The 288,358-nt window shown below is 41.5% G+C and overlaps 3 protein-coding genes across 10 annotated transcripts; 2 read left to right on the forward strand and 1 right to left on the reverse strand.

Moving 5' to 3' along the window:
• The first annotated feature begins 3,693 nt into the window (after positions 1 to 3,693).
• LOC140205845 (serine/threonine-protein kinase PLK2-like) lies at positions 3,694 to 19,016 on the forward strand. Its single transcript, XM_072273623.1, has 15 exons — positions 3,694 to 3,896; positions 6,293 to 6,400; positions 7,361 to 7,477; positions 7,759 to 7,888; positions 8,976 to 9,063; positions 9,512 to 9,607; positions 10,540 to 10,738; positions 11,194 to 11,320; positions 12,081 to 12,190; positions 13,479 to 13,590; positions 14,172 to 14,255; positions 15,089 to 15,257; positions 16,245 to 16,374; positions 16,575 to 16,691; positions 17,041 to 19,016. Exons 1-15 carry the CDS (start codon positions 3,759 to 3,761, stop codon positions 17,236 to 17,238), a joined length of 1,923 nt encoding a protein of 640 aa, XP_072129724.1. The 5' UTR covers positions 3,694 to 3,758; the 3' UTR covers positions 17,239 to 19,016.
• A 9,573-nt stretch (positions 19,017 to 28,589) lies between these two features.
• LOC140206304 (dynein light chain Tctex-type 5) lies at positions 28,590 to 45,369 on the reverse strand. Its single transcript, XM_072274638.1, has 2 exons — positions 45,168 to 45,369; positions 28,590 to 30,688 (listed from the first exon to the last, which is right to left on the reverse strand). The coding sequence occupies exon 2, from the start codon at positions 30,668 to 30,670 to the stop codon at positions 29,969 to 29,971; it is 702 nt and encodes a 233-aa protein (XP_072130739.1). The 5' UTR covers positions 30,671 to 30,688; positions 45,168 to 45,369; the 3' UTR covers positions 28,590 to 29,968.
• Positions 45,370 to 48,513: 3,144 nt separating this feature from the next.
• On the forward strand, positions 48,514 to 238,754 carry LOC140205846 (BTB/POZ domain-containing protein 19-like). 8 transcript variants are annotated; one of them, XM_072273628.1, is made up of 9 exons: positions 48,514 to 48,776; positions 71,418 to 71,643; positions 81,960 to 82,013; positions 127,340 to 127,399; positions 207,651 to 207,719; positions 214,749 to 214,880; positions 221,128 to 221,253; positions 236,282 to 236,383; positions 237,080 to 237,163. In XM_072273628.1, exons 1-8 carry the CDS (start codon positions 48,685 to 48,687, stop codon positions 236,333 to 236,335), a joined length of 813 nt encoding a protein of 270 aa, XP_072129729.1. In that variant the 5' UTR covers positions 48,514 to 48,684; the 3' UTR covers positions 236,336 to 236,383; positions 237,080 to 237,163. The 8 variants fall into 8 exon arrangements, with proteins under 8 accessions (XP_072129729.1, XP_072129730.1, XP_072129725.1 ...); XM_072273629.1 differs by lacking the exon at positions 237,080 to 237,163 and adding an exon at positions 236,702 to 236,772; XM_072273624.1 differs by lacking the exon at positions 236,282 to 236,383 and having other exon boundaries at positions 237,080 to 238,754.
• Positions 238,755 to 288,358: the final 49,604 nt, after the last annotated feature.

Here is a 288,358-nt window from a genome sequence, read left to right on the forward strand (position 1 = left end):
TAGATCATGTCAGCATCACTTATGTTCAGCTTTGTATTGTGAGCAGGAAAATATCCCATCAGAATCTTAAGGTGTCCTCAGCTAATGCATCTGGTTAGTTGCATTAGTCTCTTTCCTTCCTTCATATCAGATGACACAATTGAATGTCCTAGCTGTTAGTTCAGTTGCACCAATGCAAGGCAATGAAGAAATGAAGTTCTTTCTGTAAGAGACATGAACTGATGGGCTTCAAAGTTGGCGACTCCTGGCTATTGTTACTCTTTGAGCTATTTATCATCAAAGTTCAAAGTAAATTTTATTATCAAAGTACATATATGTCACAATACATCACCCTGAGATTACTTTTCTTGTGGGTATACTCAGCAAATCTATAGAATAGTAACTAAAACAGGATCAATAAAAGATCAACCAGAGTGCAGAAGACAACAAGCCGTGCAAGAATATGAGATAATGAAATAAAGAGTCCTTAAAGAGAGATCATTAATTGTTGGAACACTTCAGTGATGGACAGGTGAGTGTAGTTATCCCTTCTTATTCAACAGCCTGTTGGTTGAGGGGTAGTAACTGTTCTTGAACCTGGTGGTGTGAGTCCTGAGGCTCCTGTACTTCTACCTGATGGCAGGAGTGAGAAGAGAGCATGACCTGGATGGTGGGGATCTCTGATGATGGAGATTGTGGAGGAGAGTTCACCATCCGAACTGACTGGGGTCTACAAATAGGGAAATCCAGGATGCAATTGCACAAGATCTTCCATGTATAGAGCTGCAGACCATATCATTCAGGGACTGTATAGATTACCCATTGTCTCAGAACATAAGACCATAAACATAGGAGCAGAATTAGGTCATCTGGCCTATCGACCATTCAATCATGGCTGATCCTTTTTCCTTCTCCTCCTCAACCCCAGTTCCTGGCCTTCTCCCCTTAACCTTTGATGCCATGTCCAATCAAGAACCTATCAATATACCCAGTGACCTGGCCTCCACAGCTGTATGTGGCATCAGTTTCCACAAATTCACCACCCTTTGGCTAAAGAAATTTCTCCGCATCTCTGTTTTAAAAGGGCGCCCCTCTATCTCGAGGCTGTGCCCTCTTGTCCTAGACTCTCCCACCACGGGAAACATCAAAAAGTCTTCAAAAAGGGTCGTGTCCAGTGACTTTTTCTATGGATCTTCCTTGCACTGAAAGAGTCCCATAGCCCACTCAATCCAGATGAATGGCTTGGGCAACACTCACAACACGCTGGAGGTTTACAAATGGCTTGGGCCCCAGTTCTGGAGTCCAGAATGGCACTTGTGATTTGTAGAAAAGGGAAGGACTTTTTCACTTTAACACGTGATGCTGCAATTGTCGTGAATTGTTGAGGACCTAGATGTGGGGTCACTTTGTGTGCTGTTTCACTGGGAACACTTGTTCTATAAACAGCACCAGCTCTCCTGTTCTGGAAAACAAAGATTTTATTTCACTTTAATCATGAATAGCAATGATAGCCAATTTTCACCAAACTGCTGGGTGGACACTGAAAACAAGTACAACACTCTTTCTGCTGCTTTGTCTGATACCAGCAAAACCACAACAGGTCAGTTCATGCAGTAAGTTTCTTAATCATTTTCATCAAATGCTAAAAATTGGCCAGTGTGTCATTTAAATCAGCACTGATCAGCACTGTAACAAGGAACTGTATCCCGCTCAAGTTGGCTTCATTATTAGAAGATAGATCCATGCAGTGACCTTTGAGGTAGCCACTACTTTTCCTTCGGGGAAAAAAACATTATGCTACACTCACTTCTTTTACCACAATAATTTTCAGAATTGCGTTTAATACCGCCGGCATATGTCGTGAAATTCGTGAACTTTGCGGCTGCAGTACAATGCAATACATGGTAAACAAATATAGAGAAAAATGAATTACAGTAAGTAAATATGTCTATTAAATAGTTACGGTAAGTTAAAATAAGCAGTGTAAACAAAAAGAAATAAAAAAAAAGTAGTGAGGTAGCGTTCATGGGTTCAATGTCCATTTGGAAATCGGATGGCAGAGGGGAAGAAGCTGTTTCTGAGTCGCTGAGTGTGTGCCTTCAGGGTGCTGTACCTCCATCCCGAAGGTAACAATGAGAAGGCGCCATGCCCTGGGTGATGGGGTCCTTAATGATGGACACCGTTTTCTTAAGGCACCGCTCCTTAAAGATGTCTTGGATACTACGGGGGCTGGTACCATGCTGGACCTGACTGATATTACAAGTTTCTACAACTTATTTCCACTTGGAAATCACAGGAGCAGTGATCCATTAAATCAGTAAGTGACGACTGTATTGTCATTATTTGACCACGATTTTTTTTTTGTTTTGTTATATACAGGCAAACAAAAAATGCCAAACACCAGGATTCGGATTCCCGAGGGAGAAAAATGACAACCAATAGAGGGCTCTCCAGCACTAAAAAACTAATACTAATCTTTTCTGTGTTCCGGGAATAGTGAATGTATGTGAAAAGACTGGGCAAGATTACCAAATGCGTTACTTAAATTGTGTGATTATTGGTTTGAATGGTAGACTCGTTTTATGAGATAATCCCGAATGTATCTCTAAGAAACATTCCACCATAGTGAAGCAACCATAGGTCACTGAAAAGACCGAGCAAACCATTTAGCTGAATGACAATAGGAACAGGCAGAACATATTAACCTCGCCATCTACATCCCAGACTGAAACAAAGTTAAACACGAGTTTCTCAGGAGAGGGAAAAAGGAGGCTGTAACAAAACTGTGGAAGATAGCATGGACATGTGAAGGGGTCAACTGTCACACAAAGGAAGAGCTCTTTGTCTTGTTGCTAACGTTACTTTAATATCGTTACTGTGCAGAAAAGCCACATAACAACCATTTCGCAAAAAAAGCCGATGACATAAATGGGTGAAAGCGTTATATACAAATGGGAGAGATCATTCAATGGACTATAATATTTTACATCTCTGCTCAGTTAACTTTGGTCATGATGAGGGATCTCGCCCGAAACGTCGACTGTTCATTTCCCTCCATAGACGCTGAGTTCCTCCCGCATTTTGAGTGCGTGGCTCAAGATTTCCAGCATCTGCAGAATCTCTTGTGCCTCCAATTTGTTTCTTTTCTCTTTTGGTTGCTTGGAGTCACTCGTTGCTACTTTTCGTGTGGTTGGAGTTTTGACTGACTTTGTTCCGCTATGGTTTAAAGTCGCAAAGATCAGATTTTCTGAGCTGTCAAAAATCACCGATTTTTGTTGCTGGGGCGATGAGCAACATTTGAGAAAATAAACTTTGCGTATTCACATTTTTTTTATAATATTGCTGATGTGCAAGACTAATTTCTGGAGGTGGGGGATTAATATTTACGAAGTAAAAAAACCCACTTTTCATAACCTGAACAGAATTGTATGAAAGGAAAGTTCGATTTCTTCCATTTCAGTAGAGGCGGATGTTTGTTTAGAGACTTTCCATCACCAATAGTAATCCAGGAGATGGGGCATAGACGCGCCCACATTCCAGCTCCTTGTACCCATCAGCCAATTATAGGGTACGGATGAAGATTCACCAATGAAACTTTCGTGAGACGTCATAACCACGCCCACCAGCTGGTATTCCGCCTCTATGACGTAGCTAGAGAAGCCGAGTCGTATAAAAATGCGGGAGGGATTCCCCAGCCACGTGTTTAGTCGGATTTTAGGGAGCGTGTGGTGGTATTGTGGAGCTTTGCGGATTAATTGTGTTATATAGAAATCTGAGGGATGACTTCAGAAGTTCAGAAAGCTTCAGGTGGAGGCTGTTTGCGTTCTAAAACCGGCCGGGAGAAGCCGGAATTGTGTCGAATGGTTACGGCTCCAAAAACCGGCAAATGTTATTGCCGAGGGCGCCTGCTTGGAAAGGTACAGCTATGCAAAAAAAAAGCACTTAATCTTTAGAAAATACTGACTGAGTTTCTCCGGTGCAGATTAAAGATACACCCCGAGGCTTGAGATATTCTATTTGAATGCGACCTCGTTTTCTGAGGTCATAGATTTACAGAAACTTGTTTAGGCTGCGAACGAAATGGCAATTGCTTGTTGAATGCAGTTAAATGAGAATTAAAAAAAAACTTTGAAGGTCTATTGATGAGTTGACAGGGAAAAATCGTTTTAAAGGAAAATTAGCTCCAGAATGTTGAAATTAAGTTTCATGTTTGTATTTTTGTTAGTGTTACTATTGATATGCTCAGTGAATAATGACCATCCATACTAAGACAGCTATTAAAGTAAGATGCTCGAGAGTATATCGTGTGATTTAAGTGTTTTTTTTAACTATTTCTACTTGCTGATCCCAAACGAGGCTAGGAAGGCATGAAATTGTTGAATTGCTGGGAGTGATGAGGCATTGCATTAATGTTGCAGGCTGCAGAGTGAATCTCATCTGCAGACATTTGATGAATAAGCAACACCCGGTCGAAGCTGGCGGTGAATATTTAATTTCCACGACCCAGAGCTTCCCTTCTGGTAAATGCTATCCTCTCGGGCGGTGTCCATCAATCACCACTCATAATAGATAAGGGGTGATCGAAAGATACAAGCGATTGAGAGGGCGGGGTGATTAACCGGTGGAAGGGAACACTGCCCCCTTCTCTCCCCGCTGGCCGTTCTGTAATATTGTGGGTTTAGTGAAGTGGAGACGTGCTGTTACAGGACTCCTTTTCATCTCCGACTTGCTGCTCTGTCAGGAGAAATCTTCTGAATCAAGTCGCTAGCTTGCAGATGTGTGAATGGCCTCTCTGGGGATTCTTTAGTCTGGCTTTGGGGGTTGAGAATCTTTTGCGAAATGGGTTCAAATTTTAGACCGTTTTGTAAAGGATTGATACGAAAGACCTATAGTTGAGGTCGAGTTGCATCAGCAAATGGGTTCTGCCACGTGTGCTGAATCTGAATGCTGCCTGTGGGAAGAATGGAAACTCTTTCCATCTATCTTCGGGCGATGGGGAGAGAGCAGCTATTCCTGGCATTGCACAGGGCACTTGTAATTCTCCCCTCCACACCGCGAGCAGTTATTTTTTTAATTTAACCTATCAGCTCAATGCATTCTAAATCTTGTCCTCTTATAACGCCTTTTGTATATTGTAGAATAGCCTCAGGAATTGCTCGCAATTATTATCAAGCATACAAGTGCCCTTGTGCAGTATACTAATAGTGTTCGCATTACTTAGCTGAAAGAACCTACTGTGTCGCCTATGGAAAATGTAGAAAGCCAGTTGTTAGATCAGGAGCCAGCGTTGCGCTAAGTATAAATAAGCAGACCCCAAAAATATGCGGAAATGAGAATTTACTGTTTCCGAGACGTGCTTGCGATTGGTGAATGCTGTAGGAACAGAAATCAAAGGTTATAGTCCTGGCAGTATGGGGGGAGGCATGAGACATGGGTGTGAGCTTTCCTCGACTATGTCTACACCTGAAAGATAAGCTGTCTCATTTTTTAATGGGTCAGTTGGAGTATTGCCAGCACTGTAAATTGGTTTAATGGTCTAAATAGTGGGTGCATAGTTGTGGAATATTTTCAGGGCGTTCAGTGTTGTTCCCCATTGTTCAGTTATGGTGTTGATGTAAATGCCTCCTGTACTGAATGGGGTTTCATCTTTGCATAACGCAGATCGCTATTGACACGATGTTTTCTTAAAGCATCAGCTATCTGTTAGGTGAGTGCGCGAATATTAAACACCTGGAAGTTGCTGTTGAGCCTGCTGGCTAAATTTAAATTTGAATTCTCACACCAGATGGCCTTGCTGAAACAAATCTAAACGAGCGTTCTTATTCTCCCCAGATATGTGGACAATCTCTACATTTCGTATAGAAGGGCTGATTAGCACTTAAACATTCCTCTTACAAAGTTTGAAATAATAGTTGACCTAGAGGAATGTCCTTTAACATTGTTCAGATTACTGGTGTCCAGATTTTTTACACTGGAAGTAGTCAGCTGGTCAGACTTTCTCTGGAAGAGAAAAGGTGAAAAGTTTAAATAGACTTTTCATCATGCATTTGATCTGAAACGTCGACTCCACTTTGTCATAACTTTAGTATTTTATTTTTTAATATACTTTCCCAGCTTCTAAAATGGTCTCATGGAAAGTACAGTGTAACATTCTTTGGGCATTTCCAACTTCAAATAGAGGGGATAAAGTGTGATTATAATGGCGGCTTAACTTGTTATGTACATGCAATGCAATTCTCTTTTGGCCTATCAATTTTGTTATGGGGCGGAGAGCATCAGAAAAGGTACTAGAATTTTGTCTATTTTTCTTTAGGGTGGATTTGCAAGATGCTATGAAATGACTGATCTTTCCAGTAACAAAATATATGCAGTTAAAGTTATTCCACATTCCAGAGTATCAAAGCCTCACCAAAAAGAAAAGGTAAGAATAAACTGTGGACACCCCCCAATTATTAATCTTCTTCCCTGTGTTATTGTAGTATCTGCCTTGCACCTATGCCTGTCCTTGCAGTAGTTTTCAAATGGGTATGAAAATTCTGTGAGATAAACAATAGCGTCTCAGACAATGTTCTTTGGAGAATGTTAAATGGCCTTTTTAAGGTGGTTGTCCATTAGTTGGTTTCCAATGTTCTTATTGTGAAGCAACATCAGCTTAACCACAACTGACAATGTCCTAAAGTACAATGCTTCTTTTTTCTTTTCTTTCTTATAACAACATAATGAAAGTCAAATGAATGTATGTATAGTAAACAAGCAAAAAGCAAAGGAAACCCTACCACCCTGTCTCCTTTCCTCTTCCCAGCCCTACCCTCCCCTCACCCCTCCCGTATGTGCTGTTTAGGTCCTACTGCCCCCCCCCCCCCCACACACTTAGTTCAGCTGTCGGTCTCTTCTAAATACAACAGTAATGGTTCGATGGTTGTCCATTAGTTTGTCATACTGTTTCTCCTTCCATGAGCGAATATTTCCAGCAACCTCCCTGAAGGGTTGATATTTCAGATGATCTTAATATCAGTAAATAGACCGGTATCTTATAGACAATAGGTGCAGGAGTTAGGCCATTTGGCCCTTTGAGCCAGCACCGCCATTCACTATGATCATGGCTGATCAGTTCCTGCCTTATCCCCATAACCTATGATTCCACTATCTTTAAGAGCTCTATCCATCTCTTTTTTGAAAGCATCCAGAGTAGCAAGATTTATGGATTCCAAAGGAAAGATTTGAGCTATATTACTAGGCTAGTGTTAAATCAGTGAGTTGCTGGGTGGTGTGGGTCGTTGTTTCACACTGTACCCCCAAATAAAATAAGTCTTTTTTCCAGTTTGGTTTTGTATATGGACATCTAGCTGCACTGTGGTTTACTGGTAACCTTATTTTGCAGATTGAAAAAGAGATTGAACTCCACAAATCCCTATCCAATAAATATATTGTGAAATTCTACCATAGCTTTGAAGATGATGAAAATATTTATATCTTTCTAGAGCACTGCAGTCATAAGGTGAGTACCATTTTACACAGAACATTAAGTAAAGTTAACATGGTTATATTAACAGTATGTGACTTTGGAGGATCAAATTAGCATTTAATTGCATGATTGCTTGCTCTGACATCTTTTGTTGACTGGTATTGAAAAGTTAATTTGATCAGCAACACAAAGGACAGGATGTCATGGACAAAGCAACTTAACACTTAGTTTTGGTTTCAGAATTTGCTAGTCTGAAAATACAAAAGCTCCTATAAAGTTGCAATCATTGCTTAACTTGCATTTCTGTTCTTCAGTCATTAGCGCACATACTGAAAGCAAGAAAAACATTAACTGAGCCAGAAGTCCGGTATTACCTCAGACAGATTATATTGGGTCTCAGGTACCTCCATGTTCGGGATATTCTTCACAGAGACCTCAAACTAGGTTTGTATAATCATAAATAATGGAAGCCACTGAGCTTGTATCACTATAATGCAGGTCGTAGGTCTGCAGTTTGGTGTTGATCTTGCACCAATTTTTAAAAGAAAATGCTGCTTTTCATGCTTTTGTTCATTGTGGAGGAAAATTGCTATGTTCTTAAATAGTGATTCCTGGTGGGAGTGTGACTATGAGAGAAAGGGCATGATTAGTGCTTATTTCCCCTTTGCTTTCTTTCAGTATAGTAGCTTGCCAGCTCAATCTGACTAATGACCATTTGCTGAGCAAAGTGACTGCATGAAATGGGTTCTATTCTGACTCATTTGGGAGTTACTGAAAGTCATTCTGAAGGAGATGGATTGATTCCAGTATCACATTATTGTAATTTGCAGCCACTGTGACCTAAAGTAAACGTTGCGTTAAAAACACTAATTGTCCTGTTAGCTGTTGAATTTCCCTGGTTAGTTTTGAGATATATCTTTGGACCGAGAGGAAACCCGCATGGTCATGGGGAGAATGTACAAACTCCTTAACAGGCAGCGGCAGAAACTGAACCCAGATCACCTGTACTGTAAAGTGCTATTAACCACTATGCTACCATGTGGAAGATGCAGCTTGGAGAAGAGGGGTATAATTAAGACGGGGTGAGTGTGAAGGATCTATTTTCCTGGAAGTGTGAGACAATAGTGAACTGGCAAAGTAATTACGAGACTGATAGGGTTATGCATTTGATAAGATTCAAATCAAACTGAAATACCACATTTAAATTTTGGAGCATAATTGACTATTTAAATGGCTTGACTGGCATGTAGAAGTTCAGAAAGCAGTTGTCTATAGTGGTCGGAGACTGGAACTGTGCTGAATGAGTTGGTGCTGAAAAAGCCTCATTGAATACTTAACCTGTAAGGGTAGGGTTAGAGCTGGTGAGTGGAGTGGTTCAAATAGCCTTATGAACTACATTTGTATCAACATGTCATTCTCTATTTGAGGAACTTGTTTTGGATCTTGTAATATTTTTTCCAACTGAAGTGTACAACATTTTGACAATAAAATGAAACTTCAAGTCAATTTTTCAATGTTTGTTCTTCAATAGGTAATTTCTTTATTAATGATAACATGGAGGTAAAAGTTGGTGACTTTGGCCTGGCAACCAAGCTGCTACCTGTCGATCAGAGAAAGAGGTATGATTTTTGTTTTGCATGTGCAGTGAGATTATAGGGCACTTGGCGTGGGGAGAGCGGGAGGATGGAAGATAATATCTCATAATTGGTCTCAAAGCAGCTACTGTTTTTTTTTCCCCTAAATAAAGCAGACATTCTCTGCTTGAAACTGATTTGGATCAGTGTTGGAAAGGAAAACCATTAGGGTTAGAGAAACAAAGTTTTCTAATGGTGACGTGTCCAGGTTATCAACAACAAATGTTGCATTGAGTTAACCTTAGACTGAATGGAGCACTGATCTGAACAAGCTTTTAGACCCAGAATAGTTCAGTGCCTGTAAGGAAGTATTTTGTCTGCTGAGAACACTTGAATTGTAGTAACACCAGAGTTACTACTTTGAAAATGTATCAGAAAGCCATTTGTGCTGCAATTATAAACTTCATTTCCTTTTTTTATTTTTTTTTTTTAGGACAATCTGTGGAACCCCAAACTACTTGGCGCCAGAGGTATTAAACAAACAAGGTCATGGTCCGGAGGCTGACATCTGGTCCCTGGGCTGTGTAATGTGAGTTCTTTAACAAGACACCTAAAGCAATATTGATGGGAGAAGTGACAAACCGCTGCAAAGCTAACTATTTTTAACAAAGATCTTGATTAGTTTGCAGAGTTAGCAAGTTTTACATCAACAGCCGAGCCACGACTTCCTGTGCAGATTTGCTGCTTGCATTGAAGTTTAGTTATATGTCAGTATGCTTCTGAAGAATTAGCAACAAACAGCAATCAAGTTTTATGTGTTATTCCGGATTTCAAGCATCTGCAGAGTATCTTTATGGTTGAATGTTGTTATAGGTATTATGGGAGAATTAAATTCAATCTGAATGCTGATAGATACACTATAATCTATACAATGGCCCCTGTTTAAAGAAAACTAATCCTGCCGCTTTATCCTTTGAGGTCTATCCTTGTAGAGAAATAACTTTAGAAAGCAGCCAAGCATGCTCTGGTATTTAGGATCCACTGGGTACCTGGGAGGGCTTAATGTTTTGCATCTATCCTTGCTTTGTTGTAATCTTCAAGTCTAGAGTTCCTGTATTGGCGTTTTCCAAATGTATGGTATGCAAGTACTTCCCTTTAGAACAGATGAGGGGGATTTCTTTAACCAGAGTGAACCTGTAGAATTCATTACCCCAGACTTGGAAGCAAAGTCATTGGATATATTTAAAGTGAAGGTTGATAGTTTCTTATTTAGTAAAGGGCATCAAAGGTTCTGGGGAGAAAGCAGAGTGGTGATAAATCAGCCAAGGTGGAATGGCAGAGTGGACCCAATGGGTCAAGTGACCTAGTTACACTCCTATGTTTTACAGTCTTTTGGTCTTAATGATGAGCTAAGCCTCAGCCTAGGTCACCTGTGCAGCAAAACATATGGCAATGCAAAATGTGCACTGAGCGTTCAAATGTTTTGGTTCTGAGACTGACGAACAATGTCTCTGTATTCAGGTACACTATGTTATTTGGCCGGCCACCATTTGAGACCTCTGACCTCAAAGACACTTACAGATGTATTCGAGCTGCTGAATACACCATGCCCTCTTCCTTCTCCGTTGCTGCAAAGGACCTCATTGGTAGCATCCTGAAGAAGAATCCAGAACAGCGTCCTACGCTTGATGCAATTTTGAATCATGACTTTTTTGCAAAAGTGAGAATACTTCTAAAAATAATGTGTGGTTGGCTGACTTAATGCTACTGATCAGGATGCCAAATCTAATTATAAAATGTCAAATTGACTAATTTTAAATCGAATGTAGCAGTATGAAAAGGAGTGTGGAATATTTGAGTGATTTTTGATTGTCTAGTTAACTCGTAGCAATATCAAATAATTTGGGTATGCACTTCAAGAGATACCAATTGGCTCACAAACTGGGGAATATCTATTTTGTAGCTTTATGGGAAGCCTACAATGCTGCTGATGGTTTGCTGAATCAATGAACTTTTGTCAGTATTTTACGGGATTAAACAGCATTTTTTACTAACGAAATTTAAATTTATGTAACTAAACTTTCAGACCTGCAGGACTATGCAGTTCTGATCTGATGTTTTGGTGGTAAATTGTTATTTCTGCCTGAGTGACAATGTCCTAATTTCTCCCTCCAGGGTTTTACACCTGACGTGCTCCATCCCAGCAGCTGCACAATGGCACCTGAGTTGAGTGGTCCAGTTCCTACGAAAAACTTCTTCAAAAAGTTTACAGAGGCTTTCTTCAGGAAAAAGAAAGCAATAGGTTGGTGACCATATCGATATACTTAAATAATACATCAGGACTCTCTTCAAATTTTGTATTAGAAATTTGATTTTTGAAAGCTTCAAAGCTTAGAATTTGAACAACTAGAAGTATTCAGTAGTTACTTTTGTGAGCACTTGATCATAAAAATCTTTCAATATCTTGGTTGGCTCATGAGGAGCTCTTTGCTTAAAATGGGTAGCAATCAAAGCCTTTAGTATGGATATCTGGATCTGAGATGACGTGGTTTATGTAGAGGGCTGAGACTTTGTATTTTCTTACTTCTCTAGAATGGTATGGAAGTGCAGCTGGGCATGTACTGAGGCTGAGATTAATGGAAATTTGAACAGCAAGGGAATAAGGAAATTGGACTTCCCTGATAAACAACTGTTGACGGCAGAAAGATTTTTATTACTATCTGTCTCTGGTAGACATTTAAATGGTACTCCTAGTTCAAAAATTCACCTGTCAAAGTTTCTTTCTTAGCTGGAGTGAGAGTATTACTTCCATTTATTTAAAAAAGTCATATGTACACAATGTGACTATGACCTTCATCCTTGGCCATCAAGATATCAACAAACCTGATGTGTTGCATACAAATTTGTACATTAGGTTTTTCCCCATCTAGAAGATCTAATAATAGATTTGCTTCTGGAGAAGGAAGTTTTAATCTTTATACAGAGGAAAATTATCTAGTGACTAGTCTTGTATTTTAGACTGCTGGCATAGCATATTGTCTAATTCCAGTTTTTATTTCCAGGTACCAAAACCCTGTGTATGGAGAAGGACGAGATCTCCAAGCTTGCTGCAGATCTTATGAAGACCTCTATTCATAGACAGACAAGCTGCAGGGCTGAAAATGCAACTGAGGTAGCAACACTATGTTGAGAATGCTTTACTTTCTGATCTTGCATGAATCACTTTCCTGTTTCCATCTTATCACACATTTTAGTTAGCTTTGCCTACCTGCTTCCTGTATTTAAACTGCTTCTCTCCGACCTAGTAAATGGCCACAGCCCATTCCCATTTGTGATGAAAGGCTATCACCAGAAATATCAGAACTTCCTTTTTGCTGCATTTGGGTTATTTTTGTATTGTACAAATACAAAAATACTCAGCCAAAGTTCAACCAAGGTTATAGAAAATTAACTTTCTTTCCTTCCCTCAGACTTCCTAGTTTGTGCAATTGTCCTTGTTTGGCAGTCTCCTTAATTATCCTGCACTATGTGGTCAGATCCAGACTTGGTGAATTTACTTATTGTCAAATTGGGATTACCGGTTACTCATTTTGCCCCTATCTGCAATGTTGCTTAGTCTTTATTTTACCTGCCACCAAGACCTCAATTTTTTTTAATGGCCGTAACATTGAGACCATTGTTAAAGGATTACCAAGCCTCATACTTAAAGTGTGTGGAACAAAAGAAACCTAGAGTACATTTGGCATATTTTCCACTTCTAAATCGGAAGGTTTCTGTACTTCTCTGATGTCATAATGCAAAATGTGCCATTATGGATATTGTAATTCTTTAAAGACAAAAGATCAAAAAAGAACTCTTGCAAAAATGAGTCTGTAAATGTTCATGCTAATCATTATGCTGAGGTCAGAATGAGTCATGAAGAGCAGTATGTGAAATGAGATGAGGGAAAATTGTTTCTTCAAACTGCCCTGGCTTCCTGTATATGTACTTGACCTAAATTTTAATAATGCAAACACTGTATTACAAACAACACAGTGCTTAATCAGTATTTGGTCAAGGAAAACTAGTATTTACAAGAAAACCTATACCCAAATCTTTTTCAGGCCTATTCTGTCCTACTGGTATCAGGATCTGGTTTATTCTCGTAGACTTGTATGTCATGAAATTTGCTTTGCAGCAGCAATTGTGCAAACTCATAAAAATATTATAAATTAATTCAGAAAGGAATCGTGCAGTGGTGTTCATGAACCATTCAGAAATCTGATGGCAAAGGGGATGAAGCTGTTCCCAAATCACTGTGCGTTTTCAGCCTCTTGTACCCCTCTCAATAGAAGGGAATGTTCTGGGCATAGGTTATAAATTGTGAAAACTTAATTCCTGTGAGCATAGGAAAATGAGAATGGAGTGCTTTGTCATAGCCTTCTGTTGTATATTAATTGTTGCTCATCTATTTTCTTCAGACAGCACTTCCTTCAGGCCCAATGTCAAACTCTTCACAAAAGGAAAAAATAGAGATGGAGTCGAGAAGAACTATCAACGAACCATGTCGAGGATCTGGTGCCAATTGTCAATGTAAGTTGGATCATTTTAAAAGAATTTATTATCTTGTAGCTGAATATCATTAACTGCTGTATTAGAAATAGAAGTGTATAGATTTGGCTTTCTTTGTGCTGTTTGCTTTTCAGTTTAGATTTTTACCAGCATGTCTTTTAGGTTATGAGCTCTTGCTTCTGTATTAACTTGCATTAGTGCCCACTTTGAATTGTCCTCTTGGAGTTCTGGCCTATTTCAGCTTCAAATAAAAGTAATAACTTGCCCTCAATTTTATTCATGCTTTTGAATCGCAAGCTGATCTCTTAGCCCTTAAATATTTCTTGAGTTTTATCATTTGACAAATTTAAGTTTCCTTTTGACAGCCGCTGACTGAAGTTCCCTCCATCTTTCCACATGATAAGTTGCAGCTTTCAGTTGAGCTTCAGGGAATCTGTGCTGAATCTCCTCGCACAACAGCAGTCAGAATCATTCTGATTTTTTTTTTGCGCAAAGCAACCTGTTTCTTGCCAATGTGCTATAATACCCAGTGATGGTTTGAGCTGCTAGCTTTATAATAAATGAAGCAATGTTCTCAATTAGCTTACTTTATATTCTTGCAGCTGCTGAAGAAGGGCCCATAGCTCAGCAAATGGCAGATGCTGCTACCCACATTCTCAAAAGTTGTCTTTCAGCAATGCCATCAGGTAAGTGTCACTTTGATGTTTAGATTTTGATACAAAATAAAGGTGCAGGATTCTGAGTAATGAAAGATCTTCACATTTGAATTTTAATCCTGCTTCTAATCTTTTACTGTTTTTTGGTTGTCTTCGGAATAGCAAGTTTCTGTCTGAATCAGTTGAGTTGCATTTCTTAACGCATTTGCTGTTCTGCCAGATAATATTCATTCAAAAAAGGGGTAACTGACCAGGTAACTTTAAGTTGGAGAGAATCATTTGTCGAAGAACTCATTTGTTCTTACTAGTCAGGCATCTTTTGCAATCACCCCCAGAGGACAAATCTTATTGTGCAGGCCATCATCCTACTGATGAGTTGTCTAAGGGATTGTACAAAAGTCCCAGATGAAATGATCTGTGGGCTTGAACACTGTGGTTAGAAACTTGTCCACTTTCATGAACAATTCCAATTTAAATTGCTGCCAGTTCAGCAGGATGGTTTTGTCAAACTGCTTGAGCAATTCAAATTCTCGGGTGGAAAGCAACTTAAACACATTTATTGTTATAAAAACTGGAAGCTGAAACCTTAATAAAATCATCCAAGTATCTTGTGAACTTTAAACCTTGTGGACACCAGCATATTCTCAAGATAATTTGCAGTAAGATTGGTTTAAGATCGGCGCAAGGCTGCAAGAACAGTGCAGCCTGTGGAAATTGACCTGGATATTTCTACATGTCAGTCTGAATCTACCTTAGTCTTGCTATTTCAGAGTAATGTCTTCATGGTTGAAGCTTGTATGTACCCAGTATCTTTATCGTTTGTACTAATGAGCAATTCCTGTTTTCTGTTTCTTTTAAAACAGCTAGAAAGAACCCAGTAGGACAAGGCCTTCATAGATCCAAACCTTTTTTATGGGTCACCAAATGGGTTGATTATTCAAATAAATACGGCTTTGGCTATCAATTGTCCAATCGCAGCATTGGTGTCCTGTTCAATGATGGAACCCATATGAGCCTCTCTACTGACAGAAGGTGAATAAATCTTCCAGTGGAATGTTTTATGAACAAGATGGTTTACCTGAGTTTGTACTGTCTTTGAATAATTACATCCATTCTTCAACTCATTTTGTATAACCTTTTCTCATGTTTTCATCCCAAGTCTTCTGCCAAGTACTTACGGTAGAAGGAAGTCACTATAGTCAGTATAATAGCCAGTACCGTAGAACTCCCATTATCCAGCTTCTAGTTCAGAAATACTAGTCAACACCGATTTCTTCAGTCTAGAATATGAGCTGGGGATCTCTGAATGCAAGTGATAAAACAGTAAGGATCGTGAACCAGGTAAACTATCAGACCCAAAGATGAGACCTAGAGCACCAGGGGGTCGGATGCATGTCTATGTTTGCAGTCACGATACTTGAACATTTCCTGTTCTCCAAACTTGGCATAAAATGTGCTACTATGACATGTTTAAAGTGAAAAATGCTGGGTCATTAATGGGTGATATTTGGAAAGTCTGCTACTCCAGCACCAGCATGTTGCAAGGCTGCCAGATTGTCAGTTTTGTGTCTTTGGGATGCAGGAGGAAACCAGAGCATTTACTGGGTAAACTCCCAGGGTTAGAATTAGTGAATTTGCTGGAGTCAAGTTAGCAGCTCTGTACGCTGTTGCTCTCTACTGCAGAGGAGATTGAAAATGGCTATTTCCACAAGTTAGGTGTGTCCAAATACATAATCCATGTTTAGAACATACGAGTATCAGGTCCTCCCTGTGTTTTTAAGGTAATAATTATACAACATGGGTATCCCAACTTGTTGCTAAGATGCCTATCTACACTGCCATTTTCCTGCTGATGGCTCATGTCCTTCATTGTCTCAGCACGTAACTTTCTTTTCAAAAGAAAAAGGCACAAATTGTTCAGGGTTTTTTGGTCTATATTGTTTTGTCTTTTCAGCATAGAAAGTCATTGTAACCTTGTCATATTCCCTAGACTGAACTTCCACCCAATTCTTTCCTCAGGAATATATATTATTACCTCAGTAACAACCAGCACTTTTCCTTCTCTGCCTCTGCAATCCCAGAGCAGCTGGTCAAACAGATGACAATCGTCGGCTATTTTGCCAACTACATGGAGGAAAACTTAATGGATGTAAGTGTAACCTTTTTTTATTGTAGCTTTCAAGAATTAGTCTTTAATGCTTGACTTTTGGAAAATTGTGTAGCTGGTAAAACTGACTACAATTATAGCACCTGATCTGCTACCGAACTTGTGCGGCTTATGGATTAAGCTGTTCTTGAGTGTTTGATGCACATTTCATTGGGAATTAGAATTTTATTTTTATTTTGCAGGGAGGTGACTTGCCCAGAACGTTCCTTGAAGATTGTCAAGATCCATCTTTGTTCCTGTTGCAGTGGGTTAAAACTGATCATTCGTTATTGATGCTGTTCAACAATGGCACTTTGCAGGTGAGTTTCCTTCGATTTAACATAGCTTATCATTTACCTGATACTCTTTTCCATTTTGATTATTGAATCTGTGCTAGTTTTAGTCTATCATCACTGACTTCTGCTATATACATCAAAGGGCAAGAAGGCTTGAAAGGGCCTGAGATTTCATTTTTAGTTGCAACAGACAAGTCTTTTGCAATTCTGTAACTAATTCTGGCATTGGAAGCCCAAGCAGTTTACAGTTTGTGCTGAAATTTGAGCACAAGATGGCTAATTGCATCCAGCATAAGTAGCTTGATGGTTGTTTGTCCCCACTCTGCCCCTTGTGAATCATGCGTGTTAAGCATTATCCTCCCTCTTTTCTCAGGTGAACTTTTATCAGGATCATACCAAGCTCATTCTCTGCAAAGCTGAACATTCCTACCTGCTTACATACATCAACAAGGATCGTGTTGCTTGCACGTATAAACTGAGCACCATAATGGAACTAGGGTGTTCACAAGACCTCCACCATCGTCTAGCGTACACTTTGAAGCTGCTGCAGCAACAGAAGACTGGTGCTTAAATGTGAAATGAAACCTTCGGGAGAGGTCCACACAGTATTTAACAGCTTCTACTATGGAGTTTTTAAAGGGGTGCAAGGTACTGAGGTATTTGAGTATCAGTATCAAACTGGCCAGTGTCTGGCTAAAATTTGCTGCTGTATTGGGAGATAGGGAATATTGTAGATAAAATTTAAAATCTAGCTCTTAGTCATTTTAGTTTGCATTTTTTAAATATATCACTAATCAAAACAGATGTGAACATGAGTTATCAAAATTGTTTCTGACTCCTTTAGTATTTGAGGACTTCCAGAATAATTGTTCTTGACATTAGTTGGTAGTAATGGGGATGACTTACTGCTACCTAAATCTGACAAAATTGGGCCTCTATACTAAATTGGTCCTGATAAGTGGTTAACTTGACATGTCATTAGGCAACTTTCTAAACTTTTGGGTTTGAGTTTGTCATGAGCAAATGTACATGTTCAAATTTTACTACATCCTTCCTGAGAACGACTGCTTTTACTTGAGCAAAAAATGGTCCAATGTGATGGTTGAAATATTTCCAAGTCTTGCCCTATAACTTAAAGTTTGAAAAGCTATATGTAAACTTTGAAACTGCTTGTGAATGAAGACTTGGTGAATATTTTGCTTTTACAATCTACTGGTCATAAATATGGATTTTGGTAAACTTGAATGCTCAAATGAGCTGAATACCCAGCTGCTTAGAATTCTGACTTTGTTACAAATGAACATGAACTTAACTTTCCTGTACATCTCACAGGGATCCAGGTAAAAATCATTGATACAGAGCAAAGCACCCAAAATGCTGGAGGAACTCGGCAGGTCAGGCAGCATCTATTGGAATAAATAAACAGTAGATATTTTGGGCTGAGACTCTTCATGGTTGATGAAAGGTCTCGGCCTGAAACAAAGACTGTTTATTCATTTCCATAATGCTACCTAACCTGTTGAATTCTCCAGCATTTTGGCTATTGTGCTCTAGATTTTGAGCATCTGTAGAATCTCATGTTTAAAAATCATTGATACTTGGTTTTGGTTTATCTTGATCAAAATCATGACATGTTACAGTTGCAGTAACCTCTGGCAGTTGCTGTGAGGTGGAGCATCTCTTTCCACTGCTTGATGGATGGATTGGAAACCAGATTTTCCAATAGTGATCCCTGTCTATTCATGGAAGCACTAAAGTGGAGTATTTGCAGTTTACTATTTAAGATGCAATACTAAATGTTTAAATTATGAGACAAAATTCCATCCACTGACGTTCCAAGACAGCTTCCCATTTTCGCACATCAGATTCAGAGGTGATCAAGGCCACATCTAAGTGCATTTGTTGACAGCATTCAGTTATGAGCACTAAATTTGTATCCTCATATTTGAGGTCCAGATTTGGGGATAGGAGAGATGGATGTTTAGGAGATACAAGACTGCAGATGAAGACAACATTCAAAGGCAGAACATTTTTCAAAATGCAAAGGTGAAGTTTTGATAGTTGGATCTCAAACTTTAGTATAAATGTTTTGGCATAGGGAAATGGTGATCAAAGAGGGGGAGAGAAGTTGCATTTCAACTGCTACAAATTGTTCAATCGAAAGTTGAGATTTCTAATTACCTCTGGGTGTGATGGCTGGATTCCCTAATATTTAATTAGGTCTTATTTATGTTTGTTGCAAGTATTCTGTGAGCCTAATTTATTTTTGTATTTATTATTTATTTCATTGTAATTTTTAAGGATAACGATGCAATTGAAATTCTGAAAGGAATTGTACAATATTTTTATCAAAATAAAGTTTCATTTAAATCACTGGTTTTCTCCTGTGGCTTGTTGGGGAGTTGGGGGGGGGGCGCGTGGAGTGGAAGAGAACAGATAGGAAGCTGTGCTTGACAGTGAATGCATGGCTGCTTTGTAGTCAATTGTATAGTGTCTAAAATTGAAGAATAAGACTCTGGTACACCACCTAGGCCACATCTGCTGCCACACTCCACCAGTACATGCAGAAAGATACTCAAGCTAAATTTCAAACAGTTGCATTAAAAATAAAAGCTCCTGTACAAGATCCCATGCCCAAGCTTGTGTTTCATTTTGTATCTGCCTGTCCAGTTGTTTCCAGCCTTTTCAATGTCACTTAGCATTATATGGTTAAGATGGTTGGACATCCCCTACATGACTGGGGAAGGGGGCAAGGCTGATGTTTCCTCATCATTTGGCAGTACACAGGTAAATGGTTGGGTGAGTTGAGCATCATGAAGGGTTTTAAGATCTTTGGATATGTCCTCTGCTTCACCCCTTCCACCAGATAACCTCTAGCACAAGTTGGGAGCTGTTTACTTTCCTATGTAGAGATTCATTTTTCACCCTTCTACACACGTCTCAGTCTTGGTGCATCTGGACAACTTTGGGCTGATTTTAATTGAAAGGCAAATATTCATTCCACTTGGACCAGCTCAAAGTAACAGTTCAACTCCTTCATTCATTTCCTTCACCTTGACCCAACTGGTCTGAGGTTTTGAATAATATTTAACTGGTCCAGTCCCCTTTTGCATTTGTACAGGGCCCTGGTGAGACCACACCTGGAGTATTGTGTGCAGTTTTGGTCTCCAGGGTTAAGGAAGGACATCCTGGCTGTGGAGGAGGTGCAGCATAGGTTCACTAGGTTAATTCCTGGGATGTCTGGACTGTCTTACTCAGAGGGGTTAGAGAGACCGGGCTTGTACACGCTGGAATTAAGGAGATTGAGGGGGGATCTGATTGAGACATATAAGATTATTAAGGGATTAGACAAGACAGGCAGAAAATATGTTCCAGATGCTGGGAGAGTCCAGTACCAGAGGGCATGGTTTAAGAATAAGGGATAGATCATTTAGGACAGAGTTGAGGAGGAACAACTTCTCCCAGAGAGTTGTGGAGGTGTGGAACGCGCTGCCTCAGAAGGCAGTGGAGGCCAGTTCTCTAGATGCTTTCAAGAAGGAGCTAGATAGGTATCTTACAGATAGGGGAATCAAGGGTTATGGGGACAAGGCAGGAACCGGGTATTGATAGTAGATGATCAGCCATGATCTCAGAATGGCAGTGCAGACTCAAAGGGCCGAATGGTCTACTTCTGCACCTATTGTCTATTGTCTATTAATATCATAACTAACAAACAGGAGCTAGCCATTCCGCTGCGAGTTTCCCCTCATCTAAAACTTTTCTGTCTGCAAGTAGCATGTTAGCTTCTATTTAGCTGTCTGCATGAAGTTCAGCATCCAGGAAACCTTGATCATCCACCCTGACTTTCTCTTTCCCACCTTTGCTGCATTGTAGTAACAACAAGATTTACTCCATTAACTTTTGAGACCTGGTCTTAAAGTGACATGAATTTGGAGAAAGCCTCCATTTGCCAATTTAAAGATCATTCAGCAGTTCTACTTCCATCTTGAGGGCAAGTTGGAATGTTTGGCTTGCTGAGGATGTCAAAACCAGAATGCAATAAACACCAGTTAATTCATCAAAGTTTAATTGATTTTGGTTTTTAGTCAGTAGTTATAATAGAACAGCATTTTGTCCTTCAGCCTTGTCCATGCTAATTTACACTAATCCCATGTGCTATCATGTAGAATGTATCCTTCTCTGCCTATTCAAGTCTGTCTAAATACTTAAGTGTAGTAATTATAACTTATTTCTTTTGCACATTTAATTAAATCTCTCAAGTTGTTCTTTTTAAACACCTCTCAATCTAAGCTATGGCTGTACTATGGTACAAGGATATTGGCATCTAGTCCTACGTGGCTAATGATTTAGGTACTTCTACCAGTTTACACTTTTCCCTGGGAAAACAAACCCAGCCGAGCCAACTTTTTGCTATAACTAAAAAAAACCTCCAATGCTGGCAAAAGCCTGGTGAATCTCCTCTGCAATGTTCAAAGAGAAGACATCCTATAGTGGGACAGAGTCTTGCCATCTTCAGAAGTTTTCTGATGACTCTGCCATAGTTGGATGCATCAGCAAGGGAGATGAGGCTGAGTACAGGGCTACGGTAGGAAACTTTGTCACATGGTGTGAGCAGAATTATCTGCAGCTTAATGTGAAAAAGACTAAGGAGCTGGTGGTAGACCTGAGGAGGGCTAAGGCACCAGTGACCCCTGTTTCCATCCAGGGGGTCAGTGTGGACATGGTGGAGGATTACAAATACCTGAGGATACGAATTGACAATAAGCTGGACTGGTCTAAAAACACTGAGGCTGTCTACAAGAAGGGTCAGAGCCATCTCTATTTCCTGAGGAGACTGAGGTCCTTTACCATCTGTCGGACGATGCTGAGGATGTTCTATGAGTCTGTGGTGGCCAGTGCTATCATGTTTGCTGTTGTGTGCTGGGGCAGCAGGCTGAGGGTAGCAGACACCAACAGAATCAACAAACTCATTCGTAAGGCCAGTGATGTTATGGGGATGGAACTGGACTCTCTGACGGTGGTGTCTGAAAAGAGGATGCTGTCCAAGTTGCATGCCATCTTGGACAATGTCTCCCATCCACTACATAATGTACTGGTTGGGCACAGGAGTACATTCAGCCACAGACTCATTCCACCGAGATGCAACACAGAGCGTCATAGGAAGTCATTCCTGCCTGCAGCCATCAAACTTTACAACTCCTCCCTTGGAGGGTCAGACACTCTGAGCCAATAGGCTGGTCCTGAACTTATTTCCTGGTATAATTTACATATTACTATTTACTTATTTATGGTTTTATATTGCTATATTTATACTCTATTCTTGATTGGGGCAACAGCAACGAAAATCAATTTCCCTCGGGATCAATAAAGTATGACTATGACTATGACGCTACTCCAAATGTGGCCTAGTCAGGTGGCTGGTTAGGTCACATACCAGACACTTGAGTTTATTTTGTGTTATATTTACTATCAAAGGTCATGTGTTATCTGTATTTTCCAATTCTCTAATTTGGTCTGAATAATTTACTTTTGTGTTATTATTACATTGAATGCCCCAAGGAAAATATTGCCAATAAAAAAGTTGCTCTTTTTTTGTAGTAAAACACAAGTATTTGAAATAAGTGAAGGCTTTCTATAGGGGCATTTTGCATTTCTTGACCAAAGTCAAGTCCAAGTATATTAGCTATCAAACTATGAATTTGTATGTCACCATATACAGAACTACTTGGAGATTCATTTGCAGGCATTTACAGGAAAATTAGAACGCTAAACATTTTTGACAAGAACAGGCCATTTGACCCAACAAAGCTTGCCAAATCCTATTCACATTGTGTTAAAATAACTATTGAGTTTAGATTTGAAAGTCTCTAAGGTACTACCCTCAAATACACAACTAGGAAGTTTGTTCCTTGTGTGTACAACTCACTGTAAAGAAATACTTCCTAATCTCCCTTTAACCAGTCTCCACCTAAGGCCCTGTATCCTCATTGACGGATTAATTTTGATGTAGCTGCTGGCATCCACCTTACTTATATCCTTACAGATTATGAACATTTCTATCATGTCTCCTCTCATTCTACATCTAAGGCTAAAAAGATATTAACTCTTTCAATCTTCCTTCATAGCTCTTGTCAACCTTCCGATGAGAATGAGTCTCATCAACCTTCTCTGAACTCTCTCCAGTGCTTCCACATCCCTCACAAAATATGGAGACCGAAATTGTACAGAGTACTCAGGTGAGGCCTCAGAAGCGCATTATCCAGCTTAGAGAGAACACCTCTAGACTTGAAGTCCACTGAGCACATTATATAGCCCAACATTTTACTAGCCTTCCTAATCACTTCTGTGCATTGTCCGGATGTTGGTAGTGATGAATCTACCAAGACACCCAAATCCTTCTCACACAGTGCACTTTCTAACTCAGACACCCCCATTCTATATTTATATCTAATATTTCTACTTCCTATATGTAATACTTCACATTTGCTTACACTAAATGCCATCTGCCCACACCTGGGTTTTGTTTAGACCTAACTGTATTGACTCTGCTGTTATCAGCACATCCCCCTAATTTTGTCATCCGCAAACTTTACTGGTTTATTTGTTATGTGCTTATCCAAACCACTAATGTAAAACTAAAATACTGCTGTGTACATACATCTATTGATGCTTCTGGACACATCTTCAGTGATGTTCCTGGAATCATCGGGTGTTTCGGGTCTTTCAACATCATACAACCTCCTCCAGGTGACCCAGCCGGGGCTGATCAGACCCCAGCTTGTGTCCAGGTGGCTAGCTACTTATGACTCTATGGCTCCCCACTTTTGAGCCACAGCCATCTTGAGGCCCTCTCTGCCGCATCGGTGGTACTGCGGGTGGCTCTCCTCTTCCTCCCTCCTTCGATGCCCAAAATGCTGAAGGCTCTAACTAAGGAACGGGCTACGAATCCCCAACAACTAATCTCCACTGGGAACTGTTCAGCTGCGATACTGACAATAATTGTTGTCATGGCTTGCAGCTTCCTATCAACCCCTCCCTTCGCCATTGCCTCCAGAATTTGGTTAACATCTTCATCAAACTGCTTCCACAGTGAAGTCATGTTAGCTGCAGGCCATTTGATCTGTCTCCTGTTAGACTTCATGTTAGAGGGATTAGTTTGCAACACTTGGAGGTTCCGGGCACTATGGGGTGACTCCGGGCCTGGCCCCTCCTTCGTCTCACCAGGTTGGACAACTGCACGTTGTGCTGCTCCTGTTCCCGCCAAACACTTCATCCTCGCTTGGTGGATCTTCAAGCCGCGATCGTTCATGCAGATTTTGCCACATGCACACTACTTCCTCATCGTCGTTTGTTCATTGCCTGGGTCTGATGTCGTTGTGTCCATCCAACTGGGGTGCTCATCCTCCCCCCCTCTCGGGCACCCCTGGGGGTATCTTTCCCTTAGATTCCTTGTAGCTTTTGTGGGGGTCCTCCTCTCAGAGGACACAGATTGGGTTGCCAGCCCGTTCTGCCCCGGTTGCCGTCTCTCTGGGCAAGAAATATAATATAATTTATGGAAACTATAAATAATAAAGACTGACAAACAGCCAATGGACAAAAGAAGTCATATCATGCAAATAATACAAATGGAAAATAAATAATACTGAGAACGAGTTGCAGAGTCCTTGAAAATTAGTCCATAGGCCGCGAAGTTAATTCAGTGAGGTTTCTGAAGTTATCCGTGCTGGTTCAAGCAAAACTAGTGTAAATGCATACAAGATCTCAGCAACTTGCTTCATTTCTTTAAGTGTTTTTGCCCCAGGTTGTTTTCTTAATTTTCTGGGTATAATTTTTTTTTCTGTCATTGACCTTGGAGAAGCCTTCGTCGTTCAATACTATATGGATAGTTCAAGATCCTGTACAACTGCTAAATCATTCTTTATTTTACAGCAGTTAAAGCCAAGCCAGTTTATCCAGTCTTCCCACGTACCGTGGAGTTCCTGCATTCCTTAGATATGATACAATTGTCAGGCCACATGATCCTAAAATAGAGGCATACAGCACGATAATGGATCCTTCAGCTCACAGAATCCACATTGACAATCAACCACCAATTATGTGAATCCTGTGTTAATCTCATTTTAATTCCCTCCTCATGTCCAAACCAGACATAATACTCCATAGTCTAATTAACAGTATAAAGCTTGAGCATTATATCTTTGCTTTTGTACCGTGCTGTATGCTTTATCGTTGAAGTACATTCCAATTTTCTAGCTATGATTTAGAAAGGAAAGTTTCATAATATCCTTGGACATTATGGTAATGTGTATTCTTGAAGTTGCTTTATGTTCACACACCAGATACCTGAGTTTGTTTTACTTTGTATTTACTATCAAAGGGCATGTGTTATCTGTATCTTACACTCTGCAATAGTTTGGTCTGAATAACATAGTTTACTTTTCTGCTATTTTCAAATTGAATGGCCTAACTAGTTGCTCATAAAAAATGCTGCTCTTCTTTCTTTTATTTCATAGTTTAGGAGAGTCAGACTGAACTCCATCCCTCATTCAAAATGATCAAGGCACGATGTCATAAATCTTGAAGCTGCTCAAACATAAATGCAATGAATTACTAGACTGAATTGCAAAATTATTTAAAGTTCAATTCAAATACTATGAATTGTGATAAAATACAACATGATAAAAGTTAGTGGTACTACATTGTGCTAATTTATTATCATCTGGGGCATTGCTGACCTGAAAACCTCACTGAATGTGTAAGTGCAAGTTTCCACCGTTAGGATCATTTAGTAACTGTGTAAATATTGATGTAATTTCTATGTGAATACAAACCAGAGAGCTAGCCAACCATAGAGTATCACCAAAGATCGTGAAAGGAACTATATTTGGTTTTTGCACTCTTCACAGATGCTGAGGAGAGTTTACATTCCTATCATTTTTCTTGCTATTATAATATTTAAGTGACAAAGATTCTCTACCACTTTGAATCAAATATTATGGATGCTGATTTGAAATGCCCTTTCCCTTTGTGACTGTTCTGTTTGCTTGTTTTTCAACTAGGCCTCTGGGCTAAAGTCAGACTTTGGGAGGGAAGGCAACACTGAAATTTCAGGATTAGACACAACAAAGCAACAGTACATTAGTACGATGATGGTCCACCTTTAGAACAATTAATTAAGTAGAGGGTAAAACTATACAAATATCAATTTAGAGCACAGAAAGTGTTCATTGACCTCCAAGTTTGTTATGGATGAAAAATTGTCCTTCATCCTAATCCCACTAATCAAATTATTGACTAATATTTTGTTTGTGTGAAGATCCATATATAAGATGACTTCTAAGTTTACCATAGAATGTAGAACAGTACAGCCCATGATTATATGCTGACCTATATAAACCTATTCCACAACCAATGAAGCCCTTCCCTCCTCTACAGCACATAGTGCTCCATTTTTCTTACATCAATGTGCTTATCTAAGAGTCTTCAAGATGTTCCCATTGCATCAGCATCTCCAAAAGCCTAGGTAATACATTCCAGGCACCCGCCAATTTGTATAAAATCCCTGCTCTGACATCTTTAGATTAGATCATCTTTATTTGTCACAAGTACATCGAAACATCAGTGAAATGCGTCATTTTGTGACACACTCTGCTGGGGGCAGCCGGCAAGTGTCACTATGCCTCTGGCACCAACGTAGCTTGCCCACAACTCACTAACCCTAACTGTATGTATTTGGAAAGTGGGAGGAAACCGGAGCACTTGGAGAAAACCTGTGCGGGTCAAGGGGAGAGCAGAGAGTGGCGGAAATCAAACCCCAAGTGCTGATCTCTGCCATGGTCAAATGACTGCGCCGACTGCTAGGCTACCGTGCTGACCACTTTCCCTTCGACTTTCATCTCACCTTCAATGGATATCCTCTGGAACCTAAAGACTAGTTCGTATCAGGGAGATAAATGTTGACTCGTGTTTAGAATAATTACAACAATTAAAGCTGTGAGAAGCATATTATCTATCTATAAAATGTCCTCTTGCCTACACTCACACTGAATACTTGCCAAGCCTCCGGATCTCTCAAACAAAACTTAAATAGGAAAAGTGTTGAAATAAAGTGATTCAAACATGCCAAATTTTACACACATTCTTTATGAATTATCGAATTGAATTTTATATTTACTCTGCTCCATTCTGGGATCTCCAGAGTTTGATTCCTATTACAGAAGGATGTATAATGCAGAGAGGAGACTCTGAAGCTGCTATCTTGGATGAAGAATTATAATTACCAGGAAAACTGTCAAGGCAATTGTTGTTTTTGGAACAATGGAGACTGAGGGGAGATATAAATGAGAATACCTAAACAGCACAAACAGATAGGATCTGTCTCCATTTGCAGCGAGATCAGAGATTAGTGGGTATTGATTAATCTTTTGATAGGTTATTTTTGGCACTTTCATTTGGGCTGACATAATGGAAGCATAATTTTCCAGTCTTGCTGTTCTCCTTGCCAACATACTGCTTATTTTCCCGAAACATTTTATTGTCAGTTAGCAGAAAGTTTCAAAAGGGGTTGCTAAAACAATTTCACTGATTGCTGGAGCTCTGGAACTCTACCTGAAAAAGGTGATGGGCAGAACTGGTCACCATATCTAAAATGTTCCTGGAACAACACTTGAGGAGCCATATACTACAGTGCATGGTGTCAGAGTGGTACTACAGTGCCAGTGACCCGGGTTCAATTCCACCACTGTCTATAAGGAGTTTGTACTTTCCCCTTTTGACTTTGTGGGTTTCCCCCCACATTCCAAAGATGTACTTTAGGCTTAGTAAGTTGTGGCATGCTATGTTGGCGTCAGAAGCATGGTGGCACATTGGGCTTCCGTCAGCATATCTTGGACTGTACTCACCTTGACTCAATCAACATATTTCACTCTATGTTTTGATGTACATATTACAAATAAAGTTAATCCAATCTAATCTATTCTAAGAGGTGGGAAGTGGAATTTTTAGTTGGGGTGGACACAATTGATAAAATATTTCCATCTGTGCCATTAATTTCTGTGATTCCTTTCTCCCATTTTTTTCATTATAAAGTTAACCTATTTGATTCACTTATTTCAATCATTAACAACCCAACAGATTATTCATGGGTCTCATAAAGCAAACTCTCATGTGAAAACATACACTCTCACATATGGTAATATGGTAATAATTTGAGCTCCAATGTAGCTTGACAGGAAAGCTCTCAGATTAAGCAACTTATCAACTATTATGTGTAAAATATTCATTCCTTGAAAGCTTTAGTTGGACAACAGGAATACACACATGTACCCACATAAATGGAATTCACTGTCCATCTTAACTCTGCAGCAGTGTGGCATCATAAATCTGGTGAAGCTGCTCTTTTGCATGTCAGAGTATTGAAGAGGTTATTGTACACAACAATTCTATGGTATGTTTTTTTGTTCACTGTGATGCAGGGTGTTTAAGTAAATTCCAGCTATAGGTTAGTCAAGATCTAATGTAATGAAAGAGCAAATATGTGAATAGACTGACCTCATGTTCCTATAATCCTGTTTTGTCCTCAATGGGCAAGCAGTGATTGTCATAGCTGAACTTGCTCGTTATCCAGCACCCAACCAGAGGAGTGGGGCTAACCAGATGAATGTGTTAAGATACAGTTGCTCCCAATTTCTGCACATGTAGGAACTTGATGTCCACGACCTCTAAATAGGTCTTTCTGAACAAAAGACTTCAGATACTCAGCACAGTGATAAGTTTTCATTACTAAAAATACTGCTGATTTGAAGTTGTCTGTTTACAATGAGTGAACACTTAGACTTTTCATCAGGCATAATATGGTGGCAAAATGTAGCAGAAGGGTTTAGAAATATACAATAAATAGAAACACAGAGGAAAACCCTTTATTAACACAGCATCAGTAAACACAGTAGATATGTTTGGTTATACACCATCGTCATGCAATCTCTAATTCTTTCTTTATTATTAATCATTAAATTCCGGAACCAAACTTTCTCTATACACTAAATATATATTATGTAATTAAAATATAGGTATAATAATTAAAAGATCTAAAGTCAAATCCCACCAATCCTTAAGGCTACTTATTGGATTGCATCAGCTGATGGATGAACATATTTCATTACGTGCTCCTCAGTTCAACACTTCCTAACTAGTAGAAATAGTTTTTGACTATCCATCTCCCAATCAGACCCCCTTAAAATTTTGCATACTTCAACCAAATGTCACCATAACCTTTTTTTTAAATTCTAGCAACTACTAACTAGTTTGTGCCCTTTCCTCATAATTTCACTATTGAAGTCTAGTCTAGCATTTAGTAGACTTACAGGTACATTTAGCAACATATGAACATTTCTAGTGTTTGGGACTAAATATTTGTATCAATCACCCATCCTTGGTATTTTGCTTATCATCACGTGTAAGCAAAGATACTGAAAATTAGAAGGCAAAGCATCTGTAAGATAACTGGGAGATTGTATGGTGGAACTCCTCCAATAAAATGCTTCGGGAAAATAAGCAGTATGTTGGCAAAGAGAGCAGCAAGGCTGGAAAGTTAGGCTTCCATTATGTCAACCTAAATGAAAGTGCCAAAAATAACCTATCAAAAGATTAATCTATTGCAAGAAATGAGAAAATGGAGAAAAAGTTACCTTAAGCCAGTGACTATTTTCTAGTGATTGATAATTGTATCTTGATTTTGTAAATGTCAAAATAAGGTTACTTGCTTGTTTCTTTGGCTTGTAACAAAAACTGAATTAATTTTTGGCCATAGCGTCTAGTGCGTTCAAGAATTTGATTGTCATGAGTAAATGATAAAATACGAATTAACTTGCAAGGAATTATGCACAGGTGCCTATGCACCAACTAAGTCGCCCCTCCCTTGGTAACTAAACATTTTCCGTCCAAGGAAGGATTTGGCAATTTATTTTCAGGTTTACCTCATTGTCATTCTTCGGCTTGGAAATAACTCAAAATATGAAGGATAAGTTCTCTTCTAAATCTTCCACCTTTGTTTCTTCAGGGGAAGTGTTGAGTAATGGGTGAGTTCTAATAGTGTTGTATATATCATCTGTCAAATGGAGCCTTTACATGACTTCTAGTGATTTCTGCATAACAAAGCAACTATCATAAGTAATATTTAATATGGAAATAATTAAATTAAAAATTAAATACTGATTTTCAGCTATAGGATTATGTTTTATCTGACTGAGTAAATCACTCTGTAAATATCCTTTTAAGCATGATTGTACATTCAGATAAGTTAGTTATTCAAAGTATAAGCCATATACAGTTGCAACAGCAAAAAGTGAGGAGTTTTTGAAAGTGGCTGTCACATAATTGTCAGTCGATGTATCCCACAGACAACGACTGACAATTTGCATTCCCTGGTCATTGAGTTGGCCCAGCACCACATTGCATACCAGCTTATATCTAGGGGCATTGATATCCTTCACCTTCAATCTGATGTGGTCTGTTAAACTCTGCACCAGCTGCACAGATGTTACAGGATTGTATTTATTGTCAGCCAGGTAGCTTGGAAGAATGGCCTCCAAGATCTTTTGGACTTTGGTGGCATTAAACTTGCAGCCTTCATCTGGTTGAACCTTGTATGTGTTTTCATAGCTTACTTCTCTGATAGGTTGGTACAGAGGCAGTCCAGAGAAACTGACTTGACCAGAGGTCATCCAGCTCATGGAGTGCCTTTTGCCCAGCAGCAAAGAGCCTTTACGAGAAAATGGTATATTCACATTGCTTATAACGGAGCTCTTTCTGGACGACATATGTGCTCTTCCTTCCGCATTCTTCAAATGTGGATAATGTTTGCCAGCGTGAATATCCATTGTCTGAGAACTTCTACGGGTAGAAGTAGAGGTTGCACGAGGCCGTGGTTCCAAACCATCTTCAGTCAGAGTTTGATTGAATTTAGCTAAGCTTTCTTGAGATAAAGGCATGTGCTTAGTTGTCATATTGAAGAGTATGTTGACCTGGAGGATAAAACATAAATAAACTTTCATTCATCTAAATGATTCTAGCCCTGTTCCTTTTTTAAAAAAATCTTTAAGATCCTGTTTCATGCAACAAAAATAGGACAATATTTTCTCTGTTTTTTTTTTAATTTTTAGTGCAATTTAGGTGTGTTCATTCAGACACCGACAGAATTTAACAAGATTACGTATCTTTGGTTGATAAAATGTTTAGGCATATACACAGTGGCCACTTTATTAGGTACCTCCTATATCTAATAAAGCAGCCAATGAGTGTATATTTGTCATTGTCTGCTGTCGTAGCCCATTCACTTCGAAGTTCAACGTGTTGTGCATCCAGAAATGCTTTGCACACTACTGTTGTAACACGTGGTTATTTGACTTACTGTCACCTTCTTGTCAGCTTGAACCAGTTTGGCCATTCTTGTCTGACATCTCTCATTATCAAGGTGTTTCTGCCCGCAGAATTGCTGCCCACTGAATATTCTTTTTTATTTATTTTTTTTGCTCCATTCTCTGTAAACTCTTGAGACTATTGTCCATGAAAATCCCTGGAGATGAGCAGTTTCCGAGATACTTAAACCAACCTGTCTTACACCCGCAATCGTTCCACGGTGAAAGTCACTTAGATTCACATATTTTTCCCCATTCTGATGTTTGTCTGAATGACAGCTGAACCTCTTAACCAAGTCTGTATGCTTTTATGCATTGAGTTGCTGCCACATGGTTGGATGATTAGATACTTGCATTAGCGAGCAGGTGTACAAGTGTACCTAATAAAGTGGCCACTGAGTGTGTGTATTGTCTTTTGATTTCCCCCTCACTTACCAGTCCTGAGAAGGGTCTCAACTCGAAACATTGACTGTTTATTCATTTGCATAGGTGCTCTCTGACCTGCTGAGTTCCTTTGGCATTTTGTGTGTGCTTCTCTGGATATGTTTTTGTTTTGATGATAATTGGGCAGTAAATTAGCAATGACAATAATTTAACAGGCAAAGTAGCCATTTACATCCATATTTTCATTAATCTGGGTTTTTGTTACACCCCAATTCACTGACTATGATTCAACTAGGTACTAACAAACAAATACAATTGGTTAATAAGCCATGTACAAAACCCAAATTTGAAAAGCTGAATGTATGACTGACATTGTCAAATCTTTTGCAATTGCAGAGTTTTATTGTGAAAAAGCAAGTAACAAAGATTTTTTTGATAAATGGACATTTCCGAGTATTTCTCTAGTTTTCTTTGGTAAAACTCAAAAAATTCAAGCCCAGAATGTACTTTATTCTCTGTTTGAAAGGAATGTGTTTATAAATGTCTGCCAACAGCATTCTTGAGTCATCTTTGAAAGAGTATTATAGTGGCGCAGAGTGAATCACTCTATGATCACCATATTTTTTCTGTCTTAATTCTACACCTCTGTGTGTTGCAAGGTGTGAATTCAGTCCAGATCCTAGAGCCACACGCTCCTAATTTTTGTCTAATACATGTAAATGTACAGTATATGGAGATGTTCTTGATCCTTAAGTTCTTCACAGTTTTAACCAAAAATTGCAAAAGCGTCACCTGATCAGAAGTCAGAATGCAAGAATCTTCCACACATTCAACTACAAGGAGCTAGGAAATTGAAACAGCAGTGAAAATTATGCAAGTTCCCTGTAGTTGTGAACTTCAAGGGGAATTTCAAATGATTGCGTGCTGTGGTATAGGATCTAGGTAGGCAACAGAGTGGGTTAGCTAATCTGAATCAGATTGTACGACACATTCTGTGCTCATGATTTGCATTGGGAGAAGTAGTGATTTATGAGGGTTGTGGGGGATAGGGGATGGGGGATGCTGAATGGTTGGTGGTAAACTGGTTAATCAATCAGATTTTTTGTCCCTGTTAACTGTGCTGTCATTCCACTGAAGTAGACTGAAGACAGAATGATTTTAGAACTACAATTTTTGTACAGCTAAGAATACCATTTGTTATCTAGGTATGGAAGAAAAATTGACAGCTAGGACTATGCACCTACTCTCTAGCGTGAAACATTGTATATTCAGAATTCTTTTGGAGAGAAGCTCAGAACGTAAATAACAGTTAAGGGACTGGATAGATTACAGGTTATCAGCAAGCCATAGTGATAGTTGGAAACTTATAGTTTGTGTTTCAATTCCAATGTAAACCAATCTTCTCGCAATTTTGCAGCCTCTGATTTCAGTCTCAAGCTATTCTGAACTGCTGACATGTTGACGGCAGGGAACCTTTGCTCCTCCTTGCTCAATATTAGTATCATTGAAGTTGTAATTAGACAGTTGCATTCTCTTCCCTTTGCTCCTGAATGTTTCCACATTCCAATTGTAGGTGGAAATGTTACATTTAACAAGATGGGTTTATTATACCTAGTGTCCAAGGAATCATCCTTACTGACTTCTTGCTAACGCCATTGGCTAAGTGATAGTACTCTCACGCTTGACCCAGAAGGTGATAGGGTTCAAGCTTCCACCTATCTCTCAAGCATTCAGACTAACATACCAGTGCAGATTCTTGTTACTGAGTGAGTATTGCAATGGTTCAGTTTGCAGAGTCTTTAAACTAGGGAAGCCACACTCAGATGGTAGCAGGTGCCCTCATGCATTGACTGAAGATGTTTGGAGAATTCATCTTCTCAGCATTAATCACTAAATCTCTACCAACAAAAGCAGTTTAGAATTTGATTGCTTTTTGTAAGATCTTTGTAGTGGACAAATTTATATTTGCTTGTAAATGCAATTCATAGATGATTGTTAAGCTTGAAAATAATTTGGGATATTTAAGGGTGTTATATGGCCAACAGTTGACAAGTGTTGAAGCAAAATCAAAATCACGTCTCATTTCAAGAATTTGTTGCGAGGAGGCAAAAGGAAGGAGGTTAGGTAACACAAGATAGTGAGAGTGTTAAGAACGAGGAACAAGTATGACAAATGGGATGTTGATAAATGGTATAATTATCCAATATGAAACAATATTTTGTGCAACTCGGAGGGAAAGTTCGGAGCGCCTGTGTTGACCAAATACTGCAGCAAGTGACATATGACTACAGATTGGAGAAAAATGTGATTACGGATTTCTCCTAGAAGTGTATGTAAAATCAACTACTGAAGATGAGTCACCAACAAGTTGAGTCAGGATGTCACACATTCAGAAGGTCAAGAAGTAAAATCAACATCAGAGACACATGCACATTTAGCATGACCTAAAAGCATCTGATAAAACAATTTTGCAAATAGAACCTCTAATTCCTGAATTCGTTAAAAAGGAAAATTAAATACAGGCTGTCTTCTGGTTATGAATGAATGATTTGCGGACAAACCTACATACCATCAATCTTCCAGGATACTATTAAATTCAAAGTCTAATGTATACAAGCAGCAGGACTAGTTTCCCTTCTCTCTCTCTCTCCTCTTTCAGTGGTTGTTCTTTCTTGTCAGTCTTATATACTTTTGATGCCATTCATCAGAATATTGTAGATTTATGGTTACCATATTGTGTGATTTCATGTATTTTATAATTTACAGACAAAATTGATTTATGTATGTCCATAAAAACCAAACCTATTTGTTATCTGGTCGACTTGTATTTGTATGTGAATATACATATAAAGGGTCATATGTGGTAAAATGACATCATCATATGTATGCCAAAAACATGGATATTACTTGTCGTTAACCTTCCTTAAACTATTCGCCCATGTTCTGAAGACCTTGATGTCTTAATATTACTGACACAAAGTACCAGCTTTGTAGAACTGGCTCATATCACATCATCAATCGTACAACACTGACTATTGCTGAGTCATGTTAATCTCTGGATCCTGTCTTCTTGAATTTTCTTTTCATTCAGCTGATTTACATTGAGTATTCCTGTTTTAATTGCCCTGAACCATGCACTGAATAAGGAAGTTGTTGAGGCAAGTACATGAACAACATTTAAACAACACTTGGATTGATACATACTGTAGATAGAAAAGGTTTAGAGGGATATGGGCCAAATGTGGGCAAATGAGACTGGCTTAGTTAGGTGTCTCAGTCAGCTGTAGGCCAACTGGACTAAAAGGCCAGTTTCCAAGCTGTATAACTCTATGATTGCATGACTTCAGTATGGAGACTAAGTTCAGTCTATAAGATTGTAGTTTTTAGATGTGGCAACTTCCAGGATTCTTTGGCAGAGAAGTGGCAGAGAAGTGTGTGTGTGTGTGTGTGTGTGTGTGTGTGTGTGTGTGTGTGTGTGTGTGTGTGTGTGTGTGTGTTTGCTTGTGATTGTATTAGGGATAAATTTGAATAAGGTTCTCTCTCTCCCTACCTGAGCTGATCACTCCCTTCAAAGTTGGAGAGAGATAGACAGATTGGACCTTCTTCTTCCAGAGGCAAAATGCCTTTTTACAAGAACTAAGGAAGCATACAGATAAGAGACGTGTGAGGTGCTTGGATAATTATGGCTGTTTTGATAGAATAGCTGATAATTAATATGTGTGCCACAGGGAGAAAGATGCTTGTTGTTACGTTGTACAAGGTGTCCTGAACATGCTGGAAGCATGGTCAGTGTCATGACTTATGAGACTGAGACACAATTAAGAAACATTTTAGTAATCCATTGCTCCTTATGATCAGACAAAATATTTATTTCAATGATTATTGGTAATTTGGTTTATTATTGTCAACTGTACTGAGATACAGTGAAAAAGTTGTCTTGCATACCATTCCTATGGATCAATTCATTACAATGGTGCACTGAGGTAGTACAAAGTAAAATTATAACTGAGTGCAGAATTAAGTGTTACAGAGAAAGTGCAATGCAGGTAGGCAGTCTGTGCAAGGTTATAACAAGGTACATTGTGAGGTCAAGAACCCTTATTGTATTAGGGAACAGTTTAATAGACTTATAAGAGTGGGATGGAAGCTGTCCTTGAGCCCGATGGTAGGTGTTCTCAGACCTTTGTATCTTCTGCCCAATTTGGGGGGGGGTGGGGAGAGAAGAGAGAATGTCAGGGCTAGGTGGAGTCTTTGATTATGCTGGCTGCTTTATCAAGGCAATGAGAAGCATAGACAGAGCCATGGAAATAAGGCTGGTTTGCATGATGTGCTAAACTGTGCCCAAAACACTTGCGGCCATTGACAGAGCAGTTGCCATACCAAGTCGCGATTCACCCAGATAGGATGCTTTCCATGGCGCATCGATAAAAATTAGTGAGGGTCAAAGGAAAAATGCCAAATTTCTTTAGCCTCCTGAGGAAGTAGAGATGCTGGTGAGCTTTCTTGGCCATGACATCAATATGACTAGACCAGGACAGGCTACTGATGATGTTCGCTCCTAGGGTCTTGAAGCCCTGTTGATATAGACAGGATATGCACACTGCCTTCTTCCTGAATTCAATGACCAGCTCTTTGGCTGACATTGAAGGAAAAATTGTGGTCACGACACCATGTAACTAGGCTCTCTATCTCATTCCTGTACTCCAACTCATCATTATTTGAGAGAGAGTCCACTAGGTGTTATCATCTGCAAACTTGTAAATGGAGTTAGGGCAGAGTCTAGTCACACAGTGTACGGTGTAGTGTAGGGGGGTTGTGGATAGTCATGAAGGTGGTGTTGAGTCTCAGTTCTAGGCATGTGGAGATGAGTTTGCTTGGAATTATAGTACTGGAGGCTGAGTTGTAGTCAGTAAACAATAGTCTCACATAGGTGTCTTTACTGTCTATATGCTCCAGAGATGAGCGTAGGGCCTGGGAAATGGCATCTGCCATAGACCTGATTTGGTGGTAGGCGAATTGTAGAGGGTTGAAGTTGCCTGGGAGGCTGGAGTTAGTGCGCGCCATGACCAGCTTCTTGAAGCATTTCATGATGGTGCATGTCAGAGCATCATTAAGGCACATTAGTTTTCTTCAGTAACAGGATGGTAGAGGTCTCCTCAAAGCAGGTGGGAACCTCAAATTGAAACAGGGAGAAGTTAAGCATGTCTGTAAATAATCCTGCCAGCTGCTCTGCACAGGATCTAAGGAAATGGCAGGGATACTGTCTGGGTCAGATGCTTTCCTTTGGTTCACTCTCCAGAAGACTGATTGTCCACAATGGTGACTCTGAGTTCAAGTGCATTAGAGGCCTTCGGGTTTGGGTTCCCATCCCCTTTGGTTCAGAATGTGCAAAGAAAGCATTAAGCTGATCAGGAGGGGATGTGCTGTTGTTGTCAACATAGTCTGACTTTGTTTTATAGCCTTCTATAGCATGGACTGGTAGTTGAATGAGAAGGAAGTTGCATGAGTATTGGCAAGCCCATTAACTCCCTGGTCTTTGTCAAAACAGTACAGTAGGTTCTTTTACATTTTCTGAAAAAGAAAACAGGGCCTAAATTATATTTTATTTTAAAAAAGACTGTACATGCAAATGTAGTCCACGTGCACTGAAGTGTGAGTCTAGATTCTTGTACCAAGTGCCTAAAATGGAATTTGAAGCTATAATCTTTTGACTCAGAGATGAGAGTGCTATCAACTTGACATACTCAGGGGAGATGTTCCCCATTCTGTAGGAAATTTGCAGTAATGTTTGATACCGTAAGAAAGAATCTACTCAGAAGATTGCACTGTTGATTGACTGTATTTGCATGTTAGCTCCCCACATTTGCTTTCTATTAGACATAGATCACATTTTCAACTCATCGCTAAGGCATAACATTACCGTTGTGGGTTTTCATTGCACAGACAGCTTGACTTTCATATCCAAAATTATGCGGTTTCTATGACAGTAGCCGACTGCAACACCAGCTTTACTCTTGGTCAGCGACCTTTCACTTTTAATGAGCAGCTGCTTTGGTTGTGCGATGATTTACAACTAATAGCCATACTAGTGGTAAATTAAAAAAAAAATTATTTCACAGAAAGCTGCATTGCAAAAGTTTTAAGTAACTGGCAATACAAGGGACTGCTGGAGACTGAATCAACAGAAAAAGCAACATCTATGGTGGGAAATGGACAGTCAACCTTTCACCGGGAATGGAAAGTAAGAAGGAAGGAAGATGGCCAGTATAAAAAGATGGAGGAAGGGGGGAGCAAGTTGGCAGGTGATTAGTTGATCCAGGAAGTAATAGGCAGATGAGGCGGGGAGTGATGTCCGAAGTTGGGAGGTGATAGGTGTAAGTAACAAGGGGCTGAAGATGATGGATTTGATAGGAGAGGGTAATGAGGGTTAGAATAAAGGGAAGGAAATGGGAAGGGGAATTAGTGGAAGGAGTGAGTGTGATGAGAGGAGAGAGGGAATGAACTGATAGAGGCCAATTGGATCAGCAGAAAAGATAAAAAAGAAAACTAAGGAAATGTGGACAGAGGGGAGCTGTTGTTGAATTTTGAGAATTCAATGTGCATGTAGGTTGGAGAATGCCCTGTGGAATATGGGTGGCTGGTCTTTTAATCGTTCTTTGGACATGACCATGCAGTGGAGACCATAGACAGTGTGCGAAAGGGGTGTGTTGGGGGGGGGTGGAATTAAAATTTCAGGCCATTGGGAAATCCTATCTGCCATGGTGTTCAGAGCGGAGGTGCCGATGAAACTATCCTCAAATCTGCATTGGGTCTCACCAGTGTAGAGGAGGCTGAACAGGGAGCACCGGATGCAATAATTAACAGCAATGGGTTCACATGTAAAAAATTGTCTCAACTGGAAAGTCTTTTTGAGGCCCTATATAGTATAAGGGAGGAGGTGCAGGGACAAGGACAAGTATAACACTTACGGTGGTTACAGGGGTGAGTACCTGGGGAGGGATGGATATGTTGGATGTGCTGATTGATGGGCTGTTATGATGAGGACTGGGGTGGGAGGGGCAGGGGAATGTGGTGAGGGCAGAATTTCCAGATATATGTAGAGGAAATGTGGGTGAAGGCTCCAGCAATAACAGTGGGGTGGTGGATGGAACCCATTTTCTGAAAAAAGAAGACACTTCAGATGTCCTGAAGTGGAAGTCCTCATGATGGGAACACACATACTTACAAGTGGCAGGGTGGGAGGGGTTCAAGTTGAAGTTGCCGTGGAAGTCATTGGGTTTGTAGTAGATATCAGTGAATAATCTGTCTTCTTGTCTGCGGGTTTGCCAGTGAGGTGGGATTAGCTTGGAGTGTGTGATGAGGTTTGAGTGGGTGATGGGAATGGCTGACGTCCTGTTGGCAGTTAGAGATGAAGAGACTCGAAGAGGGCAGATGTGTATCCAAGAGGAGGAGGATGGCTTGAGGCAGAAGAAGGGGATTATCAGTGGCTGGGAAGGAGGGAGGGGAGAGGGTTAGGTGCAGAGGTGATGGAATAAGAGTTTGGCATCGTGATGGGTTGAGGAGCAGAACATGCTAAGATGCAAATGCCAGGGTTCTAGCACAAGGGAGAATGGGAGAATTTTAATAAAGTTTCATTATTTTCTCACCAAATGGAATGAAAACACTGGCAAGGAGAGGATTGCTGTCAAAATTATTTAACCTTTTTCAAACCCAACATTTGAATACGCAGAAAAAGATTTCATTCACTGCAGAAAAACTCATGGGTAAACAGATGTATCTGGGTGAATTTTGGGGCTCCAGGGAACTGATGTACATGAAGTACAGTTATGAGCTGGCTAGTCCTGAGATGATCAGTTTCTACTGTACTTCCCATACTGGGTTAAATTAATCACTATTGCCAAGACTATCACAATCCTGCAGCAATCAAAGGAAGCTGACATGTTTCAACAGGTAAAGAAAATGCTTTAGTAATGTTTCAACTTGTCCATTCATTTAGCAATATAATATGTTGAACAAAAATGCAATGAAGAAAACGCCTTTGCTCAGAAAGTCCTGTGGTCTGGTTTACTATTGGAATTTTGAACGAGTGGAACTTTAGACTTCAAATTGACCTGAGTACTGACCTCATTGCAAATCCTGACATTAGAGATCTGGAATGTTGCAAAACAGATAGGGGGTTAGGAGGTAAAAGTGGTCTTGGGAAATAGTCTGATCATCTTTCCTATACAATGCATGATGTTCTTCTCCATCGGGAGGAATGCAAAACTCTCTGGTTATCACCCAATGTGCAATAGCCTGTGATAGCTTTAATCTGAACAGGGCATCACAATGTCCAAATTACAGTGGATTGGAAGAAAAGATTATGGGGCAGTCCAAAACTACCTATAGTAATTGTGGAGATAAGGGTAGGTTGTGTAGCAATGGTGCAGTGGCATACTAAAGATCTTTCTATTTTATGTGACAATAGATAATGAGACCATAAAACTACACTGATAAAAAGACACAAAGAACAATTAGAAATCTACAGTTAACTATTTTTTTCTGAAACTTTTCCTGAGGGAGACAAAGAAGAATGTGACTTATTTTTAATCATTGGTAAAAGGTTTGTAATGGGCACCTTGTGAACAGTGCAACTACAGTTGCAAGAAGTGCATGAAGAGGTACAAGAAACTTAATGGGTCTTCCAGATGAGAGAGTTCTGCCACTTGTCTTGTAACTTCTAACAAAAGAACAATATAAGGAGGAAGGAGATGAAATATGCTGAGCCTTCTGCGTCAGGTTGTTCTGCTTGATATTTGCTCATTGCAACAACTAGTCTAAGCAAGAAAAGATAGGGAGAGAGAGAGATAGAGAGAGAGCATGTGATTTAGTGCAGAATGAGGTAATTTTTTCCACAAGTTGAACTTGTCCCAGCTCCTTGCTAAAGAAATCCAATCAATCTCACTTCCTGCTCTTTCCTCACAGCCTTGTCATATATTTTGTCTTCATTTATTAATTTCATTTTTGAAATTTACAATTGAATTTACTCCTACATTCCCCACAGCACTCACAACACGCTGGAGGAACTCAGCAGGTCGGGCAGCATCCGTGGAAAAGATTGGTCGATGTTTCGGGCTGGAACCCTTCGTCAGGACTGTAGAGGGAAGGGGCAGAGGCCCTATAAAGAAGGTGGGGGGAGGGTGAAGACTGGTAGGTTCCAGGTGAAGAAACAGTAAGGGGAAAGATAAAAGGGTGGGGGAGGGGAGGCAGAGAGGTGATAGGCAGGAAAGGTGAAGAAAGAATAGAGGAAAACACAATGGGTAGTAGAAGGAGGCGGAACCATGAGGGAGGTGATAGGCAGCTGGGGGAGGGGGCAGAGTGACTTAGGGATAGGGGAAGGGAGGGGGAGGGAATTACCAGAAGTTGGAGAATTCTATGTTCATACCAAGGGGCTGGAGACCAGCTAGACGGTATATGAGGTGTTGCTCCTCCAACCTGAGTTTAGCCACATCATGGCAGTAGAGGAGGCCATGTATGGACATATCCGAATGGGAATGGGAAGCAGAGTTGAAGTGGGTGGCTACTGGGAGATCCTGTCTGTTTTGGCGGACGGAGCGGAGGTGCTTGACGAAGCGGTCCCCCAATCTGCGTCGGGTTTCACCGATGTAGAGGAGGCCGCACCAGGAGCACCGGATGCAATAGATGACCCCAACAGACTCACAAGTGAAGTGTTGCCTCACTTGGAAGTACTGTTTGGGGCCCTGAATGGTGGCAAGAGATGAGGTGTAGGGACAGGTGTAGCACTTGCCCTTACAGGGATAAGTGCCAGGTGGGAGATCCGTGGGGAGGGACGTGTGGACCAGGGAGTCGCGGAGCGACTGATCCCTGCAGAAAGCAGAGAGGGGTGGAGAGAGAAAGATGTGCTTAGTGGTGGGGTCCTGTTGAAGGTGGCGGAAGTTGCGGAGGATAATATGCTGGATCCGGAGGCTGGTGGGGTGGTAGGTGAGGACAAGGGGAACTCTGTCCCTGTTGTGGTGGCGGGAGGATGGGGTGAGAGCCGAAGCGCGGGAAATGGAGGAGATGTGGGTGAGGGCATCATTGATGACATCAGAAGGGAAACCACAATCCTTAAAGAAAGAGGACATTTGAGATATCCTGGAACGGAAAGCCTCATCCTGGGAGCAGATGCGGCGGAGACGGAGGAACTGGGAATAGGGAATGGCATTTTTGCATGTGGTGGGGTGGGAAGAGGTATAGTCGAGGTAGTTATGAGAGTCAGTGGGCTTGTAGAAGATGTCAGTGGACAGTCTGTCTCCAGAGATGGAGACCGAGAGATCGAGAAAGGGGAGAGAAGAGTCCGAGATAGACCAAGTGAATTTGAGGGCTAGATGGAAGTTTGAAGCAAAGTCGATGAAATTGACGAGCTCAGCATGGGTGCAGGAAGCAGCACCAATGTAGTCATCAATGTACCGAAGGAAAAGTTGGGGAGCAGTACCAGAATAGGTTTGGAGCACAGACTGTTCCACATAACCAACAAAGAGGCAGGTATAGCTAGGGCCCATGCGAGTTCCCATAGCTACATCCTTGGTCTGAAGAAAGTGGGAAGAGCCAAAAGAGAAGCTATTGAGTGTGAGAACCAGTTCCGCCAACTGGAGGAAGGTAGTGGTGGTGGGGAACTGGTGAGGTCTATTATCCAGAAAGTTGCGGAGGGCTTTGAGGCCTTCTTGATGGGGAATGGAGGTGTATAGGGATTGGACATCCATAGTGAAAATGAAGCTGTTGGGACCGGGGAACTGGAAGTTATTGAAGAGGTGGAGGGCATGGGATGTACCCCGGATGTAGGTGGGGAGGGACTGAACTATGGGTGACAAAATGGAGTCCAGGTAGGCAGATACAAGTTCGGTGGGACAGGAGCAGGCAGCAACTATGGGTCTACCGGGACAGTCAGGCTTGTGGATCTTGGGGAGGAGGTAAAACCGAGCGGTACGGGGTGTGGGAGTTTAGCGGCTGAGGATGGAAGGTCTCCGGAGTTGATAAGGGTGGTGATGGTATGGGAGACAATGGTTTGATGTTTTTTGGTGGGGTCCTGTTCCAGGGGTAAGTAAGAGGTGGTGTCAGAGAGCTGTCGTTTGGCCTCAGTGAGGTGGAGGTCTGTCCGCCAGACTACTGCGGCACCACCTTTGTAAGCGGGTTTGATGGTGAGGTTGGGATTAGTCCAGAGAGAGTAGAGGGCAGTGCGTTCAGAGGGAGTGAGGTTGGAACAGGAGAGAAGAGTGGTGAAGTTGAGACGGTTGATGTCTCGGCGACAGTTGGAGATAAAAAGATCGAGTGCAGGTAGAAGGCCTGGGCGGGGTGTCCAGGAGGAGGAGGAGGGTTGAAGACAGGAGAAGGGGTCCTCAGTAGGGGGAGGGGAATCCTTGCCAAAGAAGTAGGCTTGGAGACGTAGGCGACAGAAGAAGAGTTCAGCAACTCAGGTTGGAGGAGCAATACCTCATATACCGTATAGGTAGTCTCCAGCCCCTTGGTATGAACATAGAATTCTCCAACTTCCGGTAATTCTCTCCCCCTCCCTTCCCCTATCCCTATGTCACTATGCCCCCTCCCCCAGCTGCCTATCACCTCCCTCATGGTTCCGCCTCCTTCTACTATCCATTGTGTTTTCCCCTGTTCTTTCTTCACCTTTCCTGCCTATCTTCTCCCTGCCTCCCCTCCCCCACCCCTTTATCTTTCCCCTTACTGGTTTTTGACCTGGAACCTACCAGCCTTGTCCTTCCCACCCTCCCCCCACCTTCTTTATAGGGCCTCTGACCCTTCCCTCTACAGTCCTGACGAAGGGTTCCAGCCTGAAACGTCGACCGTTCTTTTCCACGGATGCTGCCCGACCTGCTAAATTCCCCCAGCATCTGCAGATTATTTTGTGTTTATATTCCCTGCAGTCATTCCATTCCAGAACACTACAAACTACTATGTAAAGGAAGTGTTTCTGCTCAGTTATGTCTGGTTACTAACCCTTCTTCAAATTTCTACTCTGTCCATTCTATCAAGCCTTTCACAATTTGGACCACCTTAAAAAAAACTCTTCTTAACCTCCTCTAGTCTAAAGAGAACAATTCCAGCTTTCCACATAACTGATCAATTATCCCATTCCTATTTTGGTAAATAGCTTCTGCACCCTCGAGCCTTGAAGACCTTCCTAAATTTTACTATGCAGAAGTGAACTTAATTCTCCAACTGAGGCTTAACCAATGGATTATAAAGGTTTAGCATAATTTCCTTATTTTTTTGTAGCTTAACCTTTTTTTTTATAAAGCAATGGAACTCATACCCACTTTGATAACCAATTCCTTAAAAGATTTGCATACGAACACCTGCAGGTCCTCTTATATCTGCAACTACTTTAAAATTGCAATTATGGCATCAATGAGACCCAGATACTGGATGTAGAATCATGTATGAATGAGGTGGAATTGATGTGTCTAAGTGACTGGTCAGGGATGTTGGCATCTGAGGCTGAAGATGAGCTCATGGCCACATTCTGAATGGAAGGATGTAGAAAGAACTTTGTATGCCAATTTCTGGTGATGGCAGGGAATATGGTGTGTGAGCCAAAAGAGGTGACAATGTTGTACAGCTAGTTGTAGCACAAGTGCAACCTGTTGTAGACTCGGCCCAGGATTTATCTGTCCCAAGATGTAAACCAGTTCAGTCAGAAACCTGACTGAACCACTTTGTTTATGACCTGATGGTCAAATGGGCAAATATGGCTGTCAATTTGTACACAAAATAATGCATAATCAAAAAATACGTTTGACTATTTTTGTTGAAAAAGCAATATTAGACTAGAAATTTGATTTCTTTAAACGTTGCCAAGCAATCTATAGCATCTACCCGAATGTTCCATATAAAACGCACTCTTTATCCCTCTACTAAGACATTAACCTAAATTACTAATGATGATGTGTCAACTGTTTATTCCATAGACATTGTCCGACTTGTATTTCTCCAGCACTTCGTGTGTTGCCCTGGATTTCCAGCTTCTGCAGAATCTCTTGTGTTTAACCTAAATTATGTGATCAAGTGCCAGACAGGGACAAGAATGTATAAACATCTGTCTTCAGTGGCTTCTAACTGAGCCAAAACCTTGCAATCTTATTCCCTCTACTAGCCAGATTTGCTACTCTTCCAGGTTATGCTGCAGGTTAGATTTGAACTAAACTGGTAGCAGTGGAAGTCGTCACCACTACAAATGACTTGATCCAATTTTTTCCAATCCTCTGTGTGTCAAAATACCAAGACTCATCTTGATCTGCTGACAATGCTACTGAGATTTCGAATTTGTCATTTGTTGAAATATGAAGAGTAACATAGAGCATTGTACAGCTCATTGTTTTGGAAGTTAAATACACAGCATTGTCATTATAATGCAGATGTGAAAGTTTACAGAACATATGAATACGTATTTCATGGTTTCACAACTATTTAAAACCACAATAGAACCATTCCATTGAAGCATTCCACCTTTCTTGAATTGTTTCCTAAATAATATCTTTTCAACAGATTATTGTAAGGTTAGATATCTATCATTTCATCCTTCCTTCATTAAGAGAAACTTGTAATGAATGAAAACTTTAATAAGTATGACTTACATGCAATACAATATTCAACTGAGGTGCAAAAACTAAAACTATATGGGAAAAAAATACCACAAAAATAAAGTTCTTACCCTACACAGAAAATGTAAAATCTCTGATTACTTTCTGCAATCCAAGTTAAAACAGAATTAAGATTTCTTTGAAAGCGTCCTTACTGCAATGACCACACTGGAGGCAGTGCTGCTGAAACCTTTGGCTTAAACAATGTTTTACACTTCCATGGGGATATTATCAGGTCTCTTCATGCTGCAAACTGTAAAAAAAAGTCATAATGATTCTCCAAGTGCCTTCACCACCTGACAAACGATTGGCCATTGATCGTAAGCTTATTGCACCAGTACACCACATGAAGGCAAGCAGTCTTGATCTATTGGTGCTGCTCTGGGCAACTTGCCATCAGCACAGGTCTCCAAGGTGATAGCTACAACTCTGTGGCAATCTTTCTGAACAATATTAATTTTTGTCAAAGTCCAAGTCCAATTGAATATAAATTTTATCACAATGTTTCTAACATATTTGACTGAAGGCCCATCTTTTTCTTTCAGTCCTTCAAATCACTACTAATTGTCTGTCCTTGGCTGTTTTAGGGAAGTCTCGAAACACTTAATTCCTAAGCTGACATTATTTCCATATATTTGTAGTCAATTTTTCCCAGATCTTCATTAATGATGAAACTACAAGCTATGAGAAGATTAAAATGTAAATATATTTAATGCCTTCTTCTGCAGAATTCACAAGCCTCTGCCTCATTGGTTCGTTAGAGCCAGAACATTCCACGCAGGACTGTGTAGAATACAAAACGCACCTAAGTGATTGTTCAGACATTGTCCTAGTGAGGAGTGTTGGTAGATTATTCACTTATGACAGTGCCTGGTCACGGCATGATACACATGATACATTATCGTCAAGATATTAATACTGCTATACCCAAGTGCATTTCATCCACTCCCATCTTTGGATTCCTTATTTGTCCTATAATTTTCTTTAGCTTTTTACCATTGTTCCTTTTGTCATTTAACATCTCCTGTCTTGAACCCACTGATAAGTTTTATTTTGTTCTTTCCTCCCCCAGCCTTTTTCTGCATCGTACAACTCGCTTTATCTGCAATCTGCTGAAAAGTCATTATTCTCATTCTTTACCCATAGATACTGCCTGGCTTGCTGAATCTTTCCAGGATCTTCTGTGTTTTATTTCAGATTTACAGAATTCACATTATTTTGTTTTCCACATAATGTTTAATTTTCAGAAACTAGCCATTAGCACTCAGTAATTATGGCCAACTGGAATCTGAATGTGCTGTAGGCAAGTGTATCGTACTGAGAAATTGTACTGTGCTTTTGCCATTGCATTTTGTTGAACAGAGAGACCTGAAATCATGTTAATTTGGTTGTGTTATTTTAATTAGACCATTCACAAAGGTAATAGATACTGAGCATTAATAGGCATCTAATTTTAATGGACTATTATGGGTGATAGAGTTTGCGAGTTTGTGTGTTTTGAACATCAGTCAGAAAATTATAATTCAAAACAGGATCTTTAAATCTATTTTTTTACTTTCTAAAGAACAATTTTCCTGTTATAGCACTGAAAACTGGTAACACAATAAAGGTAATATTTAATTTTCTAAAATACGCAATGCTAAACAATAATATTATCTGCATTGACATACCCATCATTTGCAGCAGGCTCTATTTGTATCATCATCACGTGTTCCCTCTCCATGGGCAACAGGGCACAAACATTTGCTGTGTGAGCAAACCTTCCGGAGAAGGTGTGATGGTGCTGTACAATGTGATACATATCAAAATAAATTAATTCACAGCCAGTTGATTCCCCAGTGGTGAAATCAGACTTAATTTTGCCAATGGAAAGGAGGAGCACAATAAAATCACTCCCCGAGTAGCACCCAGGCCACTCTTTTTCCCTCTTCTACCTTCTAGACGAAGACACAGAAGCTGCATGTCCACTCTCAAGGGCAGCCTTTTATGAAATTAGAGTTGGTTTGTTATTGTAACATGTACTGAAGTACAGCGAAAAATTTATTTTGCATACTGTTCGCATAGATGAATTTATTACACAGTGCATTGATGTCATACCAGGTAAAACAATTGACAGAATGCAGAAAGTACGGTGCAGGTACACAATAGGTGCAAGGTCATAAATGTTCAAGAGGTCATCTTATTGTATTAAGGAACCATTCAGTAGTCTATAATGGTGGGATAGAAGCTGTGCTTGAATCTGGTGATACGTGCATCCAAGGTGTTGTATCCTGCCCAATGGGAAGACAGCATGTTTGGGGTGGGTGGAATCTTTCATTATGCTGGCTGCTTTACCAAGGCAGCAAGAGGTGGAAGGAGGGAGGGGAGGCTGTTTTCCATGAGGTACTGAGCTGTGCTGACAATTTTGAACAGCTTTTGCAGTCACGAGCAGTTGCTATGTCAAAGCCAGAAAGGATGCTTCCTATGGTGCGTAGATAAAATTCGGTGAAGGTCAAATCCGACATGCCAACTTTTCTTTCACCTCTTGAGGAGGTACAAGTTCTGGTGCATTTTCTTGCCCGTGGCATCAATGTGGTTGAACAAGACGGGCTAATTCACTCCTAGGAACTTGAAACTCTCCACCCTCTTGTCCTCAGCACAGTTGACGCAGACAGGAACACGAACGCCACCTCCCATTCTGAAATCAATGACAAGCTTGTTTGTTTTTCTGACACCGAGGGAAAGGTTGTTGTCATGACAACACGTTGCTAAGCTGTCTATCTCCTTCCTGTATTCCAACTCATCATCATATGAGATAAAGCCCACTTCGGCGGTGTCACCTGCAAACTTGTCGGTGGAGATAGAGCATAATCTGGCCACACCGACATGAGTGTATGGCAAGTAGAGTAGTGGACTGAGAGCCCTTAAACTTTGACATGAATGAATCACCTCTTTCACTTCATCTTCCACTGATGCTGCTACGTTCCCCAACCCTTAATTCTACCTCTTCCGTTATTGTCACTTTATCATTTATTTTTACATTAATTATGTTTGTATTAGTTACTACACTTTACACCATTCAGCTGTTTTGTTTGCCACTCTATTTATTGTTATATTTATTTTTGCCGTGTATATTGTTAACTCTGTGAGTTTTACAGCAGCAGCAAAGAATTCCATTGCACTCTAGTGTATGTGATAATAAACTAATACGAATCCGATTGTATAATGTCAAGGTGGACTCCCAAATAGTGGTTCTGGGAAAAACTGCCTCGCTCGTCATAAATAAAGCTTGCATTTGTGCAAACAGGGTTTTATTCAAAAGTTTGCGCCTAAATCAGCAGTCTCCCATTGACATATTGATTGCTACTCATTTAAATTGCGAGTTGTATTCTTTACAGAAAAGTTTCACTTGTTGCTTTCTCGCCAGTCATATTCCAACTTAGTTTCCTTTCTCTGATTTTCTCCCTGTCTGCATCTGTTCTTCTTCTATTTCCTTTTCTTGTTTTCTTTCTCCTTTAACCTTCTTTCCCTGTTATCTCATTTCCCCTCTGCCCGCTAGCCAAGTGCAGCCTGCCCCGAGACCGCGGTTCCAGCCGCCGCCACGAAAACATGTCCGGACAGGTTCAGCCCACTTGCTTATGGGGAAACCTCGCCTCCTTCGCCGCCGACATGAGGAAAATGATTAACGCGCCCGAGTTCAGGTGAGAGCGCCTGCGGGAAGCAGGAAACACCGGGGATTGGAAAAAGGGCTGTAGGCCTCTTTCACACATACACATACCGAAAGCCGGCATTTGCAAATAATTACTGGGATTTTTGTTATGAAAGTTTCGCTTCAGGAAGAATAAACCAGCGGCCATTTGAATAGTTTAACACAATTTAAGACAGACTTCCCGGAGCCACCAACATAAATTAAGAATTAACAATAAAAGTGCTTTAATACACACACACAAACGTCAAGCATCTTGCGATGTTTTATCTTCGTCATACACACTATTTCATTAGAGGTTACGGCATTATGATTTACGAAGTATTTCATTAGCTGTGAAATGCTTCGATATCCGGGGCTCTGCAATTTACTCGATAAGAGCATATTTTTTCTGATTCGAATCTTTAACTGAAGAGACAAATGCAGAGTACCCATTCTGTTTTGTTTAAGAAAACTGTGGTACTGGGAATTTCCAAGCAACCCGGGTCCTGCAGCCAACCTCCTTCTAAAGTGCCCAGTAAGTGCCAGAGTGTCCGTCCACGTTGGGTGACCGTCTACATCTTGAGGGTCTGTAGGAAAGAAAATTGAAATGAAAACCACCGAAGAATTCAGGTGACAAGAATAGCAGAAGACTGAGACTTGATCAGTGCGTAAATGTCAGATGCAGTCTTGGGGAAAAATAAGGGAGAGTTGCATTTTACATTCCACTTTCAATCATCCTGAAGCATTTATGGCCGATGAAATACTTTTTAAGTTTAACCTAATATAGAAGAAGCAGCAACCAGTTTATATACACCGGACTAACAAATGATCCGTTTTAGTAATCTTAGGCATTCACTTGGGCATTTTTAGTGATCATAGGCATTTCCTTTCATTGTAGATCTTTTGGGATCTGGGGTGATTAATGAAAGCTATGTCAGATAGACAGATAGTGGCAAAGAAGGGACAGATGGAACTCTGTTTACATAAAATCTATGTGCAGCCATTGGAGCATTGGAGGAACAAAGCAGTCAGTTCCATTCCAGCCTTTACTTGGCAATTTGAGGTTGTGCCAGTAGTTCCCATAAATTACCCATTTTTTTTTCAACAAGGTTTTGAGGAATCAAAGAAACCTTTCCTTGGCATAGAAATCGCTAAGGCATCAGAGGATGAGGACCATTGCAGGTGAAGGGGAACAATATTAATTGGCTTAGTGGGCTGACGGTGTTATTTCGGTGCTGTACAACTCTAGGATACTTGCTATGATGGAGATCACAGTAGAGTGCTTGTTTTGCCATTCTGGTCAGACATGTGGACTGTCCACTATGGTTACCTGAAAGGTCAGGTATGGTTTTTTGAGTCATACAGCATGGAACAGGCCCATCAACCCATTATGTCTTTGCCGGCCATTAGCCATCATCTATACCAGGGATTCCCAACCTTTTTAAGCCATAGACCATTACTATTAAGCAAGGGGTCCATACACCCCAGGATGGGAATCCCTGATCTATACTAATCCTATTTCTCCTCTCTTAACCTATGGACTTCTGTCCATGGTGTTTCAGGTGCTCATATTATACCTTTTAAATATTATGTACCTGCTTCCACCATCTCTCGAGCACTGCAGGTTTCAAGCCAGCCTCAGGGTAAACAAATCAAAGGTTTCAAAGATACATTTAATGTCAGAGAAATGTATACAATATGCATCCTGAAATGCTTTTTCTTCGCAACCATCCACGAAAACAGAGGAGTGCCCCCAAAGAATGAACGGCATTTAAATGTTAGAACCCCAAAGTTCCCCCTACCTCCCCTCCCATGCATAAGCGGCAGCAAGCAACGATCCCCCTCCCCCCACCAGCAAAGAAAAGCATCGGCACCCACCATCAAGCACTCAAGCATGAGCAAAGCAACAGCAAAGACACAGACTCGCAGTACTCCAAAGACTACTTGTTCACCCGATATTCACCATACCACAGGCGCGCTCTCTCTCTCTCTCTCCCTAATAAAGGAGAAAGATATGTCTCCATTTCACAGCGAGAGGGGAGACATAACAAACAACTGGCTGGTTACGATGTTAAAAGTCCGTTGCGTCGCTTTTTCAGAGCTCTGTGCCTAAAGATCTTGGGACTCTGGGCACATAGCCTTAGATCTTTCATCTCCCACGACACACCAATCTCCTGCCCAGACACCGACCTTTGATCTGCCCATCTCCAGAGCCACGTGATCTTGGCCCTCTGAAGGCAAGCTGAGCTCTTAGGCCGAGCCCTTGGCATGCCAAATAATGGCCAGTTGTGAAATCCCAAGGGGGGGTCCTATTCCTGTAAAGAACTGTAGTCAGCATGTAACTCCAGGTCAGGATCTTCAAAAGAACCCTGAAAGGGAAAAAATAGAGATATTAAAGATGGAAATAGAGCTGTTTCCGAAAATAGAAGCAAAGGAGTTGCCATTAAGTGCCATTAATCCTTCTAAGCTCATCCTCCTTGTTGTGGACAGAGTGTGTGGACAAATTCTTAAATTCTTTCTAAATCTCTTATGCCTTTTATGAACATGCCCTTTTCTTATAGACTCTGTTAGTGGGAAAATTTTCTATTTATCTTATCTATCCTAACCATGTTCCCCAAAATGTTCTTTACCTCAGTGACTTACAACCCTGAATCCCCAGGTCATAAATTCATAGAATTATAGAGCACAGAAACAGGTCCTTTGGCATAAATCAACCAAGATGTTTATACTAGCTAGTTCAATTTACCTGCTTTTGGCCCCCATCCCTCTAAACATTTTCTATCCATGTACCCGTTCGAATGTCCTTTAAGCATTGTAATCATACCTGTCTCTACAGCTTCCACTTGCAGTTTGTTCCATTATAAATGCTATCCTTTGTATGTTGCCCCTCAGGTCCCTTTTAAATCTTGCCCCTTTCACCTTGAATTTGACTTCCAGGTTTAGGCACTTCAAGCCTTCAGTCCTGGTAATATCCTTATTCATTGTGGTTTTTTTAGTTTGATCAAAGTACACTGCCCCACATTTTGCAGGATTGAATTCCATCTGCCTTTTCTCTGCCCACCTTTGTATTGGTTTGTAATGGGAAATAAGCAGCAGTGTCATGGAACATATAGAGATTAAAGAGGAGGAGGTGCTTGCTGCCTTACAGTGAATAAAGGTAGATAAATCCCCCGGGGCTGACATGATATTTCCTCGGACCTTGAGAGAGACTAGTGTAGAAATTGCAGGGGCCCTGGCAGAAATACTTAAAATGTCCTTAGCTGCAGGTATGGTGCCGGAGGATTGGAGGGTAGTTCATGTTGTTCCGTTGTTTAAAAAAGGCTCCAAAAGTAAACCAGGTAATTACAGGCTGGTGAGCCTGACATCAGTAGTAGGTAAATTATTGGAAGGTGTTCTGAGAGATCGGATATACAAGTATTTGGACAGCCAAGGGCTGATTAAGGATGGTCAGCATGGCTTTATGCGTGGTAGATTGTGTTTAACGAATCTTGTAGAGTTTTTTGAGGAGGTTACCAAGAAAGTAGATGAAGGAAAGGCTGTAAATGTTGTCTACATGGACTTTAGTAAGGTCTTTGACAAGGTCCCACATGGGAGGTTAGTTCAGAAGGTTCAGACACTAGGTATCCATGGAGAGGATGTAAACTGGATTTGAAATTGGCTGTGTGGGAGAAGGCAGAGAGTGGTAGTGGATGATTGCTTATCAGACTGGAGGCCTGTGACTGGTGGTGTGCTTCAAGGATCTGTGCTGGGGCCATTGTTGTTTGTTGTCTATATCAATGATCTAGATAATAATGTGGTAAATTGGATCAGCAAGTTTGCAGATGACACTAAGATTGGAGGCGTTGTGGACAGCGAGGAAGGCTTTCAATGCTTGCAGAGGGATCTGGACCAACTGGAAAGATGGGCCAGAAAATGGCAGATGGAATTTAATGCAGACAAGTGTGAGGTGTTGCATTTTGGAAGGGCAAATCAAGGTAGGACATACACAGTAAAAGGTAGGGCACTGAGGAGTGCGGAGGAACAAAGAGATCTGGGAGTTCAGATACATAATTCCCTAAAAGTGGCGTCACAGGTAGACAGAGTTGTAAAGAAGGCTTTTGTCATCCTGGCATTCATAAATCAAAGTACTGAGTATAGGAGTTGGGATGTTATGAGGAGGTTGTATAAGACATTGAGGCCAAATTTGGAGTACTGTGTGTAGTTCTGGTCACCTAACTTTAGGAAAGACACCAATAAGATTGAAAGAGTGCAGAGAAGATTTACTAGGATGTTGCCGGGTCTTCAGGAGTTGAGTTATAGGGAAAGATTGAACAGGTTAGGACTTTATTCTTTGGAGCGTAGAAGAATGAGGGGAGATTTGATAGAGGTTTACAAAATTATGCGGGGTATAGATAGAGTAAATGTGAATAGGCTCTTTCCAGTTAGATTAGGAGAGATAAATACAAGAGAACATGGCTTTTGGATGAAAGGGGAAAGGTCTAGGGGGAACTTCTTCACTTCAGAGAGTGGTGGGAGTGTGGAACGAGCTGCCATCTGACGTGGTAAATGCGGGCTCACTCTTAAGTTTTAAGAATAAATTGGGTAGATACATGGATGGGAAAGGTCTGGAGGGTTATGGACTGGATGCAGGTCAATCGGACTAGTGGAATAAAGTTTTGGCACAGACTAGAAGGGCCGAATGGCCTGTTTTCTGTGCTGTATTGTTCTATGGTTTGTTTGTTTTTGTCAAGTGTACTAAGATACAGTGAAAAAAGCTTGTTTGTGGGCTACCCGGACAGGTTATAAGTACATTTAGTTAGTGAAAAGAAAACAGAATGCAGTGTTGCAGCCACAGAGAAAATGCAGTGCAAGTAAAGAAATAAAAGTGCAAGGCCTGCAACAAAGTGAGAAATTCACCCTTTGTGTAAGAGAGGCCTGTTCAGGAATTTGATGGCAGCAGGATCGAAGCCTGGTACATGCTTTCCAGCTTCTGTCCATTCCACGCAATGGGAGAGGGTGGATTAAGTTGGGTGGTAGGAGAGGTCCTTGATTGTGTTGGCTGTTTTCATGAGGCAGCAGGAAGTGTAGGCAGAATCATGTGAGGGAAGGCTATTTGTGCGATGATCTGGGCCATGTTTACAACTCTCTGAAACTTCTTGTGGTCTTTGGTGGAGCAGTTGCCATACCAGGTGTGGTGCATCTGGATAGAATGGTTTCTTTTGGCGCATCTGTAAAAATGGGTAAGGATCATTGGGACGTGCCAAATTTTCTTAGACCACTGAGGAAGTCCGGTAATAGTTTGAGTAATATTCCTCCATAGCTGAAGACAGTCCTTCTCATTATCAATATAACCACCAATCTGTGTATCATCTACAAGCTTGTTAGTCATCCCTCCCACACTCACACCCAGAACGTTAGTATAGCTAGATGCTGAGCAGTGTAAAATTGCCCGTATGCTTTCAACCAATCAGGAAATAACTTTCAACCATTGGCTTCTATCATCAAGCCAATTTCAGATCCAATTTGGCAAGTTACCCTGAACCAGCCTTGCTGAAGTGTACATAGACCATGTCAATTGCACCACCCTCTTTGGTATGCTCAGTCACCTGCTTAAAAAATTCAATCAAGTTACTCAGACAGGATCCCCCTTTACAAAGACACATTTTACTTTGCTAAGTTCCCTACAACAGCTATTATACTCCCTGGCTTATCATTATCTGCTTTACTATTACTTCCCATATTGAATAAGGTTAAAAATTTGCTGTCTTCCAGTCATCTGTCACCTCATTTGTGGCTAGAGAAGATTTCAGTCAGGGCTCCAGCAATCTCCTTCCTTCCCTCCCACTTCTACTTGGGATATATCTCATCTGGCCTTCAACCTGGGGATTTATGCACCTTTAAGCCTGCTAAGATATAACTCCTCCTTTTCAATGGTAACTTGCTCTAGAATTCCAACATCCTCCTCCGTGAATTCTCCACAATTGCTTCCTCATTCTGACTACAGATGACAAATATCCATTTAAGACCTAGACTATGTTTTTCACCTTCAGACCTAGTTCTAAATGTTTTTAAAATAAGGAATGATAAATAACATGATAAATAAGAGCCATCTGGCCTGTCGAGCCTGATCTGCTATTCAATAGGATCATGGCGGATCTAGCCATGGACTCCATTCCACCTTCCCCATTACCCTTAATTCCCCTACAATGCAAAAATCTATCCAACCTTTTCTTAAATATATTTACTAAGGTAGCCTCCACTGCTTCACTAGGCAGAGAATTGCACAGATTCACCACTCTCTGGGAAAACCGGAAACAAGAGAAAATCTGCAGATGCTGGAAATCCAAGCAACACACATAAAATGCTGGAGGAACTCAGCAGACTAGGCAGCATTTATGGAGAAGAGTACAGTGGACGTTTTAGGCCGAAACCCTTCAGCAGGACTGGAGAAAAAAAGCTGAGGAGAAGACTTGAAAGGTGAGGGTAGGGGAGAGAGAAACGCCAGGCGATAGGTGAAACTTGGAGGGGGAGGGATGAAGCAAAGAGCTAGGAAGTTGATTGGTGCAAAAAACAGAAGGCCATGGAAGAAAGAAGAAAGGCGGGGAGGGAGGGAGGGGAAGAAAGGCTTTTCATTCCAGAACGAAGGAGCTGTCCTGATTTTTCAAAGAAAGGAGCTTCCCTTCCTCCACTATCAACGCTGCCCTCAACCACATCTCTTACACTTAACGCACGTCTGCTCTTACCCCATACTCCTGCCGTGCTACCTGGGATAGGGTTCCTCTTGTTCTCACCTACCACCCCACCAGCCTCAGCGTCCAGCACATAATTCTCCGAAATTTTTACTACCTCCATCTGGATCCCACCACCAAACACATCTTTCCCTTCTCCCCCCACTTTCTGCTTTCGGCAGGGATCGCTCCCTACGTGACTCCCTTGTCCGTTCATCCCTCCCCGCTGATCTCCTCCTGGAATTTACCCTTGCAAGCGGAACAAGTGCTTCATCTGCCCCTACACCTCCTCCCTCACTACCATTCAGGGCCCCAAACAGTCCTTCCTGGTGAGTTGACACTTCACCTGTGAGTCTGTTGGAGTCATATACTGCGTTCGGTGTTACTGGTGGGGCCTCTTGTATATTGGTGAAACCCTTTGTTGACTGGGAGACTGCTTTGCTGAGCATCTGTGCTCCATCTGCCAGAACAAGCGGGATCTCCTGTGACCACCCATTTTAATTTCACCTCCCATTTCCATTCTGATATGTCCATCCATGGCCTCCTCTACTGTCGTGATGAGGGCATACCTAGGCTGGAGGAACAACACCTTGTATTCCGTTTCGGTAGCCTCCAACCTGATAACATGAACATCGCTTTCTCAAACTTCTGGTAATGCCCCCCACCACTCCACCCTCCCCTTCTCCATTTCCCATCCTCTTTTCCCTCTCTCACCTCATCTCCTTGTCCGCCCATTGCCTCCCTCTGGTGCTCCTTCCCCCTTTTTCTTTCTTCCATGGCCTTCTGTCTCTTTCACCTATCAACTTCCTAGCTCTTTACTTCATCCCTGCCCCTCCAGGTTTCACCTATCACCTGGTAGTTCTCTCTCCCCTCCCTCCACCTTTTAAATCTACTCCTCAGTTATTTTCTCCAGTCCTGCCAAAGGGCCCCCCCCCCAAAAAACATCAACTGTACTTTTTTTCCATAGATGCTGCCTGGCCTGCTGAGTTCCTCCAACATTTTTTGTGTGTGTCTGGGAAAAGCAGTTCTTCCTCAACTCTGTCCTAAGTCTACTCCCCGGAATTTTGAGGCTATCTCCCCTAGTTCTAGTCTCACCAACCTGTGGAAACAACTTTCCTGCCTCTATCTTATCTATCCCTTTCAAAACTTAATGTTTCTATAAGATCTCCTCTCATTCTTCTGAATTCCAGTGAGTACAGTCCCAGGAGACTCAATCTCTCCTCATAGTCTAATCCCCTCCTCTCTGGAATCAACCTGGTGAACCTCCTCTGCACCGCCTCCAAAGCCAGTATATCCTTCCTCAAGTAAGGAGACCAAAGCTGCATGCAGTACTCCAGGTGTGACCTCATCAGTACCCTGTACAGTTGCAGCATAACCTCCCTGCTCTTAAACTCAGTCCCTCGAGCAATGGAGGCCAACATTCCATTTGCCTTCTTGACAGCCTGCTGTACCTGCAAACCAACCTTTTGTGATTCATGCACTAGCATTCCCAAGTCCCTCTGCACAGCAGCATGCTGCAATTATTTTACCATTTAAATAATAATCTGCTCTTCCATTTTTCCTTACAAGATGGATGAACTCGCATTTACCAACAGTGTACTCCATCTACCAGACCCTTGCCCACTCACTTAACTTATCTATATCTCTTTGCAGACTTTCTGTATCTTCTGCACAATTTGCTTTTCTACTTAATTTAGTGTCATCAGCAAACTTAGACACACTACACTTAGTCCCCTCTTCCAGATTGTTAATGCATATTATGACCAATTGAGTGCCCAGCACTGACCCCTGCAGCACATCGCTCACCACTGATTGCCAACCAGAGTAATACCCATGTATCCCAACTCTCGGCCTTCTATCAGTTAACCAATCCTCTATCCATGCTAACACATCACTCCCAATTCTATGCCTCCTTATCTTATGGGTAAGTCTTTTATGCGGCACTTTATTGAACGCCTTCTGGAAATCCAAGTAAATAACGTCCATCTGTTCCGCTCTATCCACTGCGCTTGTTATAGAATCAGAATCAGGTTTATTATCACCGGCATGTGATGTGAAATTTGTTAACTTAGTAGCAGCAGTTCAATGCAATACATAATAGAGAGGGAAAAAAATAAAATAACAATAATAATAAATAAATAAGTAAATCTTGTTCGGTATACTTTATACAGTATGCATATACTGAATAAATTAAAAATCGTGCAAGAAACAGAAATGCTTTTAAAAAAGTGGGGTTGTGTCCAAGGGTTCAATGTCCAAGGGTTTAATGGCAGAGGGGGAGAAGCTGTTCCTGAATCGCTGAGTGTGAGCCTTCAGGCTTCGGTCTCTCCTACCTGATGGTAACAGTGAGAAAAGGGCATTTTCTGGGTGCTGGAGGTCCTTCATAAAGGACGCTGCCTTTCTGAGACACTGCCCCCTGAAGATGTCTTGGGTACTTTGTAGGCTAGTACCCAAGATGGAGCTGACTAGATTTACAACCCTCTGCAGCTTATTTCGGTCCTGTGTAGTAGCCCCTCCGTACCAGACAGTGATGCAGCCTGTCAGAAAGCTCTCCACGGTACAACTATAGAAGTTTTTGAGTGCATTTGTTGACATACCAAATCTCTTCAAACTCCCAATAAAGGAGAGCTGCTGTCTTGCCTTCTTTATAACTGCATTGGGACCTCAGAGATCTTGACACCCAGGGACTTCAAGCTGCTCACTCTCGCCACTTCTGATCCCTCTATGAGGATTAGTATGTGTTCCTTTGTCTTACCCTTCCTGAAGGCCACAATCAGCTCTTTTGTCTTACTGACATTGAGTGCCAGTTTGTTACTGTGGCACCACTCCACCATTTGGCATATCTCACACCTGTACACTCTCTCTTTACCACCTGATATTCTACCAACAATGGTTGTATCATCAGCAAATTTATAGATGGTATTTGAGCTATGCTTAACCACACAGGCATGGGTGTATAGAGAGTAGAGCAGTGGGCTAAGCACACACCCCTGAGGTGCACCAGTGTTGATTGTCAGCAAGGAGGAGATGTTATCACCAATCTGCACAGATTGTGGTCTTCCGGTTAGGAAGTTGAGGATCCAATTGCAGAGGGAGGTACAGAGGCCCTGGTTCTACAACTTCTCAATCAGGATTGTGGGAATGATGGTATTAAATGCTGATGGTGTTATATCCTCCAAGAACTCCAGTAAGTTTGTCAAACATGACCTGCCATTGTTGAATCTATGCTGCGTCTGCCTGATGGATCCATTTCTTTCCAGATGCCTGGCTATTTCTTCTTTAGTGATAGTTTCAAGCATTTTCCCAACTACAGATGTTAAACTAACTGGCCTGTAGTTACCTGTCTTTTGCCTACATCCGTTTTTGAACAGTGGCGTGATATTTGCCATCTTCCAGTCTGCTGAGACCTGCCCAGGGTCCAGAGAATTTTGGTAAAATATCGCCAAGGCTTCAACTATAACTTCTGCCATTTCTTTGAGTACGCTGGGATGCATTCCATCAAGGACCAAGGGGCTTATCTATCTTCAGGCCCACAAATTTGGTTAGCACAATCTATTGTGTCATCTCTAAGAGAGCGGTGTTCACTCAGTACAACATTGAAATGTCAGCCTCAGATATTATGAACATACTTCTCTATATAATGATTAGGAATGTATATTTTTAACATTACAAAAAATTCTAGAGGAAGTTCAATTTGAAGATTGGAGCAAAACAAATTTCTGCCCCAACAATTCATTCATTCTAATACTTTCTACCAAAATATAGTTGTCAAGTAACTGATAGATGATAATGCCATATTGAATGATAAATGATGGCATAAATCCATTCGAGGATTTTCAAGAGATTAACGGGATTATCTCGAGATAAAACATTGTGGATATTATAATACAGGAGAGTAGCAAGTTATACATTTACAAAATAAGTCATGAGAAAAAGAACTGTTGTAAGAATCTTAATAGTGATAATGAAAAATATCATATATCTTTCTATGCCAGTGTTTCTTCTTTCTCTGAGATCTTACCTCTCCCCATACCTGTAGTGATTGAAAGAATGTTTGCAGAGGCCCACCCACGGAAGAATTTGCATTTACAAAGCAACTTCTGAGATCATAGAACTGTACTACCAGTGCAATACTTTTGCAGTAATATAATGGAAAAATTTCCTTATAATGGCTGCTGTCTGCCCACTGTGAGTCTGACAAATGCACGTAGTGGAGATTGACAATTCACATTGAGAAGTACAAACTCTACCTAGTCATCCCGCTGCTATGTATTGTAAAATATAATGCAGCTTCATAGGTCTAGCAGTTTTATTTCTAAGCTTTCCTGTTTAAACATAATAATTGACTCATCTGGTTAGAAAGGAGAAATTTACAGAAAAATAATATGCTGCTCTTTCCTGGCTCATTATTTCTTTTAATGTGTTACATTCTAAAAATAGTTCACAAGTAAATGGCATAGGAACATTTGGCAAGCATTAAGCAAGATGTGAAATTAGATTTCTGTGGGGAACATCTGTGAAATAGTTTCCAGTCAAAAACTATTTTATGTTCTGTCCATGAACTATCTTCTTAAAAAGAAAATGGATTAGTGTCTGGTTATTATTGTTATGCTGAAGGATGGCGAGAGAGGAGAGAGAAAGAAAGATGATCAGATACTTTGAATGTGTTGACCATAATCTGGGCAATCTGGTATAGCCATCTGTGCAATGCATCAAGTAAGGGCTGAATAGTGTAGATTATAATGACACCCTTGAGTTTCTAGTTGATTGCCTGTAGTGTTTGAGGGAATTTTCTTTGATAACCTGTGATTATTATCTGACGACATTAACTTGAATAAATAGTTGTGTGCCTTTCACAGTAGAAACAGTGTATATTTGTCAGATGGAAACTATCTGGATAAAATGCTCTCAATTGGGAATTATTTTCTGATGCTTGCATTTCCTGAATGTCTACTGCTTATTGTTTCTCAATACGGTTCCAGTTATGTGGCCAATCGTTTAATGCAATGTGGTCAACGACAGCAACTGGTATTTATATCACACTCTTGCAGGAAATTCTGGGCATCCCTTACAGGAAGGAGGAAAGTAATCCGATAGACCAGGGGAAATCTGAGAGGAATGGCATGGCTAGGGTGGAGGCTGATGATAAAGAGAGTTTGTAAATTAACGAAAGAAGCAAGTTAGTTGGAATGTGTGGGTTATTTGAAAAATAGAACCGTGACAGTGGTGTGAGTAGATGTTTTTAAGTCAACATCATCAAAAATGATACAGTATTCTACTTGTTCTCACACTCCACATCTCAGCTTACACTATAGCATGTTTCCCTGCCATAAACAAATTGACCTTGCAACACTTATACTCTTCATTACTAACTGTAAGACAGCTGATATGTTGCCGGGAAGCATATTTGGCAGACCCAGACATCTTTTTTGGTATGAATTTAATATTAGTGACCTTTCAACCTAAGCTAAAGTCACAATTAAAAGTTCTGTGGCAGTGCAGATAGTTTGATTGGATACGATTCCACATCTTCAACTGTATGTGTGTTCATCATACAATGCTGTATCAAATAAATGACAGAATCATACTTTGATTTATTTGGTACAGCAGTAAATACTTAATTTTTGCTGGATAGGTTCCAGAAGCAGCAATGAATCTTGAAAACTGTGAATATCATTTATTCCTCACTGACTCTGGGGGATTACTTTGTAGGTGGGGTTTGCAGAGCCCACTGAGATTTAAGTTTGCTGAGAGTATTGCCCTGAATCCCCTAAAAGTGATTGGTGGTACGTATAATGAATCTGATATCTGATTTGGGTGCAGCTCAAGACACCAACCCTGGGCTGTTGCTGGCTTATTTTATTCTTATTACTAGAAGCAGAATACTTTGGAGGGTTTGTACCTTTTGTTACCTCATTGAAAAATTGCACTCTTCTAAAACTTAAAGGGGGTGATTTGGCAGATCAATGCGTGGCGGAGAAGTTGATGCATGGGGCAGGGCTTCAGGTTCTTGGATCATTGGGATCTCTTCTGGGGGAGGTATGACCTGTTCAAAAGTGACAGGTGGCTCCTGAACCTGAGGGGAACCAATATTCTCACGGGCAGGTTTGTTAGAGCTGTTGGGGAGGGCGGGGTTTAAACTAATTTGGCGGGCATGGGTGGGAACCGGAGTGAAGGGACTCAGGATAGGATGGATGGTAAAAAAGCAAAGATAGCGTGCAGTCAGACTGTCAGGAAGGGCAGGCAGATGATAGGACAAAATTGCAGCCAGCAGGGTGAGTATCAGTGCATTAGCAGTGCAGAATCAAAAAGGGTAGCAAGTACAATACTCAAGGAGTTATATCTCAATGCACGAAGTATAAGAAATAAGGTGGATGATCTTGTTGCACTATTACAGATTGTCAGGTTTGATGTCGTGGCCATCACTTAATCATGGCTGAAGTGAATCGTTGGGAGCTGAATGTCCAACGTTACACATTGTTTCGAAAGAATAGGAAGGTAGGCAGAGGGGGTGGCGTGGAACTGCTGGTAAAGAATGGCATCAAATCAGTAGAAAGATGTGACATAGGATGGGAAGATGTTGAATCCTTGAGGGTTGCGTTAAGAAACTGCAAAGGTAAAAGGAACCTGATGGCAGTTGTATACAGGACTCCCAACAGTAGCTGGGATGTGGACCACAGATTACAACGGGAAAAAGAAAAGGCATGTCAAAAGGGCAATGTTATGATAGTTGTGGGAGATTTCAACATGCACGTTAATTGGGAAAATCAGGTTGGTAATAGATCTCGAGAGAGCGAGTTTGTTGAATGCTTACAAGAAGGCTTTTTAGAGCAGTTTGTCATTGAGCCTACTAGGAATCATCTTTACTGGATTGGGTGTTAACTAAGAGCTGGAGGTGATTAGGGAGCTTAAGGTAAAAGAACACTGAGGAGACAGTGATCACAATATGATTGAGATCAACTTGAAAATTGATAGGGAGAGAGTAAAGTCTGATGTAGCAATATTTTAGTGGAGTAAAGGAAATTACAGTGGTAGGAGAGAGGAGCTGGCCAAAGTAAACTGGAAGGAAGTGCTGGCAGGAATGACAGCAGAGCAGCAATGGCGTCAGTTTCTGGGAAAAATGAGGAAGGTGCAGGATAGATGTATTCCAAAAACACAGAAATACTCAAATGGCAAAGTAGTACAACCGTGGCTGACAAGGGAAGTCAAAGCTAACGTAAAAGGAAAAGAGAGGGCATACAGCAAAGCAAAAATTAGTGGGAAAACAGAGGATTGGGAGCTTTTAAAAACCTATAGAAAGCAACTAAAAGAGTCATTAGGAGGGAAAAGATAAAATATGAAAACAAGCTAGCAAACAATATCAAAGTGTATAGTAAAAGTTTTTTCAAGTTGTAAAAAAATGAAAGAGAGCTGGAAGCGGATATAGGACTGCTGGAAAATGAGGCTGGAGAAATAATAATGGGGGACAAAGAGATGGCAGATGAACTAAATGAGTATTTTGCATCATTCTTCACTGTGGAAAACACTAGCAGTGTGCCAGATGTTGAAGGATGTGAGTGAAGAGAAGTGAGTGCAGTTACTATTACAAGAGAGAAGGTGCTCAAAGACATAAAGGTATGTAAGTCAGCCAGACCAGATGAACTGTATCCTAGGGTTCTGAAAAAGATAGCAGTTGAGATTGTGGAGACGTTAGTAATAATCTTTGAAAAATCATTGGACTCTGGCATGGTGTCACATGATGGGAAAATTGCAAATGACACTCCACTCTTTAAGAAAGGAGGAAGGCAGCAGAAAGGAAATTATAGACCAGGTAACCTGACCTCAGTGATTGGGAAGATGTTGGAGTCAATTGTTAAGGATGAGGTTATGGAGTTCTTGGTGACACAGGACAAGATAGGAGAAAGTCAGCATGGTTTCCTTGGGGAAAATCTTGCCTGACGAACCTGTTGGAATTCTTTGTGGAGATTACACGTAGGATAGATAAAGGGGATACAGTGGATATTGTATATTTGGACTCTTAGAAGGCCTTTGACAAGGTGCCTCACATGAGGCTGCTTACCAAGGTAGGAGTCCATGGTATTACAGGACAGTTGCTAGCATGATTAGAGCACTGGCTGATTGGTAGGAGACAGCAAGTGGGAATAAAAGGATGCTTTTCTGGTTGGCAGCCAGTGACTAGAGGTGTTCCGCAGGGTCAGTGTTGGGACTGCTTCTTTTTATACTGTATGTTAATGATTTAGATGGTGTAATAGATGACTTTGTTGCCAGTTTTGCAGATGATAGAAAGATTGTTGGAGGTGCAGGTAGTGTTGAGGAAACAGGTTGGCTTCAGAAGGACTTAGACAGGTTTGGAGAATGGGCAAGAGAGTGGCAAATGAAATACAATGTTGGAAAATGCACAGTCATGCACTTTGGTAGTAGAAATAAATGTGCAGGCTATTTCCTAAATGGGGAGAAAATCCAAAAATCTGTGATACAAAGGGACTTGGGAGTCCTTGTGCAGAACAACCTAAAGGGTAACCTGCACGTAGTGTCAGTGGTGAGGAAGGCAAATGGAATTTTAGCATTCATTTCAAGAGGTCTAGAATACAAGACCAGGGATGTTATTCTGAGGCTTCATAAGGCACTAGTGAGGCCTCACCTTGAGTATTGTGAACAGTTTTGGGCTCCTCATCTTAGAAGAAATGTGGTGGCATTGGAGAGGGTCCAGAGGAGGTTCACAAGGATGATTCCAGAACTGATAGGGTTCTCATATGAGGAACATTTGATGGCTCTGCATCTGTACTCACTGGAATTTCCAGGGATGAGGGGGGGATCTCATTGAAACCTTTCGAATGTTGGAAGGCCTAGACAGAATAGATGTGGAAAAGATGTTTCCCATGGTGGGAGGGTCTAGGACAAGAGGGTACAGCCTCAGGATAGAGGGGCACCTTTTCAGAACAGAGTTGTGGAAAAATTTCTTTAGCCAAAGGGTGATGAATTTGTGGAATTTGTTGCCACATGCAGCTGTGGAAGCCAGGTCGTTGGGTGTATTTAAGGTAGAGATTGATAGATTCTTGATTGGACATGACATCAAAGGTTATGGGGAGAAGGCCGGGAACTGGGGTTGAGGAGGAGAATAAAAAAGGATCAACCATGATTGAATGGCGGAGCAGACTATTAGGCCATATGTCCTAATTCTGCTATGGCTTATGGTCTTAAGGGATTGGCTAGAAGCTCGTATGTATTGTCTTAAACAATTTCCTCATTAGCAGAAGAACCAATACTTCAAAAGCCCCATTTAATTCTGTATCAGTGGTTTTGACAGTGAACTTCCTGAACTGCCAAATTTAATGGTTTTCTGTATGGTTGAAGGCAAAAAGCTGCAGATGTTAGAAATTTGAAAGAAAACTTAAAGATGCTGAAAATACTCAGCAGATCTGCTGGCATCCTTGGAGGGAGAAACAGAAATAGAATTTCAGGTCATTGACCTGAAATATTAACTCTTTTCTATTGAAGAGTTGACTCATCTTCAGCATTTTGATGAAAAATCAATGACCTGAAACCTTGAGCAACACACACAAAATGCTGGAGTAACTCAGCAGGTCAGGTAGAATCTATGGAAGGGAATAAATTGTCAATGTTTTGGGCTGAGACTTTTCATTAGGACTGGAAATGAAGGGGGGCAAGGTCAGAATTAGAAAATGGAGGGAGGGGAAGGAGTACAAGCTGGCATGTGATAGGTGAGACCAGGTGAGGGGGAAGGTGGGTGGGCAGGGTAAGGATGATGAGTAAGAAGGTGGGAGGTGATAGGTGGAAGAATTAATCTGCTGAACAAGAAGGAATCTAATAGGAAAAAACAGTGGACCATGGAAGAAAGAGGCGCACCAATGGGAAGACAAAGGCGGGGGAGGAGAAGAGAAGGGAACCAGAATGGGGAATGGAAAAAGCGTAACACACATAAGATGCTGGAGGAACTCAGCAGGCTAGACAGCACCTATAGAGAGGACAAATCAAAATGGAGGAGGAGCATTCAGGATGTCACTGAGCACCTTGTAGTCCTTAGCAAGCACATAGAAATCCAGTGGAAGGAGCTCATCTTTGTCATCTCTTCTGCTGACCTCTCTGTGACAGACTGGAAAGGAAGGGGAAAGAAGCCAGAGTCAGAAGATGGGGAAGGAGTACAAGCTGGAAGGTGAGTGATGGAGCCAGGTGAAGGGGAAGGTAGGTGGGTGGAGTAGGCAGGGGGAGGGGGTGATGCAATGAAAAGCTGGGAGGTGATAGGTGGGAAAGGAAAAGATTGAAGAAGATGGAATCTGATAGGAGAGGAGAATGGACCATGAAAGAAAGGGAAGAGGAAGGGGATGGGCGAGTGAGAAGAAGTGAAGGGGTGAGAGGCTGCCCAGAACGGGGAATGGAAAAAGAGAGAAGGGGAAGGGAAAGAAGTTACTAGCAGTTAAAGAAGTCAATGTTTATGTTATGCTATGTAGCCTGAACCGATAGCATAAACTCCTGTTATTCTCACCTGCCCATCCCCTCCTTCTTCCCTTGGTAGCCTCTAGGTCCTATACAGAATATGAGGTGTTTTCCTTCAATTGGAGTATGGCTTCATTGTGGTAATAGAGAAAGGCATGCCAACTTGTCAGAATAGAAAGTCAACTGAAATGGTGGCAACCAGGAGATCCTGTATTTTGTGGCAGGTGGAGCAAAGGTACTCAACAAAGTGGTCTCCCAATCTACGTTGGGTCTCACCGATATAAAAGAGGCTGCATTTGGAGCACCAGATACAATAGACTGACTTGCAGGTGAAGTGTCACATCAGGTGGAAGGACTATTTGGATCCTTGAATGGAAGTGATGGAGGAGATGTAGGGGAAGGTGCAATGTTTGTATCGCTTGCAGGGATAAATGTCAGATGGTAGATCACTGGGGAGGGGCGAGTGATAAAGGGGTTGCCTAGAGAGTAATTCCTGCAGAAAGGGGAGAGAAAGACGTGCGTAGTGATTCCATTGGAGATGGCAGAAATAACGGAGAATAATGTACTGGTACGGAGGTTTGTGGAATGGTTTGTAAGGATGAGCAGAACCCTACCCCTGTTATGACGGCAGAGGGCCTATTTTCTTTCCTGTCCCAATGAAGGATCTTGGCTCGAATCATCGACTGTTTATTCCTCTCCGTAGTTGCTGCCTCACCTATTGATTCCTAAGATGATTGGTTCAACCCTTTTGAGTTTGGAAAGAAGTCCTGATGCAGTGTTTTGACCCAAAATGTCTTCAATTCCTTTCCCCCTGAAGATGCTACTCAACCCACTCATTTCATCTAGAACAGGGGCTCCTGAACTGGGGTCCATGCACCCTATGATCAATGATAAGGGTCCATGGCATTAAAAAATGGTTTCGAACCATGCTGTAGAAGATCAATTAGTCGTTCCCGACTCCAGCATCTACAGGGTCTTGTGTCTCCTCATCCCTGGCAAATATATTTCAGCGTAGTTCAACCTTAGCATCTATCCGAGAATGTGGAAAATTGTTCAGTTCATCTTGTTCATAAAAAGCAGAACAAAGCCAGTACATCTAATTAACACCCAATCAGTTGACTTTTATCCATCTGTAAGTGGAAGTTGTTATCATTGGTACAATCAAGTAGTAGTTTCTCTTCAATAACCTACACTTTGACTTTTGGTAGGACCACTCATGTTGGACAGCCTTACAGTGTGGGTCCAAACATAAACCAAAGAGCTGAATTCCAGAGAAGCTGTGAGATTGATGCCATTTGACATCAAGGCAGTATTGGACAGAGTAAGATATCAAGGAGCCCTTGGAACTTGAAAAACATAATTGAAAAACACATGAATTGTTGGAGTCATATCTTGCACAAAGGAAGATGACTCCAACAATTGGAAATTATCAGAACCTCGGGACAAAACTAATAGTTTCTCAGGGAAATGTCTTCAGTTGTTAACATCAATGATTTTCCTTCTATCATGTCACAAGTGACTTTGCTTGCTGATTTAATTCCAATTTCAACTTCCCAGGAAATCGATTGGATTAAAGCTGCATGCAGCAAAACCTAACTAACATTTAGATATGGCTGATAGACATCAAGTCCTAGTGATGCTTTCAAAGTGCCTGGCACTGACTGTCTCTAGTAAGTGAGAGTGTAGACCTTTACTCCTTAAACTAATGGCATGATCATCAGTGAGCTTCCTATCATCAGTATTGGGGAGGACACCATCGTTCAGAAAGACCACTGGATTAGTCACATAAATAGTCAGATTTAAAGGTAAGCCAGAGGTATCTTGCGGCAAATAACTCACTTCATGATACCCTAAGGCCTTTTAAGTTTGCTGGAATAGTCGTCAGCTGCCGAAATGAGTACAGCAGCAACAACATTTAAGAAGCTCAACATGAAGATGCTTGATTAGTAGCCCATCCAGCACTATCATCCAGTAATACTAGCATGCCAGTAAACCTCCCAGAGACACAATGTACCATCGAAATGATCAATAACATGCCGTGCAGGTACCCTTCCACAATTACACTGTACCGAGTTGGAAATGTCATGCCATTCTTTCATTGCCACCCAGTCTAAATCCCCATCCACAGCATTTTGGATGTACAAAGAGTGACAAGAACATGAACAGATCAAGAACATGGCTCAGTGTCATCAGGGATGAGTAACAAATGCCATTGACACCCAGATCACAAAACAAGAATAAAAAACAAGCTGTGGGCTTCACCAATTACCGTTTCAGGCAGATAAACATCCCAAGGCATCTTGCAGCAAATGACATTGATTAGGGAAAAAAGGTGACATGAGAAGAGGTACCAATAGCTGGTGAAGAGATACGGTGAAAATTATTAATTTTTTTTTGCTATTTGCAACAATGTTACCAAAGGTGATTTTTCTCCCTTCTCCTTCCCCCGCGTTTAACCTCCATTCCTGGGACTTCCTGCCAATCTACTGTGCTGTGGGATGTGTGGAAGATTTGTTGGGCACATTGTGAAATGTCACATTTGAACATTGAGTTTAGGAAATGCATGGGATTAGCTGGCTAAGGAGTGAGGACATCTGCTCCACTGCTTGATTTTGTTTTTGCCTCTTTAAAGCCAACCAGCAACTCGAATGATGGCAAGATTTAATATTGAAATCATTATCTTCAGTTTAAAGAAATCCACTCCTGATGTTTATTTAAAAATCCCTGCTGTTGGTGCTTGCAAATATACTTTGCATGTGGTTGGTATTGGGCTTGGTTGTAATTCTTCCCACACTCTGTCTGTGGGAGGACTCAAGTATGAAGAATGAATTTCTTAATAACATACGTTAAGTAATGGTTGCAGAACTAACACCTAATGGGGTGGGAATAGGGTAAAGTGTTCCCATAAAGTGATTGTTTTTCTCACTTACAACACGCTGGAGGAACTCAGCAGGTCGGGCAGCATCCGTGGAAACGATGAGTCGACGTTTCGGGCCGGAACCCTTCGTCAGGACTGTAGAGGGAAGGGGCAGAGGCCCTATAAAGAAGGTGGGGGGAGAGTGGGAAGGAAAAGGCTGGTAGGTTCCAGGTGAAAAACCAGTAAGAGGAAAGATAAAAGGGTGGGGGAGGGGAGGCAGGGAGGTGATAGGCAGGAAAGGTGAAGAAAGAATAGGGGAAAACACAATGGGTCGTAGAAGGAGGCGGAACCATGAGGGAAGTGATAGGCAGCTGGGGGAGGGGGCAGAGTGAAATAGGGATGGGGAAGGGAGGGGGAGGGAATTACTGGAAGTTGGAGAATTCTATGTTCATACCAAGCGGCTGGAAACTACCTAGACGGTATATGAGGTGTTGCTCCTCCAACCTGAGTTTAGCCTCATCATGGCAGTAGAGGAGGCCATGTATGGACATATCTGACTGGGAGTGGGAAGCTATATCTGAGTTGAAGTGGGTGGCTACTGGGAGATCCTGTCTGTTTTGGAGGTGCTCGATGAAGCGGTCCCCCAATCTGCGTCGGGTTTCACCGATGTAGAGGAGGCCGCACCGGGAGCACCGGATGCAATAGATGACCCCAACAGACTCACGTGAAGTGTTTTTCTCCTTGTTACACGTAAAAAAATTACAAGCCTTTTATTGTTATTCTTTGCGAAGGTTCTCTAATAAACATAGCATTCATAAATTATAGTCAGAAAGACATGGTATATCCAGTTGACCACCTGAAATAATGGTGTTCCCTGGGGATTGGTATTGGGTCTCCTACTCTTTACATTATATGATAATGATAATTTTGGATGAGTTTGTGGATGGTGAAAGGGAAGGCAGTGATGAGGAAGCAAAGATTCTGCAGAAGGAGTTGGACAGTTGGGAGAATGGGCAAAGAGGTGGTGGATGGAAGCCAGCATAAGGAAGTTGCATGGTCATGCAGTTTGGTAGAGGGTAAAAAGATGTGGACTATTTTCTAAATGGCAGCGAATTCAGAAACTGGAGGTGCAAAGGGACTTGGGAAACCTAGTGCAATATTTTACTTAGGTTAACTTGTAGGTTAACTTGCAGATAGAGTTGGTAGTAAGGAAGATAATGCAAAGTTGGCTTTCATTTTAAGAGGACTAGAATATTCCATATTCTCTGTGTATATAAACCAAGGATGTAATGCAGACACTTTATGAGGTGTTGGTCAGACCACATTTGGCGTATTGTGAGCATTTTTGGGCCCCATATCCGAAGAAGGAGGTACTGGTATTTGAGAAAGTCCAGAGGAGAGACAAGGGAGTTAATGTGGAGGAATGTTTGATGGCTCTGGACCTGTACTCAGTAGAGTTTAGAAGGATGAGATGGATGGGGATCTTTTGAAACAGACACTGTTGAAAAGCCTGGATAGAGTGGATAGGGAGAAGATATTTTCAGTAGTGAGAGAGCATAGGATCAGAGAGCACAGCCTCAGAATAAAAGGATTTTTTTTTAGAACAGAGATGAGGAGGAATTTTCTTTAGCCAGAGGGTGGTGAAGCACAAATACAGGTTGCTGTTGTTTTGGAATTCATTGTCACAAACGGCTGTGGATGGCAAGTCATGGCAGATAGGTAAACAGGAGATTGATAGGCTTTTGATCGGTAATGGTGTCATAGATTATGTGGAGAAGGCGGGAAGATAGGGTTGAGAGGGGGAAAAATATCAGCCACGATCAAATGGCAGAGTAGACTTGTTGGGCCGAATGGCCTAATTCTGCTCTTATGTCTTATGGTCTTTTGTCAGAAAAATGCACAGTAATCTATGTGATACTGACACATCTAGAGTGACAATTATATCATTGTGGCATTTTTGGGAACTTGTAATTAATTTGAAGAATTTATTCTCTTGTCCCGTTACCCTTGAGGTACCTGCACCCTAGCAGTTCCACTTTCCAGGATTTAATTGCAGCACCATTAGGATCCAGACTTTCTGCTGCCATGGCATGGGCTCTGGAATTCTCTCTCTAACCTTCTCCATTTTATTTTCTTCTTTCAAGACATTCTTTAAACCTGCCTCCTTCCTTTGGCCACTTGCTTGCTTGCTTACTTACTTGGGCCCTTATCTCCCATCGATAGGCCATCGATGACCTCCTGGCTTCTTCATCCTGAAAGGCCTAGTTAGAGTGGATGTGGAAAAGGTGTTATGGTTGATGGTATGGTTGGAGTTAATCAACTCTTCTGCAATTCATTGAATCAACTGTACAAGGGATTGGCCTATACAGCTTCACCAGAGCCCTGTGGCCTGGCCTTCCCCAGTTCCATCTCTCACAATGGGGACCTAGGGTTGGACTTTGAGAGGCTTCCTCTTGGTCAGCTGCCCCAATTTCTCATGTATGTTTTGCTATCAAATAGTGCTTCATAACACTCTGTTAAAAATGTTGGGTTGTTTTGCTATGTTGAAGAGGCTTTATAAATGCAGGTTGCTTTTCTTGTAATTACAAGTGCGTGTTGTGGCTAATTTGTGTTTTGCTTTCTGTTTTTAAACCAGTGATGTAAAGTTCATTGTTGGAAAAGAGAGGAAAGTGGTTTATGCTCATCGCTGCATCTTAGCGCACCGTTGTGAGGCATTTAGCACCATGTTCGCCCAGCAACCTCTGTCACGTGATGCGAAAGGAGCTGACATTCCATTTGTTGTTTCAGATGTGCAGCCAGATGTCTTCCTGGCTGTGATTGAGTTTCTCTACACAAACTCTGTGATGCTGAGCAGCAAAATGGTGAGTACTAATGTTCGGGGTTAATAGATCGATTTCAACTGGATTTCATAATGAAAAGTGAAGTAATATCATTAACTTGTTTTTGTTAAGTAGAGCCTGTATACTGTTGGTAACTGATGTAGCTCACTAACATGGAAATGCCAAGGTAGTTTGATAAGAAGGAGGCAGTTGGTGGGTGCAAAGGGATATTGGGGTTGGAGCAAGAGGAAAGGAAGAGCTTTGTAAGGAAATCCCTGTGTATTATTGCTGGATTTGGAGGAATGACCTTGCTACTGCCCTGGTAAATAGTGTCAAAATGCATTTTTGGGCTCTTTTTTATGTTTCTATTAAAAAGGGTTTGTGCTCAGATTAAATTATAGTCTCGTTTGTTTCATTTGGGGCCCTATGTTTACTGTTGAATTCAGATTTTCATTTACTAATGTTCAGTTTGGGTAGTAATTCTTCAGCTTCTGGGAAGGAACCAGAAAAGTACCCTTATGATGACTTTCATCATGACAGAAGAAAGAGAACCCTCATAGTTACCATTGTCAAATTTGCTTCCTTTCTTGAGATGGTCATGAATACCATAGGAGCAGAATTTGCCCATTTGGGCCATTGAGTCTGCCCTGCCATTTGATCATGGTTGATCCATTTCCTTCACAACCCCATTCTCCTACCTTCTCTCTGTACCCTATCACACCCTGCCTTATGATTGTGCTTCCACAGCTGGCTGTAGCAATAAACTTCACAGATTAGCCACCCTCTGACTAAAGAAATTCTTCCCCATCTCCACTCTAAATGGACGTCCCTCTGTTCTGAGGCTATGCCCTCTGGTCCTAAACTCCTCCACTATAGGAAACATCTTTTCCATATCCACTTGATCTAGGCCTTTCAGCATTTGATAGGTTTCAATGAGATCCCTCCTCATTCTTTTAAATTCTAGTGGATACAGCTAGATCCATCAAATGCTCATCATATGATAAGCCTTTCAGTCCCAGAATTTTGAAGAATAAGGGGTGACCAAATTGAAACATCAAATGGTGAAAGGCCTTGATAGAGTGGATGTAGTGAGAATGTTTCCTATGGTGGGAAAGTCTAGGTCCCAAGGACGTAGCCTCAGAATAAAGGGGTGTCCTTTTGGAATGGAGATGAGGAGGAATTTCTTTAGCCAGGAGTGGTGAATCTGTGGAATCTGTTGCTACCGGCAGCTGCGGAGGCCAAGTCTTTATGTATATTTAAGGCAGATGTTGATAGATTCTAAATTAGTTAAGGCATGAAAGGATACTGGGAGAAGACAGGAGATCGGGGCTGAGATGATATGGTAGAGCAGACTTGAAGGGCCAAATGTCCTAATTCTGCTCCTATGTCTTATGGTCTTATTATTTCTGTGAATCTCCTTTGAACCCTCTCCAATATCAGCACATCCCTTCCTAGGAAATCCCTGCCCAGAAGTACTCACGGTACTCCAAGTGAGGTCTCACCTATACCTTATAAAACCTCAGCATTGCGTCCTTGTTTTTATATTCTAGTCTTCTTGAAATGAATGCTAACATTGTATTTGCCTTCCCCACCCCCAACTCAGCCTGCAAGTTAACCCTGAGGGAATCCTGCACAAAGACTCCCAAGTCCCTTTGCACCTCTTGATTTTTGAATTTTCTCTACATTTGGAAAAAAACTCTATGCTTTTAAAAAAAATTCTTTCTACGAAAGTGCACGACCATACACTTCCCAACACTGTAATCTATCTGCCAAATTCTTACCCATTCTCCTAATACGTCTAGCCATTTTCCTAATCTGCAGCCTCCGTTTCCTCAACACTACCTGCCCTTCCACCTACGTATCTTCGTATCGTCCGCAAACTTTGCCACAAAGCCTTCAATTCTGTCATCTGAATCATTGACATACAAAGTAAAAAATGCAGTCCCAACACACATCTTTGTGGAACAACACTAGTTACTGCTGCTAATCAGAAAAAAGGCTCCTTTTATTCCCATACCTTGCCTTCTGTCAGTCAGCCAAAGCTTTATCCATGCCAGAATCTTTCCTGTACTAAATGGGCTCTTATCTTGCTAAGCAGCCTCATGTGCAGCATCTTGTCAAAAGCCTTCTGAAAATCCCAATACACAAGGTCCTCTGATTCTCCTTTGTCTATCCTGCTTGTTTTTTTTCTCAAAGAATTCCAACAAATTTGTCAGGCAAGATTTTCCCTTAATGAAACCATGCTGACTTTGGCCTAGTTTGCCCTGTGCCTCTGAGTACCCTGAAACCTCATTCTTAACAATCAATTCCAACATCTTCCCAACACAGAGATCAGGCTAATTGGCCTATAATTTCCTTTCTTCTGCTTCCCTTCCTTCTTGAAGAGTAAAATGACATTTACAATTTTCCAGTCCTCTGGAATCATGCCAAAATCCAGTGATTCTTGGAAGATCCTTAATGCCTTCAGAATCTCTTCAGCTATCTCTTTCAGAACCCCGGGGTGTAGTCCATCTGGTCCATGTGACTTATCTACCTTCAGACCTGTTAGCTTCCCAAGCACCTTTTCCTTAGTAATAGTAACTGTACTCATTTCTGCCCTCTGACACTCTTGAACTTCAGGCATACTGCTAGTGTCTTCCACAGTGAAGCCTGATGCAAAATACCTACTCAGTTTGTTCACCGTTACTTTGTCTCCCATTACGACCTCTCCAGCATCATTTTCCAGCGATCCAATATCTACTCTCACATCTTTTTTATTCTTCATAAATGTGAAAAAAACTTTTGCTATCCTCTTTGATATTGTTGGCTAGCTTATGTTCATATTTCATCTTTTTCCTCCTTATGACTTTTTTAGTTGCCTTCTGTTGGTTTTTCAATGCTTCCCAATCCTCTAACTTCCCACAACTTTTTGCTCCATTACATGTGCTGTCTTTGACTATTATGTTGTCTTGTCAGCCATGGCTGTGTTATCCTGCCTTTGCCTTTAGAGTACTACTACTTCTTTGGGATGTATCTATTCTGCACCTTCAGAATGGCTCCCAAAAACTCCCAGTTATTTTGCTGTCATTCCTGCGAGTATCCCTCTTCGAATCATCTTTGGCCAGCTCCTCTGTCATGCCATTATTTCCCTTTACTCCACTGTAGTACTGATACAACTGACTTTAGCTTCTTCCTCTCAAATTGCAGGGTGAAGTCTATTATATTATGATCACCATCTCCTAAGGGTTCCTTTACCTTTAACTCCCTAATCAAATCCTTTTCATTACACAGCACCCAATCCAGTATAGCCGATCCCCTCGTGGACTCAACCACAAACAGCTCTAAAAAAGCCATCTCATAGACATTCTCTCTCTTGGGATCTAAAATCAGCATCAACCTGATTTTCCCAAGCTACCTACATTTTGTAATCCCCTATGACTATCATAGTATTGCTCTATTGACATGCATTTTCTATCACCCATTGTAGCTTGTAGGTCACATCCTGGTTCAGAGGCCTGTATGTACAGTAACTCCCATCAGGGTCGTTTTACCTTGGCAGTTTCTTAACTCTACCCATAATGATTCTACATCTTCTGATACTATGTTACCCCTTTCAAAGGATTTGATTTCATTTTTTTACTAATAGGGACATGCATTCCCCTTTGCCTACCTGCCTATCCTTTCAATATAATGTATATTTTTGGATGCTAAGCTCCCAACTGTAATCTTCTATCTGCCATGACTGAGTAATGCCCACAACATCATATTACCAGTCTCAAACTGCACAACAAGATCATCTACTTTATTCTGTATCCGGCATGCATTCATAACACTTACAGTCCTGTGTTCATCATCCTTTTCGATTTTGTCACCTTGTTAAACTGCAATTAATCCCACTTACCGCAATTTTTCCCTGTCATCTGCCTGTCCGTCCTGACAGCCTCACTAACCACTGCCTCTGCTTGTACACCAACTGCCTCATTCTCAACTCTATCACTTAGTTTCCCACGCCCCTGCCAAATTAGTTTAAACCCTCTCCAACATTTCTAGCGAACCTACCTGCAAGGATAATGGTCCCCCTCGGGTTCATGTTTAACCTATTCCTTTTGTGCAGGTTATATGTTCCCCAGCAGAGATCCCAATGATCCAGAAATCTGAAGCCCTGTCCCTGCACCAGTTCCTTAGCCACACATTTATCTGCCAAATCATCCTATTCTTACCCTCACTGGTGCATGGCACAGGCAACAATCCAGAGATTACTACCCAGGAGGTCCTGTTTTTCAGCTTCCTATCTAGCTCCCAAAATTCTCTCTATCTTATCCCTTTTCCTACCTATGTTATTGGTGCCAATGTATACCAAGACTTCTGGCTGCTCACCCTCCATCTTTAGTATGGCGTGGACTCAGTCCGAGATGTCAACCGAGTGTTTCTGTTTCATCCACAGAATCTCGTGTCTACTCCTCTAACTATGGAATCCCCTATCTCTACTATGGTCCCTTCCTCCCCCTTCTGAGTCACAGTGCCAGAGACCCCATCTCAGCAGCCTCCTGCTGGTTGGTCACCAACCCTCTCCCAATGGTAAGCAAAGCGGTGTACCTATCACTGAGGGGAAAGGTGTGTCTGAGGTCCTGCTGCCCTCCTGCTTGCTGATAGAGGAGATGACATTGTGAAGTTGTGACTGAAATTTGTCTCTGCCAGGTTGCAGAACTGATTACTTTGAGATCTTGCTGGTTATAAATTGAGATGTAGCCTTCTTGACATATTATTGTTCAAGAGTGCTGGTAGCTTTTGACCAGATACTTGTGCTAGGGACAGAGCCATAATTGAAGAGCTATTCAAAATGCTTCTTCCAGCAGAAATAGACCTTGGAAAAGCTCTCCTCTTCTTGGCGAGGTGGTCTTTAGATGGTCTTAATCCTCCGGTTGCAATGGGGATTAGTGAGTTGATAGATCTCTCTGCCCAAATGTTCTTTACATTGTAGGTTTTCTCATGGAGCTTGGCTTTCAGCTAGTTCTTTTCCCTTGAGCTATTAACCAAGAACATTCTGTGTTTGACGTCACTTAGCTATTGGACCACCTGATCATTTTCATCATGACCTTCCTGCTATCTTCTGGTATAGAACTCATAATTATCTTTGAGTGTGTTGATCATGGTGGACATTAGGGCAGATAAATTTTATGGATATTTAGTTGTTCTGGTTGATTGGGATCATCATATTGTTTCCCACTTGCTGTTGCTTCGGACTCACATTGAGATAACAATGGATTAGGAACAGTCAGTTCAATTATCGTTGATATCTGCAATGTCATAGGTAATACAGACATTTCAAAGTCTCTCACTTGGATAATGGCATAGCCTAACAGTGCTGGAGCCTGGACTAGGCGATGAAGATATTGCCATGAGCCTTTGACAAGACAGTGTGTTAGTTAATTTGAAGGACTGTTCCCAAAGTTTAGTAGGAGCCCACCCATGTTAATTAATTTTGCCTGCTATTCACCACCCACCCGCCTGTCTTAAGTGCCTCAAAACGTTTTTCATTCTGTTTTCACCATAACCCTTCAGTTTTCCTCAAACAAATATGATAACAGAATAGAGCTAAAGTGGGGAAGCTTACAACTCCTCTTCCCCAGAACCAAGTCCTTGAGCTGTAGAATGTAGACAACGCTTGTCCATGTGCACATTTACAGCTGAGCTCCAGGTTATCTAATGAACCCGATGAGGCCTTGCATTAAATATCCTGATAAAAGAGGACCCCTCCCGATTTGCTTCCTAAATCTAAGAAAACATGGATCTTTTCCTATGACTAGATAGCCACCTCTCAAGGGAGGCAGGTATGGATAATGAGCATCGCCACTGCCTTTGCTGTACCAACAGGGATGTTACTGGAAGGAAAGTGCTTAAGAGCTAAAACCCAGCACCAAAATGCAGTATGTGGCTGAGTCATGGACTTTCTCAAGCTGGTATTTTAAAGCATGGAGGATGACCTACCTAAAATTTCACTGTAAGAAACATTCAGATCCAATGGTGGATGATGCAAATCAATGTCAATCCCCTTTGCCAGGCTAAAAAAACCTGCACTGAGGCCCTGCTTACACACGCAGCTCCAATGAGCAAGTCATAATGTTTATGTGCCTGATGCCTGACTCCCAATAGAGACACTTTACTCAGTCTTATCAGAACAAATTTACCAGCAGTTCAAGGGTGTTCTCAAATCCTGCTTGAAAAGTGTAATATTCCCAGCAACTCATGGGAATCCCTGACCCATGACAACTCAAAATGGAGGAGGAGCAGTCAGAATGTCACTGAACACCTTGGGGTCCTCGGTAAGCAAATGAAAATGCAGTGGAAGGAGCTCCCACCTCCTGAACTGTCTGTGACAGAATGTCCCTCACTTCCGTCTCATCCAGGACCTCAGAAATGGTGTAGAGCAACTCATGCCTGATTCCAAGGGGCTGTCTCAGAAATAGAAGTATTGACTGCACTGTAAGGTAGTTAACATCATGATAACTCCAACTTTTGCAAGATAAAATTTGTCAACTAAATACTTTTCAAACAGTCTGTTTTGTGCAGTGAAATTGCAGTAAATCTGCCAAAAAACAGTTGCCGTGATGCTTTGTATTTTTGGTATTTCTTTCAAAATGGTGGAAGGTTTTTTTAAAATCAGAGTTGATATATCTTTCGGTTGACCACCAGTTGATTCACATTCAATTGTCCTGCTGGGATTGAATATTCTCCCCAGGAACATCCAGCCATCTTGGAACGCACTTTAAAAAAAATAATTCAGGTTCCAAACCAACAAGTAATTTCAAAGAACACCAGACATGTACATACTAAAATCTACATGATTTGAAAACTGAAATGGTTTCACTAGTTGAGGTGAACTCATGGCATTCAACACTGACTATGTCACAACTTGAATTTGTTTCTGCTGTTTGCTCCAGTAAGTGGACTTTCTGTTGACCACAATTATTATTTCTTGCCAGACATCATCTCGGTTTTAACTGAGGTGATAGTAATTTGCTCAAACATAGAAATGAACAGAAAACAAGCTGAACAATTCAATGCACACAAAATTCAGGAGGAGCTCAGCAAGTCATGCGGCATTTGTGGAAGGGACCAAACAGTCAACATTCAGGGCTGAGGCCCTTCTGGAAAGGAAAGAGGTGAAAGCTAGGAAAAGAAAGTGTGGGGAGGGGAAGAAATACATGCTGGCAGGTAATAGGTGAGATCAGGTGAGGGGTAAGTTGTATGGGTGGGGCAGGAGGGATGGGGGAAGGGTGATGAAGCAAGAAGCTGGGGAAGTATGTGAAAGAGGTAAAGGGCTGAAGAAGGTACTTAATAAGAGAGGGCAGTGGCGTATGGAAGAAAGGGAAGCAGGAAGGCACCAGTTGGAGGTGATGGGCATGTGTAGAGAAGAGAAGGAGTGAGAGAAGAGAATTGAAAAACAAAAGGGAATGGTAAAAGAGAGACAGAGGGTGGGAGGAGAAATTACCAGATGTTAGAGAGATTGATGTTCATGGCATTGGCTTGGAGGCTACCCAGAAGGAATATAACAGGACACTAAAAGCCAGAACAAATAGACTGAGGAACAGCTTCTATCCCAGAGCTGTGGCCTCCATCACACCACTCTCACAGAACAATGACTGAAACTGTGAGTACACACATGCACACACAAGGACTCAAATACTTGTACTAATGGCACTTTGTGCATTACTGTGATCTTCTGGTGCTGCTGCAACTTATTTTCTGCTACTTATCTGTTTAATACTGTTTTTCTATTACTGTCTTGTTCTTATCTACTGCTTTATTTTATTGCCTGAGAGGAAGCCAAACAGAGTTTCACTGTACCCATGTATAATGACAATAAAGAACATTCAATTCAATTCAATTCAATATAAGGTATTGCTCTTTCAACCTGAATTTGACCTCAACATGACAGACAGACATTTTTGAATGGGAAGTCAAACTAAGAGGGGTAGACACCAGGAGATCTTGCCTTTGTGGTAGACAGAGTAAAGGCGCTCAACAAAGCGTCCTCTAATCAACATTGGAGGACCACTTTGTTCACTGCTTTGCCACACCAGGAGCACCAGATACTACATAGACAACCCCAGCAGATTTGCAGGAGAATTATCACTTCACCTAGACGGTCTGTTTGGGGCACTGAATGGTAGTGAGGGAGGAGTGTAGGGCAGGTGTAGTACTTGTCATAGTTGCAGGGATAAATACCAGGAAGGAGATAATTGGGGAGGTCGAAGTGGACAAGGGGGTCATGTAGAAAATGACCCCTATAGAAAATGGGGGGGGGGGGGGAGGGTGGAGAGGGAAGGCAAAACTCAAGACTCTTTATGTACAACAAAATTTCAGTAGGAACAGGAGGTGTTATTTTAATCTGATGAGCCTGCTTATCAGAACTAAATAGCTGGTACACAAGAACACTACTACTTGTTCCCTTGATTAAGTCTTACACTATGGTTAGGATTTACTTTGATAACATTCTCCCCCTCTTAATGAGTCATGTGGTATGTGGTTTCATTCAATGCAGCCTTGCTTGTAGCTGATCTTCACTTGTGAGTGTAGGCAATGAGTGTGAATCTTTACCTTCAGGGCCATCGCATTGAAGCACATATTAATTCTTGCCCAACATCCATCCCATTTGAGTGGGGAGATATGTGGGTTAAGGGGTAACTGAATCTCTTTCAGAACTGTATGTTCAACCAAGTTCTTTTTGTACTAACTGAGTCACTTGGGGAGATAAATGTAAATGTTGTTATAATTATCTTTTGAAATCTCAGTTCGTGTGCCAGGAAGGGAAGGACATCATTGTTTAACTTAGAAGTAATCATCAAATTTGAACCTTAATATATAAAGTCAATACAGGTGAAAGATGAAGATGTATATGTAAAAAAAAATAAGCAGGGATGATCGATTCGAAGGGGCTCATCATGAGTAGCTAATGTTGCTTCTGGGCTTGTACTCACTGGAGTTTAGAAGGATGAAGCCTCATGAATATTGAAAGGCCTGGATAAAGTGGACCTGGTGTGGATTATCCATTAATAGGAGAGTCTAGGACCAGAGGGCCTCAGAATAAAAGGATATCCCTTTTGAACAGGAGGAAGGAATTTCTTTAGTCAGAGAGTGGTAAACCTATGGAATTCATTGCCACAGAAGGATGTGGAGGCCAAGTGATTGGGTTTATTTAAAGTAGAAATTGATAGGTTCTGGTTATAAAGGGCATCAAAGCTTGTGGGGAGAAGGCAGAAGAATGGGTTTGAGAGGGATAATAGATCAGCCATTATGGATTGCAGATCAGACTTGATGGGCTGAATGGCATAATTCTACTCCTATGTCTTATGGTCTAATCATATTTGAATAAGTTAATTGAAATAGAGGGATATTAAACTGCTAATTTTTTTTTAAATAAGAAGACCATGGCCTGGACATCTCCCAGTGCTTTAAACCTCATGATATATTTTAGAAGGGTAAACACTGTTGATATGTAAAACTATTTGCATACAGCAGACTTTTAGAAAAGGCAATATGATAATGGCCGAAAGTCTGAATTTTGGTGATGTTGATTGAAGGGGAAATATTAGATTAGCCTGCCCTCTTGTCTTAAAAATTGGTCATGAGATCTTTTGTTTTCCAGAGAAAGTAAATGGGATTTTGGTTTAACCTGTCATCCAAAAGATGGTGTCGCGCTGGTATAACTGCCTAGTATTGGAGTGATAAAGATGCATATTGTCCATTCTAGTCAGAGGTGCACAGACGTAGAAGTATTCATACTTTTCAATTTTTCCCATATGTTCTGATTCTTTTCCCCTCTTCTCTGTGCTCTGCTCCACCCCTGTGCATGAAACTGCTTCTCACGCGAAAAGTCTGCAAGTCAGTTGAAAGTGATAATTGGGTGATATGACATTTTGATATAAAGGGAAGTTTATAGTTTTCAGCTTCATCTTTTCAACAAGATGAGGAAGAAGAATATAATAATAGAATATGGATGACTCTTAAAAATGTAATGAGTAGAGCAAGAAGCATTGAAGGTTAATTTTTGAATATTTTCAGAATAGTGTCTACTAGAGACACTGAAACCTGAAAACTGAAGAGCCAGTGTCTGGTGTGCTCAGTTGATGCTCTTCTTGCAGCTATGTGAAATAAACATTTTCCAAGGGAATCTTTCTTGATACTTTAGCACATAGTGGGGTTCAAAGTTTAGCACAGAGCTTGGAACCAACATGATGAAGAACTGACTTTGGTACATGTCATTCTTATGTCAAGATTAAAATATCATTTTGATTAGTTCAGGATTGAAGAATGAAAACTATGTTCTCTATCAGTTTGTTTACTTGATCCTTTTTGATTCTGTTGACATTTTTTAGGCTCTGGAAGTATTGACATCAGCAGTGGAATACGGGCTTGATGATCTTCAGAAGGTGAGACTTCCAGTAACTAATACCGATGTACATAATGTAATCTACTGCAGAAGTCGAGAAGAAATTGGATCGCATTGCAACTGAAGTTATCGGGATGGGCAGCGATTCATAAATTCTTGCACAATGCAACTTCCCCATTGCAAAATACTACCAGCATTCTGATTCATAAATGCCTGTGAAATTTGATCAGATAGGACAGAGGAAAGAGTGCACAGTCTGTCTCTCGGCCAAAGCTTCTGCGTTTTGTTTTTGTTTGCATACCTTTCGGATGCTCTCATTTTAAACATAACGTTTAAAAAATTAAAAACCTTTATGTGAATAATATCTCTTTTTGATTGTCCATTCACTCAGTTCATTAAGAGCATAAGATATTGGAGCAAAATTAGGCCATTTGGCTCATTGCATCTGTTCCGCCATTTCACTATGGCTGGTCCGATTTTCCACTTCGCCCCATTTTCCTGCTTTCTCTTGTTTCCCTTCATGCCCTGATCATTCAAGAACCTATCAATTTCTGCCTTAAATATACACAACCTCTATAGCTGCCTGTGGCAAAGAACTCCACAGATTCACCACTCTCTGGCTGGACAAGTTCCTCCTCATCTCTGTTCTAAATGGACACCTCTCGATTCTGAGGCTGTGTCCTCTAGTCTTAGACTCTCTCACCATAGAAAACATCCTCTCCACATCCACTCTATCAAGGCCTTTCACCATCCGATAGGCTTAAATGAAGTCACTTCTCATTCTTCTGAATTCTGGCGAATACAGGCCCAGAGCCATCAAATGCTCTTCATATGACAAGCCATTCAATCCTGGAATAATTTTCCTGAGCATCCTTTGAACCCTGTCCAGTTTCAGCACATTCTTTCTCAGATAAGGGGCCCAGACCGGTTCACAATATTCCAAGTAAGGCCTCACCAGTGCTTTATAAAGTCTCAACATTACATCCTTTCTTTAATATTATAAGGAGCGTGGCTGAGCATTAATAAGGTGAACTTGCATGAAGCATTTGATGTGTAAAATGTAAAAAAATAACATTAGCACAATGTGCAGGTATTATTTTTGACTTAATCGTAGCCTGTTTCGATAATTAAACACCACAAATGAAGTTAGGCGTAGGACCAAGCAACACACACAAAATGCTGGAGGAACTCAGCGGGCCAGGCAACATCGATGGGAAAGAGTGCAGTCGACGTTTCGGGCTGAGACCCTGCAGCAAGACTGGAGAAAAAAGTTAGGTCGGGGGAGGGGAAGGGAGAAACACGAGGTGATAGGTGAAACTGGGAGGTGGGAGGGGTGAAGTAAAGAGTTGGGAAGTTGATTGGTGAGAACGCAGAGAGAGATACAGCGGGAGAAACAGTTAGTTGAATGTGAGTTCCTGGGGTCCTCAGAGGGTCCAGATCGAGAAGCTTGAAAACTGATCTGCAAGCCATGTGGTACACGCTGGCGGTGGAGACATGTTCCCAGGAAGGGTACGTGGCTGTGGTAGTAGGCCTGGGTGAGCACATAGTCGAAGAGTCTGAGGGCAGCAGAGATCACAGAGGGGGAGCAGTGAGAGATGGTCTCACTGAACTCCCGTCGAAGGGAAGGTTTAAACTTCTTCAGGGTATGCATCCCTCGAAGAGGTTTCGCAGTGTAGTAATCCAATCACAATGAGAAAATCTGCAGATACTGGAAATCTGAGCAACGCATACAAAATGCTGGAGGAACTCAACAGGCCAGGCAGCATCTATGGAAAAGACTGCAGTCGATGTTTCAAGCTGAAACCTTTCATCAGGACTGGAGAAAATATGATGAGGAGTCAGATGGCCTGCTGAGTTCCTCCTGTATTTTGTGTGTGTTCTTGGATTTCCAGCATTTGCGGATTTTCTCTTGTTTGTGGTTAGGCATAGGACCATTTCTCCTGCACCATGTTAGTAATGTGAAGGGGGACTTCTCTGCATATAGGCTTTGCTTTGATACTTAATTGAACCAAATATTTTTACTGAAATTGAAACTAAGAGGAACTTTAAGAGGCTATTAAAATTCTACAACATTTTGACATAATAATGAAGAATTGTTTCCACTGACTTAGTAAGGGTTAGACTCAGCTTGTAACTTATGGGATGATAAATTGGAAGAGTTTTTTCACAGCGGAGTGGAATATTTTCACAGTGGACACAAACACAATTGAGTAGAAAAATGGATAACTTCTGGAAGAAGATGAAACAAAAAAGTATGGCAAAGGGCAGGCAGTTTGCTATTAGATTTTTTAAAAAATGTCTTTTTGTCCTTGTTAGAGTGAGTCACACTTACATGAAAACACATTTTCCATCTATGATTCGGTCTATTTCCAAACTATAAACAAGAAAAGAAAAATATGCCAATCACTGCAGAAGTGAAATAAAAACTGGATTTGGAGGTAATACTCATAAGGTTCAGACAGTATATGTGGAGAGAGAAACAGAGTTAACTTTTCAGGCCAATGAAAGATCATTGCCCTACAATAAATATCAGCTCTGTTTTACTCTATTAGGGAATTTGTTTCATCATTGAAAAAAATAATGCTCCCTTAAATATTTGCATAAGACCATAAGATATAGGAGCAGAATTAGGCCATTTGGCCCATCAAGTCTGCTCTGCCATTTCATCATGGCTGATCCAATTTTCCACTCAGCCCCAATCTCTTGCCATGTCTCCATTTCTCTTCATGCCCTGCCTAATCAATAATCTATCAACCTCTGCCTTAAATATACATAAAGACCCAGCTGCGTGTGGCAACAAATTCCACAGATCCACAACTCTCTGGCTAAAGAAATTCCTCCATTCTAAAAGGACGCCCTCCTATTCTGAGGCTGTGTCATCTGGTCTTAGACTCTCCCATCATAGGAAACACCCTCTCCACATACACTCTATCAAGGCCTTTCACCATTTGACAGATTTCAATGAGGTCACCCCTGATTCTTCTGAATTCTAGTGATACAGGCCCAGAGCCGTCAAATGGACTTCATCTGATAAGCCATTCAATGCTGGAATCATTTTCATGAACAATCAAGAATCTATCAACCTCTGCCTTAAATATACATAAAAACTTGGCCTCCTCAGCTGCCAGTGGCAAAGAATTCCACAGACACCTATCATACCTGAAAGACAAAGTTATAAGAGCTTTATCAATGTATCTGTGAAATGGAGATTTGAACATTATTTAACTGTTTCTAAAGTTACCAATATGGTTACAGTGGAATCAAAATTCATCTAACAACCATTTACCTAGAGGCAGTTGATTATTCCCATAAATAATCCTATAAATCAGCTGTAGATGCTGCAGTATCTTTAGCTTTTCAATTTTGTATTACATAAACTATGCAATTTATTTTACAATGTCATTATTAATGACTTCATCTTCCTATATTAATTTAACCTTTGTGCAAGGACACTGACTCTTTGTTGAATACTCATCTGTTGGTAGAGAACACCCTTCAATATTTCTTCAAAGTGACAATCTCAGTGGGCTATCTAAGTAAAAGAGGCATTGATTGCAATTGAGCCTCCAGACCCTCACTGTAATGTGACAACCAGACTGCACACAGAATTACAAATGTGGCCATAACAAATTTTTATGATCCACAACATATCTCATAATTTTTCAGTTCATATTGACCTTATCCACTTGTGTTATCACTCTTAAACAGTTAATCAACGCACCCCAAGATCCTTCTGTGCATCAGTGCTCCTAAGGTTCATGCCATTTACTGTAGACATTCCTTTTAAATTAAACTTTCCAAAGTGTAATATCTCACACTCCACCTGCCATTTTTCTGCCCACATTTCTAACAGATCTGTATCCTTCTGTCTCCTTTGGCATCGCTCTTCAGTAACCACAACTCTGCCAATCTTTGTGTCGTTTGCAAACTTGTTACTGAACCCACCTACATGTTCATCCAAATCATTTGTATGCATCCCCAACAACAGCAGTCCTGCACTGATCTCTGAAACACCACTGGTCGTCAAGTTCAAGGTCAGCTTGACTGTACAACCAAACGAAAAAATGTTCCTCCAGACCACAGTGCATCCACACAACACATACCACACTCAGCACATTAAACAAAATATTACCGCAAATAAGTTAATAAAATATGCATGTAATACACAACACAGGTAAACAGTGGGTTCTTTTTGGTCGTCATAACTGGGGGAGGTAGTGGGATAAGCTCCACTACCTATTAAATGCTCCCAATGGTGTGCGTTTCACGTAGCCTCTGACGACCAAATAAAGCTCCTGGCCTTCACATGTGGATTAGCTACTCATCCTGGTGGAACCGTTTCTACTGACAGGAGAAGAGGCAAAGACAGGTTCATCATTATCAGGTGCCGTGCCCAGTTTGAGCTTTGACTGCCATGGCCCACACACTCCTGTTTCAGGCCAAGTGGATCAATTCATTGGTATTCATTTCCAATTCTCTGGCTGCTGTCTCCATCATCATTTGTCTTTGTCTTCCTCTTGCTTTCTTCCCTTCAATCTTTCCCATAATTACTGTGCATTCTAACTCCTCTTTCCTAATCACATGTCCAATGAAGTCACATTGCCTTTTCATGATCTCATACATTATTTCTCGTTTTGTGTTTGCTCTGTTCATGACATCCTTGTTAGATATGTTTCGTCCATGATATTCTTTGCATCCTCCTCAAAAACCATGTTTCTGCTGCTACAATTCATTTCCTCATGTTACTAGATATTGTCCAACATTCTGAGCAATATAACATAACTGGATAAACGTAACATTTCAGTACTCTGAGGCGGGTTGTCATGCCTAGTTTAGTATTGGTCAGTATACTCTTCATTCTTGTCAAAGTGTCTTTTGCCATCCCTATTCTTCTTCTGATGTCCAAGTTTCACCTGCCATCTGATGTCACCCAGCTTCCTAAGTAGCAAAAGTTCTGTACTTGTTTTATGTCTTCCCCATTTATTCTCAGCCTGCAGATAGGACTCTCCTTCTTTTTGGATATCACCATACATTCTGTCTTTTTGCAATTGATAGGTAGACCCAGTTTTGCACTTTCTTCAACAATTACATCAATTAAGTTTTGTAGTTCTTCCTCCGTACTTGCAATTTACACAGTGTCATCTGCATATCTGAAATTATTGATGTTACTGGTGCCATAAAACCAGTTGCTTTGGGTGGATGGGACTCATAGCCATGTTTGGCAGCTCATTCAAGAAAAGGAAAACTCTGATCTCAAACCTCTGCTGCCTTGCAGTTATACCCACTCATGGGGATGGCTTTGGGAGTAAACCCTGGGGGAAAAACCTGGAGCTGGAGTCCCTAATCAGTCCTACGTTGAGTTCAACCCTGACTAGCAACTCCTGTGATATTGCTGGTGTCAAACTGTATTGGTCTCTGCCGTTCCTTTGGGTTCATCAGATGCGTGGAGAGGAAGAACCTGCTGTAAGGGCAACAGCTTGCTCTCCATATCACACTGCCCTGTTTTGTGTACCAGCTTGCATAGCATGCAGACAGCTAGGTTGCAACATTCATTGTTGACCTTGGCCAATGGAGGGCCTCAGCTAAACAATGAACCGTACAGTGGTGGTGGTCGGGTATCATTAATATCACAGTCTGAAGGAAGAAGCTGTTGCCCAGTATTGTAGTCCTAATCCTGATGTTCCTGTACCTCTTTCCTGACGGTAGTGGCTGAAAGAGATTGTAGGTGGTAGGGATCCTCAACAATGTTTTGAACCCTTCATATTCAGCATTATAACAACCCACTGACTCTACACTCTGTCTTCTATTGCTGAGCCAGTTTTGAATCTAATCTTACAAGTCTCTGTAGATTCAGTGTGCCTTATTTATCTGGATTGGTCTACCATGAGAGGGCTTTACTAAGAGTGTTGAATGCTTTACTAAACTCATTGTCGACAACATCCACTGCTCTACACTCATTGCCATCTTTGTCACCTTTTTAAAAATCTCAGTGAAATTTCTAAGGCATGATCTCCTCCACACAAGTGCATGTTCATGTGATCTCCTCCACACAAGTGCATGTTCACGTGATCTCCGCTACACAAGTCCATGTTCACTCTCCCTAATAAGTCTCCATGACATGCAACAGGAAGCTTAAGATGGCTGTCGTAGGCAGATTATGGGTGCTCTGCAAAACGGTCACCTGGTCTTTGTTTGGTCATGCCAATGCAGAAAGGCCGCATCACAAGCACCTAGTGCAGATTGCAGAAGTACACATGAATCTCTGCCTCATGTGGAAAGATCTAAATTCCATTCACCTTCTCAGAAACCTTAGATGAAAGATAGCTTTATTTGTCATGCGTATATTGAACCATACAGTGAATTGAGTAATTTTGTGTCAAGTCACTTCAGTGGGGACTGTGCTAGGCAGCTTGTAGGTATCACCAAACTCCTAGCACCAACATAGCATGCCCACAACTGGAGCACCTGGAGATAACAAACAGTGAGGAGATCAGGAAACCATAGGGCTAGTAGCCCCCGCAGAAAAGAGTAAGGTGGGGAGAGGGGTAGATGTGACTGGTGGTGGCATCCCATTCAAGCTCATCGAAATAGCAAAAGGTGATATGCTGGTTGTGGAGGCCAGTGGAGTGGAAGTTGATGACTAAGTTAGCTCTATCTCTGTTCTTTGTGGGGAGAGGTGATAGACGTGAGCAGATGTGTAGGAAACAGAGGAATTACACATGGAGGCTCCATCAGCTATGGGAGAGAAGAAGCCAAATATCCTGAAAAAGTCCTAGACAGAAAGCCTTATCTTGAGAACAGTTTTTCGATTTAGATTTAGAGTCACAGCACAGTAACAGGCCCTCCTCGTCCAATGAGCCTGATTACATTCGAGAGACGAATTAATCTACTAACCCATACATCTTTGGAATGTGGGAGGAAACTGGAGCACCCAGAGGAAACTCACATGGTCACGGGGAGAACGTACAAATCCCTTACAAACTGTGGCGGAATTAAACCGGGGTCATTGGCACAGTAATAGCATTATACAAACCATTACGCTACTGTGCCCCCCCCACCACCCCCACCCCAGGCCAATGGAAATGGGGACATTGAAAGGAAGTGATATGACATCCTTACAAGAGACGGAGTGAAAGATGGGTGTAGTTGAGTTAACTGTGAGCATCCATAAGTCTATTGTCGGCGTCAGTGGATGCTTTGGTGAAATTAGAGACTACAGATGTTGGAATCTGGAGCGATAAGCAGACGATGCGGCTGTGAATCGCAACCACTTTTAAAAGATTGAGGTTGGCATCAAATGGAGTGATTAACTCTTAGCTGCAACTAATGCAATTGGAGTTTGTGCTGAAACTGCACCCCAGGAAGAGTGCCACCAGTGGCTTCTACACGCCGCGATCATGGAAGTGAGCAGGCAGCATAAATTACCATACAAGCTGCATCTAAAGCAATAGGTGTGGATGAAAATGTTACTGAATATTGTGATTGCCATGGTAATTTGTACATTTTTTGTTCTGTCTAGCTTTATTTGCATTCATAGGTGTATCTTGGTGAGTGCAAGATAAATGACCTCTGTGTAGTGCTTATTAATAATATTGATCTTTGCTATAATCTGGTGCTTTACTACACAGAGCGTGACTAGTAAATGTGCTCCCTGCAGGCCTGGACCTGCTTCTGGAATCACTTCCAGAAGCTCACAACAGTCTGTCATGCTGAACACTGAATATTGAGAAGTCTGCATGGGTGTAATATTAATGTGTGATATTTGAACCTGACCTAGGCCAACATGAACCAGAATGAATAAGCCCAAGGTCATGATCTTTTCCTGGTATAACTTAACACAACAGACATTTGCAGAACAGTACAATTTTTTAGGAACAGCTCTCATATTTCTGAACAGTCCGCGAACATTATTTTGCTCTCTTTTTGCACCATTTATTTACTGTATTTATTTTTTAATATTTTACTATAATTTATAGTAACTTTTTAATTTACAGTGCTCTACTGTTGCTGTAGAACAACAAATTTCGGGACATGTGGTATGCCACTGATAAGACTGGTTATGGCACCAGTATTTGAGTAAAAGAATTTATGAAAATTCTGGTTTTGCAGTCCCTGTGCAGCTAATGATCAAGAACAGAGGAAGCATGTGGTGAGATGATAAAATCATGCTCAGATGAAGACTTGCGTGCTGTGATCCATCCTTAACTGTCCAATCAGAAAAATATGCCTGACATGACAAGAATCTGAAAGACACAGTTTGGTCCCATCAGACCCAGATTATATAGCCAAACTTTAATCAGCCTTGTTTCCCCAGCGTTGGCTTACTTCTGTGGTTCCTCACTTTGCCTAATAGAACATCTGCACGAGGGACTGATCATGTGTCCTTATTATTCATAAGACATTCATGATTTTTTCGAGAGCAGCTTGGGGTTCAGTTTTAATCTGTTTCTGCAGCTTTGAGAACCGCAAGCAAAGTATGTTATAGTGCTTTAATTTGATGCAACTTCTGTCCTTACCTGTGTGACTTAAAGGTGTGTAAGACACAATCCTTAAGGAATTGAAAAAAAATAAGAACAAACAAAACTTTATCCATTGAAGAACACAAGAACATAGGAGCTGGAGCAGACTACCAGAACCGGCAAGCCTTACCTGCTATCCAATTAGATTGTGACTGATTTTTTACCTCACGGCTATTTTTCGGTACTAACTTCATATCTGGAGGGGAGGAGAAGACGGCAGCGCGATGCAGCGCTTGCAGCCGCTCCGAATTGATTTCGTATTTGTTAAATAGGGGCCGTGCACAATCCTGATTTGATGGAGACGGACGTGAGAAGCATGGAGGAACATCTGGAGAAACTTCTGAAATGCCTGCTTTGCTGCCGCTGCCGCTGCTGCTGTGCGATTGATAATCTCTGGAGGGTAAGGTCCCCGATCCTCGGCTTTGCCTATTGTCTGTTGCCGGGGCCGGGGTCAAAGCGCTCGGCCGAGATGGTGCTCGGTGTCGGAGGGCTGGTCGAAGGCTCTAAGTTTTCGGACGGACTCAGAGTCGGACTGTGGTCAGGTGCTTCCAGGTTGCTGCATCGGCAAGTTTCCTGCGCTGGAAGCTCATGGCAGAGGGAGTTTCTCCCTTTAACCATCTGCATGAGATGATGGGACTTTCGAGAGACTTTGAGACTTTTTTTTTACTGTGCCCATGGTCTGTTCTTCATCTCTATTGCTTTGCACTGTTGTAACTATATGTTATAATTATGTGGTTTTTTTGAGTTTATATTTAGTCTTGGTTTGTCTTGTGTCTCTGTGATATCATTCTGGAGGAAGAAACAACAAATTGTATCGTTTCTTAATGTATGCATTGCTAAATGACAATAAAAGAGGACTGCGTGTCCTCATAATCTAATCTAATATCCTTTAAATTGCCTTAATATTCAAATGTCGGTTGATCCTGTTTTGAATTGAATCAGTGACTCATCTGTCACAAACCTCTTGGACAGAGAAATTCAAGGTTTCACTATTCTGTGTATGAAGAAATTTCTTCTCATCTTTCCTGAATTGGTGACTCCTTATTTTGAGACTAACCCTATTTATAGAATTCCCAGGCAGGGCAATCACCCCACCTCCCCCATCTACCCTGAGAAAATTTTAGATATTTATCTGGCCATTTTGCTTAAATTCTCCTCGTAGGACAAACCTTCCATCTAGAAATCGATCTCAGGGATCTTTGGTGCATTCCCTTTATAACAAATACATTTACAGTCCTTTTCAGCAGAAATACCAAATCTGTATACAATATTCCAGGTGCACAATCACCAGCTGCCTATTTAATTTTGGTGAGATATAGCTTGCTAACAATGTAGAGTTTTCTGGTAATGAAAGGCCTATGAATGAAGAAAGTGGACCATAAAGAAATTAATATAATAAATAGTCAGCATGGATTTAAAAAGAAAGTCTTGCTTGACCAACCTTTTGTTTGGAAAGTTTCCAGACGTTGCAGAGAGCAGTAATTGTAATAAAGTAGGTGAAGTTCATGTAAATTTTCAAAAGCTTTCACCAAGTAATTTCATAGTAGCCCAATTAAAAAAAAGTAGGTGCTTAAAAATCAAGCTGTTGGAGGAACACAGTAAGTCAAGTTGAGAACCTGTTTCAGTCCAGTCTCAACCTGAAATGTTGACTATCCTTTTGTTCCACAGATGCTGCTGGGCTCACCGAGTTCCTCTAGCCGTTTCACAAGCAAGAGAAAATCTGCAGATGCTGGAAATCTAAGCAACACACACAAAATGCTGGAGGAACTCAGCAGGCCAGGCAGCATCTATGGAAAAATGTATAGTCGACATTTTGGGCCGAGACGTCGACTGTATTTTTTTCCATGGATGCTGCCTGGCCTGCTGAGTTCCTCCAGCACTTTGTGTGTGTTTCTCTAGCTGTTTTTCTTCTCTCAGATTCCAGCAGCTGTAAGTCTCTTGTGTAAACAAGATTAGAGAACATACAGGTGGCAGAACAGTTTGGTGGTTAGTTTTAGGATTGAAAGCAGGCAATGGAATAAAGGTTAGCTGGTCACAGTGAAAGAAAGGTTGCATGGTGTTCCACATTGATCAGTGCTGCTTTCACAATCTATTCATTAGCTTTTGGAGCCAAAATTGCAATTTCTGAGTGTGCAGTTTTCAGCAAATTTCTTGGTTATTGGGAGGGGGTGGGGAGAGGGATGTTAATCAACTGTGAGGAAGGTTACAACAAAACAAATAACAGGAGGGATTTATAGACGCGAGATTCTGTAGATGCTGGATATCATGAGCAATTGAAGGGAATAAACAGTCGACATTTCAAGCCAAGACCCTTCATCAGGACTGGAAAGGAAAGGGATAGAAGCCAGAATGAGAAGTTGGGGGTGGGGGAGGAATCCAGGGAGAGGGAGGAATACAAACTAACAAGTGATAGATGAGACCAGGTAGGGGGAAAGGTGGATGAATGGGGGGGAGAGGAGAGGTGATACATGGAAGGAATAGGTGGAGGGGGTTTGATCAAGGCACGACTGCGCAAGCACATGGACGTCAGCGAGTTAGACTGGCGGGAAGGATTTAAGAGGAGAAGAGTTTTTTTCCACAGTGGTTTGACTGAGGAACGATTGTGCAAGCGTGTGGACGTCAGCGAGTTAGACCAGCCGGAAGAATTTAAAAAGAAGATAGCTTTATAAAGCGGGTGTCAGAGTAGAGGGAGTCAGAGTACGGGGGCTTTGGCTCAACGAGGCTTTAGTGATATTGGGTCAAGCTGAGGTAAGTTACTTGTGTAGAATAGAAACAGGAAGTATGTCTGTGAGGCTAGTGTTATGTAGCAGGTGTCAGATTTGTGAGGTCCAGGAGACTCCCAGCCTCCCAGACGGCCACATCTGCACCAGGTGCGTCGAGCTGTAGCTCCTTAGGGACCAGGTTAGGGAACTGGAGATGCAGCTCAATGACCTTTGTCTGGTCAGGGAAAGTGAGGAGGTGATAGAGAGGAGCTATAGGCCTCCACTGGGGCCTCAGGAGACAGATAAATGGGTAACAGTCAGGAGAAGGAAGGGCAAGAGTCAGATACTAGAGAGTACCCCTGTGGCTGTCCCCCTTAACAATAACTACTCCTGTTTGAGCACTGTTGGGGGGATGATCTACCTGGGGGAAGCAACAGTGGCCGCGCCTCTGGCACAGAGTCTGGCCCTGTTGCTCAGAAGGGTAGGGAAAGGAAGAGGATGGCAGCAGTGATAGGGGACTCTATAGTCGGGGGGGGGGGGTCAGACAGTCATTCTATGGATGCAAGAAAGAAACACGGATGGTAGTTTGCCAGGTGCCAGAATCTGAGGTGTTTCTGATCGCGTCCATGATATCCTGAAGTGGAAAGGTGAACAGCCAGAGGTCGTGATACATATTGGTACCAACGACCTAGGCAGGAAAAGGGAGGAGGTCCTGAAAACAGACCACAGGGAGTTAGGAAAGAAGCTGAGAAGGTGGACCTCAAAGTTAGTAATCTCGGGATTACTGCCTGTGCCACGTGACAGTGAGTATAGGAATAGGGTGAGGTGGAGGATAAATGCATGGCTGAGGGATTGGAGCAGGGGGCAGGGATTCAGATTTCTGGATCATTGGGACCTCTTGGGGCAGGCGTGACCTGTACAAAAAGGACGGTATGCACTTGAATCCGAGGGGGACCAATATCCTGGCAGGGAGGTATGCTAAGGCTATTGGGAAGAGTTTCAACTAGAATTGCTGGGGGGTGGGAACCGAACTGAAGAGTCGGAGGAAGGGGCTGTTGGTTCACAAACAGAAAAAGCTTGTAGGCAGTGTGAGAGGGAGGTTAGGCAGTGATAGAGAAGGGATGAGCTCAGACTGCTGGCTTGAGATGTGTCTGTTTTAATGCAAGAAGCATCGTGAACAAAGCGGATGAGCTTAGAGAGTGGATCATGGAGCTATGATGTTGTGGCCATTACAGAGACTTGGATGGCTCAGGGGCAGGAATGGCTACTTAGAGTGCCAGGCTTTAGATGTTTCAGAAAGGACAGGGAGGGAGGTGGGGCATGGCACTGTTGATCAGAGATGGTGTCACGGCTGCAGAAAAGGAGGAAGTCATGGAGGGATTGTCTACTGAATCTCTGTGGGTGTAAGTTACAAACAGGAAGGGGTCAATAACTCTACTGGGTGTTCTTATAGACCACCCAATAGTAACAGGGACATTGAGGAGCAGATAGGGAGACAGATTCTCGAACAGTGTAGTAATAGCAGGGTTGTCGTGATGGGGGATTTGAATTTCCCCAATATTGATTGACGTCTCCCTAGAGCAAGGGGTTTAGATGGGGTGGAGTTTGTTAGGTGTGTTCAGGAAGGTTTCCTGACACAGTATGTAGATAAACCTATAAGAGGAGAGGCTGTACTTGATCTGGTATTGGGAAATGAACCTGGTCAGGTGTCAGGTCTCTCAGTGGGAGAGCATTTAGGAGATAGTGATTATAATTCAATCTCCTTTACTGTAACATTGGAGAGGGATAGGAACAAACAAGTTAGGAAAGTGCTTACTTGGAGTAAGGGGAAATATGAAGCTATCAGGCAGGAACTTGGAAGCATGAATTGGGAACAGATGTTCTCAGGGGAAGTGTATGGCAGAAATGTGGCAAATGTTCAGGGGATACTTGCATGGCGTTCTGCACATGTATGTTCCAGTGAGACAGGGAAAGGATGGTAGGGTACAGGAACCGTGGAGTACAAAGGCTGTTGTAAATCTCGTCAAGAAGAAAAGAAAAACTTACGAAAGGTTTAAAAAACTAAGTAATGATAGAGATCTAGAAAATTATAAGGCTAGCAGGAAGGAACTTAAGAATGAAATTAGGAGAGCCAGAAGGAGACATGAGAAGGTCTTGGCGAGCAGGATTAAGGAAAACCCCAAGGCATTCTACAAGTATGTGAAGAGCAAAAGGAGAAGATGTGAGAGAACAGGACCAATCAAGTGTAACAGTGGGAAAAGTGTGTATGGAACCGGAGGAGGTAGTGGAGGTATTTAATGAATACTTTGCTTCAGTATTCACTACGGAAAAGGACCTTGGCGATTGTAGAGATGATGTACAGCCGACTGAAAAACTTGAGCATATAGACATTAAGAAAGAGGATGTGCTGGAGCTTTTGGAAAGCATCAAGTTGGATGAGTCACCGGAACTAGATGAGATGTACCCCAGGCTACTGTGGTAGGCGAGGGAAGAGATTGCTGAGCTTCTGGCAATGATCTTTACATCATCAATGGGGACAGGAGAAGTTCCGGAGGATTGGAGGGTTGTGGATGTTGTTCCCTTATTCAAGGAAGGAAGTAGAAAGAGCCTAGTAAATTATCGACCAGTGAGTCTTACTTCAGTGGTTGGTAAGTTGATGGAGAAGATCCTGAGAGGCAGGACTTATGAACACTTGGAGAGGCATAATATGATTAGGAATACTCAGCATGGCTTTGTCAAAGGCAGGTCGTGCCTCATGAGCCTGATTAAATTTTTTGAGGATGTGACTAAACATATTGATGAAGGTAGCGCAGTAGATGTAGTGTACAGTCGGCCCTTCGTATCCGCGAATTCAACCAACCACGGATCGGGATCGATAAAAAAGCCCCCAGAAGTTCTCTGTCCAGCACTCGTTCGGTTGCTACTTGTGTTGTGCACACCCTTTGTTTCTGTTAAAAAGTGACTCCTAAAAAGCAATTAAGTGGTCAAAGCAATTCCTCAAAGCCTAATAGGGAGTGTAAAGTACTGTAATCTAGAGATGATTAAAAGTATTACTCATTGTTTGAGCATTGTCCGTCTCGCGTCTCGTTTGTTCGCTACTTGTGTTATGAGCGAGAGGAAGGAGTTTAAGGCTAGTGAAGGATGGCTGGCTAGCCATGTAAAGTGCTACAGCTTCAAGAACTTAAAGATCACAGGAGAATCGGCATCAGCGTTCCCAGAAGAGCTACGATGGTTGGGTCTGTACTGAACATGTACAGACTTTTTTTCCTCATCATTATTCCCTAAACAATACAGTATAACAACTATTTACATAGCATTTACATTGTATTAGGTATTATAAGTAATCTAGAGATGATTTAAAGTATACGGGAGGATGTGTGTGGGTTATATACAAATACTACACCATTTTATATACCAGACTTGAGCATCCGCAGAATTTGGTATCCGTGGGTACGGAGGGCTGACTGTATATGGATTTCAGCATATGGATAAGGCCATGTAAGGCTTATTGAGAAATTAAGGAGGCATGGGATCCAAGGGGACATTGCTTTGTGGATCCGGAACTGGCTTGCATACAGAAGGCAAGAAGTGTTTGTAGACGGGTCATATTCTGCATGGAGGTTGGTGACCAGTGATGTGCCTCAGGAAACTGTTCTGGGACCCCTGTTCTTTGTGATTTTTATAAATGACCTGGTTGAGGAAGTGGAGAGATGGGTTAGTAAATTTGCTGATGACACAAAGGTTGGGGGTGTTGTGGATAGTGTGGAGAGCTGTCCGAGGTTACAGCAGGATATTGATAGGATGCAAAACTGGGCTGAGATGTGGCAGATGGAGTTCAACTCAGATAAGTGTGAGGTGGTTCATTTTGGTAGGTCAAATATGATGGCAGAATATAGTATTAATGGTAAGTCTCTTGGCAGTGTGGAGGATCAGAGGGATCTTGGGGTCCGAGTCCATAGGGCACTCAAAGTCGCTGCGCAGGTTGACTGTGTGGTTAAGAAGGCATACAGTGGATTGGCCTTCATCAACTGTGGGATGGAGTTCAAGAACCGAGAGGTAATGTTACAGCTATATAGGACCCTGGTCAGACCCCACCTGGAGTACTGTGCTCAGGTCTGGTCACCTCACTACAGGAAAGATGTGGAAGCTATAGAAAGTGTGAAGACTGGATTTACAAGAATGTTGCCTGGATTGGGGAGCATGCCTTATATGAATAGATTGAGTGAACTCAGCCTGTTCTCCTTGGAGTGACATAAGATGAGAGGTGACCTGATAGAGGTGTATAAGATGATGAGAGGCATTGATCGTGTGGATAGTCAGAGGCTTTTCCCCAGGACTGAAGTGGCTAACATGTGAGGGCATGGTTTTAAGGTGCTTGGAAGTAGGTACAGAGGAGATGTCAGGGGTAAGATTTTATGCAGAGACTAGTGAGTGCATGGAATGGGCTGCTGGTGACGGTGGTGGAGGCGGATACAATAGGGTCTTTTAAGAGGCACTTGGATAGGTACATTGAGCTTAGGAAAATAGAGGGCGATGGGTAACCCGAGATAATTTCTAAAGTAAGTACATGTTCGGCACAACATTGTGGGCCGAAGGGCCTGTAGTGTGCTGTAGGTTTTCTAAGTTTCTATGAATATCAGAGCACAATTGCATCAGGCTTAAATGTTGCAAGTCCACATAAAGGAAGAAAATCTAGCAGAAGGGTTTACTTCAGTGGAGAAGTTATTGCTGAACTTTGGTAAGACCATGGAAAGAATATTGTTTATAGTTCTGTACATATCGTAAAATGTAATAAAGAGGCTATGAAAGGTAAAGTCAATTTTGTTTCTCTTTTCGTGTGAGGTAATGGAGATCTGTAAGATGATAGATTTTGAAAGAGTGGCTTTAAGAGCAACAGAATGAGGGTTATTATCACTGACAAAGGTAATAAAATGTGTTATTTTGCAGCAGTAGTATAGTGTAAGACATAAAAATACCACAAATTACAAAATACATGAGTCTTGCAAAAGACATTGTGAGGTAGAGGTCAAAGCTTCATACACAATTTGTAAATTTGATGGCAAAGGGGAAGAAGCCTTCTTAAAACATTGAATGTTTTTCTGCAGACTCTTGTATCTCCTCCCCAATGATAGTAATGCAAAGAGGGCATTTCCCGGTTGGAGAGGATCTTTACTGATAGACGTGTTTCCACTTAGAGAGAAGAGACCAGCAATATAAGAGAGCCACTGAGACATCTGGTAGGAGATTCAGAGGGAATTCCTTTAACATTGTTCATAATGTTGGGGAATTGATTGAAACGTAGATTTATAGAAGATTAGATCGGGTATGCACATAAAGGAGAAAGGAAAAGATAACCAGATAGATTTACAAGAAGATGGAGAGGAAGAGGTTCATGTGGAGCCTGAACACCAGTGGGTTTCTATATTGTTTATACAATAGAATCATTTGCATTGACAGATGAATAAATAGTAGTGAAAGAGACTGAATGGACTTTCTCCTTACTTCTGTGTATTCTGCTGTGGAAATGAAGTGTTTTTAATGTTGTGTAGCCTCCAGGTTTATATTTTTGAGTTATTAAAAAGGTTAATTATGTTCAAAGGAGCAAATCTGGCCTATATTATCAAACTTGACCTTACTTGATTCCTGAGGCAACCTTTAATTGACTAGAAAATATAAACTTGTTAATTACATCAATGTGTAAGTGCTTGGTTGGTTCCTAACTGGGACTGAAAGTTGACATCTGCTGCATTATAATCAATATTCCTGTCACTCCAGTATCAAAACGTGATCCAAATTCTCTTTATCACTTCCCAGTTTTTGTTCTTGCTGTGTGGACAATTCACATTGGAGATCTTGGAATGCCAACACACACTATGGAATGTGCATGATGATATTATAGTTACACATATACATATCTCTTTCAAATGTTTTCATGTTACTTGGGATTCAATATTTCTGCTCAATTATTGGTAGGTGATGAAAGTATTTTCTAGCCTTGTACAGTACAATGAAATGACCAGGAAAGAACTGAATTAATGTAGAAAAATTAACTTGCACATTTTGAGCAGGGGAACAGTCATTCAGAAAAAATATTCCAAGAGCAGGAAATTGCGCAAGGTGATGCTTTTTGACAGTGTGATCTAATTGTTTTCATGGGAAACATTCATTCAAGTAGAGCTTGTAAAAGGCATTTTCTCACAACATGAGAGGATTTCTGAAGTGATCATTCATTTTGCAATTGACAACAGATGGGTTTCTCTGGATAACAACCATTACCCACTTACTGATGTGACTAAGATCAAAGCAAAGAGTCAAGAGGTTAAACTTTCATCTTTCCAGAACAGTTATTTATGTGTGTGTGTGTGTGCTTTCACTTCATGGATATGCTTCCCATTTCACCTCTTGAACCTTGTATCTTTTGCAATTTTGAAAAGTTAGGGGGAATTGTCTACACCAACACCATCACTGGTGCTCGTCATAGTTATTTACAAACGAAGTAAAAAAACTTGCTTTGACACAATGCCTTTCCTATTCAAGCGACCCCAAAGGCAGCGAAGTACCATTGAAGACTAGGCAGAGATGGCAGAGAGTTTTTGTACAGTGTGGTCTGATCAATGGATTTAAAGTATTCAACAAGATAATCCGTGTTTCTCTGTTCAGTATTCTTGGCTGAAGAATAAATATTGAACTGAACATTAGGAAGATGTGCTATGGATGCAGCTGGAGATTTGCTTTATCGCCTTCTTATCTAAAACACAGAACCTGTAAGGGTTCAATGCCCAAATCTCAATATTGTGGACCTGGGGTTGAACTACGGGAACAGGGCATGAATACAAAGTTTGCTGATGTAGTAGCATCAATATTGCTGCTAGCCAAAGTGAACAAGAGGCAGGTGGATCATAAACCAATTCTGCACTTCATTTCACATGTTACGCTCAGGACAAATTCTATTACTTTTTTTCCCTCAACTTTCTATTCAAACTTGTGCTTTCTTCCTCATGCTGTTAATCCCTGTTAATCATTTATAGTGACAGAAAAAGTTTCCTTATTTTCTGATGTTCATACAGATTTTTATTTTTTACTACTTCTAATGTAACTTTTGTTTTCTGCTTTCTTGTGTTTGAATTGTGCTAACACACATAGCGGTAATAAGTGAATCAGAAATCCTTGGGTGATTGTTACACATAGCACGTTTTTACCATCAGTCTGGGTCAGATGAAATAATTTGGTTGAAGATCTTCAAGCTTCCAATCTGTCTGGCATTGCTAAGCTGTAATTAGCACTTTTATCACTTACTGGGAGAAATTATAAATAGATGTTTTTTCCTGCTTTTTGTAGTTTTGCTAATGGTGTGGCTGATGCTAATAACTGCTGTTGAAATATGCTGAAATTGCATTGAAGGTTTAAATGGCATTACTGAAAATTGCTGAGTGAGATGTTCTAAGTAAATGTTTTTTTATTGATGAAGCTTGTGCCTATGGCCTTTAGCATTATCATGGAAAAGGATAGAATCAGAGAGGACAGGAAAATTTTTAAGTGGGGAAGGGCAAATTATGAGGCTATAAGGCTAGAACTTGCGGGTGTGAATTGGGATGATGTTTTTGCAGGGAAATGTACTATGGACATGTGGTCGCTGTTTAGAGATCTCTTGCGGGATGTAAGAGATAAATTTGTCCCGATGAGGAAGATAAAGAATGGTAGGGTGAAGGAACCATGGGTGACAAGTGAGGTGGAAAATCTAGTCAGGTGGAAGAAGGCAGCATACATGAGGTTTAGGAAGCAAGGATCAGATGGGTCTATTGAGGAATATAGGGAAGCAAGAAAGGAGCTTAAGAAGGGGCTGAGAAGAGCAAGAAGCGGGCATGAGAAGGCCTTGGTGAGTAGGGTAAAGGAAAACCCCAAAGCATTCTTCAATTATGTGAAGAAAAAAAGGATGACAGGAGTGAAGGTAGGACCGATTAGAGATAAAGGTGGGAAGGTGTGCCTGGAGGCTGTGGAAGTGAGCGAGGTCCTCAATGAATACTTCTCTTCAGTATTCACCAATGGGAGGGAACTTGATGGTGAGGACAATATGAGTGAGGCTGATGTTCTGGAGCACGTTGATATTAAGGGAGAGGAGATGTTGGAGTTGTTAAAATACATTAGGATGGATAAGTCCCCGGGGCTTGATGGAATATTTCCCAGGCTGCTCCATGAGGCAAGGGAAGAGATTGCTGAGCCTCTGACTAGGATCTTTATGTCCTCGTTGTCCACGGGAATGGTACCGGAGGATTGGAGGGAGGCGAATGTTGTCCCCTTGTTCAAAAAAGGTAGTAGGGATAGTCCGGGTAATTATAGAGCAGTGAGCCTTATGTCTGTGGTGGGAAAGCGTTTGGAAAAGATTCTTAGAGATAGGATCTCTGGGCATTTAGGGAATCATGGTCTGATCAGGGACAGTCAGCATGGCTTTGTGACGGGCAGATCATGTCTAACAAGCCTGATAGAGTACTTTGAGGAGGTGACCAGACATATAGATGAGGGTAGTGCAGTGGATGTGATCTATATGGATTTTAGTAAGGCATTTGACAAGGTTCCACACGGTAGGCTTATTCAGAAAGTCAGAAGGCATGGGATCCAGGGAAGTTTGTCCAGGTGGATTCAGAATTGGCTTGCCTGCAGAAGGCAGAGGGTTGTGGTGGAGGGAGCACATTTAGATTGGAGGATTATGACTAGTGGTGTCCCACAAGGATCTGTTCTGGGACCTCTAATTTTCGTGATTTTTATTAACGACCTGGATGTGGGGGTAGAAGGGTGGGTTGGCAAGTTTGCAGACGATACAAAGGTTGGTGGTGTTGTAGATAGTGTAGAGGATTGTCAAAGATTGCAGAGAGACATTGATAGGATGCAGAACTGGGTTGAGAAGTGGCAGATGGAGTTCAACCCGGAAAAGTGTGAGGTGGTACACTTTGGAAGAACAAACTCCAAGGCAGAGTACAAAGTAAATGGCAGGATACTTGGTAGTGTGGAGGAGCAGAGGGATCTGGGGGTACATGTCCACAGATCCCTGAAAGTTGCCTCACAGGTGGATAGGGTAGTTAAGAAAGCTTATGGGGTGTTAGCTTTCATAAGTCGAGGGATAGAGTTTAAGAGTCGTGATGTAATGATGCAGCTCTATAGAACTCTGGTTAGGCCACACATGGAATACTGTGTCCAGTCCTGGTCACCTCACTGTAGGAAGGATATGGAAGCATTGGAAAGGGTACAGAGGAGATTTACCAGGATGCTGCCTGGTTTAGAGAGTATGCATTATGATCAGAGATTAAGGGAGCTAGGGCTTTACTGTTTGGAGAGGAGGAGGATGAGAGGAGACATGATACTGGTGTACAAGATAATAAGAGGAATAGATAGAGTGGACAACCAGTGCCTCTTCCCCAGGGCACCACTGCTCAGTACAGGAGGATATGGCTTTAAGGTAAGGGGTGGGAAGTTCAAGGGGGATATTAGAGGAAGGTTTTTTACTCAGAGAGTGGTTGGTGAGTGGAATGCACTGCCTGAGTCAGTGGTGGAGGCAGATACACTAGTGACGTTTAAGAGACTATTAGACAGGTATATGGAGGAATTTAAGTTGGGGGCTTATATGGGAGGCAGGGTTTGAAGGTCGGCACAACGTTGTGGGCTGAAGAGCCTGTACTGTGCTGTACTATTCTATGTTCTGTGTTCAATGTTCTATGTACACCAGTTCCCGGTATAAAATACTATTGAAGAATCAGTTACTGTGAGAAATATTTTAAAAACAGTGACACATTGGTTCTGGTAGCCATAAAACTACTTGAGTAATTGAGTGACTTTGGAGATCACTAGAGTTAATATCAAAAAAAGAGTTCTCTGATGAAAAAAAGTACTGTTCAGACTTTGAAAGGCAGGAAACATTCAAGTACGAGAAACATGGTGGAAGGCTCACCATCTCCTACTTGTTCCACTACCAGAAGTTTGAGAAATCAATATTCATGCCATCAGGTTGGAGGTTACTAAGACAGAATATAAGGTTTGTTCCTCCAACCTGAGTGTGGCCTCATCATGGTATTAGAGGAGACCATCAACCATGGAATCTGCTTCTCATTCCAGTTCCGATTTGTCAGTCTGCAGCCTCCCCTCTCCTCCTTCACCATTCCTCATTCTTGTTTCCCTCTCTTCGCTTATCTCCTTACCTGCCCAACACTTCCCTTTGGTGCTCCTTCCCCTTCCCATTCTTCCATGGTCTTCTACCCTCTCCTATTAAATTTCCCCTTTTCCAGCCCTTTCACTAATCATCTTCCCAGCTCTTTACTTCACCCCCCCCCCACTTCCAGGTTTCACCTATCACCTGCCACCTTGTACTCCTTCCTCCCATCCCCCCACCTTCTTACTCCGACTTCTCCCTTTCCTTTCCAGTCCTGATGAAGGGTCTTGGCCTGAAACATCGACTGTTTTAACCTCTTTCCAGAGGTGCTGTCTGGCCTGCAGAATTCCTCCAGCATTTTGTGTGTTTTGCTCAGGATAATAAATCACTGATAGCGGTGTGTTCCAGAGTCATTATATTTCCTACTGTTTGTGCGTTTGTTCAATTATGTTATCGTTTTTAACATTGTGTGATAGGCCTAGACAGAGTGGATGTGGAAAGGATTTCCCCAAACGTGGGAAAGTCGGGGACCGAAGGGCACCCCTTTAGTGCAGGGATGAGGAGGAATTTCTTCAGCCAGAGAATAGTGTATCTGGAATTCATTGCTACGGTTGGCTGTGGAGGCCAAGTCAAAGGTTACAGGGGAAGAAGGTAGAAGGTTGAGTTTCAGAGAAAAAAAAATCAGCCATGATCAACTGGTGGAGTGGACTTGATGGACCAAATAGCTTAATTCTGCTCCTATAACTAATTGTCATCACTGGCATCCTTACGTCTCGAGAGTTGATGGTGTGACACTTCTCTGATGGTTCTTGGTCTTGTAGACTTGGGGCTATTTGCACTCTCTGCAGTGGCTGTAGAGCCCCACTCTAGAGTGACAGTCTCGTTCACAGTGGCTGCAGGTGATGGAGGAAGGTGCTCTGGGTGATGCAGCTCTGGCTTTTCTTCTGCCTCTCTCGTTGATGAGCATGTAGGTCCCTGCTATCTCAGCACAGTGTATCGCGTTTTTGACTGTGGCCCTCCGTGCTCTCTGGTCTTCAACTGTTTCCTCCCATGTGTTCAGGCCGATGCCCGTCAGCTTCATGTCGCACTTGCAGACATCCCTGTAGCGGAGGCATGGTCTTCCTCATGGGCGGTAACCTTCACTCAGCTCATCCTGCAGCACTTCCTTGGGAAAGTGTCCCTGGTCTGTCCGTTTGACATGGCCGAGCATCTCAGGCATCTGTGACTGAGTAATGCGTGGATGCTGGCGGTGCTGGCCTGCTGCGGAACCTCAATAATGAATAGCTTTGTATTATCTATGCTGAGATGCATCAAGATAATTATATACTTAGATAAGGATTTTAAATAAAGGTAATATTCTACATTACCAGTACAGATGCTGAATAGAGCTTTGTTAAAAGTAAAGTTTTGCTCCAACATTGACTTAAGACTGAGTTCTCTATAGAAAGAGTTCAAAAAATTTATTTTATATTTGAGATATAAATCTATTTTAACATTGAACGTAATATTTTGTATTTTCAAATTCTTTTTGGAATAATGAAGCAACATCATACAAACCACCAGTTCGCAATTCACAGATAACAGAGATAGCAATATTGCTGTTTTTGGTAATGGAGAATGGGGATGAGGGGAGAAAAAAGAACTGGAAGCCTTTTCCTGTGCAAATTGTTGGTCAGTTTTACATCTCTTTGTCGCTATTTGCGACATCCAGGAGAGATGTGAAACTGTTGAAGGAATATGCCTTTTATTGTGAACTTGAATAAAAGGACTTGAAAAGGAGCCAAATTTATAAAATTATTTGCTAATGAATTGCAGGGAAGCTGTCCAATTTGTTAGGGGAGAACTAAAGTTAAATCTTAGCTCCACAAGGATAGTACCTAAACTCTCTGCTGCCTGCTTCTTGTGTTATTTTTAGAGATATAGTGAGTGGATCACTGGGTGCAACACTAAATGCTTGTGTAATTGAATGTATGTAACTGCAAGAAATGTTAGGCATTTTCTTTCGGGTGGCCAAAATTGTTTAACCTACCGCAAATTTTAGAGTGCAGTCTTCTTACGTTGACTGGATGTGAAACAATTTCTTGGATGCAGAACGCATCTCAAAGCACTCTGTCTTATAATGTCACCGCTGTTTAATTAAAGTCATCTGCTAACTTTTCTCTAGATGCCCATCTGCCTTGTTCTCTGTTGTATAGTTAGTTTCAAAACTGGTTAGAAATTGGAATGCAAATTAGAGAAATGGTGTTTTGTTCCTTGGTGTTTTAGTGCTTCAGGCTCTCTTAATTGCTGACATTGTGATTGGGTGTGGTCTTTCAATGGCTTTTACCTTGTTAATTCTGCAATGTTTACAGCTGCCAAGTTTCGGTGATACTGGCAGCACTATAATATTTGCAAAATTAATCTTCTTGTATATCTCTCTCGTATAAATAAGGGATGACCCACTGAGACTTAAAGCTGTGGCTGCTGTTAGTCAGGCATCACACATGCAAGCTTGTGTCTGCTCAGTATTTTTCAATGGTCCCCCTGGACTACTTTACCACACTGCTTACTTTTCATCTGTGAGTTAGTGAATCAGAAGGAAATGACCAAAATCTAGGACCTTGCTTTTGAATAAATCCTTAGATTTTTATTATGGTATGTTTATGTTTGAAATAAAGACTGCAAACTTTGTCTTTGGGTGCAGATGTTACATGGATTGGATACTGCCTGCAGAGCCAGAAAAAAAGCTGGCATGAAACCATAAATTGTACAAATTCCACAGCTTACAGTTGAAAGTCTTGGAAGAAAGCATCAGCGAATACTTCAGTGCAGTGCATAAGCAGTTGATGTGCAGGGCGGTGCAGAGTTTCCTACCCTCCGAGTTTACTCTGATTGCTCTGGTTTCCTCCCACAGTCCTAAAATATACCAATCAGTCAGTTAATTGGTCATTGTAAATTTTCCTGTGATTAGACTAGTGTTAAATAGGTGTGTTGCACTCTGTACAATAGGCATCCCTCTAATGTTATGTCCTTTTTTTCCCCTTTTTTTTGCTCATTTTATTTTCCCACATGTCTGAGCTTATATGTTCTTGTTGATTTTATTGTTTTTTGAAAATTATGAAAATAAAGTTTTTTTTTTAAAAAAAAGGCTGGATTGCTGGGTGCTGTGGCTCATTGGGGCCGGAAGGACCTGTTCTGTCTTGTACCTCTATATAAATAAATAACATATTTTACTTAACCTGATTAAGTGCTATAAAGCAAATTATATAAGCAAACTTGTGAAAAGTTTGATCTGGGATGACCAGACTTCTAGGGTATTTTTTTTGCTTCATGTTACTTTCTGCTGCACAATAAATAATTTCCAGAGAGATATATGATAGAGGCATTAATGTGCATCAGTTCCATAGATTGCATCCATATTAGGAAGAGCAACAGAGTAAAAGCTGACAGTAGGTCTCTGACTCAAGTCTGTGGTGTTGTTTCACTGCAAGGTCAACAGAGTTGAGTGAAGGTGCAGCTCTCAGCAGGCCTGTCTGTCAGCAGTACTGTTTGATGAGGTGCACTGCTCTGTGATCTTGAACAATCCTTCAGCAGTTTCAAAATGTTTGGAGATTCTTTTTGTCTACGTTGTGACCTTCAATAAGCCATGGTCTCCAGGAATTTTCACAGATTTTAATTGCTTCTGTAATATTATAGGTCCTCACAGCAGCTGAAGCATCCAAGTACTTGCTCTTGAATTCTGCTTTATATCAAATATGAGGCAATAGATTCATGCTCATTTATTTTATCATGGGAGAGAAAAATAACTTTGACCCTTTTCCTAAGCTGAACATTTTTTTCCTTTTTATTCTTGTGAAAAAAATTACTTTCCATTTTTCAGCTTCCTCCCTATTGCACATAATAAAACAATGTTAAAAGGCAAGCAGAGACTTGCTATCAGACAGCCGGCAGTGACCTTCTTTGAGCAAGGCACTGGAACATGTATGACTCACCTATAAATTAAAAGGTCATCTATCTGGCTGAAAATCTCATGCCTGAGGGAATAGGTATAAATTTGCTATCCATACAGATCTGAAAGCAATATGACCAGAGTCATCCAAATTTGGAAAAGGGAGAAGTGTGCGTTGGAAGCACGCATAATTGAATCTGCAGACCATTTCTTTATATCAACACGCCAAATCCTCTAATTCTAAAACCTTACAATTTCTTTATCTCTCCTAGTGGCTTCCAGACCCATTTCTGGATTCCATGTTTCTAAGTTTACAGGATAAAGAAAATAATTTTAATTCAAATTCATGTTATCATTTTATTTCATAATTAGATTCATAGGCTTCTAAAGCCGAAATAATCCCAATGGATTGCTGGCATTCATCTAGTGGTTATGAAAGCCTGAACACATTTCAGAATTTCCATAGAATATGTGTTTTCAAATCTCCAACTGATTCCAAGTGTAAAATTATTATTTACAGATTGTGATATATGTGATTATTTTTACCAGAAATTCTTTGCTTCTCTAACCAGCTTTGCAGTTATAATTGCAAAGGCAATGATGTGTTATTCAAGACAGCCTGCTACATGAAGAGGTGTTTTGGGCAACCTGTGATTTATTGATCTTCTGTAATGTTGATGAAAAGTGGAAATAATTTATGATTCAAGTAAGAATATTATTGTTGCATTTCTTTTTGCTTGATGATGCGGCAGAAGTCAGTCAAAGGTCTTCCAGGAGAACAATTCGCAGTTTGAAAACATTCAGATGTTTTATTGTTTTATTTTTGTCCATCCAATTAAAATAACAATTTCACATTAGTGCAAGAGTGATTAGGAAAAAAAAATGAAATGATATCTGTAATACAGTCTTGTTCTACTGAAATTCATTAATACCTTGTCAGTTTGTTCCTTACAGTGCAAAGCAAGTGCATAATTTCATATTAATATGCAGCTGGGATTTTAAGATTGCTAAATCTAGAGGCACAAATAATTGCAATTTTTTTCTTTGAACTTTACACCTCTATCATATGAACATTCCTCTGGCAGCTGATCTGATTGCCTTTTTAATAAGAGCTGTTCGTCTATTTTGGGAGTTGCAGGAACCATTTCTGAAGAGCTAATGAGAAGCTGTATTGAAAAGAATGGCAAGAAATGTTCCCATTCCAAATGTTAAATGTAGCACATCATGCTGTTTTGTATTTAACAAAAACAAGAATATTACTTTAACAGGTAATGTAGAGTTGATATATCTGTTGCAGTTAAACCAACTAATTTACTGAGTCGCGTTCATGGCACACTATAATTAGGGAAGTTTTGCAGATTTCAGCAGTTTATTAGAAGCCATTTCAGCAACATTATTAGAGGTGTTTGCTGACTGCCTTGTTCAGTATAGCTCAGTTCTAACAAAACCTGATCCACAGTCCTACAGAGCTTAATGCCTGATCATGAGCATCAATACAGAAGGGTGCTCCTTGGAGGTTGTTGGTTCTTCTTGAAACTTATTATAGCACTTTTGAGAGGAAAAATGGGAAGAAAGATAAATAATTTGTTCTGTTGAGATTATTGATGTAGCTTGAAAGCATTCCAGATTTCCTTCAGTTAAATGTGTCTCGGCTTGTTTTAAAATCTTCCATCTGTGTAAGTCAGCTTCTGTGTACACCTCATATTTTTCATGTTGAAATTTGACTTGAACTATGAAATAGCTGAGATACGAGTCATCAATTACTACTAATAATCTGTGTTCAAGGACTTATCTGTGGATCTGAATGAATGCATCATGGTTCTCATGAACTTTATTGAAACAGTTGTGGAAGAGTGTGTCTTGACAAAATCATCCAGAGTCTTTCCCCAACCAGAAGCCCTGGATGAACCATGAGATCTGCAATATGCTGAGGGCCAGATCAGAGGAAATTAAGTCTATTGACAAAGAGAGTTACAAGGGGTCCAGGTATGATCTCCGGAAACCCATCTCACAGGTGAAGTGGCAATTCCAGAAGAAACTTGAATTAACGAAGGATGCTTGATGGTTGTGGTGAATGCTACCACAGTAAAATCAGCCATCAAAGGTGACTTCAGTGCTTCACTTCCAGATGAGCGCAATGCTTTCTATGCTTGCTTTGACCCCATCAAAACATGAAGGAAACATTACAAAATCCCTCAGCCTCTGATGATCCTGTGATTTCTGTCTCTGAGGCCGACGTGGAAGCAGCCTTCAGGAGGATGAACCCTCAAAAAGCACCTGGCCCAGACGGGATACCTGGCCAAGTGCTAAAGACCTGTGATGATCAATTGGTTGGAGTTGTCACTGAGACCTTTAATCTTCCACTTTGGCAGTCTGAGATACCCTACTACTTCAAGCAGGCTTCAGTTATACTGGTGCCCAAAAAGAACGTGGTAACCACCCTCAGTAACTATCAGCCAGTAGCACTTACATCCACGGTGATGAAACATGTCAATTCTCGCCTGACAAGTAACTTGGATCTGCTGCATTTTGCCTACCGGAGCAACAGGTCCACAGCAGATGCCATCTCGTTGGCTCTTCACTCAACCCTGGAAAATCTGGACAGCAAGATGCATACATCAGGAAACTCTTTGTCAAATACAGCTCTGCATTCAATACCATCATCCCTCAAAACTAATCAGAAAGCTTCAAAACCTTGACCTTAAATTGCCCTTGTGCAATTGTATCCTCTATTTCCTCACATGCAGACTCCAGTTAGTTTGGATTGACAACGACGTCTCCTCCACGATCTCTATCAGCACAGGTGCACCATAAGGCTGTGTGCTTAGCCCACTGATCTACTTGCTTTCCGTTTATGACTGAGTGACTAAGCACAGCTCCAATGCCATATTCAAGTTTGTTGACAACGTCACTGTTGTAGCCTGTATCAAAGGTGGTGACGGATCATTATATAGGAGGGAGATTGAAAATCTGGCTGAGTGGGCTTAACACCAACCTCTTCCTCAATGTCAGCAAGACCAAGGAGCTGATTATTTTCTTCAGGAGGAGGAAACCAGAGGTGGATGAGCCAGTCCTCACTGGAGGATCAGAGGTGGAGATGGTCAGCAACTTTAAATTCCTTGGTGTTTTTTTTTGGAGAACCTGTCCTGGGCATTGTATGTAAGTGCAGTTGCGAAGAAAGCAAAGCAGTGCCTCTGCTTCCTTAGGAGTTTTGGTACGACATCTAAAACTTTGACAAACAACTATTGATGTGTAGTGGAGAGTATGCTGACTGGCTGCATCAGTGCCTGGTATGGGAGCACCAATGCCCTTGAATGGAAAATCCTACAAAAAGTAGTGGAACCATCAAAAGTAGCACATACATTATCAGGGATCCCCACCACCCTGGATATACCATCGGGAAAAGGTACAGGAGCCTCAAGACTCTCACCATCAGGTTCAAGAACAGTTATTATCCCAAATTGGTGCAGTCTTTCAATGATTCTGTTATGGTTTATTATTCTATTATGGATTTATTGAGTATTATTGAAAATGAATCTCAGGGTTGTTTATGGTGACATGTATGTACTTTGATAATAAATTTACTTTTGGGATGGCCCTCAGAAGTGCTTCCAATTTCTCCTGAGTGATGTTGTCTGAGCACTCTCTCCTGAGTAATGTATGACTGATAACACTGGACAGCAAATTTTATCAAAAGTTTTGCTTCCTCAGAATTTTTTTTTTGTTTATGTTAGACTGCTTGAAGATGAACACAAATATAATTTCAGACTACTTGTATCACGTTAAGAATTTGGAGAAACAACAAATTAACTTTTATTGGATATAATGTGTTTAATTGCATAATGGTGCTGATGCTTTGCAATAGTTCAACTAAGTTAAAAATATTTTGTTAATGATTTTCATTTGCACTCAGTGTCTGAGGCTTCTCGCTTAAATGTCCAACAATAATTCACCAGCATTAATGGATTCCATTTGCCCTGGTATCTTTCCTCCTTGACCACAATGTCCTGGTGAAACCTTTCAGCATGCTGGTCACTGACAGCACCAAGATTTGCAGGGAAGAAGTCTAAATGGGAATGCAGAAAATGAATCTTTAGTGACATGTTGCATTTTTTCATGGTTTTATATGCTTGAAGCATGCTTTCAACCAGCTGCATGTAGTTTGGTGCTCTGTAGATGCTGAGAAAAATTTCAACAACTTGCTTGAATGCCTTCCATGTGATTTTCTCCAGTCCCACTAGAAATTCTTCAAATTGCCTGTTATTGATGACCTGTTTGATTGGTGGACCAGCAAAATTGCTTTCCTTAATCTTGGCATCAGTTATTTTGGGAAGCATCTGTCTCAGATATCAAAATCCTTCATAGAAATTTTTGTGCCTGGTGATAGCAAATTCCATCCTTACAGTCCTGAACCCAATAATTATTACTAAAACCTGTCCTGCCATGCAGCAACCATGCTGCCTAAGCATGCCCAAGCATGCCTGGACAAGATAGGAAACTTTCCAGCTTACATTGTAGGCAACATTTTAATTGACTTGAATTATGAATTGAAATAATAAACATAAGTGATTTCAAAAAATAGTGCGTGATAGGGAAATTTCATGGTGATTTTCATGATCAGTAGCCCAAAATTCATAAGATACACCTGAAGGTATTCAGGAAGCAAAATCTTTGTTGTCCAGTGTAATGTTCACAAGGCCTTATAAACATATGATATTTCAATAGAACAAAGTAAAAGCCAGGCTGTGCGTGTATGTATTATTCAAAAAATAAGTATATGCATATGCAGGAATAATTTAGCAAATGTGAGAAAGCAATTCACACCACATTAAAGTCTTTTAAACCATAAATGTCAGATTTTAGTAATATTCAGCAATACTTGGACATGAAATTATGATGAAAATGAGTAATGATATCTGGTGTTCGCAAGGGCCAAAAATAGCAATTTAGGAAAGTAGGGCAGCAGACTAATTTTATAGGAGGGTGTTTCTACAGTGGCTCGTAAATACAAGAGATTCTTTGGATGCTGGAAATCCAAAGCAACAAATACAAAATGCTGGAGGAATTCAGCAGGTCCAGGCAGCATCTATGGAAGTGGATAAACAGTTGACGTTTAGGGTCGAGACCCTTCTTCAGGACTGGAAAGGAAGGGGGAAGATGCCAGAATAAGAAGGTAGTGAAAGCGCATGGAGGGCAGGTTTAAAGATGGGTGAAGCCAGGAGATGTGAGAGTGGGGGAAGGAAGTACAAAGCTGGGAGGTGATAGTTGGAAAAGGTAAAGGGTTTGAGAAAAAGGAATCTGATAGGAGAGGAAAGTGGACCATGGGAGAAAGGGAAGGAGGAAGGGCACCAGGGAGAAGTGAAGGCAGGTGAGGAGAAGAGGTAAGTGGCCAGAGTGGGGAATTGAAGAAGAGGGAAGTAGAGCGGGTGGGGAAATACCAGATGTTGGAGAAATTCATGATCATACCATCAGGTTGGAGGCTGTCTAGACAGAATATGAGGTATTGTTCCTCCAATCTGAGAGTGGCCTCATTGTGATAGAAGAGGAGGCCATGGACTGACTTGCCAGAATGGGAAGAGGAGGCCATGAATAGATGTGTTAGAATGGGAATGGGAATAGACATTAAGATGGTTGACCACCAGGAAATACCACTTTTTGCAGATGGAGCAGAGGTGTTCGACAAAGCGGTCCCCAAATCTACGTTCTACAGTGGCTTTCCTAATTTTAAACAAAGATCTGTGGAATTATGTGGCTCTTTGCAGAAATTTTGTTTGGAGAATAAAGCATCTCCTGTAGAAATTCACCTTCTGTGCCCCCCACCCCCGAGTTAAATTATTTTTAAATGACAGAAGCTTCTTTTTCCATTTAATCAAAATTGTGTCTACATTGAATTAGTTTTTTTGTGGTAGGATATCACACATAAAGAGTAGCATAAGCTTTGATTTAGTGAGCCATCTAGTAATGAAATTTGACTTAATTGGATTGGGTTACTTCGGAAATTAGTGTGTGTTGCTTAAGATTTCCAGCATCTTTAGAATCTCTTGTGTTTATCATATATTCCCAAATGGGAGAATTATAAACAGCTGAAATCAGCCCATTACTAAGGGGTATCTGGCTTCGCGTGAGTACAAAGGAAGGTTAAGTTATTTGGGCAATCGGTGCGTGACAGAGAATATTTATGCTAGGTCGTAAATTAGGTTTTTTGAAGTTTTAAATAAAATAACCCCCACATTTCTTTAAAGTAAGCATAAATTCCATAATCAGAAGTATAAATTAAAGCTTAGAAGAGGGAAGTTGAATGACCATTTGGTTAATTGCTTCAGGAAGAGAACAATTAATGTGTAGCGTTAACTGTTCACATTCAGCCCAAATTCAGTAAATTTTTAAGGGGTACAAAAGAGTATTATTTATTATTAATATTTGAGGATTCAAATGTTTTTTCCCCATTCTGTTAATTCCTAAATGCTCTGCACCAATATGTTTAATCACCTTGCAATCTACGCATTCCCTCAGTTTCCTTTCCTCCACCCCTAGTTAAGCGTATACTGTTTCATGAGGCAATGTAACCTATTTTGGCTCTTGCTTAATCCATTGTATAATCAGATACTCCTGATAGGAATCTTTCTCTGCTTGGTACTTGCTCCACCCAATGTCACAGCTAAAACAATGATAGCATATATTTCCAAGACAAACCTTTTTATTTATTTCTGAAATCATGTCCTACTAAATACTGCTTGCTTTATAATTCTGTTAAAATAATGTTTGGATCTGAATAAAAATGAAAACAATCCAATCTGGTTTTTGTAAAAGAAATAATGGGACATTAACAACTGGAGCAAAGCATGGTGGCAACTTTGCAGCAGTCATGTTGCAGAGGAATTCGAATGAAAGAATAGCCTAATTAAACTTGATTGATATTGCTTAAATCGTTTTATTACTAAGATTTCTCCCATCAACATAGTCTGACAAAGTGTCTCAGCCCAAAGCATCGACTGTTTATTTCCCAACATAGATGCTGCCTGATTGCTGAGTTCCTCCACTTCTTGTGTCTTCCATCAGCACCCTGATTATCTTCTTCCTTTTCAACAGTGATTATCTGCACGTTTCCCATCATGACTGTGCTGATTATAAAACATTCTAGTAACATTATTTTGTTCCCTTGTGTAGTTCATTCAATATTTCAAAACTAATTCACCCCGTTAAGAAAATAATTAAGTTAAATGCAAGTACAATATTGTATCCAGCCACTGTTAAATAATGGGACTGTTGAAACTGATAAATATCCTGGAAGCCAAAAATGAGAGTTGAATCAGAGAGCGTTCTGCGAGAAATCTCATAGGAGAGTAGTTAGGCATGGAATTGAATCCATAATAACAGCTGGATTTAAATGTGATGCCAACTCAAGCTGTCACAGTTCATATATAAGAATCCACTTGAGTTAGACTTTTGGGACCATATCCTACAATGAATCAGTGACTTCAGACGGTTGCTGTTTTACTTCTAAAATTCATTATTTCTTTTTGAAAATTGATTATTTATTTTTGAAACTTGTTTATTTTTCTTATTTTACCATTGGACGAGGGAGAGGAATCAGGTCATTCGGCCTATCGATTCTGCCCTGCCATTCTGTCATGGCTGATTTATCACTCCTCTTAACCCCATTCTCCTGCCTTCTCCCCGTAACCTTTGACACCCTGATTAATCAAAATCGTATCATCTCCGCCTTAAATATACACAGTGGCTTGGCCTGCACAGCAGTCCCTGGCAATAACTTCTACAGATCCACCAACCTCTGGCTAAAGAAATTTTTCATCACCTCTGTTCTAAATGGGCATCCCTCAGTTTTGGGCATGCCCCCTGGCTCTAGACTACAGGAAGCATCCTCTCCACATCCACTCTATCTTGGCCTTCCAGTGTTCAATAGGTTTCAATAAGATCCTCCCTCATTCTTCTAAGCTCCAGTGAGTACTGGTCCAGAACCATTACAGGCTCCTCATATATTAACCCTTTCATTGCTGGGATCATTCCCATGAATCTCTTCTGGGCCCTCTCCAATGTCAGTGCACATCTTTTCTTACGTAAAGGGCTCCAGCTGTTCACAATACACCAAGTGCAGTCTGACCAAAGCATTATAAAGCCACAGCATTGCATCTTTGTACTCTAGTCCTCTCGAAATGAATGCTAACAATGCAATTGCCTTCCTTACCACTGACTCAATCTGCAAGTTACACTTTGGGAATCCTGCAACAAGGACTTCCAAGTCTTTTTGCACCTCTAATTTTTGATTTTTCCCCATATAGAAATAACTTACACCCTTATTCCTTCCACAAATTGCATGACCATGCACTTCCCTACACTATAATCCATCTGCCACTTTGCCAATTTCCCCAATATGTCTAAATCCTCTGCAGCTTCTCTGCTTCTTCAGTACTACCTTCCACAAAGCCATCAATTCCTTCGTCCAAATCATTGACTTATAATGTGAGAAAAAAACATTCCCGACACCTGCTCCTGTGGCACACCACTAAATCACCGGCACCCAACCAGAGGGAGCTCTTTTTATTCCCACTCTTTGCCTCCTGCCAGTCAGCCGGTCGTCTATCCAGCAACCTCGTGTGGCACCTTGTCAAAGGCCTTCTGAAAATCCAGACTAACAGCATCCACTGACTGTCTATCGTGCCCGTTATTCCCTCAAAGAATTCCAACAGATTTGTCAGGCAAGATTTGTCAGGCAAGATTTGCCTTGAGTGAGTGACATTTGATCCTTTCCAGTCCTCAGGAATTGTTTCATAATCTAGCGATTCTTGAAAGATCATTACTAGTGCCTCCACAGTCTCTTTAGCTACCTCTTCCAGAACCCTGATATGTAGTCCATCTGGTCCAGGTGACTTACCTACCTTCAGACCTCTCAGCTTTTCTGGCACACTTGTATTTTCTGGCTTTCTGCTAGCAATTTTCACAGTGAAGGCTGATGCAAGCTACTTATTTGGTTCATCCAGCATTTCTTTATCCCCCATTACTACCTCTTCACCCTCATTTTTCAGTGGTCCGATATCTACTCTCATCTCTCCCTTACTCTTTATGTCTGAAATTTTTTTTTGTATCCTCTTTTATATTATGGGCTAGCTTACCTTCATTTTTTGCCTTTTCCCTCTTTATGGCTTTTTTAATTTAATTTTTTTAAAAGCTTCCCAATCCTCTACCTTCCCACTAATTTTTGCTACATTGTACGTCCTCTCTTTAGCATTTATGCTGTCTTTGACTTTCCATGGTTGCCTCATCCTCCCTTTGAAATATTTCTTTATATTGAAAATATTCCAAGAATATAAACACAAGAGGTACTGCAGATGCTGGAAATCTAGAGCAATATACAAAATGTGCTGGAGGAGCTCAGCAGGTCAGGCAGCATCTGTGGATGGGAATAAACAGTTGACATTTTGGGCCAAGACTCTTCATCAGTCCTGACCTGCTAAGCTCTCCCAGCACGTTGTATGTATTCCAAGAATGTAACATTGGCAGGTAAATAGTTGCTTCCTACAACTCCTTGGCAGAAGTCATGGCAGATTATACACTGGTAGAACTAGCATTTACATGACTGCCAATTTGGATGTGCAATGTAGCAAGATATGGGTGGTGGTGTATGCTTTGAAGGGGTTATGCATATGCAATGTGCAATGAAGGACTAAAGTCCATATCCTAAAAGGAAACTATATTTAATGTGAATTCTTTTTGGATGAACATTGTTCAAATGCCAAGAGACGGAAGACACTGAAAGGTGCAAGAACCTGACGAGTGTTTTAGTCTGTGGATGCAGCATGAAATGAGATTTTATGCAAAATGGACATAAGCCAATTCAATTTGAAAAATAAAACAAAGAAACATTTTGATTAAATGCAAAAATGAGAAAATAGAGCTGAAGAAATGAGCTGTAATTTTAAGTTTTGTTTAAATGTTAGAAAAAAGTAGAATCTATTTTGACCTAGTAATATTTAAAATCAGGATAATGCATCTTTTGCTGATGAACTGGAATTTAGTATTCTTCTTGTGTAATTACTATCACTTGTTCTCATGATTTTGTGAGAGATACTAATCTGTTTTCTCTTCCGGTTGATTTGGTAGTTGTGAATTTCTAACCTTATTTTCCATCTACTGTAAGATCCTCTTGGGTCAATCACCTATTGTTGCCTCTGCATCAGTTACCCTTAACCATGTCCTTAATACTTTTGGACATGATTACAGTATTTCATATATTTATTACTTTAAATTGCAGCTTTAAGCACAGTGATAGGGGAATTTTAACTGATGAACAATAAGCATATTTGCTTAAACTCTGGGTTACCAATATTGTATTTAATATGGTGAATAATTTGATAACTTGTAAGACCATAAGATATAGGATTAGAGTTAGGCCTTTTGGCCCATCGAGTCTGCTTGCCATTTCATCATGACTGATCCAACATTCCTCTCAGCTGCAATCTCCTGCCTTTTCCCTGTACGCCTTCATGCCCCAACCAATCCATAATCTATCAAACTCTGCCTTAAGTATACATAAAGATTTGGCCTCCACAGCTTCCTGAGGCAAAGAATTCCACAGATTCACCACTCTGTGGTTAGAGAAGTTCCTCCTCATCTCTGTTCTAAAAGGACGACCCTCTAATCTGAGGCTATGTCCTATGGTTTCCCACCATAGGAAACATCCTCTTCACATCCACTCTATCAAGACCTTTCACCATTCAATAGGTTTCAATGAGGTCACCCCTCATTCTTCTGAATTCTAGTGAATACAGGCCCAGAGCCATCAAACACTCTTCATACGACAAGATACGACAAGACTTTCAATCCTGGAATCATTTCTGTGAACCTCCTTTGAACCTTCTCTAGTTTCAGCACATCCTTTCTAAAACAAGGGGGCCAAGCTGCTCACAATATTCCAAGTGAGGCCTCACCAGTGCTTTGTAAAGTCTTGCAAAATATCTTGGTTTGCAAGTGTAAGGGCTCTTCTGTATTTAGTCAAAATACATTATAGGAGGGAAGCAATTACCTCTGATTACTAAGTAAGATTTTGTTGTGAAAAGAATGTGGCTGTTGCCTTTTACAGGTTGAAATTATGTCAATCTGTTTCAACTCAGCTCATCTATGCTTAAGGCTTTTACCATAACCCTTCATCTTGACGCTTATATACCCACAAATTGCATGGTTTATATTGCGCAAATGACAGACTTTAATTGAATGATCGACCTTAAAGGAGTGTGTTCCACTGTAATCATGAGTGCAAAGCAGAACACATTTCTTCTTTTAATTGTAGTGTTATTGTGATTTGAGGCTAGATAGTACATACGAAGACTGTTTAATCTTTTCCAAGAGGTATTTCATTTTCTGTTCAATGAGAGGATATCAAAGGTTAATGCCAACAGGTTTGCAGTACAAGGTACTGTAGAAAGAATAAAAAAACAGGCAACGACAATATCCTAGCTGTGCCTCCAATCACGGGCAGGTGTTGCTGAGGCTCGAGCTTGGGAATGTAAACTGCGTACTGTTCCAGATATCTTGAACCCCAGTCTGGAATATGCCTGAAGTATAACCATTCATTATCGCAGTCACTTTGGTACCCACTGACAACCTAGTCTTTTCAAACTCTGGAGTTGTCGTGTGGTTGCAACTGGTAGGTTTCACTGAGTTATAGAGCTGTACAGCATGGAAATGGGTTCTTCAGCCCATCTTGTCCATGCTATCCAGGTTGTTTATCAGGGACCCATATCCCTCTAAACCTTTCCTATTCATATACCTGTCTAAATTTAACCATTGCAATTGTACTCTCCTCTACCATTAGCAGCTTGTTCCCAATTCCCATCGTCCTCTGTGAAAAAGTTTTCCTCAAATCCCCGTTAAGATCTCCCCCTCTCACAGTAAATCTATGCTCTCTATTTTTAGACTCTTCTACCCTGGAAGAAAGACCATGACTCGTCATCCTATTGGTGACCTTCATAATTTTAAATGGAAGAAAAATCATTTTTTAAAAGAACATCTCCCTGCCTCTTAGTCTCAGAAATAAAAATCCAGCCTGTCCTGTCTCTGCTTATAATTCAAGCTCTCTTGTCCCAGTAATGTCCCTGAGTCTCTTTTCTGCAACCTTTCCAGCGTAACATCTTTCCTATAGCTTGGAGATCAGAACTGTGCACAATATTCCAAATCTGGTCTTGCTAACATTGTGTACAGCTGTAGCCTGAAGTCCCCCACTCTTGTACTCAGTGCCCTGATTGACATCAGCATGTTGAAGGCATGTATGTCAAACACCTTCTTCAGCTGCCTGTCTACCTATCTTGCCACTTCCAGGGAACTCTATACCTGCACCTCTAGGTACAAGTGCCCTACTAGTACACTCTCCAGAGCTCTGCCATTCGATGTGCAAGTCCTATTCTGGCTGAACTTCCCAAACACTTCAGACATGTTTGAATTAAATTCTATTTACCATTCCTTGCCCACTTTCTTAGTTGTTCTAGATCCTTTCATAATTTTAAGTGTTTTTTTTTAGAGATGGCATCTTCACAGACGTACGGACACCTGAAATTGGTGTAGGTTATTTCCCCTAAACAAAGGCAGTAGATACAACCTCCCTTTAAACTCCTCCTCACCTTTACTTGATTATTCTCCTTTTCTTGTGCTTAACTCATTCTCCCTGTCATACTGTATTTCAAGGGCATGCTGGGAAATTTGCATAAGCCATCTTTTAATCATAGCACCATTGGCCAATTATTTTCAGACATAACAGTATAGCATTCATCCTCACATCACACTCCAGCAGTTGAATTATTAATTAAACTCGCATGTTCCACTTGCCACACTGTCACAAAGTCCCCCATGTTGTTGTTTCGTGCCTTCAGGTCATCATTGACTCATGGCGACCCTATGGATAGTTGCCCTCAATGAGTTTTGATCCTTACAAAGGCAGCTCAGTGTAGATAGTGTTGCATTCATGGCTGTCTTTATTGTGTCTATCCATCTGATTGGCTGCCTTCCTCTCTTCTGTTGGCCTTCCACCTTGCTGAACATGACCTCCATAACTTGCCTTAATTCTCCAGGCTGGTTCATTTATAGTTCAGTAAATTCATTTGTGAGATGCAGGTCTGAAATGGGAACAGATATGGTACTCACCTGCCTGTTAAATGTTAGAAAACTCCTGTGAGCATTGGTAAGATGCAATAGCCAAAGCAAATCCTGACGAAGGGTCTCGGCCCGAAACGTCGACTGTGCTTCTTCCTATGGATGCTGTTTGGCCGGCTGCGTTCCACCAGCACTTTGTGTGTGTTGCTTGAATTTTCAGCATCTGCAGATTTCCTCGTGTTTGCAAATCTTAAAAGAAGCTTTACGGTTTTATTTTGGATGTGCCATAGATTGCCTTATTTTTAATTGACTCTTTCCTGTAGATTTGCAGACCAGTGACTAATCAGACTAATCAGTGTATCCTTGGCTGAAAAATACAACAAACTGTTAATGGTGTTTGGCCATGGTGTTGCTGTTTGTTTCTTTAATTGTTAGTGGAAATAACCTGTTGCAGATGTACCTACAATTAAATCATAGAGTCCTACAGCACAGAAATTGGCTCTTTGGTTTACCATGTTCATGCCAGCCATGATGATCTAACTATACTAATCCCATTTACCAGCATTGGGTCTGTAGCTTTGGAAATATGAATGCACCATATGCTTTCAAACTGGGTAGCATCAGCATCTGTGGAATAAAAAAATTGCTGGATGTGCTCAACTGGCCGGACAGCATCTGTGGAAAGAGAATCACAGTTAAAGCTTCACTAGAAGAAAGTTGAAAGTTCAAAGAACATTTATTATCAAAGTGTGTATAAATTATACTACCTTGAGATTCATTTTCTTACAGGCAGCTGGAAAACGAGAAACCTGAAAGAACCTATTAAAAAGGTTAACAAACATCCAATGCACAGAGAGAGAGAGGGCAAAAAAACCACAAATCATGCCAAACAATAAAAGCAAGCAACAACATTCAGAACTAAAGAGAGTCCATAGACACGAAGCCCAGAGCCCCAGCCACAGTTCATCAAACAGCAGAACAAAGCAGAGCTTGCAGACCCGAAACCCAGAGCAGGCCACTGCCATAGCCTCAGTGTCACGGAGAGCGGAGTAAGTGTTGTGGAGCAGCGAACAGAACCACCTTGACCGTTGCCTCCGGTCCCGACATACAGCCTTTTCTATCTGTCCAGCTCAGTGTTTAAAAGAAAGAGCAGAATAGTTTATTTTAACTTGTAGAGTAGTTGGTTGGAGGAATGGATGGGACTTAGAGAATAGGTAAGGTAGGGATTGCCATAGGAATGTCTTGTCTGTTCAGATAGGTTACTGGGGACACTTCAACAGTGATTATGCTTCTTTATCTGGGTTATGCGTTGGGCTGTGGATATGCCCAACAGGTCAGACTGACCTAAAGGAGTAAAACTGAGTCATTATCACAGGTAACAAAAGAAATGGGGAGTTCTGGTACAGATTGAGAAAACAAATTGCCTGGCGCTGGAGAATTTGATAACCAGACTGAAAGGTTGTCATGTGCCGAGATGAGGCATTATTATTCTTGCTTGTGATGGGTCAAACCCTTGATTGGCAAGTCATGGGGTCAGTCCTCAGAAATGGGTGAAGTCCAGAGGACAGACCCAGAAGTCAAAGTATAGAGCTCAAAATGCCAAAGACCGAAGTCGGCAAATCTGGAGGTAGAGGCCTTAATGTTGAGTTAGTGAGTCCAGCTTAGGGACTGGAGGTTGAAGGCCCATTGTCTGTGAATCTGAGAGTGCAGGGCAAGGACTGAAGGACTGGAGACCCAGAGGCGGCCTGCCCTGTGCTTGAAGGTCTGTCTGTGTGTATGAAGGGGTGGGAAAGAGGCTTGCTTTGTTCTGTTATTGTTGTTTTCATGTTTTGTTGTTCAGCTGTTGGTATGCTATGTTGGCACCCATTACATCCTTGGATGTTTTGGTTGTTATTGCAAGCAACACACTTCACTTTATGTTTTGATGTACATGTAATAAGTAAATTTGAAACTGAATCTGGGTCTTTTTGCCGGAGGTCACCGAGTGGGAGTGGGAATGGAAGTTAAAGTGCTTGTATCATTTTGCTATTTTTATTTCAGATTTCCAACGTCAACAATTTTTATTTGATTTTCACTTATGATCGGGTAGGTGGGTTGCAGATTAGAGTTGCATATCTTGATGCAAGCACAAACTAATCATGTGGCAACTTCCTCCAATGATCCCTGATAAAATGTATTTACCAGACATACCAAAGATATATCTGATACATGCATTCCATCAGTGATCTTATGTATGCTGTGGTAGATAGCTGAACTGTGCCAAAGAAAATTCTCCTGCAAAGCATTTGATAATTGAAAGCAGCTCTCTAGGTGTGTATCTGGAATGTTTACTCATTCAAATTGTGATGTAAAATGACATTTAATATGTAGAGATTGTATGCAAATATCTATTGAGAAAGCTTGTCAGTTGAAATTAACAGTTGGAGTAAAATGAAGTTACTAAATTCTACAGCCCGTCCAAACACTTGTCAGTCCTCTACCTTTAGTTTCTCTGCAACTTATATGATGAAGTGATGCAGTTGTTTAGCTAGATTTACAGAGATACCACCCTGAGAACAGAGTGTTACTGAATCAGTTATCACTATTAGAGATCAGTGTTAGTTAGTCCTAAAATTTTTTTGTACATTATTGCTTTTTGCTGCTTTTTTTTAAAGACATCTGACATTTATTTAGTGATAGAGTTATAGGAAAGGTTTAGAGGGATTCAGGCCGAATACAGGCAAATGGGACCAGGTCAGGTGGACAGCTTAGTTGGCACAAATGCATTAGGCCAAAGGGCCTGTTATAAGTTTTTACAAGATTATTTTTGTTAAATAGGTAATAGTATTAAAATATTTATCAGTATCAAAGCCCTTGAGCTCACTACGTCCATGTAGATAATTAAGAACATATCGATATTGACCAGCACTTGATCCAGAGCCTTCAATGCCTTGGCAATTCAACTACTCAAATAAATACTTATTAAATGTTGAAAGAAACTGCCCCCACCACCCACACAGGCAGTGCATTCCAGCTTTTAACCACCCTCTATATCTGTAATATATTACTTAGAAACATAGAAAACCTACAGCACAATATCAGCCCTTCGGCCCACAAAGTTGTACCGAACATGTCCCCACCTTAGAAATTACTAGGCTTACCCATAGCCCTCTATTTTCCTAAGCTCCATGTACCTATCCAAAAGTCTCTTAAAAGACCCTATCGTATCCGCCTCCATCACCGTGCGGGCAGCCCATTCCACGCACTCGCCACTCTTTGCGTAAAAAAACTTACCCCTGACATCTCCTCTGTACCTACTCCCCAGCACCTTAAGCCTGTGTCCTTTTGTGGCAACCATTTCAGCCCTGGGGAAAAAGCCTCTGACTATCCACACGATCAATGCCACTCATTAAGGTTCTTGCTACCTTTGGTTAGAAGTTGTTGACCTTGTTAGAATTGTATGGGCCACTGTGTAAAATACCAAAGCCTGGAATAAGATTGGAGCAGGGAGAGAGATACCGTGGCGACCAGTCTTTTGGCCTGATGTATCTTTGCTGACCAAGCTGCCTACCTGAGCTAATCCCATTTGCCTATATTTAGCTCGAATCCCTCCAAACCTTTCCTATCCATGAGTCTGAATAAAATGTCTTTTTCTGCCTCTACCACTTCCTTTGTTCCACCTACCCACTGCTCCCTGTGTGGGGAATAAAACTTGCCCCCCCAGATCCCTTTTGAAATTTTACCTTCTCATCGTAAGCTTGTATGCTCTAGTTTTATACTCCACTAACCTGGGAAAAAGACTGATCATTCACCCTATTTATGCCTCTCATGATGTTATACACCTCCATAAGGTCACTCCTCAGCCCCCTTCACTCCATGGAAAACAGTCACAGCCTATCCAATCCTAGCAACATCCATGAGAATTTTTTCTGAAGCCACTCTGGCTTAATCACTTCCTTCCTGTGACATGGTGACCAGAGCTGCACACAATGCTCCAAAGTCCTTTACACCTGTAGCATGACGTCCATACCAAAATTTTCTTCAGATACTTACGATACCAAATTTCTTCGGGTACATGAAGTATAAAAGTGAGCCGAGTGTGGATATCAGACTGCTGGAAAGCAATGCTAGAAATGTCGTAATGGGGGATAAGGAAATGGCAGACGAACTGAATAAGTACTTTACATAGGTCTTCACTACGGAAGACACTAGCAGTACGGTGGAAGTTCCAGGTGTGAGAGGGCATGAAGTGTGTAAAGTTACCCTAACTAGACAGAAGGTTCTTGGGAAACTGAAAGGTTTGAAGGTAGATAAGTCACCTGGAGCAGAAGGTGTACACCCCAGGGTTCTGAAAGAGGTGGCTGAAGAGATCATAGAGGCATTAGTAATCATCTTTCAAGAATCATTAGATTCTGGAATGGTTCTGGAATGCTGGAAAATTGAAAATGTCACTCCACTCTTCAAGAAAGGAGAGAGACAGAAGAAGGAGAGAGGCAGAAGAAAGGAAACTATAGACCAATTAGCCTAACCTCAGAAGTTGGGAAGATGTTAGAGTCAATTATTAAGGATGAGGTCTCAGAGTACTTGGAGGCACAGTTTAAAATAAGCAGTTTAAAATTCCTCAAGGAAAACTCTTACCTGAAAAATCTGTTGAAATTCTTTGAAGAAATAACAAGCAGGATAGCCAAAGGAGAATTGGTTAATGTGCTTGGATTTTCAGAAAGCCTTTGACAAGGTACCACACATGAGGCTGCTTAACAAACTATGAACCCATGGTTATACAGGAAATATTCTAGCATGGATAAAGCTGTGGCTGATTGGCAGGAGGCAAAGAGTGGGGATAAAGGGAGCCTCTTCTGGTTGTCTGCCGGAGGTTAGTGGTGCTCCAAAGGGATCTGTATTGGTACCAGTTCTTCTTACATTATATGCCAATGATTTGGATGATGGAATTGATGGCTTGGTTGCAAAGTTTACAGACAATATGAAGATAGGTGGAGGGGCAGGTAGTTTTGAGGAATAGAGAGGCAACAGAAGGACATAAACAGATTAGGAGAATGGACAAAGAAAATGCAGATGGGATACGGTGTTGGGAAGTGAATGGTCATGCACTTTGGTAGAAGAAATAATAAGGTTGACTATTTTCTAAATGGTGACTAAATATGAAAAAATGAGGTGGAAAAGGACTTGGGAGTCCTTGTGCAGGATTCTCTAAAGGTTAATTTGTAGGTTGAATCTTTCATGAGGAAGGCAAATGCAATGTTAGCATTTATTTCAAGAGGACTAGAATATAAAAGCAAGGACTGTAATATTTATAAAGCACTGGTGAGGCCTCACTGGGAGTATTGTGAGCAGGTTTGGGCCCCTTAGAAAGGATGTGCTGAAACAGGAGAGGGGTCAAAGGAGGTTTACGAAAATGATTCCAGGATTGAATGGTTTGTCATATGAAGAGTGTTTGATGGCTCTGGACCTGTATTCACTAAAATTCAGAAGAATGAGAAGTGGCCTCATTGAAACATATCAAATGATGAAAGACCTCGATGGAGCGGATGTGGAGAGGATATTTCCTATGGTGGGAGAGTCAAAGACCAAAGGGCACACCTCAGAATAGAGGGGCATCCTTTTAGTACAGAGATAAGGAGGAATTTCTTTAGCCAGAGAGTGGTGAATATGTGGAATACTTTGCCACAGACAGCTGTGGAGGCCAAGTATTAATGTATATTTAAGGCAGAGCTTGGTAGTTCTTGATTGGTCAGGGCATGAAAGGATATGGGGAGAAGGACTGAGAGGAACTTTGAATCAGCCATGATGGTGGAGCAGACTCAATGGACCAACTGGCCTAATTCTGCTCCTATACCTTATGGTCTTATGGTTCCAACTCTTGTACTCAGTGCCTTGACCAATGAAGGGCAGTGTAGTAAATGTCTCCTTCAGCATTTTCTACCTGTGTCGCCACTTTCAGGGATCTTCCAGAAACTTACCAACCATGACATTTAGATTCTTATCCAGATTATTAATATATATGACAAACAACAGGGGACCCAACACCAATCCTGTGATACACTACAGGTCAAAAGCGTTCAATCCAAATAGCAGCACTCTACTACCACCCCATGACTGCTTCCACCAAGTAAGCTTTATATCCTTTTGGCTTAGCTCATCCTGGACACTGTGTAATCTTAAACACAAGAAATTCTGCAGATGCTGGAAACCCAAAGCAACGCACACAAAATGCTGGAGGAACTCTGGAGGTCAGGCAGCATCTATGGAAATGAATAAACAGATGATGTTTGGGCTGGGATGCTTCTTGAGGACTGAAAAGGAAGGGGGAAGACTCCAGAATAAAAAAGGTGGAGGGAGGGGAAGGTGGCTAGCTAAAAAGTGATAGTTATTGCCAGGTGGGTGGGAAAGATGAAGGGCTGGAGAAGAAGGAATCTGATAGGAGAGGAGAGTAGACTATTGGAGAAAGGGAAGTAAGTGACCCAGGGGGAGGTAATAGGTAGGTGAGAAGACGCAAGGGGCCAGAGTGGAGAATAAAAGAAGAAGGGGGGGGGGGGACAGGGGAAAAAAATTTCCTGGAAGGAGAAATCAATGTTCATGCTGTCAGGTTGGAGGCTACCCACATAGAATATAAGTTGTTGTGCCTCCATCTTGGGTGTGGCCTCATCTTGGCACAAGAGGAGGCTGTGGACCGACATGTGATTTATGTGATCTCACGTTATGCTATGTGATCTAACCTTCCAAACAAGACTATCATAGCCTTGTCAAAGGCCTTGTTAAATCCATGTGGACAATATCTACTCATCAACTTGTTGGTCAGCTTTTCAAAAAGCTCATTTGAATTTGTGAGGCATGATTTCACACACAGAAACTTCTTTCAGCAACTCTTTTTTTATGTATATGATTCTCCCATCCAACAAAACATTCCGCTGCTGAAACTTTACTGTTCTAAAATCACTTACTTCAAATGTTTTGTCTGTTAACGATAGGTTTATTTTTCAGCTGTGCGTGGATTATATCAGCAGCACACTTACGGTAGAATCTGCCTGTGAAGCATTGCAGGTAAGTCTCAGTTTCTATTGATGTGCATTGCCTTTGATTGTCAGGAATTAGAAATTTCAATTCGTATTTGTATTACTCCATTGCCTGGAAGTAAGAGTAGATGCTTATCCCTGCATTCTTCTGTTGAATGATTATCTAAGTTGTTGATATAAATTTGAATTTATTATTTTGATTTTTATGCCATTATCACTTCAGCTTTGATATCTTGAATCTTGAAGCACTTGTTTGCACAAGCATGTAAGCAATTTAATTTCAGTTGCCTAGATAGTTGAATGACTGAATGGTAGACTTATTTTGACTAAAGCTATCCTGATTAGTAATACCGGGGCAGAAGTCAGAGCACTACAATTACTGTTATGTTTTATAATTCCAAAAAAATAAAAGCTAGTTGAAAGTAAAACAAGGAGATGAGAGATGCTGGTCTTAGTTTTCTCTTTAACCGAAGCATGTACGTATGAAATGCCATTCAAGCTCATTTTGTAAATGACAGAAACAGCTGAGCCAGTGTCCAATTCCATTTTAATTAATTTGCTGTTCACTTCTGATGTAAGCTATATTGCTTGTCCTTTGTTAGTTTTCATATGGTAAATCTCAAGGATACCCATTCTTATGCTACTGTCATCATTATCAGATATTTCATCAACAGCATGCAGATTAATGCTCTTTTTGAAACTGCCACTTGACATTTTATCTTTTTATCTTCCCAGTGCAGTCCATTTATTTTTGTCTGCTTGACATGCCCTATGTTTGTGACCTACGTTTTTGCATTTTCTGCAAGTTTTAACTATAAACCTGCATTGGTCTTGTGTATGTGAGCCTCTACCACAATGATAACAAAATTTGTTTGAGTAGGCTGGTTTCTGCTTAGCCATTAAAATTTTGTTCATGCTTACTTTCATTTCGGACTGTAACTCAATTGCATCTCTGTCTTCTGATTTCATTGACACTGCTATTTCAACTGCTCCTTTAAATGCAAGTTGTACTTCAGTTAGGAGCATTTTTTGAATGTTTTTTTTTGTAAGGTTCCACAAACTAAATGATCTCTCAGTGCATTGTTAAGCATAATACCCAATTGACAATGCTCAGACAATTTCTGAAGTTCAGCCACATGACACTGAAATGTAATCCCCTTCCTTTTGATTCTGCTTCTGAAACCTAACGTGTTCTCCAATCAACAATGGTTTCCATTCAAAATATTCCTGCATTACTTTCATGATATCAGCAAAGCTCATTTCTGCTGGTTTGGTTGGAGCAGTCAAACTCTGAAGCAAGCTGTATACAGGTGTCCCCCGCTTTCCGAACATTCTCTTTATAACGTTTCGCTTTTACGAACGACCTACATTAGTGCCTGTTTTCGTTAACCGAAAAAGGATTTTCACTTTTATGAAAAAGGACGCTCGCTTTAAACTTGTGTTTACCCCGAGAAAGACTACCATGACCATGAAGCCTTGCGCAGGCAGGTGTGTGCGCATGCGTGTACGTGCCGATTTTTTTTCAACAGATCAATTTTGGCTCAAACTTCCCGATTCTGTTAAGTGAAACTACACTGTACATACATTATTTCTACTTTATATAGGCTGTGTATTTATCATATCATTCCTGCTTTTACTACATGTTAGTGTTATTTTAGGTTTTATGTGCTATTTGGTATGATTTGATTGGTTACTTTTTGGGTCTGGGAACGCTCAAAAAGTTTTCCCATATAAATTAATGGTAATTGCTTCTTTGCTTTACGCCATTTCGGCTTACGAATGGTTTCATAGGAACTCTCTACCTTTGGATAGCGGGGGAAACCTGTACCTTTAAATCCAATGCGCTCAGCAAAACTGGTATTCATTTCTCATTGGCTATTCCATTTGCTTTAAAATACTGTTCCATTCACTCAGTATACAAACTCCAGTTATCTGTTGTGTAATGGAACGCATCAATCTTTCCAACGTGCCAGCCATTTTTGTTCTTTTTTTTAATGATTGTTATCACCCAGCACTCCCTGTTTATGAACCCGTGAATTCTTCCGCTTTCTGCCTTCTTCCCCGATTGTGCCTTCCCTTCCGAAGCATTCAGTGCTGTGCTTTTAAATTCAAACTTCTCTCTGAGCTTCCACAAGTCATCTCAGGTTCGTTTTAAACTACTGTTATGTTTTGTAACTTGAAAACGTTAAAATTAATTGAAAACAAAACAAGGAACCAAGAGATGAGAGTCTTGAGTTTGTTCTTTATTTTAAGCAAGGCGCATATGTATCAAGTGATAGCATCGTGACATACACAATTCACTTATTTTTGCATGTAAGCCATAATGAATTTTTAAATGAACAAGAATGCTAAATCAAACAATATGTTTGCAATATTACTCAAATACTACTGAAATATTAAATACACAACAAGTACCATCTAGTTTCCCTTCCAAGCTCAGCTGCCATAGTTCTACCTGGAGCAGAAAGAACAGCTCTGTTGTTTGCTTGGCATAAATGGGGACCTGATTAATTCATGCACTGTATGATGACTTGATCTGTATAAACAATATGCAGGATAAGCTTTTCACTGAATCTTGGGTACAGGTGACAATAATAAACCAATATCAGTATCTTCTCTGGAATGTTTAATAGCCCAGAGTGCTACTTTGCTCATGAAAGAGACTAGTAGATTTTCCAACCATCCCAGTGATAGTAATGGATTGTTGGCCTTTAAACAACAAGTTCTTCTTCATTCTTATCCTTGACTGGGTGTGATATTATTGCTACTGATTTAAAACCTTTTGAAAAAATGTCTTCTTCTACTCCATTGTTCTTACATTGTTCATTCTTATTCCAGTTTTACTTTATTATCCAGTTCCTCGAGTAGCTTTTTATTTCAGTTTTGGACTGTTTTTTTTTAAGAAAAAGAGGACATTAAGAAGAATCTGTACATAAATTTGGCAAAGAAATCTAGAAAGAGAATGGTTACAGCTGATTTAAGTTGATATTCCTTATTTTTACAAAATGTCAATGCTGGTGTTACATTTGAATATATATGGGATTTAAAATGTGACTTAGTTTAAAATATTCATTACAGCTATTTAGATGTAGTAGATTTAAGGAGCTGAATAAACTGCTTTCCTTCCCTCATTTTCCTAAATATTCACCATGGATGAGGTGCAAAAAATGCTGATGATGCTGATTGAACTTTTCTTGTATATGGTAAAGCAGAATGGAAAATCTGAAAATGAATAAGGAATATTTACAAATATTGTCGCCAAAATATAGTAGCTTGGGACTAGAGACTGGAATTGTCTTTTTTCCTTTGTATATTTCTTCATTGATTCATGAAGCACAGAACTGGGCTTTTTAGCCCATTATGTCCATAGTGACCATTGAGTACTCAACCAATCCCATTTTCCTCCATTTGGCCTGTAGCCTTCTGTGCTATGGTGATTAAAGTACTCTTCTGGTCCCAAAACAAGCATGACAAAATTCAAAGTAGCTGTATTTATTTTATGACCAGTGGTGATAAGCTGCCAGAAAGTGCCGGCATTGTAAGGGCCCAAGGCAGTCACCCACAAGAAACAAAGGGCTTATTCAAATAAACCATCCCTAAATTAAGGCCTTTTTATTAAGAGGCAAATCCTTGTGTGCCTGAAAGGTCACATCCTCAATTCATCAGCTACACTAATTAATAAAATTTGATTATAACCTCAACTGCACATTCCTTTCTACCCACAATAACCTTTAGCCCCCTTGCTCATTAACCATGTGTCTTGCTCTGCCCTCGAACTGTTCAAAGACTGTGCTTCCAATACCCTTGCGGAAGAGGCCAAAGATCCTTTCATATGGCACCATATAATGGTTTGCTTTATACAGACAATAAGCTGTTTGGGAATAGAATCAATTTTCTGGCCGCCTATCTCATGATTCCTTTTAGGAATCTTGGTACGAATACAGAATGCTGAGTTCAAGAGAGCAAAGTAGTAGCAAGGCATCTGAGACAAGCAATTGCTGGCATAACAGCTCTGAAGTACTGTCCAGTCTAGTTCTGTGCTAATGCCAAGATTCCTTATAATTTGCTGTATAACTTAGAATTTTGCCTTTGGAAGGGACATTGACTTGGACTTGGGTCAATGCATCGTCAGGAAGATGTAAGGATTAGTGAGCATGGCTGATGTCAAGAAAAGCATAGTCTACAGGGCTGTGCAAAAGTCTTAGGCACCCTAGCTACATATAGGTGCCTAGGACTTTTGCACAGTACTATAAACAGAGGCGCTAGAAAGTTTGAAACATTTAGAATTTTCTCTTTCTGCATAAATATGACCTGACCTAGAATGTGATCAGATCTTCACCTAAGTCCTAAAACTAGATAAAGAGAACACAATAAATAGCATGAAAAGATTGTACTTGTTCATTTATTTATTGAGAAAAATAATCCAATAATACATGTGTAATGCTCAGGGCTATCAGCTCGTGTTTATCTAGGGGAATCCCTGTCCACCCGCCAAACCGTGTCTCACGTTTGCATATTTGCTGTGTAATGCACCCTGGTACAAACTCACACATCAAATATCAGATAGCACACAATGTACGACTTACAGATTACACTTTATAAATCTTACTGGAACTATGTAATTAATAGAGATACTATATAAAAGGAAAGCAAAAGGCGCCAAACTTATCAGAGTTCAACCACTTCGTGCACAACCGTTGGGGCCCAATTGACGGGTCTTCTTTCCACCATTCGATCTCCTCTGACCTCCTTGACCCGCCGCCTGGGACCAACCACGGTGGTCGACCAGAGCACGTCCAGCACGTCCTTCCTCTTCGCTTCTCCTCCCGAAAAGCCCACGCACTGACCCAGGTTCCAGCACATACAGGTAGAATAACATAGCTTCCATTGGTTAGTTCCTCCGTTATCTATAACTATAACCCAAACATTTCAGCTACAGAGAACGTTACCTCATAGTTAATATTACAAAGAAGCCATTTCATTAGTACACTTCAGAGAAGCCATTTTATAATTAGCAGTTAACAGTTAACATTACAGTTAATATTACTGAGAACCCTACACATGTATTTGTTGGAAGTAGTATGTGAACCTTTGCTTTCAGTAACTGGTGTGACCCCCTTGTACAGCAATAACTTCAAGCAAATGTTTCTGATAAATGTTGATCAGTCTTGCACATTGGCTGGGAGGAATTTTAGGCCATTCTTACAAAGCTGTGTCAGCTCTGGGATGTAGGTGGGCTTCCTTGCATGAACTGCTTGCTTCAGGTCCTTCCACAACATTTCTATAAGATTGAAGTCAGGATTTTGACCCGGCCATTCGAAAACGTGAAACTTCTTCTGCTTTAACCATTCTTTGGTAGAATGACGAGTGTTTAGGGCTGTCATCTTGCTGCATGATCCACTTCCTCTTGAGTTTCAGTTCATGATGGATACCGTGACTTTGTCCTGTAGAAGTTGCTGGTACAATTTAGAATTCATAGTTCAATCAATGATGGCAAGCTGTCCTGGTCCCAAGGCAGCAAAGCGGCCCAAACTATGACGCTGCCACCACCAGGTTTCACAGGTGGGATGAGGTTTTTACGCTGTACTGCAGTGTTTGCTTTTCGCCAAACAAAACGCTTCTCTTTTAAGCCAAAAAGTTCTATTCTGGATTCATATGTCCACAGAACATTCTTCTAATAGCCTTCTTGCTTATCCATGTAGTCTTCAGCAAACTCTAGATGGGCAGCAATGTTCTTGTTGGAGAGAAGTGGCCTTCTCCTTGCAATCCTGCCATGCACATTGTTCAGTGCTTGCCTGATGGTAGACTCATGAAAAGTGATGCAAGAGAGGCCTTGAGCTCCTTGGATGTTACCCTGGGGTTCTTTGTGACCTCGTGGAATATTACACACCTTGCTCTCAGAGTGATTTTTGTTGGTCAACTACTCCTGGGGAGAGTAACAACAGAGTTGAATTTCCTCCATTTGTATACCATCTGCCTGATTATGGACTGGTGGAGCCCAAACTCTTTAGGAATGGCTTTGCATCCTTTTCCAGCTTGGTGAGCATCGACTTTTTTTTTCTGAGGTCCTCAGAAATCTCCTTTGATCAAGGCATGGCACACTTCCTGTGCAGGGGAAACCTGTGCAGTGAAGATCAGACTTTGATAGTGAAGACCCAGGTTTATCTTCTTTAAATTAGGCAGGGCCTCCCACACTCACAGCTGATTGTCATCCTATTGATTGAAATACCTGACTCTAATTTCCCCTTTAAATGAACTGATAATCCTAGAGGTTCACATACTTTTTTCCAACAAATATGTGTAATATTGGATCATTTTTCTCAATAAAGAAATGAACAAGTATAATGTTTTTGTGTTATTTATTTAATTGGGTTCTCTTTATCTAGTTTTAGGACATGTAATGATCTGATCACATTTTATGTCATATTTATGCCGAAAAAGAGAACATTATAGGGTTCACAAACTTTCTAGCACAAGTGTATTATGTCTTTTCAGTTACCAAATAACACTAAATACTGCTGAGCTAATACAGAGCTGAGTACTCTGATTTCTGTTTCCCAACCACCTTCCTATTTAAACCAATATACAGTACAGTGTAAAAGTCTTAGGCAGCCTCGCTCTATCTATGTACCTAAGACTTTTGCACAGCTCTGTTATAGTGTATCAAGGTTATTAACTGAATGGTGGCTGATTAGGAAAAGGGGAGGTGCAACGAGACCTGGGTGTCATTGTACACCAGCCATTGAAAGTGGGCATGCAGGTACAGCAGGCGGTGAAAAAGGCAAATGGTATGCTGGCATTCATAGCAAGAGGATTCGAGTACAGGAGCAGAGAGGTACTACCTCCTTGGTGAGACCACACCTGGAGTATTGTGTGCAGTTTTGGTCCCCTAATCCGAGGAAAGACATTCTTGCCATAGAGGGGGTAAAAAGAAGGTTCACCAGATTGATTCCTGGGATGGCAGGACTTTCATATGATGAAAGACTGATTGACTAGGCTTATACTCGTTGGAATTTAGAAGATTGAGGGGGGATCTGATTAAAACATGTAAAATTCTAAAGGAATTGGACAGGGTAGATGCAGGAAGATTTTTCCCGATGTTGGGGAAGTCCAGAATGAGGGGTCACAGTTTGAGGGTAAAGGGGAAGCCTTTTAGGACCGAGATGAGGAAAAACTTCTTCACACAGAGAGTGGTGAATCTGTGGAATTCTCTGCCACAGGAAACAGTTGAGGCCAGTTCATTGGCTATATTTAAGAGGGAGTTAGATATAGCCCTTGTGGCTAAAGGGATCAGGGGGTATGGAGGGAAGGCAGGTACAGGGTTCTGAGTTGGATGATCAGACATGATGGTACTGAATGGCGGTGCAGGCTCAAAGGGCCGAATGGCCTACTCCTGCACCTATTTTATATGTTTCTATGTCACTACAGTTATACTTGATGAAATGTTCAGCAGCAAAGCAATACGTTTGGTTTATTCAGACCACACTGTTGAATATACTGCACTTGACATTCCATGCAATTATTGTGAGAAGATTATTTTAATTAACAAGGGGGAGGATTTAGGAATCCAAAGGAATTCTGAAGCAAGTAGCCAAAAGGGCAACAACCCTCTAACACAAGGCACACATGTGGCAATAGGCAGTCCTGGATGTCTTCATCTGGGTAGAATGCAGGCCTTCTCTCTGTCTACGTCTCCCGTTTCATTTTACTCAGCTGCCCAAGTTCCTACATGTAGCCACTACTGCATTTTGACACGGAACACCCTCTTGGATTATGGGTGGTGCCAATCACTGAGTGCTGAGTGCAGGTGTAAGGTAAGGCGCTGGCTTCTGTCATGTTTGTCTCTTGTTTTAAAGGACTGATTGTAGATTCTGATATTGGAATCGAAAAGGAAAAAGAGACTGGAACTAATGTTTTATTTTGTGTGAAAGAACGGCACCACAACGCCTGGCAGGAGAAAGGGAATAAGTAACAGAGCAGATGGTTGGTTTCCGCAAGCACCATCAGTTTCTCAGGCAGCATGCTTTGGCAGTGACAAAGGAAAGTTGGTTTAAAATCTTGTTATATCTATCCAGATTCAATGGCAGTCATACTTCATCTCTTCCACACTTTTTCTCATGCTCACTCTATCTTTTAGCTCCTCGGTATATTCATGAATTCTGATTGCTTGCTCCCTGCCCTAATGTGTCATACTGTAATGTATTAGTGTTAGAGGGGTTTCTAGGACACCCGTCTCATGTAAAACTGTTTTGCTGAAGCAGAGCTCTATGGTGACGAAGGTAGAGAGCTGCAGGAGGAGCAGAGGCAGTGGGGGGCAGTGCACTGTCGTGATTGGAGCAGCTTTTCAGGACATACGAGGACCTACATTTCCTGCTTCTTTTATGCCCATTCACCACATTCCTATTTCCTTCCAATGAGGTGCAAATTTCAACAGTGACAACTTAGGAAGAGGCAAGATATTGCCCTATGCATATGCCATCCTTAACTATTGCCCCTCTTGTCACAGTCACAGCTCTTGGCTTTGTTGGAGTATACCTTGGCTCTTGTCCTAGTGCTTCAGGACATTGAACAATATGGCAGAGTACAGGCTCTTTGGCCACAATGTTGTGCTGACCTTTAATCGTTCTCCAAAATCAGCCTACCCCTTCTCTCCCACATAGCTCTTCATTTTTTTTTGATCCATGAGCCCATCTTATGATCTCTGAAATGTCCCTGATGTATCTGCTTCTACTACCATCTCTGGCAGTGTGTTCCACTCTCTAGGTTAAAAAATAAACTACCTCTGACATCCCCCTATACTTTACTCCAATCACCATTATAATTATGCCTTCTTGTATTAGCCATTTCCGCCCTGGGAAGAAGATGCTAGCTGTCCATTCTATCTATGTTTTCTATCATCTTATGGATCCCTCTCAGTGATAGTTACCTGTCATCCTCAAATCTTCTCGTCCTTTGGTGCAGAGGTAACGATAGGGAATTCCAGATTCCAACTGATTCTCTGTTGCCCATAATCTCCTCTCCATTGTGTCTGGTTAAACAAAGAAGAAAGGCACCTTGGGCTGTAGGAATATCTAAGAGTCAGCAAGAGTCAACAACGTTGAGTTTATTGTCAAGGGCACAAGCACACGTATTCACAGGTGCTTTGAAAACTTGCTTTTAGTAGCATCACAGGCACATAGCGCTAGAGACTCAACATTCAGAGGAAAAATATAAATTAAAAATGAATTATGTAAGGAAGAACATAATTAGAGCAAGAACAAAATAGAAAGTCCATTGTAGTGCAAAGTGTTCATAGTATAGTTGCATCTTTATCCAAATGAAGGATCTTTTAAAATAACACCCAAAAAATTTGCTGGTGAACGCAGCAGGCCAGGCAGCAGCTCTAGGAAGAGGTACAGCCGACGTTTCGGGCCAAGACCCTTCGTCAGGACTAACTGAAAGAAGAGCTAGTAAGAGATTTGAAAGTGGGAGGGGGAGGGGGAGATCCAAAATGATAGGAGAAGACAGGAGGGGGAGAGATGGAGCCAAGAGCTGGACAGGTGATTGGCAAAAGAGATATGAGAGGATCTTGGGACAGGAGGCCTAGGGAGATAGAAAAGGGGGAGGGGGGGAAAACCCAGAGGATGGGCAAGGGGTATAGTGAGAGGGACAGAGGGAGAAAAAGGAGAGAGAGAAAAAGAATGTGTGTATATAAATAAATAACGGATGGGGTACGAGGGGGAGGTGGGGCATTAGCGGAAGTTTGAGAAGTCAGTGTTCATGCCATCAGGTTGGAGGCTATCCAGACGGAATATAAGGTGTCATTCCTCCAACCTGAGTGTGGCTTCATCTTTACAGTAGAGAAGGCCGTGGATAGACATGTCAGAATGGGAATGGGATGTGGAATTAAAATGTGTGGCCACTGGGAGATCCTGCTTTCTCTGGTGGACAGTTCTGGATAGCCTCCAGGTGGAATTGAGGAATGGGAAAGGTGTAGTAACACTTAATGGGGGTGTATTATAGACCACCAAATGGGAAGCGAGAATTGGAGGAGCAAATTTGTAAGGAGATAGCAGATATTTGTAGTAAGCACAAAGTTGTGATTGTGGGAGATTTTAATTTTCCACACGTAGACTGGGAAGCCCATACTGTAAAAGGGTTGGATGGTTTGGAGTTTGTAAAATGTGTGCAGGATAGTTTTTTGCAGCAATACATAGAGGTTCCAATGAGAAAAGGGGCAGTGTTGGATCTCCTGTTAGGGAATGAGATAGGTCAGGGGATGGAGATTTGTTTTGGGGAGCACTTCAGGTCCAGTGATCGCAATGCTATTAGTTTCAATATAATTATGGAGAAGGATAGGGCTGGACCCAGTGTTGAGATTTTTGATTGGAGAAAGGGTAACTTTGAGGAGATGCGAAAGGACTTAAGAGGAGTGATTGGGACAATTTGTTTTATGGAAAGGGTGTAACTGAGAAATGGAGGTCATTTAAAGGTGAAATTTTGAGAGTACAGAATCTTTGTGTTCCTGTTAGGTTGAAAGGAAAGATTAAGAGTTTGAGAGAGCCATGGTTTTAAAGGGATATTAGAAACTTGGTTCGGAAAAAGGGAGATATCTGCAATAAATGTAAGCAGCATGGAGTAAATGAGGTGCTCAAGGAATATAAAGAATGTAAAAAGAATCTTAAGAAAGAAATTAGAAAAGCTAAAAGATACGAGGTTGCTTTGGCAAGTAAAATGAAAATAAATCCCAAGGGTTTCTACTGTTATATTAATAGCAAAAGGATAGTGAGGGATAAAATTGGTCCCTTAGAGAATCAGAGTGGACAGCTATGTGAGGAGCCAAAAGAGATGGGGGAGATTCTGAACAATTTCTTTTCTTCAGTATTCACTAAGGAGAAGGATATTGAATTGTGTAAGATAGGGGAAACAGGTAGGGAAGTTATGGAAACTATGATAATTAAAGAAGAGGAAGTACTGGAGCACTTAAGGAATATAAAGTCTCCGGGTCCTGACAGGATATTCCCTAGGACCTTGAGGGAAGTTAGTGTGGAAATAGCAGGGGCTCTGACAGGAATATTTCAAATGTCATTAGAAACGGGGATGGTGCCAAAGGATTGGCGTATTGTTCATGTTGTTCCATTATTTAAAAAGGGTTCTAAGAGTAAACCTAGCAATTATCGGCCTGTGAGTTTGACGTCAGTGGTGGGTAAATTAATGGAAAATATTCTTAGAGATTGTATATATAATTATCTGAATAGACAGGGACTGATTAGGAACAGTCAACATACATTTGTGTGTGGAAGGTCATGTTTGACAAATCTTATTGAATTTTTTGAAGAAGTTACTTGGAAAGCTGACGAGGGTAAAGCGGTGGATGTTGTCTATATGGACTTCAGTAAGGCCTTTGACAAGGTCCCACATGGAAGGTTGGTTAGGAAGGTTCAATCGTTAGGTATTAATATTGAAATAGTAAAATGGATTCAGCAGTGGCTGGATGGGAGACGCCAGAGAGTAGTGGTGGGTAACTGTTTGCCAGATTGGAGGCCAGTGACTAGTGGTGTGCCTCAGGGATCTGTACTGGGTCCAATGTTGTTTGTCATTAATGATCTGGATGATGGGGTGGTAAATTGGATGAGTAAGTATGCAGATGATACTAAGATAGGTGGAGTTGTAGATAATAAAGTAGGTTTTCAAAGCTTGCAGAGAGATTTAGGTCATTTAGAAGAGTGGGCTGAAAGATGGCAGATGGAGTTTAATGCTGATAAATGTGAGGTGCTACATTTTGGTAGGAGTAATCAAAATAGGGCATACATGGTAAATGGTAGGGCATTGAAGAATGCAGTAGAACAGAGGGATCTAGGAATAATGGTGCATAGTTCCCTGAAGGTGAAATCTCATGTGGATAGGGTGGTGAAGAAAGCTTTTGGTACGCTGGCCTTTATAAATCAGACAATTGAGTATAGGAGATGAGATGTAATATTGAAATTGTACAAGGCATTGGTGAGGCCAGATTTGGAATATTGTGTACAGTTTTGGTCACCGAATTATAGGAAAGATGTCAACAAAATAGAGAGAGTACAGAGAAGATTTACTAGAATGTTACCTGGGTTTCATCACCTGAGTTACAGAGAAAGGTTGAACAAGTTGGGTCTTTATTCTCTGGTACATAAAAGGTTGAGGGGGGACTTGATAGAGGTATTTAAAATTATGAGGGGGATAGATAGGGTTGATGTGGATAAGCTTTTTCCATTGAGAGTGGGGGAGATTCAAACAAGAGGACATGAGTTGAGAGTTAAAGGGCAAAAGTTTAGGTGTAACATGTGGGGGAACTTCTTTACTCAGAGAGTGGTAGCTATGTGGAACGAGCTTCCAGCAGAAGTGGTTGAGGCAGGTTCGATGTTGTCGTTTAAAGTTAAATTGGACAGCTATATGGACAGGAAAGGAATGGAGGTTTATGGGCTGAGTGCAGGTCGGTGGGACTAGGTGAGAGTAAGAGTTCGGCACGGACTAGAATGGCTGAGATGACCTGTTTCCATGCTGTAATGGTTATATGGTTAACATCAACCTTCAAACACCCTCCCCTTGCACAACAAAACAGAAAAGGACAGGTGATAAAAAACGCAGAATATAAAAACCATTAGTCTGAGAATATCCACAAAGCATAAACACAATAGTCCAATGCATAAACGCAGAACCACAATACCATTCTGAGATACCACTGACATTTATCAAAAGAGAGGGACACCACACAACGCAGAGAGCCTACCTGCCTTGCCACAGTGAGTCACACAGGGATAGGCCACTCTCCTATTCCGTCTCCAGCAGCAATCCAAGGGAAGGCAGTTAGCGCTGAAATCTCACTCACCTTGTACACTCCTTTCAATGCCTTCTAACCTATTCATCTTATCCCTTCTAGACAGAATATCTCCCACCTTGTGTGCAGCTTCTTCACTATAACCTCCAGTGCAGAATCAGGATATCAGCTATCATTATGTAGAAACATTGCTGCTATTTGCTCGACAAATGTGCACCTGCCCTTTAAGTACTTGTGCATTTAAATGTAACCAGCAGCATGCAATGTTGTCAGTTCTAATCGATCAGCCTACCATGTTTATAACATGTTCATTTTTTTCTTGAAACAATAATTCATTTTGTTTGTGGACAGACGATTTGATATACTATAAAAATGCATTCAGTCTCGACACAAAAACACACACCTGACAATTTTTACTCTTTCGTCTTGCAGCTGTGATGTTGAATTGAGGCAGGAGTTGTTGGTAATAAACACCGACACTTGTATATAACTTGTCCAAAAAGTTTCTCTTTGCTTGATCAAGGTGTATGTGGGTAGACAACAGACAATAGACAATAGGTGCAGGAGTAGGCCATTCGGCCCTTAGAGCCAGCACCGCCATTCACTGTGATCATGGCTGATCGTCCTCAATCAGTATCCAGTTCCTGCTTTATCCCCATAACCTTTGATTCCGTTATCTTTAAGAGCTCTATCCATCTCTTTCTTGAAAGCATCCAGAGACTTGGCCTCCACAGCCTTCTGGGGCAGAGAATTCCATATATCCACCACTCTCTGGGTGAAAAAGTTTTTCCTCAACTCCATTCTAAGTGGCCTACCCCTTATTCTTAAACTGTAGCCTCTGGTTCTGGACTCACCCATCAGCGGGAACATGCTCCCTGCCTCCAGCGTGTCCAATCCCTTAATAATCTTATATGTTTCAATAAGATCCCCCTCAGCCTTCTAAATTCCAGAGTATACAAGCCCAGTCGCTCCATCTTTCGACATATGACAGTCCCGCCATCCCGGGAATTAACCTTGTGAACCTACGCTGCACTCCCTCAATAGCAAGAATGTCCTTCCTCAAATTTGGAGACCAAAACTGCACACAGTACTCCAGGTGTAGTCTCACCAGGGCCCTGTACAGCTGCAGGAGGACCTCTTTGCTCTTATACTCAATTTCCCTTGTTATGAAGGCCAGCATGCCATTAGCTTTCTTCACAGCCTGCTGTACTTGCATGCTTGCTTTCAGTGACTGATGTACAACAACACCTAGATCTCGTTGTACTTCCCTTCTTCCTAACTTGACTCCATTTAGATAATAATCTGCCTTCCTGTTCTTACCACCAAAGTGAATAACCTCACATTTATCCACATTAAACTGCATCTGCCATGCTTCTACCCACTCACCCAGCCTGTCCAAGTCACCCTGCATTCTCATAACATCCTCCTCACATTTCACACTGCCACTCAGCTTTGTGTCATTGGCAAGTTCCTCCAGCAATGAGTATGTGTTGCTGCGATTTCCAGAATCTACAGATTTTCTCTTGTTTGTGGGTAATGTAGTCCTTTTTCTCCCCAGTGGTAAATACAATTCAATACAGATTGTCTTTTTGTTGGGGTGCAAAGACCTGGCAGCATCCGGTTGCGTTTCTTTAATCACTGAAGACCAATGAACCAATCTGGCAGACAGTCCCACCAAGAAGTGAGAACTGTGGGAAGATAGAGTTTTGCTTACAGGACAACAGGTTTTGCAGAGTTAGCAGTGAGAAATGAAGACACCACTACAACATAGATGTTGAGGATAATAATTGGATGAACTGAGGAAGTAGGATTTAATTAATTCTTTTTCTTAGCATCATGTGTAATTAAAGTGATTGATAAGCTAATGGCAATGCTTTTAAAGGCGATATGGAAAACACCTATAAAGTATTAGCTGTGTAAAAATATCACAACATGGAAATCAGTATTCACCTTTCTACAGCACCTTATTTATTTGGCAGTGAACTTAACTGCAAAAGCATTTATAACTAAACATCAAAGATTGGCACAGTAGCATAGTGGTTAGCACAATGCTCTACAGTACCAGTGACCCCGTTCATTTTCCACCACTGCCTGTAAGGAGATTATACATTCTCCCCATGTTTGCATGGGTTTCCTCCAGGTGCTCCAGTTTCCTCCCACAGTCCAAAGACATACCGGTTGGTAGATTAGTAGGTCATTGTAAATTGTCCTGTAATTAGGCTTGGATTAAACCTGGGGAATTGCTGGGTGGAGTGGCTGGAAGGGCCTGTTCCATGCTGTAACCCAATAAGTAAATAAACAAACAAACAAATAAAAAATGTTTACTCTGGAAATATAGAAATTTATGCGTCAATGTGTGAACATCAGTTGTTTGGTCAAAGTATAATTGAATTCCAATTAGTAATCAATCAGATTACATCATATTTGTCCTGGCATTATTTTTCTTTTTGAGTAGTAGGTATATTTAATTGTTCAAGTTTACTTATTGAGATTTGCTACTAATTTGCTACTAAAAAGGCGCAACAGTGCCTTTATTTCCTGCGGAGCATCAAGAAAGCTCACCTCTGTTCCAGGATACTGATGGACTTTTACCACTGTACCATTGAGACCATACTCACCAACAGCATCTCAGTGTGGTATGGCAATTGTCCCGTATTGGGCCGCAAAGCACTCCAGCGTGTGATGAAAACTGCCCAGTGGATTATCGGCACCTAGTTACCCACCATTGAGAACATCTACCATAAACGCTGCCTGGGCAGAGTGAAAAGCGTTATCAAGGATGTATCTCACCCTAACCATGGACTTTTTACTCTCCTCCCATCCGGTAGGTGCTACAGGAGCCTCTGCTCCCGCACCAGCAGGCACAGGAAGAGCTTCTTCCCTGAGGCTGTGACCCTGCTGAACCTCACATCACAGCGCTAAGCAGTTTTGCACCCACATTGTACTGTCTCAGTACTTTTATATTTGTGTGCTGTAGCACTTACTTTTTATTTGCAGTTATTTTGTAAATAACCCTATTCTTTGCATTTCCGGTTAGATGCTAACTGCATTTCTTTGAGTTTGTATCTGTACTCGGCACAATGACAATAAAGTTGAATCTAATCTTATCTAATGTATTTGAAGGTGAAAAGAACTGAAGGGATAGAGTCCAAATTAGTTGTGAGTTCAAAATTTCAGCTATAAATTGAAAATTAAAATTTAAGAATGATTGACTACTTTAGCTTCCTTTATTCATAAAGATTTGGGACACTGATTTTTTAGATGACTGTTGTACTTTTGAGCTCTGAAAGTACTATTAAGAGAAAGAAGTTGTGTTATTTCTTTCTGACTTGGACTTACAAACATAATACCCTTACATGACTTTTAATGTGGTCAGCAGGAATGATTAGAAGCAGCTTGTAGAATTTGAGGGTTAAAAGCAAGTTTAGCTATGACTTCTACACAAAAATAGGTAACCTGAATGTTGAGATCACAGTTGGTGTTGATATGAAAATAAACCCTCATTTGAGAATTAATAAGATTTAACGAACTATCTTAGCTAATGGAGAAAAATGTTTGATAGTCCTCTACCCATTCTTTTGTTCTTACATATGGGAGCAATTTTAATTCATTATTTTACTAAATTCATTATTTGTTGCTTGGCCTAGTCCCCTTGGGTGGGTGTTGGTTCTTCTTTTCTAGAAAGGCCAAGAGCCTTTGAAATTGCTTTTCCGGAAGTGTTGGGTAAGAATTCCACAACCTTAACATCATAGTTACAGAAACAGTGATTTTTTTTCCCCAGAGGTAGAGGTTTCAACTGATTATGGTGGAATTTTTACTTATGGATTAATTAAAGATTAAAAATTAGCATTATTTGTCACATATATATATTGAAACATGCAGTGAAATGAGTCATTTGCATCAAGTCGAATCAGTAAGGATTGTGCAAGTGTTGTCATGCTTCTGGTGGTAACATTGCATGCCCACAGTTCTCTGACCTGAACCCGTGCATCTTTTTTTTTGGAATGTGGGAGGAAACCGGAACACCTAGAGGAAACACATGCGATCATGGGGAATACTTACAAGCTCCTTAGGGACAGCAGTGGAAATTGAACACTGGTCTTACAGCTGGCACAGTAAGGCATTACATTAACTGGAATTCCAGCCAAAATGAGGTGGAATTTCATGTACATATTATATTAAGTCCTTATTGAGATTCTCAAATACTTTATGTTAGTTTTAGAAAGATTGGTCCAGAAGCAAGGGGCTCTCCAAACAAGTCCAGTTTCACCCGCAGAATAAATTAACACTATTGGGACGTCCTTCTAGGAAGTTAAGTTCTGTGGCATAAGGACACTATCAATTGTGTTTTATGTTACAGTAATTTAAAATCGAAATATTCATGAAATTGACATTGTGATTAAAAATGCTTAAATGATTAAAAAGAAGGATTTTTAAAGCAAAAGTAATTAAAAATTAGTCTTGGTCTGTTTCATGCCATATTTACATAATACAAAATTAAATTAATTATGAACTGGAGAGGAGGGAGTCCCATCTTGAAAACGTGCACTATTTTGGCATAGTTTACTCCTGGATTATTAGTTGCACCAGATGGAAACTTCGCCAAATTATGTAATGGCAGCTATTGATAAAAGAATTGAACAAATTGCTAAGAGTAATTTGAACTATATCAGTGACAGACTCTTAATTCACATAGCTGTACAAGCATTTTGTTTGGTTATTAGTGTCATTGCAACTGTTTGTATTCATACACATCCTTTACTGTGTTAAAGGTTACTACGTCTCTCTTGCTGTCAATGCTTAATGCTTAAAATAGTGATAACAGAAAACAACGATAAAAAAGGAAAAAAAACATATAATGCTATTTTTGTAATGCTTAAGTAAAAGAGTTAAAATTATGCAGCAAAATATAAATATTGTTCCGGCCACAGGCAGTAGTTGGAAAACAAGTGTGGTCAGAGTGGGTTGCTGATGTAAAAGTTATTTTTATGTCTATTAGTCTTGTGTTGAGGTGAGGTCAGTTTGATTTCAAAACAAATTAGAAAATGCTAAACATGATAGGAAAGTTGCACCTAATCAGTTAACTGTCTTGAAATGACGTCTGCACAAGCCTGTGGATTTATTGTTAATGCTTTTATCATACAATGGATTTGACATAAAAATGCCAAAAAAAGCAAACAATACGAGCATTTATAGACTGTATGGACCATACATTTACTAAGTACAAAGTTAATCCTTTCAAGATTCAGTATTCAAGTTCATTTGTCAAGTGTACAGAGAAATGTGCCATTTGCATTAACAAACAACATACCAGAGGGTGTGCTGGGGGCTTCCTGCAAGTGGCACCACACATTCCGGAACAAACATAGCATGCCCACAATGCTTGGCAGAGTAACTCAGAACAGAACAAACAACAAAACAACAGCAAAACAAGCCCTGTTCCTCCCCCCCATTCATGAGCATACAAAGTCCTTTAACCCCAGGGCAGGCCTCAAGCCTACAGCTTACTCTGACCTCCCAGTTGAAAATCAGCTTTCAACAATTCAATAGCCCAGTCCCTTCAGCTTTCAAGGGGTCCATAAGAGTCCATAATTATTGTTACTAAGTTAATGATAATCTCAGCTCAAAATTACCATGGTATGTGAGAGGATTTCTTAAATGATTATTGTCAATTTGGGCACATGCTCTCAAAACAATTAGCCGCCACTGACCTATGAAAATGCACCCTGTTGTAAAACAAATCCTGTATATTGGCAGCCAATTTGGACACAGAAGGCACTACAAAATCAATCTGCAAATTATTTATTTTAGTAACGTTAGTTAAAGAATAACTGTTTTCTGGAGATAACAACAGATCTTTATATGTCAAACAGAAGCCATATGGTCAAGAGTACAAGGGATCTTTGACTTTGATAGACTGTTTATTCCTCTCCATAGATCCTGCATGACTTGCTAGATTCCTCTGTCATTTTGTGTGTGTTACTTAAGGTATCCAGCATCTGTAGAATCTCTTGTATTTATGATCTTTTACTTCCATCTGAATAGACAGTGGGTGTCTCAACTTAATATTTCATCTGAAAGAAGTTGACAGCAGCAATACTATGATTCTTCAGTACTGCATCATGAAATACTTTTGTGCTCCAATCTCAAACAACCAAATTTCTGATTCCAAGTTGACAGCATTCCTAACAAGTCCTGGCTCACACCAAAATGTCATAAACACATTTCTGTTAATTCAGTTGGGTTTGGAGACAGAGAAAGCAGCTTCCACATTTCTTTGAGAGGGTTATTGAGAGATTCAGAATTATCACTTAACCAAAAGAATGAGTTATATTTTCACATTCATTATAGTTTATCACAAGCAACCTTAAGATTTTATATAATATTAAGATATTAATAGCAGGGAAATGCATTTAGAACAACTCTAGTTACAGAATTGTTACTAGTACTGGAAAGATAGCTTGAGTGACTTCTCTAAGCATTGGGGTTCTGCTCACATGCAACCAGTGACACTAAGCAGCCCACAATCTCTGAGTGTCTGACACCAGATAATCAAACCGGTCTTGTTCTTTCACAGTTGCAGATTTACAGATAACTTCAAAAGCTCCTTGGGCAGACTCTAATCAAGACAAGTCAAGTCAAATTTGTTTTCATTTAACTATATACATGTAAATAATGTATATAACTATATAAACCATATAATGTATATACAAAACGTTTGTAGAAACAAGACATTTTTCCGAACCTGCACAGTAGTACACATAACACACATTACACACAACATCTTATGAAGGTAAGGATGAAATCTACAGATGAATCACACATAAATAACAAATTAAAGTGCATTAATATTAAATATTATAAGGTATGGAACAGATTAACCAGTGACACTTAAATACGATGCAACCAGGAGTTCAGAAACCTAATGGCCTGGGGGAAGAAACTGCTTCTCATCCTGACTGTTCTTGTTTTTATGCATTGTAGACTCCTGCCTGATGGTAGAATGTCAAAGAGGATGCTGGATGGATGGGACATTTCTCAGATGTTGCAGGAATGACAGAGACATAGCTGCAAGAGGACCAGGACTGGGAAGTGAATATTCAAGGGTATACGTCCTATCGAAAGGACAGACAGGTGGGCAGAGGGGCGGGGGGGAGGTGGCTCTGTTGGTGAGGAATGAAATTCAGTCCCTTGCAAGGAGTGACATAGAAACAGGAGATGTAGAGTCAGTATGGATAGAACTGAGAAATTGTAAGGGCAAATAGACTCTAATGGGAGTTATCTACAGACCCCCAAACAGTAGCCTGGATATAGGGTGCAAGTTGAATCAAGAGTTAAAATTGGCATGTTGCAAAGGTAATTCTACGGTTGTTATGGGGAATTTCAACATGCAGGTAGACTGGGAAAATCAGGTTGGTACTGGACCCCAAGAAAGGGAGTTTGTGGAGTGCCTCCGAGATGGATTCTTAGAGCAGTTTGACTAGAGCCTAACAAGGAGAAGGCAATTCTGGATTTAGTGTTGTGAAATGAACCGGATTTGATAAGGGAACTCGAGGTAAAGGAGCCATTAGGAGGTAGTGACCATAATATGATAAGTTTTAATCCACAATTTGAGAGGGAGAAGGGAAAATTGGAAGTGTCAGTATTACAGTTGAACAAAGGGGACTATGGAGCCATGAGGCAGGAGCTGGCCAAAGTTGACTGGGAAGATACCCTAGCAGGGATGACAGTGGAACAGCAATGACAGGTATATCTGGGAATAATACAGAAGCTGCAAGATCAGTTCATTCCAAAGAGGAAGAAAGATTCTAAGGGGAGTAAAGGGTGACCGTGGCTGACAAGGGAAGTAAATAAAAGAGAAGAAGTATAACTTAACAAAGATGAGCGGGAAGCCAGAGGATTGGGAAACTTTTAAAGAGCAACAGAAGATAACTAAAAAGGCAATATGGGGAGAAAAGATGAGGTGCGAAGGTAAGCTAGCCAAGAATATAAAGGAGGATAGTAAAAGCTTCTTTAGGTATGTCAAGTTGAAAAAATTAGTTAAGACCAAAGTTGGGCCTTTGAGGACAGAAACGGGTGAAATTATTATGGGGAACAAGGAAATGGCAGACGAGTTGAACAGGTACTTTGGATCTGTCTTCACTTTAACATCTGTCGGACGATGCTGAGGATGTTCTACGAGTCTGTGGTGGCCAGTGCGATCATGTTTGCTGTTGTGTGCTGGGGCAGCAGGCTGAGGGTAGTAGACACCAACAGAATGAACAAGCTCATTCGTAAGGCCAGTGATGTTGTGGGGATAGAACTGGACTCTCTGACGGTGGTGTCTGAAAAGAGGATGCTGTCCAAGTTGCATGCCATCTTGGACAATGTCTCCCATCCGCTACATAATGTACTGGGTGGGCACAGGAGTACATTCAGCCAGAGACTCATTCCACCGAGATGCAACACAGAGCATCATAGGAAGTCATTCCTGCCTGTGGCCATCAAACTTTACAACTCCTCCCTTGGAGGGTCAGACACGCTGAGCCAATAGGCTGGTCCTGGACTTATTTCCTGACATAATTTACATATTACTATTTAATTATTTATGGTTTTATTAGTATTTAATTATTTATGGTGCAACTGTACCGAAAACCAATTTCCCCTGGGATCAATAAAGTATGACTATGACTATGACTAGGGAAGACACAAACAATCTCCCAGATATAATAGTGGCCAGAGGACCTAGGGTAACGGAGGAACTGAAGGAAATTCACATTAGGCAGAAAATGGTGTTGGATAGGCTGATGGGACTGAAAGCTGATAAATCCCTAGGGTCTGATAGTCTGCATCCCAGGGTACTTAAGGAGGCGCCTCTAGAAATCGTGGACGCATTGGTAATCATTTTCCAGTGTTCTATAGATTCAGGATCAGTTCCTGTGGATTGGAGGGTAGCTAATGTTATCCCACTTTTTAGGAAAGGAGGGAGAGAGAAAGCAGGGAAGATAGACCAGTTAGCCTGACATCAGTAGTGGGGAAGTTGCTGGAGTCAATTATAAAAGATGAAATAGCGGCACATTTGGATGCAGTGACAGGATTGGTCCGAGTCAGCATGGATTTACGAAGGGGAAATCATGCTTGACTAATCGTCTGGAATTTTTTGAGGATGTGACTATGAAAATGGACAAGGGAGAGCCAGTGGATGTAGTGTACCTGGACTTTCAGAAAGCCTTTGATAAGATTCCACATAGGAGATTAGTGGGTAAAATTAGAGCACATGGTATTGGGGGTAGGGTACTGACATGGATAGAAAATTGGTTGGCAGACAGGAAACAAAGAGCAGGGATTAACGGGTCCCTTTCAGAATGGCAGGCAGTGACTAGTGGGGTATTGCAAGGCTCGGTGCTGGGACCGCAGCTATTTACAATATACATAAATGATTTAGATGAAGGGATTAAAAGTAACATTGCAAATTTGCAGATGACACAAAGCTGGGTGGCAGTGTGAAATGTGAGGAGGATATTATGAGAATGCAGGGTGACTTGGACAGGTTGGGTGAGTTGGCAGATGCATGGCAGATGCAGTTTAATGTGGATAAATGTGAGGTTATCCACTCTGGTGGCAAGAACAGGAAGGCAGATTACTACCTGAATGGTGTCAAGTTAGGAAAAGGGGAAGTACAATGAGATCTAGGTGTCCTTGTTCATCAGTCACTGAAAGTAAGTATGCAGATACAGCAGGCTGTGAAGAAAGCTAATGGCATGTTGGCCTTCATAACAAAGGGAGTTGAGTATAGGAGCAAAGAGGTCCTTCTGCAGTTGTACAGAGCCCTGGTAAGACCACACCTGGAGTATTGTGTGCAGTTTTGGTCTCCAAATTTGAGGAAGGACATTCTTGCTATGGAGGGAGTGCAGCGTAGGTTCACGAGGTTAATTCCCGGGATGGCGGGACTGTCATATGTTGAAAGATTGGAGCGACTGGGCTTGTATACACTGGAATTTAGAAGGCTGAGAGGGGATCTGATTGAAACATATAAGATTATTAAGGGATTGGACACGCTAGAGGCAGGAAACATGTTCCCGATGTTGGGGGAGTCCAGAACCAGAGGCCACAGTTTAAGAATAAGGGGTAGGCTGTTTAGAACGGAGTTGAGGAAAAACTTTTTCACCCAGAGAGTTGTGGATCTGTGGAAGGCAGTGGAGGCCAATTCTCTGGATGCTTTCAAGAAAGAGTTAGATAGAGCTCTTAGAGATAGCGGAGTCAAGGGATATGGGGATAAGGCAGGAACGGGGTACTGATTGTGGATGATCAGCCATGATCACAGTGAATGGCGGTGCTGGGTCGAAGAGCCGAATGGCCTACTCCTGCACTTATTGTCTATTGAACACTGCATACGCAGGACCCTTAGTATTATTAAGGATCCCATCCGTCCATTCAGTGTCCTCTTTGAATTTCTACCATCAGGCAGGAGACTATGATGCATAAAAACAAGAACAGTCTCATGGTAAATTTTGGCAAATTTTATTTTCCAAACATTCATTTTCCAAAAAATTAAATGTTAGAGAAATTTTTCTATTTCATTAAGCAAAGTACAAACGATTACTTCAATAGCTACATTTAATGTCAGGGAAATTTATACAATATACATCCCGAAATTCTTTCTCTTTGCAAACATCCATGAAAACAGAGGAGTGCCCCAAAGAATGAATGGCAGTTAAATGTTAGAACCCCAAACCCCCCCCCAGCTCCCCCTCCCACGCACAAGCAGCAGCAAAATAATGACCACCCCACCAGCAAAAAAGCATCAGCACCCTCCACCAAGCACTCAAGCGTGCAGCAAAGCATCAATAAGGACTCAGACTTGCAGTACCCCAACGACTAGTCGTTCACCCGGTATTTGACATAACACAGGCTGTCTCTCTTCCTAATAAGGGGAAAAGAGGCGTTCCCATTTCACAGCAAGAGGGGAGACATAGCAAAACAACTCGCTGATTTATGGTGTTAAAAGTCTGTTGCGTCGCTTTTTCCATGGGCATAGCAACAAGACACAGGGTCTCTCCCAAGCAGAAGTTTTGCAGCAGACAGGAGTTTCAAGTTGTGCCGTAGGAGCTCTTTTGAAGAAGCACAAAGAAACAGGTCAGGTCGAGGACCAGAAACACAGTGGTCGGCCATGGAAACTGAGTGCATCAGATGGAAGATGCATCAAACTGATACCCCTTCTAAATTGGAAGAAGTTCACCACTGCTGTCAGCTCTGAACTCACAGAAACCACTGGAACCCAAGTACACCCCTCTGTGGTCTAGAAAAGTCTTCTCAGAAGTGGTCTTCATGGAAGAGTCATTCCTCTGAAATGGAAACAAAGCCAAGAGACTGACCTGCCCACAAAAACCCAAGGACTGGGATGCAGAACAATGGCAGCACGTGCTCTGGACCGACAAGCCAAAATTAGGAATTTCTGGCTCAAACAGGAGGCAGTTTGTCTGTGAGCACTACATGGATGAGTGTCTGCTACTAACAGTGAAACATGACAGAGGTTCCCTGCAGGTTCGGGGCTGCATTTCTAAAAATGGAGTTGGTGATCTGGTCAGAATTAATGGAATCCTCTGTGCTGCGAAGCGCAAGCAGGTTCTCATCCATCATGCAAAACCATCAGGGAGGCGTCTGATCAGTCCCAAATTCATTCTACAGCAGGATAATGATTAGATTAGATTAGATCCAACTTTATTGTCATTGTGCCGAGTACAGATACAAAGCCAATGAAATGCATTTAGCATCTGACCAGAAATGCAAAGAATAGTGTTATTTACAAAATAACTGCGAATGAAGAAAGTGCTACAGCACACAAATACAAAAGTACTGAGACGATACGGATGTAATACTGCTTAGCGCTGTGATGTGAGGTTCAGCAGGGTCACAGACTCAGGGAAAAAGCTCTTCCTGTGCCTGCTGGTGCGGGAATGGAGGCTCCTGTAGCGCCTACCGGATGGGAGGAGAGTAAAAAGTCCATGGTTAGGGGAGATGCATCCCTGATAATGCTTTTCGCCCTGCCCAGGCAGCGTTTATGGTAGATGTTCTCAATGGTGGGCAATTGGGTGCCGATAATCCGCTGGGCAGTTTTCACCACACACTGGAGTGCTTTGCGGTCTGATGCGGGACAATTGCCATACCACACTGAGGTGCAGTTGGTGAGTATGCTCTCAATGGTACAGTGGTAAAAGTCCGTCAGTATCCTGGGACAGATAATGACCCCCAAAACACAGCCAAGGTCATAAATAATCACCTTCAGTGAAAAGAAGAACAAGGAGTTCTGCAACAGATATGTCATCGAGGCTGCCTGGGATTATCTGGAGAGACAGAGCAAAGTGAGGCAGCCAAAGTCGGGAGGAGAAGATGTCTGGAACAACCTACCAGTCAATTTTATTATAAAACTGCATGACAGTGTACCTTAGAGAACTGATGTTGTCTTAAAGGCAAAGAGTGGTCACACGATATATTGATTTGGTTTCATTTTTTAATTATTTACTGCTCTTTATAGTATTTTTTGATATTTAGAAACTTCTCATTTCATTATTTTTGAAAGGATCTTCACTTTACAGTATCTTTTTACACGTGCCTAAGGCTTTTGCACAGTTCTATCTACTCTAATACCTGTCATCAGCCTGTATGCTCTAATAGCTATCATCAGTTCACCTCTTAACTTCCATTTGCTGTTTATTTTTCCCCTCACTTAGGCTCAAGCAAACATTTCAGAGCTCCCATTCAATTCAAGCATGTATCCTTGAGGAGAATTTTTGCATTATTAGTGTTTAAGTTGTGGGTTACGTCTAGCTGTTGTCAGAGCTTCAGTCAGAGTTAATCATGACAACCATTCAAAGCAGTTCTACAAATATCAGGCTCTAATTATTGTAGGTTTTGCAGGAAACTAGGATAACTATTTATATCATCGCTATAGTATCATCTTTTGATTCTACTGCAAGCTCAATGCTTCATTTCATCATGTACAATTTAGTAATATTAGTTACTGTGTATCAGAGAAATCTTAAAGTCTCATATCTAATAGTCAATAAAATCTAGAATGTAAGGCCATGTGGAAATAAACAAATTTTCCTGAGTTGCCTTGCCTTCATGGACTGAATATAGCTGAGATAGGTAAGCCCATGTTCTTTCTTCTACTTCAATTACCATAAGTACAATTTCACAAGCCGACCTTTTATCCTTACATCAGTGAACATAGTGGTGATTTACCAGTGGCTACTAAATAACAGAACTAGTCTCTATTGAATGCTGCTAGTAGTGCTTCTGAACTCACTGGAATGTTGAAAAAGAATTTAGTGGACTGTTGTAAAAATGATTCAGTAATGATCATAAGGGATGAAACCGCAGCTTCCTTTTCTGGCTTGTCCATAGTGGCTCCAGATTTGCCATGTGGTTTGCCTCTTAACTATCATCAGTATAACAGACATCCCCCTTCTCCCAGAAGTTCCGGGAGTCTCCCGCATATTAATAGTGGTTCCCTGATGCCCGCAAATTATATACAATGTCCCGGAAATCAATTTTTTTGAGAGTGAGAGAGAGCGAGAGAGCGACCACGAGAGAGAGAGAGAGAGAGAGAGAGAGAGAGAGAGAGAGCGCACCATGGCAGAGTGTTCCAGAAAAAGAAAATATAAAACGTACATCACCCCAGACTACACTAAAGTGTACCCCTGCCTAATAGGGGTAAAAAATAATGGCATTGTTGCTCGTTGCACTGTTTGCAACAGTGACTTTTCTATTGCCCATGGTGGGTTAAAATGTAAAAGACATGTTAAGGTGAGTTTAACAGGTGTCATTCATTCATTAGCATAGCTAACGTTATTTAAACTAGCTGGCTAGCTGCTAAGGAGCTACTCTATTGCAGACATCCCACCTCTCCCGGAAGTTCCGGGAGTCTCCCGCAAATTGATGGTGCTACCTCCCTGAAATGAGTTCTTGCACAGTGGGATGTCTGGTATAATGGCTTTTCAAGCAATGTATTTGGGGCAAGGTAGAATGCTAAATAAACACAGACAATATTGGGGGGAAAAGCTCAGCAGGTCAGACAGCATCTGAGGAAAGCAAAATGGTTAGTATTTCAGGGCTAGGGACCTTTAGCAGGACATTAACTGTTTTCCAGCATCAGTGTTTTCTGGTTTAATATTAGTTTTGTCATTAAGTCCATGTTCCCAGAACAAACAAATATCAAAATTGCAGTCAAATTACACAAATCATATAATTAATCTGTACGTTTTTTATGAATCAGGCTACAGCTAAATTGGTGGGTTGCTGGCTGTGCAGCTTGAAGGGCCAGAAGGGCCTAGTTTGTGCTGTATCTCTAAATGAATACATGCTGAATAAAATAATAATTAGTTCCTGTTGTTGCCAATCAAGCAAAGCATTTTGAGAAAAAGCATTTCATTTCTTCGACTTTAATTTTTATTCTTTTTAGGGTGTCATGATAGCTTCGCAGTTAGCGAGATGCTATTACAGCTTGGGGCATTCCGGTGTTTGGAGTTCAATTCTAGCACCGTCTGTAAGGAGTTTGTGCGTCCTCCCTGTGGAATCCGTGGGTTTTCCCCAGATGCTCCGGTTTCCTCCCACAGTCAAAAGATGTACAATACTGGATAGGTTAGTCGGTCTTTGTAGATTGTCCCGTGATTAGGTTAGGGCTAATTGGATTTGCCGGGAGTTGCTGGGGCAGCATTACCCAAAGGGCTGGAAGGGCCTAGTCTGCATTGCATCATTAAATAAATGAATAAAATTAATTCCATGGATACACTGCTGAGTATCTTCTGATGTTCCATTGTATAACTTGATTTACACTGCACTGTGGATATCCTATGATGAGTAAAAGGATTTCTAATTAAACTAGATGTTCTGACTTTCCTCGCATCCCCCATTGCTGTTTGTACACCATTTGAAGGCAGTGGGACATCAGTTTTGGTTTAAAATAGTGCAAACTGAAATTACAAAATGGCCTCTTTTTCTGCATTTGCTTTTCTTGCATTAGTGACGGCAGAATATGCCTATTCATGCATGTTGGGGGAAGAATGTTATTATTTTGATTCATTCTTGTATTTTTAAAATTTGTTTTGTGTAGGTGGGGAAAATTAATGTAACAGAATTTCTTAGTTGTTGGTACTTTTCTCTTATTCATTTTCCCTTTCTCTTCCTAAGTACTGTAATTTTGATTCTCTCATAATATCAATGATCAGATAAAAGGCTGTGGTTTACTTAGACCTTGTGGTAATTGGCTTCCCTCCTCTTGCACTAGACAAAGTTGTGGCATTTACTTGCATTTTAGATTTTTTATTCTTTATTCTGCATCCTAAGTATAATTGTCTAGAACATCTGTGTTTGTTCATAATTGATCAATTGGTACATTTTATTCAAAACATCTTTTAAAAAATCAGTAGCACATTGTGGAAAGTATTAAAGGCAAATAACGATCTTATCAACTTTGCAAATAGCTCCTGTTAATTCTGAGGGCAAAATAGAGATGTAGTTTACATGCTTCTTTTGAGAGACATGCACAGAAGTATTGTGTTCTCAGATGGACGAGAAAAAATTCAAGCAGCTCCACCGGCTCCTTAAATCTGTGTTTAAAGGTGATCTGTCAATCATTCGCTACTTTGGAAACACATTGTCATTGGTATCTGAACATTATCTTGAGGTTGATACAATATTGGAACGAATTCATGTAACATTGATTATAAAGGTTTAATCTCTGTAACAATCTTCTTCCAATTGTAAATGGCAAATGAGATGTCAGATATCTTTCCATTCATTCTGTTTCAGTGAGTTGAATGGGAATGTCAGTCTAACTGTAGGCAGGCCTCTTGCTCTGACTAAGTTGATCTGTATTGTGCAGGAGGTGAATGGCCATCTCAGATCATTGGAGGCAGAGGCCAAGGGACAGTGTCAATGTTAATGAACTTGCACCCTTTGTGAGTGATGTGATCTTCACAGGACATTAATGTGACCAACCTGGAGTATTGATGATTGTGTTGTCCTTATTTAATGAAATATTTGCTTGCATTGGAGATGATTCTAGAAATAAAAAGGTCTTTCTATGAGAAACAATTAAATGATCTTAATAGCAAGCCTCGCACAGGGTTGAGGGGCCACGTGCCCTGTTCTTGTCGTGTTTCTCAGCAGTGGTCTGGGAAATCTGACCATGGAGCATTGTGAAGCACGTAGTGGTGGGAGAAAGAACCTGGTTTCTTGAGGAGGACAGGAGGAGGAGTGGGCCCTAAGCACTGCGGCACAGCTTACTCCAGGTACTCGGAGAAGTGGACATGAGGACAGAGAATTACGGTAAGTGCACCAGTATTTGAGAGAAAATGAAAGCAGATCCCTGCAGGCCTGCGTTCCTGATGATTCTACTTGCTAATATGTGATTGCTAGAAAATAAGCTGGATTACCCGTGTCTGTGACTGAATAAGAGGGAGATGAGGGAATGCTGCACACTCGTCCTGACAGAAACATGGCTCCAGAACACTGCTCCGGACCCGGCCATCCACCCAGTTGGCCTAATCTCCTTTCGGGTGCACAGAAATGCTGCGACTTCCAGTAAGGCCCACGGAAGAGGTCTGCATGTCTACGTCAATAACACTGGTGTGTGAACACCTTAGTAGTAACCGCTCATAGCTCATCGCACATTTTAAATAGTGAACTGCAGGCCCTTCTAGTTACCGAGGGAGTTCATTGATATTGTGATTATCACTGTTTCCCTGTCCCCTGTGCTAGTGCTGGGGAAGTGCTGCAGGAGCTCCACGGTGCCACCTACTACCTCCAAGTCATTCACCCCGATGGATTTTTTTGTTGTTGCTGGTGACTTCAATCATGCCAACTTAAAAAGCGTTCTGCCAAAATTCGTGTCAACGTCACCACCAAAGGACGCTATGTATTGGACCTGATCTATACCAATATTCACAGAGCCCACAGGGTGTCCGCCCACCCCACACTCACCTCAGATACTCAGACCACGTAGCCATTTTGCTAATCCCTGCGTACAGACCACTGGTTAAGTGAGTCAAACCAGTTCACAGGGAGATGAGGACCTGGCTAGAAGGTACCACTGCATAGATCATCATGTCAACATTGATGACTATGTGGACTCAGTGACTACAGAAGAAATACATTGAAGATGTTATTATGATTAAACACAAGCCAGGGCAAATCAGAAACCGTAGCTGCCTTGGTGACATCAGAGTCATGTGGTGCATGTGGCAAGATGTACAAAGCATAGCAGATTACACCCTGCATATCAACGACAGCGACACCTCGCTTCCTGATAGAGTGAATGCCTCCTGTGCATGGTTTGACACAATGAGTGAGGGAAGTCCTCTCTGCCCCTGAGGAGAGGCACCCTGTTTGGCCACAGCCGAGGTGAGGAGGAACCTCGCCAGGGTAAACCCACTCAAAGCTGCTGGGCCAGACAACATATCTGGTCAGATGCTGAGGGATTGTGCGGCCATCTGACAGAGATCTAAGTACACATCTTTACCAGCTCCTTCCAACAGTCCGATGTCCCTGCAAGCTTCAAGGCAGCCACCAACATTCTGGTGCCCAAGAGAGAGATGGTAACTGGCCTACATAATTGCCACCCAGTGGCACCAACCTCAATAATCATGAAGTGCTTTGAGCGGCTGTTAATGGTTCATATAAAGTTCTACCTTCCAGCTGCATTAGTCACTTTCCAGTTCGCCTATACTGAAACCAGTCCAATGATGAATCCACACCCTGTGCCCTCCACTCTATCCTATCCACCTAGAAAACGATGCATTATGCACCAGGATCTTGTTCATAGACACAGTGCAGTGTTTAACATAGTCATCCCTCAGAGGCTGGTGGGTAAACTGTCTTTGTTGGGATTCAACACCCCTCTCTGTAACTGGATCTTGGATCTTTTGACAGAAAGACCCCAGTCAGCCCGAGTTGGCAGCAATAGCTCAAGCTCCATCATGCTGAGCAATGCTGCCCCTACTGCTGTGTGCTCAGCCCACTGCTGACCACGACTGCACTGCCAGATCCAGCTCAAATCGCATCAATCAAGTTCACTGATGATACAACAGTGGTTGACCTCAATGGCAATAATAATGAGACAGCATACTTTCAAGGAGGTAGAGAGGTTTGTCAAATGGTGTGAGAACAACAACCTGAGTCTCACCGTACTCTCTTCAAACTCCCAGTGCTTCAGGCAGAGGTTCCCACCCGCTTCAAAAGAGCGACAATCATACCAGTGCCCAAGGAGAGCAGGGTGAGCAGTTGATCAGTTGCCCTCACATCTACTCTGATGAAGTGCAACGAGAGGTTGGTCTTGGCCAGAATCCACTCCTGCCTAAACGTGGACCTGGAACCACTGCAATTTGCTTGGTGTTACGAAAGGTCTACAGTGGATGCAATCTCCTTGGTTCTCCACTTGGCCTTGGATCATCTGGACAATAGCACCTACGTCAGGCTGCTGTTTATTGATTACAGCTCAGCATTCAACGCAATCATACCAACAGTTCTAATCAACAAGCTTTACAACCTGGGCTCCTAAACCTTCCTCTGCATCTGGATCCTTGACTTCCTCACCAGGACAGCACAATCGGTGCAAATCGGAAGTAACATCTCCTCCTCACTGACAATCAACGCTGGCATGTTTAGTCCACTGCTCTGCACCCATGACTGTGTGGCTAGCCACAGTCCAAATGCCATGTATAAATATACCGACAACACAACTATTGTTGGCCAAATTTCAGATGGAAATGAGGAGCCATACAGGAGTGAGGTAGACCAGCTGGTTGAGTGGTAACAGCAACAGCAACCTGGCACTTATCCTCAGTAAGACCAAAGAATTGATTGTGGACTTCAAGAAGGGTAAGCTGAGGGAACACACATCAGTCCTTGTTGAGTGGTGTGCAATTTCAAGTCCCTGGGTGTCAAATCTCTGAAGATCTATCCTGGGCCCAACATATTGATACAATTACAAAGAAGGCATGACAGCAACTATATTTCATTAGGAGTTTGAGGAGATTTGACATGTCACCAGACTCTTGCAAGTTTCTACAGATGTGCCATGGAGAGCATTCTAACTGGCTGCATCACTGTCTGGTATGGAGAGGACCACTGCACGGGATCGGAAAATGCTGCAGAACGTTGTAAACTCAGCCAGCTCCATCGTGGGTACTTGCCTCCCTAGTATTAAGGGCACCCTCAAAAGGCAATGCCTCAAAAAGACGGCATCCATCGAGGACCCCATCAGGATATGCTCTCTTCTCACTGCTACCACTGAGTAGGAGGCACATGAGCTTGAAGACTCACACTCAGCGTTTCAGGAGTAGCTTCTTCCCCTCTGCCATCAGATTTCTGTATGGGCAATGAACCCATGAACACTGCTTCACTATTTCTCTCTCTTTTTTGCATCATTTATTTCATTTAATTTTAATATACTTATTGTAATTCATGGCTTTTTATTATGTATTGCAATGTACTTCTGCTGCAAAACAACAAATTTTATGACATATGCCAATGATATTAAAACTTAGACTGATTCTAACAAGGCAAAGGAGATGATTGGACTACAGGAGGTTGCAACTCCACTACACTCCATCACAAATCAATGACTCTGCCGTGGAGAGAGTGAAAGGCCCAAATTTCCTTGGTGTGCACATAATGGACAATTTAACCTGGATCCGCAACATCTCCTCACTAGTTAAGAAAACACAGCAGCGCCTACACTTTCTGAGGAGATTGAGACATGTAAGGCTTCCCGCCCTCATTCTAACAACTTTCTACAGGAGTACCCTATCTGGCTGCATCGTGTGGTACAGAAACTGCAAGGTATTGGACCATAAGGTCCTACAAAGGATAGTAAAGTCCACCAAGTGGATCACTGCGGTCTCCCTTCCTCCATATTTGTGACACTTAAAAAATGTTATTTTGCTTATTTAGAAATACAACGTGGAATAGCCCCTTCTGGCCCTTCGAGCCGTATCACCAGCAACCCACTGATTTAACCTTAGCCTAACCATGGAATGATTTACATAACCAATTAGCCTATTAACTAACCATTACACCTTTGAACTGTGGGAGGAAATGAATGCGTTCATGGGGAAGATGTGCAAACTCCTTACAGATGACATTGGAATTGAACTCTGAGCTCTTAATGTCCTGAGCTGTAATAGCACACGTTAACCACTACGCTACTGCCGTGCCCTACCAGGAGCCTGTATACGAAGGGCCCAAAGCATCGGTGGGGATCCCTACCACCCATCCCACAATCTCTTTGATCAATTACCATCAGGAAGGAGGTACAGGAGCATCAGGACCAGGACTGCCAGACTGGGTAACAACTTCTTCCCTCTGGCTGTGAGGCTAATGAATACCTCGCCACCGCTGAGGTCTCATTACTAAGACAGCAAGCTGTTTACTGTTTACCTGTGCTGTGCACTTCATATACATTTTGAATTACATTTTATTAACTTATTTGTGGTAGTGTTTTGTTTATATGTCCGATGTGTGATATATGTTTTGTGGGTGCACCATGGTCTGGGGAAACTTTTTTTCATTCAGTTGCATACATGTACAGTCAGGTGACACTAAACTTGAATTTGAACTCCAGTTTTATAGCAAGGGTTTGCAACCTGGGGTCCATGGCATGCAAAGGTTGGGAACCCCGGTTCTATAGTGTCACTGGGGCTTTCATAAGACTGAACAAACAACAGTGTGCAAATCTGCTGGGAAACGGATTGCATGATAGCACAGAAGTTTCAAACACCTTACTGGTAGCTCCTGCAAAACAGTTGTCTGTTCCCTGATGGCTGCCGTGTTTTCCTGTGAGAAGGCAAATAACCTCCAGGTCCGACAGGGAAGCAAGGGGCCAGAGACAGCATATTAGGGTAATTAATCAGTATTAATAGAGAAATAGTGTTAGGGTAATTAATGGAGCTAAGGGAGAACCTGTGTATGTGGATCTTAAAAAGAGTTTTAATAGGTCCCACATAAGAGGCAAATGTGGAAGCATGCAAGATTGGGGAACAGATGAGCATGGATTGGGAATTAGAAGATGAACAGGAAATCAGACTGGGAATAAACTAGTCTTTTTCTGGGTGGTAGGCAGAAATGAAGAGGTTGCCACATGGATCAGTGCTTTTGCCCCAGCAACTCACTTGAGGAAGATGCAGAGAGGCTCCAATATAATTAAGACAAATTGGACTGGTAGGTAAATGCAGGGCAGATTCAGCTCAATGTGAAAAATGTGAGGTCATCCACTTTGGTTCTTAAAGCAAAAATGTTGAATATTACTTGAGTGGTGATACTTAGAGAAAAGAAAAGGTGCAGTGACACCTGGATATCCTTGTACAAAAAAAACCCTGAAAACAAGGGCTCAAATTGAAAGTGGTTAGTAAGGTACGCGGTCAGATGGCCATCATTGTAAGAGCATTTGTTGGTAGGTTCAAGGATGCCCTAATACAGCTGTACAGGGTTTTGGTGACACATCATCTGGAATTTTATACATAATTTTAGTCTCCTTGTCTCAGGAAAGATGAACTTTCCATAGAAGGAATGCATCAAAAGTTTACTAGAGTGATTCCCTGGGTGGCAGGATTGATATTTGGGAAGAGAATGGATTGATAGTCTTATATTCTCTGGAGTATAAATGGGATCTCATAGAAATCGATATAAAATTTTAACAGGTTTGGATATAGGAAAGATGTCCAGATAGACGGAGAGTCAAGAACCAGGGTTCACGGCCTCAGGATACAGGTGCGCTACCTCGAGCCAAGTGCAAGAGAAATTTCTTCAACTAGATGTGGTGAACCTGTGATACCCCAGTGGGTGATCAGACATAATCCTGTTGAATGGTGGAGCAGGGGCATCTGTATCTACGGTCTGTAAGACTCCCCTGTTAATTTTCTTAATAATGTCATTGAGGTCTTTGTGAAAGAGCGGACACAGCTGTGGTGAAACATTTTTTCTGAAACCCAATCCCTTGGGTAGTGAAGCACTCTTTCAGTGCCTTGAATTTTGTGTCCTGATCCCTGGATCTGGTCTTCAACCCAGAATTTTCTGACTCAGGTGAAAATTGTTAGCACCTACGCTAACATTAAAAAGTCATAAATGATGCACCAGAAACATATGACCTAGTTTCTAATATGCTACTTGCTGCAGAATGAGATATGACTGCCTTCCCACAAAAGCAAGAGCTTTATCTGATTATGTATCGTTCCCTACTAAAAGGTAAAGAGCTTTTGAAAGTTATTGTTACAGGTAGCCCCAATCTATTTTAAAACACTATATTTTGTATTACCATAAAGACTTGAGAAAGTGCTGATGTCTTTGTAGAATCTCAGTATTGGGATCTGAAATGGGATAAGTTCATTACCACCCTTCAAGGCTGTTCTCTCGTTACGTGAGATCACCGTTGATAACTGTAGACCAAACAAAGCTGAAACATGTACCATCCACCTATATCATTCCATGACAACATGTAACCTTGGGGGAAAATAAATTCTGTGTAGTGAATTACTCATTCTCCTGTACACCCACTGCCCTGCCCTCGTCCTTCCAAGACGCAACCCACAAAAATAAAATAATCTTTAGCACCAGCATTGGGTTTGTTTTTCTTAAATGACTTGATGAAGCCGCTTGTTCAGGCACCATGTGGTGCATATGTCTGCTCACCCACCTGTTGGAATGTTCCGAACACTGTTTCTTCTGTGTTGGGTAATCAAGCAGCTAATGTCATGTACAGTAAGTTTCCACTTTCCTGCCCTATTCCAGTGGGACAACACCTAAAAGGATGGAGGATTTGCTCACATGTAAAATTCTGCACAGCTCAAGACTGGTGTGGGTGAGAAACAGGTAAAAGGACCTCCCAGAGTAATAATCGCCTGTGAGATATGTATAGTAAGAGTAAAGGGTGCAACCATCCAGTACAAGGTATTGAATGTTGGGAAGAGGAGTGAGGTAGGAGCTTATAAAAATTAGAATTAATTCAAAAATCGAAACAGCTCAGAAAATTTTTTCTACCACCTGCCCCTCAAACAATTCTTGTAAGTTTAGTTAATCTTGTGCAAAAGATAACTGAAAATGTCAGTACATTATTGAGTGTACACTGAAACCGATGTAGTAAAGTAATAATAAATCAGATTAAAATTTCTGGTCTGCAACATGTTGACAGTTCTGTGACAAGCTTGCGGCAAACTCCCATAGGCTTCCTGTGTGAAAATGGAGTCCTAATCCTTCTGACAAGTCTTTGCTGGGGCTTTGTTGACCAGCTAGTGTTGGACACCACATCAAATTCAGCAGAGAAGTGCAAACTTATTGCAGTTTCCCTACTGTAGAATCTAAACACAGAGTCCATAATTATGTTAATCCTAGGAGATACAAGAGACTGCAGATGCCAGAATGTGCAGAAACAAAGCAAGTACAGGAAGAATTCAGCAGGACGAATGGCATTTATGGGAGGAAAGGAATTGCTGATGTTTTGGGTTGAAATTCCGCATCAGAATGTTAATCAGAACCTATCAGGTTGATTATCGCTGACACATGTCATGAAATCTGTTGTTTTGTGTCAGCAGTGCAGTAGAATAAATTAAAAATTACTATAAGAAACATATAGTGCAAAGAGAGAGCAAAATAGTGTTCATGGGTTCATGGACCATTCAGAAATCTGACAGCAGAGGGGTTAAGAAGTCGTTTCCAACATGTTAATTAAGGGAAAGTTAAGTTCTCATTCTTGGTGATCCTTCAGCCATGTCTCTGTAATGGCAACAATACAATATCTTTATATATCTATCTGAGCTGTTAATTACCTCCCCTGTTGAAAGGGCTCTGTGCATTCAGACACCATGGCTATTGTCTTGTATTTTCAACGTTATTATCCTTCGTAGCATCTTTTCAGCTCTAGTTCTGTTTGTTTCTTGGCTTTGTTTTCTCTGCTAGCCCCCTTAGCTTTCTCTCTTAGAGTTTAACTTCCCTCCTGGTTGCTGACCATCTATCGTCCAGCTCCAGTTCCCATCCCCTGTCATTCAAATTTAGACCCTATAGGATTACTGCCTCTTGAGGTCCTACACTTTTATCTCCCTATTTTCAGCATTCAGTATCTTAGCATTTTGGTTTCCTATATTGCTGGTATCCTCCAGCTCCCCTTTTAAAAGGCATTATAACACTTCTTTTCTCAAGGCCTTCCTAAAGTGCAAAATTGGGCACAGCATTCCAGTGGCATTTGAACCATATTCATTCATGCTTTGGAAACTACAAATGCCCTTCATTCCCACATAAAGCTGAGGACTGTGGAGCACATTGCAAAACTGTTGAGGAAATAGTGCTAGAGAACAGTAGTGAGGAGGCTGGCAGATATGGGCCGAGTGGCCTGGTACCGTTCCTATATAGTACAACAAATCATCCATGTTGACATTATTGTTGTCATTTTAGACAAAATAATGCCTTTCCGTTATTGTCACATAATTAAATATGTACTCTGCCAATAACTCTATTTATTGAAAAAGACGTGCTTAGTTGTAACCCTACCTAATTTCTAAGGTAAGGACATGTTTGGCACAGCTTTGTGGGCCGAAGGGCCTGTATTGTGCTGTAGGTTTTCTATGTTTCTATGTTGCTGATTGATTCCTTCTGTATCGTGCTGCCTACTGGGTGTTGGCATGATTCTGCCAGTGTCTGACAATTTCTTCTTTCAAGCAGTGGAAGTCTACAGGCAGTGGGGTGTGACAGGTACTGAAGAGTTCGCTGATCCTGTTGGTTTCTACACAAACCTACTCTCAAGTGAAAATATACCGCTTTGTATTCTCCTTGGTATAGTGATTGACTGGAAGAATATACAGAAGCTACATAGATTAGAATAAAGCACAGGAAGGAGAAGGAAGGAGAGAATGGGCCTCAGGAGGAGGCCTTATTGAGTCAAAGAATCATAGAAAACTACAGCACAGAAACAGGCCCTTTGGCCCATCTAGTCTGTGCCGAAACATTTAAACAGCCAAGTACCATCGACCTGCACCCAGACCATAGCCCTCCATAACGTTGAAATCAAAATTGCATCCACCACTTGTGCTGGCAGATCATTCCACACCCTCACCACGCTTTGAGTGAAGAAGTTTCCTCTCATGTTCCCCTTAAACATTGTAGAGGTACGTAAAATCATGAGGAGCACTGTTAGGGTAGATAGTCATAGCATTTTTCCCCAGGGTAGATGAATCTAAAACTAGAAGGCATTAGGTTAAGGTGAGAGGGGAAAGAATTACAGATGATCAGAGGGACAGGTTATTAACATAGAGAGTGCTGAAAACGGTATATAGAACAAGCTGATCAAGTTGGGTACAATTACAACATTTGAAAGGCATTTGGGCAGGTACAAGCAGAGGAATTGTTTGGAAGGATAAGGGCCAAACATGGGCAAATGGGATTGGCGTGGACAGGTATTTTGCTAGTTGGGCCATAGGGCCTGGTTTTCTGCTGTACGTTGTCTTGAATAGTAGTCATAGTCATACTTTATTAATCCTGGGGGAAATTGGTTTTCATTACAGTTGCACCATAAATAATAAATAGTAATAGAACCATAGAACCATAGAAACTACAGCACAGAAACAGGCCCTTTGGCCCTTCTTGGCTGTGCCGAACCATTTTCTGCCTAGTCCCACTGACTTGCACACGGACCATATCCCTCCATACACCTCCCATCCATGTATCTGTCCAACTTATTCTTAAATGTTAAAAAAGAACCTGCATTTACCACCTCGTCTGGCAGCTCATTCCATACTCCCACCACTCTCTGTGTGAAGAAGCCCCCCCTAATGTTCCCTTTAAACTTTTCCCCCCTCACCCTTAACCCATGTCCTCTGGTTTTTTTCTCCCCTTGCCTCAGTGGAAAAAGTCTGCTTGCATTCACTCTATCTATACCCATCATAATTTTATATACCTCTATCAAATCTCCCCTCATTCTTCTACGCTCCAGGGAATAAAGTCCTAACCTATTCAACCTTTCTCTGTAACTGAGTTTCTCAAGTCCCGGCAACATCCTTGTAAACTTTCTCTGCACTCTTTCAACCTTATTTATATCCTTCCTGTAATTTGGTGACCAAAACTGAACACAATACTCCAGATTCGGCCTCACCAATGCCTTATACAACCTCATCATAACATTCCAGCTCTTATACTCAATACTTTGATTAATAAAGTCCGATGTACCAAAAGCTCTCTTTACGACCCTATCTACCTGTGACGACACTCTTAGGGAATTTTGTATCTGTATTCCCAGATCCCTCTGTTCCACTGCACTCCTCAGTGCCTTACCATTAACCCTGTATGTTCTACGTTGGTTTGTCCTTCCAACGTGCAATACCTCACACTTGTCAGTATTAAACTCCATCTGCCATTTTTCAGCCCATTTTTCCAGCTGGTCCAAGTCCCTCTGCAGGCTCTGAAAACCTTCCTCACTGTCTACTACACCTCCAATCTTTGTATCATCAGCAAACTTGCTGATCCAATTTACCACATTATCATCCAGATCATTGATATAGATGACAAATAACAATGGACCCAGCACTGATCCCTGTGGCACACCACTAGTCACAGGCCTCCACTCAGAGAAGCAATTCTCTACCACCACTCTCTGGCTTCTTCCATCGAGCCAATGTCTAATCCAATTTACCACCTCTCCATGTATACCTAGCGACTGAATTTTCCTAACTAACCTCCCATGCGGGACCTTGTCAAAGGCCTTACTGAAGTCCATGTAGACAATATCCACTGCCTTCCCTTCATCCACTTTCCTGGTAACCTCCTCGAAAAACTCCAGTAGATTGGTCAAACATGACCTACCACGCACAAAGCCATGTTGATTCTCCCTAATAAGCCCCTGTCTATCCAAGTGCTTGTAGATGCTGTCTCTTAGTACTCCCTCCAATAACTTACCTACTACTGACGTTAAACTCACCGGCCTATAATTTCCCGGATTACTTTTCGATCCTTTTTTAAACAACGTAACAACATGAGCCACTCTCCAATCCTCTGGCACTTCATCCGTAGACAGCGACATTTTAAATATTTCTGCCAGGGCCCCCGCAATTTCAACACTAGTCTCCTTCAATCTCGGAGGGAACACTCTGTCAGGTCCTGGGATTTATCCACTTTAATTTTCCTCAAGACAGCAAGCACCTCCTCCTTTTCAATCTGTACAGTTTCCATGGTCTCACTACTTGATTCCCTCAATTCCATAGATTTCATGCCAGCTTCCTTAGTAAATACAGACGCAGAAAACCTATTTAAGATATCCCCCATTTCCTTTGGTTCCGCACAAAGCCGACCACTCTGATCTTCAAGAGGACCAATTTTATCCCTTACAATCCTTTTGCTCTTAATATACTTGTAAAAGCTCTTTGGATTATCCTTCACTTTGACTGCCAAGGCAACCTCATGTCTTCTTTTAGCCCTCCTGATTTCTTTCTTAAGTATTTTCTTGCACTTCTTATACTCCTCAAGCACCTGATTTACCCCGTTTCCTATACATTTCATACAACTCCCTCTTCTTCTTTATCAGAGTTGCAATATCGCTTGAGAACCAAGGTTCCTTATTCCTATTCAATTTGCCTTTAATCCTGACAGGAACATACAAACTCTGCACTCTAAAATAGTTAAATAGTAATATGTAAATTATGCCAGTAAATTATGAAATAAGTCCAGGACCAACTTATTGGCTCAGGGTGTCTGACCCTCCAAGGGAGGAGTTGTAAAGTTGATGGCCACAGGCAGGAATGACTTCCTATGACGCTCTGTGCTGCATCTCGGTGGAATGAGTCTCTGGCTGAATGTACTCCTGTGCCCATCCAGTACATTATGTAGTGGATGGGAAACATTGACCAAGATGGCATGCAACTTAGACAGCATCCTCTTTTTAGACACCACCGTGAGAGAGTCCAGTTCCATCTTCACAACATCACTGGCCTTACGAATAAGTTTGTTGATTCTGTTGGTGTCTGCTACCCTCAGCCTGCTGCCCCAGCACACAACAGCAAACATGATAGCACTGGCCACCACAGACTCGTAGAACATCCTCAGCATCATCCGGCAGATGTTAAAGGACCTCAGTCTCCTCAGGAAATGGAGACGGCTCTGACCCTTCTTGTAGACAGCCTCAGTGTTCTTTGACCAGTCCAGTTTATTGTCAATTCGTATCCCCAGGTATTTGTAATCCTGCACCATGTCCACACTGAACCCCTGGATGGAAACAGGGGTTACCAGTGCCTTAGCTCTCTTCAGGTCTACCACCAGCTCCTTAGTCTCTTTCACATTAAGCTGCAGATAATTTTGCTCACACCATGTGACAAAGTTTCCTACCGTAGCCCTGCACTCAGCCTCATCTCCCTTGCTGATGCATCCAACTATGGCAGAGTCATGCGAAAACTTCTGAAGATGGCAAGACTCTGTGCAGTAATTGAAGTCTGAGGTGTAAATGGTGAAGAGAAAGGGAGACAAGACAGTCCCCTGTGGAGCCCCAGTGCTGCTGATCACTCTGTTGGGCACACAGTGTTGCAAGCTCATGTACTGTGGTCTGCCAGTCAGGTAATCAAGGATCCATGATACCAGGGAAGCATCCCCCTGCATCGCTGTCAGCTTCTCCTCCAGCAGAGCAGGGCGGATGGTGTTGAACGTGCTGGAGAAGTCAAAAAACATGACCCTCATAGTGCTCACTGGCTTGTCCAGGTGGGCATAGACACGGTTCAGCAGGTAGACGATGGCATCCTCAACTCCTAGTCGGGGCTGGTAGAAAAACCGGAGGGGATCTAAGTGTGGCCTGACCATAGGCTGGAGCAGCTCCAGAACAAGTCTCTCCAGGGTCTTCATGATGTGGGAGGTCAATGCCGCTGGTCTGTAGTCATTGAGGCCGCTGGGGCGCGGCGTCTTCGGCTCAGGGATGAGGCAGGATGTCTTCCACAGTACAGGAACCCTCCGGGGCTAGTAGAAGATCTGTGTGGCCTTGTCTAAAGGGTAGTTAGTACCTGGGCTTTCTCAGATGGCCATTTATTTTCAGTGTCCCATTATGTTCAAATTCATCAATGTCGATTTTGGCTTTTGCTGGGATCACCTACATCTAGACTTCAACACAGCCTTAGTCCAAGTATGATCAAAGAATCAAAGTCCTGAGTGCTATAAGAATAACTGCCCTTGAACTTAAGGTAGCATTTGACCAAGTTTACCATCAAGGTGCCCTGGTGAAACTGAAGTCATTGTATGTCAAAGGACAAAACGGTCCAGTGATTGGAGTCATATCTCATACATAGGAAGTTGTTGTGATGGAGTCAGTAATCCAAGCTCCAATACATCACTGTAGTAGTTCCTCAGTCACATGCCAACTATCTACAACTGTTTCATCTATTTGTCTTAAGATTAGAAGTGATGATATTTGTTTGTATAAAATTCAATTCCATTGGTAGTTCTCAGAAAATGAAGCAGATCATGCCTATATCCAAGATAAAGCTGTCACATTGATTGGCATCCCATCAATCAGCCTAAAGTGTCATCACTACACTACCAGCGAACTGTGATGCTGTGGCTATTCTCTACAGACGTGCAGTGGTTATTCGTCTGGGCTACTCTGGCATCATCACAAACCTATGCCCTTTATCGCCAAGAAGGACAAGGGCAGCAGCTACATACAACACCACCTCTCAAAGGTTGCCTTTAAAATCAGTTCCCAACTAGATTTGAAATCCCTCATTGTCGCTGGGCTCTAAATTCCCTAGTTTCTTTTTTAATAGCAGCAGAAGCTGTGGTTCAAGAAGTAAGCTCACCACCAGCTTCACAAGAATAGTTTGGGGATGACAAATTAATTCTGGTCTTTCTAGCAAAGCTCAGGTCCTGGAAGATAAATATGTTAAACAAGATGTAAATAAGCCATTGAACCTGATTCAATAGATTTCCTTTGGAGAAGGAATCCCTTCTCCCTTGTTGCATAGTGGTCAATGAAATGCTTTACAGCACCTAAACTCAGATTTCAATTCCTGACGCTGACAGAAGTCTGTATATTCTCCCTGTGACTGTGTGGGTTTCCTTCTGGTGCTCTGGTCTCCTCCCTACTCCAAAGACATACAGTTAGTGTTAGTGAGTTATGGGCATGCTAAGTTGGTGCTAGAAGCATGGTGACACTTGCAAGCTGCCCAGTACAATTCTCACTGATTTGATTTGACCTAAAGGAGGCATTTCACTGTATGGTTCGATGTACATGTCATATAAAGGCAATCTTTATCTTTATCTCTGTGATGTTCTAGCTCAATGTAGTAGAATAAGTTCAGGGAATAAAAACTTAATATTTTGTCTTTTTATGACAAAACTGTTACATGTTACATGTCCTGACGAAGGGTCTCGGCCCGAAACGTCGACTGTATCTCTTCCTAGAGATGCTGCTTGGCCTGCTGCGTTCACCAGCAACTTTGATGTGTATTACATGTTTTTAATGTTGTCCATTTACTTCCTTTACTTTTACCATGCTGGGACTCCCCTATCCCTTACATCCCTTGTAAGATATATGCCAAAGGTAACATATTTTTAAAAAGTCCCCAGATTTTATGAACTCATTTCTCATTGTGTTTTTAGTAAAGGAGGGATCCAAGGTGCAGTAGAAGGATAATTTCTGATGAAGCTTTTGAATATAGAATTGGAGATATGTCATTGACGGATATTTAAAGGTGTGACACCAAGTACCTAGTAGAGTGTTCACTGATAGTGGTGCAGAGGGAGTGAGGGAAGAGAATTAGAATTAAGTTGAAGGACTAGATAGTACACTTAAGGATGTAGAGTTGGGCCAGACTTGATATTTGGAGATGCTGGGGTAGGACTAAGAAGGTACTCAAAAATGAGATTGGATGATAATCTTGATCCTGGTGTGCCATGGAGCTCTGCAGAATCAGAGAAAATATGGACCTTGAGTGTAGACGGGGATGCAAGACCATGGACTATGGCTTTGTAGTCAATATGAGAAATAATGCAGAGGCAAGTGATTGTGGCGAAAGATTAGAAGGCTTTGCAGTAGATTGTAGGTGGGAAAGAAAGCTGAGCTCAGCGTGGATTAACATGCCAAGTTTCCACAATCTGTAGGTGTACGTAAGTCTGAGGTGGCAATTAGGAGGAAGATAATGTTGAATTTGAAGATGTATAAATGTTTGTAGAAGTTGAGGAGGATGGTTTCAGTTTGCTGACTTAAGTGGGGGAAGGTTTGGCTCATTTAGCTCTTAATAATATAGTTGGAGATGACTGCAATGAGGTGGCCAAGTCACGCTGATTAAAACACATAGTGATCTGTGAGGTAAACAAAGTGAAAGCAGCAAAAGTTGCACCAATCTGAGACACCAGGGGAAACCATTTGGGGCAGTAAAGTATCTGAGATACAGAAGGAATGAGGAAAAGCAGTATCAAAGTGATTTAATAGGGCAAAAGCATTTGGAATTTGCTCAACTTTGTGAAAGACTTAAAGCAGCTAAAAATAATGATAGTACTTACAAGACACCATATAACCATATAGTCATATGACCATATAACAATTACAGCACAGAAACAGGCCATCTCGGCCCTTCTAGTCCGTGCCGAACTCTTACTCTCACCTAGTCCCACCGATCTGCACTCGGCCCATAACCCTCTATTCCTTTCCTGTCCATATAGCTGTCCAGTTTAACTTCAAACGACAACATCGAACCTGCCTCACCACTTCTGCTGGAAGCTCGTTTCACACAGCCACCACTCTCTGAGTAAGGAAGTTCCTCCTCATGTTACCCCTGAACTTTTGCCCTTTAACTCTCAACTCATGTCCTCTTATTTGAATCTCCCCTACTCTCAATGGACTAATATTAACTGACATGTATGGTTGTGATGCTGTAGATGGGGCTAAAGCATATTGGAATTTAGTGTTGCTACCTCACACTCCCAATCAATCCTGACCTTGGTTTTTTCTCTGTGTGGAGTTTGCATGTGCTTACTGTCTCCAGGTTTTATAGTTCCCTCCCACATCCACATAATTAAATAGGATCAGCTGTAAACCATTTGGCCCTTCAAGCCTGCCCCACCATTCACTATGATCATGGATGATACGTCCCAGCCTTCAACATCTCTTTTGTACCATAGCTCCAGAGCCCTCAATCTTCCAAAGATGTAAACACCTACTGAGCTAACCTCTACAAGTTTCTGTAGCAGTGAATTCCAGTTGATAATTGGGTATATTTAAAAAGGGGTTGACAGGTTCATGATTAGTAAGGTCATCACAGGTTGCAGAGGAAACGCAGGAGAATGGAGTTGAGAGGGCTAATAAGTCAGCCATGATGGAATGACAGAGCAGACTCCATGAACCAAAAGGCCTAATCATGCTCCTACAATATGTCTTATGGTCAATAGCCTTATTCTGCACTCCCTGCCAGAAGAAATTTCTATAATTCACTTTTGAATTGAATTGACTTCATTTCTTACATCCTTCACATACATGGGGAGTAAAAATCTTGACGTTACATCTCCGTCTGAATGTGCAATGTGCAATTTATAGTAAATGACTGGCCCTAGAAAGTTTGTCTCTGGATGCAAGTTTCTCTCCCCATTAAAATGATCTTAAAATCTACCATGTCATGTACCCTTAGGATCTTGTATGTTTCAATAATACCACCTCTCATTCTTCTAAACTCTAAAGAATACAGATCCAAAGAGGTGCTGGTAGATTAATTGGCTACTGCAACTTATTTCATAATATAGGTAAATGACAGAAAAAACAGTTGAGAAAATTTGAGAAAATGATTTGTAATAACACAGGGGAAGAAAGGTCATAATTACATTGATGGGATTTCTGTATTGGAACTGGCATAGACCTAATGGATCAAATAGACTCCTGTGTTTAATAAGTAAAGGACGCGTAGAGCTACAGTATCATGACTTGAAGCTAGAAAGGTGGTTGGAAATGGGCAGCAGTTCTGAGAGGTTAGAATGGTTGGAAGGATTTTTTCCTTTGAAGAAGTGATGTTGGATTTTTTCTGGTTGTTATGAGCCTTTAAATAGCCATAGGTGTGAGATTCTGCCCAGTAATTCATCTTGGGAAGGAGATCAAACGATAGGTGGTGAGATTAGCCATGTTTTGTTTTTGAACTGGTCACTTTGGAAGATGGTTGGAATAAAAGGGATTTGGTGTTAGTGGGGGAGTGGATGAATGGGGGACCCCAGAAGAGACATTGATCAAAGCCAAAAAGCTTAAGGTTCAACACAAACTTCTTACGAAGTTAGAGCAAAATATGTTTACACAGGTGAATCATCCTGAATAAGAGTAGGTTGGAGCTGGGAATATATTTGACAGATGATGTAGGAAGGGAAAGAAAAGAGAGTATTGTAACATAACCATGCAGACATGCTTGTAGAACGATGTAATTTCATCCAGGCATTGCACCTTTGGGAATAGGGACAAGGGAGTCAAAGAAAAGGGGATTGTACAGAGAAGCTGGGGGAGGATCTCAACTATGAAAGAAACCCTTTTGTGGGATTCAATATAAAACACCATTTTCTGGCCATATTCTGTAATTAAACATTCTGCACAAAATAACACACATTGTATAAACAACATATATTCCATATAAGTTGCTTAATTGCTTTTGTTGTTGTTTTGATGATGATAAGACAAAGGAGCACAATTAGAATTCAGATTTATTTATCAGGTGTTTTGTTGACGATAAGACATAGGAGTACAGTTAGGCCATTTGGCCCATTGTCTGCTGCACCATTCAATCATGGCTGATCCTTTTTCCCTCTCCTCAGTCCCACTCCCGGGCCTTCTCCCCATAACCTTTAATGCCATGGCCATCAAGAACCTATCAATTTCCGCCTTAAATACACCCAAGGACTTGCCCTCCGCAGCTGTCTGTGGTAACAAATTCCACAAATTCACCACCCTCTGGCTAGATAAATTACCGTGCATCTCTGTTTAAATGGATGCCCCTCTATCCTGAGGCTGTGCCCTTGTGTCCTAGACTCCCCCATCCTTTCCACAGCTACTCTGTCTAGGCCTTTTAACATTTGAAAGATTTCAATGATATCCCGCCCCCCCCTTTTATCCTTCTAAATTCCAGCGAGCACAGTAACAGACTCATCAACTGTTCCTCATGTGATTACTCTTTCATTCCCAGAATCATCCTTGTGTGCCTCCTCTGAAACCTCTCCAATGCCAGCACATCTTTTTTGAGATGGGAAGCCCCAAACTGCTCACAATACTCAAGGTGAAGCTTCACTAGTGCCTTATAAAGCCTCAGCATCACATCTCTGCTCTTCTATTCTAGACCTCATGAAATTAATGATAACATTGCATTTGCCTTCCTCACCACCAACTCAACCAGCAGGATAACCTTTAGGGTGTTCGGCACAAGGACACCCAAGACTCTTTGTATCTCAGATTTTTGGATTTTCTCCTTGTTCAGAATATAATCTGCACACTTATTTCTTCTGCCAAAGTGCATGACCATGCATTTTCCCACATTGCATTTCATTTTCCTTGCCTGTTCTCCGAAACTGTCTAAATCCTCCTGCAACTTTCCTGTTTCCTCAACACTAGCTGCCCCTCCACCAATCTTTGTATCATCTGCAAACCAGACAACAAAGCCATCTATTCCATCATCTAAATCATTGACATACAGCATAAAAAGAAGTGGTCCCAATACCAACCCCTGCGGAACACCACTAGTCACTGGCAGCCAACCAGAAAAGGATCCTTTTATTCCAACTTGCTGCCTCCTACCAATCAGCCAATGCTCTAATCATGCCAGTAACTTTCCTGTAATATAATGGTCTTTTTAATACAACATCACTGCATCCCCTTTATCTGTCCTACTTGTAATCTCCTCAAGGAATTCCAACAGGTTGGTCAGGCAAGATTTTCCCTTAAGGAAACTATGCTGACTTTGTCTTATCTTGTCCTGTGTCACCAAGTACTCCATAACCTCATTCCTAACAATTGACTCTGAAACCCCCCTAGTTCCCTCGGCGCCTAGGTCTAGGGAAAACGCTCTCCGATCCCGCCAAACTCGTGAGACTGAGATGGCTGTCTCTCCCCAAGCCTCGGTTTGTGTGATGCTGTGTAATTTGCTTCCCTGTTTCAAATTAGTGCCACAAATAACAGATAGTTCACTGTATATGATTAAAGGAATTATATTTATGAATCTTAACTAAAGAATAAGAATCAGGTTTATTATCACTGGCATGTGATGTGAAATTTGTAACTTAGCAGCTGCAGTTCAATGCAATACATAATCTAGAAGAGAAAAAAATAAAAAGAATAATAATAAATACACAAGTAAATCAATTACGCATATTGAATAGATTTTAAAAAGTGCAAGAATAGGAATACTGTATATTATAAAAGGTGAGGTAGTGTCCAAGGGTTCAATGTCCATTTAGGAATCGGATGGCAGAGGGGAAGAAGCTGTTCCTGAATCGCTGAGTGTGTGTCTTTAGGCCCCTGTACCTCCTACCTGATGGTAACAGTGAGAAAAGGGCATGCCCTGGGTGCTGGAGGTCCTTAATAATGGACACTGTCTTTCTGAGACACCGCTCCCTGAAGATGTCCTGGGTACTTTGTAGGCTAGTGCCCAAGATGGAGCTGACTAGATTTACAACCTTCTGCAGCTTCTTGCAGTCCTGTGCAGTAGCCCCTCCATACCAGACAGTGATGCTGCCCGTCAGAATGCTCTCCATGGTACATCTATAGAAGTTTTTGAGTGTATTTGTTGACATGCCAAATCTCTTCAAACTCCTAATGAAGTGTAGCTGCTGTCTTGCCTTCTTTATAACTATGTTGGGACCAGATAGATCCTCAGAGATCTTGACACCCGGGAGCTTGAAACTACTCTCTCTCCACATCTGATCCCTCTATAAGGATTGGTATGTGTTCCTTCGTCTTACCCTTCTTGATGTCCACAGTCAGCTCTTTCATCTTACTGACGTTGAGTGCCAGGTTGTTACTGCGGCACCATTCCACTAGTTGGCATATCTCACTTCTGTATGCCCTCTCATCACCACCTGAGATTCTACCAACAATGGTTGTATCGTCAGCAAATTTGTAGATGGTATTTGAGCTATGCCTAGTCACACAGTCATGGGTATATAGAAAGTAGAGCATTGGGCCTAGCACACACCCTTGAGGTGCGCCAGTGTTGATCGTCAGTGAGGAGGATATGTTATTACCAATCCACACAGACTGTGGTCTTCTGGTTAGGAAGTCAAGGATCCATTTGCAGAGAGAGGTACAGAGGCCCAGGTTCTGCAATTTCTCAATCAGGATTGTGGGAATGATGGTGGTCTAAAATCATGTGGAGAGCCATTGAGATTGCTTCTGCCGTTGACCTATTGTGGCGATAGGCAAATTGCAATGGGTCCAGGTCGTTGCTGAGGCAGGAGTTCAGTCTAGTCATGACCAACCTCTGAAGGCATTTCATCACTGTTGATGTGAGTGCTACCGGGCGATAGGGCTAGTAGAGAAAAGCAAAAAGAAAAGGGCCCATTTTAATTAAACAGTTAAACGTGCACAAGTTGGAGCTCATCTTGAACTTCTCTGTCACTCACGCGCTGGGCCCTCGGTCAGCGTGAAAGCACACACCACCTTCCGAACGTCGCTCGCAATCAGTCTTGAACGAACGGGCCTCCCACTGGGTCATATTCTTTGACTGATTCTCCCTAGCATCTTCTCTCTTCATCTCCTGCCGAACAAAAAAAACCCCAAGATTAATCTTACTGTCCCTCATCAAGAAAACCTCCCCCTAATTCTACCATCCTAATTGGATGGCACACATTCCTCATCATCCCTTATGTTAACAATAACCCAAACAGGCTAACAGCAGAATAGACTGCTCTTACAGAATTGCTGTATGAAATACATACAGTATAACAGTGAAAATATGAACCAGGGCATTACGCTCTCCCCCCACCACAAATAGTCATGTCCTCATGACTTGTAACTAATTTGTCATCCCATCATTAATAACACTATTTTCAAAGGAATTTCGTGATAGAACATAGAACAGTACAGCACAGTACAGGCCCTTCGGCCCACAATGTTGTGCCGACCCTCAAGCCCTGCCTCCCATATAACCCCCCACCTTAAATTCCTCCATATACCTGTCTAGTAGTCTCTTAAACTTCACTAGTGTATCTGCCTCCACCACTGACTCAGGCAGTGCATTCCACGCACCAACCACTCTCTGAGTAAAAAACCTTCCTCTAATATCCCCCTTGAACTTCCCACCCCTTACCTTAAAGCCATGTCCTCTTGTATTGAGCAGTGGTGCCCTGGGGAAGAGACACTGACTATCCACTCTATCTTTGTGTGAACCTCCAATCCATTTGTAAATGGTAGTGACATATCTCACTAGGGCGATAGTTGTAACACTCTGTTACCTAACTGGGAGTCTCCTGACTCTTAGAGACTTCCTTATATCATCATCTACTTCTTCATTTTCAGACACTGCTTGGGACACTTCTGGTCCATGTGGCGAGGCCTCTCCGGTACATCACTTGTGTCCTCCTGCAACTCGGATCCCTCGACCACGTGGCTGAGCTCAGATTCATTCCCCGTTACTTTAGAGCCCAGCTCCCCTTCGTGGTCCAGCTGCACGCCTGCCTGTCCGCTGCTAGTCCCCTCCTGTTTTACCTGCCTCAGCGTGAGAAGGGTTCCTCAATTAGTGGGGAGTTAGCGAAAGGCAGTATATACCACACCCCCATTTCCTCATCCTCCGAGTCCGTATCCCATTCAGGGGTGGGGGCCGGTTTAATCTTTCGTGCTGCTGGTCCTTCAGTCTCCTCACGTTGCCGCGGAGTCCTCTTAGTAGGTGTAGGTTCCAAGTCGGGCTCTGGGTCAACACACACCTCTTGCCCCAGAGGCAGAAGGTGGTTCTGATGGAGAATCTTGACAGGCCCATTCCCATCCTCTGCTTTCACCCAGAAAGCTGGTACATTTGGCACCTAACTCTCCACTACATAGGGTGTAGCTGCCCAACGGTCAGCCAACTTGTGCTTCCCAAGTAGCCCCAAATTCCTTATGAGGATTCGGTCTCCTGGCAGGAGTTGGGAGAACCTAACCTTTTGATCATACCTCCTCTTATTTCCTTGATTCTGCTTGGTAGCCGAGACCTCAGCTAACTCATAAGCCTTTTTCAGCTCCCTTCTCATATCAGACATGTACTTCAGATAGATCTTCAGCAGTAGATCTTCCTCGACAGTTCCAAAACAAAGGTCGATGGGCAACCTCGCCTCATGTCCAAACATCAGATAATACCGCGAGTACCCAGTAACTTCATTTCGTGTACAGTTGTAGCAGTGGACCAATGTGTTGACTCCACTTGTTCTTCTTGCTGATTTCCAAGGTTCTGAGCATGTCTAGCAAGGTCCGATTGAACCTCTCAGGCTGGGGATCACCCTGTGGGGGATAAGGCATAGTCCTTGACTTCTCAACTCCAAGCATGCTCAGTAATTCATGTATGAGCCTACTCTCGAAATCCGGTCCGTGATCACTATGTAGCTGCTTGGGGAGGCCGTAATAAATGAAATACTTCTTCCATATCACTTTGGCCACTGTGGACGCCCTCTGATCCTTGGTAGGGAAGGCTTGTGCACGTCTGGTGTAGTGATCTGTAATGACCAAGACATTCGCCATGTTACTGGCATCTGGCTCTATTAACAGGAAATCCATACACACCAGGTCAAGTGGCCCTGAACTCTGCAAGTGAGACAACAGAGCAGCCCTCATAGACAGCATCTTCCTCTGTATACATCAAATGCATGACTTGCAGTACCTGGCTTCTTTCAGGGCCAGTAAAACCAATCTCTGATTAATCCATAGGGCTTGTCAACCTCCAAAAGGCCAGAATCATCATGAAGTGACTTCAACATAATCCTCCGATACTTCTCAGGCAGAACCAGCTGGGAACACTGAGGTCGGTCCAGAGGTGACGTGACCCAGTATAGGATCTAGTTCCTCAACTCCAATCTGGGCCATTCTCGCAGTACTAGAGACACCGCAGAGTGTTTCATCTTGTCTGTTTGGACCGTGTCCCCTTTCACAACCGCTGACCAAACAGTACCAATGCATAGGTCATCTCGCTGAGCGGCTGCCACTTCCCCAGGGCTCAATTCTGAAAAACTGCTTGGTCTTCAGAGCCATCAGGTTGCAGTAAGCTTGTGGAATGGCATCATCAGAAGCTCCCAAATGATCTACCGCTCGGTCTTGCCCTTGCCTTGCCTCTGCCTTCCCTGTGATGGAAAACTGGCACATGGCTTTCACTCCAGGGGTAGGAACGCTCTCCCGCTCTTTGTCCATTGGGACAACGCATCGATATCAATGTTCTGACTCCCCGGCCGGTACTTCAGGCTGGTCATAGGCAGGCAATGCCTGTGGGATCCAATTTTGCCAAGGTCAGGATATAAGTTAATGGCTTGTTGTCTGTCCTCACCTCGAACTTGGCACCATATAGAGAGTCACTTAGCTTATCCACTATAGCCCATTTGAATGCCAGGAACTCCAATTTGTGCATGGGGTTGTTCCACTCAGAGGGTGACCAACTCTGGCTGACAAATGCGACAGGTCTCAACCCTGTGCCCTGATCCTGATAAAGAACACCCCCTAAGCCCTCTCTGCTGGCATCTGTATGCAATGTTTATGGCAACTGGGGCAACTGGGGGTCTGCAAAAGCCAGCACAGGCACCTGTGTCAGCAGCTCCTTCAGCAACTGAAAGGCCTCTTCACATTTTGTGTCCCACCTCACTCCAAAAGGCTCTGAAGGGCCTCTTTACCATCCTCTCTTTTTGTCCTCTGTTTCTTCCCTGGGAGGGTAACAGCACAGAAGCTAATTTAAAAGATGACTCACTTTAGAGTAGTTCTTTATGAACCTCCATGAGCAGCCACAGGATCCAAGGAGTGCCTTGTCCATGTGGTCACCGCCTCTATCTTAGATGATCTGTAGCTACTCCATCCCCTGAGACTATGTGCCCAACATAGTTGACGGATATCTTGCAGAACTGGCACTTGTCCAGGGTAAGCTTTAATCCCTCAGCTTTCAGGTGGCCCAGCGCCTTCAGTAGCCTTGCTTCATGTTCCTCCAAGGTGGACCCGAACACTATGAGATCATCCAGGTACACCAATACCTCAAGCAAGTTTATATCCCCCACTGTCTTCTCCATGACATGCTGGAAAGTTGCTTCCCGCGCCTCCATCGCATTCTCCTCCTCTCTTACTTCTCTGATCAGCTTGACAAACGGGGGGGGGGGGTGTCTTATGAGACATTCGGAGACCCCAAGCGATCAGGTCCTGGGACTGGGCACCTTTTATTATTTGCTCCATTCTTAACTGATTCACCTCAGCCGTCTGAATGGCCCCTTCCCAATCCTCTTACCTTCCCGCTAATTTTTGCTTTGTTGTATGCCCTCTGTTGTAAGTTCCTGTTGCCTCAGAGATCATTGGAGACTTTTATTAGAGGCCGTTAGATATCCTACAACATCAAATATAGTGGAATTAAATTAAATCTTATATCAGCATAACATTCTAATTTAATGCATGCATTACTAAATGACAATAAAAGAGGACTGTGTGTCCTCATAATCTAATTCCAAATTGAAGAAAAGTAATCTTAAAAAAAACTCCGTCACGGATGGTCCCAAACCCAGCTTCAAAAGAAAGAGGGTTGCGCATAGGGCTAGCAACTCCACCCCGTAAAAACCCAGCACCTCAGAATACCAACAGAAGCTCCAAAGACTTCATCCCTAAGAGAGGAAGGACCTTAAGGTGGGCGACATCTCGGGAGGACTTGGAAGACTGGCCCAGGTCAGATGACTCTGTCGAGCTGCTGTAAGCAGATTATGCCCCAGTAGAGGTGATGGACTTCAGAAGAAGAAGAATGTTTTAAAAATTATTTCCACTTAAAAGGGAAACATTCATTTTGATAATCTCAGGATTATTATCACTTTTAAAAAATTTGTGTAAGCAAACTATTTGAGTAATGTAAGTATTGAGAAAGATTTCAGGCACCGTTTTCACTGTGAATCGTAGGTGTCAGTGCTGTTATTTGCTTTTAATCATAGGCATTCCAGTCTGCAAGAGATGTCAGATATTCCAAAACAGATTGCACTGAAAAACTTGGTTGGTGACTAAGTCCAAGGACAAATTGACTAAAAAAGAATTATTCTGAAAAACATAAGTTTACACAATAATTTCAATAGTTCAGCATAGGTCAGTGTTATTTTTGTTTCATATTGATTGAAATAATGTAAAACATCATAGATTTGAATAAATATTGATCTATTTTTTGAACGCTATATACAGAGATGTTTTGATGATAATGGATTTGTCATTAGTGACAGGTAGTGGCAAGATTTCACTTCATGAATTAAGAGTATGAACAAGAATGATACATATTTTATATGAAATGCTATATTGTGCCAAATAACTGGAGCATATTCTGTATCTGCCTGTTTACTAGATTGCTTTTCCTGTGTATAATTCATGCATCACTCCTCAGCCATTCTTAGATGTCTGTTCTGAGCTGGTTCATAGAACCTTTTGTCTTCCATTGCTAATTTTAGTGAGAGTATTAAATAGATTTCTACTGTATGACTGTGTTCACTTTTTTTTGTTATAGCTTATGGTTTCTGACAATTTTTCCTTCAGGTAGAACACTAATAAACAGATAAAAATAAGTCCTGTCATTTTCCCCCATAAAGGGCAATGTTTTACAACTTCCATAATATATTGATATTAGTTTTTTTTAATGCTGATGAATTATTTCCCTCACTATTGGTAGAAGTGTGCACAGTATGAAGAGAAACTGTCAGGGGAAGTGGAAATAATTGAATTATTTTTCCCTTAAAATGTTTTACATTCATCAGATGATGTAAGCTTAAAGCACTGGAATATTTTCAACACAGTTATGTGTCAGTGGTATATGAAATAATATAGGTACACCATAAATACCCAATTGTATGCCTCAGCTTTCACCGAGCACCTTAAGTAGTGAGAGAATACAAATTTCCATCTTGCTATCATAGAACCCTAAGTATATTTACTTATTTAGTAACAGTTAGCTATGAATCAACAGAAGGATGTGGAATAGCTGGAAACTGGACTAATATTGCTGAATGTTATTCATTTAGGGTATGGTGGACATGGCTTTCATCTCATTTGCATAAAATTATTTCCAATCCAGCTTCCAGACTTTGTAAAGTGGCTTATTAATATAGTGTTACCGCCTAACCCTTTTGCAACAGCTTAGCTACTGCACAACAAGTTCTTGGCCAAAAACATCGTCACTGGCAGTTTCACATTCAGGCTCATTTTATCTTCAGAATACCTGGGCATTAAAAAATATAAGTGATCAGTCTGAAGCTGTTCTTTTTTGGCCACAAAACTGAAATTTGAGCATTCTAGCGTTAATTCTGGCATTTGAGTCAAGTGACAGAAGAAATTTTTGTGTATCCCCTGAGGGATGGAGAATCCTAATCCTATCAAGATGGATTTTCTGTGATTATTTTTACTTAAGTTTGTAATAACTGCAGGCTTGTGGCAGAAAATTACCGTAATGCAGCTCTGGTTTGTTTTTACTAGTGGTCTTATTCAGTGTGCAGAGTAGAAATATTGTTAATAGGACAAATGATACTTGGAGATTTAATAATATAAAACTTCGAATATTTTTACAGGATCTCACTGTGGTGATAACTAGAGATTGCAGATTTAAGATAATTGATACAAAATATATGGGAGAAAAGAGATGAGCAGTATGCAATAATGATCTGAACTGTGCAGCCTGAAACCTGGTGGAAATAGATTTAGTGATGAATTTATTAGAGCATTGGATACATACTTAACAACAACAACAAAAAAAAAATCCAGGTCTTTAAGGAAAGGTGACCTGACAGAAGCAGATTGACTTAAATGTCCAGGCAGCATACACTATGTAGATATCATGAATGCAGTTTTGTTGTGTGCATGGTAGCATTGCACTGACAGAGATACAGTAATATTGGCGGGTGATGTTATTAATTTTGTCAAAGGGCGGTATGATTGAGGGAAATGGAAACTCTCCAAGTGGGCTACACCAGTGATGGTGAGGAATTAATGATTGCCATTATCTCAGGGAGTCACATAAGTACATCATTATCAGTCAGGAGACTTAACACAGGTCACGTAGACATCTCTTGTTTACTTAATTAGGCATTTTGTTTCATTGCTTTTATCATTTTCGTTATACACTTGGAGAGAAAATACAAAGATCTGAGATGCAAAGGGATTGGGGAGTCCTTGTGCAGGTTTTCCTAAATGTTAATTTGCAGGTAGAGTCTGTGGTGAGGAAGGAAAATGCGATGTTAGCATTCATTTCACGAGGATTAGAATATAAAAGCAAGGATGTAATGTTGAGACTTTATAAAGCATTGTTGAGGCCTCACATAGAGTACTGTGTGCAGCTTTGAGCCCCTTATCTCAGAAAGGATGTGCTGAAACTGGAGAGGGTTCAAAGGAGGTTCACAAAAATTATTCCAGGATTAATCGGCTCATCATATGAAGAACATTTGATGGCTCTCGGCCTGTATTCAGTGGAATTTAGAAGAATGAGAGGTGACCTAATTGAAACCTATCGAATGGTGCAAGGGCTTGAGAGAGTGGATGTGAAAATGATATTTCCTCTGGTGAGAGAATCTAAGACCAAAGGACACAACCTCAGAATAGAGGGGCAACGTTTTAGAGTGGAGATGAGGAGGAATTCCTTTAGCCAGAGTGTGGTGAATCTGTGGAATTCGTTGCAAGCAGCTGTGGAAGCCAACTCTTTATGCATATTTAAGGCAGAGGTTGATAGATTCTTGATTGGTCAAGGCGTGAAGGGATACGGGAAAAGGCAGGAGACTTGGGCTGAAAGGAAAAAAATGGATCAGCCATGATGAAATAGTGTAGCAGATTTGTTGGCCCAAAAGGCCTAATTCTGCTCCTATATCTTATGGTTTTATTGTCTTAGTTCTTGGAAGTCTGAAAGCCTCCAAGCCTCATTTGTTGCAGATGTACCTTGAATGTTCAATTAACACATGTAAACCAATCAAATTATTTGTGTTAAAATGACATTGGCATAAAAATAGTAAATTTTATTAAGGCTTTGATTCAGATATTTTAAAAAATCATGTGCAGAAATTGCTTGACCATTACTAAATATAGACATTAGTGTTCCTTAAAATAATAAGGCTTGATATAGTTGTAGGTGGCATTGAATGTCAGTTCCATCCATTGTGTAGCGTTGGTTTGTATTGTAGTCACTGTTTTCTCCTTTCCTCATCCCAAAACATCCCCTGTAATTTTGATGGGAGGCACCCTACCACATAGCAATAATAAAATTCGTGTGATCACATTCTGCACATCAGTTGGAAGAGGGCAGTGTCCTGGAGTTTGTGGAGAATGCAGACTAGGTGTATGCGGTATAGAATTTATTAAACCTTGGGCTAGTTTTTAAGAGAATGTAACTGTTATTATGGAGTAGGTTATATATCAGTTTCCAGACTCTGCGCTTGCACAATGAAAAGCAGGAAATGACAGCTGCTCCATTCCACTGGTTTTTACTATAGCAGTCCTCATCTATAGATTTGCTGCAGAAGTCAATGTGATGGCATGAAGCTATAATATTTATCTACCAGAGTCTCGTTTAGTAAATTAAATTTTACCCATTAGGTGTCCATACTGATTTATAGAGTCATAGCGGAATACAGTATAGAATCAGGTCCTACGGTGCAATGTAACCATGCCAACCAAGATGCCTATTTGAGCTAGTCCCACTTGCCCGCTCTTAGCCCATATCCCCATGAACCTTTCCTATACATGTACTTGTCCAAGTATATTTTGAAGGTTATTGTACTTACCTCGACCACTTTCTCTGGCAGCCCATTCCATATACATACCACCTCTGTGTGAGAAAATTGCACTTCAGGTGCCTTTTAAATCATTCCCCTCTCATCCTCAATCTATACCCTCTAGGATTTGACTTCTCCCTGGGAAAAAGACTGTATACATTCATTTTATTTATGTTCCTCATGATTTTATACATATTCTATAGTCACCTCTCAGTCTTAAATTTTCCAGATATTAAAGTCCTTGTCTGCCCAGCCTCTGCCTAGCAGCATTCTCCAATATCTTCTCTACACTCTTTCCAGTTTAATGATGTTTCTTTCTATAATAGGGTATCTGAAACTATTGTGCTCAAAATGCAGCCTCATCGACATCCAGTGCAACTGCATTATAATGTTCCAACTATACTCCCTGCCCTGATTGATGAAAGGCACTGTGCCATAGCCTGATCGTAATTATATTTATCATGTGAACTAGGACAGTGGTCCCTAACCACCGGGCCGCGAGGAAACGATATGATTTGGTGATATGAGTCAGCTGCACCTTTCCTCATTCCCTGTCATGCACTGTTGAACTTGAATGCACGCAAAGTCATTATGCATGCGAGGTCATGACCCATGCGTCATCCACGTCAGCGCGGGAAGAAGATCAACTCCTCGAGCTTGTAAATAACAGTGGGCTGAAAAGTATGTTTGACATAACATCTCTGCCGGCATTCTGGATCAAAGTCAAGGCTGAATATCCTGAGATAGCCACGAAAGCACTGAAAACGTTGCTTCCATTTCCAACATCATATCTCTGTGAAGTGGGGTTTTCTGCAATGAGTGCAACAAAAACTAAATTACGGAATAGACTGGACATAGGGAACCCCGTTCGAGTATCGCTGTCTCCCATCACCCCTCGATGGGACCGTCTTGTTGCAGGGAAACAAGCCCAGGGCTCCCACTGATTCAGCGATATTGGTGTGTTGCAATGATTTTATATGTTCATACGAGGGAAAATATGTGCCGTGTGTTTAATATCCAAACGTTACTTAAAATGTTATGATGCTATTAACTTATAAGTGACTTATAATTGACTTATCACTATATTCATGCGAGGAAAATATGCGCTGTGTGTTTAATATTAAATTCGTTAGATAAACCCTTTTAGAAACAAAATTGAGTGTATTAGCCACTTATAAGTGACTTATAGTTGGCTTATCACCTATATTCCGGTCGTGATTAACATCCCCCCCCCCCCCCAGGGTTGCCAACTGTCCCATATTAGCCGGGACATCCTGCATATTGGGCTAAATTGATTTGTCCCATATGGGACCACCCTTGTCCCATATTTCCCCCACTAAGGTGGAACATTCCTATGAAACCTTTCGTGCCGAAATGGCGTAAAGCGAAGAAGCAATTAACTTTAATTTATATGGGAAAAATTTTGAGCATTCGCAGACCCAAAAAATAACCTAAAACATAAAACCTAAAATAACATTAACATCATAGTAAAAGCAGGAATGATATGATAAATACACAACCTATATAAAGTAGAAATAATATATGTACAGTGTAGTTTCACTGAACAGAATCGCCAAAAACGATTTGTAGAAAAAAATCAGCAGGTACACACATGCACACACAGGTGCCCGCGCAAGGCTTCATGGTCATGGTAGTCTTTCTCGGGATAAACACAAGTGTCCCGTATTTGACTGCTACTCTTGTCCATTGGCAACCCTACCACCCCACCCCACCACCCCTGGTCAGCCGGTCTGCAAGAATATGGTCAATATTAAACCGGTCCGCGGTGCAAAAAAGGTTGAGGACCCCTGAACTAGGATGTGCATAACATAACATAAAGCTTCCACTTCTTCAATGATATAATAAAATGGAATCTATGGTTTTTGATGAACTTATTCATTTTAAGTTCATCGTTCCGTTCCATGCCTCTGCACACAAACACTCCCGTGAATGTTCGAGAAACAGGTGCATTACTTTGAATAGAACAAACACTCTATACTTCTGATTCAGATATTCTACATCCTGGAAAGGTGATGGGCTTTTGTTGGCCCATATAAACTGTGCTTGTAATCTGTTAAGCTGTCTCTTCAGTGGAGTCACTGTAAATGAATTTCGATTAATTTTTGTTTACAAACCTGCTTTTGATTACCGAAGGTATACACTTCTGAATGCTTGAATAATACACAAGATATTTTAGGCTTACCTGTGTGTCCCATTTCACTTTGTTTTACGTTGGACCAGTGTAACGCCTTCGTCCTGGGAAAGGTTTCACTGCTAAGGTAATAGTTGCTCTGTAGCAGCAGTGTTTGGGTTATGACCAGAGATAATGGGGCTTTGGTATGTTCCGCCGTCCAATGAAGGGAGTGCTTTTTTTTCTTGTTGTGTGCCTGAGAGCGAGGTATTCGTGATCTTTTGTTCGGCGGAAGATGGAGAGAGAAGATGCCGGAGCGGAGAGGTCGTAGACTGCAGGACAGAGTGGGGCCGGGAATCGACGACACTCGGGAGGGGGGGGAATCGATGGCGAACTAACGGACGGGAAAACCGTGAGCTCCAACGTGCACATTAGACTGTTTCATTAAAATGGGCCCTTTTTCTTTTTGTTTTCTTTACTAACCCTATAGTCAAATTAAGAATTATAAAGCTCAATCGTTTAATTGTATATGGTGTGCTGTCTGACATTTGTAATACTGATTTGTAACAGGGTAACAGATCGCACAGCATCCACACAAATAAGATTTCACAAGTGTGACAGGGCCAGAGATTGTCTTCCCCTAGACTAACACCACCGGCCGAACCTGAGGCTTACACCAGATTTTATTTTTTTAATCACTAACTTTTTATTGCAACACCAATTACATTCAATACAACCAGTTGCCGATTACATTATGACTGTTTAACCCAGCCACCCCCCAACCTTCATTACCATCCCCCCCTCCACCCCTCATCCTCTTCCTCATCCCAACTCCCCTCTGCACCCCTCCCCCTTCCACCCCTCTCTTCCCCCCATCCCTCTCCTCTCCACCAACCAACTGAATAGTAGTGCATACACAGGCAGAGCATTCCTATTTTAACAGAAGATCTTTTAAGTTAGATATCAAATTTGTCCACATTAAGATTGTGTTGGTTCATACATCATTTACTCTTGCTGATATTAGTTCCGGGTAAGAAATGTCCAAAAAGCTCTGAAGCCAGTGAGTACTTGAAATATCATGAGGAGGTTTCCAGTGCTGGACTACAATCTTCTTAGCTGCAGTCAGGCCTGCCAGCCAGACTTTGTGTATTTTTTCCGTAAGAGAAAGGTGGGAGTCATCATTTAGAAGATGTACAGGGGGGTCCATCGGTAATTGTACCCCTGTTAGTTCTCTAAGAGTACTGATAACCTTCCCCCACAAACCTAAAACCCCTGGACATTCCCATACTACGTGTGTAAAAGAGTCAATGGTTCCTTGGGGGCAAAATGAGCAATATGGGTCAGGAACCAGTCCCATTTGATGTCTAATTCTCGGTGTTAAACATGCTCTATGACAAAGTTTCAAGTGTATATACTGATGATTTGGGTTTTTCAAAGCACCAGCGACATTATCCCAAATTGCATCCCAGTCTAAATCTTACGTTTTGAGATATGATGATTTGGATTCCATTACAGTAATGCGTAGAATGATTACACCCTACACGCTCCTATTTATATTTTGCAGTGAATCGTGTAAGGTAATTTCAATTATTTACCAGTTTTAGTCATCCCTCACCCACTCTTTATCCATCTGTATCTCTCCATATCTTTTGAGCCACAGAGAGACCAGCATAGAAACAGCCACTTATCTACTTATTTGCAATTAATCTATATTGCTTTAATAATGAATTTTTCTTGTATTTTACATTTGAAGATGACCATAACATTTGCCATGGAAATTAATCCAGGATGTTAGGGGGGATTTCCTTGATGGAGAATATCTGTGTGTAACTTTGTTTCACATGAGGAGACTGATGCATGGGCATCTGCTGCGTGGTGCTTGGTAGATCAGGATCAGAGTCCAGTGGCATGACTAGGGACTCTTACTCCACCTTGACTGATGTTGAGATGTCTCACCATTTTCTGCTAGCTCCACCGTTGAGGTTTGTTTTGAACACTCTTTGTCTGAATCTTCCCCTTGACCTTATCACCATGGGTGACCTTACCAAGCGCTAAATTCTAGACGGCATTAGTCTCGGTATCACAGGAACTCACAAGCCTCTCCACCTAGGCAAGGTGACGATTCTTGGAGAAGATCCATGCACACAACTGTTGTAAATACGGGAGAGAGGTTAAATGAATTTAATTTCATAAATTAATAAAGAATAACATTAATTGGCTATCCTTTCCTCGATTGGTTTGACTCGTGCCTCTGATCTTAATATTTCCTCTACTTGTGCCAATCCTTCCTGATTCAATTCATTCCTTGTACCTGTACCCTCTATTTATCCACCTAATGTGTCTGAAAATACTCAGATACACTGTGACTGAGGTAGTGAATTAGTCTGAAGAGATTATATAAAGCAAACAATAATCATGATTTGTATTGATGTAAATGGATGTGTTTAGATTTGTGGGTGAAACAATGGTCAGGCAACTTGATTGTTTTTGGAGATGTTGAACATCATTATTGCATCAGCTGTACCCACCCATGTAAGTAAAATGTATTTCATGTTACTACTGGTTTGTGGTTACCAGGGGATGAAGAGGTAATTGATCTATCTCTGTCTATCAGATGAAATCCTTCCCAAAAGCATTAAGGGTAAAGGTAATGTTTGATTTACTGTATGTGCAAATAATGAAGATCAAAAGATTCTTGTCTGATTCACAATTGGTACTTGGTTACCTGTTGTCATCCAGACATTAGTAGCATGATGCAGTTCTCTTGAGTTTAGAAGGTGGCTGAATTGGTATGTTTAAAAATAATTGATAAATTAGTCAATGAAGCTACTTTCTTTGGGAGAACACCCCAGATTGCAATCCAATAATCTAAAAATTATAGTGTCCCATTTAAAAGTGGAATTATGAAGCACTTTTGACTCAAGTGGAGGTGAAAATCTGAAAGTTGTCATGTAAAAGGCTGTAACTGCTACGCCCTTTAAAATTTTCATGACTGAGGTTGATAGATTTTTGTTGGGCATTTCCACAAATGAAGTAGAACAAAAGCTGATAAATGAGAGCAAGGTGCAGAGCAGTGTGATCTAATTTGATATCCATGTAATATTACCTGGATTTGATCTAGAACATTAAAGGATAGTAATGTAATTTTGAACTGAAAGGCCTCTTGGAGTCTACTCCATGTGTAGTCCTAAAGGCCCTTTGGTCTACTGAGTCCACACAGACCATCAACTACCCATTTATGTTAATCTTATATTAATCCAGTTTTATTCTGCAGAATCAAAGATGGGCCCAACACATTTTTGCCGTCACAAGAAGAAGGCTTGTGAGTGGCTTTAATTTATTAGGAGTTTGAGGAGATTTTGTATGTCACCAAAGACTCGCAAATCTCTACAGATATATAGTGAAGAGCATTTTGGTTGGTTGCATCACAGCTTGGTATAGAGCCTCCAATGCACAGGGTTGCCACAGACTGCAAAAGGTTGTAACTCAGCCCATTCCATCATGGACACAACCCTCTCCACCACCAAGGACATCGTCAAGAGGCGGTGTCTCACGAAGGCAGCAACCATCATTAAATAGCGTCACCATCAAGACCTGCCCTTTTTGCATTACTACCATTCAGGAGCAGGTACAAGACTCTGAAGACTGATACTCTATGTTTTAAAAACAGCTTTTTTTCCCTGAGCCATCAGGTTTCTGAATGGCCCATGAACTTCATTGTTCATCTTTTGCACTATTTGTTAACTTTTGCAACTTAAAGTAATTTTTAATCATGGCAATAAATTTCAAGAGATAATGTATGTGTCATGTGACTAGCAACAATGAATATAGAATTGAGTCAAGTTTTAGATGAGGGCAGTGCAGTGGATGTGATCTATATGGATTTTAGTAAGGCATTTGACAAGGTTCCACACGGTAGGCTTATTCAGAAAGTTAGAAGGCATGGGATCCAGGGAAGTTTGGCCAGGTGGATTCAGAATTGGCTTGCCTGCAGAAGGCAGAGGGTGGTGGTGGAGGGAGTACATTCAAATTGGAGGATTGTGACTAGAGGTGTCCCACAAGGATCTGTTCTGGGACCTCTACTTTTCGTGATTTTTATTAACGACCTGGATGTGGAGGTAGAAGGGTGGGTTGGCAAGTTTGCAGACGACACAAAGGTTGGTGGTGTTGTAGATAGTGTAGAGGATTGTCAAAGATTGCAGAGAGACATTGATAGGATGCAGAAGTGGGCTGAGAAGTGGCAGATGGAGTTCAACCCGGAGAAGTGTGAGGTGGTACACTTTGGAAGGACAAACTCCAAGGCAGAGTACAAAGTAAATGGCAGGATACTTGGTAGTGTGGAGGAGCAGAGAGATCTCGGGGTACATGTCCACAGATCCCTGAAAGTTGCCTCACAGGTGGATAGGGTAATTAAGAAAGCTTATGGGGTGTTAGCTTTCATAAGTCGAGGGATAGAGTTTAAGAGTCGCGATGTAATGATGCAGCTCTATAAAACTCTGTTTAGGCCACACTTGGAGTATTGTGTCCAGTTCCGGTCACCTCACTATAGGAAGGATGTGGAAGCATTGGAAAGGGTACAGAGGAGATTTACCAGGATGCTGCCTGGTTTAGAAAGTATGCATTATGATCAGAGATTAAGGGAGCTAGGGCTTTATTCTTTGGAGAGGAGGAGGATGAGAGGAGACATGATAGAGGTGTACAAGATAATAAGAGGAATAGATAGAGTGAATAGCCAGTGCCTCTTCCCCAGGGCACCACTGCTCAATACAAGAGGACATGGCTTTAAGGTAAGGGGTGGGAAGTTCAAGGGGGATACTAGAGGAAGGTTTTTTTACTCAGAGAGTGGTTGGTGTGTGGAATGCACTGCCTGGGTCAGTGGTGGAGGCAGATACACTAGTGAAGTTTAAGAGACTACTAGACAGGTATATGGTGGAACCTAAGGTGGGGGCTTATATGGGAGGCAGGGTTTGAGGGTCGGCACAACATTGTGGGCCAAAGGGCATGTACTGTGCTGTACTATTCTATGTTCTATGTTTATAAACAAACATAAACATTTATTAAACTCTGCTCAACAATAGCAAAAAGTATTCAAACGACTAACTTAACCGGAAGTTAACTGCTATACGGCAACCCTGGAACAGTTCTTAAGGTGGTAAATTTGAACACAGTCTTAAAATGGTAAATTTGAAAGTCCAAGTGATCTACACAGTCAATAAGGAGAGACTTCTCTGGAAACGGATTTCTTCGAAGACATGACGTTACTGCTGATTCTGTCCAAAGGATTCACGGCGAGGGAAATAAAACGGCTTAAAGAAACTGACTTTTCCTGGCGAATGAACACTGAAAAAAACTATTCCTGAACGAAGATTCAGTAAGGTTGATCCTGTGTTAAACCGCCGAACGACACCAACTTTACTCGATCCTTCAGGTTCCCGTACTTTAGTAAGGTCCTCACTCTCCAATACTAGACTGTAAAGGTAAATCAAAGTACACCAAACAAAACTGGCAGCGATGGGCAAAACTGCCGGCACTATTTTACCTTACAATAGAAAGTAAAACTTCACTTTAAAACGAAACTGCGCCATGAGACGAATACGGAGCATAATGGAGTAACTGACAAATTAAACAACGAATCAACTGTGTAACAACAGGGGTTTCCAGTTATATAGCTGTTGAGAACATGTCATCACGTGACCTCACACTGGCAGGAAACTCACATCACCTCACCATCACAAGATCATTACCTCATGCTCACAAGCTACTCAATTACATCATGGTCATGAGACAGTCACAAGATACCCATGAGGTATGTAACATATGTGGGTGATTATTGTCCTGGTTCTGATTCTCCCCACATTCATATCAGCTCCTTCAAGTCTCTGCCACCTACCTATGCATACTAGGGACTATTTACAATGTCTGGTCAACTTCAAGCCTGCACATCTTAGGGCATTGAAAACAAGAGCATGTGTACGTGATCACAGGGAGCACATGTAAACTCCACACAGGACACATCAGAGATCTAGGCTGAACATTAGTTACCGAATCTGAGGCAGCAGCTCCACCAGCTGAACCTCTGTGCTGCACTTGTGATCCCATTTGCCTAATACCCATGCTACAAAATAGATGTGAGGAAATGGGGAATTACCTCCTGTGGATGTCAAGAAGATGTTTCCTGCTGTGGAAGAACCAAAAAATACAAAGGTTCAAAGGTTGAATTTAATGTCAGAGAAATGTATACAATATACATCCTGAAATGCTTTTTCTTCACAAACATCCACAAAAGCAGAGATGTGCCCCAAAGAATGAATGACAGTTGAACATGAGAACCCCAAAGTCCACTCCCAGTTCCCCCCTCCCACGTGTAAGCGGCAGCGAGCAACAATCCCCCCTCCCCTCACCAGCAAAAAAAAGCACATTGGTGCTGTCACCGAGCCCAAGTGTCTGCTAAGCAATAGCAAAGACACAGACCAAAGTTACCCCAAAGGCTTTGCATTTCATCCGACATTCGACAAACCACAGGTTCTGTCTCTCCCTGGCAAGGGAAAGGGTGGTGACCCCCATTTTCACATCGATCAGGAGACATAACAACAACCCGCTGGTTTACGATGTTAAAAGTCCGTTTCGTCGCTTTTTTCGAGCTCTGTGTCCGAAGATCGCAAAGCGGGTCTTCGGACCCACAGCGAAAGATTTTCTAGCCTCCTCGACGACACATGAGTCTCCTGCCATGACACTGACCCTCGATCCACCCGTCTCCTGATCCCCGAGATCTTAGGCTTCCAAACACAATTGGGGCTCTCATTCCCGCAAAGAACTGAAGCCTGCATGTAACTCCAGGTCAGGATCTTCAAAAGAACCCTGAAGGGAAAAGTTAAATATACTAAAGATGGAAATAGAGCTGTTTCCGAAGATGCAAGCAAAGGAGTTGTCATTAGGCACCATTATCCCTCCTAAGCTCCGCTTTCTACAGGTCACAGTTTTTAAAAAATTACAACTTAAGAGGAGCTTGTTTTTTCTCAAAGCCTTGTGATACTTTAGGACTCTCTTGTGGAAGCAGAACGTTTGAATATTTGTAATATAGAGGTAGATAGATACTTGAAAAGCAAGGTTTCTGCTAGAAGATGTAGAGTTGATGTTATTCTCAGAAATGATCTGACTAATTGACAGATCAGGATTGAGGTGGTGAGATGACTGCTCCCGCTCCTAATTCTATATTCTGGTGATATTCTCTTGGGCAGAATGTGGTTATAAATTGTTAATAGTAGGGCAGGGAACAGTGAGGATGGGATGATATGCACAAGGTAAATAAACAGTCAACGCAAGACGCAGTTACCTGGCAAAATTTTACTCCTTCCTGTAAAAGTTTGAGAAACAACAAAACACTTGTCCTGTACTTCTTATTGGCTCACTTACTTTCAGCTTTACTTCCTCTTCAAACAGCTCCCACAACAGGTTTTTTTTGTCATTTTTAGTTGATAACTTTAAGACAAAAGCTAGGTCTCAACAGTATTTTTTGTTGAAAATCCTACTGTTATCTTCACACAGGGATTTCACTTCAATTTCTGTTAAGTGAAACCCGTGGAATTAGATGGTCAATATTTTTTGAAAGCTTACCATGTAGCAATTTGCCAGCATGCCTGTCATCTGCAATGACTAGTAATTGCTCTCACTACCTTGGGAGAATGTTCTCTCCAGTTATTTCTACCTAGAAATTCAATCAAATGGCATGATTGAAAATGGACACATCTCAGAGTGCAGCCTCATAACTGGGTCCTTTCTTGTTACTTTTGCAATTTGGCTAGGCAATTTCCTGGAGCTCATGTTTTCCAAATGAAAATAAAACAAGGAATATAAGAATGCAATGGGAAAACTATTGTTGAGGCAGAAGATCATCCAAAGTGTGTCATTCGTAAGGCCGGTGATGTTGTGGGGATGGAACTGGACTCTCTGACAGTGGTGTCTGAAAGGAGGATGCTGTCCAAGTTGTATACCATCTTGGACAATGTCTCCCATCCACTACATAATGTACTGGTTGGGCACAGGAGTACATTCAGCCAGAGACTCATTCCACCGAGATGCAACACAGAGCGTCATAGGAAGTCATTCCTGCCTGTGGCCATCAAACTTTACAACTCCCCCCTTGGAGGGTCAGACACCCTGAGCCAATAGGCTGGTCCTGGACTTAGTTCCTGGCATAACTTACATATTACTATTTAATTATTTATGGTTTTATTAGGATTTAATTATTTATGGTGCCACTGTAACGAAAACCAATTTCCCTTGGGATCAAAAAAGTATGAATATGACTATGACTATACTGTTTACTTTTTAACTTGTATATGCACCTTATTATTTCTTAATTTAGTTGTGGTAATATTACTCTGTGTTATATGTGTGAGTTATATGTATTGTGTTGTGCACCTTGGACTGGAGGAACATTATTTCGTTTGGCGGTACAGGTATACACGTTGAATGACTATAAACTTGAACTTAAAGGTACTGGCGCTGGATTGACTGCTTCTCCCACCACTTCTCCCTCCAGATTCAATGCTCCAGCCTCACCCTCATGCAAACGTACCTGAGGGCCTTGTCTCTTTCTCTGCCAGGTGCTACCTGGCTTGCTGAGTTCCTCTGGCATCTTGTTTGTGTTACTCAAGATTTGCAGCATCTGCAGAACCTCTTGTTTTTACAGTGTGAATATTTGATAATCACCTATGGCATGATGACCAATCTCTTGTGCCAGTTTGTCCTGCATGAGTGAGCTTGATAATTCAATGTATTCCCAGTATAGGACAAGGCTGTGAGTTGTGATGTCAGGCAACAACCTTGCTTGCATTAATACAAGTTCTTCAATATTGAGCAGATTCACTTTTAAAGCATTATATGTAAAAACAAGGTAAATGCCCTGAAACATTCCCTGAGAAATGTGTCCAAACACTTGACAAGGCTCACATCCATCTGAGTTCACACCTGAAGAAAACTCATAAATTACCAGAGATGCCTAAATCTATTTCTGGTTTACTCCAGCAAAATATGCCATTGATAGTTAAAAAGAAATTGGGATAGAAAGTGAGAAAATGCTTGTATATTATCACATTGTTAAGGTGTAACAGGATATGTTAATTTTGTCCTTTGCAGTAGCTAGTGCATTATTCAAAGTGATGGATCAGTGAAGCAGTCATAAACACGAGGAAGACTGAAAAGCACTAAAGCAGCTGCGTAGTTGGTGTAGGACACCTTCACAAACTCCACCCCCCACCCCCACCATGACCAAATCCTTGTGTTATTTTTCAAATTCTGACAGGTATGACAAAGGCACAAAGAGGGGAAAATGCTCAGTGGCTTTTACTGAGCTTCTATGTGGGCAACACATATTTTGTTCTTGCACACGATATAAATAATAAGGGGCTAAAGGCAAGACAAATGTTTATAACATAGGGTACAGTGCACAGTTAAATGGGCGTGCATCCTATCAACAAGTCTAGAATTAATTTTGGGCTTTAGGAAGGCATGTGCAAGATAGCTAAGGTATGGTTCACACATTCTGACTTTGAATGCTTCAGTAGGCTCTTGCTTTACTCTGGTGTACCATCAGAGAAAATTACATTTTCTAATTATATTCTGTACAGTTTTCCGTTTTTGTGGACACCTGCTGAAACTTGCTGTAGCTATAGACAGTTGCTCCCTTTCAGTCACAATATTCTCACACTGTCTCCTCCCTTAAACAAATTAAAATTAACATCATGTAAACACCTCTGGGCTGAAACATGCCTTTAGCCTGTACCTCTTTTTCAAACATCACTGTACACCCCTTTGCAGGTCATCACATTCTTGGTGTTTGCACCAACGTATTTTAGCATAAATATATAGCATCAATGTTTCAGGTCGATAAGTGCTCATGGGAGTTTTGGTCGTGTCCTCTCTTCACAGATGTTGCCTGACCTATTGAATATTTCCAGCACCTTCAAATATCCAGCACCCACAGATTGTTTTTTCACTTTTCCTCTCAGTATCTACTCTGTCAAGCTCCTCATAGTCATATATGTTTATGATTCACCTCTCATATATCGCCTCAAATCACCTCTCATTCTTCTGAACTCTAATTTTAGGGCTAACCTGCTCAATTGTTCTTTATAAGAGAACACCTTTATCATAGGAATCATCCTTATGAACCTTCACTGAACTGCCTGCAATACAAGTGTATACTTCCTTAAATGGGGAGATCAAAATTGGCTATAGTATCACCAATGCCTTCTGGACTTTTGCAAAATTGCATGCTTTAATGTTCCATCTCTTCTGTCTTTCTGATTGTTTGCTGTTTCTGCATGCCAATCTTTTGCATTTAATGTACAATTAAACCACACAAAATCTTCTGCTATTCAATTTATTTTTGAAGCCTGCTTCTCTTATGGAAAATAATTTGACTGAACCAGTTCTGACCTTAAGGACAGGATATGCGTGGTTGCATTTATGCAGGATATTTTAGCTGGCTACAAAAAGATGCTGACTTGAGCCTTAATGGATGACCTACAACAAGGTTAACCACAACTGCAGTGAATTTCAGTGACCTTTGAGTGTTGTAGAGTTAAAACAGATTGTACACTCATTGCTGATGTAAAGATATTTAACTTTGAGAAGGCAAGGCTGAAAAAGCCGCATGGGAAGAGCTTTCAAAAATGAAAACTGACTCACATTGTTCTCTTTATTTCAAAGCTCGGTGAATTTAATTGGACAATTTCTGGAGTGAACTGTAATAAAACCCATTTCCAGGTTGATTCACTGAAAAAGGAAATTTGACCAGGCACTTTCTGATGTGAGTTGTACTTGTGTACATGATGTGCAACCATGAATGAGTGTCCCGGAGTAGGAGGCATTTGAAGATCTCAAAGCTGACAGGGATTAATACTTTTCTCATGGTTTCTTCCAGCAGCAGAATCACCTCAGACTAAGGTTTATCAGTAGAAAGCTGCTGTTTTCTGCAGCTTTCTATGACATCCACATTATCTATGTCTGGATGCACTGTCAGTAGAGGTCAATCATGTTCAATGTCCTGGCCTCAGGATCATTCTGACCAATTGCAGCTGCTCTCTGCCTTATCTTCCATGGTATTATTGATGCCCCTGATGTTCTGCATTCTTCCTTCAGCAAGAAAACAAAGCAAACAAGTGCATGAGAATGTTAACATTACCAAAGTCCCCAAGCTGAGGAGAGAATCAAATAAACTCAGTTGGCTGTTGGGGCTCCTCTTCAGAATAGATCACAATGGCTTCTACCAAGGTCAAGATTAGCCGTAGGAATAACTTTTATCATGGCCAGAGCCATAGTTAGCCAAAGACCATATTGCTCCAACAGATAAATATAGAGTGATAGAGTCATCTTACGTGCCTAACCTGATATTTTATTCACAAATAGTAGCCACTGCAGCTATTGAAAACTATGGCAGCTCACGTAGTGTAACAGAGCCACTCAGCAAGTCTGGCAACATCTACGCAGGGAAATTAACCATTAATGTTTCAGGCCAAGGCACTTCATCAGGACTCTATTTCTGATCAAGGGTCTGAGTCCGAAACGTTGACTGTTTATTTACTACCATAGATGCTGCCTAGCCTACTGAGTACCTCCAGCATATTGTGAGTGATTCTCAAGATGTCAAGCATCTGTAGAATCTCTTGTGTAGCTTAACAGAGACTATTAACAACCTTCTCATTCAGGTGTAGTTGTCTGCACCACTCTGGGGGTATTGAGTTGTCATAACCAGACAGAGCCTCCCAGTCTGTTGCCTTTACTGGGCTACTGGTCAAAAAGGTGAACAGAATCCCTGCATGAGGGTCATTATAAGAGAAGGAACATCAGGAAAGCGAAGGATGAAGTGGATGGAAAGAAGGATGGGGAGGTGGGTCACCTTCAGCATGTCTGACTAAATACTAACAGTAAACCGATCATGCAAAATGGTAGTGGAAGATTTGGTTGAATTTTCGGAGCCCTTTTAAAAGCACACAAATATCAGAACATGCACAATATAATAATTACTCTCTAACTTACAGTCCTTTTTCAGTGTTGAACTGATCTTTTGCAATTAGCCTTTTATAGTATCTGTTAAGAAACCTTGATGACATTTAAAATATTTATAGAATCTCTCCATTCTCTTCCATTGGATTAGAAAAGCACAAGCAATTAAAAAGGTTGGTTTCGATGATATCAGAAAGGACCTGGCAGGTGTGAATTTGGATAGGTTGTTTTTCTGGCAGAGGAATGCTTAGTAACTGGGAGGGCTTCAAAAATGAAATATTAAGAGTACAGGGTATATATTCCTGACAGATCATAAAACAATGCTAACAGATTTAGGCAACCTTGGCTTTTAAGGGGTATTAAGGCCCTGGTTAAATGAAAAAGGAGGTACATAGTGGGAATGGGCAGCAAGGAACAAATGAGGTGCTCAAAGAATATGAGGAATGCAAGAGGGAGGGGTAAAAGAAGCCATAAGGTCACTCTGTCAGACTCGGTGAAGGAGAATCCCAAGGGTTCTACAAATATATTAAGAGCAAAAAGATAGCAAGGGACAAAATTGATCCACTTGAAGATCATTGTGGTCATCTACTGTATGCATGGAGCCGGAAGAAGTGGGATGATCATAACTGGATTTTTCGCGTTTATATTTACTCAGGAGTTGACATTGCGGGGGCCCTAGCAGAGATACTTAACAAGTCCTTATCCAGTGGCGAGGTGCCCAAGGATTGGAGAATAGCTCTTGTTGTTCCATTGTTTAAGAAAGTCTCTGAGAATAAGCTGGGAAATTATAGACCAGTGAGCCTGACATCAGTTATTGGAAGGTTATTGGAAGGTCTCCTAAGGGACTAAATGCTTAAGTACTTGGATAGACAGGGCCTGATTAGGGATAGGCAATATGGCTTTGTGCATGGTAGGTCATGTGTAACCAATCGTAGAGTTTTTTCAAGTTGCTTACCAGGAAAGTTTGATGAGTGAAAGGCAGTGGACATTGTCTGCATGCACTTTAGCAAGGACTTTGACAAGGTTTTGCAAGGGAGATTGATCCAGCAGGTTTAGTCACTCAGGATGAAGTAGGAAATTGGATTTAACTTTAGCTTAGTGGAGAAGCCAGAGAGTGGTACTAAGTGGCTGCCTGTCTGACTGGTGGCCTGTAATTAGTGGTGTGCCGCAGGGACTGGTGCTGAGTCCATTGTTGTTTGTCATCTATATTAATGATTTGGATGATAATATGGCAAACTGGAGCAGCAAATTTGCAGATTACACCAAAACTGGGGGCGTGGTGGACAGTGAGGAAGCTTGCTGCAGGATTTCAGCCAGCTGGGAAAATGGGCTGAAAAATGGCAGATGGAATTTAATGCCGACAAGTGTAAGATGTTGAACTTTTGGAGGACAGACCAGTGTAGAAATTACACAGTGAATGGTAGGGCACTGAAGAATGCAGTAGAACAAAAGGATCAGGAAATACAAAGCGATAATTCCATGAAAGGGGCATCTTAGGTAGATAGTGTCATAAAGAGAGTTTTTCTTACATTACCCTTCATAAATCAGGGTATTGAGTACTGGAGTTGGGATGCTATGTTGAAGGCACTGTTGAGGCTAAATTTGGAGTATTCTGTACTTACCTACAGGAAAGATATCAATAAGATTGAAAAAGTGCAGGAAAATTTGCCAGAATATTGCTGAGACTTGAGAACCTGTGCTATAGGGAAAGGGTGAATTGGTTAGGATTTTATTCCCTGGAGCATAGGTGAATGAGGGGAGATTTAATAGAGACAGACAAAATTATGAGGGGAATAGATAAGATAAATGCAAGCAGGCTTTTTTCCCCTAATGTTGGACGAAACTAGAACTAGAGGTCATAGGTTAAGGGTGAAAGGTAAACTACTTTACGGCAAATATAAACATGGGTGGTATAGAGGGCCATGGCCCATGTGTGCGTTGACAGGACTAGGCAAAATCACAGTTTGGCATGGACTAGATGGCCAAAGGGCTTATTTCTGTGTTGTAGTTCCTCGGCAACTCTATACTTTAAAGTACAGACTCAACATTACAGTTCTGATTATCTGAAAAGGTTTATTTTGTCTAATGGTTCGCCTCTGTCAACTGATGCAAAGTCACTCTATGATAGATCCCAAGTTATCATCCACTGATAAACTACAAATTAACAAGGCACTGGAAATTTTTTTGACCTGAAGATTTTGTCAGTCCCATATAGCTTTCTCTGTGATGGATGCTTGACTAAATATGGCTAGACTGATGTAATTCTAGCTGATTTTTTTTTTGCCTAGGTTTAAATCAGTCGGGGCATTTTGCAACTGATAGTTTTGATGTTACTACCCTGACAGGGTCAATACCTACATGACTCTTTAAATTCCTGGGTGCCACTGTCTCAGAAGGCCTGTCCTAAACACATGATATAAATATAATAGCAAAGAAAGCATGGCAAAGCCTCTACTTCCACAGGAGTCTGCAGAGGTTTGACATGTTATCAAAAACTTGGCAAACTTAGAAACATAGAAAACCCACAGCCCAATACAGGCCCTTCGGTCCACAAGGCTGTGCCAAACATATCCTTACCTTAGAACTACCTAGGCTTACCCATAGCCCTCTATTTTTCTAAGCTCCGTGTATCCATCCAGGAGTCTCTTAAAAGACCCTGTCGTTTCCGCCTCCACCACCGCAGCCCATTCGACACACTCAGCAATCTCTGTGTAAAGAACTTCGATAGGTGCATGGTGGAAAGTGTGCAGATTGGCTGCATTACAGCCTGGTATGGGAACACCAATTCATTTGGTTGGAAGATTCTACAAAAGGTAATGGATTCAGCCCAGTAAATCACATATAAAGCCCTTCCAACCATTGAGCACATCTGCATGAAACGTTGCTGTAGAAAAGCAGCGTCTGTCATCAGAAATCCTCTCCAGACAGGCCATGCTCTTTTCTCGCTGCTGCCATCAGACAGAAAGTACAGGTGCCTCAGGACTTGCACCACCCAGTTCAAGAACAGGTACTACCCCTCAACCATCTGGCTCTTGAGCAAAAAGGGATAACTACACTCATTCTATTTCTGCTGTTCCCACAACCAGTGGTTTCACTTTAAGGACCCTTGTTATTTCATGCTCTTTCATTTTATTTCATACTCACTATTTATTTTTTTTCTATTTGCATTTGCACAATTTGTTGTTCATTGATCCTGTTTATAGATTTGCTAAGTATGCTTGCAGGAAAAATAAAGCTCTGGGTTGTATGTGGTGACATGTATGTATTCTGATAATAAATTTTACTTGAACTTTGGGCCAATATCTGCTTTGATTTAACAGCCTTACATATTTGAATCAATTGTGATACTCAGAAGCATGGAGACAACTGGCTTAATAAATGAGTAGTTGGGGTACTTTCAGAAGTGAAAGCTAATATGATGTATTATGAGGTAATTGACCCCAGGTTGGGAACCCCTGATCTAGTAGATTAAAAGCATGTTATAGAACAATGGGCAAATGCTGATTCTTTCATTTTAAAACTACTTACTTTCAGAATCCATAGTATAGTATTATATAGTATAGGTCGAAACGCTTTGCAATTTTCACCATCCTGTTCAGCATTGCAGTTTGTAGGCATCCATCTGAGAGCTAGACTAAGAAGTATTAGACCATAATCCATCAGATATAGGAGCAGAATTAGGCCATTTGGCCCATCGAGTCTGCTCCACCATTTCAACATGGCTGATCCATTTTACTCTCAGCCCCAATATCCTGCCTTCTATCTCCCCCCCCCCCCCCCCCCATGAATTAAGGTTATTGAAAATCTATGGCACAGAAGCCACTTACTCCATCCTGACTATGATGGTTGGGGAAAAGTTATCCAGCCTCATCCTGGCTTCTAGTATTTGCAGATTATGTCTTGTTTAGTGCACATTTAGTGCACATCAAACTTCTGATGGGGTTTCTGCCTCTCCCATTTGTTCTGGCAATGAGTTCCAGATTTCTACCACCTGCTTGTGAAAAATAATTTCAGAATTTCCTCTTTATTTGTTCGACAAATTGCTTTAAATCAAACCTGCTGGTTTTGACTGCTAAAGGACATAGGTCCCTCATAGTTTTATGCATATGAGTCAAGTCTCTTCTTGGATTCCTTTGTTTTGAAGACAACAGCCTCAATCTATCCTGGCAACTAAAATTTTCCAGCCCTGAAAAATACTGATGAGTCTCCTGCATGCCCTCTCCAATGCAATCACATCTTCCCTGTAATATGATCAGTACTGCATACAGCATCCAAGTATGATGCTGTCTTAAGCAAGGGTAAGGAGAGGCTATTTCATCAGGGCTCTGTTTAAAAGTAATCTCTCAATAGGTCTGTTAATCTGGCACTAACCTCTTGGGTACCTGTCCATTATCTAAGGTGAAGGCCCTGATGAAGAAACTGCATTGGCAGTAAAGACTGTTTTAGGGCATTGATCTTTTTAAATATATATTGCTCCAACAGTAAGGAGCTCTACAAATAGAATGTGAAATGCCAGTGGCGGATTCCCTTTCTAAGAATAGAATAGCAATGCTGAGCGTCAGTTAGCTCTTGCTAATAAAGTCTCAGGCTACTTTAAGGATCTACACTGACCTACTAATGTGCAAACTATGCATAGCCATTCCTAATAAAAGCCTCACTGTTCATTGGAGCTGAGGCGAAAGGTCAGGGTCCGTGTATAAAAGCTCACATGTCCTGTGAGTGTACTTGCCTTCTACACCCTTCTCTAGTGGTAAAGAATAGTGCTTCCCCCTATCTGTAAGCATTGTGGAAGAATTCTCATTTTAAAGCTGTGTTATTTCCTTTTATTAAGGTGAAAATAAATGCTTTAGCACCCATGTTTCAATGATTTTGGATCTCTTGCTATGCTGAAATGCGAAGGACCAGCATTACAATGGATTAGTTTGTCTCTACTTATCCATTGTTCTACACGGTTTCTTTGAAACAGAATCCTTCTATTCATCATTAGAATGAAATTTGTGAGTGTCTCCCCTCACAATGCCCTGCCCTTCTGAACAATTTTAATAAACTAATATTAGAAGAATGGAATAGCTTACATAAAATAATCTGTGTTTTCTTACAGTTTCTCATGCTGGCCAAATATGGTCTTAGTTTTAAAATTCTTATCTTTGTTTTTAAATTCCTTCATGGCCTCACCCCAGCTCCTCAATGATCTCTTTGTTCATCCAATTCTGGGCACATATGCATTCACAATATGAAGGATGTGTTGTGCCATTTTCTATTTGGCAATTGGTGATAGACACAAGCTTTCCCAGTTCAAATTTATAGCTATGATAGGTAGCTGGATTGTATTTTGTAGCTCATCTACCCTGAACATGCTGTCCCTTCATGGAGCTAACATTCTGATTCTTCAGTCACAGGATCTTTTACCTTGAGTAAATCTGGATGTGATTTGAGAGTGAATTTGCAGTCTGACTTAGACTGTACCCAAGTTCCTCCCTGTCAGCCTACAAAAGAAAATTGCTTCGTTAAATCAGTTGCACTTGCATTAATGATTTCAACACAATAAACAAATACTGTAAATATTTCCATCCATACATACAGAACTGTGCAAAAGTCTTAGACACGTGTAAAATAGTTCTGTAAAGCGAAGATGCTTTCAAAGATAATGAAATGAAAAACTTCTAAATATCAAAGAAATGACTGTAAAGAGCAGTGAACAGCAAAGCAATTGAATCAAATCTATACTTGATGTGACCACCTTTAAAACTATATCCATTCTCTCAGGTGCACTGCATACAGTTTCGTAAGAAAATTGGCTCATAGGTTGATCCAAGCATTTTGGAGAGCTCTTACGCAGACTCTGGCTATCTCACAGCTTCAGTCTGTCCTGTAATCCCAGACAGCCTCAATGATGTTGAGAATCAGGGTTCTGTGGAGGCCATAGCATCTGAAACCATATAAAAAATCTTGAGTGCCTAAGACTTTTGCACGGCACTGGATATACATTCATTCTCTACACCATTGAAGTACTGTGACTGCAGTAAGTGCTTCCCTACAGTATGTACTGCAGCAACTTGGCAAAACTTCTTTGATAACCCCACATCCTCCAATGCCTTGAAGGCCAAGAGCTACAGATTGGGACACAACAAAGACAGGATACAAAAGCGAGCTGAACTATCACGTGAATTCTGACAGCACCCAAGGATATTTTTTACCACCTCTCTCAGTCCCTTCTCCTATTGTCTGTACTTAACGTGATGTGGTCTATGTGATGGTATATCTCTGTATGCCAGTGTGTTGACATAGCAGATTGGTTTTGCCTTTCCTCATAGGGCATTTATCTCTATTTGTGTAGAGTGGAGGGTTGAGGGGAGGAGTGTAGAACAGACATGTTATTCCTTTTGGGACAGCAATTTCAATTCCTCCTTCCCCAGTCACACCTCTTTTGCTGTACATTTATTTCTGCAGGAGAAACATGCTTGAAAGTTCTTTCAGATGGCTCCTGTAGCTTGCTCCTGGATAAGGGAGCCTACTTTATAGCAGAATGCTGGACTCGCTGAGCCTGTATGGTGCATCTGCCAATAGGAGAAGTGCTGATAATGTCCCAAAGTTGTCACACTAAATTGCAGTGCCAAGAAGTCTTCTTCGGCAGCTGCACAAACCCATGTTTTTTGACTCTGGGCCATTATGTTGCTTAAGCAAAAAAGAGACAATAGCTATGTTTTTGGCACGCGTCCTATGACTCAACAGTGCAGTGAATAGTAATGCAGGGCTGTTTGAGATATTGTGGTGGGAAGCACAATAAGGAGTTTGCAGTTTGAATGTGTCTCTACTAGAGTATGAACAAGTAGGTTGAACTTCCGCCACCTCCAATGGGATCCCACCACTAAGCACATCTTTCCCTCCCCACCTCTGCTTTCCGCAAGGATCGCTCCCTACGCGACTCCCTTGTCCATTCGTTCCCCCCCCATCCCTCCCCACTGATCTCCCTCCTGGCACTTATCCTTGTAAGCGGAACAAGTGCTACACATGCCCTTACACTTCCTCTCTTACCACCATTCAGGGCCCCAAACAGTCCTTCCAGGTGAGGCAAAACTTCACCTGTGAGTCGGCTGGGGTGATATACTGCGTCCGGTGCTCCTGATGTGGCCTTCTATATATTGGCGAGACCCGACGCAGACTGGGAGATCGTTTTGCTGAACACCTACGCTCTGTCTGCCAGAGAAAGCAGGATCTCCCAGTGGCCACACATTTTAATTCCACTTCCCATTCCCATTCTGACATGTCTATCCACGGCCTCCTCTACTGTAAAGATGAAGCCACACTCAGGTTGGAGGAACAACACCTTATATTCCGTCTGGGTAGCCTCCAACCTGATGGCATGAACATTGACTTCTCTTACTTCCGCTAATGACCCACCTCCCCCTTGTACCCCATCCGTTATTTATATACACACACATTCTTTCTCTCACTCTCCTTTTTCTCCCTCTGTCCCTCTGACTATACCCCTTGCCTATCTGCTGGGTTCCCCCCCCCCCCTTTTCCTTCTCCCTGGGCCTCCTGTCCCATGATCCTCTCATATTCCTTTTGCCTATCACCTGCCCAGCTCTTGGCTCCATCCCTCCCCCTCCTGTCTTCTCCTATCATTTCAGATCTCCCCCTCCCCCTCCCACTTTTAAATCTCTTACTAACTCTTCCTTCAGTTAGTCCTGATGAAGGGTCTCGGCCTGAAACGTCGACTGTACCTCTTCCTAGAGATGCTGCCTGGCCTGCTGCGTTCACCAGCAACTTTGATGTGTGTTGCTTGAATTTCCAGCATCTGCAGAATTCCTCGTGTTTGCGAGGTTGAACTATGTGAGTGCCTCATAAGGGGCATCGAAACTGGTGGAGCCTTTCCTGTGCGGGAGTGAGGTTCAAGCGCAGATTTTATTCCAGGAAGCAACTTTGTCTGAGCATTGCAAAAGGCACGTCAATGATAATTTTAGTGCTGGGGGAGGTGTGAATGATTGTGATTTGATCCCCTTCTTACTGGCTCTGATTGTATGCAGAAGTATGAAATCAACAAAAATTGTTGCGTGTTTTAAAATTTAGGCCATTTTGTAAGGTCAACTTGTATTATTGCCAGATTTCTTGAAGTATGCCATCATCATGTATCTCTGTAATCGACTATGGAAACAGCCAGGGGAAATGCATAGAATCCTTTGTAGCAAGTTCATTATTTTAGTGTTAAACCACAGATAGCCTGGCAAGAACAGAGTTTCTTGACAGTTCCATGGAATCATGATGGCAAATAACCTTAGTTTTACTGGCAGCCAGGATAATCTGGTAGTAATTTTTAAGGAGGTGTGTGAATAGAGTTCAGGGTGAGTGGTTGTGCAGTTTGAATAGATTCCTTTGTCACCTGTACCATGTGTGAGTGCACAATGTTTCTCAACAGCAAAGGCCTGTAAGATATTCATAATTTATCGCTTTGTATTTTCACAGGCGGCGGTGACATACAGACAGACTGACATGAAAGACAAATGTTTGACTTTCATCCAGAGCCACACTAAAGTAGGTATTGAGAAAGGCCAATTTTTACACCAGATGGTTGCCGTCCCTTTTAGATGAATTGGTTTATTTACTCACTTTACAAAAGCGATCAATTGTAATCAAGCTCGGACCACATGAAGTTCACATTGAAGCAGATTGAAAGATTGGTGTTTTATCATGTATGGGGTCTTCCAAACTTGAAGAGTATAAGTATAAGTTTGAAACAAGCATGCTGTTGATTGCTGCATGGTGCCATAGCAATAACTTATTTATAAACAAGATATTTTAATTAACTTGTTACTGGGTTATTTATGACAGACAGTTATAGAGATTGTGTTCTGCTTTCCTAGAATGTGCACAGTATGATTTAGTTTTATGATCTGGACATACTTAAGCTAGATTTTGTCTTGCTTCTGTTCTTTAAGCTGTTCAAGTAACACACACAAAATGCTGGAGGAACCCAGGTCCTGGTGAAGGGTCTCGGCCTGAAATGTAGACTCTGTTGGAAAGGAACAGAAACTGTATTTCTGGCCAACTATCAGGACCCCGGTTCCTCCCAGCAGTTTATGTGTGTTATTCTGCATTTCCAGCATCTGCAGAATCTCTTGTCTTTAAACTTTAAGCTGTCACACCATCAGGTTCGGGACTAGTTATTACCCCTCAACCATCAGCCTTTAGAATCAGAGGGGATAGTTTCACTCAACTTCATTCACCCCATCACTGAACAATTTCCACAACCTACGGACTCACTTTCAAGGATTCTTCGTCTCATGTTCTCGATATTTATTGCTCATTTATTTATTATTATTATTTTCCTAGTTTTGTTTTCTGTGAATGCTTACAAAGAATAAATCTCAGCTTTGTGTATGGGGACATGTATGTACTTTGATAATGAACTTGCTTTGAACTTTGAGCTTTTGAAAGACAGAATTTCAGAAGTACTGGAAGTTTATTTCCAATTGGTCATATGGCATAAATGAGTAGCCACAGCATCCTGGAGAATGTTGACCCCCACTGGTATGGAAGTCTATTTGTACGATGTTGATCACCTTCGTTACCTTCTTGGCATACTTTTAATTTCTGCAACCATCTTATTGTATGCAAAATGTACCCCTTCCATTCCAGCACCATTGGGAATTCTGTAATTATTACGGTCCCAGAGTTTGGAACTTCGTTATTTCATACTGCTACTGACCTCTCAGACTTACCTTTAGAACTCCTCTGCCAAGTTCCTCTAATGGTATTTAATGGAGTCCTCTCTGGAATTGGAATTGCTTTATTATTCTTACACATACTGAGATAAAGTGGAAAAACTTGTCTTGCGTACTGTTCAGACAGATCAAGCAATTACACAGCACATTGAGGTAAAACACTAGCAGAATGCAGAATGAAGTGTAACAGCTACAGAGAAAGTGCAGTGCAGGTATATAATAAGGTGCAAGATCATAACAAGATAGATCCTGAGGATAAGAGTCCATCTCATCATACTAATGGACCACTTAATAACATCAGGTCCTTGAGCCTGATGGTACGTGCTTTCTGCTTTTGTATTTTCTGCTTGATTGTAAAGGAGAGAAGAGGGAATGTCTGGGGTGGGTGAGGTCTTTAATTGTGCTGGTTACTTTCCTGAGGCAGCAAGAAGATCTGCACACCTAGGGCATTGTACTACATGTTATTAAGTATGTTTTGACATTGCATGGTAATTATTACTATTCAGCAACATACATGGGTGTCTTTCAACCAGCTTTCTTCTCCTGACTTTTCAATCTTAGCGCATCTGCTTACATGCTGATAGTTCCCACCCTGGTAATTTTCAGCTGAAGATCTTTAACCTCAAAGGTCTAATTTTAGTTCTCTCTGTTCAGTGAAGCAGGCTGCAAAATATATCTCCATTGAACCTGCTGCTTAATTCTTGGTTGCAATTACGACCAGCTCTTTCAAGAGACATCCTCCAGAAGGAGGTAGAATCCTTTAAACATGGAGTTTGGGCTCTGATGATCTCACTGGGGCCAACAGCAATTTTACTCCAAGTACTTCACAATAATTTTATCTGTAGTAACAGCCTGGTGTCAAGGAGAACTGGGGGTAAGAACAGCCCAGATAGCTGGGTTAATTTTAGCACATTTCCCCTGTGGACCAAAGAGCCAGAAGGAAAAGAAACTCAGCCTCTTTGCCTCACCTGACAACTTCCTCTTCCCCTTGCCTCCACAAAGCTACGCCCATTAGTCCAACCACTTATCCCGGAATCAGCGATTGCTTATCTTGCTACTGAAGAAAGTATTCTTCTGTTAGATTTAATCGGAAGATTGAAGACCATGAAGCTGCAAACCAAAATATCCTAGGCCACAAGAGCCAGATCTCACTCCCACATTTTATGCAAACAATTAAAATTGATTATAAAATGTCAGCAGGCTGTTTGACTGTGCATAGTAAATAAACTATATATTCTGTCATCTAGTTCCCCATACGCACGCTCTGGCAAGTTGCTCTAGACCCAAAACTTTGGTTGATTTCTGCTTACCAAAGTAAGACTAACTGAGGTACTCCCTACCACTGATCTATTCCTAGTTATGAAAAATCATGGTCTGTATGAATATATTAATTAACTCCAAGCCTTTGTTCTGGTTAATTTTTTTACTGGCTTGTAAAAATTCTAAAAGATTTTTGCATTTTACAAATTGCTCCCTGTATTGATCCTTTTATTTTCGAAAATCTGAATCATATTTAAATTCACCTTTGCTTTGCAAATACTGTATATATAACTCTGTAAAGTTGATGGTAGTAGAGAAAACAGCTGGTCCGTCAAAGTGTGTACCACACCACCTTGGCTGTAATGTCGTGATTGGACATTCCCTGTCTCCCCACTTCTCCCGCCTCACATAAATAGAAGCAAATTACGCCGAGTGCATATCTGAGCATGAAGCATTGAAGGTATTTTTACATTGACACTTGCTTGAGCTAAGTCACTGGGCAGTTGCTGTTGTTACAGATTGTAAACACACAGAAACAAAAATCTGCCATTCTGTCAGGAAACAATCAAAATGAAACCAATGTAAGTGTAAAGTTTCTCAGGGGTGGTGAGAAAGTAAGCAGTATGGTGATAAACTTATTCTGACCCAGGAAATACAAAGAATGGTAGCAATGTATCAGCAAGTTTCCTTGTGTTTGCGTTGTTAAACTTTAGTTATTTTGCTCAATTTAGCTGCTGGATGTGACTAATTGCTTCCTCTTACCAGTTTACTGTGCTAAGAATAGCTCATTAGGACCTTTGTCCCACGACAGCATGAGATAAAATGAGTATTTAACAGAGGGGGAGATCGCCAAATGCAAGGAATGTGTTGGTATTTCTTAGTTGAAATTATTACCACTTCTACTAATTTCAGTGTGTAACAAAAGCGTTTTTAGAAATGAAGCAAATTTTTGAAGCAGAGTTTTTTTCTTGGGTTAGCAGACATTTCCTATAATACAGTTGACCAGCAAAATGTGTCATTAGTAAGAGTTAACAAGTCTGATTGTGTGGCACTGGTTTTGGATGGGATAGTGTTCCAATATGCCTATCCTGGAAGCCTTTGGTTTAAGTCTCCATGTTGTACAAGACACTCTTTAGTCATTCAATTCATACATTAGAAACATGCAGGATCTTTGTTGTAATACATAAATAAAGGATAAATGCTAGTTTTGGGATCCTTTTGTGAAATTCTTGTTTAACAGTTGCAATGGCAGTGTAGGTCATTTGGCTCTTGGTTACACACCTGCTCCCACAAGATCTGCCCCAGCAGCCCCTTTCCCCTCTTCTCATTTCCCTGTCCAGTCTGACTCTACTCTCCCAGCAAGCAATTCAGTACGTGACAAATGTCCCCGGCAAATTTGGTACTAACCATACAGAAGGATCTGCATCAGGGCTAACTGGAGAGCCCTTGCTAATATCCCCTGAAAAATGCTCATCAATCTCTGGGTGATATTTGTTTTCTTTTGTGAGACTGAATTGATTGCTTTGGAATAACTTTTTTTTTAATTCCCAAAGTAATTGCTTTCCCTGGAAGTATTTTATTTCCTTCAAGAGTGTTCTGTTAGATTTGCTTTTGGAGTACTGGCTGAATTCTTATCCTGATAAAGGACAGTATAAGCCATTTTCCATGGAGCTCTTGCGGCACACTTGAAGTTGTCGCTAATCATTCCAGGAATGAGATACAGTTTGAAGCAGTCTTCTCAATATTGTGTTCTCCCCTTCTAGATATACTCCCCCGATTGATCATCCCAATCACCTGTCTCAGATTTGTACATTACTAATGACTCTCTCTTCTGTGTCTCCCACATACTCCTCATGTGAATTCCCTGGAAAAGGGACTGTAACTTCACCTGCAAAATAGTTCTTCCAGTCACATTGCCTTGTATTAAACTGTCTTTTCCTCCCTATAGCTATAATGCAGCTCTCCTTGTAAAATAATGGGACATTGTTAATTGTTTCAATGTTGTCTGATTTTTAACCACAGGACCACAAGCAATAACTGGTGCAATTTAAGTCGACCGCACTCCTGGTCTCAATGTAACAAGGTGTCAATATAATTTTCTGCGGCTTCTATCAATGAATTAATTTCTAGGTACCTAAATTTCATACTCCCACTACAGTCTACAGGCAGTGCAGGTTTTTATTTCCATTAAATTAACATAAATGCAAATAGAGTCCAAGTTGTAGGTGTCAAACTGTTGACTTTATTTGCTACTGTCTTTGAGAAGTGCGAAGTGTACTACAGAAGTCACAGGACTACTGTACTGAAGTAGCCCTCGGATGCAGTGTTACCCCGCTGGAGGAGTGGTGGAATAAATCACATATGGGTTAGGTTGTTCACACTGGCTTTGTAGCAAAAAAAAGCACAACGGTGTCTCTTCCACCTCAGGCAACTGAAGAAGTTCAAAGGTCAAGTTTAATGTCAGAAAAATGTATACAATATACATCCTGCCCCAAAGAATGAAAAACAGTTAAATGTGAAAACCCCAAAGTCCCCCCCACAGCTCCCCCCTCCCGTGCGTAAGCGGCAGCAAGCTATGCTTGAAGTTGTTGCTAATCATTCCAGGAATGGCCCCAGTTTGGCCCCAAATCCTCAAGACCTTCTACAGGGGCACCATTCAGAGCATTCTGACTGGCTGTATCACCACCTGGTACGGACACTGCACGAACCTTGATCGCTGGGCACTGCAGAAAGTGGTGCAGACAGTCCAGTGCATCTGTGGATGTGAACTTCCCTCCAGCAGGTGCAGAAAGAAGGTCTGGCAGATGACGGGGACACCAATCGCCAACCATAAACTGTTTCAGCTGTTTCCGTCTGGCAAACGGTACCGCGGCATCAAAGTCAGGAAGCTACGGGACAGCTTCTTTCTGCGAGCCATTAGACTTTTAAATTCACATGTCTACATTGCAACAGAGTCATAATGCAAAGATCCCTCACGGTGTGCGATGGATGCATGATTTAAATAAATTTTAAATTTAATAGTGTATAAAATGTTTATCTGAGCTGCTTTTACTATTTAAATAGTTTGCAAAGTGTAACTGAGAAAGACAGTTCCTTTTGTCACTCTAACGGGCTGTGGGGGAATTGTGAAGTACTTAGAGGCTGCAGTGCCATCAAAGAATATGATTTGAACTGCTTCCTAACCAAAGGAGCAAACATATTTCCGGTTATTGCTGTCATATTTTGATCCACATTTTTTTTCTTCTGGGAGTGCCTCTTGGGTATTTTAAATTTCTGATTGCTAAAGGGTATTGATATGCTTCTATATGAGGTTATTAAGGAAATTAATGTCTACAGAATTGGAAGTACAGCTTTGCAGTATCGGTTAAGAGGCAGTAGGTATGGAGTGGGGCTGAAGGGAATGTTTATTGAGCATTGAGACCAATGATGTTCCTCAAGGCCCTTGGGGTTTCAGATAACCTAAATGAAAAAATAAATATTTAACAATCAAGTTTGCAAATGAACCCAGAAGGCGTGGTAAATGTTAGGATTAGGAGTAGGAAGTTAAAAAATTGGCGAGTGAATGGGCAAAACTATAACAAATGGAGTTGACTATGGAAAAGTGCGATAATGTCAATGTAGATTTTGTTAAGACTGACCATTCATGTGAAAGGAGCAAAAATCTCTTTTTCATAGTCACTCTCTTCACAAGAACCTATATGGTGAAGAGAAAGAGCATAATCCTGACAATTTAATAAATGGTCTCTGCATTGCTTTTTAGAGCAAACTCAAATCTAATCTTAGGCTGAGTTTGTTGATTTCAGCATGTTGTGGAGTTTCATAATAGGCTTGATGATTCCCAGGGAATGAAATGAGAAAAATAGATAAGGTGCTACTCTGGATTGTAGTCTGGTGGGTACTGCTGGAACGTACATGTACTGGTAATGGATGAGGACGAATTTGTGCTTAGCTATCAAATTGACTTCTGAGGTTGAATTATTCAACCTGTGCAGACTGAAAGAATAAGAGAAAGACCAAAGGGGAAAGTGAAAACTTGCATTTAAATAGTTTGCATGAGCCTAAGATGCCTTAAATCACCTTCCAGCCATGTGGTACATGTTAAATTGTAATACTGGGAAAAATGACCTGCTAATAACACTCAACTCCCTCCACAGTGAAGTCACTCTTGAATCTTTATTGTGGAATTCTGGAACAGAACAGAATGCTTTCACTAATCTAATACCAAGAACATATCAATTAGATTAATTTTACCTCAAATGGCTACATCGTCTACAGCCAAGTAGAATTGATTGCAAAGCGCAATGAAACAGACAGAGATAAGAAAATCTATACATTTTAGAAGAAACACAGAAGGGAGACAAAATCTCCAAGTGGAAGTAAATAACAGAAAAAAAACCTGATGGCTAGGCATTGACTTGGTATTCCAAACGTGACTGATTCTGTGTGTTGAAAATCTTTGTGTATTGAGTCCTGAATATTCAAACAGAATTAATTAAACAGATGGTATACTCAAATGTATAATTTCCTTTCTACTTACACAGGCAGTTTTAATGAGTAGAATCATTTGATTTGCCTGCAGAGTATTGTGAAGACCCAAGGCTTCCATGAACTTTCTGATCCTGCCATGCTTGTCATTCTGCAAAGTGACATGCTCACTATTGATGAGCCTGATTTAATTAACTTTGTCAGAGAATGGGCACATGTTAACTCAGTAAGTATAATCATGTGAATTTTGACTTGGCTCTTCTGTTCTTTCTTAATTTTATCTTATAGAAACTTACATTTTAGGTACTAATCTCATAACATAATATTTGATTTTTATGTGTATTTAATTCCAAATTTTCATTTGGCTCGTTGAGTCTATCTTGGCTCACAGAGCAATCCCATTACCCACATCATCAAAATTTTTCCCGTAATCTATGCTGTTGGCATTTCCATCAGCCCCCACCTGCCAACCGAGATGCCTCCCTTTCGAGGGGAAATTATTACAACGGCCATTAAACCAACTGCTAAATGCAGACTTCACCAGATAACACCAGTGGTCTGGATTGAACATAGGTCACTGAGAAGTGAAGTATCATCTTTCTAAGATGTTCACTGTTTGGTGCTCAGTGTAAAAGCAAATAAGTTGTTCCTTTAACACCTATGTAGTGTTAGGATCACTGGGACTTTTTTAATAATCCATGGATGTATTTTTGTACCTGGTTCATTCATAGCTTTTAGAGCTGGGATCTTAACCAGAAGACCTCAGTTGTGTTGTGCCAGTTCTCCAGAAATGGGACACGAATCTCTTGGACTTCCAACACATCTGGGTCAGCTATACTTGTTAAATTCACTTTCTCAACAATGTTTTCATTCCCTGCACCCACTCTGGGAGTGAAGAGGTGAATCTTTCTTTCTTTTTCAATCTTTTTATTAATATCAAATTCTTAAACATTACAAAAAATTGATACAAAGCTACTGGGATTACATTGTTAATAATTAGTATATATAAATATAAGCACAGTTAACACACAGATAATAACCTCCCAAAATCTTACAGAGTACAAATATAATAATATAGACAAAAATATATACAAAAATATCATGGAAAAAGAAAATAAGAAAAAAAATATACCCCAATAAGAAAGAGAAAAAAACCTAATCTAAATCAAACTAATCAACTACACTTAAAAAAAAGAACAGCCCATTTCTTTTTCTTTTTTATGTTACATCAGATAAAGCCAATAGTGTCATTAATTTCGCTCCTCTCTCCATATATTTAAAAGTAGCAGAATAGAATTGGAGAGGGTCAAATTACATCGTATGAAAGTATTGAATAAATGGCCTCCAAGTCTCTTCAAATTTAATAGAAGGATCATAAATGACACTTCTAATTTTTTCTAAATTTAAACATGATATAGTTTGAGAGAACCATTGAAATGTAGTGGGAGGATTAATCTCTTTCCAATTCAATAGTATGGATCTTCTAACCATTAATGTAACAAATGCAATCATCCAACAAGATGAAGAGTTCAAATGACTTTGTTCTATCACTGGTAAACCAAAAATTGCAGTAATGGGGTGAGGTTGTAAATCAATATCCAGAACAGTTGAAATAATATCAAAGATATCTTACCAATATTTCTTCAACAGAGGACATGACCAAAACATATGAGTTAAGGAAGCTATCTCAGATAATCTATTCCTGATTGGTGCAACTGTACCGAAACCCAATTTCCCTCGGGATCAATAAAGTATGACTATGACTATCTGTCACATATAGGATTTATATGAGAGTAATAACGGGTTAATTTATCCTTAGACATATGAACCCTATGTACTACTTTAAACTGTATCAATGCATGTTTAGCACATATAGGGGAAGAATTAACTAATTGAAATTTTTTTCCCATTTTTCTGTAGGTAAAGTGAGGTTAAGTTCCCTTTCCCAATCGTTCTTAATTTTATTAAATACATCTGGATTTATTTTCATAAGCATATTATAAATAATTGCTATTAAACCTTTCTGAGAGGGATTTAAATCTAAAATTTTTTCCATGATATCCATTGGATATAGATTCGGAAAGGTAGTAAGAACAGTATATAAAAAGTTTCTAATCTGTAAATATCTGAAGAATTGGGATCTAGGTAAATTGTATTTATTAGATAATTGTTCCAAAGACATGAAATAATTATCCGAAAATATATCACGAAATCGTATTATACCTTTTGCTTTCCAGACTAAATAGGCTTGGTCCATAATAGAGGGTTGAAAAAAAATCAGATATAATAGGGCTTACTAAAATAAATTGATTCAACCCAAAAAATTTTCGAAATTGCAATCATATTTGAAGAGTATATTTAACTATTGGATTATTCATTTGTTTATCCAATTTTGAAAGAACAAAGGGAAGCGAGGTCCCTAAAATAGAACCCAATGAAAACCCTTGTACAGATTTACATTCAAGATTTACCCAATATGGACTAGAAATTGTATCCAAATTCCATGTCCAAAATTTTAAATATCGAATATTAATTGCCCAATAGTAAAATCTAAAGTTGGGCAATGCCAAACCACCCTCCTTTTTGGACTTCTGTAAGTATCTTTTACCTAATCTAGGATTTTTGTTAGCCATATGTATGAAGAAATTTTTGAGTCAACATTATCAAAAAAGGATTTTGGAATAAAAATTGGCAACACTTGAAATAAATATAAAAATGTAGGTAAAATAATCATCTTGACAGCATTGATCTGGCCAATTAATGACAAAGACATTGGTGACCATTTAGTAAACAAACATTTAATCTGATCCATTAAAGTTAAAAAAAATTAGCCTTAAATAAATCCCTGTGCTTCCTTGTAATTTTGACCTCTAAGTAAGTAAAGTAATCGGAACCAATCTGAATTGTAAACATTCATAACTTGGAACCTGCATGTTTAACGGAAAAAGTTCACTCTTATTAAGGTTCGGTTTGTAACCAGAAAATTTACTAAACTGAGCCAACAAGGATAGAACTGCAGGAATGGATTTCTCTGGATTAGAAATATATAATAATAAATCATCTGCATATAATGATAACTTTGTACCTCATTCCCATGAGTGATACCAAAAATGTTTGGTGAATCTCAATAGCAATTGCTAAAAGTTCAAGAGCAATATCAAATAATAATGGACTAAGAGGACAACCCTGCCTAGTACCATGAAATAATTGAAAAAAGGGAGATCTTTGATTATTAGTAAAAACCAAAGCTACAGGGGTATGATATATCAATTTAATCCAAGAAATAAATCAGACTGAAATTAAACTTCTCAAGCATACTGAATAAATATGGCCATTCAACTCTGTCAAAAGCTTTCTCAGCATCCAATGAAATGACACATTCTGGAGTTCTAAGTGAAGGAGTATAAACAATATTCATTAATCTCCTAATATTAAAGGATGAATAATGATTTTTAATAAATCCAGTTTGATCCACAGAGATAATTTAAGGGAGAGCCTTCTCTAACCTAGATGCTAATATTTTAGAAAAAGATCTTAGAATCTACATTCAATAGGGGTATCAGTCTATATGATCCTTATTTTTTTTAAATTAGAGAAATAGAAGCTCCATAAAATGATTGTGGTAATTTACCTATTCTAATTGCATCTTTAAAAACTCTACACCAGCGATCCCCAACCACCGGGCCGCAAAGCATGTGCTACCGGGCCGCGAGGAAATGATATGACTCAACTGCACCTTTCCCTGTCAGGCACTGTTGAACTTGAACACAGGGTTGGCAACTGTCCTGTATTTGCCAGGACATCCTGTATTTTGGGCTAAATTGGTTTGTCCCATATGGGACTGCCCTTGTCCTGTATTTCCCCCACTAAGATAGAGTGTTCCTATGAAACCTTTCATGCTGAAATGGTGTAAAGCGAAGTAGCAATTACCATTGATTTATATGGGAAAAATTTTTGAGCGTTCCCAGACCCAAAACATGACCTACCAAATAACACATAAAACCTAAAATAACTCTAACATATAGTAAAAGCAGGAACGATATGATAAATACACAGCCTATATAAAGTAGAAATAATGTATGAACAGTGTAGTCAGAAAGACTAAGCCAAAACCGATTTGTGGGGGAAAATATTGGCACGTACACGCACGCGCAGGTCACATATGCGGACATCACGCATGCGCACACAGGTTCCCGCACAAGGCTTCATGGTCATGATAGTCTTTCTCGGGGTAAACACAAGTGTCCCGTCAGCACACACAAAAAGTGCTGGTGAACGCAGCAGGCCAGGCAGCAGCTATAGGAAGAGGTACAGCGGACGTTTGGGCCAGGACCCTTCGTCGGGATTTGACTGCTACTTTTGTCTCTTATTTGGGAGTGAGAAAGTTGGCAACCCTCACTGTAAACGACATGTTGAGGTGAGTTTAACCCTACTTGAACCACACCCCTACACCCCCACCCGCCGGCCGGTCAACCGGTCCGCAAGGATATTGTCAATATTAAACCGGTCCGCGGTGCAAAAAAGGTTGGGAACCCTTGCTCCACACAACCAAGGGGAAAGAATAGAAGAAAAGGACTTAAAGAATTCTACTGTATAACCGTCTGGACCAGGTGCTTTGCCAGAGTTCATTGAAGAAATAGCACCCTTTATTTCTTCATCCGTATTAGGTGTTTCTAACTTTAATCTTTCTTCGGGTGTTAATTTCGGAAAGTTCAATTTCCTTAAGAAGTCATGCATTTCGTTGGGATCATGAGGAAATTCTGACTGATATAGAGATGTATAGAATTCTTGAAAAGATTTGTTTATCCCATCATGATCAACTGTCAAAGTGTCATCATGTTTACGAATCTTGATAATTTGATGTTTAACCAAAGCAGTTTTTAATTGATTAGCTAATAATTTACCAGATTTATCACTATGTATATAAAACCCGCTTCTTGTTTTCATTAATTGATTTTCAATTGAAGATGTTAACAGTAAACTATGGTCCATTTGAAGTTTGACTCTCTGTTTATAAAGCTCCTCACTAGGAGCAGTGGCATATTTCTTATCAATTTCTTCAATGTTGTTAATTAACACAAGTATTTCATTCTTAATATGTTTTTTCAATCCAGCAGAATAAGAGATAATCTGTCCACGGATATGTGCTTTAAAAGTGTCCCATAATACCCCGCTGGAAATTTCTTCCGTAGCATTAGTTGAAAAGAAGAAGTCAATCTGTTCCTTGATAAATTTAACAACAACCAAATCTTGAAGCAAGTTGGAATTAAAATGCCATAGTCTAGTATTAGGAGATATATCCATTAACTTGATAGAGAGTTTCAATGGTGCATGATCAGAAATGGCGATCTGAATTACGAACAGAAGCAACATTGTGGTTGGGAATATTGCCGCAACTGAACAGATAGTGAGACTGCACGTTTGGAAGTTTTCATCCAATAAACTTGAATACATCAAATTGTAAAATGCAGGAAAGCTGAACTCACAACCTGCTGAGTTCCTCCAGCATGTTGTGAGCGTTGCTTTGACCCCAGCATCTGCAGATTATTTTGTGGGATCTTTTCCACGGATGCTGCCCGACCTGCTGAGTTCCTCCAGCATGTTGTGAGCGTTGCTTTGACCCAGCATCTGCAGATTATTTTGTGGGATCTTTTCCACGGATAATGCCCGACCTGCTGAGTTCCTCCAGCATGTTGTGAGTGTTGCTTTGACCCAGCATCTGCAGATTATTTTGTGGGATCTTTTCCACGGTTGCTGCCCGACCTGCTGAGTTCCTCCAGCGTGTTGTGAGTGTTGCTTTGACCCCAGCATCTGCAGATTATTTTGTGCTCAGGAAAGCTGAAAGTAGGCAGGCAGTGGTCGACGATAGTTATTTGGAACAGGCAGAAGCAAAACTACTTTACTTCACTCTACTGAAGATACCTAGTATTGCTTCAGTAGCCGTTTACATACCTTTTAACAACCACTTCTTGGAAAGATGAAGGGCTGGAAAAAGTAGTTCTTTTGTGTTGCATACTCCATTTAGTTCCTTTTTCACATTTTGAAGCAGGCCCTACTGTGCATTTCATTTTCATTTGATTTCCATTCACTGTTAGGTAAACCTAAAACCTGAAATCATTAAGGGCCAAAATGATGGCAGCAATGCTATGTGGGATTGCACATTTTTCAGACGCTGTACACAGATAGGTGTGCTCTGGAACCCAGTAATAATAGCCTTGCCATTCACTGTCCCATTATATCAGGCAAATTTTGTTGAATATCAGCAATGCACTGTGTTCAAAAGCTGAGTTTCAAGCATTAGGACCAGGAGAAGGGTCCAGTTTGTTTCTTTTAAATCTAGGAACGAACATGAATTCTACACATCAGCATCAGTTGATATAAGGATGTGGCCAACATATTGCTGCACCATCAATATAGAAACTTTAACTTTTTTTTCCAGAAACTAATATAATTTTTTTTATCCTCCAACACAGGTAGTTCTTGACAAGTCTGTACCAGAAATAGCAAAGGAAGTTGTTCGTGAATTACGCCTTTTTCTATTGACCCCTGATGAGCTGACAGCATTGGAAGTGGAGAACAAGAAAGACAACTTAATTCCTGTAAGTCATAAGCTGTGTGCATATTGAAGGGACAGCACCATCATGTAACAAAAACAACCAAATTTTATTTGTTTACCAGAACAGATAAATGCCATGAATCATTTTAAATACATCACTGTGTTCCTGGTAGACCAAGTAAAAGTGACTCAATTTTTTCTTAAACTATATTTCAAAGCAAAACTTAAAAAAAATTGAGGTTGATTATAGATACATGAAATAGCTCATTGAATATATTCATGAAGACTGTGGCAATTTATGGACCCTTTGGTTGCAGAATAATTCCCAAGTATAGGTTATTTTTGGGGTGAATATTTATAATGTTACCATTTATAGAATAGTTCCAAGGAGTCTGCATAGCTTCTATTTTAACCTCTAAAGTATGGCTGATCTGTTTATGTAGCAAATTCTTGGCGGAGACGGAAAACGGAGCTGTGCCTGATCAGATTGACACCATTGTAAAGAAACAGACAGAATCCAGGAGGCATCTCATGGCCTGGATCAGCTCTACTTATGTATTTCAATGGTTTATAACAGAGTTGGACATTAAATCTAGAGCCACCGTGGACCTTTTAAGAGAAATGATTTTTAACGTGGCAAATTGTTAAAAAAATTAGATTCACCTGTGTCCCTCGTTTCAGTAATAAATTCTTTCCACAAAATTGAAGTTAGTGCAGCCTTCCTTCTTCAGTTTGTACTGAGCTTTAGCAGTGCCCCTTCCAGGACTGAGAATTGTAAATAGAACAAGAAAAAAGTTTCCTCGTATCATCTGGAACTAGGTACTGTCAGGAATGACTCACAATGCAGTCTTTGTAGGTTTAAACCAGATAATCTTTTTCTCCATCAGTTTATTTTACTTCACAGTCACTTTCTAAATGGACCAAATCAATCATATTTTCTTAACTGTGGAACTGCAGTTTTGAAATTATACTGCTTCCTGCTGTTGAAATATGCCACTTAAAAATTATATTTCCATATATAGTTCTGTGTGTAATTCCCCTGTCATTGAATGATAGTTTTGATTCATCCTTTCACCCTTATTCTTCTGGCCGCTTTTCCTCTGAATATTCATGCTTTTCAAACACCACCTCAACTCCAGGCCCGATTTTCATCAACTTTTCACCTTCTGTTCATTTTCTCCTGCTCAGCATCTTAATTAATATCCCTCAATCTATTCTGATTTGTGTTTCTAGGTCCCTTTTGAGATTCCATTCAGATTATGCTTCTAAGACCTCTTGACACTGGGAGGTTGCCCCATTGATTTTGTGTGCCATCTGCACCACTGAGCACAAGTAAGAGACATAATCCTGAACGATCTCAGCCCACTTCTTCCAACTTTACTTATTTTGGTGTCTATTCTGAGAAAATATTTATCCAGTGTCACTTACACCTGTGCTATCTAACTGCTTACTGATTAATCATAATCCTTTGACCTGAATAAATTTACAGGCTGAATTTATGACTCCGTTTGGAAAATGAATGTGCGGGCGATATCCGTTCAAATACCCACCCAGTCAAGACCTTTGATTCCATGTCCTTGCTAAATCTTTTTCTACATCACCCTAATCACTTGTTGGTGTGACTCCCATTTTCTCCCCTCTGAAGTCGAATAAATTTGGTGCGCAAGGATAGTCAGCATGGCTTTCTGCATGGTAAGTCATGTCTAATCAATCTTCTAGGGGTTTTTGAGGAAATTACCAGGAGAGCTGATGAAGGCAATGCAGTTTATGTGGCTACATGGAATTTAGTAAGGCATATGACAAAGTCCCACATGGGAGGTTGGTCAAGAACATTCAGTCGTTCGGCATTCAAGATGAGGTAGTAAGTTAGATTAGACATTGGCTTTGTGGGAGAAGCCAGAGAGTGGTAGTAGAGGGCTGGCTCTCTTACTGGAGTCCTGTGACTAGTGGTGTGCTGCAGGGATCAGTGCTGGGTCCTTTGCTGTTTGTCACATATATCAATGATCTGGATAATAATATGGTTAACTGGATCAGAAAATTTGCGGATGACACCAAGATTGGGGGTGTAGTGGATGAGGAAGGCTATTATGACTTGCTGTGGGATCAGGAGCAGCTGAAAAAATGGCAGATGAAATTTAATGCAGACAAATGTGAGGTGTTGCACTTTGACCAACCAGGGTAGGTCTTACACAGTAAACAGTAGAGCACTGAGGAGTGTGATAGAACAAAGGGATCAGGGAATACAGGTCCATAATTCATTGAAAGTGGCCTCACAGGTAGATAGGGCCGTAAAGAAAGCTTTTGGCACATTGGCAGTCATAAATGAAAGTACTGAGTACAGGAGATGGAATTTTATATAGAAGTTATATAAGACGTTGTCGAGACCTGATTTGAAGTATTGTGTGCAGTTTTGGTCACCTTCCTGCAAGAAAGATGTAAACAAGTTTGAAAGACAAATAAACTCTTCTGGAGCTTCCAGCCGGGTACAGCTATCAATTTTAGCCAACATTTCGATGACACACTCTGCCGTCTTCGTCAGGGATGATGACTAGGCAGGTCTAGTCCGGTGGTATATATACTCCCATCATCCATTCCTCCCGATTGGTTAGCCCCTATCCAATCAGGTTTCTGCTGTCCCACCTTGTTTACAGTCAAATTCCAGTTCTTACTTAGAACTGGACCTTCAGCTTTGTTAAATTTCTTTTCCTCTGGTTTTATTTCAATGGCTTCCTTCGCCAGGCGGTCCCAAAAGCCATTGGCATGCCACAATAGTTTTGTGCCATCGAAATCAATGCTATAGCCATTGCAAATGCAATGTTTTCCTACCACTGATTACTGTGGGTAAACCCAAACGATATACCTCCTGTGCTCCTTGATACAGGTTTCCACCATACGCCTTGTCTGGCCAATGGAGATGGAGAAGAGTTATTGTCTACCCTTCCTGGACATTCTAATATGATGGAAACTGGACAATAGCCTTGGGCACGGTGTCTATCAGAAACCCACTCACACGGACTTATATCTCAACAGTAACGGCCACCATCACGCCTCCCAACATAGAACAGTTCCTTCTACTTTGATTAACTGTGCAAAAAACTACTTTGGACACGGAGAGTCTCCATGAGGAAATAGGATGATTAAGCACGACATTCCTACTGATGGCTACAATCAGGCCCTTAAAAGGGCCAACAGAAAAATCATGAAACCTAACAATGAGGAGGAACCTGCCACTGCCACCTGTCTTCCCTATACTTCCACGATTTCTGGAAGGATCGCCAGGGTCCTGAAGAAATACCAGATTAATACAATCCACAAACCCATGAGGAAGCTCAAATCACAGCTTATGTGAGTCAAAGATGACCTGGGACTCAGGTCAGCTGGTGTTTACAGGATTCCCTGTGAATGCGGAGCAGCGTATATCAGCCAGACGGGACACATGGTGGAAACCCGTATCAAGAAGCACAGGAAGTGTATCCATTTGGGTTACCAGGAGAAATCAGTGGTAGCAAAGCATTGCATTTGCAATGGTCATAGGCTTGACTTTGATAGCACAAAACTACTGTGTTGCGCCAATGGCTTTCTGGACCACCTCACGAAGGAAGCCATTGAGATAAAACTAAAGGAAAAGAATTTTAACAAAAACGAAGGACTCGCTCTAAGTAAGAACTGGAATTCGATTTAAAGCAAGGTGGGGCAGTGAAAACCTGATTGGATGGGGACTAACCAATCAGGAGGGATGGACGACGGGGATGTATATACCACGTGACTAGACATGCCTAGGCATCATCCCTGATGAAAATGGCAGAGTTTGTCATCTAAATGTCAGTTAAAATCGATACCTGTACCCGGCTGGAAACCCAAGAAGAGTTTATTTGTCATCTACGTCAGGAAAGCACTAGATCTTTTTTCAAGGCTGAAAGAATACAGAGAAAATCTGGAAGATCTGAGTTATAAGGAAAGATTGAATAGGTTAAGACTTTATTCTTTGGAACATAGAAGATTGGGAGAGGATTTGATATATGTATACAAAATTATGAGAGGTATCGGTACAGATAGGGTAAAAGCAAGTGGGACTCCAACCAGAGGTCATGGGCTAAGGGTGAAAGGTGAAAAGTTTGAGGGGAACATGAGGGGAAACCTTTTCACGCAGAGGGTCATAAGAGTGTGGAACAAGCTGTCAGCACAAGTGGTGCATGCAAGCTCGGTTTCAACATTGAAGAGAAGTTTGGATAGGTACATGGATGGTAAGGATATGGAGGTCTATGGTCTCAGTGCAGGTTAATAGGAGTAGGCAGTTTAAATGTTTTAGCACGGACTAGATGGGCAGAAGGGACTGTTTCTGTACTGTACTTTTCTATGATTCCATGACTCTGTCTTATTAGTATCCTCTTTAGATGTGGCTTGGTGACATCACAAGGAGAGGAGAAATTCATTAACCTCCCCCCAACCCCAGAGTTTTTCTACTCTTCAGGAAGTTAGTGAATAATTCCATTGTGCTCCATTCCCCCCTGGCATCTTTAAATTTTAAAAAGTGCAATAAAACACTGAAATTTAATTTGCCTTGGTCAATGTACATCTAGCAGTCACACTCATCGCAGGTGAGTGGTACATTCAGAAGATAAAAATGAGCCAAAATGGAGGATGGATAAATAAAAGCTCAAATGTAGACATCCAGGAAAAAATAATATGAATTCAGGACTACTGCAAACATATTGTAGCAGCATTGTGGGTGACTGTTTTGTAAGAGGAGACAGATATCACTTCCTTATTCCAAAGTAGCTCATCATCAACCTCCAGACGTTGGGAGTTAATGCCTCCTTCTGCAACTGGATCCTTGACTTTCTGACCAGCATACGCCAAGCAATAAGGATAGGCAGCAACACCTCTGCCACAGTTATTCTAAACCCTGGTTTACATCTCCAGCCCCCTAGTCTACTCTCTATACAATCAAGGTTGTGTGCTTGCAGATGATATCATTGTAGGGGACCATATCTCAAATAATGACAGGTCAGAGTACGGGAAAGGGATAGAGAGCTTAGTGACATGTTGTCATGACAACAATCTTTCTTTCAATGCCAACAAAACAAAAGAGCTGGTCATTGGTATCAGAAAGGGGAGCAGCACACATGCTCAATGTTGTTGGGTTGAGGGGGTTGAGAGATTCAAGTTCCTAAACATAAACCTGTCTTGGTCAAGCCACATTGATGTCACAGCCAGGAAAGTTCACCCATGCCTGCAGTTACTTAGGAGGCCAAAGAAGTTTGGCATGTTCCTTTCGACTCTTTCCAATTTTTATCAATGCACCATAGAAAGCATTCTGTCTGATTGCATAACAGCTTGGCATGGCAACTGCTCTGTAAGCGTTTGCAGAAAACTGCAGAGAGTTGTGGACACAGTTCTGCGCATCACAGGAACCAGCCTCCCCTCTACAAACTCTGTCTGACTTCTTGCTGCCTCAGTAAAGCAGCCAGCATAAGCAAAGATCCAAACTACCCCAGACACTCGCTCTTCTCCCTTTTCTCATTGGGCAGAAGATAGCAAAGCTGGAAAGCAAGTACCACCAGGCTCAAGGACAGCTTCCATACCTCTGCTATCAGCCCTTTGAGCAACCTCTTGTATGATAAGATGGATTCTTGACCTCACAATCTACCTTATTAAGATATTGCACTCTATTGTTTACCTGCACTGCACTTTATCGGTAGCTTTTACAGTTTACTCTGCATTGTTATTATTTCACTTTGTTCTAGCTCAGTAGACTATGTAATGATTTGATCTGTATAAACATTATACAATACAAGCAATACACGCTATCTTGGTACATGTGACATTCATAAACCAATACCACTGCTAGTGAATGGATTATTGATGACTTATTTCATAATTGCATCATCTTTCATCTCCCTCACTTTAGCCAACTGCCTGTGGGTGAATGTTTGTAAAATGTACCTGTTTTCAGAAAAGCTTCTGTTTAATGCATGTGCAAAGGCTGCCAATATCATCAGTATCATCAGTAGGCTGAAGTAATAGGCACAGATTTCACACCATGAGAGAGATTATGATAAAGCTCAGAACCTGAAGGAAATCATGGAGGTGGAATACTAGAGAAAGCAATAAATCAAATAAAGTGCAGGGAATGATTATGTAGAGAGGATGCAAAAATTGATTCCCCTTGAATATTTTGTTCATCTAAGAGATTTACAGAGAAACAGGTGTACTCATTCCATTGCAAATCTTCATGTCTAGAAATTGCAGTTTTTTTTCATGAGGCATGCTAAATCTGTGTTGTGTCCATTGTTAGCACCCATAAAAAATGTGAAATTCACCGGGACCCTGTTTAAAACAGTGATAAAGCAGGACTTGTGCCTGAAGGGATTAAGCTTAATGTAGTGCAACTTCAGACAGCTTGCTGTGCACCAGTCTGAGAAAGGCAGCTGGTTTTAAAGGCACACTCCCCATGGCAGTCAGAGACCAGTAATACCGTAACACCATAAGACATGGGAGCAGAATAAGGTAATTTGGTCCATCGAGTATGCTCTGCCGTTAGATCATAGCTGATTTATTATCCCTCTCAACCCCACTCTCCAACCTTCTCTCTGTAACCTTTGACTCCCTGACTAATAAAGAGCCCTATCAACCAACCTCTGCTTTAAATGTATCCGATGACTTCGCCTCCACTGCCATCTTGGCAATGAATTCCACAGATTCACCACCCTCTGACTAGTGAAACTCCTCCTCCTCTTTGTTGTAAATGGACATCGCTCTATTCTGAAGCTATATCCCCTGGTCGTAGACTCCTGCATTATAGGAAACTTTCCCTCTGCATCCGCTCTATCTAGGCCTTTCAATATTCGATAGGTTTCAATGAGAGCCCCCCCCCCCCATTCTACTAAACCTCAGCAAGTACAGGACCAGAGCTATCAAATATTCATCATTTGTTAATCCTTTTATTCCTGGAATCATTATCGTGAACCTCCTCTGGACCATCTCCAATGCCAGCATATCTTTTCTTAGATAAGAGGCCCAAAACTGCAGTCAACCCCTGAAGTGCAGTCTGACCAATGCCTTATGAAGCCTCAGCATTACATCCTTGTTTTTATATTATAGTCGTCTCGAAATTAATGCAAACTTTTCATTTGCCTGTCTCAACACCGACTCATCCTGCAAGCTAATCTTTAGGAAATCCTGCACAAGGACTCCCAAGACTCTTTGTTCCTCTGATTTTTGAATCTTCTCCCCATTTAGGAAATAGTCTACACCTTTATGCCTTGTACAAAAGTGCATGATTATATACTTCCCTCCACTATATTCTATCTGCCAATCGCCTATTCTCCCAATATGTCGTAAGTCCTACGCAGATTCCCTGCTTCCTCAACAGTACCTGTCCCTCCACCTGTCTTCATATTGTCTACAAACCTGACCACAAAGCCATCAATTCTGTCATCCAGATCACTGACGCGCAATATGAGAAGAAGCGGACCTAATACTGATACCCGCAAAACACGACTAGTCACTGGCAGCCAATCAGAAAAGGTATCTTCTATTCCCACTCTCTGTCTCCTGCCAGTCAGCAAATTTTCTATCCATGCTAGCATATTTCCTGGAATACCATGAGCTCCTATCTTGGTAAGCAGCCTTATGTGTGACACCTTATCTGAAAATCTAAGTAAACAGCATCAGCTGATTCTCCTTTGTCTACCCAGCTTGTTATTTCCTGAAAGAATTCCAGCAGATTTGTCAGGCAATGTTTCTCCTTAGGGAAATCATGCTGCCTTTGGCCTATTACATTATGTGCCTCCAAGCACCTCAAAGCTTCATCCTTAATAATGGAAGACAGACTAACTGGCCTATAATTTCCTTTCTTCTGCCTCCCTCCCTTCTTAATGACTGGAGTGACATTTACAATTTTCCAGTCCTCCGGAACCATTTCAGAATCTAGTGATTCTTGAAAGGACATTACTAATGCCTACACAATTTCTTAAGCTACTTTTTTAAAACCCTGGCATGTAGGCCATCTAGTCCAGATGAATTATCTACCATCAGATATTTCAGATTCCCAAGCACCTTCTTCTCAGTAATAGCAACTATACTCACTTCTGCCCCCTGACATGGCTGATTTTCTGGCATATTGCTAATATCTTCCACCGTGAAGACTGACACAAAGTACTTACTAAGTTCTACCACCATTTCTATGTCCCCGTAAACAGAAAATAATCTGCAGATGCTGGGATCAAAGCAACACTCACAACATGCTGGAGGAACTCAGCAGGTTGGGCAACATCCATGGAAACGATGAGTCGACGTTTCGGGCCAGAACCCTTTGTCAGGACTGAAGAGGGAAGGGGCAGAGGCCCTATAAAGAAGGTGGTGGAGGTTGGAAGTAGAAGGCTGGTAGGTTCAGTTGAAAAACCAGTAATTCGAAAGACAAAGGGGTGGGGGAGGGGAAGCAGGGAGGTAATAGGCAGGAAAACAATGGGTAGTAGAAGGAGGCAGAACCATGAGGGAGGTGATAGGCAGCTGGGGGACTGGGCAGAGTGAAATAGGGATAGAGGAAGGGAGTGGGAGGGAATTGCCAGAAGTTGGAGAATTCTATGTTCATACCAAGGGGCTGAAGACTACCTAGACGGTATATGAGGTGTTGCTCCTCCAACCTGAGTTTAGCCTCATCATGGTAGTAGAGGAGGCCATGTATGGACATACCTGAATGGGAATGGGAAGCAGAGTTGAAGTGGGTGGCTACCGGGAGATCCTGTCTGTTGTGGTGGACGGAGCGGAGGTGCTCGACGAAGCGGTCCCCCAATCTGCGTCGGGTTTCACCGATGTAGAGGAGACCACACCGGGAGCACCGGATGCAATAGATGACCCCACTAGACTCACAAGTGAAGTGTTGCCTCACCTGGAAAGACTGATTGGGGCCCTGAATGGTGGCAAGAGAGGAGGTGTAGGGACAGGTGTAGCACTTACGCTTACAGGGATAAGTGCCGGGTGGGAGATCCGTGGGGAGGGACGTGTGGATAAGGGAGTCGCGGAAGGACCAATCCCTGCGGAAAGCGGAGAGGGGTGGAGAGGGAAAGATGTGCTTAGTGGTGGGGTCTTGTTGAAGGTTGCAGAAGTTGCGGAGGATAATGTGCTGGATCCAGAGGCTGGTGGGGTGGTAGGTGAGGACAAGGGGAACCGAAAGGTCCCTTCACCTTAAGCTCCATAATCAGAGCTGGTTCATTACACAGCACACAATCCAGAACTGCCTTTCCTCTTGTGGGCTCAACCACAAGCTGCTCTAAAAAGGCATCTTGCAGATATTCTACAGATTCCCTCTCTTGGGATCCAGCACCAACCTGATTTTCCCAATCTACCTGCACAATGAAATCCCCTATGACTATCATCACATTGCACTTATTACAAGCCTTCTCTATCTCCCATTGTAATTTGTATCCCACATCCTGGCTTCGTTTGGAGGCCTGTATCAGGGTCTTTTTTACACATGCTGTTTCTTAACTCTGCCCTCAAGGACTCTACTTCTTCCAATCCTGTGTAACGTCTTTCAAGTATTTGATTTCATTTTTTACCTACAGAACTACCCTACCCCATTTGCCCACCTGCCCACGTTGTTTCCTTTCAATACAATGTGTACCCAATTATGATCTTCTTTCAGCCACAACTCAGTGATGGCCACAATGTCATGCCTGCCAATCTGTAACTGCACTACAAGATCATCTACCTTATTTTGTATACTGCATACATTCAAATATAACACCTTCAGTCCCGTATTCATCACGCTTTTCAATTTTACTTCAGTTCATTCCACTGACTGCAATTTTTCCCTATCCTCACAGTCTCACTACATACCACATCTACATGTATACCAATTGCCCCATCCTCAGCCCTATCACTCTAGTTTCCATGCCCCTGACAAATTCGTGTAAACCCTCCCCAACAGCCTCTAGCAAACCTGCCCACAAGGACATTGGTCCCCCTTGGGTTCAGGTGTAATCCATAACCCTTCCCTTTTGTACAGGTCAGGCCTTCATTAGAAGAGTTCCCCATGATCGGGAAATCTGAAACCTTGCCCCATGGACCAATTCCTCAGCCATGCATTCATCGGCCAAATTATTCTACTCTTACTCACACTGGTGCATGGCACAAGCAGCAATCCAGAAGGTACTGCCCTTTTTAGCTTTCTACTTAACTCCATATATTCTCTCTTCTGGACGGTTTTCCTTTTCTTACCTATGTTGTTGATACCAATATGTACCAAAACTTCCAGCTAGCTGCGTTTAGACTACTATAGACCTGATCTGAGACATCACTAACCCTGGCACCTGGGAGGCAATTACACCCTAAGGCTGTGCAGGACGAGAGAAAAACTGCACTGGATGTAGAATGGAGGGAGGAGATACACTCGAAGGGACAAGAATATACTAATCATAGACACAGGGTAAGGAGAGAGGCATTTGTATCAAGGGAAAGGTATTCAGCTAGTCTCACCATATGAAGGGTCTGGCAGGATGTGACTACAGTTTGTCCTCTCATTTGGGCAATGCAGAAGTTACTCTGATGTTTTCAGGAGACGTTGTCAGAGTGAGTTGTGTACCACTGTAACCAGTTATAGCAAATGAATGCAGTTACTAGATCAGCAATTTATTCACAGTTGTATTATGATCAGTGCAGAGGAAAGTGTGAGGGTGCTCTCAGAAAAATGATTTTTGTGTTAAGGATTATATTGTGAAGAAGGTAATTTTGTAAGCATTGTGAATTACGACTGAGCAGATTTATTATGGAAAGCGTTTCTCTTTGCCCTTAATGGTTTCCCTCCTGTTCATGCCCCATTCATTTTGTTGATCGGAGAGCTCCAGGTAGGATGTTTCTCTTACTGTTCTTCAGCTATCAGTTAGTGCCTCTCGAGATCCAAGTCTGCACTTTCTGGAGAAGCTCAATTTGATTTCAAATTGCACGCTGTTGTTTTCTTGGGGTGAAAATTATTCTCCAATGCCAAGCACTGAGGAAATAAGAAGTATGTTTTGAAGCTAAATCTCAAGGAAATGGGCTTTTGTGCTTTATTATTCAGGAAAATTTGCATTCACTGAATCCATCTTTTGTGTGCTGCCAGTTATAAACATCTCAAGGACTATATAAGTACGTTATTCGTCAAAGTTGAACAGAAAAGCTTTAGAGGGACAACTTGTCCCAGACTCAGAAGTCAACAGAACAATTTTTCTAATGTCTAAACAAAATGAACACATTTGAAGATAGTGAATGCCCTCCGCACACACTCATACATGCACATACACACGCAGTGAGTATAATTATTCTGTTGTTGGCAAGCTATAATCTTGAAGACCTTTACTGTCATCAAAATTGTTTCACACTAATTATAGATTCGACATCAGAACTGTGTTTACTTTGATTTACTGTAGTTGATCATCGTGGTGTCTTAATTAATTGTTACAGCTGTATTTTGGTTTCTTTAAACTTATATAAGAGGATACAGTGGATTCAGGTTAATTGGGCATTGGTTAGTCGGGGCATCTGCTTATTTGGGACAAGTTGTAGAAAAACAAAAGCTAATTGAAAAAATAGCCAGGATTCCCTTCATTTGTTTGGGACACTATGCCCCAACTGGGGCAGGAGACTGTTGCTGAACAGTTTCTAACTAGCGTCAGATGTGTGTACTTATGTGGCTGCTACACGCTGCACTGTGCTTAGAGAAAACAGTTTTTAAACAGCATTAGTTGTGTGCACTTGTGTTCAAAAAGCAGTAATTTTTGTCACTGATGGTTGGCGAGAAATAAGCAGTATGACAATTCAGAACTGCTTTGCTGTGGTTTCAAGCATTTAGACTTGGAGATGCCGGTGACTAGTGGTGTTCCTCAAGGACCAGTATTGGGACTGCTGCTCTTCACATTATTTGTCAATAATTTGGATAATGGAATTGATGGCTTTGTGGCAAAGTTTGCGGATGATACGAGGATAGGTGGAAGGGTAGGTAGTGCTGAGGAAGCAATGCAATTGCAGCAGGACTTAGACAGATTGGAAGAATGGGCAAAAAAGTGGCAGATGGAATACAGTGTTGGGAAATGTATGATAATGCATTTTGGTAAAAGGAACAATAGTGAAGATTTTTATCTACGTGGAGAGAAGCTTCAAACATCAGAGGTTCAGAGAGACTTAGGAGTCCTTGTGCAAGACTCCCAGAAGGTTAATTTACAGGTTGAGTCTGTGGTAAAGAAGGCAATTGCAATATTGGCATTTATTTCAAGGGGAATAGAATATAAAAGCAAGGAGATAATGCTGAGCCTTTATAAGACACTAGCCAAGCCACACTTAGGAGTATTGTCAATGGTTTTGAGCACCATATCTCAGAAAGGTGTGTTGTCATTGGAGAGTTCAGAGGAGGTTCACAAGGATGATTCCAGGAATGAAGGGGTTAACATATGAGGAGCATTTGGCAGCTTTGGCCTTAACTCACTGGAATTTAGAAGTACGTGAAGGGATCTCATTGAAAGCAACCGAATGTTGAAAAGACTAGATAGGGTGGATGTGGAGAGGATGTTTCCTATGGTGGGGATATCCAGTACTAGAGGGTACAGCCTCAGCATTGAGGGGTGACCCTTTAGAACAGAGGTAAAGAGGAATTTTTTAGCCAGAGAGTAGTAAATCTGTGGAGTATTCTGCCAGAGACTGCGGTGGAAACCAAGTCCGTGGGTATACTTAAGGCAGAAGTTGATAGTTTCCTGATTGGTCAGGGCATCAAAGGATATGGCGAGAAGGCAGGTGTATGAGTTTAAGTGGGATCTGGGATTAGCCATGATGGAATGGTGGAGCAGTCCCAATGGGCTGAATGGCCTAATTCTGCTCCAATGTCTTATGGACTTATGGTCTAAGATTGTTTAGATACAATTTACCACACATAAAGCCATGTTGACTATCCCTAATCAGTCCGTGTCTATCCAAATTCTTTTCTATCTCGTCTCTTAGAGCACCTTCCAATTACTTTCCCACTACTGATGTCAACCAGTAATTTCCTGGCTTATTCTTTGAGCCTTTCTTAAACAATTGAACAACATTAGCTATCCTCCAATCCTTGGCACCTCACCTATGGCTAAGGATGGTTTAAGTATCGCTGCTAGACCCCTGCAGTTTCTGCACGAGTCCTCCCACAGGGCTTGAGAGAACACCTTGTCAGGCCTTGGGGATTTATCCACCCTAATTAGCCTCAAGACAGCAAACACCTCCTCCTCTGGAGTCTGTTTAGGGTCCATGAAGTTGATGCTGCTTTGCCTCAGTTCTGCCTGATGGGAGAGGGGAGAAGAGAACAGAGGATGCCTGGGGTGGATGGAGTCTGTGATTGTACTGTCTACTGTACTGAGGCAACGAGAAGTGTAGTCAGAGTCCAAAGAGGGGAGGCCATTTCCTTTGATGTACTGAGCTGTGTCTTCATCTCTCTGCAACTCCTTGTGGGCATGTGCCCAGTTGTTGCCATATCAATAATCCAGACAGAATGTTTTTATGTGCATTGTTAAAAATTGGTAATGGTCTTTTAAAGCCAAGGTTGTCCATAAAGTCCATATTGTGAACTGGAAGGTGTATAGTAGTTTTCCTAGAGTGAGAGGAAACTAATTATAATTATGAACTACTGAGATGTTTGCTGTTAAAATGAAGCTAATTATAAACCAATATGTTGATTAACTCTGAATTTGTCCTATATAGTTGACAAATAAAAATGACTGCACCATCCACTGATTGGCTAGTAGGCATTACACTTAAGCAAGATGCTTCTCCCTTCTCTTCTTGAACACAAGAGATTCTTCAGATGCTGAAAATCCAGAGAAACACACAAAAATGATGGAGGAACTCAGCAGATCAGGCAGCATCTATGGAGGGAATAAATGAGAGATTCTGCAGTACTGATGAAGGCTGTTGGCCCAAAACAGCTACTGTCTATTCTTGTTCATAGGTACTGCCTCACCTGCGGAGTTCCTCCAGTATTTGGTATGTTGCTCTACTTACTCTTCTTGGCTTTTTTTTTCTTCTTAGTTTGAGAAAGTCAAAATCTGTCTCTCCCACTTCTCCCTGTGTCCTTAGCTTAGACATACAAGTGCACTACGCTCCTAGATAATGGTTGCCAGTAAGTTCACTTGAATAAGTTCATTTCCAGTTCTGATGGGTCAATGATCTGTAGTGCTAGCTCTATTCCTTTCTTCACAGATGTTGCATGATCTGCTGAGCACCTTCAGCGTTTTTTGTTTTGATTTCAAATTTCCAAAATGTGCTGTGTTTTGCTTATGTTTCGTTTCAATAAATCTGGTGAGAGTATTTTCTTAAACTTCTGTCTTAATTTAATCTCAATCTCAAACAGATGTGTTGTTCTATTTCTGGACATCTGCTTTATATAATTTTAAGTTTATGTTACTAGGGTTGTGCACTAGGATTTAAACAAATAGAGTAAATTATAAACCTGAAAGAAGATACAGTATGTTTAATCTTCTCTGAAGGAAAAGCAGCTGAAAAATATGAGATAGCAAATGCTTGGCTTGGCTTGGAACTCTTCAGAAATTTCTTACACTATTTCTGCTTCCTCTTCCTGTGATATTGTGTTTGTATTTGTTTGTTCCCACTTAATGTGGTTTCTTTGTATTTTCTCTTGAACCCATCAACAAAATTTGCTTTTATTCCTCCATCTGTATATCGTTGTTAAATGTGAATTATGTTTGTCTTTTAATTTACTTAGTTTTACTAAATATTCATTTATTCACAAGTTATAAAGTAATTCAAATATGGATATTAAATTGCTTCGGAAAGGGAAGGATGAAAATGGAGCCTTCAAGTCCCACATCATACCAAGTGAACAACTAGCCATTGGCATCAGACACTGCTGAAGTTGTCACAGCCACCCAACTTGCCTAACAACCACCTTATGTCTATCAATCAAAGCTTGTATCTAATAGTCATATAATTTAGCTCACATTCCCACGTATCTCACAGCAGCACAAAATTGCAGGTATTTAAACTTGACAGTTAAATCAGTTGCACAGATTGCTTAATATTCACTTACACCTTTCCCTTCTCTTACCCAGCAAGGTGTGCAGAACTATGTGCAACAGGAATTAACAAGAGAGAAGGAGACATAGCTACGTGTTAATATTCTACATTATTGAACTGCAGGAGATTAAGAGAAGGTGTGTGTTGGAGCATAAATTTTCGAAGTGGCAATGCTGCTGCACAGTGATTTCTGTCATGATTTATTCGCCCTTTGTGCTGCCACAGAATATTTAGTAGAAATGTGCTAATCATTTTCCAATATGTACTCAACATACCATGTCAGCCAACACTGATGCCCTGTACCAAGAATGTGATTAATTCATTTTCTGACAAAGAATTGGAACTGAAGTGATAACCTATCCTTTTCATTTTACAATGATGACTGACCAGCAAGTTTTTTTGTTAATGTCTGGAATTGTTCATATGTCAAGTATAATGTTTCTAACGTTTGATAGGAAAAAGGGTCAAATGTGTACGGCACATATCACCAGGATAACAGATGGCCTGCATCCAAGGGTTTTAAAGAAAGTGGCCGAAGAGATAGCAGAGCCGTTGGTTGAATATTCTCAAGAGTACAGAGTTCGGTGAGGTTTCCAGTGGATTGGGAAACTGCAGATGTGACAGCCTTGATCAAGCAGGGAGGGAGGCAAAAGGCAGGGAAGTACCGTGAGCTCATTATCTGATATGATAGAGAGATGTAGCACAGAAACGTGCCTTTTAACCCTCAGTATTGGAGTCCATGCCTATCATCAACTACCCATTTACACTAATCCTGTAATATTTTTCAGAAGGCAATGAGTTAAAAGCATTCTAAATTCCTTTTGAACTTGTAGGTAGACAAGATTGCCGAAGTATGGAAATTTCATGCACTAAAAAAATCAAGTGGGATTGCAGTCCATCTGCTTCGGAGACGGAAAGGAACCCGACCCCGAGATCATCACAAGTACCTCAATCTTTACCACAAATAAATGTCAAAGCCACAACATAGTACATGAACTTCGTATCGTTAACTTATGTGGAGACAATCCATCAATGGGTGTGATTTATATTGAATCAAATAAAATCAGTTTTATGACCTTACACAGGTTTATATACCACCCTTTTTATGAACTACACCACTTTTTCTGGACTATTTTGCAATTTTCACATTTTAAGAGTAAGCTAAGTTATTTTCTGAAAACAAAGGAAAACTGAGCACGTACAATATTATAGAAAATGTCTCAGTCCCATTCAATTGTCTAAATTTTTTCAATAAGATTGCATCATGGCAGTCTGAATGAATTCATGGCAGCTTTGGTCTCAAAATTATAGAATAATATTTAGATATGTTGCGTTGTCATTGTTTAAAGCACTAATGATCATCTCGTTTTTGGGCTTATAACATTTTTATATGCTTTCTGCTCATATGAAGATAACAACAAATACTAGTTTCAAGCCATCAAGGTTTTAAAGAAAATGAAAATATATATTTTTATATTGCGTTTTCAAGTCTGTTGGCATTCCAAAGAATTTCATAGTCAATGTAAAAATATAATTTTGATGTCGTGCAATGTATCGAGAAAGCAAAACAAAAAGAAAGGAGCCGATGATGGAGGATTGTAACCCCAATTTTTAGAGAAGAAGAGATTTCAGGGCACAAGAATAATAATAAGGAATAATGTGTTAAGGTGAAAAAAATTGCAGCCAAGTGCTTGGTACCCTGAATGCTATAGGTTTTTAATATTGTAATTATTTGTCTTATCCTGGCACTTCTCAAGCTGGTAATTGTGTAAACAATCAGGTTGTCACATTGGTTGATATATTCTGTATTAATGTAGGCTAATAATCCAATAAGGGTAAAGTCATTCAAGAGATTTGAGGGAAAAGTGACACAAATCAACTGTGTGGGTGGCAGCCTCTCTGGAATAACAACACACCAGGCATAGCCAGTTTTAATGACCAGACTGTGGTTCTGTGTCCCTTGACAGCTGCCTACCCACGTTGCTGAAATAGGTGGAATGGGGAATTTAACTCATTTGACCAGCTGAAGAATAGCATTAGTGTTCTTTGCATTGGGGGAAGTGGGGATGGCAGTGCAGGCATGGGAGAGCTTGTTGGCAAGGTGTGACAGATAACATTCAGAGCACCAGAAACCCTAGGCTGACTCCGAAGAAATTCCCTGTATTTCTTTTCCTGCATGGGAGAGTCTGAAGCTTAACTTAGAACTCGTGTTCTGATAGAGTGCAATCTGCATAAATATATGCAACTGTAACGTTTAGCCTTCTGCTTTCAGAAAGAATATTCTCCAACCTTTCTTTTGCTTGTAGATTTTGTACTTTTAATTCTTTTCTATCTGCTTATGTTGGTTCTGATGGTTTCAGAAACACTTCAGGATGATTTATACTATTTAGGAGATTCAAACTCCAACAAAACATATTTTAAGAACGTAGAGGGAGGGAGGTTTTTATTGTGTGTTTTAATTCATGGTACATGTTATATATTATTAATGTGAATATTATATTCAGGTTATGAAGTAAATTATATTTTATCTCAGTCTGGTTTGTTTACTTATGCTATAGAGAGTTCCCATCTTTAATTTTTACACTTCCAGCTGTTTTACATGTGCAGAGAATTCATCCCAGAACAACATCTCTGGATATGCAAAGTAAATATCACTTGGCTAAGAGGCTGTGTGGAGAAAGATGATTGCATTTACATGAAGCCTTCACAATATCCATGTATCAAAGTGCTCTGCAGCTAGGGAAGTACTTTAGAACTGATATAACTGCACTAATATACAAAATGTACCACCCAAGTTCCAAAGCAGCAAAGCAATAAATACCATTAATTTTATTTTTTTGTGATCTTGACTGAGAGATAAATATCAGAGAGAACACCTGATCTGAATAGCGCTATGGGACCTTTATAAACCTTCCTCAGTACTATGCTTGAATGGCAGCCAAGATTTTACTCAATTCTCTTAAGGAGTGAAGAAAGCATTATAAGAATAAAATGATGTTGAAAACAAAGATGGAAGAGTTTGGTATTAACGCGGGTCCTTTTGATCTGACAGCTTTTTTTTTGCTCAAAGTGATGATTGTCACTATTTATAGATATGATTGCACTTGAATTGCCACAGTGCTAAGGGATGAGATGGAGCAGAATTTCTGAAGTGTCCACAAAAGCTTTTTCAATCAATATGTAAATGACCCTATTCGAGAGTGGGCAACACTTATCTATCTGTTGAGAAATGAGGCTGAGTAAGTGATTGAATTGTTAGTGGAGGAGCAATTTGAGAAAATCAACCATAATTCTATTAGTTTTTAAATAGTTATTGAAAGAGGTCCACAAGTTTAATTCTTAAATTGAGTGAGGCTTATTTTGGTAGCCATAGAGTTTTCTGAAGAGGCAAACAAGCGGATTGGTGAAGTCAGGACCATAGACGCTACCTACATTGACTCAGGGTCCCGTATGACAGGCTGGTCTGGAAGTTTAGGTTGCATGTGATCCAGGGTGAGTTAAGATAATTGGATACAGAATTGGTTTGGTGGAAGGAATCAGTGGTAATAGAGGATCATTTTGCAGATTGGAATGCTGTGACCAGCTGTGTGCCACTTGAGATCAACCCTTCTATTTTTCAGATCTGTTAATGATTTGGGGAGGAATGCAGGTGGCATGATTAGCTCCCCTTCTAGTGCCCCTTCCCTTTCTTCCATGTTCTTCTGTCTTCCTCTGTTGGATTCCCCCTTCTCTTCCACCAATCAACGTCCCAGTTCTTTACTTCACCCCCTTCCCCTCTCATGGTTTCATACTTCTTCCTCCCTTCCACCCATCTTTTTATTCTGACTTCCTTCCCCTTCCTTTCCAGTCCTGATGAAGCATCTCAGCCCAAAATGTCAACTGCTTATTCCCGTCCACATATGCTGCCTGACCTGCTGAGCTCCTCCAGCACATTGTCTGCATTGCATGATTAATAAATTTGAAGATAACTCCAAAAATTTGAAGAAGGTTGCTCTAGGATCTATATCAACTGGGAAAGTGAACCAAGGAATGGTAGATGGAATTTAACTTGGGAAAGTATGAAGAGATCAATCTTGGAAAGTTAAACAGAGCAGGACTTACACAATAAATGACAAAGCCCTGGGGAGTGTTGTAAAAACACTAAAATCTTGGCATACAAATACCTTGTTTACTGAAAGTGGTGACACAGGGAGACAAAATGGTGAAGAAGGCATATGGCATGCTTGCCTTCAATGGATGGGGCATTGAGTACAAGAATTGGGACTCATTATTACTGCTGTATAAGAATATTGTATACAGTTTTGTTTAAAAGACATTTAGACAGGTTCATGGATAGGAAAGGTTTAGACTGAAGGACTTGTACTGTATAACTCAGTAATTATTGAGAGTGAATTAGTTATGAAACAACCACCTCCAGCAGTTTTATACTTGACTGGATAGACCTGATGCTGTTAATGTATAACGATCTTTGTGTAATGTTCTTTCTTTATCAGAGATATTCAGCTAGGCAGTAGCTCTGCTTTGCACCATTGGTGGTGCCTCTAATTATGAATAGTCAAAGTTATGATTGGTTTAAGAAGATGATATGTTTTTATCCAGAAGTATAATAACATGGATGCTAGAAATCTTAATATAAGGGTTCTAATTGGAGGTCATTGATCTAAGATATTAAACATATTTTGCTCTCCCAGGGAAGATCTGTGAGCTACTGAGTATTTCCAATATTTTCCATTTTGTTATACAAATGCTCTTCTGCTTTTTGTATAAAAGAAAGACAGGGCAGCTAATGTTAAATCATGAGTAGATTTGAACCTTTTAAACTGTATGCTTACAGATCTTCTATTTTAATCACAAGGGCTGTCCAAGTTCAGAAAGAGCACAGATGGGAAGCAAATGTTGCCAAGGCAATCCTGGAGAAGGATGATAACCTTAGATCATAGAATTGAGTTTGATAAGAAAAGGATCCTGATGGTTGTGCGCAAAATGTTTGATTTTGTCAACATTAAGCTCAGCAAGAATTAAACCATGTGTTTTGTAAATATGGTTTATGCAAAAGATTCAGAGTAAAACTCTGTTTTAGAAATTCTTGAAAGAAGAAAGTCATACATTTCACAGGGGATCAATATCAGTTTTGATCAAAGTCATGGGGCAGCAAAGTTCTTATGTGCATGATGTGCAACACCTTGCTTACTGTATATTTAATCTATGAATCTTGGGCATTGGAACAAATTGTGATCACTGTAAAACTGCGTAAGAAATAGTAGTTGGCTTCTACATTCTCCCACTAGTAGAGTGATGGGGTAGACACCATCTGCCTGTGATAGTTGAGAGACAGAATTCTACCAAGAGTGTGCACCTAAGATAGAGTTTCTGGTGGCTGGGCTTCCCCAGAGAACAAACTTACCATGAAGTGCAACAATAAAGCTTTTCATTGCAATTCAGTACACGTAACAATAATAAATCAATTACTAATTGCTATATTAAGTCATTCCAACCCTCCTTTGTAGGAAAAGCCTGATAAAAGTGGTGGTTGTAGCCCAGTCCATCGCAGGAAAAGCCCTCTCCACCATTGAGCACATCTACAAAGAGCACTGCCGCAAGAAAAGCAGCATCTGTCATCAAGGGCCCCCACCATCCAGGCCACGCTCTCTTCTCACTGTTGCCATCAAGGAGGTGCAGAAGCCTCAGGACCCACAATACCAGCTTCAGGGACAGTTTTTACCTTTCAACTATCAGGCTCCTGAACCAGCAGGATAACTTTACTCAACTCCACTCTGAACTGATTCCACCACCTATAGACTAACTTCCAAGAACTCTAGAACACATGTTCTGAGTATTATCTATTTATCTATCTATTTTTAAGTTGCATGCTTTGCCTTCTTTTGTACATGGATTGTTTGTCAGTTGTTGTGTATTTCTTTGTTCTACTGTGAATGCCTGGAAGAAAATGAATCTCAGAGTAGTATATTGTGATTATATGCTTACTTTAATAATAAGTCTGCTTTGAATATTGAACCCTGCAGTGGTCCTCAGCAATGACCCAGGTAGAAATGGTCACTCTAGCTAAAAATAGGATGAGCCCCTCACTTATATAGTTATGCAGCTGAAATCTACACCATTCACAGGCACCATGTTTGAAGTAGAAAATGAGTAAAAATGCATTTGCAATAATGTTCCAGCAGATACTGCATAAAATCATTGCACTCTGAAATTGTAATTCCAGGCTAGATTCACCAACTCCTTTTAGCTCAAGACAGTGTAAAGAGCTTGGACATGGTATTGGACTGTGGATAATGCTGTTTGAACAAGATAATGTTTTGCTGAAGTAATAATTGTAGGACGAGTTTCTTCTCTTGCTCATACAAATCAAAGCTAGAAGGATAAACAGGAGAAAATCTGCAGATGCTGGAAATCCAAAGCAACACACACAAAATGCTGGAAGAACTCAGCAGGTCAGGCAGCATCTCTGGAAATGAATGGATGGTCGAGGTTTTGGGTCAAGACCCATCTTCAGGACTGAGTTAAAAGATGTATTATGTATTTATGTAAAATGCATATATTATTTCCTTTTAAAAAAGTTAAAAGGATATAGGTTATCCAAACTTACAAAGCCAAGTCAAATATTTTCTATAAATACTAAATTTTATTGGACAGAGTAAATGCTAAAAACCTGTGGCAGTTGTTTCCAATTTAACTGCAGGGCAATTTGCAAACATGTAAATTGGATTTCAACACCATTTTTTAAAATATCTTGTCCTCTTTCCGTCACACTTGATGAAATAGTTACACAAAAGGTAACAGTTGAAAAGTCTCTTAGTGAAGTTCTAGAGAAGTCCAAATTGTCCAATGTCCTGATTCTGATCACAAAATAAAACCTGCACATCCACATAGATTGATACACTATTCAGTGGAAGAAAAGAGGGTATAGATGCAAGGGTGATAGTGAGGTGATGGTGATGCTCTGATAGACAAAAATTGTTTCAAACAACAGGAAGAAAATCTGTTCATTTAAACTGTTAATTCTCCTTGCCACTAGCTGGCAAGTTCTTGTAACGTGAGAACCGTGCTTTAATTCAGACACCAGCTGGTGAAAACTGACAAAACTAAATCCCTGTGCTTCCTCTTCTGGGACAAGTGACACAATGCACGAGGTTACTCTCCTGCTTCCATTTGGAAGTGCAGTTGTTAGTAGACATAACTGTGCTGTCAACAGTAGCATTCCATACATGAAGGAGTCTTTGTATTGTTTGTGAATGTTTCATTTGACAATCACTCTGAGCTTAGCATTCATTGATCCAACACATGTGTAGGACGACCATCCACAATCCAAAATTTCAACTGTGTGGCCCTGAGAGAAGTTGCAATCTCTGTGGGTTCTCTGCCAAAATTGGGGAAGTCTGTGCACCCTTATAGCCTTAGATGGGCAAATATCATATTGTATCCATCTATTTCCAAGCAAGTGTCTTTCTTGTGTCTTTTCCCAACCAGCCTTCCCATCAAACAACCTTATCAAATTTCCTGTTCCAACAGATCTTTGCCCAGTTCTCAAAGTCTCTTTTACTCTTCTTTGCTCATAGTAGCACTTCTCTGAATGTGCTATATCTTCTTCATTTCAATTGTTTAAATCTGAAATCTCCAACAGTGGTATTACCAGGATTTTGTCTGAATATATTGTTTCTCCTTAACTCTTATATTTATAAAACCCAGTACTCAATTAGTTTTGTACTGCTTTCTCCATTTGAGTAGCTGGGTTCAAGGTATATGAACATAAAGCTATTGTCATATGCCAGTGATGTGTTCTCTTTTGGAGAAAGTTTCTAGATCTCTGCCAAATCTTTTCTGTAGCTATGGGTATACAGTTCCCATTTAAATGTTTTCCTATACCTCATGCTCCTGTTATACAAACAATGTGACTATTGAGCATCGAAGATCAGGGACGCCCTGGAGTGGAGAATCAATCTGCCCTCCTCCACTTTAATGATCGCTGGCTGCACTGCACATGTTAATTTCAATGAATGGTGTTTTCTCTGCAATATGCAGGAGAAAACATTTCCTTTAAATTGTTAGAGGCTTTTCAGTGAACAATTCAGTGCAGAAATTTCCATTGCATTTTAATGAATTGTTTACTTCAAAAACAAATCTATCACATTGCAAGCATTTGATTGTCAACTGGCTTCATTGGTCTGTCAAGTTTAAAAATATTCCCAAATGAAGTTTCTATGGGGAGTTCAAACAGCTGGCAGGCCTCTCAGCTGGGAACTCTTTGACCTCTGACCTTCATCAGCTGTCAGACAATCGCACCAACTGCTGCACTGAGAATCGTAAAGTAGTCAATCCCATTTAAAAGGAACATTCTCACCGCCTTAACAGTTCCGATGCGAATGAGCCATCATGGGGTTGATTTGTTAGCTTTAGAAAGCAAAAGTAGCAAAAATATGATACTACGAAACCTACCCTGCATGTAGCTGTGAAGAACTCCATTTGACCATGTTTAGAAATTTACCTAATCCCATAGTGGTTGATGCAAGTATTGTTGGTGGGGATGCAACAAGTAATTTTTGCACTGGAAGTCTGAAATTTACTACAGGATGATTTATTATTGTGTTCAGCTTTATTTTAGGAGATTTTTTCTAGAAATTTCTTTCTAACATTGAAGTACAAATTAACAATATTTGGGCATAAACTAGACTTAAACCAGACCAATTTGTTACTAAGCACTTGCACAGACATTGCACTCATTTTTTGATGTCCTTTGATCTATTTTAAGGCTTCTTAGATGTTTAAAATAGATGTCGATTCTTAGATGTCTAATTTAGGAGATCAATGCGTATCCTAGGCCACGTGCAAATTTCTCACAGACCAGTGAAATAATTTTGTAAGAGCTCTGCTCAGAGCTTTTCACCAGAGTTAAATACTTAAACAATCATTTTAGTTTTCAAGCATCACACTAACCCACAAGACAATTTCCAGCTTCACTTAAAATCTTGTTGATCATCTCCCCAATCTTTTTAACCCATTTGAGATCCAGGGCGAGATAGATAATTGGATTCATAATTGGCTCATTGGAAGCCAGCAGATAGTCATAGTTGAAGACTATTTCTTGGACGGGAGGCTTGTGCTAGTGTGCCACACAGGCCGGTGCTGGGATCTTTGTTGTTTATATTTATATAAATAATTTGGATGTTAATATATAAGGCATGGATAGCAAGTTTGCGGATGATAGTAAAATAGATGGTATCATAGCCAATGAAGAAGGTTATCAAAAATTACAGGGGATATTGATCAGTTAAGTAAATGGGCCAAGGATTGGTAAATGGCTTTTAAATCAGATTAGTGTAAAGTGTAGCAAATACATTTGGATAAGTACATGAATAGGAAAGAATTAGACGTACATTGCCCAAGTGTGGGCAAATAAGACTGGCTTGGTTGGCACCATACGGCCTGTTTCCATGCTGTGTACTCTAGGAGTCTAACCCACTTCCCTCACCATCCTCATGCCCCAGAGATCAAAGGAAGTTAGAAATGAGCCCAGTTCTTGTGCAGGTGCTTAGTTGCCCAAGACCAATACCTGTATTCCTAGTTGAGTCACAGTGACCATCAGCAAGTTGTTTTCTAAAATGAAGTGTAGTTCTAATCAGGCTTTGGCCCACAGATTCAGATCAAGAGTTAATTCATTATCTCAAGTTTTCGTTGCCTAATTTTCCTTCTTGCAACAGATATCATCAATTACTGAGTACAGTATTCTGTTTCCAATCATTAGTGCACACCGAACCTGCGTAAGTGAAATTGTCTGTTTTATGTTCCAATGTTACAATCCATACTTCCAAGGAAAATACCTTGGTTTCACTCCAAAAGTTAAATTTGTCCATACTGTTACTAGTTCTACTTTATGTGATTAGCAAATAAAAGAAATATATCACACAATCTATTCTTTAGGTGACATGCAAAAAATATAGCTTTTAACCTGATAGTTATGTATCCTTCATAAGAGAGTTATGATTTCACAAGAATTTCTGTCTCAGGTCATTCATCATTAATTTCTGAGATCATCTTTGGACCAGTCAATCTGTATTGTGATCAGAGCACAACTAACAGCCGCTTAGTTATTATGAGCAAAGATGAAATAATATCCAGAAGTTTTTGATTCAGTTCTTCCACTGTACCAATAATATTTAAAATGCATTATTGGATTCATGAAATATGTTTGAATGATGATTCTAAAACTAGCTGTTGATTCTTCTCTCTATGAATATTACTCATGGGATTAAAAACACAGAAACTATTGGAAATGTTCATTATCTTGCTATCTAGAACTGTGAGTGCCTTAGAGCTTTGATCACCTTGTTAATGCCACAAGTCATTGGCAAAACTAAAGTGTTTCCTTTCAACTTAAAAGATCAAATTATAGGACTAAAATATCTTGGTGTACCAACATCCTAGAATGAAAATGTCATTAATCAGGACTGTTATCTTATTTTCTATTCTATAGCATTGGGAACACAATTTCCCTCACTCATTGCTGAAAACTATTTTGACCAAGAGTTACAAAGAAACGTTGACCTATTTTGATTTCTATTTCTATGCCCTAAATGTGTCAAGAGGAAACCAAGAAAGGTTCCGACTGTTTAAAGTTGGGTCTTTAAATTTCCAGCGATTTATTTGCATGTCATGTGGGCTGTAAAAATAAATCTTTGTCTTCTGTCAATCTTGAATCAAATGTGATTCTACTTTAAAATGTTAATAAAATCTGCCTTGAGTGAATATAAATGAACTTCTCTGATATGGACATTGTTTTACCATTCTGTTATTTAATCCTAAATAGAAAGTAGTTAGAACAAACATAAGAAATAGATGCAGGGGTTGGCCATCTGCCTGCACTGCCATTCAATAACTTTATAGCTGATCTGGCTGTAGACTCAGCTCCATTGATCAACTTTTTCTCCATAATCCTTGCTTCCATTCCTATGCAAAAATCTATCTAATTGTGTGTTAAATACATTTAATGTGATAGCCTCTACTGCTGCCCTGGTCAGAAAATGCACAGATTCACTTATCTCTGGGAAAAGCAGTTTCACTTCATTTCTGTCCTAAATCTACTTCTCCAAATCTTGTGGCCATGCCTCATTTTTGCTGCACTTACCAGTGGGAACAACTTTCCTGCCTCTGCCTTATGTATCCCTTTCATAATTTTGTATGTGTCTATGAGGGAGTGCTTTAATGGCAAGGTGGAGGAACAGAGGGCTCTTGGGGTCCAGGGCTATAGATCCTTCAAGGTTGCCGCACAGGCTGATAGGATGGTTAAGAAGGCGTATGGTTTGTTGGCCTTCATTATTCAGAGGACTAAGTTCAAGAGCTGTGAGGTAATGCTGCAGTTCTATAAAACTCTGGTTAGACCACACTATCTCTTCTGGTCACCTCATACAGGAAGAAAATGAAGCTTTAGAGAGGTTCAAAGGAGATTTTGGGAGTCTAGTACGAGAGGGCATGACTTAAGGATTGAAGGGCGCCCATTCAGAACAGAGATGCGAAGGAATTTTTTTAGCCAGAGATTGGTGAATCTATGGAATTTGTTGCCATGGGCAGCAGTGGAGGCCAAGTCATTGGGTGTATTTAAGGCAGAGATTGATAGGTATCTGAGTAACCAGGGCATCAAAGGTTATGGTGAGAAGGCGGGGGAGTGGGACTAAATGGGAGAATGGATCAGCTCATGATAAAATGGCGAAACAGACTCGATGGGCTGAATGGCTGACTTCTGCTCCTTTGTCTTATGGAGATTTGCCCACATGCTGCCTAGATTAAAGAGCCTGTCTTTGCTGACAGGTTGAGTGAGCTAGGGCTTTTCTCGTGTTTGGGCTTTTCTCTTTGGAGTGAAGGAGGATGAGAGGTGACTCGATAGAGGTATATATGATGATAAGAGGCATAAAGTGGACAGTCAGCAACTTTATTGCCAGAGTAGAAATGGCTAGTTTAAGGGTGCATAATTTTAATGTGATTGGAGGAAAGTATAGAGGGGATGTCAGAGTAGATTTCTACACAGAGAGTGGTGGGTGTGTGGAAAGCGCTGCCAGAGGTGGCGGGAGAGGCAGATATATTAGTGTCATCGATGAGACACTAATGAAATAAAAATGGAAATCTATGTGGGAGGAAATGGTTAGAAGATTGGCACAACATTATGGATTGAAGGGCCTGTACTGTTCAATAATTCTACACGTCAGTGATAATGAATGTGATTCTGATTCTGAGTTTCATTACATCTATAAATGATTAAGAAAGTATCTTTTTTAAGCTATAAGACTTATTGGTATTGGACTCTTAAAAAATTATTTTCAAGTGACAGGGCACTAAAACAGTGTGTACAACAAGCTTCCATTACCTCCATTTACTCCAAGTTAGTCAACAAAGACAGGCATGTTGCAACACACTAAGAGCAGGATGGGATGTGTAGAGAGAGTACTAGAGCATGCAAAAGAGGGGTGGGGGGGTCAAGAAAGATAGAAACGAGCAGAGACAGAAAGTGCAGGTGAGCGGATGGAGGAGAAGTGCTCGAGAGGTACCTATTGCTCAGATAAGCAAGTCACATACTGATCCCATTCCAGAAGAAATCTGTTCTTGTACACAAATGAACCAAGTGTATGGGGAATATTATCATCTAAGCAGCCACCCATTGTTCTGGTATTGTGGCAATATTCTGACAAGAGCCTGTAGGAAGATTGTAATATGTAAACCCCAATGCCCCCAGTTTCTTTTACTAACTATTGACAGTGCAGACTTTCTGGTTAGATTGCAGACAAACCAATTAGTTAGAGTGTTACCCCTTATAGTTCATGTAGGTTCCACAATCTGTTTCAGTGTCCTTCACTCAATGCAGGTAGTGACTCCCAATGCCAAGGGCAAACTGGGCTTCTTTGTGAAATCCAATTCAAGTAACAATCCCCTTAATGCTAAAAAAGCTAGCAAAAAATTTACCCTTCTTCTCTTTTTCATCTGGAACTGGCTGCACAAAATAATTCAATTGGGAATTCCATTATAAAAGACAATGAACATTTTTTTTGTCAGCTCTATCAGCCTTCTGTTTATAAAGGCACATGAATATCTATTTAGTTGTAAACCCACAGAAGTGGAAAGTAACCTAAGCAGATCTATCATTTACGAAAGGTTCAAAAGCTTACGGAAGGCTCAAAAAACTAGGTAATGATAGAGATCTAGAAGATTCTAAGGCTAGCAGGAAGGACCTTAAGAATGAAATTAGGAGAGCCAGAAGGGGCCATGAGAAGGCCTTGGCGGACAGGATTAAGGAAAACCCCAAGGCATTTGACAAGTATGTGAAGAGCAATAGGATAAGACGTGAGTGAATAAGACCAATCAAGTGAGACAGTGGAAAATTGTGTATAGAACCGGAGGAGATGGAAGAGGTACATAATTAATACTTTGCTTCGGAAAAGGATCTTGGCAATTGTAGGGATGACTTACAGTGGACTGAAAAGCTTGAGCATGTAGATATTAAGAAAGAGGATGTGCTGGAGCTTTTGGAAAGCATCAAATTGGATGAGTCACCGGGACCCGACGAGATGTACCCCAGGCTATGTAGGAGCCAAGGGAGGAGATTGCTGAACCTCTGGTGATGATCTTTGCATCATCAATGGTGACGGGAGAGGTTCCGGAGGATTGGAGAGTTGTGGATGTTGTTCCCTTATTCAAAAAAGAGAGTAGAGATAGCCCAGGAAATTATAGACCAGTGAGTCTTACTTCAGTGGTAGGTAAGTTGATGGAAAAGATCCTGAGGGGCAGGATTTTTGAACATTTGGAGAGGCATGATATGATTAGGAATAGTCAGCATGGCTTTGTCAAAGGCAGGTCGTTCCTTACGTGTCTGATTGAATTTTTTGAGGATGTGACTAAACACATTGATGAAGGTAGAGCAGTAGATGTAGTGTATATGGACTTCAGCAAGGCATTTGATAAGGTACTCCATGCAAGGCTTATTGAGAAAGTAAGGGGGCATAGGATCCAAGGGGACATTGCTTTGAGGATCCTGAATTGGCTTGCCCACAGAAGGCAAAGATTGGTTGTAGATGTGTCATATTCTGCATGGAGGTCAGTGACCAGTGGTGTGCCTCAGGGATCTGTTCTGGGACCCTTTCTCTTCGTGATTTTTATAAATGACCTGGATGAGGAAGTGGAGGGATGGGTTAGTAAATTTTCTGATGACACAAAGGTTGGGGGTGTTGTGGATAGTATGGAGACCTGTCAGAGTTTACAGCGGGACATTGATAGGATGCAAAACTGAGCAGAGAAGTGGCAGATGGAGTTCAACCCTGATAAGTGTGACGTGGTTCATTTTGGTAGGTCAAATATGATAGCAGAATATAGTATTAATGGTAAGACTCTTGGCAGTGTGGAGGATCGGAGGGATCTTGGGGTCTAAGTTCATAGGACACTCAAAGCTGCTACGCAGGTTGACTCTGTGGTTAAGAATGCATAGGGTGCATTAGCCTTCATCAACCGTGGGATTGAGTTTAGGAGCCGAGAGGTAATGTTGCAGCTACATAGGACCCTGGTCAGATCCCACTTGGAGTACTGTGCTCAGTTCTGGTCGCCTCACTACAGGAAGGATGTGGAAACCATAGAAAGGTTGCAGAGGAGATTTACAAGGATGTTGCCAGGATTGGGGAGCATGCCTTATGAGAATAGTTTGAGTGAACTCAGCTTTTTCTCCTTGGAGCGGCGGAGGATGAGAGGTGACCTGATAAATGTGTATAAGATGATGAGAGGCATTGATCATGTGGATAGTCAGAGGCTTTTTCCCAGGGATGCAATGGCTAACACGAGAGGGCACAGTTTTAAGGTGCTTGGAAGTAGGTGCAGAGGAGATGTTAGGGTTACGTTTTTTATTCAAAGAGTGGTGAGTGCGTGGAATGGACTGCTGTCAACAGTGGTGGAGGTGGATACGATACGGTCTTTTAAGAGACTCCTGGATAGGTACATGGAGCTTAGAAAAATAAAGGGCTATGGGTAACCCTAGGTAATTTATTTTTTTATTTGTAATTTATTTTTTATTGAAGTTCATCATCAAACGAACATTTCCATAAGATGTATTCAGATCCTGGTAGGTGCATGTTCAGCACAGCATTGTGGGCCAAGGGGCCTGTATTGTGCTGTAGGTTTTCTATGTTTCTATTTTGCAGATCTATGATCATTGTTCATTAGGGAAATGTATTCATTAATACCATATCAGCCTTCAGGCTATCGAAATATCATTGTTCAATATTACAAGCCGTCTTGTATCAACCATAGTTAAATCTACAACTCCATTCAAGCAAAAACTCGACCATACTTTGCCTTTCTATTCTTCCTGGATCTGGCTTCACCATACAAATTAATCTGCCTTTTCAGTTTGTATTTTTCTAGCTCATTTAATCAGGATTTCACTATGAAATAGTCATATGAATTTTGCATAATTTATTGCAAATTTAAAGGAACAATGCCTGATTATTTATTGTTTTTTCTTTGGCTTCTCATTCTGGACTCTGTGCCCATTGTGCACTGGAATTAGTCTGCTTCTAGAGCTCTGAAAATGATTCTGAATTAGCTCGAGAGGGACTGTGGCAAATACTTTTGGCCATCCACACTAATTTGTCTACACCTAATGCTTGCTACTTGATGGCATGCAAACCATTTTATAACCAATGGATTCACAACACTCCCAATCTCAGTGCAGATTGGCATCAAATAACGGTGTGCATTTGTCCCAGCATTTTTGTCAATCTTTGTCACCATAATGTTGCACCTTGTCTACAACAAGCTTCCAGTGTTGTGGAGATAATCTGCAGGACAGGCGGGAAATAGTTCAGCCTAGAGTCCCGACACCTCAGGCCCAGAGTCACTGACTGACTTTCTGAGGCCAGCATCAACTTTTGCACAGGAAGCTTATGATGGATAGAATGGCTCTTGCACTCAACAACCTCAAATTAAAAGCCATCTACCAATCTCTCACTTCTACTCTAGGTGCTCTCCATTGTCTTGGATGGAAAAGTAACAACTTTTGTGTGCCTGACTCCAGACTATCAATCTATTCTGGATTCCATTATGCCATAGAGTTATCATGCTGACAGAGGAAATGTTTGAAGGATGTTCTCAAAGACCCTTTGGAAAAGAGTAACATCCTCACGGACTTCAGGGAATCCCTGGCGCATCGCCACTCAAAGTGCAGAAGGGGTATTTGGGATGGCGTTGAGAGTCTTCAATATATTCTTCATAAAAGTCCAACATAAAGGACAGCATGCAAACTCATAAATAACCCAATTACCCATCACATCAAGCATATTCTGCCCCATCTGTGACAGAGTCTGTGGGTCCCGCATTGCACTCAGCACCCACAGTAATTGAAGAAAACAAGTCATTCTTGTCCAGTTTTCACTTGGCATAGGGAGCTATCTACTGTTGGGACATCTATTTTCTCTCTGCGAGGAAGTACCTGATTTCTAGTCAGTTGCTTGCCATCATAAAGCAGTTCTCCTCAGCCAATTATTGCCCTACGTTTAATCATCCTGCAAAAACTTACCGGAGACTTAACAAGCTGCATGCCTGCACCACCCCAGCTGCTGTGCTCCATGTGAGGGGAAAACTGCCTGAGATGTGGTAAACGTTAGAATGCTATTACTTTAATGTTATGCAGCAACTCTAATAACAGGTTATCCATTTCTGTCGTCTTCCCCCTTCCCTTCCGGTCCTGAAGAAAGGCCTGGGCCTGAAGCGTTGACTGTTTGTTTATTTCTATAGATGCTGCCTGAGCTGCTGAGTTCCTCCTTTATGTGGTGCTGCTTTGGATTCCCAGCGTCTTCAGAATTTCTCGTGACTATAATTTAGAAGATAACTAGATTCAAAGCCAAAGCATTTCTTCTAATTATTTGGCAGTGAGTGGAATTATTAGTTTTGCAAAATGAGTGCTTTTACACATCAATGTCCCACATCCTCGAGCGGCAGTTTTATTACTGATCCCTCAGTTAGATAACAATCTTATAGTTCACCTCAAATGCTCGCCGTGTTTTAATATAAACCAAATGAATACAATCTGACAATTACAGTTTATTCTCACCCATACATAACTGTAAATCTGCATACAAATCACCTGAAGCCTTGAGATTATCATGAAGGTACCTATTAGACAGTGTTTCAGTGAATGGAGGTAGCTTCACTATTGAATTTCTGTAGGGTGTTTCCCTTCTGCATTATAATTGAATTTCAGAACTTGTGGAATGTGATGGTGTACGATATTTGAATGAAGAATTAGTAAAATAACAATTCAGTGATTCCAGCAAAGTGTGAAAATGTGCTTCTTCAAAGTTGCACAATGTGAATGTGCACAAAGTCTGCATTGTATTTGGGAATTAATACTTGTTTGATAAAGTTCCTTTGTATAAAGAATTCAAGCAGATATGACCTAATGCCCTATTATCTGACACCAAGACCTACGGATTCATCTGCACAAGGACAGAATCGAGCATTGTATGGACAAAAAGCACTCAAATAAGATGTCAGTCGATGTTGTGCATATTTTGAGTGGGTTAAGGACAGCGATTAAGGACAGTGTAGACAACACTGAGGCTGTCTACAAGAAGGGTCAGAGCCATCTCTATTTCCTGAGGAGACTGAGGTCCTTTAACATCTGCTGGACGATGCTGAGGATGTTCTACGAGTCTGTGGTGGCCAGTGTGATCATGTTTGCTGTTGTGTGCTGGGGCAGCAGGCTGAGGGTAGCAGACACCAACAGAATCAACAAACTCATTCGTAAGGCCAGTGATGTTGTGGGGATGGAACTGGACTCTCTGACAGTGGTGTCTGAAAAGAGGATGCTGTCCAAGTCGCATGCCATCTTGGACAATGTCTCCCATCCACTACATAATGTACTGGGTGGGCACAGGAGTACAATCAGCCAGGGACTTATTCCACCGAGATGCAACACTGAGCATCATAGGAAGTCATTCCTGCCTGTGGCCATCAAACTTTACAGCTCCTCCCTTGGAGGGTCAGACACCCTGAGCCAATAGGCTGGTCCTGGACTTATTTCCTGGCATAATTTGCATATTACTATTTAACTATTTATGGTTCTATTACTATTTGTTATTTATGGTGCAACTGTAATGAAAACCAATTTCCCCCGGGATCAATAAAGTATGACTATGATTAATAAGTTGGACTTTTGATGCTGGTTTCCTGATTTCCAGTTACCCAAACAGACGTCAACCGTAAAGTAGTATTCAAAGTTCATTTCTGTGAAATTAGTTTGAATCTCATTGGAAATATTAGCCTGTTCTCTCATCAAAGAACCTTTTTTATTAACACTGAAAATCTGAAATGAAAGCAGAAAATGCTGAAAGAACTGAGCTGATTATGCAGCAACTGTGGGGGGTGGGGGGGGATTATTCATATCAATTGTCTTTCATAAGAATTGGAAAAGTGATGAGACATACAAGTGTTATGATAAAAGGAGGAGGGGGATGAGGATGAGGTGGAGTAGAGAGAAGAAATGCCAGTAATAGGGAGAAGAGTTGAGTCGTTCCTTTGTCAGAAATTCTTTTGATCCTGATTCAGCACTGCTAATCAGTCTGGAGGTGTGTAAATAAAGAGATATGAATGATGCTAGTAGAGAGAGAGGAAAAAAAGTATTGTTGGGCAGAACACAGCAGTTGCTGGAAACGTGAAATAAAAGAGAATGCTGGAAGTATCTAGCTAATTAAATTGCAGAGCAAAAAAAAACTCTTCCAGCTGGCTGACCTGACTGCAGAACTGGCCTATTCTGACATAAACAGATGGGTTTTCTGAAACTGTTGAGCACAGCATTAAGCCCCAAGAGCTGATGCATTCATGGAAGGAAGATTAGATGATATTCCTCAAGCTTGTGGCTTCACTGGAATGGTGTCGAAGGGCAGAGGCAGTTGATGGCCAACTTTTTCAATACAAAACCATTTCATCGGGTTAACTACAATGGGTAAATTTGTCTGTAAGCACTTCTTTGGTACTGGTATTGCTGTTGGTTTATTTTTGTCAAATGTACCAAGATGCAGAGAAAAGCTTGCCTTATATTCTATTTATACAGATCAATTCATTACACAGGGCATTGAGCTAGAATAAGCCAAAACAATAACAATGCAGGATACTGTCAAAGCTACAGAAAAAGTGCAGCGCAGGTATATGATAAAAGTGCAAGGTCATAACGAGGTAACTTATGAGTCCAAGAGTCCATCTTATTGTACAAGAGGTCTGTTCAGGATCTAATAACCGTGAGATAAAAGCTGTCTTTGAGCATGCTGGTACAGGCTTGCAGGCTTTTATATCTTCTGCCTGATGGGAGAGGGAGAGAGAGAATGTATAAGACTTGCTCACTGCATCGCTGAAGGAAACCCATCATTTGAAGAAATGACATTTAATGATGATGCATTCTTCTAGGTGTTCATTGCTTAGAAACACAGAGAAAGAGGAACTGCAAGCAATCTATAAATGATGTGTGTTGAGCATGGTGTGTGACATGAATTGCCTCTCAGACGTACGAGAGTGGGAGTTTTGTTACCCGGTAGTTTTCTGGGAGTGGTAGAATTTGACAGCCGCTTTCCAAAGTGCCATTTGTGTTTCTTAATAAAATATGGATGTTTATTTTTGGATTTGTTTGTGAAGTGAGACTATTTTGGTTCTTGTTTTTGTTTCACTGTGGGCTTCATAAGGTTTTAGCTTACAGAAGAATAGATGATTTCAGCAGAGCTGGTAGGACTTATTCGACTAGTATATCTGTTCACCAGTAATTGCAAAGTCAATTGCAGCACATAATAATCTGTTCCAGTAAATGCACCAAAACAGTTCCTCATCTCTCCAGAACAGAATTACCTGTATATTATGGCTTGAAACTTCTTTCAGAGACAAGATTCATTTTCTCAGTGCTGATTTGGCCGTTGCCCAGTATTTTGTTTGATGTTACTGTATGCTTGCTTTATGCTTCAGGCAGTGCATAAGGTTCTCCTCTCACTGAAGTCACTGTGGTGTCATTGTTCAAACTCTCATAATATTTGAACCGACAGGGACTATTACTACTTGAGAACAACATGAGAGAGGTGTGGAGTGGGATGAGGATCATCACTGGGTTCTGGCAAACTAGCAACAGAGGAGCTGAAGGCAGTGTGGACAGGGCCAACGAACTTAACCTGTTCTTTAACAGGTTTGACATTGTGGCCCCTGCCCATCCCGCACGAGTCATCTGTTGTCGGTCCCCAATCAACACATATTCCACTCTCCCCCCCCACCCCTCCTCACAGTCCCCCACCCTGCTCTCATGACTATACCCCTTCCCCAAACGGAACCACCACGGTGGGCTTCACAGCTGAACAGGTGAGAAGACAGTTGAAACGTCTCAACCCAAGCAAGGCTGCAGGCCCGGATGGTGTCTGCACCAGGGTGCTCAAAGCCTGTGCCCCTCAGCTATGTGGAGTACTTCGCCATGTCTTCAACCTGAGCCTGAGTCTCCAGAGGGTTCCTGTGCTGTGGAAGATGTCCTACCTCGTCCCTGTGCCGAAGATGCCGTGCCCCAGTGGCCTCAATGACTACAGACCGATGGCATTGACCTCCCACATCATGAAGACCCTGGAGAGACTTGTTCTGGAGCTGCTCTGGCCACACTTAGATCCCCTCCAGTTCACCTACCAGCCCTGACTAGGAGTTGAGGATGCCATCATCTACCTGCTGAACTGTGTCTACACTCACCTGGACAAGCCAGCGAGCGCTGTGAGGGTCATGTTTTTTGACTTCTCCAGTGCGTTCAACACCACCCGCCCTGCTCTGCTGGGGGAGAAGCTGACAGCGATGCAGGTGGATGCTTTCCTGGTGTCATGGATTATTGATTACCTGACTGGCAGACCACAGTACGTGTGCTTGCAACACTGTGTGTCCGACAGAGTGATCAGCAGCACTGGGGCTCCACAGGGGACTGTCTTGTCTCCCTTTCTCTTCACCATTTACACCTCGGACTTCAACTGCTGCACAGAGTCTTGTCATCTTCAGAAGTTTTCTGATGACTCTGCCATAGTTGGATGCATCAGCAAGGGAGATGAGGCTGAGTACAGGGCTATGGTAGGAAACTTTGTCACATGGTGTGAGCAGAATTATCTGCAGCTTAGTGTGAAAAAGACTAAGGAGCTGGTGGTGGACCTGAGCAGGGCTAAGGCACCGGTGGCCCCTGTTTCCATCCAGGGGGTCAGTGTGGACATGGTGGAGGATTACAAATACCTGGGGATACGAATTGACAATAAACTGGACTGGTCAAAGAACACTGAGGCTGTCTACAAGAAGGGTCAGAGCCGTCTCTATTTCTTGAGGAGTGAGGTCCTTTAACATCTGTCGGATGATGCTGAGGATGTTCTACGAGTCTGTGGTGGCCAATGCTATCATGTTTGCTGTTGTGTGCTGGGGCAGCAGGCTGAGGGTAGCAGACACCAACAGGATCAACAAACTCATTCGTAAGGCCAGTGGGGATGGAACTGGACTCTCTGATGGTGGTGACTGAAAAGAGGATGCTGTCTAAGTTGCATGCCATCTTGGTCAATGTTTCCCATCCACTGCATAATGTACTGGATGGGCACAGGAGTACATTCAGCCAGAGACTCATTCCACTGAGATGCAACACAGAGCGTCATAGGAAGTCATTCCTGCCTGTGGCCATCAAACTTTACAACTCCTCCCTTGGAGGGTCAGACACCCTGAGCCAATAGGCTGGTCCTGGACTTATTTCCTGGCATAGTTTACATATTATTATTTAATTATTTATAGTTTTATATTGCTATATCTATACTCTATTCTTGGTTGGTGCAACTGTAATAAAACCCAATTTCCCTCGAGATCAATAAAGTATGACTATGACTATGACTCAGACTATACCAATATCACCAGACGATGAGAAGTAGGATCAACTAGGGAATCCATTTCTTTTCTATATTTCCTTGAATATAGGGAGCAGGAATGGACATTTGGGCCTCTTCTGATAGCTGGTTGACGCACCAAGTTAAACCCAGATTACCTTTCTAGGTTTAGCTTTCCAACGAATCATTCCTGTGATACCTCAGCAAAGGTGCCTTACTGCGTATACACCCTTCTGTATTGCACTTGAGTGGAAATTATGCCTTACCTTGGTCATACGTTGGAAGTATGAAATAGAACATAGAAATTTGTAGCATATCACAGGCCCTTCAGCCCACAATGTTCTGCCGACCATGTAACCTACTCTAGAGACTCCCTAGAATGTCTCTAGCGCATAGCCCTCTATTTTTCTGAGCTCTGTGTACCTATCTAAGAGTCTGTTAAAAGACCTTATTGTACCTGCCTCTACCACCATCACTGGCAGTGCATTCCACTCACCCATCACTCTCTGTGTGAAAAATTTACCTCTGACATCCCCTCAGTACCTATTTCCAAGCACCTTAAAACCATGCCCCCTCATGTTAGCCATTTCAACCCCGGGAAAAAAGCCTCTGACTATCCACACGATCAATGCCCCTCATCACCTTATACACCTCTATCATATCACCTCTCACCCTCCGTCGCTCTAAGGACAAAAGGTCAACCTATTCTCATAAGGTACACTCTCCAATCCAGGCAACATCCTTGTAAATCTCCTCTGCACTCTCTCTATAGTATCCTCTCTCTAAAGTAAATAGAAACAGAAAATGTTGAAAACACTCAACGGGATAGGCAGTATCTGATAAACTCCAGGAAAATCCGTTTGCAAACGTGTCAAGGTTGTGAACACAAAAAACAGGTGAATCATATTACAAAGGCATCATTATCAATCACCTTGTATTTGTCACATACAGTTATACTAGCATTCAGATTGCACCCAAGATTACAAAATTTCATAGGTGTCTCAAATTGAAGGCCTAGTGGTTAGTGGAGAAGCTGCTAAAACTGATTGGAAAGCAAAGGCCTGTGAATGCTTTTGGAGCTCACTCTGCTTCTGGTGACCTGAACCTCAAGTGAATATTCCATGTTATGCTGTTCTTCGAGCATCTGCAATGACTGGGACTGGTGATTTCTCCTTCCAGCATTTCCCGTATTGTTCTGCTTGGGCTGGACCATAAGACAATGACCCTTCTTCTTGCAACTGCAGCAACCTGACTTCAAGAAACTTGACAATTATGTATGTTATTGATCAAATCAATGAATGCAAGACTTAATGCTGAACTGTCAGTATTTCCACCACGAGATGTAGTCTTGGGGATGGTCTTCTGTAGCTTACTCACTTCGGCAGATCCCTGTCAACTGTTTTGGGCAGGGCACTCATGTGAATCATTTGCGCCCATGGTAATAAGCAGTGTTGTTCAACATGACAAATTAAATCCCAGATTGGGAATTGTCAGCTGTTGGCTTTGAAGGACTTCGTTATTATGCTTATACACAGACATAAGATACTCTCCCCTGGAAATCACAAAATAGCAGTGCGCTGAAACAATTTTGAATGCCACAGTAAGTAAACTTATTTCTTCAATTTGAAACTGATTTGTTGTCTCAAAGAGATCATTTCTAGAAACCTCCAACATTTCAGGATTATAATCCTGTCAGATGCTCTTATCCTTCAGCTTTTTTGGGGAAAAAAATGAATCTTTCATAATCCTCAGGACCGGTTTCAGTCAAAAAGATGGTCCTTTACTCCCCATCACCACCCTGTATTGGTCCCATTAGCAGCACAGTCGGCATGTTGTTCTCGGTAAAAGCAACGCTCATTATTCCACGTGGACATAAAAAGTCTTTTGGTTGTGCATTGTGTCTGAGTCACCTGATTACTCTGTGAGCACGGCCATCTTAAAAAGGCAGACCCATCACTTTGTTACTGGCCTTCATCCCGTCCGGTCTCAGACTATACTCTGCACCACAAACCTTGAAATAAAACTGGATTTCATTTTACCTTAGCAAATTAAAAAAAAATAGAAAGTAGTGACAAGTTCCTGTGCTGGATTATCCCCCAGCAAAGAATTTCAGCTCAGGAATCATATTCTAGCCTCACAATTTGAAATATTTTTCAGGGTTTCATGATATAATTATGTGCACAATGGATGCCAAATTCTGTCCATTCAGGACAGTAGTTTGTTCCTCCGGTAGGATTGTTGCTTCTTTTAATTTTGTCACTCTTTTTACTCCATAGAAGAATGTGGTCTTTATACAATAGATTCCACTCCATCTGTGCTTCATCTTGCATGAAGGAGACATGAATGTTAATATTCACAGGTTATTTATCACAGGGAGCTTAAATATTTACAGAACTGTGTACCGGGGAGCCAGAAAATGAGGATACATGTTTGTAACCCAGAGATATCATCTCCCTGTTGTTACACTGGCTACAATGAATTAAGTCAGCACAGATCAATGTTCAAATTTGGGATTTGTACAGTTCATAAGCTTGCTGCATTGTCTGTTGGACATTGTGTTGCTGTAATGCTCCTTTAATGCAGAGAAAAATCTTTCTCAGCCGCACCAAGTGCTCTTTATCCGGCATGCTGTGTGTGGGTTGAGAAGGTTAACTGTTGTTTACCGCCTTTGGTGACACTGTTCTAAAGACTGAATTTGGAGTTATTTGTAACACAATTGTGGATACTGTGCTCTGCAATTAGAATGTAAATGACATTAAGAATTGCCATTAACTTCGCTTTTCTATTCCTAGACCCCATCCTTGAAATGTGAAAGGATGCTAGAAGGTTATTGAGGATCTGCACACCGCATTCCTATCAGGATATCTATGCATTTAATGCTTGTTTTTTATCCATTTTATATTGAGTTATTTTCTTCCTCTTTTAGGTTGTTTCAACCCAGAGGGCGAGTAGTGACCTGCCAAGATTCACTACCGAGTTCCTTTGAAACTGGGTTTCGGGAGGTGATTGTGAGTGGGCCAAGATTGATTGATGGTTCTGTTTTCTTCTGCACAAAACAAGGGTGCCCTGACTTGTTCTTGGACTTCTGCCCCCTCTCCCCCATCTCCCCACTTCCTACAAACTTGAATGTGCCAGCTGCTTGGTATGGGTCACTAGGCATAATTTCAGTTGGGCTTGAAATTATATGTTCAATATGTCCAGAACAAAGAAGATCTGACCAAAGTTATGAATTAAATGATTCAAGTGACAGCGTCATCATAAAGGCTAATATTTTACAGGACAATTAATGCAGTGTGTAATGATGTGATTGATACCGCTTAAAGTCTCATCATAATACCGTAAGACCATAAGACATAGGAATAGAATTAGGCCATTCAGCCCATCGAGTCTGCTCTGCCATTCCATCATGGCTGATCCCGGATCCCACTCAACCCCAAACACCTGCCTTCTCACCATACCCTTTGATGCCCTGACTGATCAGGAAACGATCAACTTCCGACATGGCCTCCACCCCAGTCTGTGGCAGAGCATTCCACAGATTCACTAATCTCTCGCTAAAAAATCCCTCCTTACCTCTGTTCTAAAAGGTCAGCTCTCAATTTTGAGGCTGTGCCCCCTAGTTCTGGATTCCCCCACCATAGGAAGCATCCCAGCAGCACATACAAAATGCTGGAGGAACTCAGCAGGCCAAGCAGCATCTCTGGAAAAAAGAATAGAAGCATCCTCCCCACATCCACCCTTTCCAGCCTTTTCAACATTCAGTGGGTTTCAATTAGATCCCCCCGCATTCTTCTAAATTACAGTGAGTACAGGCCCAAAGCTGCCAAATGCTTCTTGTACGTTAACCGTTTCATTCCTGGAATCATGCTTGTGAACCTCCTCTGGACTCTCTCCAATGACAACACATCCTTTCTGAGATAGGGAGCCCAGAACTGTTGACTATACTCCAAGTGTGGCCTGACCAGTGTCTTATAAAGGCTCAGTATTATCTCCTTGCTTTTATATTTCATTCCCCTTGAAATAAATGCCAACACTGCATTCGCTTCCTTTATCAAAGACTAACCTGTAAATTAACCTTCTGGGAGTCTTGCATGAGGACTCTGCACCTCTGATGTTTGAACCTTCTTCCCATTTAGATAATAGTCCATGCTATTGTTGCATCAGCTTTCAAAGTTGTGTTACAGACAAAAACAAATTGTGTGATGTAGGGATATTGCTTCTGGTGCAGCAGTGGCTGTCCCTGGCGGTGCAACATTGTCATCATGGGCTGTCCCTAATGGGTGAAGTTGAACACGTGAGTAGCTTAAAGAAGCAGATTTTGGAGTTTTAGAGTCTTTTGATCGAGGAAGGGTGTAAAAGAAGTCTCGTGCACACTGCTCAATCACAGTAATCTACTGTGTTGTCTGTAAAGAATTTGTGAAGTATTCAAAGGTTCAAAGGTTCTTTTATTATCAAAGTATACAACTCTGAAATTCTTCTGTTCCAGAAAGTCACAAAACCAAAAACAAAGAGAATGGCAGCATGATCTACAACCCCGCCCCCCCCAGTCCCTCCTCCCCGCACAAAAAGAAAACAGAAATGGAGCAGGCACATCAAACCCAAATCCCCCTCCCCCGACACACAAAAAAAATGAGAAAGATTGGGTGAAAAACACAGAATATAAAGAAACTGTTGAGACTGAAAGTAAGTCTGTAGTCCAAGTCCATATCCAAAACGCAGAAAACTTGGGTAATGTTCTCCAGACATAGCAGCAACCTCTCTCCTCTCTGATAGTGAAGTGATTCCCCCAGTGATCAAGAAGCAGCCTCTCCTCTCCATTTGCAGAGCGATCCCACAGCGATCAAAACAGTCTCTCCTCTCTGTTTGCAGAGCGATCCCCCAGCGATCAAAAGGCAGGTAGCCAACGCTCACCTTCCTCATTTGCCTTGACGCTTCAATCTCCTTCGTCACTTTAATCAATGAACATTGGAAGATTTAATTGGCAAAATGGAGTTGAACATCAGCTCGCACCCTGTCCCATAGCCTGCTTGCCTCAAGGTTCACGCACGCTGCCTCTATCTTCCGGAATCCACTCAGAGACTGCAGAGCACTGAAACAGCCAATTGATCTCCAAACTGCAAATCACAGGCTCCAACAGTTCCAGAATCACATTCAAGATGAAAAACAAATGTAAAAGACATAAAATAAGTGAAATACAAACAAGAGAAAATCTGCAGAAATCCAAGCAACACACACAAAATACTGGAGGAACTCAGCAGGCCAGGCAGCAGCTATGGGAAACAGTATGGTCAACCCTTCAGGCTGAGACCCTTCATCAGGACTGGAAAAAAAAGATGGGGAGTCAGAGTAAGAAGGTGGAGGGAGGGGAGGAAGAACCACAAGGTGACAGGTTTGCCAGGAGAGGGGGAGGGGTGAAGTAAAGAGCTGGGAAGTGAATTGATGAAAGAGGTACAGGGCTGGAGATGGGGGAGTCTGATAGGAGAGGACAGAAGGCCCATGGAAGAAAGAAAAGGGGGAGGAACACCAGAGGGAGGTGATGGACAGGTAAGGAGATAAGGTGAGAAAGGGAAAAGGGAATGGGGAATGGTGAAGGAGAAGGAGGTGATATTACTGGAAGTTTAAGAAATCAATGTTTATGCCATCAGGTTGGAGGCTGCTTAGACGGAATACAAGGTGTTGCTCCTCCAACCTGAGTGTGGCCTCATCATGACAGTAGAGGAGGCCATGGGCTGACATGTTGGGATGGGAATGGAAAGTGGAATTAAAATGGGTGGCCACTGGGAGATCCTGCTTTTTCTGGCAGACAGAGCATAAGTGCTTAGTGAAGTGGTCTCCCAGTATGAGTCAGGTCTCACTGATATACTGGAGGCCACAATGGGAGCACTGATTACTGTAGATAGCCCCCAACGGACTCAAAGGTGAAGTGCCGCCTCACCTGGAAGGCACGTTTGGGGCCCTGAGTGGTGTAGGGGCAGGTTTCATGATATATCTGTCATGGTCCGGTCCGTGATGTCCGCGTTCCAGTTCAGGGTCCGGTCCGGGTCTCCAGACTCCAGACTCCGGGTCTACCGTCTGTCCCTTGTTTCAGTTGGGCTAAAGGCTAATTTATACTTCTGTGTCAACACAACGCCGTAGGTACGGCGTCGCCACAAACCCTACACAGTGCCTACACAGATCCCTATGCCGTAGCCTGACGCGCACCTCTCCCAAAATGTAACTGCGCGTCGCAGCAACGCAGACCGCAACAACTGTGATTGGTCCGCTTGGTAGCATCGCATTTCCTCCTACGCTGCAATAGCTTCCCATTGGGCGACTGAAGGGCAGGGAAAGAACTCTGGCTGCAATGCTTTCCATAAAGCTTTACAGACCTCCAAAATTATGGAGGACACATTTTGCTTTTACGAGAAAAGATGCTGGCTTTAAACTTGTCTACCCTGAGAAAGACTACCATGACCATGAAGCCTTGCACAGGCAGGTATGTGCGCATGCACAACATGCCTGAATTGTACAGTGATGCAGACACACCAATGCACAAGTATAAATGCTCACAATGCGCATAAGCCACTTGCATAGGTTATGGCATCGCGTTGACGCACAAGTATAAATCAGCCTTTAATCATAGGCACCTGATGCTCGTCTTGGGGCTGGGAATATAAGTGGCCCTGGGTTCGAGTGTGGGTGCTGGTTCATCTTGTCAGTATCCCGTCCTCGACTCCGTGAGGTAAGTCAGGCTGTCTTTGCCATTACCTTGCGGTTGGATCTGTCCCTTTCTGTCCTTGCCTCCATTGGGCAAGCCAGGCTGTCTTTGCCGTTACCCTGAGGCTGGACTGTTCCCTTCCCTTCCCCTTCCTTCTGAAGCCTTGCCTGTTTCACTGTCAAGTTCTACTGCCGGAGCAAGACCGGAGCCATGCTGTGTCTAGATAAGGAACTGTCTATCGTTGTTTTGAACTGTCTTTGTGTCCACACCTTCGCTAGCTAGGTCTGGCCATTTGCTGCTACCTTGTGTTGGGAACTGTCTCTGTGTCCACACCTTCGCTAGGTAGGTCTGGCCGTTTGCTGCTACCTTTTGTTGAGAACCATCTTGTCGTGTTCAGCATTCTGTGTATGAGTCCCGGCCCTATGTCCTGTTCCTAAGGAGGGGTTCCGGCTCTGTGTTCTGTGTATGAGTCCTGGCCCTATGTGCTGTTCCCAAGGAGGGGTTCCGGCTCTGTGTCCCATGTTCCTGTCTCTCAAGTCCAAAGATCCGTGTTCCCATGCTCTAAACTAAGGCTCCAAGTGTCCAGTCCTCGGTTCAAGGTTCCTATCTCCCAAGATCACGTCATGTCTTCACCTAGTTCCGGAGTCTGAGCCTGAGTCAAGACCCAGGTTCTGGGTTCTTGCCCAGTCTCTGGCTCGGAGTCCAGGCCTAGGCTCCTAGTTCCCAGTTCCTTGTCCTGGTCCCACTTTCCTAGCCAAAGTCCTAGCCCAAGCCTGTATTCCTGTCCCAGCTCCAAGTCTGTGTCCTGTCCCGTCCCTAAGCCTAGTCCAATCCAGTTCTCTGTACGGCAGTGTCTGTGTCTTGCATTTGGGTCTGCTCCCAGCGCCCCCCCCACCCACTTTTGACAATATCCAGCAGATGTCGACCAAAGGAGCGTTTTACGCAAGTGCCATCTTGACCGGAAGCATTCCACTTGTAGCAGGTTATCTCTAGGGCTCACGGGGAGCCCATGCTAGGTGGTGGTTTGGAACCGCAAGTTGGAGTAGTGCTTGGCCATCACCTCTCATTTATGAGTACCTACGATCTCATGCACTGACAGATCAGTTTGTAAAATTGCTCTCTTTGGGTATTATTATGGTTGTAGAAAATAGTTTACATTCCCTTTTCCTTCATGGTGAGAGTGAAATTGTGGGAAAGGTAAGCATGAATTAGGGAGACGACCATATATTTCCTTAAGATAGGGTCAAGGTATTGGAACAAGGACCCCAGGACTTCAACATGGTCTGGAACTGCCTGCTGCATTCTGATAATTCACTTTTAAGGTAGAACAATAATGCAAATGGAAGCACAGGAAAGGCTCTCTTTAAAGCCCACTTCTTGTGATTTTGATTTCTTTCTATCTTTATTTTTTTAGGCTCACACATTATATCTCTGTAAAGCAGCTTCAGTAATTATTCTGCAGCATAAGGGTGCTCTATAAGGGCACCTTATTGTAACAACGCAGCTCACCTTTTAACCACAGTAATATTCCCTAAATTATGAAGCTAACTACTTGCTAAAGTGTCATTCAATGGCTGTGATTATAAAGCCCAAAGAATTACTTTTTGAGTGAGGGGTAAATATTAGTGGTATGTATAATAACTCTACTGGTCTTCATAGTGTGCCTTCACTTATCCCTGAGAAAGGAGAAAATATAGGCCAGATACACTGTTAGTCCAGAGGTTAAGGGACATGGGATCCAAGACAAACTGACTATTTGTGTTCAAGACAAAATGGCAAATTGGAGGCAGAGTGTGGAAGTCTGCTTTCCTGATTGAAAATGTATAATCACTGGTGTGCCTTTGGGATCAGTGATGGAAGCCTTGTTTTGTGATTTACGTTAATGGTTAGAATTTGAATGTAGGTGGAATGATTGGTATGTTCATGGAAAATTGGTGTATGGGACAGTGAGGAAGATTGTTCATGGTTACAGCAATGTAAATCAGATTGAAAATTGGGTGGAGTGTTGCTCGATGGAATTTAACCCTAACAACTGCAAGGTGACACAATTTGGGAAGTCTAGGAGTCTATGACTCTATGACCCTGTCAGATATGGGTAGGACATAGACAGTAAATGAGGTGCTAAGGAAGTTGGAAAACAGAGTTTGAGGTTCAAGTTCATAATTTCTTGAAAATGGCAACACAAACAAGTTGGTGAAGGAGGTGCATGGCATGCATGTCTTCATAGGTATGAAATATAAAAGTTGGGATATAATGTTGCAAGCTTACAAAATTCTGGTTAGAATCAATGCTCCCTCTAATTTGTTATGACCAGTGTGCCCAAAAATCTGCTGTGCAAATTTTGCCCAGTGACAATAACGTGTGCAGTGATTCAGTTAGTCAGTCAGTGGGTGCCGTCCTGAATCTGGGGTTGGCGGCTATGCACCTCCATCTTCTTCAATCTTGCAACAGCACCCAGTACAGCCTCTCTTCCAGTTTGTTCTCACTGGCCGCCTTGGCACCGCCCGACGCCGCCCCCGCCAAACTCGAGCCCGAGGCCGTGTCGGATTCCAGTCGCGGCCGCTTCTTCGAACTCGGCTCCTTAGGCGGAGGCCTTGGGCAGGTCCAGGCACACGGTGCAGCGCCCAAATTCATCATATCTCTTCTAACTAGGTGCATAGCAAACGATTCGTAGATACGTGGTGAGGCTTTACTCTCTTCCACGGAAGATGGCCGTTGGCTCACAAGGAGCTCATCCGGCCTTTGTCAGGTCTTGTTTTTTTTCAGTCCTGCTGGGTGTCCTCACACCTCCCTCACCAGACTAAGTCCGGTGGGAGAGCTGGCCCAAGTCGCTGACTACTCGACCACAGACCCCGGCCGAGTGCCGGGCGCTCGCCGAATCTCTCGGAGCATCCAGCGCCTGACCGAAAACCATGGCTGAGCGGGTGGTGACCAAACCGGAAGTTCTCACTGATTAATTTCTTCAATAAAAACAGTATAGATAAGCCATTTCCAAAACCTGCAGGCAAATCATCACAAACTCCACGTTATCAACACCGTCCGCATCAGAAAATGGTAAACGAAATGTGATTGTGTACATTTACAAAATATACTTAACGTGGAGATGAGGTAGAGGGTGACAACCTTTTCTGCGCAGTTTAAATTCCTTTTTGCGCGAGTCGCAAACGATGTGTGTGCGTGTGGGCAAGCGCACACCTTAGAGTGACCATTGGTTAGAATACACACAGTATTGTGTGCAGTGTTGGTTTCCATGCTAAAGGAAGGTTGTGGTTGCACTGGAGAGAGTGAGGAGGAGATGCACCAGAACGTTGCCTGGATCAGAGAACTTTAGCTATGGGATTGGATAGGCTGGGTTTGATTTCCCTGGAGGCTGAGGGATGATAGATATATGTAAATTTATCTGAGGCAGAGATTAGAAAGTCAGAATATTTTTCCCACATGTATTGCTGTTCCACTGCTCCACTGCTCCAGTGCTCCACTGGACCTCAAACTAATTGCTGAAATAGGCCACATTTGCTGCTCTCAATATATTATGCAAGCTGCACCCACACAACTGACTTCTAGATATCCAATCAAGTGTTTTTTCAAATCTATTTTCAACGGTAATATTCCACAAATTAACATTGTATTACGTTTTTCATTCTGCATTGTCAAATCACTACAACAAAAAGAAACATTTTAAATGAGAAATTAAATAAAACACATGGACCACAAAAATTGACCTGTGTATGAAAACCACTGTCATAGACTCGATTTTCATCCAGTTACCTCATCCTGTACCCTACATGGTTCACTTACTGAAATTGATGCCTTGGAGCTGATTACTGTGAAGTATAAGGAGTGACAGAGGGCTTTCGGCAGGAAATGTTAATTCCGCTCCTCTTTCTACAAATGCTGCCTGACTTGCAGAGTGTTTCCAACATCTTTTGTTTCTATTTTATATCTTCAGCTTCTGCAGCTTTGCTTTACATTTTTGTCTATTTAAACTGATGGATGGGAATCCAGTACCTAAATGCCCCCGATTTTCTAAACAATGATGATTGTCGTAGTCTATCTTTGATGAAAGCCCAAACTCACGGAATCAACACTTACTTATTTAGTGCATGGTAGATTTGTGGTGCAACCCACATTATCGTGAAATATTGCAACTTTAAATATTATGTTCAATGATACAGTTATTTTTCTCACCACTGATTTTAACTCGGATTTCTTTTCACCACTCTTCTGTTTTGTGCTGGTATACCATAGAGTTACCAGGCAAGATTCTTGAAGCACTTGAGCAAGGTTATTTCCATTTCAAATCTTCTTCATTCATAAGGAAACAGAAAGTATAAGCAATGTTCTTCAACTAAGACAGCAGACTTAGCAATAAACAATTAAATATTAATTTATTTTCAGGGTATGGGTACCCTTTCAACATTTGCTAAAGCATAAAATCTAAAGGACATACTTGCATAAACTGAAATAGATCAAATGTAGGTGCGTTTTTTTTAAAAAAAAAGGAAACAGAATCAAAATCAAACTTAATCTCATTGACATTTGTCATGAAATCTGTTGTTTTCAGCAGCAGTACAGTACTATAAATTACAATAATTATGAATTAAATTAAATAAGTTGTGCAAAAAGAGCAAAAATAATGTTTGCGTTCTATTGTATTTCTTTGAATTTATTGAGTATGCCCACAGGAAAAGAAATCTCAGTTGTATATGGTGACATATATGTACTTTGATAACGTTCTTTGAATTTTGAACAATTGTGTGTATTTGTTAATATTTTTATACACAAATCAAGCATAAACTCCGAATTACTCTTGTTTGATCATATTGGCGATCATTTCTGGGTGAATCACCCCCCACGGGTAAACTGACTGGGCTTTTTGGGCACGATTCAACTTGGTACACCTGAGGTTAGTCCAGCATCATTAAATGTTTTATGATATTGCAGGACATGTCTCCCCAACTGTCTGTAAGGAGTTTTGTACGTCCTCCCTGTGACTGTGTAGGCTTCCTCCGGGTGCTCTGGTTTCCTCTCAAAGAGTCCCTTGATCGCCTCTATTTCAGTGGCTTGGAGCCAGATTGGAACAGAGCATACTGTGGATTTAATTGGTTCTTTATCCTGCATCTTTCTTCATCTCCACAGCATCCTGTTCTACGGCTCTACAGTTCCCATGCAGTGCTCTTTATTCTGTGACTCACTTCACCACAATGAATGCAGCAGTGATATAAACTACTGCAGGTCCCGACTAGAACTGTGGCATGTTCTTTTTTCACACAGCACAAAACACCACAGGATCAATTTACATGCCTTTTTAATTTTTATTTAATGTTCAGAGGGGAGTCTCAGTGAGTATTAGCAATACATTCAGCACACCAGCAGGTGATATCTATATTATAAGCTGTAAAATGTTACCGCTTTACTGGAACGCTGCAATTCAAAACTGAAGATGCTGCTAAAATAATTTTCTGCTTATACTGTATATGTTTTATTTCACTTTTGAGCATAAACAGCAGATAGAACATCGAAGATTAGAGCATAGGAACAGACCCTTTGACCATTCGGCTCATAATATCGTGAGAAACTAAATTAGCAATCAAATGCCCAACTGAACTAATCCCTTCTGCCTCAACAATGTCCGTATCCCACCATTTCAAGCACATTCTTATCTATCTGGGAGTCTCTTGAATGCCTCTGTCATATTTGCCTCCAGGCAGCCATCACTCTCTGTACTGTATATACAACTTGCACTGTACATCTCCTTTGAACTTGGCCTCCCCCCACCCCCACCTTAAGTGATACTAGACCTTTCAATCCTGGGAAAAAGATACCAGCTGTCTATCAATGCATCTCATAACCTTATAAACCTTCATGTACAGGATTACATCTTTGCAAAATGCACCAAGGAAAAAATAATGATGCACACAATTAACCTGTCAACCATATCTCACTGCAAGGCATTCTTGATTTGAGAGTCTAAAGATTCATTTTATATTTTGGAGTCTCAGAGTCTTTGTTTTCTCCCAAACTGGGTGCAATCTACACTCCTGCTGGTTCTGACAGTCACATGAATTTCGGATTATTTGCTCCCTTATTGAACTAAAATTCCAACATCACATTCTTGAAAAAGATGAGAGTTTTTCACTATATACTGGGTGATATTCATCATTCTGGCACAGATTGACCAATGGTTATTTCATTATTATTTTTGCACTTTTTGTCTGCTCCTTTGGCTACATTACAAAAGCAACAACTCTTTAGAAGTGCTTCAATAATTTTGGAAAAAAACTTTAAACTAATGAGGTGTGAAAGTTCCAATGAAAATTTGCCTTTTCCCTTTTTTTTCCAATTAACAATTACACAAAGAATCTAGAAATGCAATGCAAGAGACTGCAGAAGCTGGAATCTGGAGCCACAAATAATCAACCGGAGGAACTCTGTGGATCAGACAGCATCCGTGAGAAGAAAGGAATTGATCACACTTTGGATCAAAATCGAAGGTGGAGAGGGAAAATAGCCAGAATCATCAATGTTATCACTGTCACTACCTGTTTAATCACACACTCGAATTCACATGGACCATTTCTGAACCTTCTCTCCATTTTCTGGACATCATTGTTTTCCTGAACAAATAACCTTTCGACTTCTTTCACTTTCTATAAGTCAATGCTGTAGCCATGGGTACATACATTGGTCCTAGCTACATCTGCCTTTTTGTTGGCAATGTGATGCTGCTTCCTGCACCAATACAGAATTCATCAAATTTATCACCTTCACTATAAATTTCCATCCTGCTCTCAAGGTCACTTGGAATATGTCTGACACATTTCTCTTCTATATGGATCTTTCTATCTCTATCTCGGGAAACAAACTGTCCACTGATGTTCACTGTAAATCCACTGAATCTCACAACCACTCAGACACCATCTCTTTCCACCTTTTTCTCTGTAAGGATGATGCCCCTTTCTTTCAGTTTCTCCACACATACTGCATCTGTTATCAAGAAAAGGCCTTCTATTCTAGGACATCTGAAATGTCCTCCTTTGTCAGAAAACACGGCTTCCCTTCCATTGTGGATGTTGGAAGATGCTTTTGCACTTCCTCTGTTTCTTGGACTTCTGCTTTCATCCCATGTCCGTTGAAACGGAAAGGAGATAGAGTTCACCTAATTCTCACCTTTCACCATGCCAGCTTTGGCCTCAAACATGCCAAATCACTTCTGCCAGCTGCAACATGATTCCACCACTAACCATATCTTCTCTTCCCTAATTTCTCCTTCCATAGAGACCACCTCCTCTGTGACTCTCTGGACCTAACCAGCCCCTCCAGGTGAGGCAAAGATTCCTCCAACCTTGTCTACTGAATTCAGTGCTCAAGATGTGGCCTGCTCTATATTGGAGATGCAAGATGCAAACTAGGCAATGGATTTATACAACACCTGCACCTTGTCCTAAATGTCATTCTTTGCACAGTGTTTCAACTCTCCTTCCTATTCCAACTTTCCCCACCAGCTGAGGAACAAGATCTCATGTTCTGCCTGGGTGGTCTACAATCCAACAGTATGAAGATTGACTTTTCCAATTTCAGGTAAACTTTAATTTGTGTTTCCCCTCTGATCTTCCCATCCTTGTCCCCTATTTCTGTGGACTCCCTTCAGTCTCCTACCACCCATTTACATCCCTTTCCCTCTCCATCTATCTACCTATTACCCACCTATTTTCCTCACTCTATCCCTCCTCTTCCATCTGCCCTTCCATTTGTCCCCAGTTGGCACTGGTAACCTATGCATTCCTGCGTATCATTGTCCTAACTGTTTCCACCTTAATCCTCTCCTTCCCCCATGTAATTCCATCTGTGTTTTGTTTTGTCTGCCTTCTCCTGAGTCTGTCTACCTATCTCATGCTCCTCTTCCCTTACTTGGCTCCATCTACCTGTTATCCATCACCCCTCACTGGCTCGTAGCCCCTGTCTCACCCCCTTCCTCTTCCACTGACCCTTAACCTTCCCTCTCCACCATGCAGTGCTTTGACCTGATACAACAATTCTTGGGCTCTACTCCTGTGTAGTTTATTTCCGTATATTTCCCTTTGTCTTTCTTCCCACTCCATCAATTAATCCTGGAATCTCTTCCTGAACTACTGTCCATCCTGAAGCATTTTGAATGACCATATTTTTTAATGTTCTTTGAAGTCTTCCTCAAAGCACACATTTGTGACCACTACATCTGGAATCCCTAGAATTCTTTAAGACCGCGGGTCGTTGTGGCCAGATACATTTAATCAGGAGATGGATAAATATATGTAAGACTGGGGAACTGACACAGAGGAGGAGTTGAGGTCAGTATGGATCAGCCATGATCATGTTGAACAGCAAAGCAGGCTTGAGAATCTGCTGAACGATTACTGCTTCTATTTTCTTGTGTCCCTGTGTACTTCAGCTTCCTTTTCAACCTTCTGCCATCTTCAGCCTGAAACAGCTCATTAAAATATAAGTAACAATTGCTGAAGCACAGTGGCTGCTGTCAGTCAAAATGAAAGGTTGCTAGAAATGCCAGATATTGTGTGTATCTTTCGATCAGGGCACTGCTGACAATGTGTACCTTGCAAGGCACTGTTCCTTTCCCTTTCAGTCACGAAGTTACAGTATTAAATATTTAATATTACATTTCTCCATGATTCACAACCTAGAAAGGGAGTGTGCAGGGTCCAAGTTCAATTTTAGGACTTGTGTTAGAACATTTTTGCTTACTGATACAGGTCACCGTTGTAATACTATTACATAGATTATTTCTTGGAAATCAAGCTTCTGTCTCAGCCTGTCCTGTACTGTGTCAGTAAGGAAGATAAGAGTATACTGCTGATGTATTAAAATCATTCCTTCTTGCAAGAAAATCCATTTTGTTTCTTGATGAGCGAGAAATTTCTTCACTAACTAAATATGCAGGCCTACACGAGGCTAATGAAGTATTTCTATTTGTGCTTGATTTCCTCCCCACATTTCCGACTGAATTTGGGCACCAGTTTCACCAACCAGTAGTTATTCTTCAAGTGTTATCTTGAATGTTCACCACTTAATCTTCAGTGAAGAGACATCACAACCAAGTCTGATCTTGTCTAGCCTGTTGTGAAATATTCAATGCTCACCAGCATTGATTTCAGAAACTTGAAGCGGATCGATGTTGTAACTCAGCACCAAGGCAACAGCTTGGCCAAAACATGTTAAGACAACACAAAATTCTGGAGGAAGTCAGTGGGTTATGCAGCATCTGTGGAGGGAAATGGACAGTCAATATTTCAGGTCAAGATGCTTCAACAGAAGTGACAATTTTTTAAAGATGTGTATCATGACACAATGTTTTAAACAACCAGTGGGATACATTTGTATAGTACAGTTTCTAACTCTGTCCCTCTCTCTCTTTCCCTGTTTCTATGCTTAAAACTCTTATCGTCCACCACTACCTTCCCAACCAATACAATTCCGTATTTGACGTTCCACACCAACTGCCTCTGACTTCCCACACCCTCCAACTGAGGTATTGGAAAGTGTTCTGGTGAACTCCATTTTACTTAGCAGACATTGGTGGCAAGGCCTGCTTTCAATGTCTATTACTGAGTGCCCTGAGAAAACCTTAGAATCACAGAGTTATAGAGCACTACAGGATAGTACCAGGACCTTCAGCCCATCTAGTCCATGCCAAACTGTAACTCTGCCTAGTCCCACCGACATGCACCTGGAATATAACCCTCCATACCCCTCCTATCCATATACTTATCCAAACTTCTCCTAAGTGCTGAAATAAAACCCGCACCCGCCACTTCCACTTCCAGCTCATTCCACTGAGTGAACAAGATTCCCCTCATGTTCTGCTTAAACATTTTACCTTTCACCCTTAACCCACAACCTCTAGTTGTAGTCTCACCTAACCTCAATGGAAAAAGCCTGCTTGCATGTACCTCATCTAGACCCCTCATAATGTTGTATTCAATTATTTTGTACATATCAAATTCTGTATAGCAAAAGTCATTACACCTTGTTACAACTGAGTAGGTTGCTAAACCCACTCGAAATGAAAGTCAACTCTATCGCCAAGACTCTGGATTCATATATTGACCAAATTGCAACGACAGAAAAATGTCAGCTTTCATACTGTCAGGCTTGCACATGTGGGCTCCTCCCAGGCGCAGAGACACCAGCTACTCATTTCCAGCTTCATTTCCTGCAGCCTATTTAAACCCAGCTCTCAGCCGCAAGCTTTGTTCACTCTTTGAACAAGAGCAACTCAACCAGTTGTTCTTAGCTTTCAGTTACCTTGCTTCTTGTGAGTTTAGTATCTGTTTTCTCTCACTTTGTGGCCACATGGCTTGTTATTTTTGTAGCCTATTATTAAAGTTATCATTCATTGCTGAATTTTCTTTGCTGCTCTGATTTTGAGTAAAACCTCCTCAGCATTTCCTGACAGTATGAGTGAAGCTGCAGTTGACCCAGCAGAGTATGCTTGCCTTAAGGAGGTCGTCCTTCAGCATGATCCGGAAGCAGCAGGAAACCATTGACTATTGCCTCACTACTCTCTTCCATCTCTCTATCTCGATACAGCAACCCTGTGACAGTCAACCCCCTCTCTCTGAGCCCTGGATTCTAGCCCCTGAACACTTCGATCCCCAACCCGGTGCTGCAACTTCCTGTCCCAGAGTGTCTTACGTGTCGAGCTCCAGCCATCTCTGTCTGCTACAGACAGAGCCAAGGTTGCCTTCATCACTTCTCTCTTGTGGCGAGCTCTGACCTGGGCTGCCGCCAATGGGGTCAACAAAACCACCATTTGCAATAAATATGAGAAATTCACCACTGAATTTTCGACCATCCAGGAAGTTGAAGGAAGGCAGCAGATTAGATAGTCACCTGCATGAGGGCTCTGTGCTGGAATACACTATGGAATTCAACACCCTCACAAGGGACTGTGGCTGGTATGCGGAAGCACTACTGGCTCCTTCTCATCACGGTCTCTTGGAGCACTAGAAAGGTGACCTGTCTAGCTGGGAGATGACCACCGACCTCGAAAGCCTCATTATCCTGGTCCTTCGAATTGACAAGTGTCTTATGGAACAACCCTCCAGATCATCAGCCAGAACCCCAGTTCCATTCGGAGAACCATGTCAGGCTGCAGGACCTTCATCAGCAATCCTTCCAGTACCCATGCAATAAGGCAGAGCTCCGTTCATCCTGCAAAAGCGTCGGTTGAGAAATAACTTGTGCGCTTACTGCAGAGCCGCTGATCGCCCGTGCAGCAAATGCTCACTGCGTCCCGGAAGACAGCACCACCACATAGAAACAAGGGGCCTTCTTTCTGGTAAGCTCCCCCTGGCCTCTTGTTCAGCATCAGAGCCCAACTCACTGTCTCTGTCCTCCTCCACACTCTGACAGCTCTCTGCACATAAGAGGCTCCACTGGAGTTCAGTGCAGCAGGCAACTTTCTGGACTGGTCTCTGTGTGTGTGCAGACTGGATGCCCTACCAAGCCTATCTCTCACCCCTTCTGCATCACTGCCATTTACCACCATCCCTCAGGGTCTGGAATGTTCAGAGCTCACACACGGCCTGTGCACATGAGTATCAGAGAGCACTGTGAGTCCATTCAAGTCCTCCTGATTGATACACCCAACACACTGCTCACCTTGAGTTACCCCTGGATCTCCACTCACGACTCTCACTTCACCTGGTTATTTGGGGACTCACCTGACTGAACAGCTGCTTGCAACCTCAGCTGACCTCACCCTGTAAATCCGTGAAAACGGAGGAAACCTTTGACTTCACCAAACTTCCACAGGAGTATCATGAACGAGCCATTGTTATCAGTAAGAGGGAGGCCAGCACCCTGCTGCCTCACAGTACACATGACTGTATGGTCAAGCTCCTCCTGTGTAACACCACTTCCCAAGGTTATCTGTTCTCCCTCTCTCCTCCTGAGAACCAAGCAATGAATGAAACACTGCTGAAGCACCACCCCATAGATTTATGTGTCCATCCCAGTCTCCAGCTATTACTATTAAGAACTGCTACACTCTCCCCATGATGGATTCAAAAATCTCCGTGGGGTCCAAATCTTCACCAAACTGGATCTACAAAGCGTGTACAACCTGATCCACATCCGCTGGGGGATGACTAGAAGACAGTGTTCATAGCACCCACTGGCCACTACAAATTCTTAGTGATGCCTTTCGGACTTCCCAACAGTTCAGCCATTTTCCAAGCCTTCACCAACAAGATCCTCTGGGACATGTTACACAGGTATGTGTGCATCTACCTCAAAGATATCCTCATTTTCTCCAAGGACCCCCAAGACCACATCTTCACATCTGTTCAATCCTTCAATGTCTCTTCAAAAACCAGCTGTACTGAAAGTTAGAAAAATGCCATTTCCACACCCAGGACATTTCTTTCCTGGGTTACGTCCTTCCACCTGAAGGCATAATGATAGACCTAGAGAAAGGACGTGCTGTCGTTCCGTGGCCCTGACTTTGTTCCCTCAAACAGCTACAGCACTTCCTGGACTTCTCCAACTTCTACTGCTATTTCATCAGGAACTGCAGCCAAATCACTGCTCGTCTCACCTCCTTCAGCAAACTCCTCTGGACCTTTTGTGGTAGAAGTGGATGCATTTGACTTGGGTGCCTGGGCCATCCTCTCACAGCAAGGACTGAATGGGAAGACACACCCTGGTGCTGCCTTCTTGCACACGTTCAACTCTACACAGCACCATTATAGAGTAGGATAAAAGAGCTACTCTTCAGCAAATGGACCTTGGCTAATGGAAACACTGGCTAATGGGAAGCACTGAGCCCTTCCTGATCTGAACTGATCAACAGAACTTCACATCCATTCAACAGATCCGCCAACTCAGCCTATGTCAGGCTTGCTGCTCTCTTCTTCAACTTTACCATCTCCTACCAACCCAGTTCTGTCTCAGCAGTTCCACCCAGCAGAAGCGGAAATCAGCCCTCAGCCCATCTTCCCAGATCCTCACCAGGATCATCTGGGACCTTGAGAACCAGATCTGCCAAGACCTACATCGTGAGCCTGTCCTGGCTGATACAACTGACAACCACATCTATGTGCTGGTGGTTGTGCACTCTGAGGGACTCAGGTGGGCCCACTCCTCATCCCTGTCCAGCTATCCGGACACATGACAGTGGCTCCGGTGGCCCACCATGGTCGCAGACGTACATCAGTTCATTGCTGCCCAGTTCAATTCCACCAACCAGTGGCCCTCTGGTCTCCTGCCAGTCCTTGACACCCATGGTCCCACATCACCATATCATGGGTTTGCCTCCTTCCAATGGTGCCACAGTGATCATGGCAGTAGGGAACCATCTCTCCAAGGTGGGCCACTTCTGCCAGCCATTGAGATGACAGACCTGGTTCTCCAACATGTAATTCATTTCCATGGCTTCCCCCAGGACATTGTGTCAGACCACTGCCCACAATTCATTTCCCATTTCTAGTGAACGTTCTGCTCCCCCCCCTGCAGTTCCATGAGTTTGTCTTCTGGCTATCATCCACAGACCACTGGACAGTCAGAAAGAGCCAATCAGCAACTGAAGAAGTTATTGCAGTGCTTCACCACCTCTAACCCTTCCATATGGCAGAAGTATCTGCTCTGGGCTAAGCTGTCCCAAAAGCTGAAAGAGAAACTTCGGAGGGTTAATGGTGTCTAACGGTAACTCCTTTGCTTGCATCTTCGGAAACAGCTTTATTTCCATCCTTAATATCTCTATTTTTCCCTTTCAGGGTTCTTTTGAAGACACTGACCTGGAGTTACATGCTGATTATGGTTCATTGTGGGAATGAGACCCGCTCTTGGGGTTTCATAACTGGCCATTGTTCAGCACACCAAGGGCCCGGCCTAAGAACGCCACTCGCCTTCAGAGGACTGAGTTTCTGTGGCCGTGGAGACGGTGGCGGGGGTTGGGAATCGGGGGTCGGTGTCCGAGCAGAAGACTGGTGTGTCATGGAAGATGGACGATCCAAGTCTGTGTGCCCAGAGACCCGAGATCTTTGGGCACAGAGCTTGGAAAAAGCGATGCAATGGACTTTTAACATCATAAACCAGTGAGTTGTTTGTTATATCTCCCCTCTCGCTGTGAAATGGAGACATCTCTCTCTCTCTTATTAGAGAGAGAGAGTGCCTGTGGTATGTCGAATGCTGGGTGAGCAATGTAATCCTTGGAGTACTGCAAGTCTGTGTCTTTGCTGTTGCCTTGCTCACACTTGAGTGTTCAGTGGTGGGTGCTGATGCTTTCTTTTGCTGATGGGAGACGGAGACTTGTTGTTTGTTACTGCTACACATGGGAGGGGAGAGCTGAGGGGGAGTTTGGGGTTCTAACATTTAACTGTCTTTCATTCTTTGGGGGCACTCCTCTGTTTTTGTGGATGGTTGTGAAGAAAAAGCATTTCAGGATGTATATTGTATACATTTCTCTGACATTAAATGTACCTTTGAAACCCTTGAAACCTCTTCTGCCACATATATATCACCCTTTGAAATGCTTCATGGCCACCAAATCCTGTTGTTTCCCATGAAGAATCTAACGGTGGAGGTTCCGTCCACTAGGGCCCTGGTTCACCAATGCTGGAACACTTGGGAGAAGGTATGGCGGGCCATCCTATCTGCCAACCATGCCTACTGCTGCCAGGCTAACTGCCGTCGGCGCCCAGCCAGACTATTCAGACCTGGAGACCATGTCTGGCTATCCACACTAGTTCAGCCCCTGCCCAACGACTCCCGCAAGCTCTTGTCCCTGTTCATTGGTCTCTTTAAGATTACCCATCGTATCAATCCAGACACTTAACATCTCTATCTGCCACTGTCTCTCAGGATCACATCTGTCCTGCCTTAAACCTGTTGTCCATATACTACTCAACCCACCTGAACCCGCCCCTCTGGACCTAAGGATGGTGGAAGGTGTCTGGTGTACACAGTTTGCTGGTTGATGGATTCGTATTGTCATGGACGGGGTGTGCAGTATCTGGTCGACTGTGAAGAGTACATCCCAGAGGAGAAATCTTGGGAGCATCAAGTACTTGCACTGGATTTATCTGGATTGTCTTCTGTCATAGGGAGTGGGGGCCCCATCAAGCCTGCACATGCAGGCTCCTCCCTGGCTAACAGGAGTCATCTGCCACTCATCTCCAACTTCATCGCCTGCAGCCTGTTTAAACCCAGCTCTCCTCCACAATCTTTGTTCGCTCATTCAACCAGCCAGCTTTACCCAGTTGCTCCTAGCCTACAGTTACCTTGCTACCTGTGAGTATAGTATCTGTTCTCTGGTCTGTGGCCCCTTATGGTTTGTTATTTTGCAGTCTATTGTTAAAGTTATCATTTATTGCTGAATCATCTCCATTACTCTGTTTTTGGGTAAAGCCTCCTCTACATTCTTGACATATATTTTATTTAAAAATTGCTGCTTCAGAAGCAATCACTTATTTTTTCTTATTACTGCTTAGTATCTGTTTTTAATTTTGGGCCGATTTTTTGTATTTAGTTTGTACTTGATGACAATCCTAATGGCCATTTAATTATGTAAGTTTCCCACAGCAAGGGTAAGCCTCCACCATACTGTGTCAACACAGTTGAGAAAAAAGAATATTAGTTAATATGGCCGTCTATTGACAATCACTAACAGTGCCGCCAATCTGCTTGATTCAAATATTGAATTATGAAGCTTCTGTAAAGAACAACTTGGTTTTAAGCCACAGCACTAAAACTATCAGCCCAGAAGCTGCTAAGGCCTAAGAAAACCATTTTCCAAGCAGGAATATTAGTTTTTTTTTTGGACAACTCACATTAAACCATATGCTCTGTCATTTCCTTGCTTATCTCTCACTGCATTGATTGACACTTGATTCCTTAAAGAATCTGCGAGATGTGCTCACCTTTCTCTAACCAGATTATTAATGGTATTAGATATCTAGCCTCCAATTAATGCAAGTTGTCTAGCCTTTATATGAGATAAAGTTCCTTCACAGATGCATGAGCCAATGTGTGTCAGTCACAATGGGGTGCTGGGAACGGGCCCAAATGCGAGACACAGACACTGTAGTACAAGGAACAGGACTTGACTAGAGTAGGGACGTGACAGGATTCAGACCAGGAGCAGGGACAAGAACGCAGACTTGGGCTAGGGAAAGCGGGACCAGGACTAGAAACCATGGACTAGGAGACAAGGCTTCGACTCTGAGCCCAAGACTGGACAAGGACCCAGAACCTGGGTCTTGCCTCAGGCTCAGACCCCAGAACCAGGCAAGGACAAGACCTGGCTGGGGTCTAGAGGCCTGAGCTTGGAAACAGGCTGGGGTCTTTGCTGTTGAGGCTTGAGGCTGGGGTCTTGGGACTTGGGCTTGGCTGCAGGCTGGGGCCTTGGGTCGTGAGGTTGGAGCTTGGCTTGGGATCCTCGAGGCTAGTGTTCTTGGAGCTTGGCTTGGGATCCTCAAGGCTAGGGTTCTTGGAGCTTGGCTTGGGATCCTCGAGGCTAGGGTTCTTGGAGCTTGGCTTGGGATCCTCGAGGTTAGGGTTCTTGGAGCTTGGCTTGGGATCCTCGAGGCTAGGGTTCTTGGAGCTTGGCTTGGGATCCTCGAGGCTAGGGTTCTTGGAGCTTGGCTTGGGATCGATCCTCGAGGCTAGGGTTCTTGGAGCTTGGCTTGGGATCCTCGAGGCTAGGGTTCTTGAAGCTTGGCTTGGGATCCTTGAGGCTTGGGTTCTTGGAGCTTGGCTTGGGATCTTGAGCTTGGCTGCTGGCTGGGGTCTGGAGCTTGGCTGCTGGCTGGGGTCTGGAGCTTGGCTGCTGGCTGGGGTCTGGGATGTTGAGCTTGGCTGCCGGCTGGGTTCTGGGAACTTGAGCTTGCCTGCCAGCTGGGGTGAAGGATCCTGAGCTTGCGGAGGCTGATAACTCGGAGGCTGGAACTTGGAGACAGACTGGGAACTGTACATTAACATAGAGCCAGGACTTTTCCTTCAAAAAGCTGGGACTCATCTTTAACAAGACACCAATGTGAGACAGGACAGTACATAGACATAGAGCCGGGACTTACACTTAGACAAGCCGGGACTCAACTTCTCCACACCAAGGTGGGACAGGACCATCCGTCGGGTAACGGCAGAATGGCTGGACTTACCCAACAGAGGCAAAGACAAGACAAGACAGATCCCCCCCACAGGGAAATGTCAAAATGGCCTGACTTACCACACAGAGGCGAGGACAAGAAAAGACAACACCAAAGAAAGACAGACAGTTCCATCTCTGCTCCAGGGTAGCTCCGAGTCTCAGTTCAGCCAGCAACCTCGGCTGGCTATGGAAACAGTTGGATCCCTACCTAGCTCAGAGTAGCTGGCAGCCACTCAGCTGGCCCGGGAAACAGCCGAATCCATACCGCAAAGACAGCTCCAACTACTGACAGAAAGGATCCATGAGGGATGGTTCCCCAACGCGGCCTAAAGATGGCATTTGGCTGCTCTAGCCTTCCACCGGCAGGTTGCTCCCAGGGGATCTTGACAAAACAAACCAGCAGCTCACACTCAACCCCAAGGCTACTTATATTCCAAGCCCCAAGATGGGAATCAGTTGCCTATGATTAACTCAAACAAGGGACAGTTGGAAGACCCGGAGTCCTGAGTCCACGGACCGGACCATGAACTGGAATATGCACTTCACAGACCGGACCATGACAGTGTCATACTGTCCCTGTAAGGTTTTGGATGCCTATGTCCAGTGGATTGGCGTGAGAAGACCAACCTAAGTCTGTACATGGAGAAGACCAAAGAAATCATAATAGACTTCAGGAAGGTGCAGATAGACCACCCGCCCCTCTGAAAATACATGGTTCCTAAATAGAGACAGTTAAGTGCACCAGGTTCCTGGGATTTCACACCAAGGATTACTTCGCCTGGTCCTTTAATATCACCTCTCTGAACAAGAAGGTACAGCAGCGCTTCTGCTTCCTCAGAAGATTGAGACAAGGGAGGCTCCCTACCCCCATCTTAACTGCATTTTACAAGAGCACCATCGAGAGCATCCTGTCAAGTTGCACCTCCATCAGGTACAGGAGCAGCTGAGGACCTAAATACAAAGGACTCTGAGAACAGCTGGGAGGTTCATAGGGGTCTCCCTACCATTCATCGGGGACATTTATCAGGAGTCTGCATATGCAGGGCCCATGGTATTATTAAGGATCTCACCCATCCATCCAGCATCCTCTTTGACTTTCCACCATCAGGCAGGAGACTCCATAAAAACAAGAATGGTCAGGATGGGAAACAGTTTCTTCTCTCAGGCCATTAGGCTTCTGAGCTCTCTGCTGCATTGTATTTGAAGTGACACTGGTTCATCAGTTCTGTACATTACAGTATTTAATTTATTCACTTTAGTTCATTATATATGCATAATCATCTGTAGGTTTTATCCTTACCTTCAAAAATCATTGTGTGTTATGTGTAGTACCGTGCTCTGCACCTTGGTTCAGAGAAATGTGGTAATGTTTCTATATACATTATATGATTATATACATGTATATAGTTAAATGACAAAAAACTTGACTTGACTTAATGCCATCAAGCAGTGATGCTCATACACAACTAATTCAGTCCGGTCTTCCTGTCAAAGTATTTGGCAGCTTGCTATCGGCCCAGCTCAACTTTCAGGGCACTCGGTGACAGATGTAGATTTCAAAATGCAAGGCTGTGTGTGTGTGTGTGTGTGTGTGACAAAAAAAAATGGCCTTCCAGTTAAAGTCTTATATGTGGCTATAAGTTTCTGGCAGCAATTTGATAATGTGTCTGATTTCCAGAACGTGAAGGCATGCTAGGGAACAACATTGCAGACAGCCATGCTGGAGAAACCCTGAAACCTCAATCTAACCGTTTGTTCTTTACATATGAATGTGAACAGTGAATGGTAGGCAAATAATTCCAGCTTTGGCCATGTACTCCTATAAAAAAACCACTATCCACTGAGATTTGGACTGTAATCTATAGATTAGCAGGGGTCAGAGATTAAATCTTACATTTTCCTTAACTTCTAGCTGCAGCCTTGTCCCCAGTTATGCTGAGCACCACCCATGAGAGTGGAGAATGAGCAATGTATGAAAAATTTAAAAGAAATATCTGAGTGCTTCTCTTCAACTGCCATGTGTGACAAATAATGTCTGATAAACTGTTGTATATAAATATTTATGGGGAGGTACCAGGGTGTGGCATTGCTGGGGTTGCTATTTGCTTGATATTACTAACTGTTGTTCCTGTGGTCAGACATGACTAACCTCTCTGAGATAACATGTAGGTCATTCAAAAGAAGCCACACTTCAAAGGAGTGTACTTGAAGATCTGCCAATGATTGATAAGGGTTTACAGTATGTATGGTGCATACTATCAATTCCGTTTGTGGGAGCTGTTTACCTAAATTGATTGCTAATCTCACAGATTAGGAATCTTTCGCAATAATTTTGCAGTTTCTCCACTTAGTGAAAAATAGTTGGAAATGTCCATTTTGTTGATGGGAATGTCGAGAAAGGCCTGGAGCATGAGCCAGGTAAGCAATGTGGAGTGGGGAAAATGTGCAGTTGGGACGGAGGACAGGAATGCAGATGAAATCAGGAGTAGGATTGCAGTTGGGATCGTGGGCAGGAGCACGGCTGGGTGCGGCTATGGGAGCAGAGGAAGGAGTCCCACTGGGACCACAGATAAGAGTGTGGCCAGCAGTGTGGTTGGCAGCAGGGAGAGGTGGCTGGGAGTGTTTGAGTGTTGAGTCTGTTTGTTTGTGTACAGGTCTGTGTGCGAGTGTTGATTTGTGGTTTGTGTGTGTCACAGTACAGAGTACAAACAGCCAGATACCGACACATCTACCCAAGTGTCTCTGAGTTAATATCCATTCAGCAAAGCAGCAGGGCTGGGTTACAAGATGTCCTCATCTCCTTTCCCATTGGATCAAGAGTTCACACCGAAAGCCCCACTGAGCAGCTCATGGGCCAGAGTAACCCCACTTTTAATGAAGCCACATCCTCAATGTGAAGTTCAGGACCTGGAATGTAAGGACACTCATGGACAGTTCAAGACATGAACGCCAACCACCCTGCCACTGTAGCTCAAGAGCATGGATGCTTCAGTTGTGGTATCACCACTCAGAGTGGACTGCGGAGAGCAGGAGGTGGTCAGCACTGAGGACAGGATAATGGGAACGATTTATTCTGGAATTCAAATAGAAAAATTAATACTGTCTTTATGGGAATAATCTAGACTAGTGGTTCCCAAAGTGGGTGATATCACCCCCCTGGGGGCGGTGGGGGTTTCTACGAGGGTCGGTAGGAGCTCAGTAACAAGGGGAGCAGTTGAGGGGTAACAGGCTTAATTTAAGAAATGAATGATGTACTTATTATAATCACTTGAAAGCCTAGAATGAACAAGGTTAAGAATGCATTATCTCCCAAAACACCTTCCGGTCTGCATAGTGGTGTATGTCCTGCATGGGGTAGAATCTGCGGATCACATTGGCATCATCACGGAAATGGAGTGCAAGCAAGCGAATCATTCTGAAACCCAAAGGACAGAGAGAAGCTGTGTGCTGTGTCTCCCCGAGACACAACAATAGATAATGATTATGATATTAGCATTATGGTGCTGTGGGACATATCAGAACATTATTAGAAGCCTGTCATAGTTAACCAATTTTTCCCTTAATGAGGGTGTCTAAAAATTATGTTAGGTCAGAGACTATGAAGGGCAAGTTTAACTGTATTTTTCAACACTATTGTCTTTCTGTAAATGTTCTGGAAAAAAGTGCCTATCAGATGTCCCTCAAGAAGCAACGGTGGCCACCGATATTTAGCAATAAAGAGTTTTAGAAGTCTTCAGTCCTTGAATATCGCACCATGATATTTCCCTTTCATTCTAGAATTGGCTCTGCTCATTAGCTATTTAAGGATGATTCAATTAAAACATGACTCTAGTTAGATTAGTTTCATGCATGCCGGGGACATTATTACTTGGTGAAGTTCCAGAAATGTGCCCTTAAACACATCAGCTTGTTAAAACATGATGGTCACCATATCAAACTACCTATTTGATCTTATTTGCATGTTAATTAGGTTGTATACAGATGGCTCACTCAAGCCACTTTTACCCATGTTTAGACTCTCAGTTCTGCACATTACTGTTGATTATCCCAGTAGGATACAGTTTCAAAGAAGAGAAGGTTGTATAAGATGTTGGTGAGACCTAATTTAAAATTTTGTGTCTCTTTCTGTTCACCTAGTTACAGGAAAGATATCAAAAAGCTTGAAAGAGTACAGAAATAAAATTACTAAGATTTTGCCATTACTTGACGACCTGAGTTTTAAGGAAAGATTGAATAGGTTAGGACTTTATTCTCTAGAGCAGAGTTTCCCAACCTTTTTATTATGCCATGGACCCCCACAATTAACTGAGGAGCCTGTCGACCCCAGGTTGGGAACCCTTGCTTTAGAGCGTAGGAGATCGAGGGGAGATTTGATGGAGGTATACGATATTATGAAGGGTATAGATAGGCTAAATGTAAGCAGCCTTTTTCTATTGAGGTGGTGTGAGACTAGAACTGGAGATCACAGGTTAAGGGCGAAAGGTAAAATGTTTAAAGAGCACATGAGGGGGAAGCTCTTCATTCAGAGGGTGGTGAGAGTGTGGAATGAGCTGCCAGCGCAAGTGGTGGAACTGTGCTTGATTTTTTTTCACACTTAGGAGAAATTTGGATAGGTACATTGATGGGAGGGCATGGAGGGCCATGTTCTTGGTGCAGGTCAATGGAACCAGGCAGATTAATAATCTGTTTCTGTGCTGTAGTGTTTTCTCTGGCTCTATGACTCTAAGACATTTTTGGGGAGTTCTGTCTTTTCCTTGGTGGACTGGATTATGTGATGAAATCTAAAACATGTGTCAGCATAACAAATAGGGGCCATGGACAATTCTGATTTGGTGGAGAATGGACATGAAAGCACAGAGGAACATCTGGAGAAATTTCTGAAATGCTCGTTCACTGCTGTCGTTGCTGCGTGGTCGGGAATCTTTCGGAGGGTAGGCCTCAAAATCCCCGGCTTTGCCTGCTGTTGGTGACCGACGTTGAGGTTGAATCGTTCAGACAGAGATGGCGCTCAGTACTCGGTGTCGGAGAGCTGATCAGAGCTTGAAGCTTTCGGATGACTCAGAGTCAGACTGTGGTCGGGTTTGGCAGGGAGAGTTCTTCCTTCTCCCGTCTGTGTGAGATGTGGGACATTTGAGAGATTTTGAACTTGTACTGTGCTCATGGACTTCTTCATCAAGTTATGGTATTGCTGCACTGTTGTAACTATATGATATAATTATGTGGTTTTGTCAGTTTTTTCAGTCTTGGTCTGTCCTGTGTTTTGTGATATCACACCGGAAGAAGTATTGTATCATTTCTTAATGCATGCATTACTAAATGACAATAAAAGAGGACTACGTGTCTTCATAATCTAAATGCAACAGTGTTGCCCATAGGATGAACCCGGAGCATTAACAATTCAGCAGGATACAAAAGGAAATCAGCGGCTTGAGGCTCCGGGACTCAGTGCCACCATTGGACTCAAGAGCAAGCATACGTTTAATTTCCTCGCTCCTCCCCACTTTGAATATTGCAAGTTGCCTTTGTATTTCTTCTTTAAATTATGGTAACAGCTGTGGTGAAAGACTACAATCACATGCAAACATGGGGGAAAGAAAGAATTATCTTCAAGAACCCGTCAAGGTGAATAATGTGATGTTGCAGTAAGATGTATTCTCACAACAAATAAAACAGCATGCCAGCTAATTTGCAGCAAAAAAATGAATAGTTCCTGTTCTCTATCACTCAAATATATACTTTAGAATGCCTGTGGAACTCTCCATATCAAAATGAATGCAAGATTGTCTGGTAATCGAATTACTCCTAACAGGAGCACCAGTCCTCTACATCCTGGTCACCAGCGTTCTGTTAACAAAGATGAGGCTCGGATATGGTTTCAAAATAATTGTTAAGAAAATACACAGGCGTACCTGACGTGCTTACTGTTACATCAATTGGGAAACGGGTCCTAACAATAACTACTTCCATACAGAGCGCCTGCTTGCCCATTCTTGCCTTTACTGACATCAGGCCACACTCCATCAAGCCTTACTCATTGCCGGAAATGCTGCGTGATGCGCTTTCTGAATCGTACTGGCTTCTAGGAGGGGAGGGAGCAGGCCACCTTCGGTTCACCTGCACATTCTTGTGGTTGGAGGTGAGCAGAGCAGATGAGTTTTCTGAATCAGGATGTGAAAAGCAGCCAATAACCGAAGCCTTAGGGTCTGAATCACTCTTTAACTGGCGACAACGTCAGGGGAGTGCTCACAGTACGTCCTGGTGAGTGATCTAACACTGAACTTGCACTTCGTTGCATCACTCACACCCTACAGTCAGCAGTGATCTTCGGCTGGTCATTGCAGTCTTGCAGTTTACTCCCGTCTAATAC

This window comes from Mobula birostris, chromosome 12 (assembly GCF_030028105.1).
Source record: "Mobula birostris isolate sMobBir1 chromosome 12, sMobBir1.hap1, whole genome shotgun sequence".
NCBI classification, from domain to species: domain Eukaryota; kingdom Metazoa; phylum Chordata; class Chondrichthyes; order Myliobatiformes; family Myliobatidae; genus Mobula; species Mobula birostris.

What these genes read in the sequence shown, in the direction of transcription:
- LOC140205845 (XM_072273623.1), top strand. Translation starts at nt 3,759, where the DNA reads ATGACTTCAGAAGTTCAGAAAGCTTCAGGTGGAGGCTGTTTGCGTTCT. An exon ending in TGGTCCCTGGGCTGTGTAAT is followed by an intron (nt 9,608 to 10,539) that starts GTGAGTTCTTTA and finishes CTCTGTATTCAG; the next exon opens with GTACACTATGTTATTTGGCC. An exon ending in ATCATGACTTTTTTGCAAAA is followed by an intron (nt 10,739 to 11,193) that starts GTGAGAATACTT and finishes TTCTCCCTCCAG; the next exon opens with GGTTTTACACCTGACGTGCT.
- LOC140205846 (XM_072273624.1), top strand. Translation starts at nt 48,685, where the DNA reads ATGTCCGGACAGGTTCAGCCCACTTGCTTATGGGGAAACCTCGCCTCC. An exon ending in ATTAACGCGCCCGAGTTCAG is followed by an intron (nt 48,777 to 71,417) that starts GTGAGAGCGCCT and finishes TTTTTAAACCAG; the next exon opens with TGATGTAAAGTTCATTGTTG. An exon ending in TCATCCAGAGCCACACTAAA is followed by an intron (nt 207,720 to 214,748) that starts GTAGGTATTGAG and finishes ATTTGCCTGCAG; the next exon opens with AGTATTGTGAAGACCCAAGG.
- LOC140206304 (XM_072274638.1), bottom strand. Translation starts at nt 30,670, where the DNA reads ATGACAACTAAGCACATGCCTTTATCTCAAGAAAGCTTAGCTAAATTC.